The sequence below is a fragment of the Chiloscyllium plagiosum genome, unplaced genomic scaffold (assembly GCF_037043375.1).
Source record: "Chiloscyllium plagiosum isolate Xiang-an unplaced genomic scaffold, Cpla_swu_hap1 HiC_scaffold_18, whole genome shotgun sequence".
Taxonomy (NCBI): domain Eukaryota; kingdom Metazoa; phylum Chordata; class Chondrichthyes; order Orectolobiformes; family Hemiscylliidae; genus Chiloscyllium; species Chiloscyllium plagiosum.
The window spans coordinates 72155651-72444008 of NW_028270156.1; the positions used below are offsets into that span (position 1 = coordinate 72155651).

At 43.9% G+C, this 288358-nt stretch overlaps 1 protein-coding gene across 13 annotated transcripts; it reads right to left on the reverse strand.

Moving 5' to 3' along the window:
* Positions 1-2190: 2190 nt before the first annotated feature.
* Positions 2191-234751, reverse strand: LOC122557976 (tetraspanin-18B-like). Of its 13 annotated transcripts, XM_087996172.1 has the most exons (12): positions 234499-234751; positions 194297-194353; positions 102279-102393; positions 34429-34501; positions 33318-33378; positions 27688-27797; positions 21930-22124; positions 20937-21011; positions 16617-16715; positions 12685-12864; positions 5096-5179; positions 2191-2765 (listed from the first exon to the last, which is right to left on the reverse strand). In XM_087996172.1, exons 6-12 carry the CDS (start codon positions 27742-27744, stop codon positions 2721-2723), a joined length of 735 nt encoding a protein of 244 aa, XP_087852298.1. In that variant the 5' UTR covers positions 27745-27797; positions 33318-33378; positions 34429-34501; positions 102279-102393; positions 194297-194353; positions 234499-234751; the 3' UTR covers positions 2191-2720. The 13 variants fall into 13 exon arrangements, with proteins under 13 accessions (XP_087852298.1, XP_087852295.1, XP_087852294.1 ...); XM_087996169.1 differs by lacking the exon at positions 102279-102393 and having other exon boundaries at positions 27688-27794; XM_087996168.1 differs by lacking the exon at positions 102279-102393.
* Between the last annotated feature and the right edge of the window lie 53607 nt (positions 234752-288358).

Sequence of the window (288358 nt, forward strand, 5' to 3'; positions counted from 1 at the left end):
ATTATTGGGAGTGGAATACCTCTGTGGGCTTCAGAAAGACATTATTACTAAAGGAAATGGGAAAAACAGTGGAAATGGTGCATGTGAATGGTGTTCCCTCGGGACATGCCAGAATACAGAGGGTGGCACGGTGACTCAGCGATTAACATCGGTGACTCACAGTGCCAGGGACCCAGCTTTGATTCCAGTGTGGAGTTTGCACGTTCTCCCCGTGTCTGGGCAGGTTTCCACCGGGTGGCCTGGTTTCCTCCCGCTAGTCCAAAGATATGCAAGTTAGGTGAACTGGCCATGTTAAATTACCTACAATACTCATGGATGTGCAGGTTAGGTACATTGGCCATGGGAAATGCAGTGTTACAGGGTTAGAGTTGGGGGATAGGTTTGGGTGGAGGATTAGTGCGGACTTGTTGGGCCAAATGGCCTGTTTCCACACTGTGGGGATTCTATTAAAAAAAAGAATGGGGTCTGTAGGTTAAATTGTGGGAGTGAATTCTTCCTTCAATACTGTCACAGAGTGAGGTTACTGAGGTTCTGCCTCTAAAGGGGAGCTGTTCCTAACTCCCCCAACAACACTAATGAACATTTAGAGAGCTACTTAGTACTTAGAGAGTTCAGTCATTGATGGTGTCTGATTTGTGTTCCAGAGGGTTTAATGAAAGAGAATTATTAATAAGGCAGTATGCTAGGATTTATGAACCCAGTCCCTTATACAAAATTAATTTATGAAGTGACCTAGACAGAATTGTTAGCATACAGGAAAAACCATTGATAAGATCGTCTGAAGAAGGTAGGGTTAGTGGGAGATGTTCAATACAGTGGTGTTCACCATTGGAGTTGTCCAGTTGTATAAGTATACTGAGGGCGGAGTGGTTCCAGCTGGTCTTTCATAAAATATTTTTAAATTTCACTGTTGAGTTGTTGAAACACAGTCCAACTTTTCAAAACAGTGCTTTTGGATCAGGCCATTGCCCGAGTTTTCCCAAGCTGAATTACCCAGGAAAGAACGAATCCGGTATTTAACAGTGGTTCAGTCAGCAGGTTAAGGACCAGGCAGTGGGACATGAACAGGCATGTGGTGGCCCAGAGGTGGGGAACTAACTTCCCCTTCCTTCCTGAGATGGCAGCTGGGGAGCAGAACACACTGCACTGCTGTACATCATTTTATTGGAAACGTTTCACAAGGCAATCAAACAACATGAAAATTAAGAATAACTCCACTTTTTCACTTTTTGATACAAAGAGCAGGTCTCGGAGATTTGACCTCCCCATTCCTATAGCTACAAAGCACTGGGTTTACAGATTGAGATACACACTTCACGTTTGGAAAAGAACGCCTTGAGGATAAGAGATCATTCGGGATGGACATTACTCCAGAAGACAAATTATGATTTTTGACAGATGATGCTGTATTTTACCCAGAACCAGGAGATACACCGTCCACAATTAAACTCTCCAGGTCAGAATTTATTGGAAGTATATCAATATATCAGATAGCACCCCCACCCTCACCCCATGCCTCTATATTTCGCACCCCGTTCCCCCCACCCAACCCTATCCCTCTCCTCTCCCCACCAACTTCTTCCCTCCCCACCCCACATGTCTCCCACTCACCACAAGACAGGGGTTGTCAGAACTGGAATCTGATTGGCTGCTTCAGCTTATGGTGACCAAGCTGATGGGACTGTCTTACTCAGTCACCAAACAGTGCACACTGTGTATCATCCATCCTACTGCACTCACCCTATATCACCCTTCTTATATCACCAACCCTCTAACACCACCTTACAGCACCCACCAATATCACCATCTTACAGCACCGACCTTCTATCACCCTACAACACCCATCCTATATTACCCACCCAACAGAACCCACCCTCTAACACCCACCCTACAGCACCCACCCTACATCTACCTTACAATACCCGCCCGACAGCACCCACCCTCTATCACCCACCCTACAGCACCCAACCTCTATTATCCACCTTACATCACTCATCGTATATCACCATCTTACAGCACCCACCCTACAGCACCCATCCTATGTCACCCACCCTATAGTACCCACCCTCTATCACCCACCCTACATCTTACAGCATCCATCATATATCATCCATCCTACAGCATCCACCCTACAGCACCCATCCTATGTCACCCACCCTATAGTACCCACCCTCTATCACCCACCCTACATCTTACAGCATCCATCCTATATCACCCATCCTACAGCACCCATTCTCACCCCCATCCAACAGTATCAGCCCTCAAACCCCCACTCCGTGGTCCCAAACATCACTCGCCACCAACCAGAACATTATTTGAAAAATAAATCATTCACATTATGAATTATTCACATTGCTTCTCACAGCAACAAAGAAAGTTGACAATGTCAGTCATTGATTCTGGAGGTAAGATCTATTGTTTCTTTCTTGTACATTGTATAGATAGCGTATGTATGTTCATTCATTTACAAATCCGCACTGCTCTCCACCTTCTTCCCCACTGTGTTGTTTCCACCTGGGTTTGTAGCCTCTGGTCAAATTCCCAGTCCAGTCTTCTGTCACAAGTCATACTTTCAGCTCAGAGTCTGATGGTAAGAATGATTGAAGTGTCCATTACATTGAGGTGCTCCACAAAGCGATGCAGTTTCTACAGTTGCCACTAGGTGACTGTCTGCCTCTGTCAATATTAAACAACGGTAAGAACCCGGGGAGAGAGCTCTTCTAAGCTCGTTGGTAGAGCCAGATTGCAAAGATCATCACAAATATCTGAAAAGAGAAAGATGAACACCACTGAAAGCAGATGATCTGATCACCATCATGTTTCTGTTTGTGAAACTGTGATGTAAAGTGTTTTGGATGGCTCAGGATCTGTGAAAGGAGCTGTAATAAGATTAATCTTTTTATTGTGTTAGGGTAGATGCTGGTAATGTCAATTGGTAATCTCATGCACTGGGGACACAGGTTCAGTTCCCATGAAAGCAGCTGCTGGAACTTAGATTCAATTAATTAATAAGATCTAGAAATTGCCAGTTTATATGAACATTTTATCGTTTCCCAAAAAGAAATGTGTTTCCTTAAGGGAAGGATATCTGTCATCCCTACGTTGTCTGATCTACATGTAACTCCAGTCCAACAGCAATCTGATTAACTCCTAACTGCCCTCTGAAATATTCCTGATGAAGGGCTGAGGCCCGAAATGTTGATTCTCCTGCTCCTCGGATGCTGCCTGACCTGCTGTGCTTTTTCAGCACCACACTCCCGACTCTAATCTCCAGCAACTGCAGTCCTCAGTTTCCCCTGCCTTCTGAAATAACCTAGCAAGTCACCACAAAACATTCAAGGAAACCCGGCATCAAACAGTGCACCAGGAAGGACAATGACTACCCCAGCCCCTTATCATGTGCTCCTTACTAACATCTTTTACTTAATTTGGTGCAGCTTGTGTCAAAATGGAGAGAGCTGTCCCACAGACATTTCAAGAAACAGTGTGATATTATTGCACAAGCATAACTGACAAACTATGCCCTCGGAAGGAGAAAGTGAGGTCTGCAGATGCTGGAGGTCAGAGCTGAAAATGTGTTGCTGGAAAAGCGCAGCAGGTCAGGCAGCATCCAGAACAGGAGAATCGACGTTTCGGGCATAAGCCCTTCTTCAGGAATGAGGAAAGTTTGTCCAGCAGGCTGAGATAAAAGGTAGGGAGGAGGGACTTGGGGGAGGGGCATCGGAAATGTGATAGGTGGAAGGAGGTCAAGGTGAGGGTGATAGGTCAGACTGGGGTGGGGGCGGAGAGGTCAGGAAGAAGATTGCAGGTTAGGAAGGCGGTGCTGAATTCGCTGGATTTGACTGAGACAAGGTGGGGGGAGGGGAAATGAGGAAACTGGTGAAATCCGAGTTCATCCCTTGTGGTTGGAGGGTTCCTAGGCGGAAGATGAGGCGCTCTTCCTCCAACCGTCGAGTTGTTGTGGTCTGACGATGGAGGAGTCCAAAGACCTGCATATCCTTGGTGGAGTGGGAGAGGGAGTTGAAGTGTTGAGCCACAGGGTGGTTGGGTTGGTTGGTCCGGGTGTCCCAGAGGTGTTCTCTGAAACGCTCCGCAAGTAGGCGGCCTGTCTCCCCAATATAGAGGAGGCCACATCGGGTGCAGAGGATGCAATAGATGATGTGTGTGGAGGTGCAGGTGAATCTGTGGCGGATATGGAAGTTTCCTTTGGGGCCTTGGAGGGAGGTGAGGGGGGAGGTGTGGGCGCAAGTCTTGCAGCTCCTGCGGTTGCAGGGGAAGGTGCCGGGAATGGAGGCTGCCCACCCCCTTGGCACCAGGGCAGGACGTAACCAGCAGAGATGGTGGGTCAGAGTGCCTTTCAGACTGGAAGGATTCATCTTGAGTGGTGCCAACCATCCACCACCTACATTATGCACACCCTTCTCCACCAACACAGTGACAGCAGTGTGTACCATCTACAAGATACACTGCAATAACTGAATTATCAATCATGCTGATTGTGGGCATGTGATGTTTCAGTATCTGAAGAGTTGTGAACGGCGCTGGATACTATAAGAACAAGAATCATGTGTTGAGGGGAGTCACACTTACTACAGAACGAAGGAAAATACAGGACTTCTGTTTGTAATGTAGGACTTGGCAAAACACACAGGAGAAGGGAAGCCTCAGGTCACTTCAAATCTAAGGAAGTCAGACTGGATAAAGTCACTATCATCAGGAAACCCTCTCCAATTCCTCGGTTTGGGAAGGAATTGTTTGCTCAAAAAGTGTGGTGCTGGAAAAGCACAGCCGGTCAGGCAGCATCAGAGGAGCAGGAGAGTCAACATTTCGAGCATAAGCTCTTCACTATGATCAAAACGTCGACTCACCTGCTCCTCGGATGCTGCCTGACTGGCTGTGCTGTGCCACACTTTTTGACTCTAATCTCCAGCATCTGCAGTCCCCACTTTCTCCCAATAACTTTTTCACATATTGTTTACAGGCAGCAAGGAGAAAGGAAAATACTGAGTGGTCAGTCATTTTTGATACAATCTCACACCTTTAGTCTCCGTATGTTTTGCGAATATTGTTGCGATGAAGTCAATTAAAGGATTACCTCAATTATTAAGATCCAAATGTTCAGTGCTCCAAGCCCGTAAAGATAATATTCCACCTGCTCTGAAATGAGATCGAAGCAGCCCTGCGTAAGACAGAAAATGTGATTTTTTTATGTCTGTGTCTGTAACTATTCCAAAAGAGGACTCATTTCATCTCTGGCTAAATTCTATTCTTTGAACATCTCACAGGTTGGAGAGAGAGAGAGAGTTGGATACTCCTCTTGGGACAGGTTCAGTGTGTGAAAAGGACTGGAGCTTATATGTTAGACTTGCACCACAAATCTACCAGAAGAAATCTTCACTAATCCTGCCTTTGTTAAAAAAAACCTGCCAGTTCCTTTAACCTGCTAGTCATGCATCCCGCCTTCCATAAAAGATTTAGGGTGAGAGGGGAAAGATATAAAAGAGACCTAAGCTGCCACCTTTTCACGCAGAGGGTGGTACGTGTACGGAATGAGCTGTCATAGGAAGTGGTGGAGGCTGGTACAATTGCAACATTTAAAAGGCATTTGGATGGGTATATGAATAGGAAGGATTTGGAGGGATATGGGCCGGGTGCTGGCAGGTGGGACTAGATTGGGTTGGGATATCTGGTTGGCATGGACGGGTTGGACCGAAGGGTCTGTTTCCATGCTGTACGTCTCTATGACTCTATGTAGCCACCAATAAAGGCCGTTTAAACAATAAACTCACCAGTAATGCTGGGGTATCTCTGGAATAAAGAAACTTACAATTGTTTGCACTCAGTTATTGGCATTTCTTCGCTTGCAAGCAAAGTACATTAACTATTTTTAATCGGGCCATTTACTGTCTTCATTCTGACCTGCTCAAAGTAGTGGATGTTGAAAAGCCTATCGGAATATGCTATGATGTTGTGGCCATAACAGAGACGTGGGTTTCTCCGAGGCAGGGATGGTTGCTGGATGTTCCAGGGTTCAGAAAATTAAAAAGAATAGGAGGGGGGGAGAAAGAGGAGGGGGTGTAGCACTGCTAATCAGAGAGGGCATCACAGCTACAGACACTTCCATTGTCAAGGAAGATCTGCCTACCGAGTCAGTATGGGTGGAAATTAGGAACAGCAAGGGAGCAGTCACCTCATTAGGGGTTTACTACAGGCTCCCCAATAGCAGCAAGGAGATGGAAGAAAGCATAGGTCGGCAGATTTTGGAAAAGTGTGAATGTAGTAGGGTTGATGTAATGGGTGACTTTAACTTTCCCAATATTGATTGGAACCTCCTTCGAGCAGATGGTTTGGAAGGAACTGTTTTTGTAAGGTGTGTTCAGGAGGGTTTCCTAACTCAGTACGTTGACAGGCCGACGAGGGGAGAGGCCATTTTTAGATTAGATTAGATTACTTTACAGTGTGGAAACAGGCCCTTCGGCCCAACAAGTCCACACCGACCCGCCGAAGCGTAAACCACCCATACCCCTACATTTACCCCTTACCAAACACTACGGACAATTTAGCATGGCCAATTCACCTGACCTGCACATCTTTGGACTGTGGGAGGAAACCGGAGCACCCGGAGGAAACCCACGCAGACACGGGGAGAATGTGCAAACTCCACACAGTCAGTCGCCTGAGGCGGAATTGAACCCGGGTCTCTGGCGCTGTGAGGCAGCAGTGCTAACCACTGTGCCACCGTGCCGCCCAAAATTTTGGATTTGGTGCTTGGCAATGAGCCGGGGCAGGTTTCAGATCTTGCGGTGGGAGAGCATTTTGGTGATAGTGACCACAACTGCCTCACATTTTACATAGCTATGGAGAAGGAGAGAAGCAGGCACAATGGGAGGATATTTAATTGGGGAAAAGGAAACTATGATCCTATCAGACGTGAGTTGGGAAGCATGGACTGGGAGCAATTGTTCCATGGTAAAGGCACTATAGACATGTGGAGACTGTTTAAGGAACAGTTGTTGCAAGTGATGAATAAATATGTCCCTCTGAAACAGGCAAGAAGGGGTAAGATAAAGGAACCTTGGATGACGAGAGCGGTGGAGCTTCTCGTCAAAAGGAAGAAGCTTATGTAAGGTGCAGGAAGCTAGGGTCTTGCTCAGCTCTAGAGGATTACAGGCAGGCGAGGAAGGAGCTCAAAAATGGTCTGAGGAAAGCCAGGAGGGGGCACGAAAAAGGCTTGGCTGGAAGGATTAGGGAGAATCCAAAGGCATTTTACATGTACGTGAGGAATAAGAGAATGATCAAAGAAAGAGTAGGGCCGAACACGGATAGCATAGGGAACTTGTGTATAGAGTCTGAGGAGGTAGGGGAAGCCCTAAATGAGTTTTTTGCTTCTGTCTTTACCAATGAACAGGACCTTGTAGTGAATGAAACCATTGAGGAGCAGGTAAGCATGCTGGAACGCATAGAGATTGAGGAAGCTGATGTGCTGAAAATTTTGACAAACATTAAGATTGACAAGTCACCAGGCCCGGACCAGATTTGTCCTCGGCTGCTTTGGGAAACGAGAAATGTGATTGCTTCGCCGCTTGCGAAGATCTTTGCATCCTTGCTCTCCACTGGAGTCGTACCTGAGGACTGGAGAGAGGCAAATGTAATTCCTCTCTTCAAGAAAGGAAATAGGGAAATCCCCGGCAATTACAGACCAGTCAGTCTCAGGTCTGTCATCTACAAGGTGTTAGAAAGGATTCTGAGGGATAGGATTTATGACCATCTGGAAGAGCATGGCTTGATTAAATGCAGTCAGCACGGCTTTGTGAGGGGCAGGTCATGCCTCACAAACCTTATTGAGTTCTTTGAGGATGTTACTAGACAAGTTGATGAGGGTTGTGTGGTGGATGTGGTGTATCTGGACTTCAGCAAGACATTTGATAAGGTTCCCCATGGTAGGCTCATTCAGAAGGTCAGGAGGAATGGGATACAGGGAAATTTAGCTGTCTGGATACAGAATTGGCTGGTCGACAGAAGACAGCGAGTGGTAGTGGAAGGAAAGTATTCTGCCTGGAAGTCAGTGGTGAGTGGTGTTCTACAGGGCTTTGTTCTTGGGCCTCTACTCTTTGTAATTTTTATTAATGACTTGGATGAGGAGATTGAAGGTTGGGTTAGCAAGTTTTCAGTCGACACAAAGGTTGGAGGTGTCGTTGACAGTATAGAGGACTGCTGTAGGCTGCAGCGTGACATTGACAGGATGCAGAGATGGGCTGAGAGGTGACAGATGGAGTTCAACCTGAATAAATGCGAAGTGATGCATTTTGGAAGGTTGAACTTGAAAGTTGAGTACAGGATTAAAGACAGGATTCTTGGCAGTGTGGTGAAACAGAGGGATCTTGGTGTGCAGGTACATAGATCCCTTAAAATGGCCACCCAAGTGGACAGGGTTGTTAAGAAAGCATATGGTGTTTTGGCTTTCATTAACAGGGGGATTGAGTTTAAGAGTCGTGAGATCTTGTTGCAGCTCTATAAAACTTTGGTTAGACCGCACTTGAAATACTGTATCCAGTTTAGATTAGATTAGATTACTTACATTAGATTAGATTACTTACAGTGTGGAAACAGGCCCTTTAGCATGGCCAATTCACCTGACCTGCACATCTTTGGACTGTGGGAGGAAACCGGAGCACCCGGAGGAAACCCACGCAGACACGGGGAGAACGTGCAAACTCCACACAGTCGCCTGTGGCGGGAATTGAACCCGGGTCTCTGGCGCTGTGAGGCAGCAGTGCTAACCACTGTGCCACCGTGCCGCCCACCAGTTCTGGTCACCCTATTATAGGAAAGATGTGGATGCTTTGGAGAGGGTTCAGAGGAGGTTTACCAGGATGCTGCCTGGAATGGAGGGCTTGTCTTACGAAGAGAGGTTGACTGAGCTCGGACTTTTTTCATTGGAAAAAAGAAGGAAGAGAGGGGACCTAATTGAGGTGTACAAGATAATGAGAGGCATAGATAGAGTTGATAGCCAGAGACTTTTTCCCAGGGCAGAAATTGTTAACACGAGGGGTCATAGTTTTAAGCTGTTTGACGGAAAGTATAGAGGGGATGTCAGAGGCGGGTTCTTTACGCAGAGAGTTGTGGGAGCAGCAGTTGTGGAAGCAAGGTCATTGGGGATATTTAAGAGACTGCTGGACATACATATGGTCGCAGAAATTTGAGGGTTCGTACATTAGGTTTACCTTACATGAGGATCAATGGTCGGCACAACATCTTGGGCTGAAGGGCCTGTTCTGTGCTGTACTATTCTATGTTCTATGTTCTAATATCATTACTTTCTACTTTGGGCAAAGAGACTAGTTCAGAGACACTTAACATTCAGGCAATATTGAAGATATCTCTCCCACTCAGTGGATGGGATTTACAGGCCAAGTTGGATGTATTCAGGCCTTTTCTGCATTTCTGTAGCTCAGAGGGCTGTAATTCTTCCCAGAAACTATTGTGGCAAGCTTTTACAGCTGTTTGAACGTCTGAAGCTCAGTTTCACCAGGAAAGAAATGTTGCCTGCACCAATGTGGCCACCACTGCCTTTTGAATTGTTCCACGGAGACCATTCCAGGCAGCATCAATTAACTTGTGCTACCATCGCCAAGGTAACAGGCCACTGCTCCATCCAGATGCTGTCTTCAAGATGTTGCCACCATATGCTGCGTAACCAATGGACAGGGAGGAGCAAAGGGAATTAGTGAGCCCCAGTAGCCTGGCTGCTTTCTCAAAATTACAGCGCAATTAGCAATTCCTGTACCACGGTTGAAACCATGAGGCATCAGATTGTTTTAAATACCTGGAGAGTGATAGAGCCATCGAGTTCTACAGCCCAGAAAGAGGGCCTCCAGCCCATCGAGTCTGCACTGGGTAAAAACTAACTATTCTAACCTCATTTTCCAGCACTTGGCCCATAGCCTTGTCATTGCAAGTGCACGTCTAAATACTTCTTCAATGTTACGAGGATTTCTGCCTCTACCCCCTGACAGACAGGAAGTTCCACCTTCTCACCACACTCCGGGTGAAAACAGTTTCCTCACATCTCGTCAAAACCTTCATCCCCTTACCTTAAATCTATGCCGCCTGGTCAGTGATTCCCCCCATCATCAAGGGGTACAGTTCCTTCCTAACTTCCCCATCCATGTCCCTCTTCAATTTATACATCTCTCCCCCAGCTGAAACCCTCCAGCCCAGGCAACTGGTAAATCACCTTTGCATCCTCTCCAGTGTTGACGCATCCCTCCTAGAATGTGGATTCCAGAACCGTGTACTCTAGCTATGGCCTTACCAACATTTTATACTGTCCCAGCATCACCTCCCTGCTCTTCATCTCTAAGCCTCTGCTAATAAAGACAAGTATAAGTCTTCTTAGCCACTTTAGCCACCTGTCCTGATACCTGAAGAGACTGGTGGACATGCACACGAAGGACCCTCTGATCCTCAGTGTTTCCCATGTATTCCCTTGCCTTCTTTATCCTGCCCAAGTGCATCATCCCACATTTATAACAGATACTGGACATGTCTAGTAAAGACCAAGTGGTGTAATTTTTAATATTGTCCCAAGATGGTATCGCTGTTCTGGAAGGATAATGATGTTGGGGAAGATGGAGGATGTGGCTGAAGCCAGTCAGCGTGAGGTGGAGTGAGAGGACATGGAAAAGGGCAGAATACTGCCAATGGAACTGTTAGCTCAGTGATTGACAAAGGACAAAGATTGACTCATCAAAATTCACATCGTACCTCACTCTACTCCCATCTTCCTTTCACAGAGTCTCAATAACCTGAAACAATTTAGCCGAGTTCCTCAATGTTTAAAGTTTCCATTTCCCTTCCCGCTGTCAAATGATGATAGCGCTCCCAGAAGTGATCGGCCGTTGTCGGCTTAACCGACACTTTCACCGGGAAATTGCACAGGAGCCCAGTCTCAATTTCCACAGCTCCTCCTCAGAAGTTGATCCTGGAATCTTTATGTCACAGAAGCCTCCTGCGGGCCTCTCTGATTCTGGAACGTTCTGCACTGAGTGGAATGTCTCCTGAGTCGCTAACTCCTATCAGTGCTCATCAGCTCCACAGGACTGAGATGGTGCTAGGATGTTCTCTCCAAGAGGTCTGGAGTGTGTGAATTCTCTGCTGAAGGTAACTATTTCATCCCTCCATCACTTTCACATCTTATGTTGTGGAAGAGCAGACTTCTCTTCTTCCCCTGTTCCCATGTCCTCATGTCATTAATGTTATTGTCATACTTGGGCTCACTGAGTAACCCCTCAAAAGCTGGTATCAGTGCATCCATTGTGGCCGGAATTCCTGGGAGCGGCAGAGCTTCTAGTTGTGTCCCTGCCCTTTGACCTGAATGTGGAGACTCTTCATGCCCATCCCCACCCATCCCCCATGTATCTCCTTCACAGAGGGACAGAGAAGACATTGTGTTTGAATTAGCCTACTCAATTCCCACATAGTCAGTAACAAATCAGAGATGTACTCCACAAATGTACTCTATTCACTTTCTCCTCAGAGCCCCGAGTGTGGAGCTCCCATTCTATCTCACAAGCTGTCAGTTAACATTTACCTCCCCTTCCCACAAACCTGCCACCCACCCGCATACAGTTCACTTGGCCCTTTTCTTCTTCAATGAAAGGATTTAGGAATATTTAAGTTGTGATTTTGAAACAACAGAGGTTTCCTGCAACTTTTAAGAAAATGCCGCAGGCTGGAGCTATTGACACAGAGGGTTTCTTTCTTAATGAGTCAGCCGTGCATCAGAGACAGACAGGCTGGACTGAACAATATCATTGCCTATTTCCAACTGAGACAATGTGAATCAATCAACTCATCCCGGACCCATTAACCCAAAGTGTCTGCTGTACATTTCTGAGCAGAAGGCAGTTTCTTCAAACCACATCCTAAGGAAGAAGGAGAGGTGTCTGCTGTTATTGATTGGACCAACTGGAGAGTCACTGATGGGGGAGAAAGTTACAAAGCTGCCCATCCAGTTTCTGGGAAGACAGAGAGAAAAGAATAAAGGGATTTCTGTGCAGCCACATCGTTAACCCGACCCAGAGAGACCAAACCCTCTCCACTTAAGTCCTGAGCTGCTCGCAAACAGGCAGCTCCTCAGCAAATACTACGCGACTCGCCAATAGAGAGCGTGATATATTTTTAGAATTGTTGTGTCCTTGAAACTTGTCCCACAGTTATAACTGAATGACAGTAAGATTTGCTTCTTACTTTCTACGTACACATGCGGTGTATGAAATAAAGCACCAGACCAATATGCACCTGATCTTAAAAACTGAAAGAGCTGCAGATGTTGTAAATCTGAACCAAAAACAGAAATTGCTCGAAAAGTTCAGCAGGTCTGGCAGCATCTGTGGAGAGAAATCAGAGTTAACGTTTCGGATCAAGTGAACTGAGCTTTTCCAGCAATTTCTGGTTATGTACCTGATTTTGTTTCACTAAATATTTCAGTCCAATTGGAAATGAAAGATATTTTGAAATACATGGATCACAAGTGGGTTCCAACAAGTATGCAGCCTTCATTTTGTTAGATATTTGCACTGTGGCACTTTTCCTGGATATCACTGCACATGAGAGAATACCTTCTAAGCTCTATCATGTCCTCATCTGAGTTGGTCGGGATGTGAAACAACTTTCCTGTACCTTATTGTTGATGAAGGCAACAGTTCCAGCGAAACATTCCTGCGTATTGATGATTGCTCTGTCGGCTGTGAGTTTGTCCCTCTTGCAACAAGCCTCTGGCACCTCATGGAAAGGGTTCAGAATGACAAACTCTAAGGTGTGCAAGAAATCCTTTGGACCATTTACGCCACAGCACTCAAACTAAATGACAAAGGAACAAGTTATTGCTTGTTATTGGTTATTGCTTGAAGTAGATCACTTGCTGGAGGCGTTTAGCTCGAATGCTTCTCTGAAGCTTTTTTTTGGCTCAGCTTCCAACTGATGACTGCTTTTATCCCATTTCCAATATTGTAATATAAACTTCAATGAATTGAAATGTCCGGATTATTCTTTCCAAATTGCAGTGTCTGGGAGAGAGCATTTCAATTACAGGATCCTCCACAGCCTCCTTTCAGGAGTAGGATTAGAAATATTTTTCTTACCTAAAAATATTTGTTTTACGGCTAAGGAAATATAAATCAGCCAGCCTCCCATGTAAAGTGAGACTGAAATCAGTCTGATCTGTCCCTTGGCCTGTTTGCTGTGTGACAATTTGGCTCAGTAACACTCTCCTGTCTAAGTCAGTGGGTTACTTGCTTTAAGCCCTGTGAGTTTGAATTTCAATGTAGGTTTACAGAAGAATTACACTGTCGTGGGTTAAAACAAGGCCCAGTCTGCTTGTTCTATGTACGGGTAAAAACATTTAAAAAGGAGCCACCCACTGTTTATGAGAAGAGTTTTAGCAGGATGTTGCCTAGATTAGAGAGCATGAGTTATAAGGAGAGTCTAGAAAAACTCAGGATATTTTCTCTGGAGCAGCAGAGGCTGAGGGGAGACTTGATAGAAATTTATAAAATAATGAGACACAGAGGTAGAGTTGACAATCAGAATCTTTGTCCCGGAGTTGAAATGTCTAATACTAGGGGGCATGCATTTAAGGTGAGAGGGGGAAGTTCAAAGGAGACGTGAGGGGCAAGTTCTTTTTTGCACATGTTGGTAGAAGTCTGGAACAGACTGTGGAGGTAGTAGCAGTGGAGCAGATACGATAGGGGCATTTAAGGGGTTTTTCAATAATTACATGATTTCACAAGGAATGGTAGGATGTGGACCAAGGGCAGGCAGAAGGGATTAGTTTAATTTGGCATCACATTTGCACAACATCGTGGGCCGAAGGGCCTATTCCTGTGCTGTACTGTTCTGTGTTCTATGTTCTAATTACAAGTATTTCCACACAATTTGCTGTTAACTGGAACCATGTTGTTGCATTGAAGGAAGGGAGTTGATCGATTATGTCGAAGCAAATTCTCTGAAAGTGTTGTACACTAAGTTTCAGTTAACTGTGCTTTCCTGGTAGGCCTGTGAATGTTTGCATGTTAAAAACGACACATGTTCCTACCTATGTTTGTGTCACCTGCAAATCTAGCTATCATACCTTCACTCCCTTCATCTAAGTCATTGGTATGAATTTTAAATACTTGAGTCCAAGCACAGACCCCTGTGGGACTCAACTGGCCATATCCTGCCAATTTAAGACGTAGTATGGCATACTCTTGTTTCTTTAACCATCCCGCCAGCCTTCTTTCTGTGTTAAAATGTCAATTTACAATGAGCAAAATTCTTTGATATGGCATTTTATTAAATGCTTTATGGAAATCCAAATACAATACAACTACATACAATACAGTACGTAGAATTTATAGTAAACTGATAATAAATGTTTACAATAAATTCTGTGATCCTATGATCCTGCCCCATTGGCTACCTGATGAAGGAGCAGTGCCCTGAAAGCTGGTGCTTCTAATTAAACCTGTTGGACTATAACCTGATGTTGTGTGACTTTTAACTTGGTCCACCCCAGTCCAACACCGGCTCCTCCACATCATGGATAACATCTCTGAACAGCCAGATTATGAAATATTTAAAGGGTTAGTTTTAGAGCAAACTTGTGGGCTATGATAATGTCATTAAAGAGTTTATAGCTTGTCAGTTAGATAAACTCAAGATAACCAGGAAAGATCAGCATGATCTGCCTGCATTGCTCGCAAGACCAAAGCTTTTCACTGTGCCTCGGTACACGTGGCAATCAATTCAATAAATAATTAAATAAATGTTTTCATGAAAAGAATATAAAGTCTAACCAATTTATTGTGGCTATTTGATGGAGGAATATGGGTTGGGGCTATAGGAGAGCCTGTAGTCATATTGTATTTGGATTTCCTTAAAGTATTTATTAAGATGCCATATCAAAGGATATTGCGGTGGCTCGTTGGTCTAGGGGTATGATTCTCGTTTAGGGACCTGTGTGTATTAACATGCGAGAGGTCTCTGGTTCAAATCCTAGACCAGCCCCCATTTCTTGGGGGTAGCACGGTGGCTCAATGGTTAGCACTGCTGCCCCACAGCGCCAGGGACCTAGGTTCGATTCCAGCCTCGAGTGACTGTCTGTGTGGAGTTTTCACATTCCCCATGTCTGCGTGGGTTTCCTCCCACAGTCCAAATGTGCAGGTCAGATGAATTGGCCATGCCAAATTGCTCATCATGTTAGGTGCATTAGTCAGAGGGAAATGAGTCGATGGGGACTTGTCGGGCCGAAGGGCCTGTTTCCACAATGTAGGGAATCTAATCCAATCTGCTCATTGTGTAGGGGGCAGCACTTTAAAACAGAAAGATGACTGGTTGGGCGGTTAGCAAAATGCCAAAATATGTCTTTGATTTGCAGGATATGTCAAGTTGAGTCCCACAAGAGTCTGTGCTTGGGCTCAAATATTTGAAATCCATATCAATGACTTAGATGGAGGGAGTGAAGGTATGATAGCTAGATTTGCAGATTACACAAACATAGGTGGGTACATGTTGTGAACAAGACATATGGAGTTTGCAAACAGAATATATACAGGTTGACAGAGTGGGCAACAATCTGAAAGATAATGTGGGAAAATGTGGAGTTGAGAGAGATAGAGTGAAAAAGCAAAAGTATCACTTAAACAGGGATAGACTGTAATTTGAAGGTGGAATAGCTGAATGACCAGGCTGTCTTATGAAGATAGGTTGGACAAGCTAGAATTGTTTCCATTGGGGTTTAGAAGAGTAAAGGGTGACTTCATTGAAGTAAATAAGATGGTCATGGCAAAGTGACTGAAAGAAAAGAGGTATCTTCTTCTGTGCCAGTCCAGAATTAGGGGACCTCTTAAAATCAGGGGTCATCCAGTTACGACAGAGATATGGAGAATTCCTTTTCCTCCCTGAGGATTTGGAACTCTTTTCTTTCTGAGTCAAACTCTCACACGGCAAACAGGCCAAGGGACAGATCCAAATGATTTCAATCTCATTTTACATGGGAGGCTTGCTGACTTGAATTTCTTTGGTGGAAATAGGATCATTCATTGTTTGCAAGCTCATGATGGATTGAGTCTTGTTAGACAGGGAATCGAGGATCATCAGGAGGCAAATGTGGAAATCAAAACACATCAGCCTTAATTGTATTGAAAGATGGAGCGGGCTGGAGGGATTTGCATTGATTCCAGATGTTCAGGCTTGAGGGATCTGCATTGATTCCAGATGTTCAGACAAATGCAAGGCCCATAATGACCAAAACCTGAAGTCCTACCTTTGGGTTTGGACATCAAGCTTGGAGTAAGGTGTGAATTCACTCTAAGGGAATCTTTCATTCATATTAGTGCATGTCCTTAACTGGGATAAATGGAATGATGCAAAGAGGTTTGGGGAAAAGATCATCTGGCCAACTTGTAGAGCTAGGACTTGGAAAAAGAATGCAAAACAAAAAACAAATTAAACCTTTTGAAAAATATCTCTAATCTGACATTCAATTCCCTCCTGTACATAGACAATGTTTAAATTCAAAAAGAGATATACTCACTGCATTGGTGAGGAGAGATTCAGTGAGGTGAACTTACTGAAATCATGATGGAATTTGAAGTGGCTGTGTAAGTGCTGGTCTGATTGTCTCCAGTGTAATAGTTTATCAGATCATCTTCAAAATACTCCTTTGTCAACTGGAAAACAAAGCAGCTGCAGCAATGGAGATGATAACAGCAAATTCACTTTCTCAATTTGCTATCAATGCAGCACACAGCGTTTAATCCTGATAAATACAGTACATGTTGATAGGTTCAAACAGCGAATAACATTGAAAGGATTGGAGAAAGGAAAAGAAGTGACCGACATGTCTGTGCGCTCAGACCACTGAAAGTTCATGACTAATGTGCAGAAGGCTGAAGTTAGCAGGAATCTGGCTTCCATGAATGTAATCATTCAGCAGAGATTAACAGACCACATTTGGAAACTGTACAGGTAAGTGGGTCAGGTCACATCTGCCCAGTATTAGATCCTTACGCCCTGGATGATATATTGGTCTTGAAAAAAGGCCTAAAGGAGAGCACAATTTCCAGCTGAAAATCCTGGGCTGGGGGAGCCGATACCCTCGCTAGAATGCTGGGCTGGGGGAGCCGATACCCACGCTGGAATACTGGGCGGGGGGAGCCGATACCCTCGCTAGAACCCTGGGCTAGGGGAGCCGATACCCTCGCTGGAAACCTGGGCTAGGGGAGCCGATACCCTCGCTGGAATACTGGGCGGTGGGAGCCGATACCCTCGCTAGAACCCTGGGCTAGGGGAGCCGATACCCTCGCTGGAATACTGGGCTGGGGGAGCCGATACCCTCGCTGGAATACTGAGCCGGGGGAGCCGATACCCTCACTGGAACCGAGGGCTAGGGAAGCCGTTAACCTCGCTGGAACCCTGGGCTAGGGGAGCCGATACCCTCGCTAGAATACTGGGCTAGGGGAGCCAATACCCTCGCTGGAATACTGGGCTGGGTGAGCCAATACCCTCGCTGGAATACTGGGCTGGGTGAGCCAATACCCTCGCTGGAATACTGGGCTGGGGGAGCCAATACCCTCGCTGGAATACTGGGCTGGGTGAGCCAATACCCTCGCTGGAATACTGGGCTGGGGGAGCCAATACCCTCGCTGGAATACTGGGCTGGGGGAGCCAATACCCTCGCTGGAATACTGGGCTGGGTGAGCCAATACCCTCGCTGGAATACTGGGCTGGGGGAGCCAATACCCTCGCTGGAATACTGGACTGGGGGAGCCGATACCCTCGCTGGAATACTGGACTGGGGGAGTCGATACCCTCGCTGGAATACTGGGCCGGCGGAGCCAATACCCTCGCTGGAATACTGGGCTAGGGGAGCCAATACCCTCGCTGGAATCCTGGGCCGGCGGAGCCAATACCCTCGCTGGAATACTGGGCTGGGGGAAGACGATACCCTCGCTGGAATCCTGGGCCGGCGGAGCCAATACCCTCGCTGGAATACTGGGCTAGGGGAGCCAATACCCTCGCTGGAATCCTGGGCCGGCGGAGCCAATACCCTCGCTGGAATACTGGGCTGGGGGAAGACGATACCCTCGCTAGAATACTGGGCCAGGGGAGCCGATAACCTCGATGGAACCCTGGGCTAGGTGAGCCGATACCCTCGCTAGAATACTGGGCTGGGTGAGCCAATACCCTCGCTGGAATACTGGGCTGGGGGAGCCAATACCCTCGCTGGAATACTGGGCTGGGGGAGCCGATACCCTCGCTGGAATACTGGGCCGGGAGAGCCAATACCCTCGCTGGAATACTGGGCTGAGGGAGCGAATACCCTCGCTAGAATACTGGGCTGGGGGAGCCGATACCCTCGCTGGAATACTGGGCTGGGAGAGCCGATACCCTCACTGGAACCCTGGACTGGGGGAGCCGATACCCTCACTGAAACCCTGGTCTGGGGGAGCCGATACCCTCGCTGGAACCCTGGGCTGGGGGAGCCAATACCCTCGCTGGAACCCTGGGCTGGGGGGAGCCAATACCCTCGCTGGAATACTGGGCTGTGGGAGCCAATACCCTCGCTGGAATACTGGGCTTGGGGAGCCAATACCCTCGCTGGAACCCTGGGCTGGGGGGAGCCAATACCCTCGCTGGAATACTGGGCTGTGGGAGCCAATACCCTCGCTGGAATACTGGGCTTGGGGAGCCAATACCCTCACTGGAACCCTGGGCTGGGGGAGCCGATACCCTCGCTGAAACCCTGGTCTGGGGGAGCCAATACCCTCGCTGGAATACTGGGCTGGGGGAGCCAATACCCTCGCTGGAATACTGGGCTGGGGGAGCCAATACCCTCGCTGGAATACTGGACTTGAGCCTGACAATGCGGAAGGAAAAGCCGCAGGGAGTTACATACTGATGCTGATATAAACCGACACTAAAGCCGCTGAAAGGAGTCGCCGGCCACAGATGACACCGAAAGTGGTGGTATATTGGACAGTAAATTCGATTAGCTAAGGTTACAACAGGATCTTGATCAACTGGGTCAATGGGCTGAGGAGTGGCAGGTGGAGTTTAATTTGGATAAATACGAGGTGCTGTAGTTTGGCAAAACTAACAAGGGCAGGACTTATGCAATTCAGGAGAGGGCCCTGGGTACTGTTGTCGAACAGAGAGACCTTAGGGTTCAGGTGCATAGTTCTCTGGATCTCCATGTGGAATCACCAGGCATTAACATTGAAGACAGTCTCAAGGTTAATCTGTTACAGTTTGGCCAGAGCCTGTTGTAATTGGCAACAGCTGGAAGATGAGCAACTGCAAGAGTTGGTGAAGATTATTGTTTAGAACTGTGGCCAGATGCCCTGGGGCCTGAATGAATAGGCCCACATCCAGAATGGGCAACTTTTCATTGTATTGTCACTGGATTATAGCATGTAACCTGAGGGCATAAAAATCCCATACTCCATCTTATTGGAGATCATTTGAAGCATGACACATGGCTAGAAATATCCTGCCCTGTGTAATCTAATCACACGGTGGCACGGTGGCACAGTGGTTAGCACTGCTGCCTCACAGCGCCTGAGACCCGGGTTCAATTCCCGCCTCAGGTGACTGACTGTGTGGAGTTTGCACGTTCTCCCCGTGTCTGCGTGGGTTTCCTCCGGGTGCTCCGGTTTCCTCCCACAGTCCAAAGATGTGCAGGTCAGGTGAATTGGCCATGCTAAATTGCCCGTAGTGTTAGGTAAGGGGTAAATGTAGGGGTGGGTTGTGCTTCGGCGGGTCGGTGTGGACTTGTTGGGCCGAAGGGCCTGTTTCCACACTGTAATGTAATCTAATCTAATCTAATGACATAAATCGAGCCACGGCACTTATGTAGGCAATTTGAAGGCAATTTCTGCACTTAGTATTTAGGTATAATAAATGCCTGTTGGATTGTTAAAAGCACAATATACACATTCAGCTCCTTGTGTTCTGAGGGTTAACATTTGTCACATCAGACAGATAACCTGCTGGAGGTAAAGCTGCACCATCAATGTTCAGGGCTGGCAGGGAAAGTAGGTTTTCAGTCTATCTCAGCCGGAACAGAAAGTAAACTGACATTGATGAGTTCAGTCTGAACCATTTGCTAGCCATCCAGCCAACTGAGATACCCAGCCCCACTGTAATGTCATGAAACAAAATTTGACACATTGCCACATTGGAATATATTCGACCAAAAGCTTGAACAAAGATGTGTGTTTTAAGGTGTGTGTCTTTAGGAGGAAAAGCAGAGAGATGGAGATGATTCAGGAAGGAATTCCACGGCTTAGGGGCTAGTCAGCTGTAGGTCCATTGTTAGATGAAAAGCTGAGAACCAGGGATTGGCGCGGTGGCTCAGTGGTTAGCACTGCTGCCTTACAGCACCATGGCCTGGGTTCAATTCCAGCCTTGGACAACTGTGTGTATGGAGTTTGTACATTCTCCCTGTGTCTGCATGGGTTTCCACTGGGTGCTCTGGACTTTTCCCACAGTCTAAAGATGTGCAGGTTAAGTGGATTGGCCATGCTAAATTGTCCCATGGTACACAAGCTAATGAGAAGTGCAGGGATGGAGTTGACCTGGGTGGGATGCTCCTCAGAGGTTGAAGCAGATTTGATGACTTGAATGGCCTGTTTCCACACTAGGGATTGCATTATTCTCGGGAGAATAGACTCATGAAAAGAGGATATTTAGCACTAACCTCTGGAATTCTGTATCCCAGAGTGTAGCTTATATTGAAGGCTGAGATCAGTAGAGTTTTTGATTTGATGTCGTAAGTCAGTCATATTTAATGGTGATATTTAATGGTGAGCCAGTATTGAGAGGCTCCACTTGCTCAGATTTCCCGGATTGTACATGAGGTTGTTGTGTTTGTTCTGAAGAGCACTTACTTGATATTTGAAGAGTAAAGCACTAATGGCAGCACCCAGCTCGGCCATGAAGACCACCAAGATTAGCATGAAGAACTGAAAGAAGACAGACCATCCTCATTTCAGGTAAAGGTGGCAAACAACAGAAATACATTCTATATCCACATCTCTGTCTCAGCTCTCTCACCCTCCCTCTTTCACCGGACTGAAAATAATCCACAGAACTCAAGGTGGATTACAGGCTGCACTGGGCACTCGATATTGGTTGTAACTGAATGGAACTAATCAAACATACACCCAATCTACTCGTAAAACAAATGCTGAAAGGCTCACCAGATCACAATCAGACTCATTAACAGATCTTCCTTAAAGAGGACACTGGAAATCTCAGGGATTGGAGCAGGGGACAGTTCCAGTGAAGAATTAGCCAAATAGCTTTGTTGGGTTTTGTCAGTGGTCAGATGGTTCTTAAGTTACACTCTTGGCCTGGCTGATCATTGATCTGATCTTTGGCAGTGTGTTTGAGGGAAGACATCCCCCGGGGACTACTTACTGCCAGCTTTTAAATCATCGGCTTTGCTCAGTGACCTGGTGAGCAGGGAACTGGCCTGAATGGAACTGGTAAATGGGCCCTTCTCTGGCATCAATGGCAACTGAGGCCACTTACCCGACAATTACTGCCTCTTGACACCCTGACATGCCCTTGAGCATTATCGTTCTGAAGGATGGGGTGCACTGGTTACGGGAGTAACGCCTTGAGTCTTAGTTGGTGTCTTTTCTTCCCTGAGTGGGATTTTATAAACCCAATTGATCTCCATCAGCGGGAGATCAACCCAACCCCAAATGTCCAATGATCCCACTGAGACTGTGGGATCTGTAATTCACAGTAAGGGTGGTCATCACTGCAGCATTCTGACACTTAGACCAACCAACGTCATGCTTAACACCAACTTAAAGGCGATTTGTTTATAAAGTGCACAAAATCACGAACTGAAGAAAACGAGGCAGACTTACAAGCATTAACAGACCCCTGCTCTCCCGGTAGGCCGCGACACTTCCCAGAATTCCAAGAATGAGGAGCACAACAGATAAAACAATGACGTAAACAGTTCCAGCAAAGAACACCGTATTGATTGACACAATGTGTCTGATCGCAGAGGGATAAAGTAACAGCAATAGCACAGCTGCCAGGAGGAGAAGTCCACTTAGCTGTAATGCAAAGACACAGTCATCAGGCTCACCCCATAATACAATAAAACAAACATCATCCGACATTAGGTTTTGGGAATGGAGCTGGCCAGGTGGAAGGGCTATCGGCTGGGGAGCACCGTGACAAAAGTGATCCGAATTCAGTTAGATTTGTGGCAGCTATTTGGAAAAAAAAGCAAAGACAAACCAGGAATAAAAGTTCCCAAGTTGTGATAAGCTAATTACACGGAGCTGAGATTTGATTGAGCTTAAATGAACTGAAAACAGCCGCTTAAAGGTAAGTCCTTGTCAATTTACAGGGAGACAGACAAAAAGATTATCTTGCGGGTTCAGAGCATATCTGTTTCCTTAATAATAAAGAGTAGAACTAACCAATCCAGAGGCCGCTGGATGGCAAGGAAGCCTAAGGAAAGAAGAGAAAAAAAGAGAAGTTTCTGATAAATACTAAGGACCCAAATGCTGCTGAAACCCTAAAGCTGTAATAGCTGAAATAAAAAAAGCAAATTTGGGTTGCAAAGAGAAGGAATGAAAACATATTGGCAAGTAAAATCAAGGCAAATTCAACCATCTTTAATCAATGCTTAAAGAACAACTGTATGAGGAGAGAAAATGCTGATCTATCAGGGAATTTAAAGGTAATCTCTACATGAACTCTTGGTATGATTCAATGAAGACATTACATTTGTTTTCACAAAAGAGTTGGAGAGTACAGAGATGACAATCAGCAAAATATTGGCTGAAAGTAACATACTAGAGGGGAAATGTTAAGGAGTTTAACACTTTTGTAAGTGAATAGGTTCCCAGGTACAGTTAAAATGAATCCTAGACTGTGAAGGAAGGAAATAACTGACGCACTTTCTAATCCCCTGTGACTACACACATGGTGCAAAAGGACTACAAGACAATTCACATTGCGTTATTATTTTAAAAAGGGAGGAAGGGATAGACCAAAGTCATCACAGTCCATCTCAGTGACGGGAAAATTGTGGAAAAAAATTCTGAAATAATTTTTTTGGAAACTATTCTAAGGGATAGAGTATATCTTCATTTAGAAAGTCACAGATTAGTAGCTTGTTGAGGGAATGTCCTGTCTGAATAACATAATTGAATATTTGGAGGCAGTAACAGGGTGGTTCAATGAGCAAAGTACATGTGAAATATTCATTATGGATTTTACCAAGGCTTTTGACAAGGTTCTACAGGGCAAATGGGCCATGTAAGTAAAAGACTATGGGATCCAAGGCAAAGTATGGTGGCCCAGTGGTTAGCGCTGCTGCCTCACAGCGCCAGGGACCCAAGTTCGATTCCAGCCTCGGGCAACTTTTGTGTGGAGTTTGCACATTCTCCCCGTGTCTGCGTGAGTTTCCTCTGGGTGTTCCGGTTTCCTCCCACGGTCCAAAGATGTGGAGTCCAGGTGAATTGGCCATGCTGAGTGTTAGGTGCATGAGTAAGAGGGAAATGTGTCTGGGTGGGTTAACTCTTCAGAGGATTGGTGTGTTCATGTGGGGGCTGAAGGGCCTGTTTCCATGCTGTAGGGATTCTAACCTAATCTAAAAAGTAGTAAACTGGATTCAAAGTTGGCTCAGCCACCAGAATACAGGGTAAAGTTCTGTGGGCTGGAAGACTGCTTTTGGTGGGGTTCTAGAGGCTCAGTATTAGGTCCCTTGCCATTTGTGATATGGTTCAGTGAATTGGACATGAATGTGATGGGTACAATTCAGGAGTTGTAGATGAAAATGCACTTGATTTTGAAGAAGAGAGCAATCAACTGTAAGAAGATATTCATTGAGTCAATGGGCTGAGGAGTGGTAGATGGAGTTTAATTTGGATATTGCGTTTTGGTGAAACAAGATGGACAGGATTTGTACAATGAAAAGTAGGGCCTTGGGTAGTGTTGTAGGACAGATAGACCGAGGGATTCAGGGACATATTCTTTGAGATTTGTGTCGCAGGGTGATTAAGAAGGTGTTTAGCATGCTTGCCTTCATTGCTCAGACCTTGGAGTATCGGAGTTGGGACATTACGCTAAGACCATACAGAATGTTAAACCGGAGCGAATTCAGAAAAGGTTTACCTGGGTGTTGCTGGGAATGGAGGCTTTGAGTTAAAAGGAGAATCATAGAGATGTACAGCACGGAAACAGACCCTTCGATCCAACTCGTCCGTGCTGACCAGATATCCCAACCCAATCTAGTCCCATTTCCCAGCACTTGGCCCATGTCCTTCAAAACCCTTCCTATTTATACACACACCCTGATGCCTTTTAAATACTGGGACTTTTTGCACTGGAGCACAGGTGTTTGAGGGGTGATCTTACAGGAGTTTATAAAATTATGAGGGGCATAGATATGGTGAATGGCAGGTATCTTTTCCCAAGGGTGGGGCCTTTTTTTTAAATTGAGAGGAGAACAACTTCAAAAGGACATGAGGGACAACATTTTTATACAGAGAGTGGTTTGTGTGTGGAATGAACTTCCAGAGGAAGCGATGGATGAGGGTACAGTTACAACATTTAAAAGACGTTTAGATAAATACACGAATAAGAAATGTTTGGGGGGGGGCGGATATGGGCCAAATGCAGGTAGGTGGGACTAGCTTGTTTTGGGATTATGGTTGACACAGACTGGTTGTGCCGAAGAGTCCGTTTCCGTCCTGCATAGTCCATGGGTATATCAGTGCACTGGTTCGGTTCCAAGACAGAAGCAAATGGAATTCAGGCTGGAAAAGTGTGAAGTAATGGTTTTGGACAAGGCCGGCAAAGCAAGGAATACTAAATAAATGGACAAATTGTGAAACACTGAGGCGTGTGAAGAAACAGGTAGATCGTGTCCCCAGATTTCAGGAAACTTGATCGACCGGCAGATGAGATGGTTATAGAATGTTATCTTCAGTAATTGACACACTGGCTAGGTTGGGTTTTGTAACTTTGGGGTTTGCTTGAATTGATGTCAAAGGCCAGAATCTGGAGGGCTCAGCCCTGAGTCCATCGATCTATCAGGGGGTAGTGTGCAGGGATTGGGTGGAACTTGACATATCCACACTTTATAGGGACTGAACGGCACCGTGGGCGGCACGGTGGCACAGTGGTTAGCACTGCTGCCTCACAGCGCCAGAGACCCAGGTTCAATTCCCGACTCAGGCGACTGACTGTGTGGAGTTTGCACGTTCTCCCCGTGTCTGCGTGGGTTTCCTCCGGGTGCTCTGGTTTCCTCCCACAGTCCAAAGATGTGCAGGTTAGGTGAATTGCCCATGCTAAATTGCCCTTAGTGTTAGGTAATAAGGGGTAAATCTAGGGGTATGGGTGGGTTGCGCTTCGGCGGGTTGGTGTGGACTTGTTGGGCCGAAGGGCCTGTTTCCACACTGTAAGTAATCTAATCTAATCTAAAACTGAATATGATCAAAGTGCAGGTATTTTTAGGCTCATCCAACCTCCGTGTAGGATGTCCAAAATTGGCTTGAGATTATCTAAATAATGCTGGAGATTTTTCGGAGAGGGAGATGACCCTTTTGGAGAGGGCTAGAAATTGATAAAGAGGTCATAAAAGGTGATGCAATTCGGCCCAGCAAGTCCATACTGACCCCGCCCCCCTCCCCCTCCCCAAAGAGTAACCTTCCCAAACTTATTACTCTACATTTCCCCTGACTAATGCACCTAATCTACACATCCCTTAATACCAAGGGCAATTTAGCGTGGCCAATTCACCTAATCTGCACATCTTTACACTGTGGCAGGAAGCCAGAGCACCCAGACACAGGGAGAACGTACAAACTCCATGCAGAGGAGTCACCCGAGGCTGGAATCAAACCCAGGTTCCTGCCGCCTGATGTTGAGAGGAACCTAATTTTCCAGTTATGGTATATGGAAAATGCCCATCAATAAGGACTGCCTGGATATTGTAGTGGCAGCATTGCAGAGCTTTGATCTGATTCATTGAGTGTGGGCTCACTCTGCTCTATTTAACATGCATCTAGTTCTGTATCTCAGCCTCACCAGCTCAGCACTTGGTTTTCAGAATACTTCAGTGCTTTCTTTGCCTGCCTTCCTCTGCTCCTGACAGGAATTAGGAGGATCTCCCAGCTTTGTGTAATGAGCAGATAAGTTTATAGGCCCTGAGGTATAGCATGGGATTGATGAAGGGAGTTGGAGCATTGGCTGAAAGATATCGCTGCACAAATATGACCAGCGGGGCATGGTTTGGCTGGGCTATGAGACATTTGTCCCTACTTCAACACCAGCACACTCCTAAATTATGCCCCCCCCCCCCCCCCTTCGATGTTAGTGATGAGGATTTTGTAGGTTGAACAGGAAAGGTAAATTGAAAGTTTAGAGGCATGGGAGATAGCAATCAGAACACGAGTCAGGGAACAGAGTGGAGCTGCATGGGAATAACTCAATCATGGGGCATGGGCAGACGGACCTGGTTGAATAGGGGTACAGATCATTGAAGGTGGAGACAGCAGTTAATAAAGCATACAGTGTTCATGGCTTTATTAATAGGGGAATACAGAGAGTTGTACAAGACACTTGTTAGATCTTCTGCTGGATTACAAGAATGGTTCCAAGTATGAGAAATTTCAGCCATGAGGACAGATTGAAGAAGTCAAGACTATTATCCTTGAACAGAAAAAGACAAGGAGAGATGAGGCAAAGATTTTCAAAATCATGACTGGGCTAGTCAGAGTAGATTGGGAGAAACAACTCCTGCTCATAAAAGAAGGAGAAAAAAACAAGAGAGAAAGAAAAAAAACAAGAGAGGTATCGATTTAAAGTGATATGCAAATGAAGCAAGGATGATGTGTGAAAAAAAAGCCTTTAGCACACAGTAAGTGATGAGGGTTTCCCAGCGGAGATGCATTGGCGCACTGCCACACCATTACCCCACCCACCCCCTTCCCATGACCACCCTCTGCTCTAAGTGTAACAAGCCGACGGAGCCCCATCGGTCTGTACAGCCACCTATAGGCTCACCCTGAGAATCAGCCTCACCTGGGAGGGTTCACTGATGATGATGATGAAGAGTAAGGGTGTGGAATGCACTATCTGGAAATGTGACAGAGGCAGGTTCAATTGAGGCAGTCAAGAGGGGCATTGGTTGGTTATTTGGATAGAAATGGTGTGCTGGCACATGGGGACAAGGAAGGAGATTGGCGCTGGGTAATAAAATCAGTTCAAGCACGATGGGCTGAATAGCCTCACCTTGCCCTGTAGCAAAGCTGTGATGGTGTGAATTACGTTGACTAATGTTCAGCGGAATCCCCTGAGTTATAGACAATAAGGCAGGATGTCTCCACTCCTAGTTTCTGGTGGGTCCACCAATGCACAGTCTGCACTGACAGCTCCAACATGTTCTCAGGTGGAGCAGAGAGTTACCTTCGGCTTCTGGGCCATCTCAAACATGGTCAACCTAATCTCAACAAAACGAGCACTCAGTAGAATCCAAAGCAACGCCTGAAGACCTGGACAACTCGTGAGAGCAGGGTTTGCATTTCTCCTGCACAGCTCCCATCACAGCATCCCTCTGAGATAGTGCAATGTTGCTCATATTCTCTCAAACCCACTTACGCAGATCAGAATATTAAAGGCAACCATCGCGTATTTGACACGTTCAAAGCGGCCCATCTTAAGTCATTGGCAACAGTGATTTCTTACTGTGGATGAGCTTCTAAAATCTGCTGGGAAAGAAAACAAAGAAATGATTTATAAAATAATCCCTTCAAATTCAAGGATCAATGACTGATGTAATCCCTTGTTTCATTTTAGACTCAACAAGTCACTTCTTAACTCAAAGATAGCACCAAAGGTGGTTCACAACTGTGGCATAGATCAGGCACAGATAGTGGGTAACATCTGCACGTGCCTGCATTGTGTTCATCGATGACCTTCCCACAATATCAGAAGTGGGGATGTTCACCAATCTTCGGCACCATCCATGACTCCTCAGACATTGAAGCATGTCCAAATGCAACAGGATCTGGACAATACCCAGGCTTGGGCTGACAAGTGGCAGGTAACAATCACGCCACACCAATGCCAGGCAATGGGCTGAGAAGTGACAGATGGAATTTAATTCAGATAAATGCGAGGTGCTGCATTTTGGGAAAGCAAATCTGAGTAGGACTTATACACTTAATGGTAAGGTCCTAGGGAGTGTTGCTGAACAAAGAGACCTTGGATTACAGGTTCATAGCTCCTTGAAAGTGGAGTCGCAGGTAGATGGGATAGTGAAGAAGGCGTTTGGTATGCTTTCCTTTATTGGTCAGAGTATTGAGTACAGGAGTTGGGAGGTCATGCTGCAGCTGTACAGGACATTGGTTAGGCCACTGTTGGAATATTGCGTGCAATTCTGGTCTCCTTCCTATCGCAAAGATGTTGTGAAAGATGTATTTTACCTGGAGTCGGGGAGTCCAGAACTAGAGGGCATAGGTTTAGGGTGAGAGGGCAAAGATATAAAAGAGACCTAAGGGGCAACTTTTTCACACAGAGGGTGGTACATGTATGGAATGAGCTGCCAGAGGAAGTGGTGGAGGCTGGTACAATTGCAACATTTAAGAGGCATTTGGATGGGTATATGAATAGGAAGGGTTTGGAGGGATACGGGCCAGGTGCTGGCAGGTGGGACTAGATTGGGTTGGGATATCTGGTCGGCATGGACGGGTTGGACCGAAGGGTCTGTTTCCATGCTGTACATCTCTATGACTCTATCTCCAATGAGAGCCAATCAAATCACAGACTGCCCCTTTGATATCACTGTATCCCCACCATAAACATAGTGTTTACGAGAGCAGGTCAGATGTTAGGAATATTGCAGCAGTAATTCACTTCTGATTCTCAAAAGCCTGTCCACAATTTACAAGGTACAAGTCAGCAGTGTGATAGAAATACTCCCCACTTGCCTGGATGGGGCAGCTCCAATAACACTCAAGAAGTTTGACATCATCCAGGACAAAGCAGCCCACTTTCTGGCATCACATCCACAAACATCCACTTCCTCTACCACCAATGCTCAGTAACAGCAGTGTGTTCTATCTACAAGATGCACTGCAGGAATTCACCAAAGATCCTCAGACAGCATCTTCCAAACCTACGATCACTCCCATCGAGAAGGACAAGGACAACAGTTACATGTCCTGCACCTTAACCCTCCAAACCACTCACCACCCTGACTTGGAAACATATCGCAGTTCCTATACTGTTGCTGGGTCAAAACCCTGAATTCCCTCCCTACCAGCACTGTGAGTCCTCCAACAACACATGAACTGCAGCAGTTCAAGAAGGCAGCTCACCACTACCTTTTCTAGGGCAGCTAAGGGTGGGCAATAAATGCTTGCCCAGCCAGCAACACCCATATCTAACGATTGAATAAACAAAAATGGGTGCTCATATGGAGCAAGTATCTGTGTAGCTGGTCCAATTGGTATCAAATAGGCAACTCTGGGTTTGGGAGGATGTCAAATCTGGTGAGATAGCTGCTACTTAAAGGCAAACAGTAAGACCTTCGAGCTTCTCCCTGAACTTGGATGGTCGGCAACACTGTGGAACAATAGGCTAGTGTTCTGTGGTTCTCAGGTAGAGCACGGGGGATCCCGCAAATTGAGTGAAACGGCAGGAATGGGGCATTCATCTCCTTCAATCTGTGGCCAGCTGCCAATCTATCTGATCAACAATGCATGCCTGCAAGATCTCACTCTGTCCAGGACTAACCAAGTCCACCCATCTCTCTGATCAACCACACAGCCCCGCAAGATCTCTCACTATCCAGAGCACCATCGATACAGCCAGGCTCGCTCCGTCTCCCTCTCTCGAGTCAGGAGGATTTATTACCCTGAGTCTCTGTCCTGCCTGGACCTGCTGCTACCCTCACAACATGGTGCTCCACTCCTTGCTGCTCAGACCTGTCCTGAAGCTCTTGGTGGGGGGAGGGGCATCTTGAGACGCTGTTCACAAAGCACTGATTATCTTTCTAAAAGGGAACTCAAGGAGGAGCAATTGAGACACGTTGGGGAGTGGCCTTGAGGGGAAAGCTGGATAAACACGAGAAGGGAATGGCTGAATATGATACAAAGAGGGGCCAGGGAGGTTCGAGAGGAGCATAAAGTCTGACACCATCTGGTTGGGCTGAACGGCCTGTTTCTGTCTATGAATTGCATTCCTCCCTGGAGATCAGAAATACAACAGGAGAGAGATATTGTAACAGGATGGGGGCTCCTGCAAACTGACAGCAGTGAAGAGTATTGTCATTGACATAATTCATCCAGAAAAAGGGCGTGCAACATCAAACATAGTTGAGTTGGAGGTAAAAACAATGGCTACAGATGCTGGAAACCAGATTCTGGATCAGTGGTGCTGGAAGAGCACAGCAATTCAGGCAGCATCCGAGGATAGGCAAAATCGACGTTTCGGGCAAAAGCCCTTCATCAGGAATAAAGGCAGAGAGCCTGAAGCGTGGAGAGATAAGCTAGAGGAGGGTGGGGTGGGGATAGAGTAGCATAAAGTACAATAGGTCAGTGGGGGAGGAGATGAAGGTGATAGGTCAGGGAGGAGAGGGTGGAGTGGATAGGTGGACAAGGAGCTGGGCAGGTCGGACAAGTCCGGACAAGTCAAGGGGACAGTGTTGAGCTGGAGGTTAGAAACTAGGATGAGGTTGGGGAAGGGGAAATGAGGAAGCTGTTGAAGTCCACATTGAAGTCCCTGGGGTTGAAGTGTTCCGAGGTGGAAGATGAGGCGTTCTTCTTCCATGCGTCTGGTGGTGAGGGAGCGGTGGTGGAGGAGGCCCAGCACCTCCATATCCTCGGCAGAGTGGGAGGGGGAGTTGAAATGTTGAGCCACGGGGCGGTTTGGTTGATTGGTGCGGGTGTCTCGGAGATGTTCCCTGAAGCGCTCTACTAGGAGGCGCCCAGTCTCCCCAATGTAGAGGAGACCGTATCGGGAGCAATGGATACAATAAATGATATTGGTGGATTTGCAGGTAAAACTTTGATGGATGTGGAAGGCTCCTTTAGGGCCTTGGATGGTGGTGAGGGAGGAGGTGTGGGCAGAGGTTTTACAGTTCCTGCGGTGGCAGGATGGGAGGGTGGGTCGTAGGGGGGCGTGGACCTGACCAGGTAGTCATGGAGGGAATGGTCTTTGCGGAAGGCGGAGAGGGGTGGGGAGGGAAATATATCCCTGGTGGTGGGGTCTGTTTGGAGGTGGCGGAAATGTCGGCAGATGATTTGGTTTATGCGAAGGTTGGTAGGGTGGAAGGTGAGAACCAGGGGCGTTCTGTCCTTGCTGCGGTTGGAGGGGTTGGGTCTGAGGGCGGAGGTGCGGGATGTGGACGAGATGTGTTGGAGGGCATCTTTAACCACGTGGGAAGGGAAATTGCGGTCTCTAAAGAAGGAGGCCATCTGGTGTGTTCTATGGTGGAACCGGTCCTCCTGGGAGCAGATACGGCGGAGGCGGAGGAATTGGGAATACGGGATGGCATTTTTGCAAGAGATAGGGTGGGAAGAGGTGTAATCCAGGTAGCTGTGGGAGTCAGTGGGTTTGTAGAAAACGCCAGTGTCAAGTCGGTCGTCACTGATGGAGATGGAGAGGTTCAGGAAGGAGAGGGAGGTGTCAGAGATGGTCCAGGTAAATTTAAGGTCAGGGTGGAATGTGTTGGTGAAGTTGATGAATTGCTCAACCTCCTCGCGGGAGCACGAGGTGGCGCCAATGCAGTCATCAATGTAGCGGAGGAAGAGGTGGGGAGTGGTGCCGGTGTAATTGCGGAAGATCAACTGTTCTACGTAGCCAGCAAAGAGACAGGCATAACTGGGGCCCATACGTGTGCCCATGGCTACCCCTTTGGTCTGGAGGAAGTGGGAGGATTCAAAGGAGAAATTGTTAAGGGTGAGGACCAGTTTGGCCAAACGAATGAGAGTGTCGGTGGAAGGGTACTGTTGGGAACGTCTGGAGAGGAAAAAACGGAGTGCTTGGAGGCTCTGGTCATGGCGGATGGAGGTGTAGAGGGATTGGATATCCATGGAGAAGATGAGGCGTTGGGGGCCAGGGAAACGGAAGTCTTGGAGGAGGTGGAGGGCGTGGGTGGTGTCTCGAACGTATGTGGGGAGTTCCTGGACTAGGGGGGGATAGGACAGTGTCGAGGTAGGTAGAGATGAGTTCAGTGGGGCAGGAGCATGCTGAGACAATGGGTCGGCCAAGGTGGTCAGGCTTGTGGATCTTGGGAAGGAGGTAGAACTGGGCAGTGCAGGGTTCCCGGACTATGAGGTTGGAAGCTGTGGGTGGGAGATCTCCTGAGGTGATGAGGTTCTGTATGGTCTGGGAGATGATGGTTTGGTGATGGGGGGTGGGGTCATGGTCAAGGGGGCGGTAGGAAGAGGTGTCCTCAAGTTCGCGTTTGGCTTCAGCGATGTAGAGGTCAGTGCGCCAGACTACCACTGCACCCCCTTTATCCGCTGGCTTAATGGTGAGGTCGGGATTGGAGCAGAGGGATTGGAGGGCTGCGCGTTGTGAGGGTGAGAGGTTGGAGTGGGGGAGGGGGGTCGACAGGTTGAGGCGGTTAATGTCCCGGCGGCAGTTGGAAATGAAGAGGTCGAGGGCAGGTATTAGGCCAGCGCGGGGTGTCCAGGTGGATGCAGTGTGTTGGAGGTGGGCGAAGGGGTCCTCGGAAGGTGGGCGGGAGTCCTGATTGTGAAAGTAAGCTCTGAGGCGGAGGCGACGGAAGAAGTGTGCGATGTCACGGCGTGTATTAAATTCATTGATGCATGGACGGAGGGGGACGAAGGTGAGTCCTTTGCTGAGGACTGATCATTTGTCCTCAGTGAGGGGGAGGTCTGGAGGGATGGTGAAAGTTGAGTTGGAGGCAAGGCAGCCGAACATTGTGCATTGTTCCTTTTTTATTCACTCTTTTTTGAATTTAACTCTCTCACTCACACAGCAAGGTTCACCCTATAGTCAGCTCTACTGCTCATCCTGGCACCTGAGCACGTCCTCCCTCTCTCTGTCCTTTACCAGCCTGCTCATTGCACTCGGACACTGAGCTGGGCAACACCACTGAACATGGCCCAGCACTTAATCTCATCCTTCAAAGCGGCAGCACACTCATCGTCCACTTTCATGGCATTTGCAGTACAGTTAGAGAAATCGGCGCGGGCGAGCAGAGGCAAGTTCCTCAGGAGGCGAAGGAATTTCGGTCTGTCCGCAATAACTCTTACCAGTTTTTAGAGACGCACCACAGGAAACGTCCGATGTGGAGGCACCACAATGGCAATTGATCTGCCCAAGAAATTACAAAGAGTGTGAACGTAGCCCAGTTCATCACGAAATCCAGCCTTCCTTCTAGTGACCCCTATCCATACTTCCTGCTGCTTCGGCAAAGCAATCAACATAATCTAAGACCCGGCCCCACCCCAGTTATACTCTCTTCCATCCTCTTGTACCGGGCAGCAGGTATAGAAGTTTGAAATTACATACCAACAGATTTAAGAACAGCTTCTTCAGTTTTTCAAACGGACCTCTCTTGGAGTTGATCTTTCTCTGCACCTTCTCTGTAGCTGTAACACTACATTCTGCATTCGATTCTATTACCCTGATGTACTTATGTGAGGTATGATTGTCTGGGTAGCACACAAAACAACACTTTTCACTGGATCGCAGTTCACTGTATCGCGGGGGTTGGGCGGACCATGTTTAATTTAGTTCTGGGATGTGACTGGGCCAGCGTTTATTGCCTGTCCCCAGTTGCTCCTTGAGAAAGTGGTGGTGAGCTGCCTTCTTGAACCGCTGCAGCCCAGGTGCTGTAGGTGGACCCACAGTGCTGTTAGGGAGGCAATTCCAGGATTTTGACCCAGCGACACTGAAGGAACGTCAAGAAACTTCCAAGTCAGCAGTAAGCGGCTTAGAAGGGAACTTGCAGGTGATGGTGGTTCCTTGTTTCTGCTGCCCTTGTCCTTCTAGACGATTGAGATTACAGGTTTGGAGTGTCTAAGGATTTGTAGAACCATTAACACCTACATTCTCACAACAAAAGCTCACAATCAGCTTTTAGTATGGAATTCAATTTACTTGCTTCATCTGTCTATAAGCTGGCCCTATTTTCTACATTCACAGATTTGATAATGAAATGTAAATAGCACTAATATGAGTTACTCCACACCATTATATTTGGAGTTATCACTTGTACTTATACCAAAACTTTAGGAACTTAGATTGCTTTTAGATTGATTCAGACTTTTGTCTCAATAAATGCTTTGAGAGCTAGAGACCACAACTGAAAGAGTAGAGAAAACAATTATTTTTGTATCTCTAGACACGGTAAGGTCCTACCTGAGGGTTACAATCTGATGTTCGAGAGGTTTCAGAGCGATGATCACATCAAATACTCCTCAAGTCTTGTTTCCTACAGGGTTAAAGCAATTGTCAATTAGTGGTAGGCTATATATTAGGACTGTATATAGCATCTTAGCAAACTAGCCAAAGGTGGCACCAATAGACATGCTCACAGTTTAAAAAGCGCCCGGAATGCTATACAGCTTTACAGAACATGAAAACAAGAAATTAGACAATCTGAAGTTAAGCTGTGGTGGTGTTCAATATGCTACTCTTATTAACGCTCACTGAGATACTTCAGTGCAGCAGCAATGGGGAAATGGATGGTGGAAAACTACACACTCCATTGATCTCTGCAACAAATTCAGGCAGACAGTAGTCAGGCGCTGTTAAAGAAGCTGCTTTTCTGATAAGGTGTTTCAGGTGTTTGAGTTTGATTTATTGTTGTCTCATGTACCGTGATAGCGTGAAAAGTGTTGTTTCGTGTGCTTTCCAGGCAGATGGGACCATACAAAGTACATCAGGGTAGCCAATCAGAGTGCAGAGATCAGTGTTACAGTCGCAGAGAAGGTGCAGAGAGAGAGATCAGAATCAACAAAAGCCTCATAACAGGAGGGAAGAAGCTATTTTTGAATCTGTTTGTACATGTTTTCAAACTTTTATATCTTCTGGCTGATGGAAGTAGATGAAAGAGGATACAATGGATTGGGAGGGGTCTTTGATAAAGTTGGTTGCTTTCCTGAGGCAGTGGGAAGTATCGATGGAGTCAGTTGATGGAAGGCTGGTTTTTGTGATGGACTGGGCTGTGTTCACGACTCTCTGTGGCTGCTTCCGGTCTTGGGAGGACCAGTTGCCAATCCATGCTGTGGTGCATCCAGATAGGACGCTGTCTATGGTGCATCTAGAACAATTGGTAAGAGTCATTGTGGACATGCTGAACTTTCCTAGCCTCATGAGGAAGTTGAAATGTTGTTGTGCTTTCACGACCATTGCGTCAACGTGGATGGACCAGGAGAGATTGTTGGTGATCATCACTCCCAGCAACATGACCCTCTTGACCATCTCCACCTCAGTACCATTGATGCAGTTAGGGGCCTGTCCTCCACTCTGTTTCCTGAAGTCACTGACCAGCTCCTTCACTTTGCTGACATTGCTGGAGTGCCACTAAGTGCTCAAACTCTTTCCTGTACGCTGCCTTGTCATTGGTTGAGTGGTGTCATCAGCCAACTTGTAAATGGAGTTGGCGAGGAATTTGGTCACATGGTCCTGAGTATATACAGTAAGGGGCTGAGGAAGCAGCTTCGCAGGGTGTCGGTGTTGAGGATTATCATGGAGGACTTGTTCTCACCTATTCTTACTGATTCCGGTTTATGGATCAGGAAGCCGAGGATCCAGTTACAGAGAGTGGGCCGGAGGCCTACATCTCGGAGTTTTGAGATGAGTTTCTTTGGAATTATAGTGTTGAAGACAGAGCTGTGTCCATTAGTAAGAGCCTGAGGTAGGTATCCTTGTTATCCAGATGTTCCGGGGATGAGTGTCAGGCCAGGAATAGGACGTCTGCTGTGGACCTGTTGTGCTAACAGGTGAATTGTAGTGGATCAAGACCAGCTGGGAGGCTGGAGTTGATGCGAGCCATGACTAACCTCTCGAAGCACTTCATAATTATGGAGGTCAGAGCCATTGGGCAGTAGCCATTGTAGCACGCCGTATGAGTTTTCTTTGACACCGGGATGATGGTGGTCTTCTTGAATCAGATGAGGACTTCAGATCATAGTAAGGAGAGGTTACAGATGCCTGCAAATACTCCCACCAGCTGGTCCACACAGGATGTGAGTGCACGGTCGGGAACTCCATACCTTTCCTTTCCATGGGTTCACTTTCAAGAGCTCCAATCCAGTGTCTATGGCAGTGACTGTGGGTACGGGTGCACCCGAGGCTTTTGGGATAGGTGTCATCCTTTCATTGACCATCTGTTCAAAGCAGGTGGAGAATGTATTGAGCCTATGGCGCAGGGCTGCGTTGTTGTCCGCAATTCTGTTCGACTTCACTTTGTAGCCCGTTATGTCGTGTAAGCCTTGCCACACATGACAGGTGTCCGTGTGGTTGGTCAGGATCTCAAGCTTAGTTTGGTATTGCCTCTTGGTGTCTCTGATGTCCTTACGAAGCTTGCATAGAACAGGGTTGCCCAACTTGGACGCCTCAGACTTGGGACTGCAGTAGGGAGTGGATCTCCTGGTTCATTCATGGGTGGGTGTGGAAGATGCACGACTCTATTTGTGAAGGTAACAACGCTATTCTCCCTGATGTCTGGGACAATATTTACCCCTCAACAAATATCACTGCAACATACCCACATTGATCATTACCTCATTGGTATTTTGGAGAGACTGACGGACACAATTTGGTGGCCACATTTTCCCCAAGAGTGAATGCACTTCATTGTGCACTTGGTTGTCAAACACATTGGGATGCCCGAGATTGTCGATGTGTTCTACAAATGAATTTCTTTCTTTAGTCTTTCAGAACAATCTCCATTTTACATCACACCATAAGATCACAAGACATAGGAGCAGAATTAGGCCATTCGGCCCATTGAGTCTGCTCCACCATTCGATCATGGCTGATATGTTTCTCAAACTCATTCCCCTATCTTCTCCCATAACCCTTGACCCCCTTACCAATCAAGAACCTATCTGTCTCTGTCTTAAATGCACTCAATGACTTTGCCTCTACAGTTCCCTGTGGCAATGAGTTCCACAGAGTCACCACCCTCCGCTTGAAGAAATACTGCTTCATCTCAATTCTAAATGGTCACTCCCTCCAACTGAGGCTGTGCCCTCAGGTCCGAGTCTCCCCTACAAGTGGAAACACCTTCTGCACATCCTCTCTATCCAGGCCTCTCAATACTCTGTCAGACTCACCCTCATCCTTCTAAACTCCATCGAGTACAGACGTACAGTCCTTAACTTCTCCTCACATGACAACCATACGACACTGACAAATAGAGAACAGAGATAGGTGAGTGTGTATCCTGTAGGAGGAGATACATTTATAACCAATAGTTCAGGCATCGAGGCAGTATAGAATCATAAATGTTACAGTACAGAATGAGGTAATTTCACCCATCATACCTACACTGGCTCCTAAACTACTCCAAATGTGGTCTGACCAATTGCTTGTAGGGGTACCATCACTTCCTTTCTGTTGTACTATATGCCCCTATTCATAAAGCCAAGGATCCTATAAGTCTTCTTGATAACTGTTACAATCTGTTTGTCCATCCTCAGACAACTGTGCACTTGAACCCTGAGGTCCCCCTGCTCCTGGCCTGCCCTCAAAGTTGGAGAAATGAGCCTGTATTGTACCTCCTGGTTTCTTCTACCAAAAATGCATTCCCTCACATTGTAAACGAGAAAGGATATGTATAGCCGATTAGCTGCAGTAGTAGCTGATTTAAAAGGTACAAGTGGTCCTGGATGCTTTAATTTTGCAGGCATATTTAATAATTGTTCTCATTTCTTTCTACTGGTCTTTACCATTACGAATTTCCAGATACAGGGATGTAAAAGACCCTGAAGAATATTCCAGAAAACCTGGATTTGTGATAAATTGCTACATTTTCCAGAGTTTTGCCTTTTGAAGCCTTTAATTTTAATGCAAGATTAATGCTTTCCTTTATCGCTAATGAAGGCAGCACGTGGCGAGTGCTCCTTCATCATCACATCTACCTGATGGAGGAGCAGAGCTCTGAAAGCTAGTGCTTCCAAATAAACCTGTTGGCCTATAACCTGGTGTTGCGTGATTTTTAACTTTGTCCACTCCAACTCCTCCACATTGTGGTGAACATTGTAACACAGATAGTTCCAATTGGTACATTTGTATTCCAGTGCTGATTATTACATGCGACTGTTCCAAAATATTAGTTACTTGCGAAATTGCCGAGGCAAAAGGTTGGACTGGTTGCAAAGTTTTCAACTGATTAGTAGAACAGTTCCAAAGTCACAAAAGGGCTTTTGTGAACTCAGTTAGTTAGAAAAGGAGACAGGAAAAGAGAGAAGCAAGCTCCATTCAGAAAATAACTGTTAAGCTGTACTTCTGAAAAAGCAATGGCACTATACTGAGTTGCTGTATTTGGGGGTTCAAGTGAAGGTGCAGTTCAAACTCAGGAAGATGGTTGGGATGTAGCAGGCAGCAAAGTATTGGGGTCATGACTTCAGCAAACTCCTCGGAGCTGTGAGGGCTCACAAGAAAGCTTATGTCACTGACAGGTTCAATTCAGTTTGTGATCGTTGATGAAGGAAACCCAAAAGCAGTATTTGCTTTCTGCAAATGAGCTAGACTACGGCTCAGGGAACAAAGCCAGGGACAGCACTGGCTTTTAATGAAGAGCATTGACGAATAGCCAGAATAGTGCAGTGAGTTAGCGTCAGAGTGCAGTTGGTAAAATTCAGGAGAGTTAGATCGCAGGGAAAGGATGTTGCATCGCTCTTATCAACAGTAAATATCTGAACCAATCCGTCAAAACAATTGAGTATTTATTTTGTAATGTTTAGCCTGCAGAAATGTAGCTCAGTTACCACGTTTGACATCCTATTATATGCTTTGACATATTTTACACTTTGGGATGCCTATCATAGCTAACTTGCTGCTTTAGAACTTAGACTCCCTACAGTGTGGAAACAGGCCCTTCGGCCCAGCAAGTCCACACCGACCCTCTGAAGAGTAACCCACCCAGACCCATTCCCTTATTTCTCTACATTTCCCCTCACTAAGACACCAATCATGGGCAACTTAGCATGGTCAGTCCACCTAACCTGCATGTTTTTTGGATTGTGGCAGGAAACCCCTCGTGGACATGGGGAGAATGTGCAAACTTAACACAGCCCGAGGCTATAAAGGAACCGGTGTCCTTGGCGGTCTGAGGCTGCAGTGCTAACCACTGAGCCGCCATGCCGCCCTGAATAAAGCAACGACAAACACAGACCCTTCAAGTTCGAACCTGCCACTTGTGAACCCCGATGCCATACCTGGTCAGTATTTGGATTAAGCCCATGACCGTGGCATTATTAGCATCACACTCTAACAACCTGAGTTAGCTGAACAACTTCTATATTCTAGAGCTTTCAATATTGATAGATTTTCACCTCTGTAACATTCGGTGAGCTGGTGTTTTAATTGTATGTCGCTGATTTGAGCAATATAAAAAAATCCAGTTCTTAAAACTCAGTGCAGAAATATATGATGTGTGGAAACAGGCTGCATTTTGAGGAATTAGTTGTAACTGATTACCTCTCATCTAGTTTTTAAGACATGGATATATACTCTTAATGTCACTCATCCCATTCCTGGTGGTTATTGACACTTTATGGATACTGTAGGATTTCTCCCTAGATACTTCATTCCCAGACTCCAGCAGTTCCGTCAGATCAGGGACACGAAGACTCAAATCAAAAGCCAGTGAATGCATTCACATCAGGGACTATCCCTTTTATCTCAAAGGAACACAGCAGTCAGCCGTGAGGAAAATAACGCTTCAAATAAGATTACGGCCAGTCAAAACCTTGGAACGTCCTCTGAGCAAGATTTCAAATAAAGAAGAATTAATCAGTCTGTTTCCCAGCAGCTTACTATATATAGCACCTTTGTGGGGCAAACACTGAATAAGGATACCTGTAAGTGAGACTCCCAAAAGACTATCAGATCACCTGAAAACTTAAGTGCTTGAGGATGTTCGATGATGTTAGGCATTCTCTATCATTGTAATGTGTTACATTCTTTTGCAATGGTTGCACTCTGTGTCTAGTCAATGGAGAGATGAAGTTACATCATATTACTGATTCTAACTCTTGCCTTGGAACCATCATTGGTATTTGTGATTTACAACCAGCAAATAAACGCTTGAACGTTTCTGTGAAATTTTGGCATGAAGCATAGATTGGAAGATTAAAATATTGAAGCCTGATATTTCAATCAAAGCCTTCAAATAACACAATTACCATTTCAGAGCTCCATAATTAACTTAATTTGACTTTGTTTTGTATCTTCAACAGGAGATGAATATAAAAGTACAAAATACTCTAACTCTGACAGTCTTAGCGTATGTGAATGTGTGAGCATTAAGTGAATATTTAAAACTGGGGACACCACTTTTCAATAAAACTAGGGGTTCAAATATTCGTTTAAATAAGAATGGTCAGTGCAAATTTTTATTGATTCACTCATGGGAGAAGAGCATCCCTGGCTAGGCCAGTATTTATTGCTTGTTGCTATTTGCCCTTGAGAAGGTGGTGGTGAGCTGCGTTCTTAAATTGCTGCAGTCCATGTGCTGTGGGTTGACTCACAATGCCCTGAGGGAGGGAATTCAAGATTTTGACAGTGAAGGGATGGCAATATATTTCCAAGTCAGGATGGTGAGTGGCCTGGAGGGGAACTTGCAGGGTTGGTGTTCTCATGTATGTGCTGCACTTGCCCATCCAAATGGAAGTGGTCATGGGTTTAGAAGGTGCTGCCTCAGGATCTTTAATGATTTTCTGCAGTACACCTTGTAAATATTACACACTGCCGCTACTGAGCATCGGTTGGTGGAGGGAGTGGATGTCTGTGGATGTGGTGCCAATCAAGTGGGCTGCTTTGTCATGGATGGTATCAAACTTCTCGAGTGTTGCTGGACTACACTCATCCAGGCAAATGGAGAGTAATCTATCACACTCCTGACTTGTGCCCTGTAGATGGCAGACAGGCTTTGAGGAGTCAGGACGTGAATTACTCATCACAATATTCCAAACCTCCAACCTGCTGTTGTAGCCATTGTGCTTATGTGGCGAGTCCAGTTGAATTTGTGGTTAATAGTAACCCCAGGGTATTTATCATAAGGAATTCCATGATGGTAATGTCATTGAATGCCAAAAGACAAAGGCTTGACTCTCTCCCTTGCTGGAGATGATCATAGCCTTTGTCATTTGTCACGTGGCATTTGCGAGGTGTAATAGTTACTTGTCACTTGTCAACCCAAATCTTGGTTTTGTCCAGATCTTGTTGCATTTGAACATGGACTGTTTCAATGTCTGATGAGCTGCAAATGGTACTAAACATTGTGTAATCATCAGTAAACATCCCGACTTCTGACCTTATGATGAAGGGATGATGAAGCAGCTGAAGATGGTGAGGGTTAGGGCACTATCCTAAGGAATTCCTGCAGAGATATCCTGGAGCTGAGATGACTGACCTCCAAAAACCACAACCATCTTCCTATTTTCCACTTATGACTCCAACCAGCAGAGACTTTGCCCCCTGATGCCCATTGATTCCAGTTTTATTCGGGCTCCTTGATGCCACACTCAGTTGAATGCAGCTTTGATGTCAAGGGCTGTCACTCTCAGCTTACTCTCTGGAATTCAGCTCTTTTGTCCATGTTTGAGCGAAGACTGTAATGAGGTCAGGAGCTGAGTGGCCCTGGGGGAACCCAAACTGGGCGTCACTGAGCAAGTTATTGTTGAACTGCTGCTGTTTGATAGCTCTGTTGGTGACACCTTCCGTCACTTTGCAGATGATGGAGAATAGACTGATTGCGCGGTTATTGGCCAGGTTGGATTTGTCCTGCTATTTGACACATTTGGGCAATTGCCGGGTAGATGCCAGTATTGTACTGGCACAGCTTGGCTGGGTGAATGGCAAGTTCTACAGCTCAAGTCTTCAGTACTATTGTCAGAATGTTGTCGAGGTCCGTTGCTTTTTCAGTATCCTGTGTCTCCAAGTGTTTCTTGCTATCATGTGACACCATGATTAAGAAAATGGTGATGATCAGATTAATACAAAAGTGTCATGTTGCCACCAGGTCCAGTTCTTCAGCTTGTTACAATGGTTGTTCCTCTTGTTGAGAGCCATTCCATTCAGCTGTGGACTCTTCATTCTCCAGGACTACGGCTGATGAGAATTGAGCTGCACACAGCACGCCATCATAACTCTCGAGACTCAGAGGTTTGAAAATGTGAAGAAAGCCTGCAGGCCAACGTAGACACTAGGACACTCCAACCTTGTGGTGTCTTCTTTACTCACTCTAATGGGTCGCTGGGTTTCACAATGGTCTTCTAGTGGTCACATGAGTCTTCACCATGGCTAGGAGTCAGAGCAGAATTTAGCCAGAAGAACTTGAGAAACCGGAGCAGATATAGATTATTCAGGTACTCAAACCTGTTCTGCCATTCTGTTCAATCATGGTCAATCTTCCACTTCAACTTCACTTTACTGCCCGATCTTTCATATCCACTGGCTCACTCAGAAGTCAACGTATACATCTCAACATCAAATATGCTCAATGACTGGGCAGCCACAACTCTTTGGGATTGAGAATCCCATTGTGAGCTCATCCAGTTGGAAAGCTGAGAGTCAGGGTGCTGGTAAAGAATAAGCAGGACCCAATCCAGACGGTTCCTCAGAAAGTTCCATGTAAAGAGGGGTTTGGGGAGGTACACATGTTCCTTGTCTGCTACGTCCAGGCAAACATCAGGAGCTGTGCAGGACTGCTCTGCACTGACAGTACGAGCCCCTATCAACATGAAAACACCAGCTGGAGCCATTTGTTCAAATTAACGTAAAAGCTGGACTGTATGGATTGATAGTCCATTTGGAGTAGATCAGAAAAGACTATGACTACATGTTTCCATAGAGTGTAAATATTATTTACACAGACAGTACACAGGATTGGTGTAAATATTATTTACACAGACAGAACACAGGATTGGTGTAAATATTATAGACTCAGACTGTACACAGGATTGGTGTAAATATTATTTACACAGACACTACGTAAGATTGGTGTAAATATTATTTACACAGACAGTACACAGGATTGGTGTAAATATTATAGACACAGATAGCACACAGGATTGTTGGAAATGTTATAGACACAGACAGTACACAGGATTGGTGTAAATATTATAGACACAGACTGTACACAGGATTGGTGTGAATATTATAGACACAGATGGCACACAGGATTGGTGTAAATATTATTTACACAGACAGAACACAGGATTGGTGTAAATATTATAGACACAGACTGTACACAGGATTGGTGTAAATATTACTGACACAGCACACAGGATTGGTATAAATATTATTTCGGTAAATGTTATGCACACAGAAAGTACACAGGTTTGTTGTACATATTATGGTCACAGACGGTATACAGGATTGGTGTAAATATTATAGACACAGACAGTACTCAGGATTGGTGTAAGTATTATACACACAGACAATACACAGGATTTGTGGAAATATTATTTACAGAGACTGGCACAGGATTGGTGTAAATATTACTTACAAAGACAGTACACAGGTTTTGTGTAAGTATTATTTACACAGACAGTACACAGGATTGGTGTAAATATTATAGACACAGACTGTACACAGGATTGGTGTAAATATTATTGACACAGCACACAGGATTGGTATAAATATTATTTACACCAATCCTGTGTTCTGTCTGTGTAAATATTATACACTCAGACTGTACACAGGATTGGTGTGAATATTATAGTCACTGACAGTACACAGGATTGGTGTGACTATTATAGACACAGACAGTACACAGGATTGGTGTAAATATTATAGACACAGATAGCACACAGGGTTGGTGTAAAAATTATATACACAGACCATACACATGATTGGTGTAAATATTATAGTCACAGACAGTACACAGGATTGGTGTAAATATTATACACACAGACAGTACACAGGATTGGTGTAAATGTTATTTACACAGACAGTACACAGGATTGGTGTAAATATTATTTACACAGACAGTACACAGGGTTGGGGTAAATATTATAGACACAGACAGTACACAGGATTGGTGTAAATATTATAGACGTACATATTATGGTCACAGACAGTACACAGGATTGGTGTAAATATTATAGACACAGATAGCACACAGGGTTGGTGTAAAAATTATATACACAGACCATACACATGATTAGTGTAAATATTATAGTCACAGACAGTACACAGGATTGGCGTAAATATTATACACACAGACAGTACACAGGATTGGGGTAAATGTTATTTACAGAGACTGTACACAGGATTGGTGTAAATATTATTTACACAGACTGTACACAGGATTGGTGTGAATATTATAGTCACTGACAGTACACAGGATTGGTGAAAATATTATAGACGCAGACTGTACACAGGGTTGGTGTAAATATTACAGTCACAGACAGTACACAGTATTGGTGTAAATATTATACACACAGACTGTACACAGGATTGGTGTGAATATTATAGACACAGACAGTGCACAGGATTGGTGTAAATATTATAGTCACAGACTGCACACAGGATTGGTGTAAATATTATTTACACAGACAGTACACAGGATTGGTGTAAATATTATAGACACAGACAGTACACAGGATTGGTTTAAATATTATAGACACAGATAGCACACAGGATTGGTGTAAATGTTATTTACACAGACAGTACACAGGATTGGTGTAAATATTATAGACACAGATAGCACACAGGGTTGGTGTAAAAATTATATACACAGACCATACACATGATTGGTGTAAATATTATAGTCACAGACAGTACACAGGATTGGTGTAAATATTATACACACAGACAGTACACAGGATTGGTGTAAATATTACAGTCACAGACAGTACACTGGATTGGTGTAAATATTATTTACACAGACAGTACACAGGATGGGTGTAAATATTATAGACGCAGACTGTACACAGGATTTGGGTAAATATTATAGACACAGACAGTACCAGGATTGTTGTAAATATTATTTACACAGACAGTACACAGGATTGGTGTAAATATTATTTACACAGGCTGTACACAGGATTTGGGTAAATATTATAGACACAGACAGTACACAGGATTGATGTAAATATTATTTACACAGACAGTACACAGGATGGGTGTAAATATTATAGACGCAGACTGTACACAGGATTTGGGTAAATATTATAGACACAGACAGTACCAGGATTGTTGTAAATATTAATTACACAGACAGTACACCAGTTTGGTGTAAATATTATACACACAGACTGTACACAGGATTAGATTACATTACAGTGTGGAAACAGGCCCTTCGGCCCAACAAGTCCACACCAACCCGCCGAAGCGAACCCACCCATACCCCTACATTTACCCCTTACCTAATACTACGGGCAATTTAGTATGGCCAATTCACCTGACCCTGCACATCTTTGGACTGTGGGAGGAAACCGGAGCACCCGGAGGAAACCCACGCAGACACGGGGAGAACGTGCAAACTCCACACAGTCAGTCGCCTGAGGCAGGAATTGAACCCGGGTCTCTGGCACTGTGAGGCAACAGTGCTAACCACTGTGCCACCGTGCCACCCACAGGATTGGTGTGAATATAGACACAGATGGCACACAGGATTGGTGTAAATATTATTTACACAGACAGAACACAGGATTGGTGTAAATATTATAGACTCAGACTGTACATAGGATTGGTAACAGTATTAAAGACACAGATAGCATGCAGGATTGGTGTCAATATTATAGATACAGATAGCACAAAGAATTGGTGTAAATATAATAGACACAGACTATACACAGGATTGGTGTAAATATTATTTACACAGACACTACGCAGGATTGGTGTAAATATTATTTACACAGACAGTACACAGGATTGGTGTAAATATTACAATCACAGACAGTACATAGGATTGGTGTAAATATTATTTACACAGACAGTCCACAGGATTGGTGTAAATGTTATTTACACAGACAGTACACAGGGTTGGTGTAAATATTATTTACACAGACTGTACACAGGGTTGGGGTAAATATTAAAGACACAGACAGTACACAGGATTGGTGTAAATATTATTTACACAGACAGTACACAGGATGGGTGAAAATATTATAGACGCAGACAGTACACAGGATTGGTGTAAATATTACAGTCACAGACAGAACACAGGATTTGTGTAAATATTATAGACACAGACAGTACCAGGATTGTTGTAAATATTAATTACACAGACAGTACACCGGTTTGGTGTAAATATTATACCCACAGACTGTACACAGGTTTGGTGTGAATATTATAGACACAGATGGCACACAGGATTGGTGTAAATATTATTTACACAGACAGAACACAGGATTGGTGTAAATATTATAGACTCAGACTGTACACAGGATTGGTAACAGTATTAAAGATACAGATAGCATGCAGGATTGGTGTCAATATTATAGACACAGATAGCACAAAGAATTGGTGTAAATATAATAGACACAGACTATACACAGGATTGGTGTAAATATTATTTACACAGACACTACGCAGGATTGGTGTAAATATTATTTACACAGACAGTACACAGGATTGGTGTAAATATTACAATCACAGACAGTACACAGGATTGGTGTAAATATTATTTACACAGACAGTACACAGGTTTGGTGTAAATGTTATTTACACAGACAGTCCACAGGATTGGTGTAAATGTTATTTACACAGACAGTACACAGGATTGGTGTAAATATTATTTACACAGACTGTACACAGGATTGGTGTAAATATTACAATCACAGACAGTACACAGGATTGGTGTAAATATTATTTACACAGACAGTCCACAGGATTGGTGTAAATGTTATTTACACAGACAGTCCACAGGATTGGTGTAAATGTTATTTACACAGACAGTCCACAGGATTGGTGTAAATATTATAGACACAGATAGCACACAGGGTTGGTGTAAAAATTATATACACAGACCATACACATGATTGGTGTAAATATTATAGTCACAGACAGTACACAGGATTGGTGTAAATATTATACACACAGACAGTACACAGGGTTGGGGTAAATATTACAGTCACAGACAGTACACTGGATTGGTGTAAATATTATACACACAGACTGTACACAGGATTGGTGTGACTATTATAGACACAGACAGTACACAGGATTGGTGTAAATATTATAGACACAGATAGCACACAGGGTTGGTGTAAAAATTATATACACAGACCATACACATGATTGGTGTAAATATTATAGTCACAGACAGTACACAGGATTGGTGTAAATATTATACACACAGACAGTACACAGGATTGGTGTAAATATTACAGTCACAGACAGTACACTGGATTGGTGTAAATATTATTTACACAGACAGTACACAGGATGGGTGTAAATATTATAGACGCAGACTGTACACAGGATTTGGGTAAATATTATAGACACAGACAGTACCAGGATTGTTGTAAATATTATTTACACAGACAGTACACAGGATTGGTGTAAATATTATTTACACAGGCTGTACACAGGATTTGGGTAAATATTATAGACACAGACAGTACACAGGATTGATGTAAATATTATTTACACAGACAGTACACAGGATGGGTGTAAATATTATAGACGCAGACTGTACACAGGATTTGGGTAAATATTATAGACACAGACAGTACCAGGATTGTTGTAAATATTAATTACACAGACAGTACACCAGTTTGGTGTAAATATTATACACACAGACTGTACACAGGATTAGATTACATTACAGTGTGGAAACAGGCCCTTCGGCCCAACAAGTCCACACCAACCCGCCGAAGCGAACCCACCCATACCCCTACATTTACCCCTTACCTAATACTACGGGCAATTTAGTATGGCCAATTCACCTGACCCTGCACATCTTTGGACTGTGGGAGGAAACCGGAGCACCCGGAGGAAACCCACGCAGACACGGGGAGAATGTGCAAACTCCACACAGTCAGTCGCCTGAGGCAGGAATTGAACCCGGGTCTCTGGCACTGTGAGGCAACAGTGCTAACCACTGTGCCACCGTGCCACCCACAGGATTGGTGTGAATATAGACACAGATGGCACACAGGATTGGTGTAAATATTATTTACACAGACAGAACACAGGATTGGTGTAAATATTATAGACTCAGACTGTACATAGGATTGGTAACAGTATTAAAGACACAGATAGCATGCAGGATTGGTGTCAATATTATAGATACAGATAGCACAAAGAATTGGTGTAAATATAATAGACACAGACTATACACAGGATTGGTGTAAATATTATTTACACAGACACTACGCAGGATTGGTGTAAATATTATTTACACAGACAGTACACAGGATTGGTGTAAATATTACAATCACAGACAGTACATAGGATTGGTGTAAATATTATTTACACAGACAGTCCACAGGATTGGTGTAAATGTTATTTACACAGACAGTACACAGGGTTGGTGTAAATATTATTTACACAGACTGTACACAGGGTTGGGGTAAATATTAAAGACACAGACAGTACACAGGATTGGTGTAAATATTATTTACACAGACAGTACACAGGATGGGTGAAAATATTATAGACGCAGACAGTACACAGGATTGGTGTAAATATTACAGTCACAGACAGAACACAGGATTTGTGTAAATATTATAGACACAGACAGTACCAGGATTGTTGTAAATATTAATTACACAGACAGTACACCGGTTTGGTGTAAATATTATACCCACAGACTGTACACAGGTTTGGTGTGAATATTATAGACACAGATGGCACACAGGATTGGTGTAAATATTATTTACACAGACAGAACACAGGATTGGTGTAAATATTATAGACTCAGACTGTACACAGGATTGGTAACAGTATTAAAGATACAGATAGCATGCAGGATTGGTGTCAATATTATAGACACAGATAGCACAAAGAATTGGTGTAAATATAATAGACACAGACTATACACAGGATTGGTGTAAATATTATTTACACAGACACTACGCAGGATTGGTGTAAATATTATTTACACAGACAGTACACAGGATTGGTGTAAATATTACAATCACAGACAGTACACAGGATTGGTGTAAATATTATTTACACAGACAGTACACAGGTTTGGTGTAAATGTTATTTACACAGACAGTCCACAGGATTGGTGTAAATGTTATTTACACAGACTGTACACAGGATTTGGGTAAATATTATAGACACAGACAGTACCAGGATTGTTGTAAATATTAATTACACAGACAGTACACCAGTTTGGTGTAAATATTATACACACAGACTGTACACAGGATTAGATTACATTACAGTGTGGAAACAGGCCCTTCGGCCCAACAAGTCCACACCAACCCGCCGAAGCGAACCCACCCATACCCCTACATTTACCCCTTACCTAATACTACGGGCAATTTAGTATGGCCAATTCACCTGACCCTGCACATCTTTGGACTGTGGGAGGAAACCGGAGCACCCGGAGGAAACCCACGCAGACACGGGGAGAATGTGCAAACTCCACACAGTCAGTCGCCTGAGGCAGGAATTGAACCCGGGTCTCTGGCACTGTGAGGCAACAGTGCTAACCACTGTGCCACCGTGCCACCCACAGGATTGGTGTGAATATAGACACAGATGGCACACAGGATTGGTGTAAATATTATTTACACAGACAGAACACAGGATTGGTGTAAATATTATAGACTCAGACTGTACATAGGATTGGTAACAGTATTAAAGACACAGATAGCATGCAGGATTGGTGTCAATATTATAGATACAGATAGCACAAAGAATTGGTGTAAATATAATAGACACAGACTATACACAGGATTGGTGTAAATATTATTTACACAGACACTACGCAGGATTGGTGTAAATATTATTTACACAGACAGTACACAGGATTGGTGTAAATATTACAATCACAGACAGTACATAGGATTGGTGTAAATATTATTTACACAGACAGTCCACAGGATTGGTGTAAATGTTATTTACACAGACAGTACACAGGGTTGGTGTAAATATTATTTACACAGACTGTACACAGGGTTGGGGTAAATATTAAAGACACAGACAGTACACAGGATTGGTGTAAATATTATTTACACAGACAGTACACAGGATGGGTGAAAATATTATAGACGCAGACAGTACACAGGATTGGTGTAAATATTACAGTCACAGACAGAACACAGGATTTGTGTAAATATTATAGACACAGACAGTACCAGGATTGTTGTAAATATTAATTACACAGACAGTACACCGGTTTGGTGTAAATATTATACCCACAGACTGTACACAGGTTTGGTGTGAATATTATAGACACAGATGGCACACAGGATTGGTGTAAATATTATTTACACAGACAGAACACAGGATTGGTGTAAATATTATAGACTCAGACTGTACACAGGATTGGTAACAGTATTAAAGATACAGATAGCATGCAGGATTGGTGTCAATATTATAGACACAGATAGCACAAAGAATTGGTGTAAATATAATAGACACAGACTATACACAGGATTGGTGTAAATATTATTTACACAGACACTACGCAGGATTGGTGTAAATATTATTTACACAGACAGTACACAGGATTGGTGTAAATATTACAATCACAGACAGTACACAGGATTGGTGTAAATATTATTTACACAGACAGTACACAGGTTTGGTGTAAATGTTATTTACACAGACAGTCCACAGGATTGGTGTAAATGTTATTTACACAGACAGTACACAGGATTGGTGTAAATATTATTTACACAGACTGTACACAGGATTGGTGTAAATATTACAATCACAGACAGTACACAGGATTGGTGTAAATATTATTTACACAGACAGTCCACAGGATTGGTGTAAATGTTATTTACACAGACAGTCCACAGGATTGGTGTAAATGTTATTTACACAGACAGTCCACAGGATTGGTGTAAATATTATAGACACAGATAGCACACAGGGTTGGTGTAAAAATTATATACACAGACCATACACATGATTGGTGTAAATATTATAGTCACAGACAGTACACAGGATTGGTGTAAATATTATACACACAGACAGTACACAGGATTGGTGTAAATATTACAGTCACAGACAGTACACTGGATTGGTGTAAATATTATACACACAGACTGTACACAGGATTGGTGTGACTATTATAGACACAGACAGTACACAGGATTGGTGTAAATATTATAGACACAGATAGCACACAGGGTTGGTGTAAAAATTATATACACAGACCATACACATGATTGGTGTAAATATTATAGTCACAGACAGTACACAGGATTGGTGTAAATATTATACACACAGACAGTACACAGGATTGGTGTAAATGTTATTTACACAGACAGTACACAGGATTGGTGTAAATATTATTTACACAGACAGTACACAAGGTTGGGGTAAATATTATAGACACAGACAGTACACAGGATTGGTGTAAATATTATAGACGTAGCCAGTACACAGGATTGGTGTAAATATTATAGACACAGACTGTACATAGGATTGGTGTAAAAATTATTGTCACAGATAGCACACATAATTAGTGTAAATATTATTTACACAGACAGTACACAGGATTGGTGTAAATATTTTAGACACCGACTGTACACAGGATTCGTATCAATATTGTAGACACAGATAGCACACAGGATTGGTTTAAATACTATTTACACAAACAGTACACAGGATTGATGTGAATATTATAATCACAAACCCTACACAAGATTGGTGTTAATGTTATACACACAGACAGTACACAGGATTCGTGTAAATATTATACACACAGACAGTACCAGGATTGTTGTAAATATCATTTACACAGACAGTACACCAGTTTAGTGTAAATATTATACACACAGACTGTACACAGGATTGGTTTAAATATTACAGTCACAGAGAGTACACAGGATTCGTGTAAATATTATAGACACAGACAGTACCAGGATTGTTGTAAATATTAATTACACAGACAGTACAGCGGTTTGGTGTAAATATTATATACACAGACTGTACACAGCATTGGTGTGAATATTATAGACACAGATGGCACACAGGATTGGTGTGAATATTATTTACACAGACAGAACACAGGATTGGTGTAAATATTATAGACTCAGACTGTACACAGGATTGGTGTAAATATTATTTACACAGACAATACGTAGGATTGGTGTAAATATTATTTACACAGACAGTACACAGGATTGGTGTAAATATTATAGACACAGATAGCACACAGGATTGTTGGAAATGTTATAGACACAGACAGTACACAGGATTGGTGTAAATATTATAGACACAGACTGTACACAGGATTGGTGTGAATATTATAGACACAGATGGCACACAGAATTGGTGTAAATATTATTTACACAGACAGAACACAGGATTGGTGTAAATATTATAGACACAGACTGTACACAGGATTGGTGTAAATATTATACACTCAGACTGTACACAGGATTGGTGTGAATATTATAGTCACTGACAGTACACAGGATTGGTGTAAATATTATAGACGCAGGCTGTACACAGGATTGATGTAAATATTTTAGACACAGACTATACACAGGTTTGGTGTGAATATTATAGTCACTGACAGTACACAGGATTTGTGTAAATACCATAGACACAGACAGTACACGATTTCGGTAAATGTTATGCACACAGACAGTACACAGGTTTGTTGTACATATTATGGTCACAGACGGTATACAGGATTGGTGTAAATATTATAGACACAGACAGTACTCAGGATTGGTGTAAGTATTATACACACGGACAATACACAGGATTTGTGTAAATATTATTTACAGAGACTGGCACAGGATTGGTGTAAATATTACTTACAAAGACAGTACACAGGTTTTGTGTAAGTATTATTTACACAGACAGTACACAGGATTGGTGTAAATATTATAGACACAGACTGTACACAGGATTGGTGTAAATATTATTGACACAGCACACAGGATTGGTATAAATATTATTTACACAGACAGTACACAGGATTGGTGTAAATATTATAGACACAGACTGTACACAGGATTGGTGTAAATATTATTGACACAGCACACAGGATTGGTATAAATATTATTTACACAGACTGTACACAGGATTGGTGTAAATATTATAGACACAGATAGCACACAGGGTTGGTGTAAAAATTATATACACAGACCATACACATGATTAGTGTAAATATTATAGTCACAGACAGTACACAGGATTGGTGTAAATATTATACACACAGACAGTACACAGGATTGGTGTAAATATTACAGTCACAGACAGTACACTGGATTGGTGTAAATATTATACACACAGACTGTACACAGGATTGGTGTGACTATTATAGACACAGACAATACACAGGTTTGGTGTAAATATTATAGACACAGATAGCACACAGGTTTGGTGTAAAAATTATATACACAGACCATACACATGATTGGTGTAAATATTATAGTCACAGACATTACACAGGATTGGTGTAAATATTATACACACAGACAGTACACAGGATTGGTGTAAATGTTATTTACACAGACAGTACACAGGATTGGTGTAAATATTATACACACAGACAGTACACAGGATTGGTGTAAATATTACAGTCACAGACAGTACACAGGATTAGTGTAAATTTTATACACACAGACTGTACAAAGGATTGGTGTGACTATTATAGACACAGACTGTACGCAGGATTGGTGTAAATATTTTGACACAACACACTGGATTGGTATAAATATTATTTACACAGACAGTACACAGGATTGGTGTAAATGTTATTTACAGAGACTGTACACAGGATTGGTGTAAATATTATTTACACAGACTGTACACAGGATTGGTGTGAATATTATAGACACAGACAGTACACAGGATTGGTGTGAATATTATAGTCACTGACAGTACACAGGATTGGTGAAAATATTATAGACACAGACAGTATTCAGGATTGGTGTAAGTATTATACACACGGACAATACACAGGATTTGTGTAAATATTATTTACAGAGACTGGCACAGGATTGGTGTAAATATTACTTACAAAGACAGTACACAGGTTTTGTGTAAGTATTATTTACACAGACAGTACGCAGGATTGGTGTAAATATTATAGACACAGACTGTACACAGGATTGGTGTAAATATTATTGACACAGCACACAGGATTGGTATAAATATTATTTACACAGACTGTACACAGGATTGGTGTAAATATTATAGACACAGATAGCACACAGGATTGGTGTAAAAATTATATACACATACCATACACATGATTAGTGTAAATATTATAGTCACAGACAGTACACAGGATTGGTGTAAATATTATACACACAGACAGTACACAGGATTGGTGTAAATATTACAGTCACAGACAGTACACTGGATTGGTGTAAATATTATACACACAGACTGTACACAGGATTGGTGTGACTATTATAGACACAGACAATACACAGGTTTGGTGTAAATATTATAGACACAGATAGCACACAGGTTTGGTGTAAAAATTATATACACAGACCATACACATGATTGGTGTAAATATTATAGTCACAGACATTACACAGGATTGGTGTAAATATTATACACACAGACAGTACACAGGATTTGTGTAAATATTACAGTCACAGACAGTACACAGGATTGGTGTAAATTTTATACACACAGACTGTACAAAGGATTGGTGTGACTATTATAGACACAGACTGTACGCAGGATTGATGTAAATATTTTGACACAACACACTGGATTGGTATAAATATTATTTACACAGACAGTACACAGGATTGGTGTAAATGTTATTTACAGAGACTGTACACAGGATTGGTGTAAATATTATTTACACAGACTGTACACAGGATTGGTGTGAATATTATAGACACAGACTGTACACAGGATTGGTGTAAATATTATACACACAGACAGTACACAGGATTGGTGTAAATATTACAGTCACAGACAGTACACAGGATTAGTGTAAATTTTATACACACAGACTGTACAAAGGATTGGTGTGACTATTATAGACACAGACTGTACGCAGGATTGGTGTAAATATTTTGACACAACACACTGGATTGGTATAAATATTATTTACACAGACAGTACACAGGATTGGTGTAAATGTTATTTACAGAGACTGTACACAGGATTGGTGTAAATATTATTTACACAGACTGTACACAGGATTGGTGTGAATATTATAGACACAGACAGTACACAGGATTGGTGTGAATATTATAGTCACTGACAGTACACAGGATTGGTGAAAATATTATAGACACAGACAGTACTCAGGATTGGTGTAAGTATTATACACACGGACAATACACAGGATTTGTGTAAATATTATTTACAGAGACTGGCACAGGATTGGTGTAAATATTACTTACAAAGACAGTACACAGGTTTTGTGTAAGTATTATTTACACAGACAGTACACAGGATTGGTGTAAATATTATAGACACAGACTGTACACAGGATTGGTGTAAATATTATTGACACAGCACACAGGATTGGTATAAATATTATTTACACAGACTGTACACAGGATTGGTGTAAATATTATAGTCACAGACAGTACACAGGATTGGTGTAAATATTATACACACAGACAGTACACAGGATTGGTGTAAATATTACAGTCACAGACAGTACACTGGATTGGTGTAAATATTATACACACAGACTGTACACAGGATTGGTGTGACTATTATAGACACAGACAATACACAGGTTTGGTGTAAATATTATAGACACAGATAGCACACAGGTTTGGTGTAAAAATTATATACACAGACCATACACATGATTGGTGTAAATATTATAGTCACAGACATTACACAGGATTGGTGTAAATATTATACACACAGACAGTACACAGGATTGGTGTAAATATTACAGTCACAGACAGTACACAGGATTGGTGTAAATTTTATACACACAGACTGTACAAAGGATTGGTGTGACTATTATAGACACAGACTGTACGCAGGATTGGTGTAAATATTTTGACACAACACACTGGATTGGTATAAATATTATTTACACAGACAGTACACAGGATTGGTGTAAATGTTATTTACAGAGACTGTACACAGGATTGGTGTAAATATTATTTACACAGACTGTACACAGGATTGGTGTGAATATTATAGACACAGACAGTACACAGGATTGGTGTGAATATTATAGTCACTGACAGTACACAGGATTGGTGAAAATATTATAGACGCAGACTGTACACAGGGTTGGTGTAAATATTACAGTCACAGACAGTACACAGTATTGGTGTAAATATTATACACACAGACTGTACACAGGATTGGTGTGAATATTATGGACACAGACTGCACACAGGATTGGTGTAAATATTATTTACACAGACAGTACACAGGATTGGTGTAAATATTATAGACACAGACAGTACACAGGATTGGTTTAAATATTATAGGCACAGACAGTATACAGGATTTGTGTAAATATTAGTTACACAGACAGTACACAGGATTTGTGTAAATATTCTAGTCACTGACAGTACACAGGATTGGTGAAAATATTATAGACACAGATAGCACACAGGATTGATGTAAATATTATAGACACCGACAGTACACAGGATTGGTGTAAATATTATAGTCACAGACTGCACACAGGATTGGTGTAAATATTATTTACACAGGCAGTACACAGGATTTGTGTAAATATTATAGACACAGACAGTACACAGGATTTGTGTAAATATTATAGACACAGACAGTACATAGGATTTGTGTAAATACCATAGACACAGACAGTACACGATTCGTGTCAATGTTATGCACACAGACAGTACCCAGGTTTCGTGTACATATTATCGTCACAGACAGTATACAGGATTGGTGTAAATATTATAGACACAGACTGTACACAGGAATTGTGTAAATATTATTTACACAGACAGTACACAGGATTGGTGTAAATATTATAGACCTAGCCAGTACACAGGATTGGTGTAAATATTATAGACACAGATAGCACACATAATTAGTGTAAATATTATTTACACAGACAGTACACAGGATTGGTAAATATTTTCGACATCGACTGTACACAGGATTCGTATCAATATTGTAGACACAGATAGTACACAGGATTGGTTTAAATATTATTTGCACAAACAGTACACAGGATTGATGTGAATATTATAATCACAAACCCTACACAAGATTGGTGTTAATGTTATACACACAGACAGTACACAGGACTCGTGTAAATATTATACACACAGACAGTACCAGGATTTTTGTAAATATCATTTACACAGACAGTACACCAGTTTAGTGTAAATATTATACACACAGACTGTACACAGGATTGGTGTCAATATTATTTACACAGAAAGAACACAGGATTGGTGTAAATATTATAGACTCAGACTGTACACAGGATTGGTATTAAAGACACAGAGAGCTCGCAGGATTGGTGTCAATATTATAGACACAGAGAGCACACAGGATTGGTGTAAATATTATAGACACAGATAGTACAAAGAATTGGTGTAAATATTATAGACACAGAATGTACACAGGATTTTTGTAAATATTATTTAAACAGACACTACGCAGGATTGGTGTAAATATTATTTACACAGACAGTACACAGGATTGGTGTAAATATTATAGACGCAGGCTGTACACAGGATTGATGTAAATATTATACACACAGACTCTCCACAGGATTGGTGTGAATAATATAGTCACTGACAGTACACAAGATTGGTGTAAATATTATAGACACAGACAGTACATAGGATTTGTGTAAATACCATAGACACAGACAGTACACGATTTGTGTAAATGTTATGCACACAGACAGTACACAGGTTTCGTGTACATATTATAGTCACAGACAGTATACAGGATTGGTATAAATATTATACACACAGACAGTACACAGGATTTGTGTAAATATTATTAACTCAGACTGGCACAGGATTGTTGTAAATATTATTTACATAGACAGTACACAAGATTGGTGTAAATATTATAGACACAGACTGATGACAGGATTGGTGTAAATATTATTGTCAGAGCACACAGGATTGGTGTAAATATTATACACACAGACTGTACACAGGATTTGGGTAAATATTATAGACGCAGGCTGTACACAGGATTGATGTAAATATTATACACACAGACTGTACGCCGGATTGGTGTGAATATTATAGTCACTGACAGTACACAAGATTGGTGTAAATATTATAGACACAGACAGTACATAGGATTTGTGTAAATACCATAGACACAGACAGTACACGATTTGTTTAAATGTTATGCACACAGACAGTACACAGGTTTCGTGTACATATTATAATCACAGACAGTATACAGGATTGGTGTAAATATTATAGACACAGACAGAACTCAGGATTGGTTTAAGTATTATACACGCAGACAGTACACAGGATTTGTGTAAATATTATTAACTCAGACTGGCACAGGATTGTTGTAAATATTATTTACACAGACAGTACACAGGATTTGTGTAAATATTATTTACACAGTCAGTACACAGGAATGGTGTAAATATTATAGACACAGACTGTACACAGGATTGGTGTAAATATTATTGACACAGCACATAGGATTGGTATAAATATTATTTACACAGACAGTACACAGGATTGGTGTAAATGTTATTTACAGAGACTGTACACAGGATTGGTGTAAATATTATTTACACAGACTGTACACAGGATTGGTGTGAATATTATAGACACAGACAGTACACAGGATTGGTGTGAATATTATAGTCACTGACAGTACACAGGATTGGTGAAAATATTATAGACGCAGACTGTACACAGGGTTGGTGTAAATATTACAGTCACAGACAGTACACAGTATTGGTGTAAATATTATACACACAGACTGTACACAGGATTGGTGTGAATATTATAGACACAGACAGTACACAGGATTGGTGTAAATATTATAGTCACAGACTGCACACAGGATTGGTGTAAATATTATTTACACAGACAGTACACAGGATTGGTGTAAATATTATAGACACAGACAGTACACAGGATTGGTTTAAATATTATAGGCACAGACAGTATACAGGATTTGTGTAAATATTAGTTACACAGACAGTACACAGGATTTGTGTAAATATTCTAGTCACTGACAGTACACAGGATTGGTGAAAATATTATAGACACAGATAGCACACAGGATTGATGTAAATATTATAGACACCGACAGTACACAGGATTGGTGTAAATATTATAGTCACAGACTGCACACAGGATTGGTGTAAATATTATTTACACAGGCAGTACACAGGATTTGTGTAAATATTATAGACACAGACAGTACACAGGATTTGTGTAAATATTATAGACACAGACAGTACATAGGATTTGTGTAAATACCATAGACACAGACAGTACACGATTCGTGTCAATGTTATGCACACAGACAGTACCCAGGTTTCGTGTACATATTATCGTCACAGACAGTATACAGGATTGGTGTAAATATTATAGACACAGACTGTACACAGGAATTGTGTAAATATTATTTACACAGACAGTACACAGGATTGGTGTAAATATTATAGACCTAGCCAGTACACAGGATTGGTGTAAATATTATAGACACAGATAGCACACATAATTAGTGTAAATATTATTTACACAGACAGTACACAGGATTGGTAAATATTTTAGACATCGACTGTACACAGGATTCGTATCAATATTGTAGACACAGATAGTACACAGGATTGGTTTAAATATTATTTGCACAAACAGTACACAGGATTGATGTGAATATTATAATCACAAACCCTACACAAGATTGGTGTTAATGTTATACACACAGACAGTACACAGGACTCGTGTAAATATTATACACACAGACAGTACCAGGATTTTTGTAAATATCATTTACACAGACAGTACACCAGTTTAGTGTAAATATTATACACACAGACTGTACACAGGATTGGTGTCAATATTATTTACACAGAAAGAACACAGGATTGGTGTAAATATTATAGACTCAGACTGTACACAGGATTGGTATTAAAGACACAGAGAGCTCGCAGGATTGGTGTCAATATTATAGACACAGAGAGCACACAGGATTGGTGTAAATATTATAGACACAGATAGTACAAAGAATTGGTGTAAATATTATAGACACAGAATGTACACAGGATTTTTGTAAATATTATTTAAACAGACACTACGCAGGATTGGTGTAAATATTATTTACACAGACAGTACACAGGATTGGTGTAAATATTATAGATGCAGGCTGTACACAGGATTGATGTAAATATTATACACACAGACTGTCCACAGGATTGGTATGAATAATATAGTCACTGACAGTACACAAGATTGGTGTAAATATTATAGACACAGACAGTACATAGGATTTGTGTAAATACCATAGACACAGACAGTACACAGGTTTCGTGTACATATTATAGTCACAGACAGTATACAGGATTGGTATAAATATTATACACACAGACAGTACACAGGATTTGTGTAAATATTATTAACTCAGACTGGCACAGGATTGTTGTAAATATTATTTACACATATAGTACACAGGATTGGTGTAAATATTATAGACACAGGCAGTACACAGGGTTATTGTAAATATTATTGTCACAGACAGTACACAGGATTGGTGTAAATATTATAGACACAGATAGCAGACAGGATTGGTGTAAATATTATAATCACTGGCAGTACACAGGATTGGTTTAAATATTATAGACACAGACAGTACACAGGATTGGTATTAATATTATGACCATGGATAGCACACAGGATTGTTGTGAATATTATAGATACAGACCATGCACAGGATTGGTGTAAATATTATAGAGGAGAAAGTGAGGTCTGCAGATGCTGGAGATCAGAGCTGGAAATGTGTTGCTGGAAAAGCGCAGCAGGTCAGGCAGCATCCAGGGAACAGGTTCCTGAAGAAGGGCTTATGCCCGAAATGTCGATTCTCCTGTTCCCTGGATGCTGCCTGACCTGCTGCGCTTTTCCAGCTACACATTTCCAGTAAATATTATAGACACAGACCATGCACAGGATTGATGTAAATATTATTTACACAGACAGTACACAGGATTGGTCTAAATGTTATGCACACAGACTGTACACAGGATTGGTGTAAGTATTATACACACAGACAGTACACAGGGTTGGTGTAAGTATTATACACACAGACAGTACTCAGGATTGGTGTAAATATTATCGACACAGACAGTACTCAGGATTGGTGTAAATAATATAGTCACCGACAGTCCACAGTATTGGTGTAAATGTTATAGACACAGTCAGTACACAGGATTGGTGAAAATATTATACACACAGACAGTACACAGGTTTGGTGTAAATATTATAGACACAGACAGTGCACAGGATTGCTGTAAATATTATAGACACCGACAGTCCACAGTATTGGTGTAAATGTTATAGACACAGTCAGTACACAGGATTGGGGATAATGTTATAGACACAGACAGTGCACAGGATTGCTGTAAATATTATTGTCACTGACAGTACACAGGATTGGTGTAAATATTATGGTCACTGACAGTATACAGGATTGGCGTAAATATTACAGACACAGACAGTACACATGATTGTTGTAAATATTATTGTCACAGACAGTACACAGGGTTGGCGTAAATATTATTTACACAGACAATACACACGATTGATGTAAATATTATAGACACAGACAGTACACAGGATTGGTGTAAGTATTATACTCACAGACAGTACACAGGATTGGTGTAAATCTTATCATTACAGACTGTACACAGGATTGGTGTAAATATTATTGACACAGCACACAGGATTGGTATAAATATTATTTACACAGACAGTACACAGGATTGGTGTAAATATTATTTACACAGACAGTACACAGTATTGGTGTAAATGTTATAGACACAGACAGTGCACAGTATTGGTGTAAATGTTATAGACACAGACAGTACACAGGATTGGTGTAAATATTATAGACACAGACAGTACACAGAATTACTGTAAATATTATAGTCACTGAAAATACCAGATTACTGTAAATATTAAAGTTACATACAATGCACAGGATTGATGTAAATATAATGGTCATAGACAGTACATAGGATTGGTGTAAATGTTAAAGTCACAGACAGTATATAACATTTGTGTACTTATTACAGCCACAGAGACTACACAGGACTGGTGAAAATATTACATACACAGACGGTACACAGGATTGGCATAAATATTATATACACTTGCAGTACACAGGATTGTTGGAAATATTTTATACACACAGACTGTACAAACCATTGGTGTAAATAATGTAGTCACAGACAGTGCACAGGATGTTGTCAGTAGTATAGTCATGGACAGTACAAGGGAGTGGTGTAAATTTTATCATCAGAGACATTACACCGGACTGGCATAAATATTATAGTCACAGACAGGAAGCATTATCATCAGAGACAGTACTCAGGATTGGTGTCAATATTATAGTAACAGACATTACACAGTGTAAATATTATATCCACAGTCATTCTGTTGTCTGTGGTCAGCAAAGGTTTGGAAAGAACTCTGATGGATAGGATTGATGAATATTTGGTAAAGCATACTGTGATTAAAGGCAGTCAGCATGGCTTTGTGAGGGGTAAGTCATGCCTCACAAATCTTATTGAGTTCTTTGAGGAGGTGACAAGACAGGTCGACAAAGGTCGAGCAGTGGATGTGGTGTATATGGACTTCAGCAAGGCATTTGATAAGGCTCCCCATTGTAGGCTCATTCATAAAGTCAGGAAGTATGGGACACAGCGAGATTTGGCTATCTGGATTCAGAATTGGCTGGCTGACAGAAGGCAGAGAGTGGTTGTAGATGGAAAGTATTCTGCCTGGAGGTCAGTGTTGAGTGGGGTCCCGCAGGGCTCTGATCTTGAGCCTCTGCTTTTTGTAGTTTTTATAAATGCCTTGGATGAGGAGGTTGAGGGGTGGGCTAGTAAATTTGTAGATGACACAAAGGCTGGAGGTGCCGTCAAAAGTATTGAGGGCTATTGCAGGCTGCAGCATGACATAGACAGGATGCAGAGCTGGGCTGAGAAGTGGCAGACGGTGTTCAACCTGGATAAATGCAAAGTGATGCATTTTGGAAGGCCAAACTCAAATGCTGAATATAGTATTAAAGACATGATTCTTGGCAGTGTGGAGGAACAGAGGGATCTTGGTGTGCAAGTATATAGATCCCTCAAAGTTGCTGCCCAAGTGGATAGGGTTGTTAAGAAAGCATATGGAGTTTTGGCTTTCCTTAACAGGGGATTGAGTTTAAGAGCTGCAAGGTTTTGCTACAGCTCTACAAGTCCCTGGTGAGGCCACACTTGGAATATTGTGTCCAGTTCTAGTCGCCCTACTATAGGAAAGATACAAAGGTTTTGGAGAAGATGCAAAGAAGGTTTACCAGGATGCTGCCTGGACTGGAGGGCTTGCCATATGAAGAAAGGTTGAATAAGTCAGACTTTTCTGTCTGGAGAGAAGGAGGAAGAGAGGTGACCTAATCGAGGTGTACAAGATAATGAGAAGAATGGATAGAGTCAATAGCTAGAGACTTTTCCCCAGGGCAGGATTGATTGGTACGAGGGGTCATAGTGATAAGATATTAGGAGAAAAGCATAGAGGGGACGTCAGAGAAACGTTCTTTACTCAGAGAGGTGTGAATGTATAGAATGCGTTGCGAGTGATGGTGGTGGAAGCAGAGTAATTAGGGACATTTAAGCGATTGCTGGACATGCACATGGATAGCAGTGAGTTGAGGGGTGCGTAGGTTAAGGAATTTCATTTTATATTAGGATTAACACTCGGCACAACATTGTGGGCCAAAGGGCCTGTTCTGTGCCATACTTTTCTATGCTCTATGTTCGATGTTCTAGTACACAGTTTTGGTGTAAATATTACAGACACCGACTGTACACAGGATTGGTGTAAATGTTAATGTCACAGACAGTACACAGGATTGGTGTAAATATTATAGACACACACTGTACACAGGATTGGTGTAAATATTATAGTCACAGACAGTACACAGAGTTGGTGTAAATGTTATAGACACAAACTGTACACAGGATTGGTGTCAATATTATAGTCACAGACAGTACACAGGATTGGTGTTAATGTTATAGACACAGACAGTACACAGGATTGGTGTAAATATTATTGTCACGAACAGTACACAGGAAAGGTGTACATATTATAGACAGACTGTACACAGGATTAGTGTAAATATTATTTACACAGACAGTACACAGGATTGTTGTAAATATTATAGACACAGATAGCATACAGGATTGGTGTAAATTTTTTAGACACAGACTGTACACAGGATTGGTGTCATTATTATAGTCACAGACCGTACACAGGATTGGTGTTAATGTTATAGACTCAGACTCCACACAAGATTGGTGAAAATATTATAGACACAGATAGCATACAGGATTGGTGTAAATATTATAGACACAGATAGCACTCATAATTGGTGTAAATATTATAGACACAGACTGCACACAGGATTGGTGTAAATATTATTTACACAGACAATACACAGGATTGGTGTCAATATTACAGATATAGAGAGCACACAGGATTGGTGAAAATATTATAGACACAGATAGCACATAGAATTGGTGTAAATATTATAGACACAGACTGTACACAGGATTGGTGAAAATATTATTTGCACTAACAGTACACAGGTTTGGTGAAAATATTATTTACACAGACAGTACACTGGATTGGTGTAAATATTATACACACAGACAGTACACAGGATTGGTGTAAATATTATTTACACAGACCATGCACAGGATTGCTGTAAATATTTTTTACAGAGGGAGAACACAGGATTGGTGTAAATATTATAGACACAGGCAGTACACACAATTGGTGTAAATATTATACACACAGACAGTACACAGGATTGGTGTAAATATTATAGACACAGACAGTACACTGAATTGGTGTGAATATTATAAACACAGACAGTACACAGGATTGGTGTAAATGTTATGCCACACAGATATTATACATGATTGGTGGAAGTATTATACACACAGAAAGTACACAGGATTGATGTAAATATTATAATCACTTGCAGTACACAGGATTGGTTTAAATATTATGGACACAGACAGTACACAGAATTGGTGAGAATATTATAGGCATAGACAGTACACAGGATTGGTGTTAATGTTTTGCACATAGACATTACACAGGATTGGTGTAAGTATTAGACACACAGACAGTACACAGGATTGGTGTAAATATTAATTACCAGACAGTACACAGGATTGGTGTAAATATTGTACACACAGTCTGTACACAGGATTAGTGTAAATATTATAGACGCAGATAGCACACAGGATTGGTGTTAATGTTTCGACTCAGACTGCACACAGGATTGGTGAAAATATTATAGACACAGATAGCATACAGGATTGGTGTAAATATTATAGTCACAGACAGTACACAGGATTGGTGTAAATATTATAGACACAGACAGTACACAGGTTTGGTGTAAATATTATAGTCACAGACAGTACACAGGAATGCTGTAAATATTATTGTCACTGACAGTACACAGGATTGGTGTAAATATTACAGACACAGACAGTACACAGGATTGTTGTAAATATTATTGTCACAGACAGTACACAGGATTGCTGTAAATATTATTGTCACAGACAGTACACAGGATTGGTGTAAATATTATTTACACAGACAGTACACACGATTGATGTAAATATTCTAGACCCAGACAGTACACAGGATTGGTGTAAGTATTATACTCACAGACAGTACACAGGATTGGTGTAAATCTTATCATCACAGACTGCACACAGGATTGGTGTAAATATTATAGACACAGACAGTACATAGGTTTGGTGTAAATATTATAGACACAGGCAGTACACAGGATTGGTTTAATATTATAGTCACAGGTACTACACAGGATTGGTGTAAATATTATTTACACAGACTGTACACAGGATTGGTGTAAATGTTATCGTCACAGACAGTACATAGGATTGGCGTAAGTATTATAGACACAGACTGCATACAACAGGGTGTAAATGTTATCGTCACAGACAGTACACAGGATTGCTGTAAATACTATCATCACAGACAGTACACACGATTGGTGTAAATATTATAGACACAGACAGTACACAGGTTTGGTGTAAATATTATAGACACAGACAGTACACAGGATTGGTGTAAATATTATAGACACAGATACTACTCAGGATTGGTGTAAATATTATAAGCATCGACAGTACACAGGATTGTTGCAAATATTATACTCACAGACATTACACAGAATTACTGTAAATATTATAGTTACTGAAAATACCAGATTACGGTAAATATTAAAGTTACATACAATGCACAGGATTGATGTAAATATAATGGTCATAGACAGTACATAGGATTGGTGTAAATGTTAAAGTCACAGACAGTATATAACATTTGTGTACTTATTACAGCCACAGAGACTACACAAGATTGGTGAAAATATTACATACACAGACAGTACACAGGATTGGCATAAATATTATATACACGTGCAGTACACAGGATTGTTGGAAATATTTTATACACACAGACTGTACAAACCATTGGTGTAAATAATGTAGTCACAGACAGTGCACAGGATGTTGTCAGTAGTATCGTCATGGGCAGTACAAGGGTGTAAATTTTATCATCAGAGGCATTACACCGGACTGGCATAAATATTATAGTCACAGACAGGAAGCATTATCATCAGAGACAGTACTCAGGATTGGTGTCAATATTATAGTAACAGACATTACACAGTGTAAATATTATATCCACAGTCATTCTGTTGTCTGTGGTCAGCAAAGTTTTGGAAAGAACTCTGAAAGATAGGATTGATGACTATTTGGTAAAGCATACTGTGATTAAAGGCAGTCAGCATGGCTTTGTGATGGGTAAGTCATGCCTCACAAATCTTATTGAGTTATTTGATGAGGTGACAAGACAGGTCGACAAAGGGCGAGCAGTGGATGTGGTGTATATGGACTTCAGCAAGGCATTTGATAAGGCTCCCCATTGTAGGCTCATTCATAAAGTCAGGAAGTATGGGACACATCAAGATTTGGCTATCTGGATTCAGAATTGGCTGGCTGACAGAAGGCAGAGAGTGGTTATAGATGGAAAGTATTCTGCCTGGAGGTCAGTTTTCAGTGGGGTCCCGCAGGGCTCTGATCATTTTTTTATTAGGATTAACCCTCGGCACAACATTGTAGGCCAAAGGGCCTGTTCTGGGCCATACTTTTCTATGTTCTATGTTCGATGTTCTAGTACACAGTTTTGGTGTAAATATTATAGACACCGACTGTACACAGGATTGGTGTAAATGTTAACGTCACAGGCAGTACACAGGATTGGTGTAAATATTATAGACACACACTGAACACAGGATTGGTGTAAATATTATAGTCACAGACAGTACATAGGATTGGTGTAACTATTATAGACACAGACTGTACACAGGTGGGTGTAAATGTTATCGTCAGAGAAAGTACTCAGGATTGGTGTAAATATTATAGACACAGACTGTACACAGGATTGGTGTAAATATTATAGTCACAGACAGTACATAGGATTGGTGTAAATATTATAGACACAGACTGTACACAGGTGGGTGTAAATGTTATCGTCACAGACAGTACACAGGATTGGTGTAAATATTATAGACAAAGACAGTACATAGGATTGGTGTAAATATTATAGACACAGACTGTATACAGGTGGGTGTAAATGTTATCGTCACAGACAGTACACAGGCTTGGTGTAAATATATTAGTCGCAGCAAACACACAGGATTGGTGTAAATGTTAATGTCACAGACAGTACACAGGATTGGTGTAAATATTATAGACACACACTGTACACAGGATTGGTGTAAATATTATAGTCACAGACAGTACACAGAGTTGGTGTAAATGTTATAGACACAAACTGTACACAGGATTGGTGTCAATATTATAGTCACAGACAGTACACAGGATTGGTGTTAATGTTATAGACACAGACAGTACACAGGATTGGTGTAAATATTATTTTCACGAACAGTACACAGGAAAGGTGTACATATTATAGACAGACTGTACACAGGATTAGTGTAAATATTATTTACACAGACAGTACACAGGATTGTTGTAAATATTATAGACACAGATAGCATACAGGATTGGTGTAAATTTTTTAGACACAGACTGTACACAGGATTGGTGTCATTATTATAGTCACAGACCGTACACAGGATTGGTGTTAATGTTATAGACTCAGACTCCACACAGGATTGGTGAAAATATTATAGACACAGATAGCATACAGGATTGGTGTAAATATTATAGACACAGATAGCACTCATAATTGGTGTAAATATTATAGACACAGACTGCACACAGGATTGGTGTAAATATTATTTACACAGACAATACACAGGATTGGTGTCAATATTACAGATATAGAGAGCACACAGGATTGGTGAAAATATTATAGACACAGATAGCACATAGAATTGGTGTAAATATTATAGACACAGACTGTACACAGGATTGGTGAAAATATTATTTGCACTAACAGTACACAGGTTTGGTGAAAATATTATTTACACAGACAGTACACTGGATTGGTGTAAATATTATACACACAGACAGTACACAGGATTGGTGTAAATATTATTTACACAGACCATGCACAGGATTGCTGTAAATATTTTTTACAGAGGGAGAACACAGGATTGGTGTAAATATTATAGACACAGGCAGTACACACAATTGGTGTAAATATTATACACACAGACAGTACACAGGATTGGTGTAAATATTATAGACACAGACAGTACACTGAATTGGTGTGAATATTATAAACACAGACAGTACACAGGATTGGTGTAAATGTTATGCCACACAGATATTATACATGATTGGTGGAAGTATTATACACACAGAAAGTACACAGGATTGATGTAAATATTATAATCACTTGCAGTACACAGGATTGGTTTAAATATTATGGACACAGACAGTACACAGAATTGGTGAGAATATTATAGGCATAGACAGTACACAGGATTGGTGTTAATGTTTTGCACATAGACATTACACAGGATTGGTGTAAGTATTAGACACACAGACAGTACACAGGATTGGTGTAAATATTAATTACCAGACAGTACACAGGATTGGTGTAAATATTGTACACACAGTCTGTACACAGGATTAGTGTAAATATTATAGACGCAGATAGCACACAGGATTGGTGTTAATGTTTCGACTCAGACTGCACACAGGATTGGTGAAAATATTATAGACACAGATAGCATACAGGATTGGTGTAAATATTATAGACACAGATAGCATACAGGATTGGTGTAAGTATTATAGACACAGATAGCACACAGGATTGGTGTAAATATTATAGACACAGATAGGACACATAATTGGTGTAAATATTATAGACACAGACTGTACACAGGATTGGTGTAAATATTATTTACACAGACAATACACAGGATTGGTGTCAATATTACAGATATAGAGAGCACACAGGATTGGTGTAAATATTATAGACACAGAAGGCACACAGAATTGGTGTAAATATTATAGACACAGACTGTACACAGGATTGGTGAAAATATTATTTACACTAACAGTACTCAGGATTGGTGAAAATATTATTTACACAGACAGTACACTGGATTGGTGTAAATATTATAGACACAGACAGTACACAGGTTTGGTGTAAATATTATAGTCACAGACAGTACACAGGAATGCTGTAAATATTATTGTCACTGACAGTACACAGGATTGGCGTAAATATTATAGTCACTGACAGTACACAGGATTGGTGTAAATATTATAGACACAGACAGTACACAGGTTTTGTGTAAATATTATAGTCACAGACAGTACACAGGAATGCTGTAAATATTATTGTCACTGACAGTACACAGGATTGGCGTAAATATTATAGTCACAGACCGTACACAGGATTGGTTGTAATGTTATAGACACAGACAGTACACAGGATTGGTGTAAATATTATAGACACAGACAGTACACAGGTTTGGTGTAAATATTATAGTCACAGACAGTACACAGGAATGCTGTAAATATTATTGTCACTGACAGTACACAGGATTGGTGTAAATATTACAGACACAGACAGTACACAGGATTGTTGTAAATATTATTGTCACAGACAGTACACAGGATTGCTGTAAATATTATTGTCACAGACAGTACACAGGATTGGTGTAAATATTATTTACACAGACAGTACACACGATTGATGTAAATATTCTAGACCCAGACAGTACACAGGATTGGTGTAAGTATTATACTCACAGACAGTACACAGGATTGGTGTAAATCTTATCATCACAGACTGCACACAGGATTGGTGTAAATATTATAGACACAGACAGTACATAGGTTTGGTGTAAATATTATAGACACAGGCAGTACACAGGATTGGTTTAATATTATAGTCACAGGTACTACACAGGATTGGTGTAAATATTATTTACACAGACTGTACACAGGATTGGTGTAAATGTTATCGTCACAGACAGTACATAGGATTGGCGTAAGTATTATAGACACAGACTGCATACAACAGGGTGTAAATGTTATCGTCACAGACAGTACACAGGATTGCTGTAAATACTATCATCACAGACAGTACACACGATTGGTGTAAATATTATAGACACAGACAGTACACAGGTTTGGTGTAAATATTATAGACACAGACAGTACACAGGATTGGTGTAAATATTATAGACACAGATACTACTCAGGATTGGTGTAAATATTATAAGCACCGACAGTACACAGGATTGTTGCAAATATTATACTCACAGACATTACACAGAATTACTGTAAATATTATAGTTACTGAAAATACCAGATTACGGTAAATATTAAAGTTACATACAATGCACAGGATTGATGTAAATATAATGGTCATAGACAGTACATAGGATTGGTGTAAATGTTAAAGTCACAGACAGTATATAACATTTGTGTACTTATTACAGCCACAGAGACTACACAAGATTGGTGAAAATATTACATACACAGACAGTACACAGGATTGGCATAAATATTATATACACGTGCAGTACACAGGATTGTTGGAAATATTTTATACACACAGACTGTACAAACCATTGGTGTAAATAATGTAGTCACAGACAGTGCACAGGATGTTGTCAGTAGTATCGTCATGGGCAGTACAAGGGTGTAAATTTTATCATCAGAGGCATTACACCGGACTGGCATAAATATTATAGTCACAGACAGGAAGCATTATCATCAGAGACAGTACTCAGGATTGGTGTCAATATTATAGTAACAGACATTACACAGTGTAAATATTATATCCACAGTCATTCTGTTGTCTGTGGTCAGCAAAGTTTTGGAAAGAACTCTGAAAGATAGGATTGATGACTATTTGGTAAAGCATACTGTGATTAAAGGCAGTCAGCATGGCTTTGTGATGGGTAAGTCATGCCTCACAAATCTTATTGAGTTATTTGATGAGGTGACAAGACAGGTCGACAAAGGGCGAGCAGTGGATGTGGTGTATATGGACTTCAGCAAGGCATTTGATAAGGCTCCCCATTGTAGGCTCATTCATAAAGTCAGGAAGTATGGGACACATCAAGATTTGGCTATCTGGATTCAGAATTGGCTGGCTGACAGAAGGCAGAGAGTGGTTATAGATGGAAAGTATTCTGCCTGGAGGTCAGTTTTCAGTGGGGTCCCGCAGGGCTCTGATCATTTTTTTATTAGGATTAACCCTCGGCACAACATTGTAGGCCAAAGGGCCTGTTCTGGGCCATACTTTTCTATGTTCTATGTTCGATGTTCTAGTACACAGTTTTGGTGTAAATATTATAGACACCGACTGTACACAGGATTGGTGTAAATGTTAACGTCACAGACAGTACACAGGATTGGTGTAAATATTATAGACACACACTGAACACAGGATTGGTGTAAATATTATAGTCACAGACAGTACATAGGATTGGTGTAACTATTATAGACACAGACTGTACACAGGTGGGTGTAAATGTTATCGTCAGAGAAAGTACTCAGGATTGGTGTAAATATTATAGACACAGACTGTACACAGGATTGGTGTAAATATTATAGTCACAGACAGTACATAGGATTGGTGTAAATATTATAGACACAGACTGTACACAGGTGGGTGTAAATGTTATCGTCACAGACAGTACACAGGATTGGTGTAAATATTATAGACAAAGACAGTACATAGGATTGGTGTAAGTATTATAGACACAGACTGTATACAGGTGGGTGTAAATGTTATCGTCACAGACAGTACACAGGCTTGGTGTAAATATATTAGTCGCAGCAAACACACAGGATTGGTGTAAATGTTGTCGACACAAATAACATACTGGATTGATGTAAATAGAACACAGTACACAAGATCGGTGTATATATTATATACACAAGCAGTGCAGAGGGTTGGTATAAATACTATCATCACAGACAGTACTCAGGATTGGTGTAAATATTATAGACACCAACAGGACACAGGATTGGTGTAAATATTACAGTCACAGTACACAGGTGGGTGTAAATATTATAGTCACAGACAGTACACAGGATTGGTGTAAATATTACAATCACAGACAGTAAACAGGATTAGTGTGAATATTACAGTCACAGATAGTAGACAGGATTGGTGTAAATATTATAGACACCAACAGTACACAGCATTGGTGTAAATATTATCGTCACAGACAGTAAGCAGGATTGGTGTAAATATTATTTACACAGACAGTACACAGGATTGGTGTAAATATTATCGTCACAGTACACAGGATTGGTGTAAATATTATCGTCACAGACAGTAAGCAGGATTGGTGTAAATATTATTTACACAGACAGTACACAGGATTGGTGTAAATATTATCGTCACAGTACACAGGATTGGTGTAAATATTATAGACACAGACAGTACACAGGATTGGTGTAAATATTATCATCACAGAGAGTTCACAGGATTGGTGTAAATATTATAGACGCAAATAACATACTGGATTGATGTAAATAGGAGACAGTACACAAGATCAGTGTATATATTATATACACAAGCAGTACAGAGGATTGGTGCAAATACGATATACACAGGCAGTACACAGGACCGATGAAAATATTATTTACACAGACAGTACACAGGATTGATGTAAATATGATAGACACAGACAGTAAACAGGATTGGTGTAAATATATTAGTCGCAGCAAACACACAGGATTGGTGTAAATGTTATAGACACAAATAACATACTGGATTGATGTAAATAGGACACAGTACACAAGATCGGTGTATATATTATATACACAAGCAGAACAGAGGGTTGGTGTAAATACGATATACACAGGCAGTACACAGGACCGATGAAAATATTATTTACACAGACAGTACACAGGATTGGTGTAAATATGATAGACACAGACAGTACACAGGATGGGTGTAAATATTATAGACACAGACAGTACACAGGATTGGTGTAAATATATTAGTCGCAGCAAACACACAGGATTGATGTGAATATTATAAACACAGACAGTACACAGGATTGGTGTAAATATTATAGACACAGACTGTACACAGGATTGGTGTAAATATTATAGACACAGACTGTACACAGGATTGGTGTAAATATTATAGACACAGACTGTACACAGGATTGGTGTAAATATTATAGACACAGACTGTACACAGGATTGGTGTAAATATTATAGACACAGACAGTACACAGGATTGGTGTAAATATTATAGACACAAATAACACACTGGATTGATGTAAATAGGACACAGTACACAAGATCGGTGTATATGTTATATACACAAGCAGTACAGAGGGTTGGTGTAAATACTATCATCACAGACAGTACTCAGGATTGGTGTAAATATTATAGACACCAACAGGACACAGGATTGGTGTAAATATTACAGTCACAGTACACAGGTGGGTGTAAATATTATAGACACAGACAGTACACAGGATTGGTGTAAATATTACAATCACAGACAGTAAACAGGATTAGTGTGAATATTACAGTCACAGACAGTAAAGAGGATTGGTGTAAATATTATAGACAGCAACAGTACACAGGATTGGTGTAAATATTAGCATCACAGACAGTACACAGGATTGGTGTAAATATTACAATCACAGACAGTAAACAGGATTAGTGCGAATATTACAGTCACAGACAGTACACAGGATTGGTGTAAATATTATAGACACCAACAGTACACAGCATTGGTGTAAATATTATCGTCACAGACAGTAAACAGGATTGGTGTAAATATTATTTACACAGACAGTAAACAGGATTGGTGTAAATATTATTTACACAGACAGTAAACAGGATTGGTGTAAATATTATTTACACAGACAGTACACAGGATTGGTGTAAATATTATCGTCACAGTACACAGGATTGGTGTAAATATTATTTACACAGACAGTACACAGGATTTGTGTAAATATTCTAGTCACTGACAGTACACAGGATTGGTGAAAATATTATAGACACAGATAGCACACAGGATTGATGTAAATATTATAGACACAGACAGTACACAGGATTGGTGTAAATATTATAGTCGCAGACTGCACACAGGATTGGTGTAAATATTATTTACACAGACAGTACACAGGATTTGTGTAAATATTATAGACACAGACAGTACACAGGATTTGTGTAAATATTATTTACACAAATAATAATATTTACACCAATCCTGTGTACTGTGACGATAATATTTACACCAATCCTGTGTACTGTGACTGTACAATTTATACCAATCATGTGTACTGTTGGTGTCTATAATATTTACGGAGAAAGTGAGGTCTGCAGATGCTGGAGATCAGAGCTGAAAATGTGTTGCTGGAAAAGCGCAGCAGGTCAGGCAGCATCTTCAGGAAGGGTTTATGCCTGAAATGTCGATTCTCCTGTTCCCTGGATGCTGCCTGACCTGCTGCACTTTTCCAGCAACACATTGTCAGCTCTATAATATTTACACCAATCCTGTGTACTGTTGGTGTCTATAATATTTACTCCAATCCAGTGTACTGTCTGTGACGGTATTAGTTACACCAATCCAGTGTAGACTGTGAATGTAATATTTACATCAATGATGCGTCATTTCTGTGACTATAATATTTACACCAATCCTGTGTACTGTGACGATAATATTTACACCAATCCTGTGTACTATCTGTGTAAATAATATTTACACCAATCCTGCTTACTCTCTGTGACGATAATATTTACACCAATGCTGTGTACTGTTGGTGTCTATAATATTTACATCAATCCTGTGTACTATCTGTGACTGTAATATTCACACTAATCCTGTTTACTGTCTGTGATTGTAATATTTACACCAATCCTGTGTACTGTCTATGACTGTAATATTTATACCAATCCTGTATACTGTCTGTGACTGTAATATTCACACTAATCCTGTTTACTGTCTGTGATTGTAATATTTACACCAATCCTGTGTACTGTCTATGACTGTAATATTTATACCAATCCTGTATACTGTCTGTGACGCTAACATTTACACCAATCCTGTGTACTGTTGGTGTCTATAATATTTACACCAATCCTGTGTACTGTCTGTAACTATAATATTTATACCAAATCCGTATACTGTCTATGACTGTAATATTTACATCAGTCCAGTGTATTATTTGTGTCTATAATATTTGCTCCAGTCTAGTATGTTTGTTGTGACGAATATATTTTCACAGGTCCTGTGTGCTATCGTTAATTATAATATTTACATAAATCCTGTGTACTGTCTGTGTCTATAATATTTACACCAATCCTGTGTACTGTCTGTGTCTATAATATTTACACCAATCCTATGTACAGTCTGTGAATGTAATATTTACACCAATCCTGTGTACTGTCTGTGACTGTAATATTTACACCAATCCTGCATACTGTTGGTGTCTATAATATTTACACCATTCCTGTGTACTGTCTGTGTAAGTAATATTTACACCAGTCCTGTGTGCTGCCTGTGTCTATAAGATTTACATGTATTCTGAGTACTGTCTGTGACTTTAATAATTACACCAATCCTGTGTACAGTCTGTGAATATAATATTTGCACCAAACCTGTGTACTGTCTGTGAATATAATATTTGCACCAATCCTGTGTACTGTCTGTGTAAATAATATTTACACCAATCCTGTGTACTGTCTGTGACTGTAATATTCACACTAATCCTGTTTACTGTCTGTGACGATAATATTTACACCAATCCTGTTTACTGTCTATGATTGTAATATTTATACCAATCCTGTGTACTGTCGGTGATGCTAATATTTACACCAATCCTGTGTACTGTTGGTGTCTATAATATTCACACTAATCCAGTTTACTGTCTGTGATTGTAATATTTACACCAATCCTGTGTACTGTCTGTGTCTATAAAATTTACACCCACCTGTGTACTGTGACTGTAATATTTACACCAATCCTGTGTCCTGTTGGTGTCTATAATATTTATACCAATCCTGTGTCCTGTTGGTGTCTATAATATTTACACCAATCCTGTGTACTGTCTGTAACTATAATATTTATACCAAATCCGTATACTGTCTATGACTGTAATATTTACATCAGTCCAGTGTGTTATTTGTGTCTATAATATTTGCTCCAGTCTGGTATGTTTGTTGTGACGAATATATTTTTGCAGGTTGTCATGTTTGTTGTGACGAATATATTTTCCTGTGTGCTATCGTTAATTATAATATTTACATAAATCCTGTGTACTGTCTGTGACTGTAATATTTACACCAATCCTGCATACTGTTGGTGTCTATAATATTTACACCATTCCTGTGTACTGTCTGTTTAAATAATATTTACACCAATCCTGTGTACTGTCTGTGTCTATAAGATTTACATGTATTCTGAGTACTGTCTGTGACTTTAATAATTACACCAATCGTGTGTACAGTCTGTGAATATAATATTTGCACCAAACCTATGTACTGTCTGTGACTATAATATTTACACCAATCCTGAGTACTGTCTGTGATGATAATATTTACACCAATCCTGTGTACTGTCTGTGACTATAATATTTAAACCAATCCTGAGTACTGTCTGTGATGATAGTATTTACACCAATCCTGTGTACTGTCTGTGACTATAATATTTACACCCACCTGTGTACTGTCTGTGATGATAGTATTTACACCAATCCTGAGTACTGTCTGTGATGATAGTATTTACACCCATCCTGTGTACTGTCTGTGACTATAATATTTACACCCACCTGTGTACTGTCTGTGACTATAATATTTACACCAATCCTGAGTACTGTCTGTGATGATAGTATTTACACCAATCCTGTGTACTCTCTGTATCTATAATATTTACACCAATCCCGTGTATTGTCTGTGAGTATAATATTTACACCCACCTGTGTACTGTGACAGTACTATTTATACCAATCCTGTGTACTGTTGGTGTCTATAATATTTACTCCAATCCAGTGTACTGTCTGTGATGGTTTAGTTACACCAATCCTGTGTAGACTATGGATGTCATATTTACATCAATGATGCGTCCTTTCTGTGTCTATAATATTTACAATCTAAATATTACAATCACAGACAGTAAGCAGGATTAGTGTGAATATTACAGTCACAGACAGTAAACAGGATTGGTGTAAATATTATAGACACCAACAGTACACAGGATTGGTGTAAATATTAGCGTCACAGACAGTACACAGGATTGGTATAAATATTACAATCACAGACAGTAAACAGGATTAGTGTGAATATTACAGTCACAGACAGTAAACAGGATTGGTGTAAATATTATAGACACCAACAGTACACAGGATTGGTGTAAATATTAGCGTCACAGACAGTACACAGGATTGGTATAAATATTACAGTCACAGACAGTAAACAGGATTGGTGTAAATATTATTTACACAGACAGTACACAGGATTGGTGTAAATATTATATTCACAGACAGTACACAGGTTTGGTGCAAATATTATATTCACAGACTGTACACAGGATTGATGTAATTATTAAAGTCACAGACATTAGATTACTAGATTACATTAGATTACATTACAGTGTGGAAACAGGCCCTTCGGCCCAACAAGTCCACACCGCCCCGCGGAAGCGCAACCCACCCATACCCTTACCCCTACATTTACCCCTACCTAACACTACGGGCAATTTAACATGGCCAATTCACCTGACCCGCACATCTTTGGACTGTGGGAGGAAACCGGAGCACCCGGAGGAAACCCACGCAGACACGGGGAGAACATGCAAACTTCACACAGTCAGTCGCCTGAGGCGGGAATTGAACCCGGGTCTCTGGCGCTGTGAGGCAGCAGTGCTAACCACTGTGCCACCGTGCCGCCCAAACAGGACACAGGATTGGTGTAAATATTATAGACACAGACAGTACACAGGATTTTTGTAAATATTATAATTAACGATAGCACACAGGACCTGCGAAAATATATTCGTCACAACACACATACTAGACTGGAGCAAATATTATAGACACAAATAATACACTGGACTGATGTAAATATTACAGTCATAGACAGTATACGGATTTGGTATAAATATTATAGTTACAGACAGTACACAGGATTGGTGTAAATATTATAGACACCAACAGTACATAGGATTGGTGTAAATGTTAGCGTCACAGACAGTATACAGGATTGGTATAAATATTACAGTCATAGACAGTACACAGGATTGGTGTAAATATTATAGACACCAACAGGACACAGGATTGGTGTAAATATTATGGTCACAGACAGTACACAGGATTGGTGCAAATATTACAATCACAGACAGTAAACAGAATTAGTGTGAATATTACAGTCACAGACAGTAAACAGGATTGGTGTAAATATTATAGACACCAACAGTACATAGGATTGGTGTAAATATTAGCGTCACAGACAGTAAACAGGATTGGTATAAATATTACAGTCATAGACAGTACACAGGATTGGTGTAAATATTACAATCACAGACAGTAAACAGGATTAGTGTGAATATTACAGTCACAGACAGTACACAGGATTGGTGTAAATATTACAATCACAGACAGTAAACAGGATTAGTGTGAATATTACAGTCACAGACAGTAAACAGGATTGTTGTAAATATTATAGACACCAACAGTACACAGGATTGGTGTAAATATTAGCGTCACAGACAGTATACAGGATTGGTATAAATATTACAGTCATAGACAGTACACAGGATTGGTGTAAATATTACAATCACAGACAGTAAACAGGATTAGTGTGAATATTACAGTCACAGACAGTACACAGGATTGGTGTAAATATTATTTACACAGACAGTACACAGGATTGGTGTAAATATTATCGTCACAGTACACAGGATTGGTGTAAATATTATAGTCACAGAAAGGACGCATCATTGATGTAAATATTACATTCACAGTCTACACTGGATTGGTGTAACTATTACCGTCACAGACAGTACACTGGATTGGAGTAAATATTATAGACACCAACAGTACACAGGATTGGTGTAAATATTATAGAGCTGAAAATGTGTTGCTGGAAAAGCGCAGCAGGTCAGGCAGCATCCAGGGAACAGGAGAATCGACATTTCGGGCATAAGCCCTTCCTGAAGAAAGGCTTATGCCCGAATGACTGTAATATTATAGTCACAGACAGGACACAGGATTGGTGTAAATATTATTGTCACAGACAGGACACAGGATTGATGTAAATATGACATTCACAGTCTACACAGGATTGGTGTAAATATTACAGTCACACACAGTACACAGGATTGGAGTAAATATTATATGCACAGAACACAGGATTGATTGAAACGTTTCTGTCACCGTCAGTACACAGGATTGGTGTGAATAGTATAGACACAGAGAGTACACAGGATTGGTGTAAATATTATCATCACGGACAGTACTCAGGATTGGTGTAAATATATTAGTCACAGTGAACACAAAGGATTGGTGTAAATGTTATAGTCACAGTCAGTGCACAGGATTGGTGTAAATATTTTACACAGAGGTAACACACAAGACTAGTGTAAATCTTATAGTCACAGATAACAGACAGGATTCATGTAAATGTTAAAGTTGCAGATTCCACAGAGGACTGATGTAAATATTATAGTCACAGATAACACACAGCTGTACATTCGCATATTTGATTTAAAAGTTACCCACACCGTGCATCTTTATAAGTTTTCACTGTGTTTCTCTCATGGTGACTGAGTATCAGAATGGACGTAAGTGATGTGTTGTAATGGGTGAGTTGGACTTATCCACATTGTGTTGCAGCAGGTTGCTCAAACTCATCATCTTTATTGGCCCTACCATAATTCCCGTCAATCAACTGCTCATCCCTGGCTTCGGTATCTTCTGCAAAAGCAGAATTTGCCGGAAATGCCCAGCAGATCTGGCAAAATCTGTGAAGAGAATCAGATCTAACGTTTAAAATCCATTGTCCATTCTGTGGAAGGGTCACTGGACCTAAAACGTTAACTCTGATTTCTCTTCACAGATGCTGTCAGACCTGCTGAGCGTTTCCAGCAATTTGTTTTTGTTTCTGATTTGCAGCATCTGCAGTTCTTTCGGTTTTTAGTTGGCATCTCTTGACCTGATGATTCCAACTTGCTGAACTTGCATATTCAGACACTTTTATCTGAAATGATCCAGGACCCTGTTGCTTGCATCCTAACTCATATCAATTCTCTTCAGTGTTTGATGCCTATGTTTTCAAACTTACACTCCTACGTACATATACAACACTTAAATTTTAAAGCCTCCTGCTCCTCATTTTAAATCCATCAATGGCTCAGCACTCTATCTTTGCACTTTCCTTCCTAGTGCCATTGTTTTAAGAACTGTGTTACTTTAAGAGTTTAATATGCTGCTAATGTTAAAGTCCAGAATGTAAACCACATGGCATACTTCCACATGTAATCGAGCTAAAAGCATGCATACCTGTTTAACTATACTGTAATTTGTAATCTGAGCTGTTAATAAATCTGTGAGAGCTTTTCAAGTGAACTAAATCCACATTACTAAGTCTGTGTTATTTATCAGTAACATAAGGCAAGACAACATCATATAGCCCTCTGAGATCTGTGTTAATCAGGTCCTGGTTTTTTGAGAAACTCGATTTTTAATGATTGCTCAATGTTGAGTTTGATTTGCAACTTATCAGATATTGAAGCAGTCTGTGTCCATACATATGCAGCAAAAATGGACAATACTCAAGTTTAAGCTAGTAAGCAACACGTATTGATCATCCCACTGAAGTGCCAGGCAATGACCACCTTCAACTAGAGAGAATCTAACCATTGCCCTCTTGATATTGAATAGAGTTACCATCACTGAATCCCTATTATCAGCAGCTGAAGCATTACTTTTGCCCAGAAACTGAACTGGATTAGCAATATAAACACAGTGACTATAAGAACAAGTTAGGAGCTAAGAATTCTTTGGCACAAACTTACTTCCTACCTTGCCCAAATTTCTGTGCTATCAAATAGTACAAGTCAGGAATGTGATGGAATATTCTTCACTTCCCTGGGTGGGGCCAGCCCCAACAACACTCAAGAAGCTTGACACCATCTAGGACAAAGCAGCCCGCTTGATTGGCACCACATCCACAAAAATCTACTCCTTCCACCACTAACATTCAGATGAAGAGGATTTCTGTCTGTCCTACGGACTCCACAAAGTCTATCCACCATCTACAAGACACAAGTCAGGAGGCTGATGGAATACCCCTCACTTCTCTGGATGGGTGCAGCTCCAACAACACTCAAGAAGCTTGACATCATCCAGGATAAAGCAGCCCACTACATCCACAAACATCCACTCTCTCCACCATGGATGCTCAGTAGCAGCAATGTGTACTATCTGAAGATGCACTGCAGAAATTCACCAAAGATCCTTAGGCAGCATCTTCCAAACCCATGACCACTTCCACCTTGAAGGACAAGGGCAGCAGATGAAAGAAAACACCAGCCCCTACAAGTTCCCCTCACCATCCTGACTTGGAAATATGTCGCTGTTCCTTCACTGTCATAAGGTCAAACTCCTATGACATGTTCCTAGGTATATGTTTGCTAGTATTTCTCTCCATTTTGACCCACAGGAATTTATTTTCTACAAATTCTTAAAGGTTGCATGAGAATTTTGTGAGAAAATTAGAATCTCACGAATAGGTCCCCACGATTCAAATTTCTCTCTCAGTGAGAACAGGATTATAAAAATATGCCAGTAAGGCCACAGTTATTGACTCTAACTGGTTTGCCACTGAGAATCTCAGGTTTCTTCATCACCAGCCAGGCCAGGTCTCAAACTAGCTGGTACCCAGCACTAATTTCTATCCTCTTTTCTGTAACCACAGAATAGAGTGCTACGGCAACCAATACACTTCCTGCAGCAAGGAAACCTCTCTTTAAAAAAAAATCATCAGATTAGGACATCAGAAAGGAAATGAAACAATCTAACAACATTTACTCACGTATTTCATAAATTAAACAGTCAAACGTCTCAATGGTTTTCATGAACCATGTGAGTTAATCACTGACATTGCATTGTTAAAGGAAATGCATATCTATGATCAGTATGTCTCTGTTATGAAAATCTGCCCAAATACTTTGTTCAGTTTGTGAATACAAAACAAGATGGATCAATTTGCAAAACAATGACTTCAAAAACAATCATTGCAGTTGGTGGTACAAAGCAGTTACAAGCAGCATTAATTCCAAAATTGCAAAGTGTCTTGGATAAAGTGCTCCCCATGGTGATACTGTCTCTTTAATTATCATTGCACCGACTACACTCGCCATGATTGTGCCTGTAGGTTCCTTCAAACCTGAAGTGGTATAGATATAGAGAAATACCCACCACTCTGGTTTAACTAGAAGACTCTTGTTAAGTAAACACTGGGATATTTCCTGTATTGCTGATGTTATTTATAGAGTACAGGAATGTGACCAACTTTATGTTAGAGACTACCAGGAATACACTAGCCTCAGGTCTGTCTCCTCCCAGGTCCCTGTTAACTCTGCCCAAGTCCCCATTATATCATCACAGTGGGTGGTACTGATGGCATTCAATTAAGAATGAACCCTTTCAGATTTGCACCTCACTCCCCCCCCTCAATTTTTTTTGCATCATATTATCGTTGTACATTTACGAATATATTTACATTGAGCACTACTCCACATTCCCAAGTCTTTGACTGTATAAGATTTAGATGATGTAGAATGTGTTCTCTTCAGACTTGGAAAAAAGTTAGATTGTTGGATAGAAGGTAGTTGACTTGGACAATCTTCCTGAAGATCTGTAGACCCTTCTATTTTCAGTTTTGCATTTGGTGCATCCAATAATTCTGTGGATGACTCAACCATAATGGGACAAGCCTCCTACGGTTCCTTCAAACAGCTACTTTATCAGTGTGTGGACAACGTACGACCTCCATTGTTTCATGTTTCTGCGGACAATCATTACTTTTCTGATGCATACCTATCGTCCCGCTCTGACAGATTTCTCACACGATGGTGTATATTAATACCCGGTGTGTACAATAGGATTGCTCTTCATTTACTGCTTGGTAGCTCTGATGGTGCTAGTCCATATTGGAACAGGATGGCCTAAGTTCAACAACAGTGTGGTGTCAATGTCAGAGTTCCTGTTCAATGTTTCTGATCCCAAGCCCAGCTTTCCCAGTAGATTGTGTCCCACAGTGAGCTCGTAACATGCTCAAGTCTACAACTGGCTGTGAAGTGGCTATAGCACTCATTCACAGATTGTAGGCATTGTCCAAATTGACCAGACAATTTCATGCATTGCAGATATTTCTTGAAAGATTTGGTTAACTGCGTTCCTGCTCATTCTATTGGGCAATTTCTTAGCCTCAATCTATTGGGAAATAATCAGCGATATTGAGGTAAGACGTTCTATCATACCATCAAAACTATCTCCCACACATTCTCGCAGTCCAGTGGTGGGCATTGATGTTTCTTTGTTCAGGCCTGTGGATGCAGCAGGTCTAACAATTTCCACTGACTCTCTTCATGTCCCTGGAGAATCCCAAGCCGCCTCACTGCTAACCGAGACCTCGGCTGGCAGTTGGTAATTCCCAAGTGTCCTTGGTGCAGCTTTACCAAGATGTCCTCTGGAAGTGAAGGCAGGACGACCCATCATTCATCATACACTGCTAGTAAGCCATCAACAATGGGAATGTGAATCCTGTATTTGAGGTATGTTTTCTTGGCAATAACACAGGGCCTTTGCAGGGAACAACCTTCAGTATAATATTGGTAGATGGTAAGACATTCCTGATCACTCAGTTGTTCTTATTGAATCTCGCTAGGCTGATCGTGACCAGCTGGCTATTGTGCTGTTGTGAATAGATCTCTGACTCAACTCCTTGAGTAAATCCTGGTAAGGTTGTCAACCATCAATCCATACATGGATCAGTTTCCAATGAGTCTCATGAGGTGAAGTTGAAATCTTGTTAGTTCCTTTTCAAACAGTGGAGTAACTAAAGGTTTGTGATCCATTTTGGTCACTCCCAGGGCAAGGGTATAATCAGAAAATCTCTTGCAAGCCTCCGTAAGTGAGACAGCTTTCTGCTCTATTAGTGCATATCAAAGTTCTATGCAACACAATGCACTTGACACATAATAGACTTGTTTGCAATATCCACCCAGCTCCTGAGAGAGTACTGCTCCTAAGCCTGTAGCTGAAGTAATGTCTTGTGTCTGCCTTGCCCACTTTATTGACTTAGACCAGCAGGAGGCTGGGAGAACACAGCAAGCCAGGCAGCATCAGGAGGTGGAGAAGTCAACGTTTCAGGTGTAACCCTCTTCAACTCATCCTGATGAAGAGTTACACCTGAAATGTTGACTTCGCCACCTCCTGATGCTGCCTGGCTTGCTGTGTTCTTCCAGCCTCCTGCTTGTCTACCTTGGATTCCAGCATCTGCAGGTTTTTTGTCTCTCACTTTATTAACCTAGTGTTACTTTTAACTTTTTTTAACCTTAAGAAATGAATTGCAGATCTCTTGTTCGATTTTTATCTTATCCTCTTAGGACTGATTGTTTTGTTTTCAGATCTTTGATTCACTCACCTGAGAGTGGCTTTCTCTATTCTATATTTCTGCATATTCTTTGTAGAAATCAAACAAAGTGCTCAATAGTAATTTATGTAATAGTCTGGTGTGTTTCGCTTTATCATGCCTTTTAAAGGACTTTATTAGTTCTGAGGTTGAAATAATTGACAAAGGTTTTCAAAATCTGTGTGTGTCAAGAAGTAAATGAAACATCATCTGCTATACTTCCGTGTGTCTACAGGAGTGAATTTACTTGTTCAGCATCGGATTTAGTTTGGATATCAGTCTATACTTCAAGAGTCCTCCTCACCAGAATTTCTAATTTTGTGTTCTCTTTGGCCCATTTTGAAAGTTATTTTCATTGCAACTACTTCTGATACCATAACTTGCATTATTTTTGGACATCTTATCATCTTTAAAGATTTATGTTCTGTGGTAATGGCAGTTTTCCTGGCTCTACTGCTGTTCTGGATAGGTTTTCCCTCCATGTGCAACTACTCTGGTGAACTTTTCTAACTTGCTTTAAAGGCTCCCTCAGATCTACTCTCCTTCCAACGTGTTTCATTAGACCAAATTTGTATATATCTTAAACTTTTATCTGCTTCAAGTGACCTAGTTAGCAAGTTAGCCAGGTCTCTTTTCCTATCATGAATTCTGCTTCATGACCTCCATTTTGTTTCTTTGGCCTGCCTTGTGGTATCCAAACGCTACTACATTGATGTCCAGTCAATGCTGCCAACCTCTGTTTACAGTCACTACCCTTTTAGTCAGTTAGGATTACAGTACCACTTTTATACAGAAAATGCTTGGTTTTATCTCATTCCATCCTTGACATCTCTGTGATCACTGATTTAACTGTGCTTCCACAGACCACTGCCTCACAAAGTAGATTAGATTCCCTACAGTGTGGAAACAGGCCCTTCGACCCAACAAGCCCACACCAACCCTCCGAAGAGCAACCCACCCAGTCCCATTCCCCTACGTTTACTCCTGACTAATGCACCTAGTACTACGGACAATTTAGCATGGCCAATTCACCTAACCTGCACATTTTTGGAATGTGGGAGGAAACTGGAGGACCCGGAGGAAACCCACACAGACACGGGGAGAATGTGTAAACTCCACACAGACAGTTACCCGTGGCAGAAATTGAACCCAGGTCCCTGGCGCTGTGAGGCAGAAGTGCTAACCACTGTGCCACTATGTTGCCCCACGGCGGCACGTAAGTAGGTCTGGAGAGCTCTTTCATTCCTGAAAATCATCTACGTCAGGTCTGAAATGCTTTTTAATGTCATTCTCTGAAGTACGAATGTGATATTTGCCACAAAGTTTATTTTCACCAGCAATCTGAAGTATCCGCTCGTCTTAAAAAGTCTTCTGGGTCCCCAGCATGTTTCATGGCCTTTTCTTTTGAAGCCTTGAATTAGAGGGAGCACTGTGAGTTAGGATGAGCCCACATGGGCCTGGATTGGTACAGCATGGATAAGGACAGCTACCTTTCTGGTCTAACTACAAGAGTCTTATTGGGGAAATAATGGGAAGTTTGATTTCTGCAAATATTGATAGATTATAGGAATATAACAGACATTATTTTATGACTGAGACTGTGAGACACATTCTAGCCTTTAGTTTGTCTCCTAGTAACTCTTTCTTTACTCTGCACATGTCTCTATGACATCATCACATTAGGTGATGCTTACTGCATCCCACTCCCTCCAGACCAAAGTGGTTGCCATGGGCACATGTACGAGCCCCAGCTATGCCTGTCTCTTTGTTGGCAAAGTAGAACAGTCCATCTTCCGTAATTACACCGGCACCACTCCCCACCACTTCCTCCGCTACATTGATGACTGCATTGGCGCCACCTCGTGCTCCCGCGAGGAGGTTGAGCAATTCATCAACTTCACCAACACATTCCACCCTGACCTTAAATTTACCTGGACCATCTCTGACACCTCCCTCCCCTTCCTGGACCTCTCCATCTCCATTAGTGACGACCGATGTGACACCGACATTTTTTACAAACCCACCGACTCCCACGGCTACCTGGATTACACCCGACCTCCTGCAAGAATGCCATCCCATATTCCCAATTCCTCCACCTCCGCCGTATCTGCTCCCAGGAGGACCAGTTCCACCACAGAACACACCAGATGGCCTCCTTCTTTAGAGACCGCAATTTCCCTTCCCATGTGGTTAAAGATGCCCTCCAACGCATCTTGTCCACATCCCGCACCTCTGCCCTCAGACCCCACCCCTCCAACCGTAACAAGGACGGAACGCCCCTGGTGCTCACCTTCCACCCTACCAACCTTCGCATAAACCAAATCATCCGCCAACATTTCCGCCACCTCCAAACGGACCAAACCATCAGGGATATATTTCCCTCCCCACCCCTTTCCGCCTTCTGCAAAGACCATTCCCTCCATGACTACCTGGTCAGGTCCACGCTCCCCCCTACAACCCACCCTCCCATCCTGGCACTTTCCCCTGCCACCGCAGGAACTGTAAAACCTGCGCCCACACCTCCTCCCTCACCTCCATCCAAGGCCCTAAAGGAGCCTTCCACATCCATCAAAGTTTTACCTGCACATCCACCAATATCATTTATTGTATCCGTTGCTCCCGATGCGGTCTCCTCTACATTGGGGAGACTGGACGCCTCCTAGTAGAGTGCTTTAGGGAATATCTCCGGGACACCTGCACCAATCAACCCTACCGCCCTGTGGCCCAACATTTCAACTACCCCTCCCACTCTGCCGAGGACATGGAGGTCCTGGGCCTCCTTCACCGCCGCTCCCTCACCACCCGACACTTGGAGGAAGAACGCCTCATCTTCCGCTTCGGAACACTTCAACCCCAGGGCATCAATGTGGACTTCAACAGTTTCCTCATTTCCACGCACCCCCACCTTATCCCATATCCAAACTTCCAGCTCAGGACTGTCTCCATGACATGTCCTACCTGCCTATCTTTTTTTCCACCCATCCACTCCACCCTCCTCCCTGACCTATCACCTTCATCCCCTCCCCCACTCACCTATTGTACTCTATGCTACTTTCTCCCCACCCCCACCCTCCTCTCATTTAGATTAGATTACATTACAGTGTGGAAACAGGCCCTTCGGCCCAACAAGTCCACACCGACCCGCCGAAGCGCAACCCACCCATACCCCTACATTTACCCATTTCCTAACACTACGGGCAATTTAGCATGGCCAATTCATCTGACCTGCACATCTTTGGATTGTGGGAGGAAACCGGAGCACCCGGAGGAAACCCACGCAGACACGGGGAGAATGTGCAAACTCCACACAGTCAGTTGCCTTTATCTCTCCTGCCTTCAGGCTCTCTGCCTGTATTCCTGATGAAGGGCTTTTGCCAGAAACGTCGATTTTACTGCTCCTCAGATGCTGCCTGAACTGCTGTGCTTTTACAGCACCACTACTCTAGGAATCTGGTTTCCAGCATCTGCAGTCATTGTTTTTACCTTACTGCATTCAGTCAATGGTTAACCTTGCTGACCCGAATATAACAACGACATCACCAACCTGCAATGCATCCTGGGTTATGTGTGGCCATCACAGGGTGAGTGGAGAGTTGCCATTCCTCATGTAAGCTGACTGTGTGGCTGACAGGGGATGGGGACCGGTCAGCATTTTGTTTTTAAAGAACTTTTCTTTTCTTGCCGGGACACACAGGGAAGGATGGCAGAAACAGAGGTGATTTGAAGCTTTTTATATTTGTAGTTTTGTTTTGGTTAGTCAATTTAAAATAAACCAATCATCAGACTCAATGACAAGGGGGGCAGCACAATTGTTATGATACTTGTGATCACCGGTTACCTGGCAACAAACTCTCAACAAGGGCAATGATGATAAGAGTGCAAATCAATTCCTTTAGGAGACAATAGTTGGAGGAGAAGCAAATTGAGAAGACTGAGATTAAAAAGAGAATTCACCCCAGCATATAAAGCAGCTGTCAGCCTGGGCAGAGTGTTCCTGTTCTATTTCATGAGGTCAGTGCAATTAATGTCCTGAAATCTATTTCTGTTAGAACTCAGTTTAGGTTCACTGAATTCTTGCATTCATTCAAGGGCGGGAAAATTCCTCACGGAATCAACTCCGTTTGAGGTTAGCAAATCACAGTAATTTCAACCAATAAGGCTTTGCAGCCCATCATAGCTATACCAGCCTCAAAACACAGCTATTTCCCCAGCTCCAATTTTCTTGTACTTTCCCCTTGCTCATTAAAATTGGTCTGCTTCAAGTATTCACTTTAATCCCCTTTCGCTGAAACATCCCCACATATTTCCAAGCACAGCTACATGATAATTGACCCAGAGACCCATCATCTCTCTGAAGTTTTCGTTTTTGAAAGCTTAAAAGTAATATATCTCTCTTGAAAAACAGCATAGTGATAGTTGATCTGCACCAACTGCCACTTTCTTTGATCATAAAATGTTGCTCATAAAAATTCTCCGATGTTGACACTGAAGTTACTGTCACACGTTGCACTTAAATCCATGCGTCTGCCTGTCTAATGTTCTGACTGTCGTTTGTAAGCTGATATCTATAGTTTTCTCTTTAGTTGCTGTTCACTGTGGAAACCTGATAAGTGAGAAATATGAATTCCTTTTCAGCTGCCAGTTCTCTTCAATTCTCATCGCTAACCTGCAACAGTCAAAGCAAAACCCAGGAAGAGTAAATCCACACATTCCTGCTATCCTTGTATTTGCTATACCCCTAAAGCCCCTCTGCTTTTCTGCCACTACTATAACACTAAACCTGTACCCTTCTGTCTCCTTGTGCACTTGCCTCCTACTGTCTGTACTTCAGATTAACTATGCCAACGTTCCTTTGTATCTTGTCCCTAGTTCAACCCTCTCTTTCTTTTGTAACCTTGCAATCTGTGAGCAGTGGTACTGGTGGTGCAGTTTATGAATTATACAGCTCTATGCAATTCCCTGTTGGGTCAATCCTTGGTTGATCAGGAGAAGATTAAGTGCCAATATTTTGAAAGAAAATCTAATCTTTTATCATGTTCATTCTAAATAGACAGTATTACAGTATTAATCACGTGGAAAATTGGGATAAGATTGTATTATCAATTTTTAAAATAGATAATTGGGGAAAGGATTGTTTTTATGTTTGAAATCTATTTAACATGCATATAGGTGTAAAACAAGTGTGACGTTTAAGGTTTTGAGGAGGCTGGGATTTTGTACAGGTTTTATAAGGTAATTTTTGAGAATTTAAGTTTAAAGATGAGGGTCGATTATGCTCCTGATTGAAAGTGTCTGAATCTGGAGATGTGTCGAGGAAATGTTCTTTGAGGAATGATGTTCTCATTATATTTACCTAACGCCTTTAACCTAATGAAATTTTCCAAGGACTTCATAGGACTGTTACAAGACAAAGTCAGGTGCCAAATCGCAAGGTACTATTGAGTTCACATAACCAAAATAATTAGCACAAAACACGTTATGTAGAAGTGTTTTAAAAGGAGTTGGGGGAGGAAAATAAGTGAGGAAGAGAGGTTTGGGAAGGTATTCCAGAGTTTGACACCTCGGCAACAGAAAGTACACTACCAATAGTTGTTTAAATGTAACTGGGGTCACAGACGACAGGTGAAAGTTGCAGACTGAAGCAGTTTGGAGAGATGGAGCGGGGTGAGGCCATGATGAAATTTGAAAACAAGGAATGAATATGCTTTAAAATAAAGTTTACGCTCAGTTAGCCAATTTTCTATTCATGCCGATCTTAATTGTCACTCCCTCACACAATGTGAGCTTTTATTTATCCCACAGCTATTACTAATATAGCACCTTTTATTAAATTCCTTCTACACAATTGGGTACAATACATCCATTGGCTCCCCTTTATCGACAGAACACCCAGTTGCGCCAATAGATTGGTTAAACATGATTTCCCTTTCACAGGTTGACTCTACATGGTTACCTGGAGTTTACTCAAATGTCCCACAACAGCATCCTTAATAGCTGCTCATCTCTCCTCGGTGATGCATGTGAAACCAGCTGGCTCATAGTTTCTGTCTCTATCCCTTTTCAAATAAAGGAGTTATGTTAGTTATTTTCCAACTGAGTGGAACTTTCCCTCAATCTAGGACAATGGAACTAAATTTTGAAACTGAAAATTAAAACCAACATGTCAACCAACTCACTAGCCACTTTTTCAAAAGCCTTTTGGATGATTCACAAAGATCCCAGAACTAGAGGGCATAGGTTTAGGGTGAGAGGGGGAAGATATAAAAGAGACCTAAGGGGCAACTTTTTCACACAGAGGGTGGTACGTGTATGGAATGAGCTGCCAGAGGAAGTGGTGGAGGCTGGTACAATTGCAACATTTAAGAGGAATTTGGATGGGTATATGAATAGGAAGGATTTGGAGGGATATGGGCCGGGTACTGGCAGGTGGGACTAGATTGCGTTGGGATATCTGGTCGGCATGGACGGGTTGGACCGAAGGGTCTGTTTCCATGCTGTACATCTCTATGACTCTATGACTTGTCAGCCCACAGCTCCAATGATTTGCTCAGTGACATTGAGTCATAGAGATCTACAGCACAGAAACAGGCCCTTCGGTCCAACGCATCCATGCCGACCAGACATCCTAACCTAATATAGTCCCATTTGCCAGCACTTGGCTCATATCCCTCTAAACCCTTCCTATTCATATACCCATCCAGATGCCTTTTAAATGCTGTAATTAGACCAGCCTCCACCACTTCCTCTGGCAGCGCTTTCTATATAAGCACCACCCTCTGCATGAAAATGTTGCCCCTTAGGTCCCTTTTAAATTTTTCCCCTCTCACCCTAAATCTATGCCAGCTAGTTCTGGACTCCCCCACCCCAGGGAAAGGACCTTGTCTGTTTACCCTATCAATGTCCCTCTTGATTTTATAGACCTCTATAAGGTCACCCCTCAGCCTCTGACGCTCCAGGGAAAACAGACCCAGCCTGTTCAGCCTCTCCCTTTAGACTAAACATCCAAAGCTGGCAACATCCTTGTAAATCTTTTCTGAACTCAGATTCACAACATCCTTCCTGTAGGAAGGAGACCAGAATTCCACACAATATTCCAAAAGTGTCTCTAGTGTCTATTAATTTCTCCCTCCATGCTCTAAGGTGGCATTGGAGTTGAACATTCCATCTGGAGCTTGACCACTGCCTCGATTCCTTCTCTTTATTTCCTTAATTTTTTTCTTTTTTCTGTCTTTTTCCTCTTCTGCGAGCGGGCCCAGAGTGAAGATGGTATGGCCCACAGCCCAGACCAGAGCAAGATGGCAGCCATTGAGCCCAGAGTGAAGATGGTATGGCCCACAGCCCAGACCAGATCAAGATGGCAGCCAGTGAGCCCAGAGTGAAGATGGTACATCCAGTGAGCCCAGAGTGAAGATGGTATGGCCAGCAATCCAGACCAGAGCAAGATGGCAGCCACTGAGCCCAGAGTGAAGATGGTACAGCCAGTGAGCCCAGAGTGAAGATGGCACAGCCAGCAGCCCAGGCCAGAGCAAGATGGCAGCCACTGAGCCCAGAGTGAAGATAGTACAGCCAGCAGCCCAGGCCAGAGCAAGATGGCAGCCACTGAGCCCAGAGTGAAGATGGTACAGCCAGCAGCCCAGACCAGATCAAGATGGCAGCCTGTGAGCCCAGAGTGAAGATGGTACAGCCAGCAGCCCAGACCAGAGCAAGTCGGCAGCCAGTGAGCCCAGAGTGAAGATGGCACAGCCAGTGAGCCCAGGGTGAAGATGGTTACTGGTTGAGAACTGGTGGAGCCTGGGCAGACCACATGGCAGCCCTTATAGGAAGAATGTAATGTCTATCTTTTTAGTTTTATTTCTTATTTTCCTAACTTATACTATGTGTATCTGTCATGGTTAACTTTTTTCTTTTATTTTCTCTTTTTTTGTATCTAAGATTTGTACTTGGTACCTAAGATGGCACCATGTATTGGCAACATTGAAAATTTTTAACTTGAGTGCACGTCAATAAACTTAATTCCAATTATAATTTCCTGATTTACACCTATTTCTAGCATATCACTACTCTGTATTCTCTGTAGCAAAGACAAAAGCAATATATTCATTCAGTTCATCTGCCGTCTCCTTATTTCCCATTATTAATTCTTCAGATTCACTTTCTGTGGGACTGACGCTCATGCTGTTAACACTGTTTTCTTTTTAAAATTCCTATAGAAAATCTTACAGTGTACTTCTATATTTCTAGCTAGCTTTCTCTATACTCCATTTCCTTCCTTCTTAAATTTGTCCAATTTTCTTACCTGCACAATTTTCTGTGTTTTTTTATTTTCATGTTATATTAAGAGCAGCACGATGGCTCAGTGGTTAGCACTGCTGCCTCACAGCACTAGGATCCTGGGTTCGATTCCTGCCTGTCTGTGTGGAGTTTGCACATTCTCCCTGTGTCGGCGTGGGCTTCCTCCCACAATCCAAAGATGTGAAGGTCAGGTGAACTGGCCATGCTAAATTGCAGTGTGAACTTGTTGGGCCGAAGGGCCTAATTCCACACTGTAGAGAATCTAATCATTTAATATTTTAGTTAATCATGGAACAATACATTCTCATTGGAATGTATGTATTCTGAAAGATCTCCTTATTTCCTTACCTATAACACTTATCCTAATTTGCCACTCCCCCTGCTTTCAAGCCCTCATAATATCCTTTATTTAAGTTTAAAACACTAGTCCTGGGCCCACCTTCTCTTCCTCAAACTGAATGTAAAGTTCAATCATAATTTGATTGCTGTTACAATGTAGCATCTTCACTATAAGGTCAGTCACTAATCCTATCTCATTGCCAACACTAAGTCTAAAGTAATTTGCTCGCTGGTGAATTCCAAAATATGCTGTTCTGAGAAACTATCCTGAAAACATTCTATGAACTCTTCAGGCTACTCTTAACCATCTGATTTTTTTTTAACCAGTCTGTATATAAAATTAAAAACCCCATTGTTATCACTGTTCCTTTTCAGATATGCACCCAATATTTCTTCCTTCATACTCTGTCCTTCTGCACTATGGTTTCCTGAACTTTGGTCATCCCTCTCTTTATTGTGCTAAGACCATCATTAATTAACACAGAAACCACCTCACCTTTTCCTAAATTCCTGGCCTTCACAAGTATCCTGCATCCTTTAAGATCCAGGTCCCAATCCATATCCTGTAACCAGCTCCTTAATAGTGACCAGATTGTATTTTCGATTTGTGCTATCAGTGACTGACCAGAGAGAGAGTCAGGTCCGGTATGAAGAAATGTAATTGGGAGGTGGTCGGAGTTAGGACATTATTGGCCAGGGCTGGAAGTGGTTACATTTCGGATGGAGTAACTGTAAGTTGTTCAAGTTGAACCAGTGTTAAAAAGTGAACCTGGTAACAGTCACATACACAGCGGCTGCTACCCAGACCAAATTAGGAAAGGGTATGCAGTCCTGGTACTTGATTGGAGGATACAACGCTTAACAAAATGATGTGGATGCCCCTGGTTGGAAGAAGACAATAAGAGGATCAGATATCAAATAGAGCGCGACTGGAGATCTGCAGCATAATAGGAGATGGGGTGAAGACAAAACAGGAACTGTTCAGCCTGGCCAGTTGACCATTCCTGGGGTGATTAAGATTAGATTAGATTAGATTAGATTAGATTAGATTAGATTAGATTAGATTACTTTACAGTGTGGAAACAGCATTAAGTCAGCAGAAGGGTTACTAGTGTGGTTTCCCTTAACTATTTATGATTTATATTTGGGAGTAATTTTGATACTTCATACTTTAGACACTTTTAAGAATAAAAGTGTGAATTGGTTCAGTTAAAGTGTGCTATATACTCACTTCCACTGAGGTTAACTGTTGTCTTGGGCAGTAACATTTTTTTAAAAATTCATTCGAAATAGTGTTGGGGGGGTGAATGAAAATAACAGTAAGAAAATCACTACTTGGTCAACAGGAAAATAATAGTTGGAATTACAAACCATTCATAGAAGCAGAACGAGACAAAAAGAATTTCAAATGACTCAGTTAAATCCTGCAAGTGGAAGTTTTCTAAACTTTCAAGTAAGGAGAACACATTTGAATAAAGATGCAAATATCTGGACTGATTCTACAACTGGATATATGTCAGTGAGAGGTAGAGTACTGAAGTTCTGAGACTGAGATCCTCAAACAATTAATAAACTTGCATTCACATACGGTGTCCTCCAGATATCTCAAAGCCATTCCCATACAAAGTATTACTTGCAAAGTGCAGGAACAGTCATTATACAGGCAAGTACAGCATCTGATTTGTGTATTTTCGTTGCTGCAGCTCGGAAGAACTTTTCTCCCAAATATCAGGAAACCACCCTATGCTTTTACATTCACTTAAGCAGGCAAGTAACAATGGATTTAACATCTCACCTGACAAGTGTCAATCACTCCACAAGTCATTGTGAACTATTAGAGTCATAGACCTGTACAGCACGGAAACAGACCCTTTGGTCCATCTCACCCGTGCCAACCCAGACAGTCCCATTTGTCAACATTCAGCCCATTGTCCTCCAAACCCTTCCTATTCATATACCCATCCAGGTGCCTTTTAAATGTTGTAATTGTACCAGCCTCCACCACTTCCTCTGGGAGCTCATTCCATACACGCACCACCCTCTGCGTGAAAAAGTTGCCCCTTATGTCCTTTTTATGTTTCTTCCCCTCTCACCTTAAACCTTTAGTTTTGGACTTGCCAACCTGGGAAAAAGACCTTGGCTATTCACCTTATCCATGCCCCGCGTGATTCGAGAAATTTGTATAAGATCATTCCCCGCCCCCCCCCGAAGCCTCCGACACTCCAGGGAAAATAGCCCCAGTCATTACCTCAAACGATTGCTCTCTATCTCCTTGACAGATATCTGTAGTTGTTACTGAGATTGGGACATATACTCCTTCACACACAAGAATGACTCTACACACAATTGTGTCCTCATGGCTGCCGGCTTTTGGGATTTGAGAGTGTTCCGACATTTTCAATAAAGCCTCTGCACTATCTAATATTACTAGGTCACCCAGATAGGTAGACACCAGAATGATACAAGTTTCTAGATTGATTCTGAAATTTACAATTGACTTTAATACCTCAATAAGTACAAGATAAATCGAAAGCTAGATATGAAAAATGAATCTGAAATGATAACTGTCAACAAGCTCTGAATCTAATGGCCTTTACTGGAAAATGACAGTGGACAGCATGAGGATGTGATTGAATTTAACTGTACTGCTTCCATGATCAAACAGCCTGGTAATGCTTACTTTTCATAACACGTTGTGAGAATGATTGAGGAGGAGCCTTGCAACTGACCATAGAAGAAGCATTATTCCATTTTCACAGATTATTTCATTGCTGCCACTCTTTAAATAGCTTATTGTCAATGAATCTTGAAATATTACTCCACAATCTGAGTCTCCCCAACCCTGAATATTGGAGCCGTTCATTTCCTTTCATGTCAGCGAAATAGAATGCACTCTGTAAATGGACCCGAACATCTCACTGTGTAGGAGGTTAATGAGGTCTCGTCTGTTTGAAAGAATTTCATAGAGAATAATAAATGGTCGCACAGCAGATTGCACACCAGTAAAAATCATCATCAAAACATTCCCACAGGGACTGTGCCCTCTCCCAACAGTGTATTCAGAAAGCATCTGTAGAGAAATGTCATGCAATCACATCCTTTATTTTAAGAGATTCTTAGAAGCATATCAGAAGAAAGGGTAACAAAAAAAATTCACATTCCTACTGACTTTTGATCATGGGTGATCAGGAATAGGTTGCTCAGAGGTAACAATTTATCAAAGAAGGGACTGAGGGGAGGAGAACTGCGAAGGTATAAAATGCCACTGAAAAATAGTAACTAATGTCAAGCTAGAAGTGTCGGGCCGACTCAACATTTGGTCACTTTGTTAAGCAGTAGAAGTGATTATAACAAAAAACTGCAGATACTGGAAATCTGAAACTAAAATTGAGTTACTCAGCAGGTCTGAAAGCATCTGTGGAGGGGAAACAGAGCTAACGTTTTGAGTGGAGCATAAACGATGTTAGCTAATTTATTTAGCAGATTTAATTGCCAACTTGTTGTCGTTCATTATTGACCAATCCCTTTCATTCCACTGCTTGCAATTATTCATTGGGCAACCTATTGTTTAAGAACAAAAAGATTAGCTGCTTCGCAACTCCCTTTCACTAGGCAAAAGTGAGGCCTGCAGATGCTGGAAACCAGAGTCTAGATTAGAATGGTGCTGGAAAAGCACAGCAGGTCAGGCAGCATCTGAGGAGCTGTAAAATCCTCGTTTCGGGCAAACGCCCCTCATCAGGAAAAGCCCTGCTCGAAACGTTGATTTTTCTGCTCCTTGGATGCTGCCTGACCTGCTGTGCTTTTCCAGCACCACTCTAATCTAAACTTCCTTTCACTGCCCAGTAATTGTCACCTAAGTTCAGTCATTAGCAGTCCCATACTGTCTTTACTGTTAAGGCTGAAGAGTATGTGGCTGCTTTGGATGGAACAGTCATCAGTAAATACTGGAACAGATTCTGTCATTTCTTCTCTCATTGGTAATATGACTAGACACTAGACCACAGCAAAGTTGCTGTGGAGGATGTGAAATCAATATGTTTCATCCTCAGAAAGTCTTTACAAACAGTTTTACATAAACAATGATGGTTGTCAGTAATATCGCCCATTCCATCGCTGTCCTGTTGTGTAGTTTCACCCTTGCATCTGCTAATCTGCTGCAGGAAGACATTTATGTCTTTGAGATCTGACGGTTCCAACACATTCCTAGCTCATCTCCCATTGTGGCCATTCAAAATTCTCTGTCCATGTTTTAACTTGCACCTAGTCCTGTTCCCCTACCAACCCTGTGCTCACTCACTTACCTGGTCGAGCAACATCTCAATTTTAAACTTCTCATCTCTGTTTTTCAATCCAGCCACGATCTTGTTCCTCCCTATCTTTGTAAAATCCTCCAAACAAACAAACAAATCTCCAACATATCTGTGTTGATCTAACCCAGGATTTTAAACATTCCAACGTTAGAGATCATGATTTCAGAAGCCAAGTCCAAAGCTCTGGAATTCTCTCCCTAAACCTTCCTGATATTCCTTCATGTTTCTGTTTGCAGACACACTTCTAAAACCTTCTCCTTTGACCAAAGTTTCGGTCATCTGATCAAAATATATCTACGGCTCCATCGGACATTGAACAAAGAACAGTACATCAGAGGAACAGGCGCTTCGGCCCACAATGTTGTGCTGAACATGACGACAAATTAAACTAATCCCTTCTGCCTGTCCATGGTCCCTATCCCTCAATTCCTTGTATATTCTTGTCCTCATCTAAAAGCCCCTTAAATGCCCCTATTGTATCTGTCCCCACCAACACCCCTAGCACTGCGTTCCAGACACCTACTACTCTCAGTTTAAAAATCTTGCCCCTCACATCTCCTTTAAACTTTCCCACTTTCAACTTAAATGTATTAGATATTTCAACTCTGGGAAAAAGATTCTGGCCATCAACACTAACTATGCATCTCATACTTTGATAGAATTCTATCAAGTCTCCCCTCAGACACCATCACTGCAGAGAAAACAACCTGAATTTTTGTAGCCACTCCTTATAGTTTTTACCCTCTAATCCAGACAGCATCCTGGTTAAACTCTGCTGCACCATCTCCAAAGCCTCCATATTCTTCCTGTAATGTGACGACCAGGATTGTACACAATCCTCTATGTGAGACCTAACCAAAGTCTTATAAATCTGCAACATGACATCCTGATTCTTGTACTCAATGTCATTTATTTTTATAATGCTCTCACAAAGTGCCTTAGAATGTTTTGCTTATTAAATGTCATTACATGCAGCAAGCTTCCTGTTTGGTGGAATATGTTTCATATTAATTGCATTTTCAGTTGTCTTTTTAATAATTGGACACATAACTCACTATAGAAGGTTCAGGAGGGTGCTCTGTTAGCAAATCAGGCTTTCTGGTCAATGACATCAGAGCCAAACTTATTAACAGTACATTCAGGAACAAAGCCAGCAGTTAGCACAGACTATTCAATTAATCCTAGGTGCTATTTGTGAAAATATATACAGTACCTTGGGATATTCATTACTTAAAAACCTCAATATAAACATTTAAACAGTATTTTCAGTATTTTCCACTAATTAAAAAGAGACCAGATTACCCATCCTACACTGAATTCTAAAACCACTGAAGTCTTGATGTCATTATCCAGGATTATACTGATCTCTCTGCACTAGCCGCTCACATCTGACAGTGAGCTCACAGATTTACGAAGTGTCAGGTTTACAGAAGGCAGTGGACAATCAAGTGGCAGACTTCCCCTAGTGACCCGAATTCTGTTTCAATTAGTGGATTAACTCAAAGGGAGCAAAAAGTATGTTACATTTAAGAATGAGCCCCTCCCAATATATAAATGTCCCTTTAAGTGGAACAAGCTGGCATAATGGTGCCGAGTGCAGTTCAGGATGAGCCACACCAGCCAGTCTCTGAGTGCGATGGAAGTGTTAAAGCAGCTGGTGCTGTCGATACTGAGGTTCGTTTTTTTTTTCCTGACAACCCCTGAGGGAGAGCCATGTGTCAACCATCTGGCTCCAACAAATCACATTACACCAGATCCCCTAGCACAGCACAGGGGCTCGCCAATATTGCAGGCGACGTGGCTGTGTTAAATTCCATTCGCTCCCCAGGGTTTTCAATGGCAAACTCAGGGTTCACAGGTTAAACTGCCACCAGCTAATAATGTGGACCCTTTGGGTTGTGTGAGGCTTTGGAGATTTTCACTGTCAGATTTATGAACTTTCTTCATAAAACACACAATTTATCAACTAGCAGGTAACTCGGTTGATGTATTTCTCTATGAGTATCAGTTCAGGCCAGCAAGTGGGAGGAAAGCGAAGTGAGAAGATAAATTAAATTGAATTGAATGAGCTTTATTGTCACATGTACTCAAATGAGTACAGTGAAAAGTTTATACGTTATAACTTACAATGCCAGCTCAGGTACAAAGTACCTCGGTACAATTCTGAGTTACAGATTAGAGAGATGAAGAAAATGAAATTACCTTATAGCTCTACACAGTATAACCAGAGGACAGGGAAATAAGTAGCAAAGTTAGAAAGGCAAACATCACAGTCTCTCTCCAAGGGCTCTCTGCAACAGACCACAAGTGGAACACTGAAGCAATCACAACGAATAAGAGTCCAAAAGATGATTTGGTTTGGATATTAAAAGTGATGTCTGAAAGGCTCACTGACTTTACAAACACTGAGGAGACAGTGAACTGAGAAATGTGATCGACAGTGATGGCTACACTATTCCAGAGTGAAGATTGAGCTCGTATTTTCTTTGCACAAGGCAAGCTGTGCTGAATGAAACCTTGATAATTAACAATTACATTGGCTGTAACATACCCTATGTTCCAAATATTTCAGATAAGAGCCACCTTTTACTGTTATAAATTGAAGCACTGGTCATTAATGAGGGACAAGGTCAGTCAAAGGGAGAAGAAAGCTATGATTATCATTTGAACTGTTCCTTTGTTGGTTTGAAAGGTTGCATTTTCAATTTTTAAATAGCACTTGGGAACCCAATGTATCTCACAGAGACATAGACTACATTTAGAATCTGTAAATCTTAAACATTATGCAACAGGTGAAGAAAAAGCAAAAATCTGCAGGTGCTAGAAATCTGAAACAAAGCCAAAAATATTGAAATAAAAACAGCAAGTGCTGAAGATACGCAGCAGATCGGCAGCAGCTGAGGAGAGGGAAATAATTAATGCTTCAATGTCAATCCAGGAATTTAGATTAGGTTCCCTACAGTGTGGAAACAGGCCCTTCGGCCCAACAAGTCCACACCGACCCTCCGAAGAGTAACCCACCCAGACTCATTTCCCTCTGACTAATGCACCTAACACTACGGGCAATGTAGCATGGCCAGTTCACCTGACCTGCACATCTTTGGGCTGTGGGAGGAAACCGGAGCAAACCCACACAGACACGGGGAGGATGTGCAAACTCCACACAGACAGTCGCCCGAGGCTGGAATTAAACCGGGGACCCTGGTGCTGTGAGGCAGCAGTGCTAACCACTGAGCCACCGTGCTGCTGCTGGAAATGCGTGGTAAATAAGACAGAGAAGCAACAAAGCTCACGTTTCATGAATAGACCTTCCTTCAGAAGTCAGAAAGGGCATCTCCTGAGAATATTTGTGTTATTTTGCTGTTTTAAGAGAATGAATGGGAGTGGGGTCTGGATGTGATTCAATATTGTATCACATACTGCTTTCTGCACCAGGAGCTGAGGAGTGTTATTATCTAATAAGGTCTGAATGGAACACGACAGCATATGAGGAATGTATTAATGAATAATTAATTGGGTGGGAATTGCATGTATAAATATGGCGAGTTAATAATTACTACACAGTTTTATCAAGTGTGGTTAATTGAAATAAAGCTCTGAATAAAAGTGTGGATTTAAACTCTGTTCAAAAACACTTATCTTCTCGTGTATAACCTTACCTGGGAGTCAGAGCCTGTGGGAGAGATGCATGCAGCCAACAAGCCATTGAATCAATGGCAGAAAGCGAGGGAGCTCAGAGGAACTGAGGGATCCGAGGGTCTTGTCCACAGACGCCTGAATGTGGCAAACAGGATAACAGTGTAGTTAAGTAGCAAAACAGGACGTTTGGGCTTATCAGTGATGACAAAGATTATAAGAGCTGGGTGATCACGTTGGAGCTATACAGAATTTTGGTGAGGCCACAGTTGCAGTACTGTGTGCGGTTCTGGTCATCATGCTACAGATAAGGGTGTGATTACACTGGAGGGGGTGCAGAGGAGCTTCATCAGGATGTTGCCTGGGATGGAATATTTCAGGAGAAAGTGAGAACTGCAGATGCTGGAGGTCAGAGTCAAGAGTGTGAGCACAGCAGGTCAGGCAGCATCTGAGGAGGAGGAGAATCGATGTTTTGGGCATAAACCCTTCAAGAGGAATGGAGTATTTTAGCGATGAAGAGATGCTGGATAATCTCAGGTTGGTTTCTTTGGAGCAGGGAATGTTGAGGGAGGACCTGATTGAGGTGTATAAGATTATGAGGGGCGTGGCCAGGGGGACAGAAAGCAGCTGTCCCCCTTTAATTGAAGGGCAAATAATGAGAGGGAGTAATTTTAAAGTGAAAGGCAGGAGACTTTGAGGGAAGTTGAGGAAAAACCTTTTTCACCCAGAGGCTGATGGGATCTGGAATGTACTGGGAGGGTAGTTGAGCCAGGTAACCTCATTGCATTTAAAAATCACTTGGATGAGCACTTCAAATGTCATAACATTCAATGCTATGGGCCTAGTGTGGGAAATTGGGATTAGTATAGACAGCAGTATTGTTAAGCAGCACAGACGTGATGGGCTGAACAGTCTCTTCTGCCCTGTATGATTCTATGGAGGCAGGGGTTGGTCAAGTCAAAATGTAAAGTGTCTGAGTATGATTACCTACTGATGGTTTCTGATAATGAATCTATGACCAGTGGAAGAATAAAGTTATAGTGTGGACCTGGTTTACTGCTTTACCAAAGGGAAAGCAAGGTATGGTTTTAATGTGTTTGTTTAAAATCAAAGCTTTGTAGTTTGAACATCGATGAAGGTTTTGACAAATGGTCAACTTTCATGAAGAAAATTCTTCAAAAAAATGGTTTTATTGACTATTACAAGGTGTGGTCAGATTTTCAGATATTTGGAAAGACTTAAGAATTGTGCAGTGAAGGAGTCGAGAAAGAAATACAGCAGTTTGGATGCAAAGCTGCAGAGATTCCATTTGGAAATTCCCCAATCTGTGTTGGCATTTAGATGGTTGAGCTAAGCCAAGGTATCAAGTATGGACAGACTTGTAATTTTGACAGGAGTTAAATTTGTGGGTAAACATACACCACTCCATCAAATGTCAGCAACACTAAACAGAAATTCTTCAGAAAGCATTTGTTCCTAACAGCGCTAAGTGGGTAATAGAGAACAGAAAATAGAGGACACAACATTAACAGTTTGGTGAGAATGTCCAGATGCAATTTGTAGGCGACTATATTAAAGGAAACCCTTTTCAAAAGACAGAAATGTGATTGATCAGTTTGAGAAGCGAACAGAACTTATGATTTACAATAAGAGAGTGAACCCAAAAATCCACACGGTGTTCACAACCCAATGGTCAGGTGTGAGTCAAAATATCGGTAGTATAGTGAATTTTTCCAATGAATCTAATAAGGTATTTAAAACTAAATTTGCATCAGAAGATTTGGAGGAAGGAGATGGAAAAATGGAACAAAGAGAGGGCATTGAATTGGTCACAAGAAGCCACACCCCAAGTATTGCATTTCACTGACGCCAGTTACCACCATACTGGGGGCAGTTTAGTGCCTGGACTCAGGCACCCAGAGGCAGGTTTGGGGGTCATAGGCCAAGGTAGGTTTTCAGGCTCTTTCCCGGCTCTCTGGACAAAATGAAACCAAAGACCACTCTGTTGATCCAGGATAAAGTGAAACTGTCACTTGGGCTCTTACAGGTTAATTATGGAAAGTGAGGATGGATTGGCAAATTGTGATTCACTAACGTGATTGAGTTTTTAGATGAGGAATAGGACAGCAAAGGAAACCAAAAAAACAAGCCTATGGCCCTCTCCCTCCATACCCGCACACACACTGATGACATCATATGCACTGCCTCTGAAGTTCACTCATCACCTGCAGCTGCAGTCATTTTGCTTAAATATCTAGGGCCCATATGTCATGGTTTAAATGACCCCCTAATGAAAAATAGCATCTGTTTGAAGGTAGCTGTATTTTTACATCTGATGCCTCCCTGAAGCATGAAAGGGCAAATTGTAGCCATGTTACATTACTCTATCCCAAAGGAAGTACTATATGCCAGGTCTCAGCCCAGAACTTCCAGCTTGAGGACCCAGGCACCATTTTGGCCCAACTGCATTGTCCTTGAATCCCTGTAATAATCAAGGTCTTAGGTACTTGAGGGATTATAATGTATTGGATGGGTTTTTATCTGTAAGGGGGCTTTTGTGCTATGGGATCATGGAAGGCAGCCAGATTTGTTAACATAGAACATAGAACATTACACACAGTACAGGCCCTTCAGCCCTCGATGTTGCGCCGACCTGTGAAACCAATCTGAAGCCCATCTAACCTACACGTGTTCCATTATTGTCCATACGTTTATCCAATGACCATTTAAGTGCCCTTAAAGTTGGCGTGTCCACTACTGTTGCAGGCAGGGCATTCCATGCCCCTACTACTCTCTTTGTAAAGAAACTACCTCTGACCTCTGTCCTATATCCATCACCCTTCAATTCAAAGTTACGTCCCCTTGTGCTAGCCATCACCATCCAAGGAAAAATGCTCTCACTGTCCATTCTATCTAATCCTCTGATCATCTTGTATGACTCTATGAAGTCACCTCTCAATCTTTTTCTTTCTAACGAAAACAGCCTCAAGCCCCTCAGCCTTTCCTCATAAGATCTTCCTTCCATACCAGACAACATCCTGGTAAATCTCCTCTGCACACTTTCCAATGCTTCTGCACCCTTCCTATAATGCAGCGACCAGAACTGTGTGCAATACACCAAGTACGGCCGCACCAGAGTTTTGCACAGCTGCAACGTGACCTCGTGGCTCCGAAACTCAATCCCTCTACCAACGAAAGCTATCACACCGTTAATAACTTGATTTAAACATCTCATCCAAATGCTGACACTCTGATCACATTCCACTCTCTTGAACTTGCATTAAAGTATCAGCTGAGATTGTTCCACTGCAGAAAGCCAGATGAGGAAAGATAGCCAGTCTCTACTCATTTCTATATTCACTCACAGAGACATTTATGCATTACCTCCTCAACCCAACCATCACAGTTTTAGTCTTACTTTCAGAGCTGAAATGTATTTTAAGTATATGAGGATCATGCATATACAATTAAGTACAACTGATACAAAAGTATTTTCGACTACACGCTCAAGAGGGGAATTGAATCTACAACTACCTGGGGAGTATTGCTGAACAAAAAGACTTTGAAAGTGGAATCGCAGGTGACAGCAGGAGGGCGAACTATTACCCCCTTCAACAATCACAACGATTCATGTTTCGGTCCTGACTAAGAAAGAGTTAATTTGTAGCAATGTACTAATTCCTAGTTCATTGAAAGTAGAATTGCAGAATAGTGAAGAAGGCTTTTCATATGCTTGACTTTATTGGTCAGTGCATTGAGTATAGCAGTTGGGAGGTCAAGTTGCAGCTGTACAGGGCATTGGTTCGGCCTATTTTGAATACTGTGTGCAATTCTGGCCTCCCTGCTGTAAGAAAGGTCCCAAAGGGGCAACGTTTTCATGCAGAGGGTGGTGCGTGAATGGACTGAGCTGCCAGAGGAACTGATGGAGTCTGGTATAATTACAACAATTAAAAGGCATCTGGATGGGTATCTGAATAGGAATGATTTTGAGGGATATAGGCCAAATGCTGGCAAACGAGACTAAATTAATTTATGATATCTGGTCAGCATGGACAGGTTGGACTGAAGGGTCTGTTTCCGTGCTGTACATCTCTAAGGCTCCATGACTGGTGCAATGGTGGGAGTGACATCTCTCTACCAAGACTGACACCTTATCCAAAATGATATTAAATCCTTCAGCCTTTGCTTCCTTTTTGCAAATTTTCACAGTTGGTGATCTGGGACAGGTAAAGGGACTAGACGATTAATAATGAAGGACTGACAAAGCTGATTCAGGAAGTGGATTTGGAAATTGTGGTGAATTGTGGTGTGTAAGTACTGCTAAAAAAGCTCACGGAATTTAAGGTGGACCGAAAGAGGCACATGGAAAAGATCAAAAATAAGTAATCTTGTCGTGAAATAGAGTAATGATTACTCCCTATATGGAATATTGCGTATAGGTCTTAAACCCATTTCACGAAAGGGATGTCGCTGACCTCAACAAAAAAACTATTGGAATGATGAGAGGAGGCAGCAGATTAACCTCTTCAGCATTGCTGAGGATTCTTCTCAATAGTGAGGAACAAACTGGAAATTATTGATTTAAATATGATGCAGTTCACCCACTTGTGTCAGCATTAGACGAAGAGGCATAAGGAAGTGAATTCAAAGGAAGTAAAGGCAGATTTAGACAGGATGTCAAAAGTATTGCTTAACTGAGAGAAAATTTGACAAGGATAGCTTATCAAGTGACTGTATGTGGCAATTAGTTTAGACTTCCAAGACAAACTTGACCAAAATCTTGAAGAGAAAAAAACACAAGAATTTGTTACTACTGTTCAGACAGCAGGAGGGTGGATCTATCACCCCCTTCAGCAATTACAACGCTTCATGTTTGGGTACTGACTACGAGAGAGTTAATTTGCAGCAATGTACTCATTCCGTTTTGAAGAGAGTGCTCGAGGATTTGAGATGAATCAGCTAACTTTATTCTTAATGCTCTGAATCTGACTTAAAAGAAAAATCAGCTGAAAATGCAGGAATGAAATGCAAAAGGATTTAATTTGTTTGTGCATTACAGGGGGCAGGATGACAAATTGCCTGAATGGATCATTATTCAAATAAGTGCTTTTCAGCTGTTTGAAAGTACAAATCACAAATTCATTCCAAAGAACAGTTCAGCATTTGCTCAGTGAGGGAGATCATAGGCATATGTTTGGAAAGAGAGAGACAATTTGCAGTGTGTGAAAGAATGACAACTTGACAAGGTTAGTTCAGGGGCGAAAGCAACACAGTCTTCCTACTGGTATCATCCTGGAAAATGATTGCGAATGCTCATCTCAGACTCCAACGGTCATATGATCAAACTCCTCCCTCAAAAAAACAGGACACTAAGCATCATGAACATATCCCTTTGCTTCAGCTCCATATTCCTTTAATAATCCTTTTCAGAGCAAAACTGTTCACCTCAAAGTTATGAATGAAGTGAACATTCATTGCTTTTTACATTAAGGAGTGTCACACTTGCAAGGGGTCTCCTCCAGGTATTTTACAGATGGTCCTCAGAATGAATACAACTATACACAACATGGAATAATGTGTCAATTCTTCCCAAAAGATTAATTTGTAATCATTTACATCCCCTTCATGATGGTATAAATATTCAGGATGCCTCACTCTTTGGATTTACGAAGCTACAGTTACCCCACAGTGAACTGGATTAGCATAATAATTTTGATTGCTATATTTAATTTCTTTCTTTCACCATCAAGTCATCACGTTCACATCCATTTTCCATCCTATGAATACTTTCCATTCCCCTCCTGTCCTACTTGCTTCTTTTTCATGCTCCTTATCTCCCAATATTTCCTGCATGCAACTTCCAAAGGACATTGTAGTGGCTATCGACGGCTATTCAGGGATTATTTTCCCCATTAGAAAATTGTAAGGCTTGAGAGATGTTAAGGCTTCCCCTCAGCCTTTGTTGAACTGAGCTTTCCTTCACTAAATGGCAATGAAGACAAGCATTGTGACAAAGCATGGCATTGGAATGTCAAGACACAGAGAACAATAACTTGAAACTGTGGCTCCCATTTTCAGACAAACCCAGGCCCTTAGTTTCTTAACTTTCATAACTTTAAGTGGGAAACAGCGGGAATGCAATTACATCAGCCCTCTATCCCCAGCTCCACCACACTGGGACAACAACATTCCCAAATGAATGTGATCATCGTTACAATTCCTTCTGGTGCCCTACTGCACTTACTGTAGGAGATTGCGATGATCCCCTGCTGAAATTCAGGATCATCAGCTGAATGAGACTGGTACTTGGTACAGACCAAATCAGAATATCTGACAGCTTGTCGATCGTTTGATGAGAGATATTCACACTCTCAATTCCTTGGTTCTGGCTGTCATTTTACAGATTCAAAAGCAAATAGTTTGGGTGTCTCACAAATTATAGCTGGTTTTCAAGTCGGACACTGGTTTTACTTATACTCTACATAGCATAACTTACCTTGTTTCATACTCCTTCATCTTTGGTCTTAAATACAGTAAAGATTCCACTGGGGCAAAAGATGCCAGTAAATATAGGCGATATCTTTCAGAAAAAGATGGATCAGTATATGAAGGAGAAAGACATAGAAGAATATATGGATAAAGTTAGTTTAAAGGTGGCTTCTCTGGGTTTATAACAGCAGCCTTCTGCACTGCATGGTCTGTTTCTAGGTTCAGTATAAATCTAATAATATAAGTTTGTGTAAAATTGAAATACAGAAATATTGGTCAGTGAAAAATTGGAAAATTGCGTACAGTTCTGGTCAACATATTACCAGAAGGATGTGGATGCTTTGGAGAGGGTACAGAAACGGTTTACCTGGAAGTTGCCTAGTATGGGGGATTTTAGCGATGAAGGCAGGTTGGATAGATTGGGTTTGTTTTCACCAGAATGTGGGAAGGTGAGAGGCGACCTGATTGAAGTTTGTAAGGCTGTGGATGGCATGGATAGAGTGGAAAGTACGATGCCTTTTCCTAGTGTGGAGGGGTCAATTACTAGGGGACACCGGTTCAAGGTGCAAGGGGGGGGGGGGGGGGGGTGTTTAAAGGAGATGTGTGAGACAAGTTTTTCACACAAAGGGTGGTGAGTGCCTGGAACACATTGCCAGAGGAGATGGTGGAAGCAGACCCAGTAGCAGCATTCAGGAAGCACCTGGACAAATACAGGAATAGGAAGGGAATAGAGGGATACGGATCCTGTAAGTGAAGACAGGAAGGGCAAAATGTGGCAGCGCAGCCTTGAAGGGCCAAAGGGCCTGTCCCTGTGCTGTACTGTTCTTTGCTCTTCTTTGTTCAATAAAAGCTTTGCAAAGCGATAGTTTTTAAGAAAGGATTTCAGGGCTGCTGTGAAAGAGAGAATGAGAAAGAATTGCAGGGCTGGAGGGGATCCAGTAATTAAAGGTATGACGCAGGAATGATCAAAAAGGCAGGTAAAGAAATTAAAATTTGAAGGAAGTTCCAAAGATATCATCTCACGGAAGACAGGGAGAACTAGCCATTTGGATCCTGAACTGGCTCAAAGGTAGAAGACAGAGGGTGGTGGTGGAGGGTTCTTTTTTAGTCTGGAGGCTTGTGACCAGTGGAGTACCACAAGGATCGGTGCTGGGTCCTCTACTTTTGTCATTTATATATGATGATGTGAAAATAGGAGATACAGTTAGTAAGTTTGCAGATGAAACCAAAATTGGAGGTGTAGTGGATAGTGAAATAGGTTACTTCAGAGTACAACAGGATCTTGATCAAATGGGCAGAGGTGTGGCAGATGGAGTTTAATTTAGATAAATGCGAGGTGGCTGCATTTTGGGAAAGCAAACCTTAGCAGGATTTATACACTTAATGGTAAGGTCCTGGGGAGTGTTGCTGAACAAAGAGACCTTGGAGTGCAGGTTCATAGCTCCTTGAATGTGGAATTGCAGGTAGATAGGATAGTGAAGAAGGCGTTTGGTATGCTTTCCTTTATTGGTCATTGAATATAGGAGTTGGGAGGCCATGTTTTGATTAGATTAGATTAGATTCCCTACAGTGTGGAAACAGACCATTGGCCCTACAAGTCCACACCAACCCTCTGAAGAGCAACTCACCCAGTCCCATTTCCCACTGACTAATGCACCTAACGCTACAGGCTATTTAGCATGGTCAATTCACCTGACCTGCACATCTTTGGATTGTGGGAGGAAACCGGAGCACCCAGAGGAAACCCACACAGACATGGGGAGAATGTGCAAACACTACACAGACAGTCTCCCCAGGCTGGAATCCAACCTGGGTCCCTGGTGCTGTGAGGCTGCAGTGCTAACCACTGAGCCACTGTCACCCACTCTCACTCCACTGTCACTCACTGTCAATCCACTCTCACCCTAAACATATGCCCTCTAGTTCTGGGCTCCCCGACCACAGGGAAAAGATCTTGTCTATTTATCCTATCCATGCCCCTCATAATTTTGTAAACCTCTATACGGTCACCCCTCAGCCTCCAACGCTCCAGGGAAAACAGCCCCAGCCTGTTTGGCCTCTCCCTGTAGCTCAAATCCTCCAACCCTGGCAACATCCTTGTAACCATTTCAAGTTTCTGAACCATTTCAAGTTTCACAACATCTTTCCAATAGGAAGGCGACCAGAATTGCACACAATACTCCAACAGTGGCCTAATCAATGTCCTGTACAGCCGCAACATGACCTCCCAACTCCTGTACTCAATACTCTGACCAATAAAGGAAAGCATACCAAACGCCTTCTTCACTATCCTATCTACCTGTGACTCCACTATCAAGGAGCTATGAACCTGCACTCCAAGGTCTCTTTGTTCAGCAACACTCACGAGGACCTTACCATTAAGTGGATAAGTCCTGCTAAGATTTGCTTTCCCAAAATGCAGCACCTTGCATTTATCTGAATTAAACTCCATCTGCCACTTCTCAGCCTATTGGCCCATCTAGTCCAGATCCTGTTGTAATCTGAGGTAACCCTCTTTGCTGTCCACTACACCTCAAATTTTTGTGTCATCTGCAAACTTACTAACTATACCTCTTATGTTCGCATCCAAATTATTTATGTAAATGACAAAAAGTAGGGGACCCAGCACCAATCCTTGTGGCACTCCACCCGTCACAGGCCTCCAGTCTGAAAAACAACCCTCCACCACCACCCTCTGTCTTCTACCTTTGAGCCAGTTCTGTATCCAAATGGCTAGTTCTCCCTGTATTCCATGAGATCTAACCTTGCTAATCAGTCTCCCATGGGGAACCTTGTCGAACGCCTTACTGAAGTCCATATAGATCACATCTACAGCTCTGCCCTTATCAATCTTCTTTGTTATTTCTTCAAAAAACTCAATCAAGTTTTTGAGACATAATTTCCCACACACAAAGCCATGTTGACTATCCCGAATCAGTCCTTGCCTTTCCAAATACATGTACATCCTGACCCTCAGGATTCCCTCCAACAACTTGCCCACCACTGAGGTCAGGCTCACTGGTCTATAGTTCCCTGGCTTGTCCTTACCACCCTTCTTAAACAGTGGCACTACGTTTGCCAACCTCCAGTCTTCCAGCATCTCACCTGTGACTATCGATGATACAAATATCTCAGCAAGAGGCCCAGCAATCACTTCTCTAGCTTCTCACAGAGTTCTCGGGTACACCTGATCAGGTCCTGGGGATTTATCCACCTTTAACCGTTTCAAGACATCCAGCACTTGCTCCTCTGTAATCTGGACATTTTGCAAGATGTCACCATCTATTTCCCTACAGTCTATATCTTCCATATCCTTTTCCACAGTAAATACTGATGCAATATACTCATCTAGTATCTCCCCCATTTTCTGCGGCTCCACACAAAGGCCTGTGTGTCCGAGGTTGGTAACCACATGGATTGGCCTGCAGCTGTCGAGCATAGACTTTATCCCAAATAGAAGTCATTGAGTCATCCAGCATAGAAACAGGCCCTTCGGCCCATCATGTCTCTACCAGTCAGCAACAACTACACTAATCCCATTTGTCTGCATTTGGTCCATAGCCTATAACATACCCTGGCATTTTAAGTACTTATCCAGAAGCTTCTTAAATATTATGAGAGTATCTGTCTTCATCACCCTGTCAGGTAATGCCCTCCATACCTCTACCACCCTCCGGGTCAAAAATGTCTCTTGTATGTTTCTCGAAACCACTTGCTCCTCACCTGAAACTTATCCTTTGGTTTAATACGTGTCAGGCTTGTGATTCTCATGCTTTACTCTATCCATACCTGTCATTTCACAAATCAGATCACCCCCCCCCCCCCAACTCCCCATCCCCTCAGCCCTCTCTGCTCCAGGGAAAACAAACCCAGCCTATCCAGTCTCTCTTCATAACTGAAACTTTCCATCCCAGACAACACCCTGGGAAATCTGCTCTGCACCGTGTTCAGTGCAATAACGCCCTCCCAAACATGTGGTGTCCAGGACTGCAGGCAGTATTCCATCTGTGGCGTAACCAATGTTTTATAAAGGCAGAAGGGGGGGATTGCAGATGTTGGAGATTCGAGGCAATATTAGAGTGGTGCTGAAAAAGCACAGCAGGTCAGGAAGCATCCGAGGAGCAGGAAAAATCGACATTTCGGGCAAAAGCCCTTCATCAGGAATTCCAATCACAAGACAGCTTCCTATCCGTAAATGTATTTTGGATCCAGTTTTCCAACCTGCCTTGGATTCCATGGGCTCTTACCTTTGGACCAGCCTTCCATATGGGAACCTGTCAAAGGCCTTACTGAAGTCCATGGAGACCACATTAACTGCACTAACCTCATCAATATATTTAGTTACCTTTTCAAAAACCTCCATTAAATTAGTCGGACAGCATCTCCCACTAATATATCCATGCTGAGTAACTCTGACCAATCTCTGTCTTATTAACCCTGTTCCTCAGAATCTTTCCCAATGATTTCCTTTGCACTGACGTTAGACTGACTGGTCTGTCATTACCTGGCCTATCTTTGAACAGATATCCTCCAGTCATCTGGCACTTCACCTGTTGTCAGCCAAGTTTTAAATATATCCACCAAAGCCCCAACAATCTCCTCCATTGTCTATCATAGCAATCTGGGCTACATCACATCAGGCCCTGGGAATTTATGTACCTTTTTTGCCGACTGAAACATCGGATACCTCCTCCTTATTAATCTTAACATGTTCTAGATCTTCACCATCCCAAATTATCTTGTGTGAGAAATATTCTTTTAAGCCATGTCCCCTGGCTCCAAGCACAGGATGCCCCTTTAGTCTCTAACAGTCCCACACTTAACCTGGTAATCCTCTTATCCTTAATATACGTATTAATAGCCTTGGGGTTTTCCTTAGTCCCAACTGACAAGGATATTTCAATGCCCCTCCTAACCCCCTCTACTCTTTATACTTGTAAAGGGCCTCCCTTGTTTTTAATATGTTCTGCCTGACATATACCTCCTTCTATTTCTTTATCAAACTCTTAATGCCCCTTAACATCCAGAGTTCCTTGGACATTTTGCCCTTGCCCTTCACTCTTAGAGGGACATGCTGACCCTGAATTCTCACGACATTGCTTTGAAGAGATTCCCACCTTCCAATTGCCGACCTACCTGCTGCCAGTCTATATTTGCCAGATTCTGTCTAATGATGTTGAAATCAGTCTCCCCCAATTTAGCCACTTCACTTCTGCACTCTCCTTATCTCTTTCCATAATGACTTTAAAACTTACAGAGTTACCTTCACTATCCCTAAAATGCTCCTCCACTGACACTGCGACCACTTCACTGATCAGTCCTTAGGATTAGGCCCAGCACTGTGTCATCTTTAGTTGGACCATAAAATCAGAAAGCATAGGAGCAGACTTAGGCCATTCAGTCCATCAAGTCTCCTCTGCTATTTGATCATGGCTGCTATGTTTCTCAACCTCATTCTCCTGCTTCTCCTGTAACCCTGGATCCCCAACTAATCAAGAACATATCTATCTCTGTCTTAAAAACACTCAATGACCTGGTCTCTGTAGCCCTCTGTGGAAGTGAGTTTCACAGATTCACCACCCTCTGGCTGAAGAAATGTCTCCTCATCTCAGTTCTAAAGGATCACCCTTTCATTCTGAGGCAATATTCTCATGCCCTAGTCTCTGCTACTAGCGGTAACCTCTCCTCATCCACTCGATCCAGCCCTGTCAGTATTCATACAGATCGCATTCTTCTACACTCATTGCGCACTGGCCCAGAGATGTAATGATGTAATGCTGTGATGGTGTGGCGGTGTGATGGTGTGATGGCGTGATGGTGTGGTGTGTGATGGTGTAATGGTGTGGTGGTGTAATGGTGTGGTGGTGTGATGTTGTGATGGTGTGATGGTGTAATGGTGTAATGGTGTGATGGTCTGGTGGTGTAATGGTGTGGTGGTGTGGTGGTGTAATGGCGTGGTGGTGTGCTGGTGTAATGGTGTGGTGGTGTGATGGTGTGGTGGTGTGATGATGCAATGGTGTGGTTGTGAGATGATGTAATGGTGTGGTGGTCTGGTGGTGTAATGGTGTAATGGTGTGATGGTCTGGTGGTGTAATGGTGTAATGGTGTGGTGGTGTAATGGTGTGGTGGTCTGGTGGTGTAATGGTGTAATGGTGTGGTGGTGTGGTGCTGTAATGGTGTGGTGGTGTGATGGCGTAATGATGTGGTAGTGTGATGGTGTGGGGGTGTGATGGTGTAATGGTGTGGTGGTGTGATGGTGTAATGGTGTGGTGGTGTGATGGTGTAATGGTGTGGTGGTCTGGTGGTGTAATGGTGCAATGGTGTGATGGTCTGGTGGTGTAATGGTGTGATAGTCTGGTGGTGTAATGGTGTAATGGTGTGGTGGTCTGATAGTGTAATGGTGTAATGGTGTGGTGGTGTGGTGCTGTAATGGTGTGGTGGTGTGATGGCGTAATGGTGTGGTGGTGTGATTGTGTGGGGGTGTGATGGTGTGATGGTGTGATGGTGTGGTGGTGTGATGTTGTGGTGGTGTGGTGGTGTGATGGTGTGGTGGTATGATGGTGTGATCGTGTGGTGTGGTGGTGTGGTGGTGTGTTGGTGTTATGGTGTGGTAGTGTGGTGGTGTGATGGTGTAATGGTCTGGTGGCATGGTGGTGTGATGGTGTGGTGGTGTGGTGGTGTGATGGTGTGGTGGTGTGATGGTGTGGAGGTGTGATGGTGCGTTGGTGTGATGGTGTGATGGTGTGATGGTGTGATGGCGTGGTGTGATGGTGTGGTGGTGTGATGATGTAATAGTCTGGTGGTGTGGTGATCTGATGGTGTGGTGGTGTGACGGTGTGGTAGTGTGGTGGTGTGATGGTGTGGTAGTGTGGTGGTGTGATGGTGTAACGGTGTGATGGTGTGGTGATGTGATGGTGTGATAATGTAATGGTGTGGTGGTGTGGTGGTGTAGTGGTGTGATGGTGTGGTGGTGTCATGGTGTGGTGGTGTGGTGGTGAGATGGTGTGGTGGTGTGACGGTGTAATGGTGTGGTCGTGTGATGGTGTGGTGATGTGATGGTGTGGTGGTGTGGTGATGAGATGGTGTGGTGGTGTGACGGTGTAATGGTGTGGTGGTGTGATGGTGTGGTGATGTGATGGTTTAGTGGTTGATGGTGTGATGGTGTGGTGATGTGATGGTGTAATAGGGTGATGGTGTGATTCTTTGGTGGTGTGGAGGTGTGGTGGTGTGTTGGTGTGATGGTGTGGTGTGATGGTGTGGTGGTGTGATGATGTAATAGTCTGGTGGTGTGATGGAGTGATGGTGTGGTGATGTGTTGGTGTGGTGGTGTGACGGTGTGGTAGTGTGAGGGGTGGTGGGGTGATGGTGTAACGGTGTGATGGTTTGGTGATGTGACCGTGTGGTGGTGTAATGGTGTGGTGGTGTGATGGTGTGATAATGTAATGGTGTGGTGGTGTGATGGTGTGCTGGTGTGATGGTGTGGTGGTGTAACGGTGTGATGGTGTGGTGATGTGATGGTGTGGTGGCGTGATGGTGTGGTGGTGTGATGGTATAGTGATGTGATGGTGTGGTGGCGTGGTGGTGTGGTGGTGTGATGGTGTGATAATGTAATGGTGTGGTGGTGTGATGTAATGGTGTGGTGGTGTAATGGTGTGGTGGTGTGATGGTGTGGTGATGTGGTGGTGTGGTGGAGTGGTGATGTGATGGTGTGGTGGTGTAACGGTGTGATGGTGTGGTGATGTGATGGTGTGGCGGTGTGGTGGTGTGATGGTGTGATAATGTAATGGTGTGATGGTGTGGTGGTGTGATATAATGGTGTGGTGGTGTGATGGTGTGGTGAAGTGGTGGTGTAGTGGTGTCATGGTGTGGTGGTGCGGTGGTGAGATGGTGTGGTGTGATGGCGTGGTGGTGTGACGGTGTAATGGTGTGGTCGTGTGATGGTGTGGTGATGTGATGGTGTGGTGGTGTGGTGGTGAGATGGTGTGGTGTGATGGTGTGGTGGTGTGACTGTGTAATGGTGTGGTTGTGTGATGGTGTGGTGATGTGATGGTGTGGTGGTGTGGTGATGAGATGGTGTGGTGGTGTGACGGTGTGGTGCTGTAATGGTGTGGTGGTGTGATGGCGTAATGATGTGGTAGTGTGATGGTGTGGGGGTGTGATGGTGTAATGGTGTTGTGGTGTGATGGTGTGGTGGTGTTGTGGTGTGATGGTGTTGTGGTGTGATGGTGTGGTGGTGTGGTATGATGGTGTGGTGGTGTGGTTGTGTTGTGGTGTGATGGTGTGGTGGTGTGGTGGTGTTGTTGTGTGATGGTGTGATGGTGTTGTGGTGTTGTGGTGTGATGCTGTGGTGGTGTTGTGGTGTTGTGGTGTGGTGGTGTTGTAGTGTGGTGTTGTTGTGGTGTGATGGTGTGGTGGTGTGATGGTGTGGTGGTGTTGTGGTGTGATGGTGTTGTGGTGTGGTGGTGTTGTGGTGTGATGGTGTGGTGGTGTTGTGGTGTGATCGTGTAATGGTGTTGTGGTGTGATGGTGTTGTGGTGTGATGGTGTGGTGGTGTTGTGGTGTGATGGTGTGGTGGTGTGATGGTGTGGATGTGTGATGGTCTGATGATGTGTTGTGTTGGTGTGGTGGTGTGGTGGAGTGTTGGTGTGGTGAGGTGATGATGTGGTGGTGTGGAGGTGTGATGGTTTGATGATGTGGTGGTTTGGTGGTGTGATGGTGTACTGGTGTGATGGTGTAATGGTGTGGTGGCTTGATGATGTGATGGTGTTGTAGTGTGGTGGTGTGATGGTGTGATGGTGTGGTGGTGTTGTGGTGTGATCGTGTAATGGTGTTGTGGTGTGATGGTGTTGTGGTGTGATGGTGTGGTGGTGTTGTGGTGTGATGGTGTGGTGGTGTGATGGTGTGGATGTGTGATGGTCTGATGATGTGTTGTGGTGGTGTGGTGGTGTGGTGGAGTGTTGGTGTGGTGAGGTGATGGTGTGGTGGTGTGGAGGTGTGATGGTTTGATGATGTGGTGGTTTGGTGGTGTGATGGTGTACTGGTGTGATGGTGTAATGGTGTGGTGGCTTGATGATGTGATGGTTTGGTGGTGTGGTGGTGTAATGGTGTGGAGGTATGATAATGTGGTGGTGTGATTGTGTTATGTTGTGATGGTGTGGTGGTGTTGTGGTGTGATGGTGTGGTGGTGTGATTGTGTTGTGTTGTGATGGTGTGATGGTGAGGTGGTGTGGTGGTGTGATTGTGTTGTGTTGTGATGGTGTGACGGTGTTGTGGTGTGATGGTGTGGTGGTGTAATGGTGTGATGGTGTGGTGATGTAGTGGTGTGATGGTGTGATGGTGTGGTGGTGTGCTGGTGTGATGGTGTGGTGGTGTTGTGATGTGATGGTGTGGTTGTATGGTGGTATGGTGGTGTTGTGGTGTGATGGTGTGGTGGTGTTGTGGTGTGGTGGTGTGGTGCTGTTGTGGTGTGATGGTGTTGTGGTGTGATGGTGTGGTGGTGTGGTGTGGTGGTGTGGTGGTGTTGTTGTGTTGTGATGTGATGGTGTGGTGGTTTGGTGGTGTTGTTGTGTGATGGTGTTGTGGTGTGATGCTGTGGTGGTGTTGTGGTGTAATGGTGTGGTGGTGTAGTGTGGTGGTGTTGTGGTGTGATGGTGTGGTGGTGTGATGGTGTGGTGGTGTTGTGGTGTGATGGTGTTGTGGTGTGGTGGTATTGTGGCGTGATGGTGTGGTGGTGTTGTGGTATGATGGTGTGGTGGTGTTGTGGTGTGATGGTGTGGTGGTGTGGTGGTGTGGTGGTGTAATGGTGTGGTGGTGTTGTGGTGTGATGGTGTGGTGGTGTGGTGGTGTGGTGGTGTAATGGTGTGGTGGTGTGATGGTGTAATGGTGTGGTGGTGTGATGGTGTAATGGTGTGGTGGTCTGGTGGTGTAATAGTGCAATGGTGTGATGGTCTGGCGGTGTAATGGTGTGATAGTCTGGTGGTGTAATGGTGTAATGGTGTGGTGGTATAATGGTGTGGTGGTCTGGTGGTGTAATGGTGTAATGGTGTGGTGGTGTGGTGCTGTAATGGTGTGGTGGTGTGATGGTGTAATGGTGTGGTGCTCTGGTGGTGTAATGGTGCAATGGTGTGATGGTCTGGTGGTGTAATGGTGTGATAGTCTGGTGGTGTAATGGTGTAATGGTGTGGTGGTCTGATAGTGTAATGGTGTAATGGTGTGGTGCTGTAATGGTGTAGTGGTGTGATGGCGTAATGGTGTGGTGGTGTGATTGTGTGGGGGTGTGATGGTGTGATGGTGTGGTGGTGTGATGTTGTGGTGGTGTGGTGGTGTGATGGTGTGGTGGTATGATGGTGTGATCGTGTGGTGTGGTGGTGTGGTGGTGTGTTGGTGTTATGGTGTGGTGGTGTGGTGGTGTGATGGTGTAATGGTCTGGTGGCATGGTGGTGTGATGGTGTGGTGGTGTGGAGGTGTGATGGTGTGGTGGTGTGGTGGTGTGATGGTGTGGTGGTGTGATGGTGTGGAGGTGTGATGGTGCGTTGGTGTGATGGTGTGATGGTGTGATGGCGTGGTGTGATGGTGTGGTGGTGTGATGATGTAATAGTCTGGTGGTGTGGTGATCTGATGGTGTGGTGGTGTGACGGTGTGGTAGTGTGGTGGTGTGGTGGTGTGATGGTGTAACGGTGTGATGGTGTGGTGATGTGATGGTGTGATAATGTAATGGTGTGGTGGTGTGATGGTGTGGTGGTGTGATGGTGTGGTGAAGTGGTGGTGTGGTGGTGTCATGGTGTGGTGGTGTGGTGGTGAGATGGTGTGGTGTGATGGCGTGGCGGTGTGACGGTGTAATGGTGTGGTCGTGTGATGGTGTGGTGATGTGATGGTGTGGTGGTGTGGTGATGAGATGGTGTGGTGGTGTGACGGTGTAATGGTGTGGTGGTGTGATGGTGTGGTGATGTGATGGTTTAGTGGTTGATGGTGTGATGGTGTGGTGATGTGATGGTGTAATAGGGTGATGGTGTGATTCTTTGGTGGTGTGGAGGTGTGGTGGTGTGTTGGTGTGATGGTGTGGTGTGATGGTGTGGTGGTGTGATGATGTAATAGTCTGGTGGTGTGATGGAGTGATGGTGTGGTGATGTGTTGGTGTGGTGGTGTGACGGTGTGGTAGTGTGAGGGGTGGTGGGGTGATGGTGTAACGGTGTGATGGTGTGGTGATGTGACCGTGTGGTGGTGTGATGGTGTGGTGGTGTGATGGTGTGATAATGTAATGGTGTGGTGGTGTGGTCATGTGATGTAATGGTGTGGTGGTGTGATGGTGTGGTGGTGTGATGGTGTGGTGGTGTAACGGTGTGATGGTGTGGTGATGTGATGGTGTGGTGGCGTGATGGTGTGGTGGTGTGATGGTATAGTGATGTGATGGTGTGGTGGCGTGGTGGTGTGGTGGTGTGATGGTGTGATAATGTAATGGTGTGGTGGTGTGATGTAATGGTGTGGTGGTGTAATGGTGTGGTGGTGTGATGGTGTGGTGGTGTGGTGGTGTGGTGGAGTGGTGATGTGATGGTGTGGTGGTGTAACGGTGTGATGGTGTGGTGATGTGATGGTGTGGTGGTGTGGTGGTGTGATGGTGTGATAATGTAATGGTGTGGTGGTGTGATATAATGGTGTGGTGGTGTGATGGTGTGGTGGTGTGATGGTGTGGTGTAGTGGTGTCATGGTGTGGTGGTGCGGTGGTGAGATGGTGTGGTGTGATGGCGTGGTGGTGTGACGGTGTAATGGTGTGGTCGTGTGATGGTGTGGTGATGTGATGGTGTGGTGGTGTGGTGGTGAGATGGTGTGGTGTGATGGTGTGGTGGTGTGACTGTGTAATGGTGTGGTCGTGTGATGGTGTGGTGATGTGATGGTGTGGTGGTGTGGTGATGAGATGGTGTGGTGGTGTAATGGTGTGGTGGTGTGATGGTGTGGTGATGTGGTGGTGTGGTGGAGTGGTGATGTGATGGTGTGGTGGTGTAACGGTGTGATGGTGTGGTGATGTGATGGTGTGACGGTGTTGTGGTGTGATGGTGTGGTGGTGTGGTGGTGTAATGGTGTGATGGTGTGGTGATGTAGTGGTGTGATGGTGTGATGGTGTGGTGGTGTGCTGGTGTGATGGTGTGGTGGTGTTGTGGTGTGATGGTGTGGTGGTATGGTGGTATGGTGGTGTTGTGGTGTGATGGTGTGATGGTGTTGTGGTGTGGTGCTGTTGTGGTGTGATGGTGTGGTGGTGTGATGGTGTTATGGTGTGATGGTGTGGTGGTGTGGTGGTGTGGTGGTGTTGTGGTGTGATGGTGTGGTGGTGTTGTGGTGAGATGGTGTGGTGGTGTGATGGTGTGGTGGTGAGATGGTGTGGTGTTGTGGTGTGATGGTGTGGTGGTGTGATGGTGTAGTGGTATGGTGGTGTTGTGGTGTGATGGTGTGTTGGTGTGGTGGTGTAGTTGTGTGGTGGTGTGGTGTGATGATGTAGTGGTGTGGTGTTGTGGTGGTGTGATGGTGTGGTGGTGTGGAGGTGTGATGTTTTGATGATGTGATGGTTTGGTGGTCAATGGTGTGAGGGTGTGATGGTGTGTTGGTGTGCTGGTGTGGTGGTGTGGTGGTGTTGTGGTGTGGAGGTGTGATGTGTTGGTGTGGTGTGATGGTGTGGTGGTGTAATGGTGTGGTGGTGTGATGGTGTGGTGGTGTGGTGGTGTGAGGGTGTGATGGTGTGGTGGTGTGATGGTGCTGTGGTGTGGTGGTGTGATGGTATGATGGTGTGGTGGTGTGATGGTGTGTTGTGATGGTGTGATGACGTAATGGTGTGGTGGTGTGATGGTGCGGTGGTGCTGTGGTGTGATGGTGTGGTGGTGTTGTGGTGTGATGGTGTGTGGTGTTGTGGTGTGATGGTGTGATGGTATTGTGGTGTGATGGTGTTGTGGTGTGATGGTGTGGTGGTGTTGTGATGTGATGGTGTGATGGTGTGGTGGTGTGATGGTGTGATGGTGTGTTGTGATGGTGTGATGGTGTGATGACATAATGGTGTGGCGGTGTGATGGTGTGGTGGTGTTGTGGTGTGATGGTGTGGTGGTGTTGTGGTGTGATGGTGTTGTGGTGTGATGGTGTTGTGGTATGATGGTGTGGTGGTGTTGTGGTGTGATAGTGTAGTGTTGTGGTGTGATGGTGTGATGGTGTTGTGGTATGATGGTGTGGTGGTGTTGTGGTGTGATGCTGTGGTGGTGTTGTGGTGTCGTGGTGTTGTGGTGTGATGGTGTGGTGGTGTGATGGTGTGGTGGTGTTGTGGTGTGATGGTGTGGTGGTGTTGTGGTGTGATGGTGTGGTGGTGTTGTCGTGTGATGGTGTTGTGGTGTGATGGTGTGGTGGTGTGGTGGTGTATTGGTGTGGTGGTGTTGTGGTGTGATGGTGTGGTGGTGTGATGGTGTGGTGGTGTTGTGGTGTGATGGTGTGGTGGTGTTGTGGTGTGATGGTGTTGTGGTGTGATGGTGTTGTGGTATGATGGTGTGGTGGTGTTGTGGTGTGATAGTGTAGTGGTGTGGTGTGATGGTGTGATGGTGTTGTGGTATGATGGTGTGGTGGTGTTGTGGTGTGATGCTGTGGTGGTGTTGTGGTGTCGTGGTGTTGTGGTGTGATGGTGTGGTGGTGTGATGGTGTGGTGGTGTTGTGGTGTGATGGTGTGGTGGTGTTGTGGTGTGATGGTGTGGTGGTGTTGTCGTGTGATGGTGTTGTGGTGTGATGGTGTGGTGGTGTGGTGGTGTATTGGTGTGGTGGTGTTGTGGTGTGATGGTGTTGTGGTGTGATGGTGTGGTGGTGTGGTATGATGGTGTGGTGGTGTGGTTGTGTTGTGGTGTGATGGTGTGGTGGTGTGGTGGTGTTGTTGTGTGATGGTGTGATGGTGTTGTGGTGTTGTGGTGTGATGCTGTGGTGGTGTTGTGGTGTTGTGGTGTGGTGGTGTTGTAGTGTGGTGTTGTTGTGGTGTGATGGTGTGGTGGTGTGATGGTGTGGTGGTGTTGTGGTGTGATGGTGTTGTGGTGTGGTGGTGTTGTGGTGTGATGGTGTGGTGGTGTTGTGGTGTGATCGTGTAATGGTGTTGTGGTGTGATGGTGTTGTGGTGTGATGGTGTGGTGGTGTTGTGGTGTGATGGTGTGGTGGTGTGATGGTGTGGATGTGTGATGGTCTGATGATGTGTTGTGTTGGTGTGGTGGTGTGGTGGAGTGTTGGTGTGGTGAGGTGATGATGTGGTGGTGTGGAGGTGTGATGGTTTGATGATGTGGTGGTTTGGTGGTGTGATGGTGTACTGGTGTGATGGTGTAATGGTGTGGTGGCTTGATGATGTGATGGTGTTGTAGTGTGGTGGTGTGATGGTGTGATGGTGTGGTGGTGTTGTGGTGTGATCGTGTAATGGTGTTGTGGTGTGATGGTGTTGTGGTGTGATGGTGTGGTGGTGTTGTGGTGTGATGGTGTGGTGGTGTGATGGTGTGGATGTGTGATGGTCTGATGATGTGTTGTGGTGGTGTGGTGGTGTGGTGGAGTGTTGGTGTGGTGAGGTGATGGTGTGGTGGTGTGGAGGTGTGATGGTTTGATGATGTGGTGGTTTGGTGGTGTGATGGTGTACTGGTGTGATGGTGTAATGGTGTGGTGGCTTGATGATGTGATGGTTTGGTGGTGTGGTGGTGTAATGGTGTGGAGGTATGATAATGTGGTGGTGTGATTGTGTTATGTTGTGATGGTGTGGTGGTGTTGTGGTGTGATGGTGTGGTGGTGTGATTGTGTTGTGTTGTGATGGTGTGATGGTGAGGTGGTGTGGTGGTGTGATTGTGTTGTGTTGTGATGGTGTGACGGTGTTGTGGTGTGATGGTGTGGTGGTGTAATGGTGTGATGGTGTGGTGATGTAGTGGTGTGATGGTGTGATGGTGTGGTGGTGTGCTGGTGTGATGGTGTGGTGGTGTTGTGATGTGATGGTGTGGTTGTATGGTGGTATGGTGGTGTTGTGGTGTGATGGTGTGGTGGTGTTGTGGTGTGGTGGTGTGGTGCTGTTGTGGTGTGATGGTGTTGTGGTGTGATGGTGTGGTGGTGTGGTGTGGTGGTGTGGTGGTGTTGTTGTGTTGTGATGTGATGGTGTGGTGGTTTGGTGGTGTTGTTGTGTGATGGTGTTGTGGTGTGATGCTGTGGTGGTGTTGTGGTGTAATGGTGTGGTGGTGTAGTGTGGTGGTGTTGTGGTGTGATGGTGTGGTGGTGTGATGGTGTGGTGGTGTTGTGGTGTGATGGTGTTGTGGTGTGGTGGTATTGTGGCGTGATGGTGTGGTGGTGTTGTGGTATGATGGTGTGGTGGTGTTGTGGTGTGATGGTGTGGTGGTGTGGTGGTGTGGTGGTGTGGTGGTGTTGTGGTGTGATGGTGTGGTGGTCTGGTGGTGTGGTGGTTTAATGGTGTGGTGGTGTGATGGTGTAATGGTGTGGTGGTGTGATGGTGTAATGGTGTGGTGGTCTGGTGGTGTAATAGTGCAATGGTGTGATGGTCTGGCGGTGTAATGGTGTGATAGTCTGGTGGTGTAATGGTGTAATGGTGTGGTGGTATAATGGTGTGGTGGTCTGGTGGTGTAATGGTGTAATGGTGTGGTGGTGTGGTGCTGTAATGGTGTGGTGGTGTGATGGTGTAATGGTGTGGTGCTCTGGTGGTGTAATGGTGCAATGGTGTGATGGTCTGGTGGTGTAATGGTGTGATAGTCTGGTGGTGTAATGGTGTAATGGTGTGGTGGTCTGATAGTGTAATGGTGTAATGGTGTGGTGCTGTAATGGTGTAGTGGTGTGATGGCGTAATGGTGTGGTGGTGTGATTGTGTGGGGGTGTGATGGTGTGATGGTGTGGTGGTGTGATGTTGTGGTGGTGTGGTGGTGTGATGGTGTGGTGGTATGATGGTGTGATCGTGTGGTGTGGTGGTGTGGTGGTGTGTTGGTGTTATGGTGTGGTGGTGTGGTGGTGTGATGGTGTAATGGTCTGGTGGCATGGTGGTGTGATGGTGTGGTGGTGTGGAGGTGTGATGGTGTGGTGGTGTGGTGGTGTGATGGTGTGGTGGTGTGATGGTGTGGAGGTGTGATGGTGCGTTGGTGTGATGGTGTGATGGTGTGATGGCGTGGTGTGATGGTGTGGTGGTGTGATGATGTAATAGTCTGGTGGTGTGGTGATCTGATGGTGTGGTGGTGTGACGGTGTGGTAGTGTGGTGGTGTGGTGGTGTGATGGTGTAACGGTGTGATGGTGTGGTGATGTGATGGTGTGATAATGTAATGGTGTGGTGGTGTGATGGTGTGGTGGTGTGATGGTGTGGTGAAGTGGTGGTGTGGTGGTGTCATGGTGTGGTGGTGTGGTGGTGAGATGGTGTGGTGTGATGGCGTGGCGGTGTGACGGTGTAATGGTGTGGTCGTGTGATGGTGTGGTGATGTGATGGTGTGGTGGTGTGGTGATGAGATGGTGTGGTGGTGTGACGGTGTAATGGTGTGGTGGTGTGATGGTGTGGTGATGTGATGGTTTAGTGGTTGATGGTGTGATGGTGTGGTGATGTGATGGTGTAATAGGGTGATGGTGTGATTCTTTGGTGGTGTGGAGGTGTGGTGGTGTGTTGGTGTGATGGTGTGGTGTGATGGTGTGGTGGTGTGATGATGTAATAGTCTGGTGGTGTGATGGAGTGATGGTGTGGTGATGTGTTGGTGTGGTGGTGTGACGGTGTGGTAGTGTGAGGGGTGGTGGGGTGATGGTGTAACGGTGTGATGGTGTGGTGATGTGACCGTGTGGTGGTGTGATGGTGTGGTGGTGTGATGGTGTGATAATGTAATGGTGTGGTGGTGTGGTCATGTGATGTAATGGTGTGGTGGTGTGATGGTGTGGTGGTGTGATGGTGTGGTGGTGTAACGGTGTGATGGTGTGGTGATGTGATGGTGTGGTGGCGTGATGGTGTGGTGGTGTGATGGTATAGTGATGTGATGGTGTGGTGGCGTGGTGGTGTGGTGGTGTGATGGTGTGATAATGTAATGGTGTGGTGGTGTGATGTAATGGTGTGGTGGTGTAATGGTGTGGTGGTGTGATGGTGTGGTGGTGTGGTGGTGTGGTGGAGTGGTGATGTGATGGTGTGGTGGTGTAACGGTGTGATGGTGTGGTGATGTGATGGTGTGGTGGTGTGGTGGTGTGATGGTGTGATAATGTAATGGTGTGGTGGTGTGATATAATGGTGTGGTGGTGTGATGGTGTGGTGGTGTGATGGTGTGGTGTAGTGGTGTCATGGTGTGGTGGTGCGGTGGTGAGATGGTGTGGTGTGATGGCGTGGTGGTGTGACGGTGTAATGGTGTGGTCGTGTGATGGTGTGGTGATGTGATGGTGTGGTGGTGTGGTGGTGAGATGGTGTGGTGTGATGGTGTGGTGGTGTGACTGTGTAATGGTGTGGTCGTGTGATGGTGTGGTGATGTGATGGTGTGGTGGTGTGGTGATGAGATGGTGTGGTGGTGTAATGGTGTGGTGGTGTGATGGTGTGGTGATGTGGTGGTGTGGTGGAGTGGTGATGTGATGGTGTGGTGGTGTAACGGTGTGATGGTGTGGTGATGTGATGGTGTGACGGTGTTGTGGTGTGATGGTGTGGTGGTGTGGTGGTGTAATGGTGTGATGGTGTGGTGATGTAGTGGTGTGATGGTGTGATGGTGTGGTGGTGTGCTGGTGTGATGGTGTGGTGGTGTTGTGGTGTGATGGTGTGGTGGTATGGTGGTATGGTGGTGTTGTGGTGTGATGGTGTGATGGTGTTGTGGTGTGGTGCTGTTGTGGTGTGATGGTGTGGTGGTGTGATGGTGTTATGGTGTGATGGTGTGGTGGTGTGGTGGTGTGGTGGTGTTGTGGTGTGATGGTGTGGTGGTGTTGTGGTGAGATGGTGTGGTGGTGTGATGGTGTGGTGGTGAGATGGTGTGGTGTTGTGGTGTGATGGTGTGGTGGTGTGATGGTGTAGTGGTATGGTGGTGTTGTGGTGTGATGGTGTGTTGGTGTGGTGGTGTAGTTGTGTGGTGGTGTGGTGTGATGATGTAGTGGTGTGGTGTTGTGGTGGTGTGATGGTGTGGTGGTGTGGAGGTGTGATGTTTTGATGATGTGATGGTTTGGTGGTCAATGGTGTGAGGGTGTGATGGTGTGTTGGTGTGCTGGTGTGGTGGTGTGGTGGTGTTGTGGTGTGGAGGTGTGATGTGTTGGTGTGGTGTGATGGTGTGGTGGTGTAATGGTGTGGTGGTGTGATGGTGTGGTGGTGTGGTGGTGTGAGGGTGTGATGGTGTGGTGGTGTGATGGTGTTGTGGTGTGGTGGTGTGATGGTATGATGGTGTGGTGGTGTGATGGTGTGTTGTGATGGTGTGATGACGTAATGGTGTGGTGGTGTGATGGTGCGGTGGTGCTGTGGTGTGATGGTGTGGTGGTGTTGTGGTGTGATGGTGTGTGGTGTTGTGGTGTGATGGTGTGATGGTATTGTGGTGTGATGGTGTTGTGGTGTGATGGTGTGGTGGTGTTGTGATGTGATGGTGTGATGGTGTGGTGGTGTGATGGTGTGATGGTGTGTTGTGATGGTGTGATGGTGTGATGACATAATGGTGTGGCGGTGTGATGGTGTGGTGGTGTTGTGGTGTGATGGTGTGGTGGTGTTGTGGTGTGATGGTGTTGTGGTGTGATGGTGTTGTGGTATGATGGTGTGGTGGTGTTGTGGTGTGATAGTGTAGTGGTGTGGTGTGATGGTGTGATGGTGTTGTGGTATGATGGTGTGGTGGTGTTGTGGTGTGATGCTGTGGTGGTGTTGTGGTGTCGTGGTGTTGTGGTGTGATGGTGTGGTGGTGTGATGGTGTGGTGGTGTTGTGGTGTGATGGTGTGGTGGTGTTGTGGTGTGATGGTGTGGTGGTGTTGTCGTGTGATGGTGTTGTGGTGTGATGGTGTGGTGGTGTGGTGGTGTATTGGTGTGGTGGTGTTGTGGTGTGATGGTGTGGTGGTGTGATGGTGTGGTGGTGTTGTGGTGTGATGGTGTGGTGGTGTGATGGTTTGGTGGTGTTGTGGTGTGATGGTGTGGTGGTGTTGTGGTGTGGTGGTGTTGTGGTGTGATGGTGTGGTGGTGTGATGGTGTGGTGGTGTTGTGGTGTGATGGTGTGATGGTGTTGTGGTGTGGTGCTGTTGTGGTGTGATGGTGTGGTGGTGTGATGGTGTTATGGTGTGATGGTGTGGTGGTGTGGTGGTGTGGTGGTGTTGTGGTGTGATGGTGTGGTGGTGTTGTGGTGAGATGGTGTGGTGGTGTGATGGTGTGGTGGTGAGATGGTGTGGTGTTGTGGTGTGATGGTGTGGTGGTGTGATGGTGTAGTGGTATGGTGGTGTTGCGGTGTGATGGTGTGTTGGTGTGGTGGTGTAGTTGTGTGGTGGTGTGGTGTGATGATGTAGTGGTGTGGTGTTGTGGTGGTGTGATGGTGTGGTGGTGTGGTGGTGTGATGTTTTGATGATGTGATGGTTTGGTGGTCAATGGTGTGAGGGTGTGATGGTGTGTTGGTGTGCTGGTGTGGTGGTGTGGTGGTGTTGTGGTGTGGAGGTGTGATGTGTTGGTGTGGTGTGATGGTGTGGTGGTGTAATGGTGTGGTGGTGTGATGGTGTGGTGGTGTGGTGGTGTGAGGGTGTGATGGTGTGGTGGTGTGATGGTGTTGTGGTGTGGTGGTGTGATGGTATGATGGTGTGGTGGTGTGATGGTGTGTTGTGATGGTGTGATGACGTAATGGTGTGGTGGTGTGATGGTGCGGTGGTGCTGTGGTGTGATGGTGTGGTGGTGTTGTGGTGTGATGGTGTGTGGTGTTGTGGTGTGATGGTGTGATGGTATTGTGGTGTGATGGTGTTGTGGTGTGATGGTGTGGTGGTGTTGTGATGTGATGGTGTGATGGTGTGGTGGTGTGATGGTGTGATGGTGTGTTGTGATGGTGTGATGGTGTGATGACATAATGGTGTGGCGGTGTGATGGTGTGGTGGTGTTGTGGTGTGATGGTGTGGTGGTGTTGTGGTGTGATGGTGTTGTGGTGTGATGGTGTTGTGGTATGATGGTGTGGTGGTGTTGTGGTGTGATAGTGTAGTGGTGTGGTGTGATGGTGTGATGGTGTTGTGGCATGATGGTGTGGTGGTGTTGTGGTGTGATGCTGTGGTGGTGTTGTGGTGTCGTGGTGTTGTGGTGTGATGGTGTGGTGGTGTGATGGTGTGGTGGTGTTGTGGTGTGATGGTGTGGTGGTGTTGTGGTGTGATGGTGTGGTGGTGTTGTCGTGTGATGGTGTTGTGGTGTGATGGTGTGGTGGTGTGGTGGTGTATTGGTGTGGTGGTGTTGTGGTGTGATGGTGTGGTGGTGTGATGGTGTGGTGGTGTTGTGGTGTGATGGTGTGGTGGTGTGATGGTTTGGTGGTGTTGTGGTGTGATGGTGTGGTGGTGTTGTGGTGTGGTGGTGTTGTGGTGTGATGGTGTGGTGGTGTGATGGTGTGGTGGTGTTGTGGTGTGATGGTGTGGTGGTGTTGTGGTGTGGTGGTGTTGTGGTGTGATGGTTTGGTGGTGTGACGGTGTAGTGGTGTGGTGGTATGGTGGTCTTGTGGTGTGATGGTGTTGTGGTGTGATGGTGTGGTGGTGTGGTGATGTTGTGGTGTGATGGTGTTGTGGTGTGATGGTGTGGTGGTTTTGTGGTGTGATGGTGTTGTGGTGTGATCGTGTGGTGGTGTTGTGGTATGATGGTGTGGTGGTGTGATGGCGTAGTTGTGTGATGGTGTGCTGGTGTGATGGTGTGGTGTTGTTGTGGTGTGATGGTGTGGTGGTATTGTGGTGTGATGGTGTGGTGGTATTGTGGTGTGGTGGTGTTGTGGTGTGATGGTGTGGTGGTGTTGTGGTGTGATGGTGTGGTGGTGTTGTGGTGTGATGGTGTGGTGGTGTGGTGGTATGGTGGTGTTATGGTGTGATGGTGTAGTGGTGTGATGGTGTGTTGGTGTGGTGGTGTTGTGGTGGGATGGTGTGGTGGTGTGATGGTGTGTTGGTGTGGTGTTGTTGTGTTGTGATGGTGTGGTGGTGTTGTGGTGTGATGGTGTGGTGGTGTTGTGGTGTGATGGTGTGGTGGTATTGTGGTGTGATGGTGTTGTGGTGTGATGGTGTGGTGGTATTGTGGTGTGACGGTGTGGTGGTGTTGTGGTGTGATGGTGTGATGGTGTTGTGGTGTGATGGTGTGGTCGTGTTGTGGTGTGATGGTGTGGTGGTGTGAATGTGTGGTGGTGTGCTGGTGTGATGGTGTGGTGGTGTTGTGGTGTGATGGTTTGATGGTGTTGTGGTGTGTTGGTGTTGTGGTGTGATGATGTGGTGGTGTTGTGGTGTGATGGTATGGTGGTGTGTTGGTGTTGTGGTGTGATGGCGTGGTGGTGTGATGGTGTGGTGGTGTTGTGGTGTGATGGTGTGGTGGTGTGATGTTGTTGTGGTGTGATGGTGTGGTGGTATGGTGGTGTTGTTATGTGATGGTGTGGTGGTGTTGTGGTGTGATGGTGTGGTGGTGTGATGATGTGGTGGTGTTGTGGCATGATGGTGTGGTGGTGTGATGGTTTGGTGGTGTTGTGGTGTGATGGTGTGGTGGTGTTGTGGTGTGGTGGTGTTGTGGTGTGATGGTGTGGTGGTGTGATGGTGTGATGGTGTTGTGGTGTGGTGGTGTTGTGGTGTGGTGGTTTGGTGGTGTTGTGGTGTGATGGTGTGGTGGTGTTGTGGTGTGGTGGTGTTGTGGTGTGATGGTGTGGTGGTGTGATGGTGTGATGGTGTTGTGGTGTGGTGGTGTTGTGGTGTGGTGGTCTTGTGGTGTGATGGTGTGGTGGTGTTGTGGCATGATGGTGTGGTCGTGTGGTGGTGTTGTGGTGTGATGGTGTGATGGTGTGGTGGTGTGATGGTGTAGTGGTGTGGTGGTATGGTGGTGTTGTGGTGTGATGGTGTTGTGGTGTTATGGTGTGGTGGTGTGGTGATGTTGTGGTGTGGTGGTGTTGTGGTGTGATGGTGTGGTGGTGTTGTGGTGTGGTGGTGTTGTGGTGTGATGGTGTGGTGGTGTTGTGGTGTGATGGTGTGGTGGTGTGATGGTGTGGTGGTGTTGTGGTGTGATGGTGTGGTGGTGTGATGGTGTTGCGGTGTGATGGTGCGGTGGTGTTGTGGTGTGGTGGTGTTGTGGTGTGATGGTGTGATGGTGTTGTGGTGTGATGGTGTGGTGGTATGGTGGTGTTGTGGTGTGATGGTGTCGTGGTGTGGTGGTGTTGTGGTGTGATTGTGTTGTGGTGTGATGGTGTTGTGGCGTGATGGTGTGGTCGTGTGGTGGTGTTGTGGTGTGATGGTGTGATGGTGTGGTGGTGTTGTTGTGCGATGGCTTTTTGGTGTGAAGGTGTGGTGGTGTGGTGGTGTTGTGGTGTGATAGTGTGGTGGTGTGATGGTGTGGTGGTGTTCTGGTGTGATGGTATGATGGTGTGGTGGCGTTGTGGTGTGATGGTGTGGTGGTGTTGTGGTGTGGTGGTGTTGTGGTGTGATGGTGTGGTGGTGTTGTGGTGTGATGGTGTTGTGGTGTGGTGGTGTGGTGGTGTTGTGGTGTGATGGTATGATGGTGTGGTGGTGTGATGGTGTGATGGTGTGGTGGTGTTGTGGTGTGATAGTGTGATTGTGTTGTGGTGTGATGGTGTTGTGGCGTGATGGTGTGGTCGTGTGGTGGTGTTGTGGTGTGATGGTGTGATGGTTTTGTGGTGTGATGGTGTGGTGGTGTTGTGGTGTGATGATGTGATAGTGTGGTGGTGTTGTGGTGTGATGGTGTGGTGGAATGAGTCACCAGGAGGTGGATGAAAGTTAATGCAGTGAAATATGATGTGCCACTTCACGGGAGGAAGAGTAAGAAGACACCATACAAATGATACAGTCCTCGATTATATCGATCTCAAAAGGAAACTGTGGTCATTGGCACATGAATCATAATATATGAACATATGGTCTGCTGGGTTTTATAAACTCAAATGGGTTGTGTTAAAGTAAGAAAAGCTATATAAAACACTTGTTTGGAATTTTTCCTGGGAAACTGTGAACATTTTACACAGGATGTGAAGGCTTTGGACAAGATGCAGAATAGATTCCAGGAATGAGGGACTTCGATTCCGAGCGCACATTGTGAACTAACTCCACAGAGGCTGGTGTCCTGTCACCAAGTCACCCTTTATTTCCCTGCGGAGAGTCCTTGACGCTGATTCACCTTCCTCAGAGCCAGCTCTCAGAGTGAACAGAATGTCTGATATTCTCGTTTAAATCTGTCAGCCAGGGCTCTCTGAATGGACCAGGTTAGCGGCCCCAATCAGGGAACTCCTATATATATATATTTATTTTCCTCAGTTGAGGAAGCTCGAATCTAGTGAACTCCTATACTCTGAGCTCCACATGGCTGATCTCGTTACTATCACAACACATTGGGTGGACTGCAACGGTTCTCATGGGAGAGAGGAATGTTGAGAGGAGATTTGTGAGAGGTGTTCAAAATCTTGGAAGGTTTCGAGGGAGTGGACAGAGAGAAGGTGTTCCCATTGGGAGAAGGATGGAGAACACTGGTTTAAGGTACTTGGCTCAAACAATATGAGGAAATCTCTTTTCACAGAAGTAAGTGGTTAGGTTTGGGAATGACCTGTCTGACAGAATGGTGCAGGCTGATCCAACCATGGATTTTCAATTGAAATTGATTAAACATTGAAAGAAGGCAGAGAAACTGCAGGAATACAGTGAAAGGGGATGGGACTCTCTGAGTTACTCCACAGAGTCACAAGAGCACAGTGGGCCCATCTTCCCCATTATCATCGTTCCATTCATATTCCATGAAATAATTTTCCTGTCTCAGTCATAGAGTCATACAGTCATAGAGATGTACAGCATGGAAATAGACCCTTCGGTCCAACCTGTCCATGCCGACCAGATATCCCAACTCAATCTAGTCCCACCTGCCAGCACCCGGCCCATATCCCTCCAAACCCTTCCTATTCATATACACATCCACATGCCTCTTAAATATTGCAATTGTACCAGCCTCCACCACATCCTCTGGCAGCTCATTCCATACGTACCACCCTCTGTGTGAAAATGTTGCCCCTTAGGCCTCTTTTATATCTTTCCACTCTCACCCTAAACCTATGCCCTCTAGTTCTGGACTCCCCGACTCCATGCCCCTCATAATTTTGTAAACCTCTATAAGGTCACCCCTCAGCCTCCGACGCTCCAGGGAAAACATCCCCAGCCTGTTCAGCCTCTCCCTGTAGTTCATTGATGTCACAACGTGAAAGGGCAAACTGCAAATATACACAGGCACTCTTCCTAAGTTTGAACATGGTGTGAGTAAAAGTGTCAGAGATTTCCAGTGTGTCATTGAGAGTCATACACGATTTTGAGAAAATGATGATTTCATTCACAAAACAAGCAATGAGGCTTAGACGCTAATGCAGCAGCCTGTCAGACAGTAAGTAACAAAACCAAACCACTGTCACTGCCCAGGCCAAGCATTTGTTCCATGTGTCCACACTGTGTAGATACTTTCCTCACTGACCCATTCAGGGATGTTAATACCCAGCTCGGGAACAGATGGAACTCCAATCCAGGTCCTAAAAGCAGGGACACTACCACAAGAGCCCCTTCCTCGCATTGTAAGCTCTGCACTGCATGAAAGATCATAAAGGTGCATCCTTCCTGACACTCCAAGCATTCGTTACTTTTCAAACTAACTACTGCAAACCCTTCAGATACAACTTGGGCAGTTCTCTCACCCAGTTTGTGTGTCAGATAGACAGAGGGAAAATGCCAATTCCTCTAAATTTGTGAAATCAGAATGACCAAGCTGACAATCACAGAGCCTTCAATTAGTCCCCATCCTTAAACCAGATCCCAAATTGTATATCTCATTATTCAGTTTGGAAAATCTTAACATTAAAAGAAAACCATCATTACTGATGACTTTAGCTTCTTACCAATGCTTGGTCAATGCACTGTCTCGCACTAAAACTTTTTCCACTTGTTTTTGAAGTTAGAGGAATTTGGGTAAATGTGCATTTTCACAAGTGCTATCACTCATTGAGCAATAAATGAAGAGTTTAAATTGCTATGGCAAACAATGCAGTTTTATAATTGCTGGGGACTGTCAGTTGAATTTTGCACAACAGAAAGGTTATAAAGAAATGCAGTCAGTTTAGGCAGTGCAGGTAAATAGCAAACAGTATAATGTGCACTTACTAATGCATGTTTGAAAGTGTTTACATTTCAATGTCCACATGTGACTATAGTGTTGCATGTATACATTACTCTTTATAGTAAGTGCCTATAGGTAGGAATGGAAGCATATGTGTCTGTATGTATGCATTTTGGATTGAAATGTTCTACATTGAATGTATCTCAATCTGCTGAATGAATCATGTATTAACTCCATTTTAAGGACAAATAGGCTATCGATTGACCAGAAAACTCCTTGTGTTGTGAATATGCTGTGTTCCTATGTTTTAGGAGTATAACTTTCAGTTTGCAAATTTGAATTTTTAATTGTAAGAAACAAAAATACCCAAGTTGAGTAATTATAAATCAGAGGGTGATTGATGTCTGTTTAATAAAGACAGATTAGATTAGATTACATTACAGTGTGGAAACAGGCCCTTCGGCCCAACAAGTCCACGCCGACCCGCCGAAGCGAACCCACCCATACCCCTACCCCTACATTTACCCCTTACCTAACACTACGGGCAATTTAGCATGGCCAATTCACCTGGCCCTGCACATCTTTGGACTGTGGGAGGAAACCGGAGCACCCGGAGGAAACCCACGCAGACACGGGGAGAACGTGCAAACTCCACACAGTCAGTCGCCTGAGGCGGGAATTGAACCCGGGTCTCTGGCGCTGTGAGGCAACAGTGCTAACCACTGTGCCACCGTGCCGCCCACGATGTGGAATGGAACAACATTTAACAATGGTGACCCCTTCTGAATGGTGAGAGAGAATAGGAAATAAGTTGTGCAGTGGGGTGCCCTTTGGTTGCAGCTGGAACTGTGAGGTTCTCCCAGTCAGCTTGGGAGCAGCTTTGAAACAGGCTGTTTCTTCCGATTCCTACAGATGGAACAACCTCTTGCTGCATTCTTGACTGAGAGCCCAAACATCCATTAGTCTGTTGAACCAACTGTGCCCAAATTAAAACATTGCTTGATTGGCATCTTTTCCTCTTGCAATCTATTCCGCAAAATGTTATTGACACAATATAAAGAGATGTTAGTGCTCATAGTTTCTGCTGTTGGATATTTTAAGGTCAGGATAGGGCGGTATTAAAAGGAGATTTTTGAAGAAGTAGCAAGTTATAAATGGGTTTTTAATAAATTCACTAAATGTAAAATTGTTACTATAGCATTGATTGATATACTGTGCAGAATAAAATGTTTGATAGTCTGGAATAGAGCACATAAGGGGCCACTGGAGGCTATAGGTTGACATGAATGAGACTCTTTGCACTTATCCTTTGAAAGCTTCCCTCACCCAGACTACGGTCCACACCTTGAAGGGGTAGCAAACTCCCCCCACAATGCCCTGAAAAGCTGGCCCTACTCTGGAAAGTTACGGGATAGAAGGAAGACTCAATCCCTGCAATGGGAGCAGTCAGGTTAGGAGTGCGCTGTGTCATACACCAGCCCACACTGTGCTCCCACACTGATGAACACTGAGGGCATCAGGAAAGGGAATCCTGGAATCCAGGGCTGGTTCACAGGCACGATCTGCTCTTCATAGGGGGGTGAGGAGCTGAATATCAGGACTACCACCTGCCCTGACTCCTCCTGCCCACCTGGGGGCTGTTTCTCTCTTGGAATGAGAGGGAGGCAACTATTGAAGGAGATGGAAGTGGGTAGTGCAGCTACTACAGTAGGTGCAGGTGGAGAGGTGACCAAATGAGTAATAGGGCAGTTGAGGCAGCAGGGTTAGTGTAGTTCGGGGAGGTAACAGTGAGGGTGGGAAGACATTGACAGCAATAATAAGAGTGGTAGAGCACTAGCCTCAGTGGGAGGCGGGTACAGTAGCAGAGATAGAGTGAGTGTGAGCTATCAAAGAGAAGATGGTGCCACTTTGTTGCTAGGTGAAGTTGATCATTGACCCACTTCCCACATTTCTGTGAGAGAGGGAAGCCATGCCAATATTGTCATTGATATATCGGAGAAAGAGTGATGGGTGGGGGCCAAAATAGGACTGGAACCAGGAACGTTCCACGTACCCAACAAAGAGACAGGAATAACTGGGGTTCATGTGGGTACCCATGGCCACCCATCTGACCTGAAGAATGTGAGAGGACTTAAAGGAGAAGTTGTTCAGGGGGCGGACGAGCTAGGCCACACGGGGGAGGGTGGCGGTGAATGAGGACAGTTCAAGCCTTTGCTTCAGGAAGACGTGGAGAGCCCTGAGACCACTCCTTTCTCTGTCCAAATGTTTTACTCTCTCTTTTTGGTCTCTATTTCCACCCATCAGTTCTGAGGAACAGTCACTGGACCCAAAACATTAACTCTGATTTCCCTCCACAGATGCTGCCAGACCTGCTGAGATTTCCCAGCAAATTCTGCTCTGTTTAGAAGATTCAGCCCAATGTTCAGAAAAAGCAAGGTGTGGTTTGATGGTCCAGGTTACAATGGAGTACAGCTGGAGTACATTGTCACCATTGTTCCTAACAATGAGAGATCTTCGAGAAGTGTGGGTAAAATTTAACAGAATGGCACCAAGGATGAAGGAACGCAGGCATTTCAACCAACTGTAGAAACTTGGATTAGTTTGCCTTTAGCATTGACATTTCAGGAGAAATTCAATTGCGATAAAAGGTAATAAAACATGTGTGGAAGCTGGAAGGTGGGTAGGCCGTCCTGACCGCTGTCACCCCGGGCGGGTACTGGGGCGGGCTGCCCCAGAGGTGGTCGAAAAGTGTGTCAGGGTGGACCGAGAGCCGGAAGGTACGTAGGGGCAGGCTGCCTGAGAGTGGCTGGAAGGTGGGAGGGACGGGGGGGCTTGCTGGGTCTGTATTGTAGCACTGTTTTTTTATGTAACTGGATTGGCTTTTTCTGTAGAAATGTCATTGTTGCTGTTTTGTCATAATGTGAAACTGGGATTTGGGATTTGTCCTCACTTCCCTGAAAACTGGTTGAACGGTAGGGTTTGGGGCCTGGCTTTACCATTCCTCTCCCCTATAAAATTACTGTTTCTCTGTATACAGCTATAAATGTTAACTATTTTTTGTAGACTCTTTTGTAATTGTTTAATAAAATATACAGGAAAAAAAAACATGGTTGGTAAGAAAATATAAATAAAGGCATAGAATATAAAAGTGAGTGTTAAACCTTTATAAACGTAGATTCATTCTCGAGTATCATCACCAACTCTGGACATTAAAGCTTTAGAATAATAGATTCCCTACAGTGTGGAAACAGGGCCATTAGGCCCAACAAGTCTACACTGACCCTCCGAAGAATAACCCACCCCCTCCCTACAATTACCCCTGACTAACGCACCTAATCTACACATCCATGAAGACTATGGACAATTTAGCATGACCAATTCACCTAACCTGCATATTTTTGGATTGTGGGAGGAAACCCACGTAGGCACGGGGAGAATGTGCAAACTCCTCGCAGACAGTCGCCCGAGGCTGGAATCAAACTCAGGTTTCTGGCGCCGTGAGGCAGCAGTGCTAAGCACTGAGCAACTGTGCCGACCATAAAGGATTTAAGGAAGATTCACCTGATGACGAACTACAGATGCATCATTAGATTAGAGGAGCTTTCAAAAGACTTGTAAAAATGTCCAAAATAAGGGGGAGTTGGACAGAATATACATGGGGCAATTGTTTCCATTGGTGGAAGGGTTGAGACCCAAAGGGTGCAGATTGAAGGTGAATGGTAAAACCTTTAGTGCTTTTCTTTTTTTTTTCATAACATTTCCTTGGATTCTGGAATGCACTGCCTGAGAGTGTGGTGGAAGCAAATGGCTTTTTTCAAATGGGAATTGGATCACTGGCCGAAGAGAAACCAAATTGCAGGGGACAGGTAATGGAGGTACATTTTCTCAGTGACTCTTGAGGACAGCTATCACAAACATGATGGACCCATTGGCTTCCTTCTGAACTGTAGTGGAGGGCAAGTGTCTCACACTGAAGCCATATATTCCTGTAGTTCCTGCACAATAACGTACAGCAGTCCAAATTTCTTTACTACATAGAAACTAACGGACCATTCATTTCCTTGGAACTCTATAATGAAGATAACGTGTATGTAGCACCTCAGCTCTGTTCATTGTTCAATGCTGCTGATGTGAGACCATTTGCAAGTTCTGGCTCCAAGCCACTTCTAATTTTTAACTTGACTGCTTCTCTCTATGGGTATCGATGAGACTTTGCAATATTTTGAACTTTGGTTTCAACTCACTAGATGTCAACTCCATTCAGAGAGATTTATGTGGACCTGCAAGTATTTTGAATAGATGCTTGCAATCACTAGAGGGTGCTTGGACTCCAGATCTAGCGACAAGGCAATGGGGACCAGTTCCCATGGATGTTGGCTGCATTTAGTGGAGACTGATCACACTGAAGCCAAGGAAGTATATATAGATTCACCCAGTTTGTCACATTAATGACAGATCTACTAGGGAAAAGCTATGGTCTCTGTGGTGATTGGAACAAGGTCATAGAGTCAGAGAGTCATAGAGATGTACAGCATGGAAACATGTCTAACCTGTCCACGCCGACCAGATATCCCAACCCAATCTAGTCCCACCTGCCAGCACCCGGCCCATATCCCTCCAAACCCTTCCTATTCATATACCCATCCAAATGCCTCTTAAATGTTGCAATTGTACCAGCCTCCACCACATCCTCTGGCAGTTCATTCCATACACATACCACCCTCTGCGTGAAAAAGTTGCCCCTTAGGTCTCTTTTATATCTTTCCCCTCTCACTCTAAATATATGCCCTCTAGTTCTGGACTCCCCAATTCATCCTATCCATGCCCCTCATAATTTTGTAAACCTCTATAAGGTCACCCCTCAGCCTCCGACGCTCCAGGGAAACAGCCCCAGCCTGTTCAGCCTTTCCCTATGGCTCAAATCCTCCAACCCTGGCAACATCCTTGTAAATCTTTTCTGTAACATTTCAAGTTTCACAACATCTTTCCGATAGGAAGGAGACAAGAATTGCACGCAATATTCCAACAGCGGCCAAACCAATGCCCTGTACCGCTGTAACATGACCTCCCAACTCCTGTACTCAATACTCTGACCAATAAAGGAAAGCATACCAAACGCCTTCTTCACTATCCTATCTACCTGCGACTCCACTTTCAAGGAGCTATGAATCTGCACTCCAAGGTCTCTTTGTTCAGCAACACTTCCTAGGACCTTACCATTAAGTGTATAAGTCCTGCTAAGATTTGCTTTCCCAAAATGCAGCACCTCGCATTTACCTGAATAAACTTCCATCTGCCATTTCTCAGCCCATTGGCCCATCTGGTCCAGATCCTGTTGAAATCTGAGGTAACGCTCTTCACTGTCCACTACACCTCCAATTTTGGTGTCATCTGCAAACTTACTAACTGTGTACCTCTATGCTCGCATCCAAATCATTTATGTAAATGACAAAAAGTAGAGGGCCCAGCACCGATCCTTGTGGCACTCCACTGGTCACAGGCCTCCAGTCTGAAAAACAACCCTCCACCACCACCCTCTGTCTTCTACCTTTGAGCCAGTTCTGTATCCAAATGGCTAGCTCTCCCTGTATTCCATGAGATCTAACCTTGCTAATCAGTCTCCCATGGGGAACCTTGTCGAATGCCTTACTGACGTCCATATAGATCACATCTACTGCTCTGCCCTCATCAATCCTCTTTGTTACTTCTTCAAAAAACTCAATCAAGTTTGGGAGACATGATTTCCCACGCACAAAGCCATGTTGACTATCCCTAATCAGTCCTTACCTTTCCAAATACATGTACATCCTGTCCCTCAGGATTCCCTCCAACAACTTGCCCACCACCGAGGTCAGGTTCACTGGTCTATAGTTCCCTGGCTTGTCCTTACTACCCTTCTTAAACAGTGGTACCACGTTTGCCAACCTCCAGTCTTCCTACACCTCACCTGTGACTATCGATGATACAAATATCTCAGCAAGAGGCCCAGCAATCACTTCTCTAGCTTCCCACAGAGTTCTCGGGTACACCTGATCAGGTCCTGGGATTTATCCACCTTTAACTGTTTCAAGACATCCAGCACTTCCTCCTGTGTAATCTGGACATTTTACAAGATGTCGCCATCTATTTCCCTACAGTTTATATCTTCCATATCCTTTTCCGCAGTAAATACTGATGCAAAATATTCATTTAGTATCTCCCCCATTTTCTGTGGCTCCACACAAAAGCCGCCTTGCTGATCTTTGAGGGGCCCTATTCTCTCCCTAGTTCCCCTTTTGTCCTTAATATATTTGTAAAAACCCTTTGGATTCTCCTTAATTCTATTTGCCAACGCTATCTCATATCCCCTTTTTTGCCGTTCTGATTTCCCTCTTAAGTATACTCCTACTTCCTTTATGCTCTTCTAAGGATTCACTCGATCTATCCTGTCTATACCTTACATATGCTTCCTTCTTTTTCTTAACCAAGCCCTCAATTTCTTCAGCTGAAAATGTGTTGCTGGAAAAGCGCAGCAGGTCAGGCAGCATCCAAAGAACAGGAGAATCGACGTTTCGGGCATAAGCCCTTCTTCAGGCTGACCTGACCTGCTGCGCTTTTCCAGCAACACATTTTCAGCTCTGATCTCCAGCATCTGCAGCCCTCACTTTCCCTCCATTTCTTTAGTCATCCAGCATTCCCTATACTTACCTGCCTTCCCTTTCACCCTGACAGGAATATACTTTCTCTGGATTCTTGTTATCTCATTTCTCTAGGCTTCCCATTTTCCAGCCGTCCCTTTACCTGCGAACATCTGCCTCCAATCAGCTTTCGAAAGTTCTTGCCTAATACCGTCAAAATTGGCCTTTCGCCAATTTAGAACTTCAACTTTTAGATCTGGTCTATCCTTTTCCATCACTATTTTAAAACAAATAGAATTATGGTGTCTGGCCCCAAAGTGCTCCCCCACTGACACCTTAGTCAGCCAGATAGACCTCACAGCATATGAGTTCTTTCATTGGGGCTTTAATCAGGGAGTCCTGGCTGACAGATATAGACAGAACTGTCAGGGGCTTTGCTCAGTTTAAGAGCTGGCTCAGTGCTAGCTGGGTGAGTGCCATGTACTATCCATGTATCAGAAAAGGGTGAATTGGTGACAGGATTCTGACCTCTGTGGAATAATTTCAGCCTCCATTTTACATTCAATACAAAGCAGATCCATTACAAATTGGCGGATTTACAGGCAAACCGTAAAATAGTCAAGCAGTTTAAAGTGAGCCTGATTTCCTCAATATTCCAAGATAGACGCCCCTTTCCAAGGGAGCGTTAAGTGTTTCGGCAGAGTTTGGACGAGTAACTGATCGCTGGAGACCAGGCGGCCTTGGACTCACTCATGCAGAACAATTATTTCCTTTGTTCTTCAACATCCCACACTATCACAAGGCTTCCTGCACAAAAAGCTCAGAGATTCAGCTGGTCAAAAAGAGGGTATGAAAATCTTGCAGCACAGGGCACTTTACAGGGAATCAGAAACCAATTTGTCATTCAAATTAGATACTAATTTACTGACACAGTCTATGAAAATAGCTGCTTATTAGACAATAGAAACATGCAGGAGGCTGGGAAAACACAGCAAGCCAGGCAGCATCAGGAGGTGGAGAAGTTGATATTTTAGGTATAACCCTTCTTTTAAGAATGGGTGGGTGGGGGGGAGAAGTGTGGGAGGTTGGGGGAGCTGAAGATAAAGGGGAGGAGGGAAGGGTTATGGGTGGGGAGAGGGCCGGAATGGTGAGCTACTGATAGGTGAATACAGGTGGTGGGTCCAACCTGGGTGGTCAATGGGAGGGATGAATCCAGTTGGAAGGAAGGGTCGATAGGAGGAGTAGAAGGGAGGGGGAGGGGCTGGAAAGGGGGGTCAGGGGATGGGAAGGGAAACTGGAGATCTCAATGTTGAGTCCTCCAGGTTGTAGGCTGCCCAAGCAGAAAATGAGGTGTTGTTCCTCCAATTTGTGGTTCATTTTGGCAATGGAGAAGGCCCGGATCATCATGCTGGAAAGGGAGTGGGAAGGGGAATTAAAACGGGCGGTGACTGGGAGGTCTGGTTGGCCCCTGAGGGACCGGCTGAGACGCTTGGCAAACAGTTCCATAAGTTTACATTTGCTCTGCCCGATGTAGAGAAGACCACATCGGGAGCACCAGATGCAGTAAACTAGGTTGTTGGAGAGGCACCTGGAAGGACTGTTTGGGGCCCTGGATGAAGGTGAGGGAGGTGGTATCCCAGCAAATTTTGCATTTTTTCTAGTTGTAGGGGAAAGTACCTGGGGGTTTGGGGGATTGGGGGGGGGGGGTTCGGTGGGGAGAGTGGCCCGAAGCAAGGATTGCCAAAGGCAACGGTCCTTTGTGGAAGGCAATCAGGGGTGGGGAGGGGAAAATGTTCTTGTGATGGGGTCTAGTTGGAGTTGGTGGAAGTGTTTAAAGATGAGTTGTTGGATGTGGAGATTGATGGGGTGGTAGGTGAGGACAAGGGGAACCCTGTCTTTATTGGAGGGCGGGCTGTGTTTACAGTAGGGGAACAGAGAATGGAGGAGGTGCGGTGGAGGGCTGTCTGGCTGAGAGAGGGGCTGGAAGAGCACGTTATCCAAATAGGTGGACATCTGGGATGCTTGGGAGTGGAATGTCTGCTCATCAAACCAGATGTGACTGAGATGGAGGAATTGGCAAAACGGGATAGAGAGTTTTGCAGGATACAGGGTGGGAGGAGGTGTAATTAAGGTGGTTATGGGAGTCTATGTGTTTATAGTAAATGTCGATTTGTAAACTGTTGCCGGCAATGGAAATGGAGAGGTCAAGAAAGGAGAGGGAGGTGTCAAAGATGCAAAAGCTGCTGGCACACCACCCCCCTCCCCTCCATCCAGGACCACAAAACAGTCCTTCCAGGTGAGACAGAGGTTCACCTGTCTCTGTTCCAACCTAGTTTACTTCATCAGGTGCTCCCGATGTGTCTTCTCTACATCGGGGATACCAAAGTTAAACTTAGGGAATGGTTCGCCGAGCATCTCATAGGGGGCTGACCGGACCTCCCAGTCACCACCCATTTTAATTCCCCTTCTCAGTCCCTTCCTGACATGTCCATCCTCAGCCTCCTCCATTGCCACAATGAACCCCGACTGCAAGTTGGAGGAACAACACCTCATTTTCCGCCTGGGCAGCCTGCAGCTACTCAACATTGAGTTCTCCAATTTCAGATAACCTTCCCACACAGCCCCTGAGTCCCTTCCAAGCCCTGCCTCCTCCTTTCCATTGGTTTTACCGACCCTTCCAGCTACAAACCAGCTTCATTCCTCCCACCAACCAGCCAGGTCATACCCACCAGCTGTATTCACCTATCACTAGCTCACCAATCCACCCCTTTCCCAACCCATAACTCCCACCCACCTCCCTCTTTCGCTGAATCTCCCCTTTCTCCCCACCCCCAGTCCTGAAGGAGATTTATACGTGAAATGTCAACTTCCCCACCTCCTGATGCTGTGTTCTCCCAGCCTCCTGCTTGTCTAACTTGGAATGCAGCATCTGCAGTTTTTTTTGTCTTTAACACTTATCAGACAGCAGCCCTCTCAACCTCAAATAATACTTTTAAAATGTAACACTAGAGGAATTCAATTCTTTCTGTGACATGGCAAATCTACCTTCCTTCATTTAAAACTTGCGACTAATTACAATTGTTACATGTTTGAGCTTCAGACCTATTTTGGTCTGTAGTCTACAGTTCTTACAGGGTTTCTCTCCAGTATTGCAAAACCAACTTCAACAGCTCTTTTTGCTATATTTACCATAAATGGTCATAAAATTTCAGACTGTTTTAACCCCTTCACCACCTTTTGCTTTCATTGCAAATGTCAAACCTCTCAATTTTATTTGGCTTGTTTCACATCTGTTTTATGTTCTCTTCACTTGCAGCGCTCTTAATTTCAGATTGGCTATTCTGAGTTACTTCCAATTGCTTGTCTTGTGAAAGCATTTGAGTGATTAATTTCTGTCTTGAAGGAAAAGGATGTAGAGCTATGCATTTTGCCACTACATGTATGATCAAGAAATCTCAGCAAGCTATTCTTGGCCGTTCAGTAAGTGGATCCAGGAGTAGAAAAGAAAGCGACAATATATTAATGAGAATAAATGGAGGAAGCACATAAGTCGTTTAAGGTTTTCATTGATTTCTTCTTTCATATATTCAGCACCCACCATTTCAGTGAAGTATGGAGAGAGGGCTGCCCTCTCATAGGTGCCATCTTTTTTCAGTTAAGAAATGAGGTGCCTTCATGAGTGGGTGAAGAGATCCCATGTTGAAGAAGATCTGAAGAGGTCACTGCAGGATCTTTATTCATTCTTCAACCACCACTCCAAAGTGATTCTCCGCTCCGTGAATATCAACGTTGTTTTCCCTTCTCATTGCTATTCTTGTAAGTTATCCTGATGAGTGCAAGGCAAGACATTTTGACAAAATCTGTCTTTTTTTCAGCAGTGTTCTGTATAAGTTAATTATATTCTGACTTGTAATCAGAATGAGCTATCAAACAATTAGGGGGTTTGCTCGGTAATGTCCTCTTTGTGATTACAAAAAGGAGAGAGAATTACAGCACAGGAACAGGCCCTTCGACCCATTCAGTCTGTGCCGATAATCGTTCCCTAACTAAAGCAAAACTTCTACCCTTATTTGGTCAATATCCCTTTATTCCTTCCCTACTCATGTAACCATCCAGATGTCTCTTAAATGTTGCCAACATGCCTGCTTCCACCACCTCTCCTGGCAGTGTGTTCCAGGTTCATACAACTCTGCGTGAAAAACGTCCCTTGCACATCTCTCTTAAACTTTCCCCCTCTCTCTTAGAACCTGTGCCCCTTTGTAATTGAGACTTCAACCCAGGGAAAAAGCCTTTGACTGTCCACCCTATCTATGGCTCTCATAATTTTGTAGACCTCTATCCGGTCTCCTCTCAGCCACTGTCTTTCCAGACAGAACAATCCCAGTATTCTTACCCTTTCCTCACGGCCAATGCCCTCGAGACCAGGTAACATCCTGTTGAACTTTCTCTGCATTCTCTCCAAAGCTTCCATGTCCTTCTGGAAGCTTAAGAAGATCTGCACACAACACTCCAAATGTGGCGTAACAAAGGGTTTTTTTCCACTGGAACAATGGTTTGCCAAATCTTTTACTCCATGGCCCAGCTGATGAAGGCAAGTATGTCATACGCCTTCTTAATTACCTTGGCCACCTGTATTGCCACCTACATGCCCAGATCCATCCATATGTTAACGTTTGTAAGGGTTCTGCCAGTTACAGTATAATTCACACCTAAATTTGATCCTCCAAAATGCATCACCTTGCATTTGTCTGGATTAAACTCCATCTGCCATTTCTGTGCCCAAGTCGTCAATCTATCTATATCCTGTTGTATCCTTTCACAATCGTTGACACTGTTAGCAACTCCACAATCTTTGCGTCATCTCCAAACTTACTAACAGCCCACCCACATTTTCTTCCACATCGTTTATATATATGACAAACAACAGAGCACCTCAGACTGATCCCTGTGGAGCACCATTAGTTACCAGTCTCCATTCTGAAAAATGCCCTTCCACTGCTACCCTCTGTCTTCTGTGACCCAGCCAGTTTTGCAACTATCTGTCTGGCTAGCCCACCCCGAATCCCATGTGATTTTAGTTTTTGTGGGACTTTATCAAATATCTTACTGAAGTCTATATAAACTAGCTCCACGACCCTTCCCTCATCAATTATCTTTGTCACCTCTTCAAAAAATTCAAGCAGGTTTGTGAGACATAATCTTCTCGTATAAAACCATGCTGCCTGTCGCTAACTAATCCATTTTCTTTCAAATGTACAAGTATCTTGTCCCTCAGTATTTTCTCAACCATAGAAGCATAGAAGTCAGGCTCACTGGCCTATATTTCCTGGATTATCCCTGCTTCCTTTCTTAAGCAAGTGAACAATATTGGCTAATCTCCAGTCCTCTGGAATCTTATCTATGGTCAAAGAAGATGGAAGGATATCTGCTAATACCTTAGCTATTTCTCCCCTTGAAACCTGGGATAGATCCCATCTGGTCCTGGGTATTTGTCTAACTTAATGCAATTTAGGATACCCAAAACCTCCTTCTTCCATGTATTCTCAAGAGTATTCACACATTCATCCCTGACCTCAAAATCAGTCATGTCCTTCTCCTTGGTGAATACCAATATAAACTACTCACTAAGGATCTCTTGATCTATGCTTTGTTGTTTCTCTGATTACCTAGGGGAGGTGAAAGTCTGGTGTTATTGCCAGACATATTGATACAATGAGTCAGGTAATGTTCTGGAGACCAGAGTTTGATAGATTAGATTAGATTACTTTACAGTGTGGAAACAAGCCCTTCCACCCAACAAGTCCACACCGACCCTCTGAAGAGCAACCCACCCAGACCCATTCCCCTACATTTACCCCTCCACCTAACAGTGCGGGCAATTTAGCACGGCCAATTCACCTAACCTGCATATCTTTGGACTGTGGGAGGAAACCGGAACACCCGGAGGAAACCCACGCAGACACGGGGAGAATGTGCAAACTCCACACAGACAGCTGCCTGAGGCGGGAATTGAACCTGGGTCTCTGGCGCTGTGAGGCGGCAGTGCTAACCACTGTGCCACCGTGCTGCCCAAGACAGATGGTGCAATTTGCATTCACAAAAATCTGGAATTAAGAGTCTAATGATGACCACGAAACATTGTCAATTGTCAGGGAAAATCCATCTGGTTCAGTAATGACCTCCCCTTAGGGAAGGAAATCTGCTGTCCTTACCTGATCTAGTCTACATGTGACTCTAGTCTCACAGTTGACTCTCAAGTGTGTCTGAGTGATGAGCGGCAGGCAATAAATGTTGGCCTAACCAGCAAAACTCACATCTTTTGAATGAATTAAAAAAAATTGACCCCCCCCCACATACCACTGGAAAGAGGTGAACAGTTCTTACATATACTTTTTCTTGAGATTGTACTAGTCCACTGACAACGGATATGGCCAAAAAAACAGCAAAGCTCCATGTTGCCGAACTAACAACATTTCATGGGGGTAAATCTCTTCTATACCTTAACTGTTTGCCTTGAAACACTTGCTTCATTGCCTGGCACATTGTGCCAATTCCAATCCATTCAATGAACAAATCAGAAAGTGTTACATGGACAATGAGCACTGAGCAAACCACTTGAGTGACCCCTGACCTCGCATACTAAAAACATGATGTCTACCCCTTAGTTACAGAGTATATAGACACTGACAAACTGAAATAAACTCTTGAGCTCTCAGAGTTTCTCCATCTATCTGACTAGATTACGTTTTCCAAGACTCAATGGCATCCAAGTGAAAGACCACAACTAATCATTAACCACTTTACTTAATTCATGTTTAAAAGCTGCTGTTGCCGAAGGTACTGTACATAATTGATGCCTCACAAACTCTCTTCATTTGCAATTTCTCTAGCACTGAAGTCACACAACGAAAGGAAGCTGAAGTTTCCCACCCCATGAGAATTGGGCATGATTATCCTCAGAGTCAGGCAAATCAGTTCCTTTAACTAACAAGAGTCCAACGAGATCTGTTTCCCTGCCCACTGTATCCCGCTTATTTTGATCATGGCATGTGGACATGGATGGAAAGCACCAGTATTCATAGAATCACATCATCATTATAGTGCAGCAAGAGACTATTTGGCCCACCATGTCAGTGCCGGCTCTCTGACCATTCTGACCTGGTGCCCCATTTTCCTGATTTCTCCCCATAACCTTACACATAGTTTCTGTTATCTAATGCTCACCAGAATGCTGCAATTGAACCACATTTCTAGGCAGTGAAAAGTGGACACTAACCACTTGCTGTGTGATAAATAGCTTTCCACTCGGAATTGCTTCCTTTGCAAAACCCTTCAAAGCCACCTTTCTGTTCTGAATCTCTTTACGAACAGAAAACGTTTGTTCCCGAACTACACAGTCCAGGCCCACATGATTTTTCAAGCTTCCACTAGATCTCCTCAACACCTATCATTTCAAAGGAAAGCAGTTCCATTTTCCCCAATCTTGCCTCATAACTAAAGTTTCTCGTTCCTGGAACCATTCTTGTAAATCTCTTCTGCACTTTCTGCAATGCCTTCACATTCTTTCTATAGTATGGCACCGAGAAGTGTACACAATACATTTGTTCTCTTCTGGGAAGAGAAGGTTGAGATATTTGGTGAAATACCCCAGTACTTTTATTTGCTGCTCAATTCTAATTGCCCTAATTGTCAGACCACTTCAGAGGACACTTAAGAATTGAGCACTTTAAGAATAGGGACACCAGATTGTCTCTCCTAAAGGACACAACATGATTAAAATTTTTGAAGAAGTAACGAAGAGGATTGATGAGAGCAGAGCGGAGGACGTGACCTACATGGACTTCAGTAAAGCTTTCGACAAGATTGCTCACAGTAGGCGAGTTAGCAAGGTTAGATCACATAGAGTACAGGGATAACTAACCACTTGGATAAAGAGCTGGCTCGAAGGTAGAAGACAGAGGGTGGTGGTGGAGGGTTGTTTTTCAGACTGGAGGCCTGTGACCAGTGGAGTGCCACAAGGATTGGTGCTGGGTCCACTGCTTTTTGTCATTTATATAACTGATTTGGATGTGAACATAGGTATGATTAATAAGTTTGCAGATTACACCAAAATTGGAGGTGTATTGGACAGAAAAGGAGGCTACCTCAGAGTACAATGGAATCTTGATCAGATGGGCCAATGGGCTGAGGTGTGGCAGATGGAGTTTAGATAAATGCAAGCACACTAGACACCTTCTTAACCACTTGTCTGTATGTGATGCAAACTTCAAAGAGTTATGTACCTGAACACCCAGGTCTTTCTGTTCTACAACACTACTTCAGGCCTGATTTTTAAGTGTGTAAGTCCTGCCCTTGTTTGTTTTACCAGGTGTTCACCATGATCTGTCACTTAGTTAAAAATCACACAACACCAGGTTATAGTCCAACAAGTTTATTTGGGCAGGAAGGTGGTTTGAAGTGTGTCTACTTCAACACCAGGAGCATCCGGAATAAGGCGGGTGAATTTTCAGAATGGTTGGTACCTGGGATTTTGCTGTTGTAGACATTTCACAGCATGGATAGAGCAGGGACAGGAATGGTTGTTGCAGATTCTGGGATTTAGATGTTTCAGTAAGAACAGAGAAGATGCTAAAAGAGAGGGAGATGTGGCATTGTTAGTCAAGGACAGTATTACGGTGGCAGAAATAATGTTTGAGGACTCACCTACTGAGGTAGTATGGGCTGAGGTTAGAAACAAGAAAGGAGAGGTCACCCTGTTGGGAGTTTTCTATAGCCCTCCAAATAGTTCCAGAGATGTAGAGGAAAGGATAGCAAAGATGATTCTGGCTAGGAGCGAGAGTAACAGGGTAATTGTTATGGGGTACTTTAACTTTCCAAATATTGACTGGAAACTCTATAGTCCAAGTACTTTAGATGGGTCCATTTTTGTCCAATGTGTGCAGGAGGGTTTTCTGACACAGTATATAGATAGGCCAACAAGGGGCGAGGCCACATTGGATTTGGGACTGGATAATGAACCAGGCCAGGTGTTAAATTTGGAGGGAGGTGAGCACTTTGGTGATAGTGACCACAATTCAGTTACGCTTACTTTAGCTATGGAACAGGCTAGGTATATACCGCAGGGCAAGAGTTATAGCTGGGGTAAAGGGAATTATGATGCGATTAGGCGAGATTTAGATTGCTCAAGATGGGGAAGGAAACTTCAGTGGGTGGGCATAATTGAAATGTGGAGCTTGTTCAAGGAACAGCTCCTGCTTGTCCTTGATAGGTATGTATCTGTCGGGCAGGGAGGACGTGGTTGAGCGAGGGAACTGTCGTTTACTAAAGAAGTTGAATCTCTTGTCAAGGGGAAGAAGGCATCTTATGTAAAGATGAGACATAAAGGCTCAGTTAGGGTGCTTGAGGGTTATAAGTTAGCCAGGAAGGACCTAAAGAGAGAGCTAAGAAGAGCCAAGAGAGGATATGAGAAGTCTTTGGCAGGTAGGATCAAGGAAAACCCTAAAGCTTTCTATAAGTATGTCCAGAATAAATAAATGACTGGAGTAAGAGTAGGGCCAGTCAAGGACAGTAGTGGGAAGTTGTGCGTGGAGTTCGAAGAGATGAGAGTCGCTAAATGAATATTTTTTGACAGTATTCACACTGGAAAAAGAAAATGTTGTCGAAGAGAATGCTGAGAGACACGCTACTCGACTAGACGGGATTGAGGTTCTTAAGAGGTGGTTTTAGCAATCCTGGAAAGTGTGAAATATATAAGTCCCCTGGACAAGATGGGATTTATCCGAGGATACTCTGGGAAGTAAGGGAGGAGATTACAGAGCCTTTGGCTTTGATTTTTATGTCGTCATTGTCTACAAGAAGACTAGAGGAGAGCAGATGTTGTCCCCTTGTTCAAGAAGGGGAGTAGAGACAACCCTGGTAATTATAGACCAGTGAGCCTTACTTCTGTTGTGGGCAAGGTTTTGGAATGGATTTTAAGAGATAGGATTTATAATCATCTAGAGAGGAATAATTTGGTTAGGGATAGTCAACACGCTTTTGTGAAGGGTGGGTCGTGACTCACAACCGTTAGTGAGTTCTTTGAGAAGGTGACCAAATAGGTGGATGAGGTTAAAGCAATTGATGTGGTATATATGGATTTCAGTAAAGTGTTTGATAAAGTTTCCCATGGAAGGCTATTGCAAAAAATATGGAGGCATGGGATTGAGGATGATTTAGAGGTTTGGATCAGAAATTGGCTAGCTATAAGAAGACAGAGGGTGGTGGTTGATGGGAAATGTTCATCCTGGAGTTCAGTTACTAGTGATGTACCACAAGGATCTGTTTTGGGTCCACTGCTGTTTTTCCATTTTATAAATGAGCTGGATGAAGGCGTGGAAGGATGGGTTAGTAAACTTGCACGAGTCAGTGAAGTTGTGGACAGTGTGGAAGGATGTTGCAGGTCACAGAGGGACATAGATAAGCTACAGCGCTGGGCTGAGAGGTGGCAAATGGAGTTTAATGTGGAAAAGTGTGAGGTGATTCTGTGTGGAAGGAGTAACAGGAATACAGAGTACTGGGCTATTGGTAAGATTCTTGGTAGTGTGGATGAGCAGACACATCTCAGTGTCCATGTGCAGGGATCCCTGAAAGTTACCACCCAAATTGATTGAGTGTTGAGAAGGCAGATGATGTGTTAGTTTTATTGATAGAGAGATTGAGTTTCAGAGCCATGGGGTCATGTTGCTGCTGTATTAAACTCTGGTGCAGCCACACTTGGAGTGTTGTGTCCAGTTCTGGTTGCCACATTATAGAAAGGATGTAGAAGCATGGGAAAGGGTGCAGAGGAGATTTACCAGAATGTTGCCTGGTATGGAGGGTAGGTCTTATGAGGAAAGACTGAGGGACTTGAGGCTGTCTCCATTGGAGAGAAGAAGGTTAAGAGGTGACTTAATGAGGCATACAAGATGATCAGAGGATTAGATAGGGTGGACAGTGAGAGCCTTTTTCCTCGGATGGTGATGGCTAGCATGAAGTGACATAAATTAAGGGGTGGTAGGTATAGGACAAATGTCAGAGGTAGTTTCTTTACTCAGAGAGTAGTAAGGGTGTGGAATGGCCTGCCTGCAACAGTAGTGGACTTGCCAACTTCAAGGGCATTTAAATGGTCATTGGAAAAACGTATGGATGATAATGGAATAGTGTGTAGGTTAGATGGGCTTCAGATTGGTTTCACAGGTCGGCGCAACTGAACTGCGTTGTAATGTTCTATGTTCTATGTTCTGTAAGCTTTCGGAGCACAGCTCCTTTGTCAGGTAAGCTGCCTGATGAAGAAACAGCACTCCAAAAGCTTGTACTTTCAAATAAACCTATTGGACTATAACATAGAACATAGAACATAGAGGTGGCAAATGGAGTTTAATGTGGAAAAGTGTGAGGTGATTCTATGTGGAAGGAGTAACAGGAATACAGAGTACTGGGCCCTCGACGTTGCGTCGATCCAAGCCCACTTAACCTACACTAGCCCACTATCCTCCATATGCCTATCCAAAGCCCGCTTAAATGCCTATAAAGAGGGAGAGTCCACCACTGCTACTGGCAGGGCATCCCATGAACTCATGACTCGCTGAGTAAAGAATCTACCCCTAACATCTGTCCTATACCTATCACCCCTTAATTTAAAGCTATGCCCCCTCGTAATAGCTGACGCCATATGTGGAAAAAGGTTCTCATGGTCAACCCTATCTAAACCCCTAATCATCTTGTACACCTCTATCAAGTCACCCCTAAACCTTCTTTTCTCCAATGAAAACAGCCCCAAGTGCCTCAGCCTTTCCTCATACGATCTTCCTACCATACCAGGCAACATCCTGGTAAACCTCCTCTGCACCCGTTCCAATGCCTCCACATCCTTCCTATAGTATGGTGACCAAAACTGCACACAATATTCCAGATGCGGCCGCACCAGAGTCTTATACAACTGCAACATGACCTCAGGGCTCCGGAACTCAATTCCTCTACCAATAAAAGCCAGTACGCCATATGCCTTCTTCACCGCACTATTTACCTGGGTGGCAACTTTCAGAGATCTGTATACATGGACACCAAGATCCCTCTGCTCATCCACACTACCAAGTATCCGACCATTAGCCCAATACCCCATCTTCTTGTTACTCTTACCAAAGTGAATCACTTCACACTTACCTACATTGAACTCCATTTGCCACCTTTCTGCCCAGCTCTGCAGCTTATCTATATCCTGCTGTAACCTGCCACATCCTTCCTCACTGTCAACAACTCCACCGACTTTCGTATCATCCGCAAACTTGCTCACCCAACCTTCTAATCCCTCCTCCAGGTCATTTATAAAAATGACAAACAGCAATGGTCCCAAAACAGATCCTTGCGGAACACTGCTAGTAACTGCACTCCAAGATGAACCTTTACCATCAACTACTACCCTCTGTCTTCTTCCAGCCAGCCAGTTCCTAATCCAAACCTCCAACTCACCCTCAATGCCATACCTCTGTATTTTTTGCAGTGGCCTACCATGGGGAACCTTATCAAACGCCTTACTAAAATCCATATGCACCACATCTACCGCTTTACCCTCGTTCACCTCCTTTGTCACCTTCTCAAAGAATTCAATAAGGTTTGTGAGGCACGACCTGCCCTTCACAAAACCATGCTGACTATCCTTGATCACATTATTCCTATCCAGATGTTCATAAATCCTATCCCTTACAATTCTCTCTAAGACTTTGCCCACAACAGAAGTGAGACTCACCGGCCTATAGTTATTAGGGTTATCCCTACTCCCCTTCTTGAACAAGGGAACCACATTTGCTATCCTCCAGTTTTCTGGCACTATTCCTGTAGACAACGAGGACATAAAAATCAAGGCCAATGGCTCTGCAATCTCCTCCCTTGTTTCCCAGAGAATCCTAGGATAAATGCCATCAGGCCCAGGGGACTTATCTATTTTCACCCTTTCCAGAATTTCCAACACCTCTTCCCTACATACCTCAAAGCCATCCATTCTACTTATTTGTGACTCAGTATTCACATCGGCAACAATGTCCTGTTCCTGAGTGAATACTGACGAAAAGTATTCATTCAGTGTCTCCCCAATCTCTTCAGCCTCCACATGCAACTTCCCACTACTATCCTTGACTGGACCTATTCCTACCCTGGTCATTCTTTTATTCCTGACATACCTATAGAAAGCCTTTGGGTTTTCCCTAATCCTACCAACTAAGGACTTTTCATGTCCCCTCCTTGCTGCTCTTAGCTCTCTCTTCAGATCCTTCCTGGCTACCTTATAACTCTCAATCGCCCCAATTGAACCTTCACGCCTCATCTTTACATAGGCCGCCCTCTTCCATTTAACAAGGGATTCCAATTCCTTATTAAACCACGGCTCCCTCACATGACCCTTTCCTCCCTGCCTGACAGGTACATACTTATCAAGGACACTCAATAGTTGCTCTTTAAACAAGCTCCACATATCAATTGCGCCCTTCCCTTGAAGCCTACTTTTCCAAGCTACGCATCCTAAGTCATGCCTCACCGCATCATAATTTCCCTGCCCCCAGCTATAACTCTTGCCCTGCAGTGCACACTTATCCCTCTCCATCACTAGAGTAAAAGTCACCGAATTGTGATCACTGTCCCCAAAGTGCTCACCTACCTCCAATTCTAACACCTGGCCTGGTTTGTTACCCAGAACCAAATCCAGTATGGCCTCACCTCTTGTTGGCCTGTCTACATATTGTGTCAGGAAACCCTCCTGCACACATTAGACAAACACCGACCCATCTAACGAACTTGAGCTATAGCCTTCCCAGTCAATATCTGGAAAGTTAAAGTCCCCCATAACAACCACCCTATTACTTTCACTCTTCTCCTGAATCATCCTCGCAATCCTTTCTTCTACGTCTCTAGGACTATTAGGAGGCCTGTAGAAAACTCCTTTCCTATTCCTAACCTCAGCCCAAACTACCTCAGATGGCGTGTCTTCATCCATCGTCCTTTCCACCACTGTAATACTATCTTTGACAAGCAATGCCACATCTCCCCTCGTTTACCCCCACCTCTGACCCTACTAAAACATTTAAACCCTGGAACCTGCAACAGCCAATCCTGTCCCTGTTCTACCCGTGTCTCCGTAATAGCCACAACATCGAAATCCCAGGTACCAACCCACACTGCAAGTTCACCTACCTTATTTCGTATACTTCTTGCATTGAAGTATACACCCTTCAAGCCACTTTCCTGTTTACAGGCACCCTCCTTTGAGATTGATGCCATGTTCCTAACCTCCCTACACTCCAGGTCCTACACCCTAAAGCTACAGTCTAGGTTCCCATGCCCCTGCAGAGTTAGTTTAAACCACCCCCCACCCAAGAGCACTAGCAAACCTCCCCCCAAGGATACTGGTGCTCCTCAGGTTCAGGTGTAGACCATCCTGTATATAGAGGTCCCACCTTCCCCAGAAAGAACCCCAGTTATCCAGATACTGGAATCCCTCCCTCCTGCACCATCCCTGTAGTCACGCATTTAACTGTTCTCTCTCCCTATTCCTCGACTCTCTGGCACGGGTAACAAACCAGAGACAACAACTCTGTTTGTTCTAACTCTGAGCTTCCAACCTAGCTCCCTGAAAGCCTGCCTAACATCCTCAGCCCTCCTCATACCTATGTCGTTGGTGCCAATGTGGACCACGACTTCGGGCTGCTCCCCCTCCCCCTTAAGGACCCGGAAAACACGATCAGAGATAACCTGGTGTTGAGTGATTTTTAACTTTGTCCATCCCATCAAGTCCAACACCAGCACCCCCACATCCTGACACTTTGCGAACACTGTCGCTATGTTACCACTGTCCCTTTGATTCCATTATTATGTTGTGGCAACCTTTAGAGAGAGTACGAACCAGCTGCAAGTTTTTTTAACCCCCTTATTTCATCATGACAAAGCATTTTAAGTCTTGTTGCACACAGCTATGTCGCATTTTAATTGAAACATCGTTTGCTACTTCAAGCAATTCCAAGGTTTTCTTGTGTAAAGACAGTTGCTTTTTGCTCAAGAAAAACAATAAAGTTCAACATCAAACACACACATACAAACACAATATAAAGTTTAAACGAGGAGAGTTATGGTGAGGGTTATAAAATGAAAGATCAGTAAAATGCAGTCCTTCAGTTTTGTTAAGGCATTAGATTTATCCTGAGGCTCTGTCCTTCAATTGATAATTTATGTCTTCCACTGCACCACAATGTATGATAACTGCAAGCTCTTGGTGAATAGATGTTTCTCGGATTTGCTTTTCACTGATGTTATAGCCTGAAAGGCTGAGAGAGAAAAAAAGGGATAGTGAGAGAGCAAGGTTTCCAGATCTGATATTATAATTTCATCATTCTTCACTCTGCTCTGTCCAAAGGCTAAATTCCTTTCTATCGTCCCATTGCTAGCTGTGTTGCTCCTTCCCAAGTTAGGTAATCTGCAGGTGACTTTCAGAAAGGAATGAATGAGAAAGGAGCATAGTGACCATGGGGTTTCAGTCATTTTGATGCCATGTTGAGACTGGGTCTTGCTCATAGCTTGGCTCAGCTTACATAGATAATCATGGAGATCGTCTTAAACTGTTATATCTTTTTTATTAAAAAAATTATGAATATCCCAGTTTTTAGAATCAGATAAAGGAAATCAAACATTGATAATCCATTTTCACCACTAATGTGACAATATGGCCCTGTATCAAATGCCTTTTTTTAATTCCATGTATAGCATATTAACTCACTGAGCATTTCTCATTTCTCAACAAATAACACATAAATAAAAGCAGGTAAAGTGTGAATTCCCCTTAACAAATGTGCACTGGCATTTCTCAAACATATTGTCCTTGTCCGGGTGACATTTTACCTCACTCTGAGTCTGGCTGTAGTTTCTGGGTTAATTCTTAAACGTTTTATTTGAACAAGTGCGTGATTTGCAATTCTTCAGTCATCTGGCACCAACCCCATAACGCAGGAGGTTTGGGAGACTATGCCAGTGCTCCCTTAGTTTCAACATTTATTTCCTCAAACTGGCCCTATCCAGCCATTGAGTTGCCTATTTTAAGCACAAGCAACTTTTCTAATCACTGTGGTTCATCAAATTTTAACCCGTTTACAGTCTCACCTGCTTTTCCTTCAATATAACTTTTGCATCATCACCTTTCTCAGTAAAGATAGGCACAAAATATTCATCTCGGGGCGGCAAGGTGGTCCAGTGGTTAGCACTGCTGCCACACAGCACCAGAGTCCCAGTTCAATTCCCGCCTCGGGTGACTGTCTGTGTGAAGTTTGCACATTCTCCGCGTGTCTGTGTGAGTTTCCTCCGGGTGCTCCGGTTTCCTCCCACAGCCCAAAGATGCGCAGGTCAGGTGAATTTGCCATGCTACATTGCCCGTAGTGTGAGGTGCATTAGTCAGAGGGAAATGGGTCTGGGTGGGTGACTCTTCGGAGGGTCGGTGTGGACTCGTTGGGCCGAAGGGCCTGTTTACACACTGGAGGGAATCTAATCTAATCTAATCTAAAAAAAATTTCAGACATGCTGTCTGGCTCAATACTCGCCTTCATTTTCCCTGAGGAGTCAGATTGTTCCTAACATTGAAGTTGTTTAATTGATGACTCCACCGGAGTGAAATCTATGACACCCATCATTGACTCTCCTCCAGAGGAATTTTGTTTGGCGTGAGAATTAGCTTTATTGTCATATGTACTGGCATGAATACAATGAAAAGTTTAAAGTTGCCACTTCCAGGACCATGTTGGGTCCCAGCTAGGTACAGGTGCTTAAGTATAAAATCTTAGGGAAGAAAATTAGAAAAATAAAAATATAAGAGTTCAGATAAACAGTCCTTCCAACCAGACAGCACTTGGCTTTACCTCGAGGCCAGGAGTCCGAGGCCACACTGAGGCCGGGAGTGTGGGTCCACACTGAGGCCGGGAGTGTGGGTCCACGCTGAGGCCGGCTGTTCGAGGCCACACTGAGGCCGGGAGTGTGGGTCCACACTGAGGCCGGCTGTTCGAGTCCACACTGAGGCCGGGAGTGTGGGTCTACACTGAGGCCGGCTGTTCGAGTCCACACTGAGGCCGGGAGTGTGGGTCCACACTGAGGCTGGGAATCCAGGTCCACACTGAGGCTGGGAGTGTGGGTCCACACTGAGGCTGGGAATCCAGGTCCACACTGAGGCCGGGAGTGTGGGTCCACACTGAGGCCGGGAGTGTGGGTCCACACTGAGGCCGGGAGTGTGGGTCCAAACTGAGGCCAGGAGTGTGGGTCCACACTGAAATCGGGAGTCTGGGTCCACACTGAGGCCGGGAGTGTGGGTTCACACTGATGTCGGGAATCCAGTTCCACACTGAGGCCGGGAATGTGGTTCCACACTGAGGCCGGGAGTGTGGGTCCACACTGAGGCCGGGAGTGTGGGTCCAAACTGAGGCCGGGAGTGTGGGTCCACACTGAGGCCGGGAGTGTGGGTCCACACTGAGGCCGGGAGTGTGGGTCCACACTGAGGCCGGGAGTGTGGGTCCTCACTGAGGCCGTGAGTGTGGGTCCAAACTGAGGCCAGGAGTGTGGGTCCACACTGAAATCGGGAGTCTGGGTCCACACTGAGGCCGGGAGTGTGGGTCCACACTGAGGCCGGGAGTGTGGGTCCACACTGAGGCCGGGAGTGTGGGTCCACACTGAGGCCGGGAGTGTGGGTCCACACTGAGGCCGTGAGTGTGGGTCCAAACTGAGGCCAGGAGTGTGGGTCCACACTGAAATCGGGAGTCTGGGTCCACACTGAGGCCGGGAGTGTGGGTTCACACTGATGTCGGGAATCCAGGTCCACACTGAGGCCGGGAATGTGGTTCCACACTGAGGCCGGGAGTGTGGGTCCACACTGAGGCCGGGAGTGTGGGTCCAAACTGAGGCCGGGAGTGTGGGTCCACACTGAGGCCGGGAGTGTGGGTCCACACTGAGGCCGGGAGTGTGGGTCCACACTGAGGCCGGGAGTGTGGGTCCAAACTGAGGCCGGGAGTGTGGGTCCACTCTGAGGCCGGGAGTGTGGGTCCACACTGAGGCCGGGAGTGGGTCCAAACTGAGGCCGGGAGTGTGGGTCCACACTGAGGCCGGGAGTTTGGGTTCACACTGATGCCGGGAATCCAGGTCCACACTGAGGCCGGGAGTGTGAGTCCACACTGAGGTCGGGAATCCAGGTCTACACTGAGGCCGGGAGTGTGGGTCCACACTGAGGCCGGGAGTGTGGGTCCACACTGAGGCCGGGAGTGTGGGTCCAAACTGAGGCCGGGAGTGTGGGTCCACACTGAGGCCGGGAGTGTGTGTCCACACTGAGGCCGGGAGTGTGGGTCCACTCTGAGGCCGGGAGTGTGGGTCCACACTGAGGCCGGGAGTGTGGGTCCAAACTGAGGCCGGGAGTGTGGGTCCACACTGAGGCCGGGAGTGTGGGTTCACACTGATGCCGGGAATCCAGGTCCACACTGAGGCCGGGAGTGTGGGTCCACACTGAGGCCGGGAGTGTGGGTCCACACTGAGGCCGGGAGTGTGGGTCCACACTGAGGCCGTGAGTGTGGGTCCAAACTGAGGCCAGGAGTGTGGGTCCACACTGAAATCGGGAGTCTGGGTCCACACTGAGGCCGGGAGTGTGGGTTCACACTGATGTCGGGAATCCAGGTCCACACTGAGGCCGGGAATGTGGTTCCACACTGAGGCCGGGAGTGTGGGTCCACACTGAGGCCAGGAGTGTGGGTCCACGCTGAGGCTGGGAGTGTGGGTCCACGCTGAGGCCGGGAGTGTGGGTCCACGCTGAGGCCGGGAGTGTGGGTCCACACTGAGGCCGGGAGTGTGGGTCCACACTGAGGCCGGGAGTGTGGGTCCACGCTGAGGCCGGGTGTTCGGGTCCACACTGAGGCCGGGAGTGTGAGTCCACGCTGAGGCCGGGAGTGTGAGTCCACACTGAGGCCGGGAGTGTGTGTCCACACTGAGGCCGGGAGTGTGGGTCCACGCTGAGGCCGGGAGTGTGAGTCCACACTGAGGCCGGGAGTGTGGGTCCACGCTGAGGCCGGGAGTGTGTGTCCACACTGAGGCCGGGAGTGTGTGTCCACACTGAGGCCGGGAGTGTGGGTCCACGCTGAGGCCGGGATTGTGGGTCCACACTGAGGCCGGGTGTTCGGGTCCTCACTGAGGCCGGGGGTTCGAGTCCATGCTGAGGCTGGGTATTCAGGTCCATGCTGAGGCCCGGGAATGAGAGTTTAAGCCCATGTTGGGATTGGCTTTCATCCTGGACATTGCCAATGCAACCCAAGGATGGGACGTTAAAAGAAAAAGTAAAAAAGATACACAAAAAGAAAAAGCAAAAAAAATGGAAGGAACAGATGTGCGACATCTCAGGAGTCCTACTCCCCCACCATCTGGAATGTCTTGCTTCTTGTCCTTTGCAATGGCTAGCTACAACCTTACAATACCATGGGCAATGTCCCCCGAACCCTCCCCTCACTGATCCAACCTTACAATACTATGGATTAGTGGTGCTGGAAGAGCACAGCAGTTCAGGCAACATCCAACGAGCAGCGAAATTGATATTTCGGGCAAAAGCCCTTCATCAGGAATAAAGGCAGTGAGTCTGAAGCATGGAGAGATAAGCTAGAGGAGGGTGGGGGTGGGGAGAGAGTACCATAGAGTACAATGGGTGAGTAGGGGAGGAAATGAAGGTGATAGGTCAGGGAGGAGAGGGTGGAGTGGATAGGTGGAAAAGGAGCTAGGCAGGTCGGACAAGTCCGGACAAGTCAAGGGGACAGTGCGGAGCTGGAAGTTTGAAACTAGGATGAGTTGGGGGAAGGGGAAATGAGGAAGCTGTTGAAGTCCACATTGATGCCCTGGGGTTGAAGTGTTCCGAGGCGGAAGATGAGGCGTTCTTCCTCCAGGCGTCTGGTGGTGAGGGAGCGGCAGTGAAGGAGGCCCAGGACCTCCATGTCCTCGGCAGAGTGGGAGGGGGAGTTGAAATGTTGGGCCACGGGGCGGTGTGGTTGATTGGTGCGGGTGTCCCGGAGATGTTCCCTAAAGCACTCTGCTAGGAGGCGCCCAGTCTCCCCAATGTAGAGGAGACCGCATCGGGAGCAACGGCTACAATAGATGATATTAGTGGATGTGCAGGTAAGACTTTGATGGATGTGGGAGGCTCCTTTAGGGCCTTGGATAGAGGTGAGGGAGGAGGTGTGGGCACAGGTTTTACAGTTCCTGCGGTGGCAGGGGAAAGTGCCAGGATGGGAGGGTGGGTTGTAGGGGGGCGTGGACCTGACCAGGTAGTCATGGAGGGAACGGTCTTTGCGGAAGGCAGAAAGGGTTGGGGAGGGAAATATATCCCTGATGGTGGGGTCTGTTTGGAGGTGGCGGAAATGTCGGCGGATGATTTGGTTTATGCGGAGGTTTGTAGGGTGGAAGGTGAGCACCAGGGGTGTTCTGTCCTTGTTGCGTTTGAAGGGGTTGGGTCTGAGGGCGGAGGTGCAGGTAGTGGACGAGATGCGTTGGAGGACATCTTTAACCACGTGGGAAGGGAAATTGCGGTCTCTAAAGAAGGAGGCCATCTGGTGTGTTCTATGGTGAAACTGGTCCCCCTAGGAGCAGATACGGTGGAGGCGGAGGAATTGGGAATACGGGATGGCATTTTTGCAAGAGATGGGGTGGGAAGAGGTGTAATCCAGGTAGCTGTGGGAGTCGGTGGGTTTGTAAAAAATGTCAGTATCAAGTCGGTTGTCACTAATGGAGATGGAGAGGTCCAGGAAGGGGAGGGAGGTGTCAGAGATGGTCCAGGTAAATTTAAGGTCAGGGTGGAATGTGTTGGTGAAGTTGATGAATTGCTCAACCTCCTCGCGGGAGCACGAGGTGGCGCCAATGCAGTCATCAATGCAGCGGAGGAAGAGGTGGGGAGTGGTGCCGGTGTAATTACGGAAGATCAACTGCTCTACGTAGCCAACAAAGATACAGGCATAGCTGGGGCCCATACGTGTGCCCATGGCTACCCCTTTGGTCTGGAGGAAGTGGGAGGATTCGAAGGAGAAATTGTTAAGGGTGAGGACCAGTTCAGCCAAACGAATGAGAGTGTCGGTGGAAGGATACCGTCGGGAGAGGAAAAAACGAAGGGCTTGGAGGCACTGGTCATGGTGGATGGAGGTGTAGAGGGATTGGATATCCATGGTGAAGATGAGGCGTTGGGGACCGGGGAACCCAACGCCTCATCTTCACCATGGATATCCAATCCCTCTACACCTCCATCTGCCAGACCAGTTCCACCATAGAACATACCAGAGCATCGGCACACTTCAACCCCAGGGCATCAATGTGGACTTCAACAGCTTCCTTATTTCCCCTTCCCCCACCTCATCCTAGTTTCAAACTTCCAGCTCCGCACTGTCCCCTTGACTTGTCCGGACTTGTCCGACCTGCCTAGCTCCTTTTCCACCTATCCACTCCACCCTCTCCTCCCTGACCTATCACCTTCATCTCCTCCCCCACTCACCCATTGTACTCTATGCTACTTTCTCCCCACCCCCACCCTCCTCTAGCTTATCTCTCCACCCTTCAGGCTCACTGCCTTTATTCCTGATGAAGGGCTTTTGCCCGAAACGTCGATTTCGCTGCTCGTTGGATGTTGCCTGAACTGCTGTGCTCTTCCAGCACCACTGATCCAGAATCTGGTTTCCAGCATCTGCAGTCATTGTTTTTACCTAGCATCCCATCCAGACCAACCTCTCTACCCTATTTCCCATAGCTAACTCATCTAGCCTGCACATCCCTGGATACTACAGGACAATTTAATATGGCCAATCCACCTAGTCTGCATATCTTTGGATTGTGGGAGGAAACCGGATCATCCGCAGGAAACCCATGCAGATACGGGGAGAATATGCAAACTCCACACAGACAGATGCCTGAGGCTGGAATCGAACTCACGCTGAGTCACCATGACATCATATTATAATATACTTGGCATATATTACAATGGTCTTAATCAACAAGGCCTGGAAAGTATTTGGGTTTGGACAGATAAGTGGTAAACAACATTATGTCACTCAAGTGCCAAGCAACGACACCATCTCCAACAGAAGAGATCCTAACCATTGCCCCAGGATATTCAATAACCTCACCATCGATTAATCCTCCCCCACTATCAACATCTTGGGCCAGTGTGGGTGCCATTGACCAGAAACTCACTGGACTCACCATATAAATACTGTGCCTACAAGAGCAGGTAAGAGACTGGGAGTACAGTAGTAATGAGAAAGAGATTTATTTAACAATGTTTGACCTGGTACCCTAAGATTTTCTGCATTCTGTGGAGTCTGTGTTGAAAATGTCAATGGTGAAGCAATTACAATTGGAGACACAGAAGATACCAGAATTGGAGGAATTACTGAATCTTGCAAACTGGGTTTAGAGAAGAAACCATGGAGGAATCTAAAATCAAGGATGGAGAATTTTAATATCAAAGCGTTGCTGGACTGACACCCAGTGTGGGTCAGCAAGTACAGTGATAAGCAAAGAGATATGTAAATATAGAGGAAGGAACACACACAGATAGGGTTAGGGATTGAAGAGAGCCACCAGTACAGTGGGGGCTGTGTTTGTATTGATAGTATGAGAATCAGCCCCTCTCGGGAGGGAATTGATAATTGACTGAAGCAGTTAATGGAACTGCTGTAAGGGTACACTTACAAAATAAAGAAAAACATTTTTGCTCCAGAGTTTCAAGATTTTGAACCAAAATGAGGTAGCACCTCTAAAGATGTGCATAAAATACACATGGGAGTGGGTGTCTTTGTTTTCTTAATATTGCCTGTAGCACTCATTTGAGTGTGAGAGCTGGCCACTTAGAGCCTGATCAGTGGAAAGTCCAATCGGTATGGGTGCTGTGATCAGCCACTAAATTATTTCTCAACAGTTTCAAGCAGCAATCTTGAGTTTGATCACACCTTGATATTGAACATGCTGAAGGCTCCAGCAAGCAGTAGGTGTTTTAATCAGCTCCTGGTCCATTTTCCAATTTACAACTGGAGAAGACTGAGCCCAAGGTGGCAGCCATTTCAGTACAAAATGGAATGGATTCACTGATAAGACAACACCCTTTTCTTCCGTCTCACTGAGATAGAGGATCCGCTCAATCTCCTTTCTCCAGCTCTTACAAAGATTTCTGTTTATCATTTAAGGGAGGTTTCCATAGCAACTGCATCCCCAAGTGGCTAGTTGTCATAACACTTCAGATCACTGCACTCGCTTAAAGCCGGGGATAAAGGCTGGAAGTAATTGCATGAGTCTAGCTCAACGCAGCTATATTCAGGAAAGAAATCATGATTCTTCCTTTCACATGATCCAAATGAGCTCACAGGGACTTGCAAACAACTTAACCCTCCCCTGGTTTCCCAACGATCCATTTGGTTCCAGATGGGTTGAGATAGTGATGAACTTCGGACTGAATTCAGTGGCCTCCACACTGACAGATGATATAGTCAGAACTGAGAGATTTGGATAGGCTAATCTGAACAGGACAGCAGGGCAAATGGTGGGGAGGATGGGGGGTGCTTTCAAACCCTTTCTTGTATTTTTCTTTTATCCTCAACCCCCTCCTGCTCATTACTCCTTCCCTGACCAGCTCATGGAACTGAAGGAGGGGCTTACTTCCCTATGAATCTGCCAATTCCTCTGATGCTGACACAGGTCTGGCAGGAGATGATTGATGGTCATGTAGAGACCAAAGATAGCTGAATTGGGCAGCACGGTGGCTCAGTGGTTAGCACTGCTGCCTCACAGCGTCAGGGACCCGGGTTCAATTCCACTTTTACGTGACTGTGTGGAGTTTGTACATTGTCCCCGTGTCTGCATAGGTTTCCTCTGGGTGCTCCAATTTCCTCCCACAGTTCAAAGATGTGCAGGTTAGGGTGGATTGGCCGTGTTAAATTGCCCATAGTATCCAGGGATACGCTGGCTAGATGGATTGGCCACGTGAAATGGAGGGTGACAGGGTTAGTTAGGGGGTGGGACTGGGTGGGATGTTCTTTGGATGGTCAATATGGACTTGATGGGCTGAACGGCCTGCTTTCACACTGTAGGGATTCTATGAATTCCAGATGGAGGGACAAGTGGTGTCCACCTTGTACTCCATTTCAATCAATCTGTTAGATGTTAAAAGCATAGATGTTAGTCGGGTCTTATAACCCTTGATTTCTTCGGCCTTTCTGTTTGGTGCGGCAATTATTCTGCCTCAGCATTGCCTCGCAGTGGGGGTCTTCCCCGGACTGTCTAGATCTCATTGGCAATATCCCCTGCTCACAGTACAACCCCTGAGCAAGGATAACCATTACTGCCCTTTTTGATTTGATTTGATTTGATTTATTATTGTCACACGTACCTCGGTACAGTGAAAAGTTTTGTTTTGCGTACAGTACAAACAGATCATACCATATAATGTGCATCATAGTAAGAGAACAGTGCGAGGAATACAATGTTGCAGCTGCAGAGAAGGTGCACAGAGAGCAAGATCCACCATTAAATCTCAAATCTGAGAGGCCCATTCAGAAATCTAGTAACAACGGGGATGAAGCTGTTCTTGAATCTGTCTGTACGTGTACACAAACTTTTTTATCTTCTGCCTGATCGAAGAGGGTGGAAGAGAGTATAACTGGGCTGGAGAGGCGTTGGATTATGTAGATTGCTTTCCTGAGGCAGCAGGAAGTATAGAGGAAGTCAGAGGCTGGAAGACTGGTTTGCGTGACAGACTGGACGCCTCTCTGCGGTCCTGGGTAGAGCAGTTGCCAAATCACGAGGCGAAGCACTCAAATAGATCCTGTGGTGCATCTATCGAGGCGATAGAATGGAGAATTCAACCTGAGAAACTGGTGAATAATACTCAATATTTCACATGATTGTGGGAAAGCATAAAACCAACAAAAATCCAACACAAACCAATCTGTACAAGCTACAATCCAAGTGGAGCAATGAAGGAATCCTTGCGATGTAAGGGTCAAATGGTGGCTCATACGGATTGACCTCTTTTTTTTTTAGATTACATTACAGTGTGGAAACAGGCCCTTCGGCCCAACAAGTCCACACCGACCCGCCGAAGCGCAACCCACCCATACCCCTACATTTACCCCTTACCTAACACTACGGGCAATTTAGCATGGCCAATTCACCTGACCTGCACATCTTTGGATTGTGGGAGGAAACTGGAGCACCCGGAGGAAACCCACGCAGACACGGGGAGAACGTGCAAACTCCACACAGTCAGTCGCCTGAGGCGGGAATTGAACCCGGGTCTCTGGCGCTGTGAGGCAGCAGTGCTCAGCAGTGCTAACCACTGTGCCACCGTGCCACCCACGATTTGTTTCCCTCTTCTTTCTCACCTACATTCGAGCATTAAAAACAATATTATCGAACCTCAGTGGGGGGGGGGAGCAATTGCAGCCATGGAATTATCACATCTACAGACATTACCACAGATCTGAAAGGAGGAGAAATGTATTGAGGTTTCTTAAGCTTTATAAAAGAAGTCCTTTAACACATATGCTGATTAAGCCATTGAAAGCTGCCAGCAATGAAATATCTTGGCTGGAGAGTGCTGATTGAACATCAAAGAGTTCAGCTCACAGCTATATTGTGAGAGAGCCTCAGATCCTGAGTAGGAATACATGCTATTATAACCAATACAATGCAAGAGCCAAGAAGCACTGAGATAAGCTGTCAAAGGGGAGCCGTGGCCTTTATTAATCTAGCCACAAAGCAGAAAGGTGACATAGCAGGAAAGAAAAAAAGAGACTCTGCTTGAAACGGATTTCCTTCCCTCCCCTACCCATCACATGTTAACAGTGAGTGATTCTTCATCTCAGGTTTGGGCGCTATACCTTTAGATACCTGGGTCCCACGTTCTGGTATTCCATCCTGAAACATTTCCACCTCTACCCCCTTTAACATCCTGTTTAAAACCCATCTGTGACCAAAGATTTGGTCTCCCCTCTTTTGGCTTGTCATCCATTCTTATCTGAATATCCCTCCCTAATCTGTCTCCATACAACTGTAGGCACCGTATAGACACATGCTGCATATCGATAGAAAGATGACTTGGGTTGCTCTGCTTATTCTGCCCAATAATTAATGACTGATCATTTTTTAAAATTTGTTGTAGCTGATTTCATTTCACTTCCACAATAGCAGATATGGCAAGGCCATCATTTTGAAGTGGGGCATCTGAGCTGTGCCCGCTGACGTTTATGCCAAGCTGACCATCACAACAATAACCATCATCGTATGAGTTGGAAGGCTGGCACTGTGGCAATTGGGAAATGGGAAAGTGCAAGATAACAGTTCCTGGGAACCAGTTGAACCATTGCTGAGGGTGGTCAGGAAAATTTCATCTCCCTCTGTATTATCTGTCATTTATAGGAGCGTCCATAAACCACGCTTTGCCACAAAATTTCCTCCGGATGCTTCGATTCCCTCCCACAATCCAAAGATGTGCAGGGTCAGTGAATTGGCCACGCTAAATTGCCCATAGTGTTCAAGGATGTGTAGGTTAGGCGCCTTCGGTAAATATAGGATAATAGGGTACAGAAATGGGTCTGGGTGGGTTACTCTTTGGAGGGTCGGTGTGGACTTGTTGGGCCAAAGGGCCTGGTCCACACCATAGGAATTCTATGTAGGGATTCTAGATTGAGCTTTCTTTGTGAAGAGACATTGCTGTTTTAAGTTCTGATTTCTTCTTTCCTCTGTATTGTCCCCATGCTGAATGACCTTCCCCTGAACTAGAAACTCAGGGAATGGGAGATGGCTGCTGTTAGCCTCAATGCCTTCCTTCCTGTGACATTGCTGCTTCTCAGTGCAGACTACATCTCTCCCACTACGGTCAGGCACAGTCAATAATACATGAACACCAGCCTTGCGTGTTCAATGGCCAACAGGCACAAGAGCTTCGGCCATTGCCAGCATCTGACACATTCCCTGCAACATGTGCTGCTCTTTCCATCTCCTGCAGTCCAGGAGAGCATCCCTCACTACATCATAGCAGTCCAGGAGAGAGATGGAAGTGGAGATGGAAATTGTCAGATACTTGACAGGCAAATATAGCCCATTCCTTACATGCCTGAGTTAAGTTAAGCGACTGGAGATAGAATCTGCCAGAGACCTGGGGATGCTGTCTGGTCAATCTCAGTGCTAGAGGCACAACATGAAACTACAACCGAGCCAGCACAAGGTTGCCTTCCCTTATTCAAGTCTTTTACTGCCATTTTCTCCCCATTTCCTAACTCCTGGATGCAGTGACTCATTGCTGGAGACCAGTTCCACCTTGCCCATCATTTGTCTGTGAGTCTTGACATTGTCACAGCCCAGCTTCACAACCCACCCCCACCTCTCCACCATGAACCTAAGGCAACACAGGAAATCAAAAACAAGGGTTACAAACCAATGTTTGGTACGGGAACACTGGAGGGCTTTCTGCTCTATAACCCAAGTGGCGTCTGCCAACACAGATGTCAAAAAGCCCTAGAGATTGACCTTTTATATATATTTAAAGAGATGCAGCTGGGTAAATTAGCTTAATTAGGGAATTTTAACTTATTTTCAACAGGATCTGACAGAGAGAGCTAATCAAGGAGTTGGCGTTCTGCTCCTGCTCTAACCTGCACCATTAACCAGCGCAGGATAATCCCAAGGGAACGGTTTCACATCGGAACTAAAGAGGAATACTGGTCATTCACAGGCCATTAGAAGCCTGCTCTCTGAGGGACACTGAAACACAACACAGGGAGAAGGCGGAACTGCACGAGAGAAATCTCATTCCAGTCTCTCTCTTTAATACAGTTACGATGATGACCTCGTTGCTTTCTGTCTTCACTCATTTCATCTTTCAGTCCACGCAGGAAATGGAGGCTGCTGGTCTGCTACTCTCCTCATACAGTCTTTCTCATACAGGCAAATTTTCTTTCTTCAGTTCGACGCATGAACACAGACCTGACACACGCGGACTGCACAAAGCATAACTGTATCCTTCACTCAGTCTCATCTTTATTCCATCAGTCATTATCACATTCACACACCACTCTATCCCTTGATCAGTCAAACTCCCAACTCTGCATCTGTCAAGGTCTTTCACAATCAGCTTATTCTGTCAGTCTTACCCTTACAGCTCAACATCTATTATTCTCTCAAGTGCATCGCTGCCTCTATTGCTCCTGCTGGTGATTCACAATTTACTTCACTCTGTTTTAAACTGCAATGATTTCTTCACAGTAACAGCCCACTGTTCTGCTGCTTCCTGGAGCCAGTCAATCTGGTCAATCTATCCGGCCAATGGTCTCACTTTCTATTATAAAATTGCACCAATATAATGATTTGGACTGGGGTGGACAAAATCAAAAAATCACACAGCACCAAGTTTTAGTCCAACAGGTTTATTTGGAAGCACGAATATAATGACCTTTCCTGAGTGGCACGCTCACGCTGCCAGCCGTGAATTCTGACACTCACTAAATCACTTGGCTGCATGACACTTCCAAGTTATTTCCTCTGGTGCTAACAAATGAATTCCAAGTGACTGGAATTAGGAAGCACATGGTAGTCTCTGTGAGCATCCCTTCCCGGCAAAGTACCCTATAGAGCAGAGCCCATATGTGAAGCTAGCAGGAAAGTCAGACTCACTTGGTGTTACAATGTAGGGCCTGCCTTCTCTATGACACCTAAATGAAATGTCTCAGTGAGACCAAGTGAGCCACATTGAGCACAAACACATTCACCTCGACTCAAGTACTCTGAAGTGAAAACTCTGACTGCAACTGGAAGCTTAAATCCTCTCAGATTAAAGAGATGAAGGGGGTGATGTTGAGACTGACGCGACTTCTTTCTGCCTGTTCCTCCTGCCATAAGCAAATTACTTTGGTTCAAGTCTGTCCACAGACAGCAATGAGATCATCGTCATAATTGGTTCAAATATGGAGCTAACTTCTTTAAAGAGCAGATTGTGGAGATTGATCATGGAGTCATCGGACTGAAACTTCCGCACTCACTCCAACACTGACTTGTGATCGAGGCATTCTCTCTAACAAGGCACTCTGCTCTTTAGTACTGTGGCAATGGCTTTTTTTATTAGTCAGTGTATGGAGAAGCATTGAGATGGATCTCAATAAGGTACAGCATATCGATGACCTTTCCACACCATCTCTTTCAAATGTAGATCAACTGTATTTATTTCAGGGACGGGGTCATCAGTCACGTTAGCAGTTTAATAATTGGCAAATTTATTATATATGTGAAAATAATGGACGTTAATAGATTGTGCAGATGTGGTAACAGCTGGCTGGTATTGATGTTTCAAAGATTGTATTATGGAGCCAGGCTACGCAGTCAAGGTTTGTAATCCCTTTGAGTGTCTCCTTTCCGGAGTCCCTCGGGGTTGCAGATGAGCATTTCCTCTCCATTATGATGAGCTCTGAATCCAATGCAATGCTCTGTAAACTCTGTCACCCGGGCTGGCAGTCAGATTTGATGAACTTGATGGATAGGTTGAAGGCCTACACATTCTCCCTGAAGCCTCGGCTGTTCCTGATGAAGTCTCCCAATGTGTTTGGTTCTTTGCCAAACCAATCCCCTGCAATCCTGGTTGATCACAAGGAGAGCTTTGCTTTGAAGACATGCCTGAAGTGCCTGCACTGTCCATCATATATCCCCTGCTGTAACTGAGTTCTCCAGTCAAACAGCTGATGCAGGAGTCTGGTGTCAGTCTTTCCAGTGATTAACTCCTCAGGGCTGGGCAAATTAGACTGGCAGAGGATGGCCCTGTTGGACATTCTCTCTTTGTCACTGGATTGTGAGGATCTTGCAAAGGCTGCCTTAGAATCACAGAGTCAGTCCAGCAGTTCATGCTGACCATAATCTCAAACTAAACTAGTCCCACCTGCCTGCACTTGGCCCATATCCTTCCAAACCTTTCTTATTCATGTACTAATCCACATGTCTTTTGAACATTCTAATTGTACCCCCGTCCACCACTTCCTCTGGAAGTTTATTCCACACACAAATTCTGTGTAAAGAAATAGCCCCCATATCTTTTTAAATCTTTTTCCTCTCACCTTAAAAATATGTCCCCAGTCTTGAAATCCCCCCCCCCCCCCCCAAGGGAAAAGATACCTGCCATTCATCTTATTTATACCCCTCATGATTTTATATACCTCTATAAGATCACCTCTCAACTTCCTATGCTCCAGTCCATCCAGCCTCTCCTTTCAACTCAAACCCTCCATTCCCAGCAATATCCTGACATGTCACTTCTGAACCCTCTCCAGCTTAATAAAATCCTTCTTCTAACTGGGAGACCAGATATTCTCCAATGCTTTGAGTTGCACACTGTTTTAATTCTCCAGTCACTAGATCATTTCAGAACACCGGGATCACTGCTGCATGATCAACCACAACCTTCATCTCAGCTTTGAGATTGCCAGACCCCAAGTTCTCTTTTCCCCAGTTGTCTGAAAGCTCAGTGGGCATTTTGAAGGCAGCGATGAATTTGGTTATCTTTGCCGAGAGGAGTTTATGGGTCTTACTCAATGGGGATGGTGTGGAAACTGGTTGGAAGAGGACCTCAGTTTTCTGGATGTTGTGTGAAAGGCCCATTTTCTCATATGCTTTGGAGAAAGAGTCAGCAATGACCTGGAACCTGGCCTCTGATTGGAGTGTTGTCTGAATGAGGTTGGCATTCTCTGGGATTTAGGTGCAGGACTTTATCTCTGCTGTGTTTCTGAATTTCACCAGGGATTCCATCTGCCTCAGAGACTTTGTTGCTTTTCCAATGTCCTCTAGCTCCGGACCTTAGGTACCAGACCGTCGACACACTCCATGCCTGTGGAGCAGTTTACATTTATTCATCCATGGGATGTAGGTATCACTGACTAGGTCAGCATTTATTACCCAACCCTGATTGCCTAGAGGGCAGTTTAAGAGTCAGCCACATTGTGGTGGGTCTGGGGTCACATGTAGGTCAGACCAGAAGGATGGCAAAATTTCCTTCCCTAAAATAGATCATGGAACCAGATGGATTTTGGACAGCAATCAACAGGGTCACCATTCAGCCAACTCTTGATTCTAGATTTTAATTGAATTCAAATTCCACTAGCTGCCATGGTGGGATTCAAACTGGAGTTCCCAGGGACAGTGGCCTGGGGGATTGCTGGTCCAATAGCATTACCACTACCCCACAGTGTCCTCGCCAACATGTAGGGGAACAGCATCCGAAAGATTGAGGGGGTAGATACACCTTTTCCTGGAACCAGAACACCACGGAGAGAGCTCCCCCGTCAGAAATGAGCTTGCTCAGAGATTTACCCTCTTAACTAGAAAACTAGTAGGTGCTCTCCTTGAGACATTTAAGGCCAATAAAGGATTTGACAGGGTAGATACAGGGAAACTACTCAGACTACTCAGACAGCCCAGAGTAGAGGCCTTTCAGGGGTAATCTGAAACTCATGCCTGGAAACTCATTAACTATCATTTCCAAATTTCAAAACTGAGCTTGATAGCCTTTTGAGCATTTACGGTAAGCATCCACCTTTGAATGAGACTGGTGCTGAATGAGTTACACTTGTAACTTCCAGAATTATAACCTGAGGATGAACATCTCAATCTTTGACAATTGAACAGAGAAACAACTGTTTCACACAGATAGCACCAGCACAAGGGAAAGGAGCTCCCTCATGTCTTTACACTTCACGTCAGCAGTCAAATCACAGCAAACACATTGGTCTTAGACCCATCCACATCTAACAAGCATGAACTAACTGTATTTAAACAAACACACGCCTCCACCAACTGATAACCTCCGTACCCAGTCCTTACCTCACACACAAGGAGGAGATCAAACCATTCTCTTCCGGCTGGTCACAGTGCTGTCTGTGAAGCATCAATTCAGGATTAGTTTTGAAACAAAATTTTATTTACAGCTTGGTTAAGCTATTGCTAATCCGTTAGATAGGAGAAAGGAGCAGTACATGGCAGGAGCTCTGTTATGTCACTCTTTTGAAAAAAATTGTTCGTCGCACGCTGGCAGAGAGAAATCACAGAACTGGCAGAAATCAGACAGTTTTGCAGAGAACCTATCAACAGAGTTAGCTTTGGCGCCAGCAAAAGGAAAATGAGAAGTGACAGGTTGAAAGTGCTGGATTGACCCTAATGGACTGCCTTACTGACTGAACAGTGGCCCATTGGGAAATCATGAAGTCAATTCATTGCAAACTTCCAAATCTTTCCTCTGCTCCACTAATACTGAACACATGGTGAAACATGGGGCAGCAGCTGTATCCCCTCACAGAAACACAGTGAGTCTCCACAGCAACTAATTCAGAGACAACTCCATCTAAAGGGGTTTGCCTCAGACACAACAATCAAAAAGGACTGCAGCCCAAACTTGTAAAATGGTGAAATACCATTTTACAATGAAAGGGGGATGAAAGATTAATGTTGCCAGAAGTAGCAAAGTAGCCTACCCAACTAAAAGGGGAGATTGGGACATATTGGGTAATGATCAATAATGCTATGCTCACTGCCAAAGACCACTGATAAGCTGCATTGACAGACATAAGATTTAGCTTCAGCAGATATTTGATTCTTGCGGTCTTGCGTGTAACACAGTTATATTTCTCTCCATGGTGACACAGTGATTTGTTCTGCACCTCATTATAACAGGTAAAAGAGCAGGTTAACTGCTGAGGGAAGCAACATGGCCCCACACAAGCCAATACAATGACCTGGATGGAGTTTGTAAATCTCTAGAATATTATCAAACAAACATTTTAGAAAACCTGGACTTACAGAATCAGGATAGAGCATTGCAGTTTCCCCGACTATTTTCCAAGTTAGCGTCACTCTATCCCTCAAATACACTTTTTTTCCAAAGAAAGATCATCTCTGATTTGAACTTTACTGATCAGATTCATTGACACCTCCTGCCTTACACATTCACGAACCTCTGTGTAAAGTATGTTTAATTCACATGTTCAATGTGTTACTGTTCCACATGTTCCACCTCCAGCAGAACTCAGAACTTGGTCATCACGGGTCTGGCCTGTTCCTGTGCTATCTTCAGAAATGGATCATGTTTCAAGGCACATGTTTACAAAGCTTTTGGGAAGGGAAGGACAGCATACCCCATGTCACCCTCATCCTCTGCACAGACTTTAGGATACAAGCATTAGAGCTGATTTTTTTTATCATTGGCTTAGAAACTAGAGCTCCGTTTCCCAATATTGTGGTGGGGAGTTCGGAATGCACTCACGGTATCATGGTATTTTCATTCCGGGGAGGCAGAGACAGACGAAGTCAGTGCCATTGCCTCCCAATGCAGGCCTGAGGTTAGAACACAGCTTTTTTTAGATTAGATTACTTACAGTGTGGAAACAGGCCCTTCGGCCCAACAAGTCCACACCGCCCCGCCGAAGCGCAACCCACCCATACCCCTACATTTACCCCTTACCTAACACTACGGGCAATTTAGCATGGCCAATCCACCTGACCTGCGCATCTTTGGACTGTGGGAAGAAACCAGAGCACCCGGAGGAAACCCACGCAGACACAGGGAGAACGTGCAAACTCCACACAGTCAGTCGCCTGAGGCAGGAATTGAACCCGGGTCTCTGGCGCTGTGAGGCAGCAGTGCTAACCACTGTGCCACCGTGCCGCCCACTAAATGGATGCAGAGGCAGAAAGGTCATCTTCATTCATAGGGCTATCAGTCCCATTCTGAGCATGACTCTTACAATCCAGCCCTCACCATTAACCCTTCACCTCCCACCTACACCTCACCACAATCCCTCCATACTTCTGATATCTTCCATGCCCTTCCATACTTTCTCATTTCCTCCATTCCCACCATAACCATTCACCAAGTTTAGAACTCTTCGGCCATATAGTAACAATAGGAAGCTTTGAACTATTCAGGAAATAAAAAAAATCCATTCAAAGTCTATTTGAGAAAATGCTCCTACTAAAAGTTCATAAAACTGTCAATTGAACACACATTGCTCATCCAACACCCCTTAACAAAATTCTACCACTTCAACTACTCATAAATTTTAGTAATATAAGAAAACAGCAATTCAAAAACCACCTCAAAACATTTTAATCCATTATCACTCATAAACTGTAAATCACACAAAACTAGCTATTCTCTTCATAGTTATTAACAGCTCCTATTAAGCTAAATCCATCAGTTGGAGTCGAAACTTAATCCAGAATTTATCATGAGAATTGCACAACTGAATCAATAAACTGTCCAGAGCCCAAGAGTCTTTGAAGCTGGTGGTGCAGATGACCAGACATCAGTTCATACATTTCAAAAGATCAGAAGACTTTTATATTTCAAAAGATGAGGAGACTATTCAAAATTATTCAAAACATTCCAAGCACCTCTGAGTTTTAGACTACGCAAATGTCTGAACTTTTCATTAATGTATTAATCAAAGTTTAAAGCATTCAAATAATACATTCAAATCATATTCTCAATGTTGTTGAATATAGAAGACCACTTTATCCACTGGACAAAGTGCTCTAATGCAAGCAAATACTTACACAATGCAAGGCAATTTCAAAGTCACCTTCTAATGACTGAGCCCTAATCACTTTGTGAAAAACAAGTTTAAATTATCATAGACCATTACATTATGACTTTTGAATTTTTTCAAGTTCTTTGAATCTTACCTGTTATAAAGCTTTTGACTCCACAATGGGCTTCCCCCAAGGTTCACAAACTAGATGATCTGACACATCTCACATGCACTTTAGAAATCTTCCTGCCTTATTGAAAGTATCAATTACTGGAAAGTTTACAAATGAGCAGGCAGTTAAAAGGCCAAATGACTTTGACTGAGCTTTGGTTATCCTCTGAACAGCAGCTGATGGGAACTGGGGTGAAATTTTGAATTGAAGGTCCACATGTCTCTAGTTTTGCCTGCCCCGAAGTGGGTTTGCCTACTGAAAGGATGGAGTAATCTGTTCCCGAGTGTCACTATGTGCTGATGTTCTATATCTCCTCTGAGTTGGGTATCACAGCTCTGACCTCCTGCTGTGGCAATGCTCCAGTCAACTGGACTGTACCATTCCACCTATTCCTCAGGAAAACACCTTTGACTACAAGTCCAGCAGAAAGTGGTCCTCATGCAATGTCTTTGAGAATCTATGGGAAAAGAAGGTGCTGGAACTTACCGGATGGTTCCCTGAGCTTTAGTAGAATGCCTTATCACTGGAAATTTCCAATAATCAGCACGATGTAGCTTGTATTGTATACCTGTCACATTGTTCCTCCATGCCCAGAGAAATGTCCTGTATGGCAATGGTTATTGTCCACCTCCTTGATGAATAAACCTTGGCACTGAAGGTTTAGAAAGAGATGCAGTGATTTTTATTGATGTTCATCCCAAGCAGCTACCTAAATGCAGGATTCCATGCTCAACACTCTATTCCCAAGGGAGCACGCTGAAATGGACATGAACTATGGCCAGAGGACTTTCAACTCAATGAAAGAGACTCTTTGGTCTGCCTGAAATGTAGCTAGTATCCCAGTGGACAGAGTTGTTGATGACTGAGTACTGCAGACTGGCACACTTCCTGTTCAGGACTATGTGCTGAGGGACAGATCAGAGCAGCTGCTGCAAAGGCTCAATGGGTAAAGGTCAATTCTCAAGTCCCTCCTGCTATAGTGCACTATAAATCATATAAAACTTCTCAGACTTTCAGAACTGGGAAATGTTTGACATCAAATACAAATCTACATTCTAAAGGTGACTTGTGGGGCAAGGATATTGAGGCATTTCACACACTCCTTTGAAATATTTGTATTATACTCGCTAATGTCAAATTTGACTGTTATGTAATGTACTTTCACACATTTTATATTTGGAGGATAAGAAATCTGCTTCACATATTCAGAAAACTCTGCATAAAATGTGTCCATATGTGTGTATGTTTCCCCAGAAGCTCAGGAATAAATGTCATCTCCTTTGAGTGAAATGCCACAGAGAGAGGAAATAATAGGGAGAATGTAGAGACTGTAAAAATAGATGAAGGGTTAACTCTATCTTTGCTTAAAGAATAGTTACTCATTATGTGGGTAAGGAGCTAGGTCACAGTGATACCAGATCAGATCAAACTGAGACCTGAGTCTGTCAGGTTCCAGAGATGTTGTCTCGTACAATCCCCTATACAGATATACTCAACTTCAATAAGATATACTATTGGGCACTCACCTGAATGTATAGCATGTTCAGTACCATTCGACGACCCCTCAAATACTGAAGCAGTCCGTGTCCAAATGCTGCAAAATTTGGACAATATCCAGGCTTGGTTTGACAAGTGGCAAGTAACATTTGCAACACACTCGGACCAGAGAGTGGCCATTTCCAATGGGAGAGAACTTAACCATTGTCCCTTGATATTCAATGGTATTAAAAACATTGAATACCCTGTTATCAACAATCCTGGGAGCTACCATTGACCAGAAGCTCAATGGAACTAGATATATAAACATAATGACTACAAGAGCGGGTCAGAGGCTTAGAATCCTAAAGCAATTAACTCACTCCCTGACTCCCAAAGCCTGGAAGAGCCAATCTAACTACCACCCCTTGAAATTCAATGGTGTTACCACCACTGAATGGCCCACTATCAACATCCTGCGGTTATTGTTGGCCAGAAACTCAATAGGACTAGCCATTTAAAGATAACGGCTACAAGAGCAGGTCAGTGCTAGGAACACAGCAGATCCTGAGACAGCGCCTTCCAACCATATGACCACTTCCATCTGGAAGGACAAAGGCAGCAGAGACATGGCAACACCACCCTTTGCAAGTTCCCCTCCAAACTACACACTACCCTGACATGGAAATACATTGCTATAACTTCACTGTCGCTGAGTTAAAATCCAGGAATGCCCTCCCTATAGCACATGGACTGCAGCAATTCAAAAAGGCAGCAGCTCACTACCAGCTTCTCAAGGTCAACTAGGGACAGGCAATAAACGCTAGCCCAGCTAGCAAATGTCCAAATTCCATGTATGAATAAAAAAGGAATTAATATTACAGTTCCAAATATATTCTTACTAAACATTGCAAAATACTGATTTCATGGTGACTTTTCTGAGGCAAGAGCCACCGCTGAAATGAAATTCAATTCCTGTCACACTACCTTCACACCAATCTACGTTGTCATGGTAAAATGTGCTGGAACATTGGCCTCTCACTTCCAGAGATTATGTGCAAATGAGTCAAACAAACAGAGGCTTTTGAATAACATGTATAATCGATATGTCTCTCACCAGGCTGCTGGGATATAACACTTTTTGATGTAAAACTGAAAACTTTGAGATTCCTGTACTTTGAGATTTCACTGCACACAACTAACAAATTATAATATTTGAATTTGTATAGTGCTATGTTAACTTGCCATATAATTCATTCCATTAAACTTTCTGAAGAGCAATAGTTTATTATAGTTGCCATTTTGCACAACATTATCTGACAGACAGTAAATATATCAATTCTGCTCCTTGTTGTCATGTTGGTTGGATCAATGGGAGGATTTCCACTCTGGCTGTACCAGGTGATTTTTAACTATTAACTCAAAAGGCAAAAGAGGTTGCTTAACCTGACAATGTAACATTCACTCAGTCCTGGAACATCTGCTGGGTTTTTATATCTGAGTCTTGGTGTAAGGTTTAACCCCAATCTTCTGATCGAGAGGGAGCTCGGTGCTACTGAATAATCCATCTGATAGAAACAGGTTGAAATTCAGCACCATGACAGAAATAAGAGCATACCTGATGTTGTCTCACCAATTCTAGCCAGACATCCATATTTTTGTTGTGCGGTCCCTTTGCAATAAAGGCTAATATGCCATTTGGTTTCTTAGTCATTGATGTATTTCCGTGCTAACATTCTGTGTTCCTTTGCACCGTGTCTCTGAACATCAACATTTTAAAAATGTTTTAAAGTAATATTCAGCTTTTCTACTCTAATTAACAAAACAAATAACCTCAGACTCCCCCACACTTTCCAACCAAGTGTCGCAATGCTGTCCACTTTATGAAGCTGCCTTCAATTCTTTGCAAATACTTTGACTTTTAAAGGGAGTGGTAAACATGGTTAGGTCACCACTCTGCTGATAGTTTTGTCGTTAAGAAACAGCTCCACATTTCTTGCAGGAGATTTGATGACAGCTCCAGCAGAAATGTGAAGCATATCTTAAATCCAGCTGTGCCCCTGTAGTGGAGGGAAATGCGAAGCTAAGGAGGATGGGATACCCCTTCTTCACAGCAGTACCTGCTTCACTTTGGGAGTTAAATGTCCTGCAACTACTTTGACCACTCCAGTGAAAGGGCAAGGTATATGTATGAGATTAGAATGTCATGTGGTCATGTGCCAACTAACCAGGTACCTAAGGTGGCAGGTGGAAAGAGTGCAATGGTGCCAGGTTGGTCGGATACCAAACTGGGTGGAGCGCCAGGACACAAAGTGGGAAGGGTGCCAGATAAGTAATTGACTGTTCAGGGTAGTTCCAATTCGGTGGGAGATATCCATGATGCCAGATGGTGGGGGAGTGGAATTTCAAGCCTCGGGAAACTGGGATGGGGTGGGGAGATGCAGTATCCTGAAAGGTGAAGTAAATGCTGGGTCCCAAGGGAGTAAATATGGCCCTGAGTCCCGGGAGTGATATTGTTGTTGGATCCTGAGAGTTGGGGGAGAGTTGAGTGTTAGCAGAGGGCATCTGGTGAATCCAATGGCAGGGAAAGATGGGGATGTGTTAGATCAGGGTCTGGGGTGGATTTACCGTGGTAGTTGGAGAGTACATTGATTAGGTATTTAATAGTCTAACATTTCTTTAATATCTAATAGCTTAATTGCAGTAGAGCCCTCCAAAATTCTCTGATTGCAATGATTTGTACTTTGAGCATTCCAAGTGGAGATGGATTGCCCTTTGGAATGTCCAATTTCCTGGGTAATTCCAATGTAGAGTATGCTACCTTGAGAGTTCTGCAGGGTCTTAGGTATACCTTCTATCCACCCTGCAGAAGCAGCTAGCTGGCTGTCACAAAGTCCAAGCTACTCCTGACAGCTAACCTTCCCAGCTCACTCTGCATTGTTAACTAAACTTGGATGTATTACCCTCAGCCCCATCTCCTAAGGGATGAATACAGATTGTAATGGGGTGACACCCCGGCACTAATCCATTGTGGGCGGCATGGTGGCGCAGTGGTTAGCACTGCTGCCTCACAGTGCCTGAGACCCGGGTTCAATTCCCGCCTCAGGCGACTGACTGTGTGGAGTTTGCACATTCTGCCCTTGTCTGCGTGGGTTTCCTCCGGGTGCTCCGGTTTCCTCCCACAGTCCAAAGATGTGCAGGTCAGGTGAATTGGCCATGCTAAATTGCCCGTAGTGTTAGGTAAGGGGTAAATGTAGGGGTATGGGTGGGTTGCGCTTCGGTGGGTCGATGTGGACTTGTTGGGCCGAAGGGCCTGTTTCCACACTGTAATGTAATCTAATCTAACACATTCAACATTGCAATGGATACCATTCGCAAGCTTGAAAGTGCCTATTTATTTCCTACTGCCGTTTTCCAGTCTATTAACTAATCCTCCATTCCCCATTCCCAAACTCCATGGGTCCTCATCTTGCACACTAACCGTTTTTGTGGCACTTAACTGATTGCCTTTGGGAACCAAATCTACTGCATTCAGTGGCATCCTTTATTCCAGTTGCATCCGTAAAAAATTCTAATAACTTGGTTAAACACAATTTCTATATCCATTAAGTAAAACATTTAAAACATAGGTGCATTAGTCAGGGGTAAATATAGGGTAGGGGAATAGGTCTGGGTGGGTTACTCTTCAGAGGGTTGGTGTGGACTTGTTGGGCCAAATGGTCTGTTTCCACACTGTAGGGAATCTAATCTAATCTAATTGAAAAAAAATTGATTATGGGATGTGGGGATCACTGGCAAGGACAGCATTTATTGCCCTAACAGGTAAGGACATCAGTTTCCTTCCCTTAAGGAGCCAGATTTGTTTTTACAACAACATTAGATCCTTAATTCTGCATTTTTACTGAATTCAGATTCCACCATCTACCATGATGGATTCAATCCCAGGTCCCCAGAAAATTATCTGCGTTTCTAGATTTATACTCTAGTAGTAAGACCACTGGGGCATCATCTCTCCCAGTCTTCTCAATGTAACACACCATCATCTCACATTTCTGAAAGATCTCCATCAATTATGACTCATACTTTACACTTTGAGCTTCATTTCATTCCATCATATATTTAACACTGTCGCAAGCCTCACACCTACATCTCACACCTCACACTCACTGTCAGCTATTGAAAGGCAACAGATACCATCATCCAAACAAGGAGCATTAGGCTGACAAAGACATTTGCCTCTCTCGTTCAGGACAAGATGGCGAAGAACTGAAGACAGCAGCACACAACTGGTGGACGACTGCATGTCCTTACCATCACTGGTGCTCACCATCATTAGAATAGTCTTGACTTAGGCTGTAGTCACATTGGTTCCTTTATTGCAAACCTACCTTTGTGTTCATCTCCTTTCAGATACCCAAAAACTGGCACCTGACAAGGGATGGGGAACAGGAAGGGTTTAATGAGTCTCATGACAACAGAATCCCATTTCTTGATCTAACACTCACAACATCCAGCTGAGATACTTACACTGGTTACACCTCAGAGAGTTGCATAAAGGTTAAATCTGCATATGGTGAGTCACCAAGCAAGAGTGGTCAGGCTGGAAACATGCAACAGGGGTGTGGTAACCAATGAGTTCTTCTGTTGGGGCCTGATATGAGGATTTTGGAGGTAGTGGCATATGGAAAAAGGCTGATGGGTTGACACTCCTCTTAAGATCACACCATTTATCGTCCCACCTCTTCCAACATCCTTGCTACATACTCTCTCAGTTATCCAAGGTGATCATAGGCTCTTTACAGTGTGGAGGCAGACTATTCAACCTATCAAGTCCACACCGACCCTCCAAAGGTGTACTCCCTACCCTAAACCCATAACCCTGCATTTCCCATAGCTAATCCACACTCCCAGACACTATGGGCAATTACTCATGGCCAATCCACCTAACCTGTTCATTTTTGGACTATGGGAAGAAACCAAAACCCACGCAGGCAATGAGAGAATGTGTAAATGCCACACTGAAAATCACCCAATGGTGGAATCAAACCCTACTTTGGAGCAGGTAGGCAGCAGTGCTAACCACTGAGCTACTGGGCTATCCCGATTGTGTGGAACCGAACTTTGAGTATGTACAGAGAACATGGTCCCTCGGAGTGTTAATGGATATGTGTATATCATGTGATGGCTTATGATAGGTGGGGGTGACCATTGAAGACCAGTACTTTGTTTTTGGCTCAGGATAATCAAGGATTGATTTTAATTTAAGAGACTTCAAGTCTTTTAAAGTCTTTCATGCAGTTCAGAGGAGACCTAATTGGAGTCAGAAGGAAATAGTCATAACATTCAATGCTATGGGCCTAATGTGAGAAAGTGGGATTAGTTTACACAGAACATTGACCAGTACAGCACAGATACAGACCACCATGTCAACGCCAACTATGATGCCATTCTAAACTAAGCCCATCTGCCTGCACGTGGTTCATATCCCTCCATTTACAGTCTGTTCATGTGTGTGTCTAAATATCTCTTAGAAGTTGCTATTATCTGTGTTTTTACACCTCCCCTGGAAGTGTGTTCCAGGCACCTACCACCCTCTGTACAATTAACCTGCCTCTTACACATTTCCTTTAAACTTCCCCACTTCTACTTTAAACATGTGCCCCTCAGTATTTGACATTTCCACCCTGGGAGAAAGACTCCAACTATCCAAGCCTCTCATAATTTTGTGTACTTGTAAGCCCCCAAGGCTCTAGCAAAAACATTCCAAGTCTGTCCAACCTTTCTGTAGTCATGGTACACTTTGGTACCAATGACATCGCTAGGAAAAGGGATGAAGACCTTAAAAGTGAATATCAGGAGTTAGGATGGAAGCTAAAAGGCAGGACGAGCAGAGTAGTAACCTCAGGATGGCTACCGGTGCCACGGGCTAGTGAGTCCAGGAACAGAGAGCGAGTGCAGCTGAACACGTGGCTGTAGAGCTGGTGTAGGATGGAGGGCTTCAGGTATGTGCATCATTGGGATACCTTCTGGGGAAGATGGGACCTGTACATGGAGGATGGATTACACCTGAACTGGAGGGGTAACAATATCCTGGGTGGGAGGTTTGCGAAAGCTCTTTGGGAGGGTTTAAACTAGTTTGGCAGGGAGATGGGAACCACAGCTACGGATCAGAGGATGGGGTAGCTGGTGAACAGGCAGATAGAGCGTGCAGAGAGTCTGTGAGGAAGGATAGACAGTTGATAGGTCAAAATTGCAGTCAGTACGATGGCTTGAAGTGTGTCCATTCTAACGCAAGAAGTATCAGGAAAAAGGGTGATGAACTTAAAGCATGGATCAGTATTTGGAGCTACGATGTTGTGGCCCTTACGGAGACTTGGATATCACAGGGGCAGGAATGGTTACTGGATGTACCAGGGTTTAGATATTACAAAAGGGATAAAAGGGGAAGTAAAAGAGGTGGGGGAGTGGTATTGCTAATTACGGATAGTATCACAGCTGCAGAAAGAGAGGTCATTGAGGAGGATTTGTCTACTGAGTCAGTACGGGTGGAAGTCAGAAACAGGAAAGATGCAGTCACTTTATTAGGAGTTTTCTACAGGTCCCCAATAGCAATAGAGACATTGAGGAGCAGATTGGGAGGCAGATTTCAGAAAGATGCAGAGGTAACAGGGTTGTTGTCATGGGTGACTTTAACTTCACTAATATTGTTTGGAACTTCCTTAGTTCAAATAGGTTTGATGGAGCAGTTTTTGTCAGGTGCGTCCAGGAAGGATTCTTGACTCAATATGTAGATAAGCCAATGAGAGGGGAGGCCATATTGGATTTGGTGCTTGGCAACAAACCAGACTAGGTGTCAGATCTTGCAGTGGGAGAACAATTCGGTGATAGTGATCACAACACCCTGAACTTTACTACAGTCATGGAGAGGGATAGGAGCAGACAGCGTGGGAAAGTATTTAATTGAGGGAGGGGGAATTGCAATGCTATTAGCCAGGAACTGGGACGCTAAATTGGGAACAGATGTTCTCAGGGAAATGCATGACAAAAATGTGGAGGTTGTTTAGGAAGCACTTGCTGATAATACTGGATAAGTTTGTCCCACTGAGGCAAAGAAGGGATGGTTGGGTGACAAGGGATGTGGAACATCTAGTCAGGAGGAAGAAGGAAGCTTACTTAAGGTTAAGGAGGCATGGATTAGACAGGGCTCTAGAGGGTTACAAGGTAACCAGGAAGGAATTGAAGAATGGACTTAATAGAGCCACAAGGGGGCATGACAAAGCTTTTACACGTAGGATTAAGGAAAATCCTAAGGCATTCTACACTGATGTGAAGAAGAGGATGGCCAGAGTGAGGATCGGCCCAATCAGGGATAGTGTAGGGAACGTGAGCCTGGAAACGGAGGAGGGAGGGGAAGTCCTTAATGAATACATTGCTTCAGTATTCACTACTGAGAGGAACCTTGGTGTTTGCGAGGACAGTGTGAAACAGGTTAATATGCTTGAATGGCTTGATGTTAAGAACAAGGATGTGCGTAAACTTTGATAGCTAAATCCCCTGGCCTTAATACAGGAAGCAAGAGAATAGGTTGCAGCATCTTTGGTGATGATCTTTGCATTCTCACTGTCCACTGGAGTACTGCCAGATGATTGGAGGGTGGTAAACATTACTCCCTTGTTCAAAAAAAGGGAATCAGGATAATCCTGGGAATTACAGACCAGTCAGTCTTATGTCTGTGTTGGGCAAATTGAAGAGGATTCTGAGAAACAGGATTTATGGTTACTTGGAAAACCACAGTTTGATTAGAGGCAGTCAGCATGGCTTTATGAGGGGCAGGTCATGCCTCACAAATCTTAATAGATTCTTATGACTCTATAATTCTATGTGACAAAACCCATTGATGAAGATAGAGCAGTGAATGTCGTGCATATGAATTTAACAAGGCATTTGAGAAGGTTCTCTATGGTAGGCTCTTTCAGCAAGTAAAGAGGTATGGGATAAAGGGAAAGCTGTCTGTCTGGATACAGACTTGTCTGGCCCATAGAAGACTGAGGGTGGTAATAGATGGAAAGTATTCAGCCTGGAGCTCAGTAACCAGTGGTGTTCCCCAGGGATCTGTTCTGGGACCTCTGCTCTTTGTGTTTTTTATAAATGAATTGGATGTGGAAGTGGAAGGGTGAAGTTACTATGTTTACCAATAACGCGAAGGTTCGTGGAGTTATGGATTGTGTGGAGGGCTGTTGTAGGTTGCAATGGGACATTGACAGGATGCAGAACTGGGCTGAGAAGTGGCAGGTGGAGTTCAACCTGGAAAAGTGTGAAGTGATTCGCCTTGAATTCATTTTGAATTTGAATGTAGAATACAGGATTAAAGATAGAATACTTGACAGTGTGGAGGAACAGAGGGATCTTGGGGTCCCCATCCATACATCCCTCAAAGTTGCCACCCAAGTTGATAGTGATAGTGTTGTTAAGAAGGTGCATGGCGTGTTGGCTTTCATTAGCAGGGGGTTGAGTTTAAAAGCCATGAGGTTATGCTGCAGCACTACAGAGTCCTGGTAGACCTACTTGGAATATTGTGTTCAGTTGCAGTCATTACAGGAAGGATGTGGACGTTTTAGAGAGGATGCAGATGAGATTTACCAGGATGCTGCCTGGACTGGAGGGCATGCCTTATGAAAAGGGTTGAGGGAACTAGGGCTTTTCTCATTGGACCAAAGAAGGATGAGAGGTGACTTCATAAAGGTGTACAAGATGATGAGAGGCATAGATAGAATGGATAGTCAGAGACTTTTTCGCAGAGCAGAAATAGCTATCATGAGGGGGCATAATTTTAAGGTGCTTAGAGGAAGGTTTAGGGGAGATGTCAGAGATAGGTTCTTTGCACAGAGAGTGGTAGGTGTGTGGAATGCACTGCCATCTGTGGTAGTAGAGTCAGATGCATTAGGGACATTTAAGCAACTCTTGGATAGACACATGGAAGATACTAAAATGAAGGGTATGTAGGTTAGTTTGATCTTAGAGAAGGATAAGAGGTCGACACAACATCAAGGGCCGAAGGGCCTGTGCAACAACATGACCTGCCAACTTTTATACTCAACGCCTCAACCAAAAAAGGCAAGCATGCCTTACAGCTTCTTATCCACTTATGTTGCCACTCTCAGGGAGATATGGGCTTCTGTATATCAATATTCCTAAGAGCCCTGCCATTTATTGTATACTTTCCTCTTGCATTTGACCTCCCAAAATGCACCATTTCACACTTCCCTGGATGGAACTCCATTTGCCATTTATCCACCCAAATTTCAAAATGGTCTATATCCTGCTGTTTCCTTTAATAATCTTCCTCACTATCTATTTTCATGTCATCTACAAATTTACTAATCAGATCATCCACATTGTCATCCAATTGGTGTTGGTTTATTTTTGTCAGTACAGACTTGATGGACCAAAGGGTCTCTTCTGTACCGTTTGACTTGGTGACAATCTTTGCAGCCAATAGTTTTAACATGTACTCCTCCAGGACTGAAGCACATAATTAACTATGACATATGAGCGGACTATGTTACTGGAGATTTTGGTTTTCAAATGATCTGATAGAGTATAGTCATTTTCTCTTTAAACAATACTATGGACCAATTCAAAGGAGAATGGGTAAGTTATTCTTCTACCCTTGTTAATATTTATCCCTCAAGTAGTATCACCCAATCACCAATGGTCACTGGTCTTGTTTGTCGTTTGAGAGATTTTAGTTATGCAACTATTGGCTGTTGTTTTTCTTAACATAGCAATAGTGAGTACACTTTAAAAACAGTACAATTACTGCCAGTCATTTCAAGATGCTCTGAAAGTTACCGTTTCTGATTTGTCAGGCTGTGGACGTTCCAGATACGATGTTAGGAAAATAGCAAGAGAGAGTGCTAACAGCTTTGAGATTGACCAAGTTCAGAACTCTATGGCTCAAGCTGTGGAATCTGATATCCATTGAGGTTTACTCTGTTGAATGTTCAGCCATCTTTAGACACTCTGCTGTTATAGCTGCACTGCACATGATTTGAGTGGGATATCCTCAGTCATGTCAGCATTGATAATGGGCACACTACATCAGAAAAACACACCTCCCAACTAAGGTCTGTAATGATTCTCAACAGTGATTCTCAATAGTGATTTGATAATGGACGCCGCACAGCACAGTCATGGCACACATGACTTTGCAGTCCACTGGACCATCAGGTTGTTTTCAATGCATGAACAGTACATGATCTTTATTTTCAGCTTGCCTGATCCAGCAAGAGGTTATACCATACCTTTGATGCTTTGTCATCCAAAGTTGTGTAAGCAACAAGCTCATGGCCATTAATTTGTGCTTCACAGTTAGTTTTGCTATATGACACACTGAAGCACAGCATGAAATATTGAAGTTCCTCGCCAATAGTAAAATAAACAAATCCTTACAGACTGAACAGCAATTGCCGGCCATTGAGGTTATTAATTAGGATTAAATAATTACAATGAAACCTAAGCCAAGAGTCCGGGGCACGGGCATTACAAACACACAGCCTATTTGATATTACAAGCTACACTAACAAATGGCCTGATATCACACCATCCAGATTGTGTTAGGCATTATACCTCAGACCCTGTTCGAGATCACAAGCTTCACATCCTAATGTACATCGCATCATACCACAACACCCTGTTATTCTGTACCTCTATTAGGTATAAGATCCACAATATCGTAGCCTCCAGATCATATTCATATCACTTTCTCTGAAATTTACCAGAACTATTGGAAAAATAAATGTGTTGCATTCTAAATATAGCTTCTGCCACTAACAACTTTCAGCTTTAATATAAATGGACCTCCCTTCTTGAAGGAAACAGAAAGGGTTAAAAGCTAAATTAAATAACCATGATACTGGCCAGAAGAATCATGAAAAATACCACAATGGAGAAACTAACATAATTACAGAGACACTGCTACAGTTCATGTCAAAAGGCTTACGAATTTGAAAAATTTGTCCTCAAGGACAGCATAGATATTACAACAAGAATTATTACTGATCAATATAATTCAATGTTCAATGTCTTGATGACAAACTGATCATTTTTCAAGAATCCAATTGGAGTTTATAACTTTATTTGTCTCAGAAAATTCCGACAGGATTTGCAAAGTCAGCAGACAGAGGATAAACAAGATATTAGGCCAAGAGGAGACTTGAAATTTCCCACACTCACTCTGAAATGAATGCATTGTGGGCCTCCAGGTAACACTTCAAACACATCATTAAGTGAAGAAATAACTTGCATTTTTACAGCACCTCAGGACATTGCAAAGTGTGTCACTTGATCATGTTTGAAATACGGTTGCAGCTGTAACACGGGCAACAGTAACACCCGATTTTTGCGTGACTATGTTCCACAAACAGCAACGAGACAAAGGATCAGATAATCTGTTGGAGTCCTGTTGTCTGAGAGAGAAATGTTGGGCCAGAATACCAGTGAAAATGCCCTGCTGTTCGTCTGTTATGGAATATTTTATAATCACCTTTGAGACATCAGTTTAATGTCTCCTTTGATAAACAGCAGCCGTGACAGAGCAGCATTCTGTCTGTCAGCTCAGAAATGGTCTGGCATTTGTGACATACTCCACATTGTGGGTTTCAGGAGGAGCGACTAACAGCAGCACAAAATTTCATTCCATCATAGACACTCCTTTCCCCCTAGTTAGAACCCTATAGTTTTCCCAGCCTTAGGTGTCTAGAGCTTCCTACATCTAAAATCTATCTATTGAATAGGAGAATTTCAATTGTCTCATGATGCAACATCATCCAATCCAGTCAGTTCCCACATTCATTCCATTTTCCATATGCCACATCCTATACACCCATCACAACTTCCAAAGTGCTAATTCAGGAATACATTTCCTCAACAATTTCTTCTTAACATGCCCTGACCAGGCTTTAGCACTGGAGGTGCCTGAGTGCATAGCACGCCAAAATTTCACATGGTGTTGATGTTCCACCAGCATCATATGGCATTGTGATAAATACTGGAACAGTTTAGGATACAAGTCAGGGATTTATAGAATCCCCAATTTTGCAGAGAAGGGAGACTTTTAGTTTCTTGCAATTCCTCCCATCTTCTAACTGCAAAAGAATATAAATGCCCAGAAACAAAAGGTGCATCTGCAGTAGGGTGAGGGTAAGGGTTAGGGTTAGATAGGGTCAGGGTTAGGGTTAGGGTTAGGGCAAGATAGGGTCAGGGTTAGGGTTAGGGTTAGGGTAAGGGTTTGGGTAAGAGTTTGGGTTAGATAGGGTCAGGGTTAAAGTTAGGGTTAGTGTAAGGGTTACGGTTAGATAGGGTACGGTTTAGGGTTAGATAGGGTAAGGATTAGGGTTAGGGTAAGGGTTAGATATGGTCAGGGTTAAGGTTAGATAGGGTAAGGGTTAGGAGTAGATAGTGTAAGGGTTTGGGTTAGAGTTAGGGTAAGGGTTTGACTTAGATAGGGTTATGTTAGGGTAAGGGTTAGGGTACGGGTAATTGATAGGATTAGGGTTCGTGATAGAATTAGGGCTAGGATTAGTTAAGATTAAGGTTAGATTTAGGGTCAAGGATAGGAAAAGTTAGGGTAAGATTTCGGGTTAGTTTGAGTAACGGTAAGGGTTAGGGCTAGGTTTCGTATTTGGGTTAGATAAGATGAGGGTTAAGATAAGTGTTAGAGCTAAGGTCATGGTTAGGGTTAGAGTTAGGGTCAAGATTAGGCCTTGGGTGTGTTAGGGAAATGGTTAGGATAAGATAGGTTTAGGGTTATGGTTAGAGATAGGTTAATGGTTAATGTTAGACTAGGGTTAGGGTTAGTACGAGTAAGGGTAAGGTTTAGAGTTCGGGTTCAGGTTAGGGTTAATTAGAATTAGGGTTTGGGTAACAGCTAGGGTAAGGGTTAGGGCAAGGGTTAGGGTAAGCCTTATGATTAGGGTCAAGATTGGGATTAGAATTAGGGTTAGCGTTAGGTTTAAGGTTAGGAGTGGGGTTAGTTAGGATTAGGGTTTGTTTAAGTGTTAATGTTAGGGTTGGGGTTGGGATTGGGACTTAGTATAGGGTAGGTCTAGGTTTAGGGTTCTGTATAGGATTATGTTTAGGGTTCAGGTTAGCATTAGGATTTGGGTTAGAGTTAGAGTTACAGCTACTAGACAGAATGGACCATCTGTCCCATTTAGTTTTCTCGTGAGCTCCAACTTACCTTTCATTCAAATCGGATGGGTCACACACCCCACGACCTGATGAATTTGCAGAAGTTGGGTCAATACAGAGGAAAAAGGCTCTTTACAGGTCGATATCCACATTTCTTTATGTGTCATCATTGATTTTAGTGCATCTTGATATTTTACTACTCTGAGTTTTGTGCCATGTCAAGATGATTGCAGTAAATGTGGTTATGTACACACAAGATTCGAACTGAGATTGGCTTTCAGTTCAGAATCGAAAGGGGGTTAGGGATGAAAAAAAATCCCAAGAATAACTCAAGCCAAAGTACACAACAGCTAAGTCAATAGAACAGCAAAATAGTTGACAGCTTCTCATAATCCAAACAGAATTGGGTTTAGTACAAAAGAAGTGCCTATCCCAAATTGGCGAAGGTTTCACTTGCCATGAAGCAGCAGAAACTGAAGTGAGCCAAAGTGGAACTCTAACAGCCTGAGAGCTTTAAAAGCAATTGGGAATCGAAGAAAAGATAATGAGCAGAAAAAAAGAGGATGTGATAGAGGTTGTCAGGTAAATCAAGGCCAACAGTGAAAGATTCTTATAAATATATGAAGATAAAGGGAGTGATAAGGAGAAATGTGGGCCCGTTGCTAGATGCTAGACTGATTATAATAAATAAATAAATAAGCAGATTGTTGACTGAGAATTTGTAAACATTTTCACAGCACAGAAAGGGAACTAAACTAATATTGGAAAGAACAATGAAATTGAACAATTTAAAGGACCCAATGTTTTGTACCTTGGTCCAACAAGTCCGTGCTGACCATAATCCCAAACTAAACTAGTCCCACCTGCCTGCATTTAGCCCATACCCCTCCAAACATTTCTTATTCACAAACTATGGGGCGGCACGGTGGCACAGTGCTGCCTCACAGTGCCAGATACCCGGGTTCAATTCCTGCCTCGGGCAGCTGTCTGTGTGGAGTTTGCACGTTCTCCCCGTGTCTGCGCAGGTTTCCTCTGGGTGCTCCGGTTTCCTCCCACAATGTGCAGGTTAGGTGAATTGGCCATGCTAAATTACCCATAATGTTAGGTGTAGGGGAATGGGTTGCTCTTCAGAGACTCGATGTGGACTTGTTGGGCCGAAGGGCCTGTTTCCACGCTGTAAGTAATCTAAATCTAAACCTATCGGAACTTTTTTAAACATTGTGATTGTAGCTGCATCCACTACTGGAAGTTCGTTCTACACACAAACCACTTGCTGTGTCCCCTTAAAAATATACTCTTTAGCTTTGAAATCCCCCACCCTTGGAAAAGATACCTGCTATTCACCTTAACGATACCCCCCATGGTTTTATAAACCTCAAAAAGGTCCCTAACCTCCCACACTCCACGGAGAAGGTCCCAGCCTCTCCAGCCTCCCACTATACTTCAAGCCCTCCATTCCTGGTAACATCCTGCTAATTCTCTTCTGCACCCTCTCCAGTGCATTAATACCTTTCCTGTAATAGGGTGACCAGAACAGGACACAGAATTACTCTGTACAACCTCAAGATGACAGCCCAGCTTCTATACTCAAGGCTCTGAGCACAGAAAGGCAACTAAACTAATATTGGAAAGAACAATGATATTGAACAATTTAAAGGACCCAATGTTTTGTACTAAATGCCTTCTTAATCACCCTGTCGATATGTGATGCAAACTTATGTCATTGAATCCAATATCAGTTTGTCTGGTACATAGCTGAATCAACAAATAAAGAAATAATAATCGAAGATTTAGAAATCATAATATGGTTAGGCAGAAAATATGATTTATGACATGGAGATCATGACTGACAAATCTCTAAGATTTTTGAGCATTTGTTGAGGTGCTTAGCTAAAGAAGGACCTGTAAATGGAGGATTTGATTTACTTCCATATAACAAGTGATCACACAAGATAAGGTTTCATGGGTCCAGGGAATAATGCACTAATCTGGACGGAGGAGAACAGCAAAAGGAACAAGCAACAGGATTAAATGAGCTATTTTCAGATGAACAGACTATCAATAATGTACTGGATCAGTGGTGCTGGAAGAGCACAGCAATTCAGGCAGCATCCGAGGACAGGCAAAATCGACGTTTCGGGCAAAAGCCCTTCATCAGGAAGGGCTTTTGCCCGAAACGTCGATTTTGCCTGTCCTCGGATGCTGCCTGAATTGCTGTGCTCTTCCAGCACCACTGATCCAGAATCTGGTTTCCAGCATCTGCAGTCATTGTTTTTACCTTATCAATAATGTAGTACTGCCCAGAATAGTACTGGGTCCTCAGCTATTTATAATCTATAACAGTGACTTTGATGAAGAGATCAGCTTTAATGCATCCATGTTTGTTGTGGTATCAAGTGAGATGGAAGTGTGATGGTGTAAGGTGGCCCCATTAGGACAGTCTGTCTTTGCAATCCAGCAGTCCTTTCAGACTTTCTGCATTATACAATGCCTGCCAAGGTTTTGACTATCTACATCCCTTGGAACACACTTTGTGTCTTCCTCACAGTTTGCTTTCAGATCTATCTATATCATCAGCCATTCTCTACATCCAAGTCATTGATATAGAACCTAATTAGTCGAGGCTCCAGTCCTGATCCCAATGGCACTCCACCTAATTGCAGTTTGCCCACCAGAAGTGAACTATTTATCCAAAAATCTCACTCCCCTGTTCTTCATCCATGGTTTTCACTCCAAGGGTCAGGTCATGAGTGAGTCAGGTCCTCCACCTCTAGAAATGGCTGTTGAGGGGGTGGGTGTGGAGATGCGATGGTTAAAAAAAAAAACCTACCTTGGTTCTTCAAGGTTTTATTATGACTTTATAAATGGAATATGACCTTGTAGCCATCAGTATCCATTCTGTCACTATCCCAAATGCCCCAGCATATCCTTCATCCCTTTATGCACTCAATGTTTCGCTGTCACCTCCATAGCTTTCAGAAAGGATAGACATAAAGAGACATGTAGAATTGAAAAACAAATCTAACAAATCTAGAATAACTCATGCACAGTCTACTGAGAAAAAAACCTCTCATTTTCAAAACATATTGAAAATGTCAAATTTTCATTACGTGATCAATTTTTTGCAAGAACAGACTTCTAAACCAAGACAGCTTATCGTTTAAAAGCCTCTTAAAACTCTCAAGCAAAATATGAACTCTACACTCTTTGTTGCCATAAATGGATTTTAGAAGTTTTGAATTTCAGCCAAGCATTTATTCACAACCTTCTGGAAATGTCAACATTGTAGTCAATAGAAACCGCAAGAACCGAGGGTTGTTAGTTTTTTTAAAGCTATATCAGATGGCCTGTAAGTCAATACACTTCAGAAGCAAGAACCTGCTCTGTAACCCAAACTGAAAGCTGAGAATTTTCCATTTTTCATTTTTAAAGAGTAGAGAATGTAAACAACTCAGAAAACAAGACTTCATTAGCCTTATTCACCTTTCACAAACATTTATGTGTCCTCTGTAAATTTATGACTCCCACACTATTGGCTAGGACCCTAATTGAAGCAAAACTCAGTCGCATTTCAAACGGTTCTATTGCATTTGCATTTCCAGCCTCCCTTCATATCCTGCACCCTTCCCCCATCCACAAAAAAAATGATCTGCCAGAAATGGGCTTGGAATGTCAGCATCTGCTATCCTTAAAGAGGTCATACAAATGTCCTGGAAATTAGGTCCCCAATCTCTGATCAATAGCTCCCCACACAAGCATTACTCAGTTTAGGGACTTTTTCACAGTTCTCTCAGCTAACTCTTCCTCACAGCAGATAACACACAGCCTTCCTACACAGTATAACCACTCAGCAAATGTACTTCAGGGCCTCTGTTAAGGCAGCAGTATGGCTAAGTGCTTTGAGCTCCAAGGAACCGTTTCTATCCCCCATTTTTATTCCATCGCATGGGGAGCTACTCTGCTTCCCAGCTTTTCCAGACTGGTGACATGCTGTGCTGCAAATTGCACAATAAGGATATTTATACAGGCTGTTTGCATGCATTCTGAGTTGCCCAGCAACCTGAATAAGATATTGATTGCAGTTCCCCCCTTAAGTACAGCAGTCTGATATTCCTTTGTGCGAGTTTTGACATCTTGATTCAATTGAATTACATGAGGTTTTGGCTCTTGATGAGAAATATCAAAATCTTATGATGAATGAAAGGCAAGTAAAGAATAAAAAAACATTTCTGTCAATAACGAAAAAAATGCACTTACTTTTTACAATGTGCAATCTGATAGACTTCCCATGGTGGCACTCGGATATGGATTGAACTGCAATCGAGAACAAAAGCAGCTTAGTTTCTTACTCTCTTTACTTTGAAAAGGCACCTCCACATTTCTCAAGAGCTGAACTGCAACAAGTAGATGGATACTTTATTTGGATTAGGCTGCAAGGTAGACATATCCTTTCTAGAGCTAAATATTGACCAGGATGAATAATGCAATTTTGGTCAATGATGTTAGCCAATGTGGGGTTGAAGTTCAGCTGAGGAAACTGTGTGGCCAATTGTGTTATGAAGTGCAATCTGTTTGGGTTATTGGCAGGGAATCAGATTCATCTCCCAACTTACAGCACGTCTATTTGACATGATTGAAGTAATCGAAAACCACAATTCAATACCAGCAAAATATCTCAGATTTAATTCCAGCACCTCAAGGAACTGAATGCCTTGGTCCTTCTCTTATGTTTCTATGGGATGACCTGAAAATGCCCGAAAATAAGGTATGCAGTCAACATCTCTTAACTCCTAACACCCAGTGAGCTGAAATGTGGGTCTGCCTTCTGTTCTAGATGTCAGAGTTAGGATCTTTAGACCTGGCCACACCAGGCTGAGTCAAATATAGGCTACATGTGAGCTCTGTGCTGTCTCCTCATTACTGTCCTTATGGGATGCGGTCAAGTGCCTGTAATTCAGTTCACAGCCTCTGACCTCTGCAGGATCGATTCGATGGTGCAGTCAGTTTTCTGTCTTTAAAGGTGACCTGTCTCCCTTTTGGAGAAGCTGCATTTAATAATATTTAAAATGCGGCAAAGTGAACGCTGATTCAAAGAGAAGGATCCAGGTTGACTGTTGCAAAGCTGGAAGGGTTAATGGTTATTGTGGGAAAGAGGAGAGAGGCTATGAGCCTTCAATGAAGTAAGGATCACCTTCACATAGGCAAGGGAAGAGATGGGCAGACATTGTTTTTTACCCTTTTAGCCCCAAGAATATACAAAAAAAGTGGATTAAGAACCACTTGCAACCTTTGGTCTTTCCTTGTTAATGGGCTGATGTCTTGTTGTGGCCTAGTGTTCTGTGAAGGCTCCAGCTTGGGGACTGTCAATAGGCACCTTTCTACTGTAGGTAAGGAAAGACTCTTGCTCACTTAATGCTGGAAGTCAGGCAAGCCTATGAAGTCACTGCCAATAAGGAAATCAGCCTTTCAGCTAACTTTCAGAGCCAAGAAACTTAAAATGAAGTATTTCATGACTTACGTCAGCATTACCATTGTCATCCAACTTAACAGCCTTCTCTTCACAGAACCCAGATACACATATCTTTATTCAACTTCTTTCTTTCACTCAATTCACATTTCTAATCTGTGTTTTGCTTTTCATTATGTTTAGCAGCTAATAAATCCACACTTTCTTTAACAGAAAGAAGCCTCGCTAACTTGAATTGAGAAAATCTATTTACAAGGAAAGGGATCATTATGAAATTAGTCTTGTGTGACCAATTGACAGCAGGGTTGAATTAATACAGTGAACCACTTATCCCTCTGCAAAAAAATGGAGGTACTGTTTCTAGAATTGAAATAGATTTGTGACCACACCCCACCTCCCTGCATAGTGTTAGGCGCATTAGTCAGAGGGAAATGGGTCCAGGTGGATTACTCATCGGTGTGGACTGCTTGGGCCAAAGGGCCTGTTTCCACACTGTAGGGAATCTAATCTTAAAAAAAAATTGGAGGAGGCAGTTGAGAGAACAGCTGCAGTTTCCTTAACAGTTTGATTGAATGTAAATTCTATTCATCCTATAACAGCTATCACATTATGGAGGCCCCTGTTGAGAAGGTGGAGAAACAAGTTGGAACAATAGAAGCAGCCTGAAAGGGTGCGGTCAAGCCCCCCTAGAACCAAGATTTTTAGTTTTAGCCTTCGGTAGCAGTCGCTGGGGTCTTTTTCTTCTTCTCGCTATTATAGCTAAAAGCTGGGATTCTTTTTCTGCTGCTAGAATTGCATGTAAGACAATCAATTTTACTGAGTTTGCCTTTCTCAAGTGTGTATTTATGGGATATTACTATATTGGAACAGTTAATTTGTAGAAGTTAATATATCTATTATTTTGTTATGCATTTGAATAGAGTAACAGTTAAGTCAACTCTTTCTTTTATTTTGTTTATATTTTACGAATAAAATGTGTTGTGTTTCAAACCTGGTATTTTGACCAATCAAATTGCCCCTGAAACACAACGCCTTACACTTATATTTAAAGTTAGAAATAGTTAGGGTCTAGATTATCTTCTGAATATATCTGAAAGAGTTTGATCTGGTCCATGATACAAGAAGTAGCATGTTGTTGAGAGATATGAGGGAGCTAAGATAGACGCTCAAAGATATCGGAGGTATGGATAGAAAGGCAGGAAGGAAAAGCATTTAAGGTCATTCTTTGGTAATGAGTGAGTACAGCAAAATGGAGCCAGCTGGACAACAACAGAGAGAGGCTTTTGAAGAGGACAATGCAGCCAATCATGTTACTGGCTGCAGACAGGTTCAAAAGGATGACTTTGGATGTTTTGCTAAGGTCAGAGCCACATAGCATGCTATTTGCAAGATTTATAAAGGATGTCTGTGGTTGGCAAATGTAGCTTTCAGGTCCCCGCCCCAAACTGAGATAATTCCACTGGCAAGATCTCCGACAAAAAAAAAGACCAAAATAATGTTCGAGGGAGTTTACTTCTAATGGTACAATATTCACAAAACTGAAAATCTGATGAAAGGAACAATTAAATGATAAAAAAAATCAAAGAATCGCACAAGCATACAGTTGCGAAATACAGCCTGATACAGATTGAACCTCCAACCATTTGAATGGCTCTGACAATGCTCCTTCCATGACTGTTCAGACACAGCACTGAATCCACTGGAAGTAAGCCAATCACAAACAGCTCAATAAAACCACGCACATTTATTCAGGTGGCACTGATCAGACAGAGATTTAATATTTCATCACTTTTGCAGGTCCCTCAGCTGCCTGTAAGCACAGACTGTACCATACAGGGCCCATGAGGCACGACTGGCAGGCAGCAGGTTGTTCAGGAATAGGAGCCTGGAACACACCCATTACAACATTGGACAGGGGGAACCTAGCAAATCATTCCCACCAGACTGGAGAGTAATCAGTACTGAACTCAGAGTGGCACTACTGCTAGACTCCAGAGAGACAAATACAACATTCCAGAGGGGTGGAGTGGGAGTGTGGGAAGATTAGGGTCAGACTGTGGGGTGATTAGGCCTGGACTGAAGGAGGATTAGAGATGGAGTGCAGGAGGGATTACAATTGGACTGTGGGGCAATTAGGATCAGACTGTGGGGTGATTCATGCTAGATTGTGGAATGATTAATACGGGGGTATGGAGCGATTAATACTGGAGTGAGGAGTGATTAATACTGGAGTGAGGAGTGATTAATACTGGAAGGAGGATTGATCAATAATGGAGAGTAGAAGGGATTAATTCTGGAGTGAGGACTTATCAATACTGAAGTGTGGATTGATTAAAACTGGAATATGGATAAATTGATACTGGAGTGTGAATTGAGCAATATTAGATTGATTAATATTGGAGTGAGGAATGATTAATGCTGGAGTGTGGATTGTTTAATACTAGAGAGTGGAGGGATTAATATTGGAGTGAAGATTGATTAATACTGGAGTGGGGGAGATTAATATTGGAGTGAGGAGTGATTAATACTGGAGCGGGAAGAGATTAATGCTGGAGTGAGAAGAGATTAATACTGGTGTGAGAAGATATTAATATTGGAGTATGGACTGATTAACACTGAAGTGAGGATTGATTAATACTAGAGTCAGGGGTGATTCATACTATAGTGGGGCGAGATTAATATTGGAGTGAAGAGTGAGTAATACTGGATTAGGGAGAGATTAATACTGGAGTGAGGAGAATTTAATACTGGAGTGAGGAGAATTTAATACTGGAGTGGAAAGAGATTACGACTGGGGTGAGGAGAGATAAACACTGGTGTGTGGAGAGATTAATACTGGAATGAGGAGAGAGTAATACAGGAGTATGGAGTGATTAATACTGGAGTGTAGAGAGATTAATACTGGAGTGAGGAGAGATTAATACAGGAGTATGGAGTGATTAATATTGGAGTGGGGAGAGATTAGTACTGGAGTGTGGAGTGATTAATACTGGAGTGTGGAGAGATTATCACTGGAGTGTGGAGAGATTATCACTGGAGTGTGGAGAGATTATCACTGGAGTGTGGAGTGATTAATACTGGAGTGTGGAGAGATTATCACTGGAGTGTGGAGAGATTATCATTGGAGTGAGGAGTGATTAATGCTGGAGTGTGGAATGATTAATACTGGAGTGCGGAGTGTTTAATACTGGAGTGAGGAAAAGTTAGTACTGGAGTATGGAGTGGTTAATGCTGGAGTGTGGAGTGATTACTACTGGAGTGTGGAGAGATTACTACTGGAGTATGGATAGATTATCACTGGAGTGTGGAGTGATTAATACTGGAGTGAGGAGTGAGTAATACTGGAAGGAGGATTGATCAATAATGGAGAGTAGAAGGGATTAATTCTGGAGTGAGGACTTATCAATACTGAAGTGTGGATTGATTAAATATGGAGTATGGATAAATTGATACTGGAGTGTGAATTGAGCAATACTAGATTGATTAATATTGGAGTGAGGAATGATTAATGCTGGAGTGTGGATTGTTTAATACTAGAGAGTGGAGGGATTAATTTTGGAGTGAAGATTGATTAATACTGGAGTGGGGGAGATTAATATTGGAGTGAGGAGTGATTAATACTGGAGCAGGAAGAGATTAATGCTGGAGTGAGAAGAGATTAATACTGGTGTGAGAAGATATTAATATTGGAGTATGGACTGATTAACACTGAAATGAGGATTGATTAATACTAGAGTCAGGGGTGATTCATACTATAGTGGGGCGAGATTAATATTGGAGTGAAGAGTGAGTAATACTGGATTAGGGAGAGATTAATACTGGAGTGAGGAGAATTTAATACTGGAGTGGAAAGAGATTATGACTGGGGTGAGGAGAATTTAATACTGGAGTGGAAAGAGATTACGACTGGGGTGAGGAGAGATTAACACTGGAGTGTGGAGAGATTAATACTGGAATGAGGAGAGAGTAATACAGGAGAATGGAGTGATTAATACTGGAGTGTAGAGAGATTAATACTGGAGTGAGGAGTGATTAATACTGGCATGTGGAGAGATTAATACTGGAGTGTGGAGAGATTATCACTGGAGTGTGGAGAGATTATCACTGGAGTGTGGAGAGATTATCATTGGAGTCTGGAGTGATTAATACTGGAGTGTGGAGTGATTAATACTGGAGTGTGGAGATATTATCATTGGAGTGAGGAGTGATTAATGCTGGAGTGTGGAATGATTAATACTGGAGTGCGGAGTGTTTAATACTGGAGTGAGGAGAAATTAGTACTGGAGTATGGAGTGGTTAATGCTGGAGTGTGGAGTGATTACTACTGGAGTGTGGAGAGATTACTACTGGAGTGTGGATGGATTATCACTGGAGTGTGGAGTAATTAATACTGGAGTGAGGAATGATTATCACTGGAGTATAGAGAGATTATCACTGGAGTGTGGAGAGATTATCACTGAGTGAGGAGTGATTAATACTGGAGTGTGGAGTAATTAATACTGGAGTGAGGAATGATTATCACTGGAGTATAGAGAGATTATCACTGGAGTGTGGAGAGATTATCACTGAGTGAGGAGTGATTAATACTGGAGTGTGGATTGATTAATATTGGAGTGGGGGGAGATTAGTACTGGAGTGTGGAGTAGTTAATACTGGAGTGTGGAGGGATTATCACTAGAGTGAGGAGTGATTAATACTGGAGTGTGAAGTGATTAATACTGGAGTGGGGAGAGATAAGTACTGGAGTATGTAGAGATTATCACAGGAGTGCGGAGAGATTATCACTGACTGGGGAGTGATTAATACTGGAGAGTGGAGTGATTAATACTGGAGTGGGGAGAGATTATCACTGGAGTGTGGAGTGATTAATACTGGAGTGTGGAGAGATTATCACTGGAGTGAGGAGTGATTAATACAGGAGTATGGAGTGATTAATACTGGAGTGTGGAGAGATTAATACTGGAGTGTGGAGTGATTAATACTGGCATGTGGAGAGATTAATGCTGGAGTGTGGAGAGATTATCACTGGAGTATGGAGAGATTATGACTGGAGTGTGGAGTGATTAATACTGGAGTGTGGTGAGATTAATACTGGATGAGAAGACATTAGTACTGGAGTGTGGAGTGATTAATACTGGAGTGTGGAGTGATAATCACTGAAATGAGGATTGACTAATACTGGTGTGTGGAGAGATAATCACTGAGTGAGGAGTGATTAATACTGGAGTGTGGAGTAATTAATACTGGAGTGTGGAGGGATTATCACTGGAGTGAGGAGTGATTAATACTGGAGTGTGGAGTGATTAATACTGGAGTGGGGAGAGATTAGTACTGGAGTATGGAGTGATTAATACTGGAGTGTGGAGAGATTATCACTGAGAGAGGAGTGATTAATACTGGAGTGTGGAGTGATTAATACTGGGGAGGGGAGAGACTAGTACTGGAGTGGGGAATGATTAATGCTGGAGTGTGGAGAGATTATCACTGGAGTGTGGAGTGATTAATACTGGAGTGAGGAATGATTATCACTGGAGTATGGAGAGATTATCACAGGAGTCTGGAGAGATTATCACCGAGTGAGGAGTTATTAATACTGGATTGTGGGGTAATTAATACTGGAGTGTGTAGGGATTATCACTGGATTTATGAGTGATTAATACTGGAGTGTGGAGGGATTATCACTGGAGTGAGGAGTGATTAATACTGGAGTGTGCAGTGATTAATACTGAATTGTGGAGTAATTAATACTGGAGTGTGTAGGGATTATCACTGGAGTGTGGAGTTATTAATACTGGAGTGTGGAGGGATTATCACTGGAGTGTGGAGTGATTAATACTGGAGTGTGGAATGATTAAAACTGGAGTGGGGAGAGATTAATACTGGAGTGGGGAGAGATTAGTACTGGAGTATGGAGAGATTATCACTGGAGTGTGGAGCGATTATCACTGGAGTGAGGAGTGATTAATACTGGAGTGTGGAGTGATTAATACTGGAGTGGGGAGAGATTAGTACTGGAGTATGGAGCGATTAATACTGGAGTGTGGAATGATTATCACTGGAGTGTGGAGTGATTAATACTGGAGTGTGGAGTGATTAAAACTGGAGTGGGGAGAGATTAATACTGGAGTGGGGAGAGATTAGTACTGGAGTATAGAGAGATTATCACTGGAGTGTGGAGCGATTATCACTGAGTGAGGATTGATTAATTCTGGAGTGTGGAGTAATTAATACTGGAGTGTGGAGAGATTATCACTGGAGTGAGGAGTGATTAATACTGGAGTGTGGAGTGATTAATACTGGAGTGGGGAGAGATTAGTACTGGAGTATGGAGAGATTATCACTGGAGTATGGAGCGATTATCACTGAGTGAGGAGTGATTAATGCTGGAGTGTGGAGTAATTAATACTGGAGTGTGTAGGGATTATCACTGGAGTGAGGAGTGATTAATACTGGAGTGTGGAGTGATTAATACTGGAGTGGGGAGAGATTAGTTCTGGAGTGTGGAGTGATTAATACTGGAGTGTGGAGAGATTATCACTAGAGTGAGGAGTGATTAATACTGGAGTGTGGAGTGATTAATACTGGAGTGGGGAGTGATTAATACTGGAGTGGGGAGAGATTAGCACTGGAGTGGGGAGTGAATAATGCTGGAGTGTGGAGAGATTATCACTGGAGTGGGGAGTGATTAATACTGGAGTGTGGAGTGATAATTACTGGTGTGATGAGTGATTAATACTGGCATGTGGAGTGATAATTACTGGAGTGATGAGTGATTAATACTGGAGTGAGGAGTGAGTAATACTGGAGTGTGGAGAGATTATCACTGGAGTGTGAAGAGGTTAACACTGGAATGAGGAGAGATTAGTATTGGAGTGTGGAGTGATTAATACTGGATTAAGGAGAGATTAGTACTGGAGTGTGGAGTGGTTAATACTGGATTAAGGAGAGATTAGTACTGGAGTGTGGAGTTGTTAATGCTGGAGTGTGGAGTGATTAATACTGGAGTGTGGTGAGATTAATACTGGATGAGGAGACATTAGTACTGGAGTGTGGAGTGATTAATATTGGAGTGCGGAGTAATTAATACTGGAGTGTGGAGGGATTATCACTGGAGTGTGGAGTGATTAATACTGGAGTGTGGAGTGATTAATACTGGAGTGGGGAGAGATTAGCACTGGAGTGTGGAGTGATTAATACTGGAGTATGGAGAGATTATTACTGGAGTGAGGAGTGATTAATACTGGAGTGTGGAGTGATTAATACTGGAGTGGGGAGAGATTAATACTGGAGTGTGGAGTGATTAATACTGGAGTGTGGAGAGATTATCACTGGAGTGAGGAGTGATTAATACTGGAGTGTGGAGTGATTAATACTGGAGTGGGGAGAGATTATCACTGGAGTGGGGAATGATTAATACTGGAGTGTGGAGTGATAATTACTGGAGTGATAAGTGATTAGTACTGGAGTGTGGAGTGATTAATACTGGAGTGAGGAGTGAGCAATACTGGAGTGTGGAGAGATTATCACTGTAGTAAGGTGTGATTAATACTGGAGTGTGGAGAGATTATCACTGGAGTGTTAAGAGGTTAACACTGGAGTGAGGAGAGATTATATTGGAGTGTGGAGTGATTAATACTTGATTAAGGAGATATTAGTCCTGGAGTGTGGAGTTGTTAATGCTGGAGTGTGGAGTGATTAATACTGTAGTGGGATGAGATTAATACTGGATGAGGAGACATTAGTACTGGAGTGTGGAGTGATTAATACTGGAGTGTGGAGTGATAATTACTGGAATGAGGATTGACTAATACTGGTGTGTGGAGAGATTATCACTGGAGTGAGGAGTGATTAATACTGGAGTGTGAAGAGGTTAATACTGGAGTGAGGAGAGATTAGTACTGGAGTGTGGAGTGATTAATACCGGAGTGTGGAGTGATTAATACTGGAGTGTGTAGTGATTAAAACTGGAGTGGGGAGAGATTAATACTGGAGTGGGGAGAGATTAGTACTGGAGTATGGAGAGATTATCACTGGAGTGTGGAGCGATTATCACTGGAGTGAGGAGTGATTAATACTGGAGTGTGGAGTGATTAATACTGGAGTGGGGAGAGATTAGTACTGGAGTATGGAGCGATTAATACTGGAGTGTGGAATGATTATCACTGGAGTGTGGAGTGATTAATACTGGAGTGTGGAGTGATTAAAACTGGAGTGGGGAGAGATTAATACTGGAGTGGGGAGAGATTAGTACTGGAGTATAGAGAGATTATCACTGGAGTGTGGAGCGATTATCACTGAGTGAGGATTGATTAATTCTGGAGTGTGGAGTAATTAATACTGGAGTGTGGAGAGATTATCACTGGAGTGAGGAGTGATTAATACTGGAGTGTGGAGTGATTAATACTGGAGTGGGGAGAGATTAGTACTGGAGTATGGAGAGATTATCACTGGAGTATGGAGCGATTATCACTGAGTGAGGAGTGATTAATGCTGGAGTGTGGAGTAATTAATACTGGAGTGTGTAGGGATTATCACTGGAGTGAGGAGTGATTAATACTGGAGAGTGGAGTGATTAATACTGGAGTGGGGAGAGATTAGTTCTGGAGTGTGGAGTGATTAATACTGGAGTGTGGAGAGATTATCACTGGAGTGAGGAGTGATTAATACTGGAGTGTGGAGTGATTAATACTGGAGTGGGGAGTGATTAATACTGGAGTGGGGAGAGATTAGCACTGGAGTGGGGAGTGAATAATGCTGGAGTGTGGAGAGATTATCACTGGAGTGGGGAGTGATTAATACTGGAGTGTGGAGTGATAATTACTGGAGTGATGAGTGATTAATACTGGCGTGTGGAGTGATAATTACTGGAGTGATGAGTGATTAATACTGGAGTGAGGAGTGAGTAATACTGGAGTGTGGAGAGATTATCACTGTAGTAAGGAGTGATTAATACTGGAGTGTGGAGAGATTATCACTGGAGTGTGAAGAGGTTAACACTGGAATGAGGAGAGATTAGTATTGGAGTGTGGAGTGATTAATACTGGATTAAGGAGAGATTAGTACTGGAGTGTGGAGTGGTTAATACTGGATTAAGGAGAGATTAGTACTGGAGTGTGGAGTTGTTAATGCTGGAGTGTGGAGTGATTAATACTGGAGTGTGGTGAGATTAATACTGGATGAGGAGACATTAGTACTGGAGTGTGGAGTGATTAATACTGGAGTGTGGAGAGATTATCACTGAGTGAGGAGTGATTAATACTGGAGTGTGGAGTAATTAATATTGGAGTGCGGAGTAATTAATACTGGAGTGTGGAGGGATTATCACTGGAGTGTGGAGTGATTAATACTGGAGTGTGGAGTGATTAATACTGGAGTGGGGAGAGATTAGCACTGGAGTGTGGAGTGATTAATACTGGAGTATGGAGAGATTATTACTGGAGTGAGGAGTGATTAATACTGGAGTGTGGAGTGATTAATACTAGAGTGGGGAGAGATTAGTACTGGAGTGTGGAGTGATTAATACTGGAGTGTGGAGAGATTATCACTGGAGTGAGGAGTGATTAATACTGGAGTGTGGAGTGATTAATACTGGAGTGGGGAGAGATTATCACTGGAGTGGGGAATGATTAATACTGGAGTGTGGAGTGATAATTACTGGAGTGATGAGTGATTAGTACTGGAGTGTGGAGTGATTAATACTGGAGTGAGGAGTGAGTAATACTGGAGTGTGGAGAGATTATCACTGTAGTAAGGTGTGATTAATACTGGAGTGTGGAGAGATTATCACTGGAGTGTGAAGAGGTTAACACTGGAGTGAGGAGAGATTATATTGGAGTGTGGAGTGATTAATACTTGATTAAGGAGAGATTAGTCCTGGAGTGTGGAGTTGTTAATGCTGGAGTGTGGAGTGATTAATACTGTAGTGTGGTGAGATTAATACTGGATGAGGAGACATTAGTACTGGAGTGTGGAGTGATTAATACTGGAGTGTGGAGTGATAATTACTGGAATGAGGATTGACTAATACTGGTGTGTGGAGAGATTATCACTGGAGTGAGGAGTGATTAATACTGGAGTGTGAAGAGGTTAATACTGGAGTGAGGAGAGATTAGTACTGGAGTGTGGAGCGATTAATACTGGAGTGTGGAATGATTATCACTGGAGTGTGGAGTGATTAATACTGGAGTGTGGAGTGATTAAAACTGGAGTGGGGAGAGATTAATACTGGAGTGGGGAGAGATTAGTACTGGAGTATAGAGAGATTATCACTGGAGTGTGGAGCGATTATCACTGAGTGAGGATTGATTAATTCTGGAGTGTGGAGTAATTAATACTGGAGTGTGGAGAGATTATCACTGGAGTGAGGAGTGATTAATACTGGAGTGTGGAGTGATTAATACTGGAGTGGGGAGAGATTAGTACTGGAGTATGGAGAGATTATCACTGGAGTATGGAGCGATTATCACTGAGTGAGGAGTGATTAATGCTGGAGTGTGGAGTAATTAATACTGGAGTGTGTAGGGATTATCACTGGAGTGAGGAGTGATTAATACTGGAGAGTGGAGTGATTAATACTGGAGTGGGGAGAGATTAGTTCTGGAGTGTGGAGTGATTAATACTGGAGTGTGGAGAGATTATCACTGGAGTGAGGAGTGATTAATACTGGAGTGTGGAGTGATTAATACTGGAGTGGGGAGTGATTAATACTGGAGTGGGGAGAGATTAGCACTGGAGTGGGGAGTGAATAATGCTGGAGTGTGGAGAGATTATCACTGGAGTGGGGAGTGATTAATACTGGAGTGTGGAGTGATAATTACTGGAGTGATGAGTGATTAATACTGGCGTGTGGAGTGATAATTACTGGAGTGATGAGTGATTAATACTGGAGTGAGGAGTGAGTAATACTGGAGTGTGGAGAGATTATCACTGTAGTAAGGAGTGATTAATACTGGAGTGTGGAGAGATTATCACTGGAGTGTGAAGAGGTTAACACTGGAATGAGGAGAGATTAGTATTGGAGTGTGGAGTGATTAATACTGGATTAAGGAGAGATTAGTACTGGAGTGTGGAGTGGTTAATACTGGATTAAGGAGAGATTAGTACTGGAGTGTGGAGTTGTTAATGCTGGAGTGTGGAGTGATTAATACTGGAGTGTGGTGAGATTAATACTGGATGAGGAGACATTAGTACTGGAGTGTGGAGTGATTAATACTGGAGTGTGGAGAGATTATCACTGAGTGAGGAGTGATTAATACTGGAGTGTGGAGTAATTAATATTGGAGTGCGGAGTAATTAATACTGGAGTGTGGAGGGATTATCACTGGAGTGTGGAGTGATTAATACTGGAGTGTGGAGTGATTAATACTGGAGTGGGGAGAGATTAGCACTGGAGTGTGGAGTGATTAATACTGGAGTATGGAGAGATTATTACTGGAGTGAGGAGTGATTAATACTGGAGTGTGGAGTGATTAATACTAGAGTGGGGAGAGATTAGTACTGGAGTGTGGAGTGATTAATACTGGAGTGTGGAGAGATTATCACTGGAGTGAGGAGTGATTAATACTGGAGTGTGGAGTGATTAATACTGGAGTGGGGAGAGATTATCACTGGAGTGGGGAATGATTAATACTGGAGTGTGGAGTGATAATTACTGGAGTGATGAGTGATTAGTACTGGAGTGTGGAGTGATTAATACTGGAGTGAGGAGTGAGTAATACTGGAGTGTGGAGAGATTATCACTGTAGTAAGGTGTGATTAATACTGGAGTGTGGAGAGATTATCACTGGAGTGTGAAGAGGTTAACACTGGAGTGAGGAGAGATTATATTGGAGTGTGGAGTGATTAATACTTGATTAAGGAGAGATTAGTCCTGGAGTGTGGAGTTGTTAATGCTGGAGTGTGGAGTGATTAATACTGTAGTGTGGTGAGATTAATACTGGATGAGGAGACATTAGTACTGGAGTGTGGAGTGATTAATACTGGAGTGTGGAGTGATAATTACTGGAATGAGGATTGACTAATACTGGTGTGTGGAGAGATTATCACTGGAGTGAGGAGTGATTAATACTGGAGTGTGAAGAGGTTAATACTGGAGTGAGGAGAGATTAGTACTGGAGTGTGGAGCGATTAATACTGGAGTGTGGAATGATTATCACTGGAGTGTGGAGTGATTAATACTGGAGTGTGGAGTGATTAAAACTGGAGTGGGGAGAGATTAATACTGGAGTGGGGAGAGATTAGTACTGGAGTATAGAGAGATTATCACTGGAGTGTGGAGCGATTATCACTGAGTGAGGATTGATTAATTCTGGAGTGTGGAGTAATTAATACTGGAGTGTGGAGAGATTATCACTGGAGTGAGGAGTGATTAATACTGGAGTGTGGAGTGATTAATACTGGAGTGGGGAGAGATTAGTACTGGAGTATGGAGAGATTATCACTGGAGTATGGAGCGATTATCACTGAGTGAGGAGTGATTAATGCTGGAGTGTGGAGTAATTAATACTGGAGTGTGTAGGGATTATCACTGGAGTGAGGAGTGATTAATACTGGAGAGTGGAGTGATTAATACTGGAGTGGGGAGAGATTAGTTCTGGAGTGTGGAGTGATTAATACTGGAGTGTGGAGAGATTATCACTGGAGTGAGGAGTGATTAATACTGGAGTGTGGAGTGATTAATACTGGAGTGGGGAGTGATTAATACTGGAGTGGGGAGAGATTAGCACTGGAGTGGGGAGTGAATAATGCTGGAGTGTGGAGAGATTATCACTGGAGTGGGGAGTGATTAATACTGGAGTGTGGAGTGATAATTACTGGAGTGATGAGTGATTAATACTGGCGTGTGGAGTGATAATTACTGGAGTGATGAGTGATTAATACTGGAGTGAGGAGTGAGTAATACTGGAGTGTGGAGAGATTATCACTGTAGTAAGGAGTGATTAATACTGGAGTGTGGAGAGATTATCACTGGAGTGTGAAGAGGTTAACACTGGAATGAGGAGAGATTAGTATTGGAGTGTGGAGTGATTAATACTGGATTAAGGAGAGATTAGTACTGGAGTGTGGAGTGGTTAATACTGGATTAAGGAGAGATTAGTACTGGAGTGTGGAGTTGTTAATGCTGGAGTGTGGAGTGATTAATACTGGAGTGTGGTGAGATTAATACTGGATGAGGAGACATTAGTACTGGAGTGTGGAGTGATTAATACTGGAGTGTGGAGAGATTATCACTGAGTGAGGAGTGATTAATACTGGAGTGTGGAGTAATTAATATTGGAGTGCGGAGTAATTAATACTGGAGTGTGGAGGGATTATCACTGGAGTGTGGAGTGATTAATACTGGAGTGTGGAGTGATTAATACTGGAGTGGGGAGAGATTAGCACTGGAGTGTGGAGTGATTAATACTGGAGTATGGAGAGATTATTACTGGAGTGATGAGTGATTAGTACTGGAGTGTGGAGTGATTAATACTAGAGTGGGGAGAGATTAGTACTGGAGTGTGGAGTGATTAATACTGGAGTGTGGAGAGATTATCACTGGAGTGAGGAGTGATTAATACTGGAGTGTGGAGTGATTAATACTGGAGTGGGGAGAGATTATCACTGGAGTGGGGAATGATTAATACTGGAGTGTGGAGTGATAATTACTGGAGTGATGAGTGATTAGTACTGGAGTGTGGAGTGATTAATACTGGAGTGAGGAGTGAGTAATACTGGAGTGTGGAGAGATTATCACTGTAGTAAGGTGTGATTAATACTGGAGTGTGGAGAGATTATCACTGGAGTGTGAAGAGGTTAACACTGGAGTGAGGAGAGATTATATTGGAGTGTGGAGTGATTAATACATGATTAAGGAGAGATTAGTCCTGGAGTGTGGAGTTGTTAATGCTGGAGTGTGGAGTGATTAATACTGTAGTGTGGTGAGATTAATACTGGATGAGGAGACATTAGTACTGGAGTGTGGAGTGATTAATACTGGAGTGTGGAGTGATAATTACTGGAATGAGGATTGACTAATACTGGTGTGTGGAGAGATTATCACTGGAGTGAGGAGTGATTAATACTGGAGTGTGAAGAGATTAATACTGGAGTGAGGAGAGATTAGTACTGGAGTGTGGAGTGATTAATACCGGAGTGTGGAATGATTAATACTGGAGTGTAGAGAGATTATCACTGGAGTGTGGAGAGGTTATCACTGGAGTGTGGAGTGATTAATATTGGAGTGGGGAGAGATTAATACTGGAGTGAGGAGAAATTAACACTGGAATGATGAGGGATTAACACGAGTGTGAGGAGAAATTAATACTGGAGTGTGGAGAGATTAATAATGGCGTAAGGAGAAATTACTGATGGAGAGAGGAATGATTAATACTGGAGTATGGAGAGATTAGTACTGGAATGTGGAGACATTATCACTGAGTGAGGATTGATTAATACTGGAGTGTGGAGTGAGTAACTCTGGAGTGAGGAATGAATAATGCTGGAGTGTGGCGAGATTAATATTAGAGTGTGGTGAGATTAATATTAGAGTGTGGTGAGATTAATATTGGACTGTGGAGAGATTAACACTGGAGTATGGCGAGATTGATACTGGAGTGAGGAGAGATTAGCACTGGAGTGGGGAGTGATTATTGCTGGAGTGGGGAGAGATTAGTAGTGGAGTGGGGAGTGATTATTACTGCAGTGGGGAGAGATTAATACTGGAGTGGGGAGTGATTATTACTGGAAATATGAAGTGATTATTGCTAGAGTGAGGATGCCTGGTGAATTCTCAATCGCGTGATGTCGACACAAACCAATTGCAAAACTCTCGGCTTCTTTATTTACATTATTTTTACAACTTTTCTCAGCTACTGCAGGCTGTCTGAAACTTTTGTAACATAAGCTTTGTAAGTTTTTTTCTGACAGGTTTCTCGAAGAGTAGCTGTTTTCTCAAATTGAATGCAGCTGCTCCAAATGTCCTGGTTAAACCCATTTAAACTTCAATGTTCCGAACTCCAACATAAAGAGAAGGTCAAGGGCTGGGGTGGAGAGAAAAGAAATTAATCAATAAAGATGTGAGCATTTAAATCTGACTCGCTCCTTCAAGGTAGAATTGCTTTAATCTGGCTACTTTTATTGCTTGTCTTCAGTTGGGGCTGACTGACAGTCTCACTGGCTGCTTCTGTCTATCACAATGTCTGATGCAATTATTGTTATATAACATGTTTATATTCGAGCAAAAATTGAATTAACAGTAATTTGATGCACATAAATTGACACAAGTGTCATATAGCCTGGAACTTGTTTGCTACTTCTCCATAATTGAACATTTTGATCTAAACTGAGACAGCCTTGGGGATCGGTACAGTACGTCCACAATTTGTCCCTTACCTCTCTCCCATGCAAACATTTACGTCTGGTGTGTCCGGATGTGGTGGACCTTATAACTAAACACTCATCAGAAAATAAGCCAAATCCAGTAGTTCCTATACAATGGCAGATTATCAATGAACTCACCACCCAAAATTGAATCAAACTGATGCCAGTGGCCAGAAAAGCTGCCAGTGCTCCTTCTCACTATCACCAGTGTCCCTTACCGCTGAGTGATACTTGCCGAAGGATGACACCACCCTATAACCTCCTGAATCACTGAATTCTCCTTCCTAGAAAACCTACATATTCCTCCATCAAAGGATCTGCACTCTGCAACAGTTAAAGTTAACTTTACAGTTCAACACATGGCTAACTGTTATAGCACAGTTTCATATACTGTCAACAGGCTCCACAGCTCGTTGCACTCAGAATCAGACAGTGGCCCTTCACACCATCATGTTTGTACTGCCGAAGCTGCGTTATATCTACTTTAATCCCACTGGTACAGTCCCACAGATATACAGCTCATTATGTGTTCAATTCTGAATACAGCTCATTGCTACTGTATTGTCCCACAAACAGCACATTGTGAGAGTGACCCTGAAACCTGTTCATTGTAATGGTAGTCTCACACAACCAAGTCATAGAACCCGACAGTGTGGAAACAGGCCATTTGGCCCAACAAGTCCACACCGACCCTCCGAAGAGTATCTCACCCAGACCCATTCCCCTACCTTATAATTCTATTTGTTTTAAAATAGTGATGGAAAAGGATAGACCAGATCTAAAAGTTGAAGTTCTAAATTGGCAAAAGGCCAATTTTGACGGTATTAGGCAAGTACTTTCAAAAGCTGATTGGAGGCAGACGTTCGCAGGTAAAGGGACGGCTGGAAAATGGGAAGCCTTCAGAAATGAGATAACAAGAAACCAGAGAAAGTATATTCCTGTCAGGGTGAAAGGAAAGGTTTAGGGAATGCTGGATGACTAAAGAAATTGAGGGTTTGGTTAAGAAAAAGAAGGAAGCGTATGTCAGGGTATAGACAGGATAGAACGAGTGAATCCTTAGAAGAGTATAAAGGAAGTAGGAGTATACTTAAGAGGGAAATCAGGAGAGCAAAACGGGGACATGAGATAGCTTTGGCAAATAGAATTAAGGAGAATTCAAAGGGTTTTTACAAATATATTAAGGACAAAAGGGGAACCAGGGAGAGAATAGGGCCCCTCAAAGATCAGCAAGGCGGCCTTTGTGTGGAGCCGCAGAAAATGGGGGAGATACTAAATGAATATTTTGAATCAGTATTTACTGTAGAAAAGGATATGGAAGATATAGACTGCAGGGAAATAGATGGTGACATCTTGCAAAATGTCCAGATTACAGAGGAGGAAGTGCTGGATTTGAAAAGTGTGGTGCTGGAAAAACACAGCAGGCCAGGCAGCATTCAAGGAGCAAGAGAATCGACATTTCAGGCATAAGCCCTTCTTCAAGAAGTGCTGAATGTATTGAAATGGGTAAAGGTGGATAAATCCCCAGGACCTCATCAGGTGTACCTGAGAACTCTGTGGGAAGCGAGAGAAGTGATTGCTGGACCTCTTGCTGAGATATTTGTATCATCGATAGTCACAGGTGAGATGCCGGAAGACTGGAAGTTGGCAAACGTGGTGCCACTGTTTAAGAAGGGTGGTAAAGACAAGCCAGGGAACTATAGACTGGTGAGCCTGACCTTGGTGGCGGGCAAGTTGTTGGAGGGAATCCTGAGGGACAGGATGTACATTTATTTGGAAAGGCAAGGACTGTTTAGGGATAGACAACACGGCTTTGTGCGTGGGAAATCATGTCTCACAAACTTGATTGAGATTTTTGCAGAAGTAAGAAAGAGGATTGATAAGGGCAGAGCAGTAGATGTGATCTAAGGTTCCCCATGGGAGATTGATTATTAAGGTTAGATCTCATGGAATACAGGGAGAACTAGCCATTTGAATACAGAACTGGCTCAAAGGTAGAAGACAGAGGGTGATGGTGGAGGGTTGTTTTTCAGACTGGAGGCCTGTGACCAGTGGAGTGCCACAAGGATCGGTGCTGGGTCCTTTACTTTTTGTCATTTACATAAATGATTTGGATGCGAGCATAAAAGGTACAGTTAGTAAGTTTGCAGATGACACCAAAATTGGAGGTGTAGTGGACAGTGAAGAGGGTTACCTCAGATTACAACAGGATTTGGACCAGATGGGCCAATGGGCTGAGAAGTGGCAGATGGAGTTTAATTCAGATAAATGCGAGGTGCTGCATTTTGGGAAAGCAAATCTTAGCAGGATTTATTGTGGGCAGCACGGTAGCACAGTGGTTAGCACTGCTGCCTCATAGCGCCTGAGACCCGGGTTCAATTCCTGCCTCCAGGCGACTGTCTGTGTGGAGCTTGCACATTCTCCCCGTGTCTGCATGGGTTTCCTCCGGGTGCTCCGGTTTCCTCCCACAGTCCAAAGATGTGCATGTCGGGTGAATTGGCCATGCTAAATTGCCCGTAGTGTTAGGTTAGGGGTATGGGTGGGTTGCGGGTCGGTGTGGACTTGTTGGGCCGAAGAGCCTGTTTCCACACTGTAATGTAATCTAATCTAATCTTATACACTTAATGGTAAGGTCCTAGGGAGTATTGCTGAACAAAGAGACCTTGGAGTGCAGGTTCATAGCTCCTTGAAAGTGGAGTTGCAAGTAGATAGGATAGTGAAGAAGACGTTTGGTATGCTTTCCTTTATTGGTCAGAGTATTGAGTACAGGAGTTGGGAGGTCATGTTGCAGCTGTACAGGACATTGGTTAGGCCACTGTTGGAATATTGCATGCAATTCTGGTCTCCTTCCTATTGGAAAGATGTTGTGAAACTTGAAAGGGTTCAGAAATGATTTACAAGGATGTTGCCAGGATTGGAGGATTTGAGCTACAGGGAGAGGCTGAACAGGCTGGGGCTGTTTTCCCTGGAAAGTCGAAGGCTGAGGAGTGACCTTATAGAGGTTTACAAAATTATGAGGGGCGTGGATAGGGTAAATAGGCAAAGTCTTTTCCCTGTGGTCGGGGAGTCCAGAACTAGAGGGTATAGGTTTAGGGTGAGAGGTTAAAGATATAAAAGAGACCTAAGGGGCAACTTTTTCACGCAGAGGGTGGTACGTGTATGGAATGAGCTGCCAGAGGAAGTGGTGGAGGCTGGTACAATTGCAACATTTAAGAGGCATTTGAATGTGTATATGAATAGGAAGGGTTTGGAGGGATATGGGTCGGGTGCTGGCAAGTGGGACTAGATTGGGTTGGGATATCTGGTCGGCATGGACGGGTTGGACCGAAGGGTCTATGACTCTACATTTACCCTGACTAATGCACCTAATCTACATATCCCTGAACACGATGGGCAATTTAGCATGGCCAATTCACCTAACCTGCGCATCTTTGGACTGTGAGAGGAAACTGGAGCACCCAGAGGAAACCCACGCAAACACGAGGAGAGTGTACAAACTCCACACAGACAGTTCGCCCAAGGCTGGAATCGAACCTGGGTCCCTGGTGCTATGAGGCAACAGCTCATTGTAATGGTATAGTTTTATGCATAGCTTATTACTTACAAGCCCAATGACCAATTCCTGGTCAAAATTCCCAATGTTGCTACAGTTCTAAATAAGACAATTCAAATTGTTGAGATCCCGAGAGCAGATAGTTGAATTGTCCCCACTTGTTCAGGCAACCCTCCAATCGGATTGTCCTATTTTAGAAAGCATCTCTTCTCTTCTGGAAGCCTTCCTCCCAATCCAAAGAAATTTATGTTTTAAAGGCACCATTTCAAATAGGCTGCCTTTAATTAGCGAAAGTGGTGATTTTATTAATTGCTAGAGGTGAGAAGAGATAGTAACAAAGTACACATACATACAGATTAGAAATACATGATAAATCCAACAAGATAAATGTTTAAAAAAGGTAAACAGATCAGTCTCTCCTACCATTAGAAGCTGAACAGTGGATTAAAATTCTTGGCTTTGTGGGTTGATTGGAACATTTTTAACCTGATTCTTTTCAGTAGTAGTGGTCAGGCAGCACTCAGAATAAGAGCGATCTTTTCCCTATACTGCAGGGGTGCTTAAATAACAAATGTTAGAACTGTGACTCTCACAGCATACAAGTCCTGCATGGAGACTTCGGGCCATCACCTCTGTAGATTGGTCCCAAAAGGACTTCTTCCAGAGAGCAACTGAATTTATATCTATGATCATTATTTCTGTCTGCAGCAGACCTCTTTTAGAAGTCACACTTTGGAATTAAAAGTGAACAATATACGTGGTTCTTATCTGTCATCATGACACATTCTGCACAGATTGGATGAAATAGAATCTATTATCATTTCATTACTAAGAAGGAAAATAAAAATAAAGTGCCATGCTCAAACACATTTCCTCCCCTATATTGTGAATGCAGGTACAGTGTTTCAACTTCTGACCTACTACACTGTGGTGAACACAGCTCTGTAGTACTGTGGGCACCCTTACTGGTGCGTGGCTGACTTGGGCTGTGGTAGAATTGAAAGATAAGTGCAATAAGATCTAGCTGAATGTTGAGATCATCTTTGTCCAATTTTGATGCTTTTCACAAACAGCATGGTGTGATTCTCACTAAGCAATGATGAGACACCAATTGACGTGATTAACATTTATCAAATGCCTTGTTAATAACATGACTTACCTCATTAATATTCAGACTCCCCTTTCCAAACTCTCCAATCAAGCTCAACATTGAGAAATCTCAACAAGGAAACCACAGCAAGCACCTGGGGGGAGGGCTATCAGCACACTGCTTGCTCCGAATGACCTCCATGTTCCCTACAACTAAACCCCAGCCCAGGGCACCTCCCCAGCTGCCAGACCAAGTACCTCTCCTCACTCTGAGACCAATCAGCCCATCATGACCATTCCGGTACGCCTTCTCTACACTGGCAGTGCGCTCTGGGAGGACATTCCTGTATTATTGGAAGCACCAGAAACTAGCAGTGATAGGCTGCGGCATGGACACTTTGCGAATAGGGGCAGGACCTCAGCTCTCAGACTGGGCCAGGCTGGATCTCAGGAATGGCACTTGCTCTCTTACAGTCTGCTCACTTAGAACCTACCTGCTTGTTCACAGCACCTCTGCCTTACCTCTGCCTTGCCTTGTCATGCCACAGTCACAGAAATAGGCAAGTGAAAAGTATTCCATCACACTCCTGACTTGTGCCTTGTGGATAATGGACAGGCTTTGGGGAGTTGGGAGATGAGTTAGTCTAAGCTATTCCTAGCCTCTGAACTGCTCTTGTAGCTACTGTGTTTATGTAGTGAATCTAGTTGACTTTCTAGTCAATGATAACTCCTTGCCCCCAATACCCATTGCTTCCAGTTTGTAAGTACAGCGTTTCACTCCTGCTCTACTACTTGTTTGTGAGTACAGCTCTCTATTGTAGTATTTCATTCTTGCTCTATTAGATGCTTTTCTGTTCTCTATTGGTCTTTTAATATCAGAGTAGCATCATTATTTACATCATCTTTATTCACATGTTAAAATTCCATTATAGCATAATATAGTTTTTTTGAATTTACAGTCCGACATACATCCTATTGCTACAGTATATTCTGATTTTAGATTAGATTCCCTACGGTGTGGAAACACATCATTTGGCCCAACAAATCAACACTTACCCTCCGAAGAGTAACCCACCCAGACCCATTCCCCTCCCCTACATTTACCTCTGACTAATGCACCCAATTTACACATCCCTGAACACTACGGGCAATTAGCATGGCCAATTTACCTGACCTGCACTTCTTTGGACTGTGGGAGAAAACTGGAGCACCCGGAGGAAACCCACGCAGACACAGGGAGAATGTTCAAGCTCCACACGGTCACCCGAAGAGGGAATCGAACCTGGGTCCCTGGCACTGTGAGGCAGCAGAGCTAACCACTGAGCCACCTTGCCCCCCGCACCCCCCCCCCCCCCACCATTACTGTTTATTTTGATATTACAGCCCCATGTATAGCCCAGTACTATAGTACATTCCAATTTACAGTTCATGTCTGTAATAGTCCTCCAAGCAGCTCATTTCCACATTCTGGATAATGGGTGTTGGTAGTTTTTTCTACACCAATCTGACCCCCCCCCCGCCCCGGTTGCCTATCTTTACGTTGTATGCCTAGCTGTACAAGTGTAGATGTTATCATAACTCAGTCTAGGAACTCAACTATGTAATCACAGCAGGGTTTGCTGTCTGGTGGCAAGTTAAACATGGAACCCAATTGTTTACCTATTTATTCAGTAATGTAGACTGATTGTTATCTGACTTCCTCTACTCTAGTGGGGATTAGCTAACTCAGCACTGAATTCCATTCAAATAAGTACCTTCCCAGTCGATATGCTTAATGTGGCTGATTATGCCCCTGCCCAGCAAATAATTCTCAGCAGAATCACCACGTACCAAGCATGGTTATTGTTACTTTGTTTTCCTCTTTTAATTGATTCCTGATCGCAGCTCACAGCTCAGCAGAAATGGAGGCAGCTGAACAGGACAAATGCTATGTCAGAGGACATTTGCTCTTTAATCAGAGATTTGGGAATAACTAGTCAGCAGTTTCTATGCTTTCAAATGTATCCCCTTGTTTTAAGAATCGGAGTATAATCTGTACATAAATGGACACAACCGATTGTGAAACTGTTAAGCAGCTCTGATGTGAATGCAACTCTAACATGTTTGCATTTGTGACACTGAGAAGCGCAACTGTGTATACAGCATTGATTTGTGGTAATTTTCACATCATTTGTGGGGAGCATTGAACATTTGCGATCAAAGGCTACCTACAAAGAGAATTATATCAGAGGATGCAATTTCGCAGAAATTAGTGTGAAGTTTATGTGACTGGACCAAAGCCATTATTTTCATTCCAAGCAAAGGCACCCACTCAGCTTCATGTACTCCGACAGCACACCCCTCTATTGATTTACACCAGTATTTTAGGTCTGGTCAGAATATAATTCTTTATCACTTTGAGTCTGTCCAAGCTGTAAGTGATTTCATCATCTTCTATAAGTCCTCTCATAACCGACAATTCAGAATTAAAGGGAACACAATGGGATCTAAACAGTACTTGAATGTACAGAGTAAGGTAAATAAAGTTTGCGAGTTGCAGGTGAGGGTAGTCATGTACAAATATGATGTTGTGACAATAATAGCGACCAATATTCTCAGTGTCAGATCAAACAGATGCAGAGTTCCACATTTAATGCAATAAAATGATTACATATAGTCTGTGCCTGTGTCTGTGTTTCCTGTAATTTGCCTTGTAATGCTTCAAAGCTTCATCTTAATCAATTTACTATAATAGTGAAAATATTTCTTTCACTTCCATCAATTTTGTTTCAGCAATGTAGTCATTGCTGGCTGGGTTAGCATTTATTGCCTGTCCCTAGATGGCCTTGAGAAGGTGATGGTGAGTTTTGACCCAGCAACAGTGAAGAAACGACCATATGTTTCCAAGTCAGGGTGGTGTTTTGCTCGGAAAGAACTTACAGGGGGTGGTGTTCCCATGTATCTGCTGCCCTTGTCCTTCTAGATGGAAACGGTCTTGAGTTTGGAAGGTGTTGCCTGAGGAACCTTGATTAATTTTCTGCAGTGAATTTGTTCAGTTTCAAATACTGTCTCAAGAAACATCACATCCTTGGCCCAAAACTGGTTCTAGTGCCTTAGAAATCTGCACCATTCCCTCAGCACCGCATCCAGATTCTGCACTTAAATATTGAATATGGCTGCTACTGTCAAAACCATACATGGGACGGGTAGTGATCCAAATATTGTGTGTTTAGCTCCATTTTGGAGACAGACATTTTGATATTGTAATTAATTAATACGTCACATGTAGACACGGTGTTTAAGAAAGCATTTAGCATGCTTGCCGTCATTGCTCAGATTTTTGTGTATGGGAGTTGGAACTCATGCTGAAGATGTACAAGATGTTGGTAAGGCCTCTTCTAGAATAAGTTAACAATCAGGTTATAGTCCAACGGGTTTATTGAAAGTACAAGCTTTCAAATAAATCTATTGGATTAGATTAGATTACATTACAGCGTGGAAACAGGCCCTTCGGCCCAACAAGTCCACACCGACCCGCCGAAGCGCAACTCACCCATGCCCCTACATTTACCCCTTACCTAACACTACAGGCAATTTAGCATGGCCAATTCACCTGACCTGCACATCTTTGTACTGTGGGAGGAAACCGGAGTACCCGGAGGAAACCCACGCAGACACGGGGAGAACGTGCAAACTCCACACAGTCAGTCGCCTGAGGCGGGAATTGAACCCGGGTCTCAGGCGCTGTGAGGCAAACCTTTTTTGTGATTTTTAACTTTGTCCACCCCAATTCAACGCCGGCACCTCCACAACCTCTAGAGTAGTGTGTGCAATCCTGTTTGCCCTGCTGGAAAGGGTTCAGAAGAGATTTCGCAGGGTGTTGCCAGGAATGGAGGGTTTGATATATGAGGAGAGGCTGGATAGGCTGGGACTTTTTCACTGGAGAGAAGGAGATTGAAAGGTGACCTTATAGAGGTTTATAAAATCATGAGGGATGTAGATAAGGTGAATGGCAGGTGTCTTTTCCCTAGGATGGGGGATTTCAAGACTGGGGGCATATTTTTAAGGTGAGAGGAGGAAGATTTTAAAAAGACATATGGGGCAATTTGTATGACACAGAGAGTAGTTTGTGTGCGGAATGAATCTCCAGAGGAAGTGGTGGATGTGGGTACAGTCACATCATTTAGAAGACATTAGATAAGTACATGAACAAGAAATGTTTGGAGGGACATGGGCCAGCAGAGGCAAGTGAGACTAGTTTAGGTCGGGATTATGTTCGGCATGGACTGGTTGGACCGAAGGGTCTGTTTCCGTGCTGTATGACTCTGTTACTCTATCTCATTGAAGTGTGAACTTATAAAAAAGACAATATTTTCCCAAATCAAAATTATTTTTGTGTTCACATTTATAAAATAGCATTACCAAACTCTGAAGTGTCAACATACCAAGACCTCAAGAAAGACAAGAAATCAGAACATGGGGTCAGGATAGAAGCTGAGGTCACAGCTGTTGAAACACATTGCAATATTTAGTTGCTGTCATTGAAACCAGCTTCTCACATACCTCAGATGATTTTGAAATCAAGATTTGTAGATGAAAAAATGCCATTCTTGTATGCATTATCCCTGGGTGTGAGATGAGAAATGAAGACAGAACATCTCTGTTCTCCAATCATCAACTTACCCAACAGCTTGTTAGACAGGGGAGATTAGTTTGGAGAATTACACGTGTACTTTGTGTGCTAGCTGGCTCTCCATATTCATGCAATCTCCATCTCTTCTGTAAACTGCTTTCAGCTTTGTTTGTGCCAGCCTTTAAATGCATTACTTGAAGCATAGTGTCAAAATTGGCCAGATTTTCAGAACTGCAAGTCAGCCAGCTACTGTTAGAAAAAAAGGTTAGAGCCAAAACAACTGCAGATGCTGGAATCCAAGGTAGACAAGCAGGAGGCTGGAAAAACACAGCAAGTCAGGCAGCATCAGGAGGTGGAGAAGTCAGTATTTCAGGTGTAACCCTTCTTCAGGACCTGAAGAAGAATTATGTCCAAAACATTGACACCTCCACCTCCTGATACTGCCTGGCTTGGCTGTGTTTTTCCAGCCGTCTGCCTGTCTACTGACTGTTTAATAGCGAGTGACGTTTCAGTTGTACAGGGCTCTGGTGGGGCCACATCCAGAGAACTGTGTAAAGTATTGATCACCTCATTCCGTTTTACTGTTTAAAAAAATCCTGTAAGGAAGAACTAAACTCCTGTCTGGAATTCTGATTTGCCGGGCAAAATGTCCGTGAACTTCCCACACCCTGCTGCTGGGGAACTGGATGGAGAAATGAGGTTGAATGAGAAATGAGGCCTAGTCATACAAACACAGAGACCAAGAGCAGAAAGAGGCCATTCAAGCCTTCCAGCCTGCTTCATTAGTCAATAAGATCACGGCTGATCTGATCATAACCTCAAATCCATATTTCCACCCACCCCAGATAATCTTTCCCCTCCTTGCTCAACACAAATCTAATCACTTCTGCCTTAAAAATACTCTGCAACCATTACCTTTTGGGGAAGAGAGTTCCAAAAATTCATCAAGTCCCTCTGAAAGGAATCATTTCACTGCATCTCTGTTTTAAATGGGTGACCACTAATTTTTAAACAGTGACCCCTACACCTTGATTCACCCATTAGTGGAAACATCCTCTCCACATCCAACATATCGTGGCCTCAACCTATCAAGATATTATATGTTTCAATCAAGTTGCATCTTATTCTTTTAATCTCTAGTGGATATAAGCTCCACCTGTCCAACCTACCCTTATGCCCAACTCATTTACCTCTCTCCTCAGAATGAGGTGATCAATACTTTACACAGTTCTCTGGATGTGGCCCCACCAGAACCCTGTACAACTGAAACATCACTCGCTATTATTGGATTCATATCCCCATGCATTATTGATAACATTCAATTAGCATTCCTAATTACTTGCTGTACCTGCAAACTAACCTTGAGGGATTCAGGCATGAGGATATCCAGGTCCTTTTACATTTCAGAGATCTGTAATTTCTCATCTTTTAGATAATATTTCTCTTACCAAAAAGGAAAGAAATCATATTTTTCTGCATTTTACTCCATTTGTCAAAGTTTGTCAATGCTTTTAATTTATCTAAATCTTGAACATACCTACCTAAATAGGTATAGACCTGGTATAATTGAAGTTCTGATTCTGAATTCAGTGCTCACAGTTATCATATTGACTGTGCAGAATCTTCTTTTGTTTCATACCTGTTTAAATTGTGCCTGTATGGCCCACGTCCTATCTCCTGGCTGCAATTCTTGCTAATGCCCCGAATCCTAGCGCTGAGCAGGTATTTGGTCTCACACTCTTTCCTCTGACTACACTGTCTCCTAAGAGTATTACATTCCCTTTTAGTCCTTCTGCTTGAATTGCCTCCCACACCACATCATCAGAACCCTTATTTTCTTTCAAAGCTGAAAGCACCTCAAAGATGCTCAACAATTGTGAGGACTGAGGATCCTATGTTCCTGCCCTCTGGTGCCACTTCACTCACAGTCACATTCTCCTGTCCCCGAACACTAACCAAATCAGATGAAACAAACCTTACAGATGCCACTGTCCCCTGGAACAAGGAGGTCATTTCCTCCTTCCCTGATGCAGCATAGTTTCTCTAGTTCAGGTTGTGGCTCACAAATTCTGAGCTGAAAGTTCAAGGACATACTGTATTTGTCCTACATCAAACTGCTATCCATGAGCTCCCATATGGCACATCACAAGTCCACCTCCTTGATGTGTTCTCATGAAATACTTCATTATTTTAGTCAACTACATATTTACTTATGATTCACGTAATTAGTTAATCTTACTCCCTGTTGCTATACTATGTTGAATATTAGGAATAGAATAAACCTTGCCAGATGAAAACCAAATAATTAGCTTCTTCTTCTCCTGTAGCAAACTAAGAATCAATTCTGGGAATTTTAAAAAGTTAGGCATGGCCAATGCAATGGAGTACCTCTTAGTTTGAATTCCCTAAATCACACAACTCCAACACTCTGTTGTAAGCTACACTCCATTAATCGCCCAATTCCAGCACTCTATTTAAGTCACTTTAAGTCTAGGGCGGCATGATGGCTTAGTGATTAGCACTACTGCCTCACAGCAACAGGGACCCAGGTTCAATTCCAGCCTTGGGCAACTGTCTGTAGAGTTTACCCATTATCTCCATGTCTGGGTGTGTTTCCTCCGGGTGCTCTGGTTTCCTCCCACAGTCCAAAGATGTGTAGGTTAGGTGAATTGCCTGTAATGTTAGGTGCATTGGTCAGAGGGAAATGGGTCGAGGTGGGTTACTCTTCAGAGGGCTGGTGTGCACTTGTTGGGCCAAAGGGCATGTTTCCACACTATAGAGAATCTAATCTAATATACTGGTTTAAATGCTCCTAACACAAGAGGTCTATCTCACCCAGTTAGCTGCTTCTTTGACTAATTAAACTCAACTGTTCTTTCAGTGGCTCTGCTAAAGAATCTCACTGGACTTAAAATGTTAACTTGGTTCTCAATGCTGCCAGACAAGTTGGGTTTCTCCAGAATTCTCTGCTTTTCTTCCAATGGGTACCTTGTTAAAACACTGCTCAAGACCAGGAACTTCCAAATTTAAACTGTAGATTTCATTTAAATGCTAATTAAAAGTTAGATTTGTACAAAACTAAAGGCTGTCTTACTCGCTAACTTCCAGAATTCAGTCTATTGTCTTTCTTCATCAGTCTTTCAATCCATACCAATATTGGAGAAACAAAGTGACAAAACACTTCAAAGCATCTTTCCCATCTACTTCTATCTGTTCCAAGGCATCTACAAAAAATATTACTCCATTTGCAGAGATATTGTCTGAATGTGACACACAAGGAAGGAAACAGATGTACATGCTGTTGAAAGCAGCACTCCCTATAAAGATGATGCTAAAAATTGAGCCTACTCAGTCTAGCCTAAGAAAAGCAAAGGACGTGCACTACTGACGCAATAAGAACAATGAGATGAAGGACGACATCATTGTCTGTAGTGAATAAAAGGCCAAGCAAGCCAAATGACCACTTATAATAAATGGCATCTCAGATAGACATGGATGAAACTGAGAGTAGATATCTTTATTCTCATAGGAACTGATTATCATGTTACAATAAACTACTATTCTGACTATTGGGAGTTAGACGAGTTGACATCAATGATTATCACTGAGATTGTAGAATCTCTGAATGTACACTTTTATCATTACAAGCATTCCATATATAATGATGAGTGACAATGGGCCTCAATTCACTGGTGAAGAATTTGGGCACTTCATCAATGATTGAAAAGTTCAACCCCACACATCAGCTCCACACTGTCCCCATCAAACAGGAAGGTTGAGGCAGCAGTGCAAATTGCCAAAGAGATCAAAACGAAATTGAGAAATCCCACCATAGACTTGTGCATGGCAATTCTTGAGTGAAGAAACAGACCTACTGAAGGTCTGATCAATAATGAAGCCCAAAAACTAACATCTTGTGGTACCAGAGCAACTCTTCCAGTTGTAACAAAGCACTGAAGCCAGAAGAAGTAACAGCTGGGAGTGAAAATGTTGAAGGTAGAACCACAGGAAGCCAACTTTCACTTCCATAAAATTGCTAAGTCATTGTTCAATTTCCCAAGGTACAGCAACAGCACTTACCGCAGTAACAGCACTCTGCATGGAAAGAGCACTCTCCAGAGAAGGAATATCGCCCCGTGAATGAGCAAATATGAGTCAGCTAGCCAACAACACAGATCTGCACTGTTAGAAGATCCTCACAAGGCAAGTGCAGAGACTGACAAAAGTGGGACAGATTATGACTAACACACAGTTTAATTAATGAATCACTGTCTTTGTTTACCACAGATATTGGGGAAATTCAATAAATTACAGCTGAAAAATTGTAGTGCATGCAGTTTTTTTTTAATGGAAAGAAACACATTTGTATGTGGAAACCTTGCTGTAGTCTTGTAACCTGTTGCTTTCATTTTAGGTTAGTGGCAGCCACTAAGCACATTACTCAAAACAGAGATTTTAGTCCCCTTTGTCTGACATTGACTTGAATTCATGTATAAAAGGACTAATGCCAGTGTGGGAATGTATGTGTAATCTTTAGTCAGGGATGTGTTATTTATCTTATTTTTTTTGTTGACTTGAGCCTTTATCTTAGAATTGATATGATGACTGATGCAATATGCCATTTTGTCCATTGGATAGTAAGGCAATCTCCATCCTTTTTCCAAATTAGGTCTGCTTCCAGATTAAAACCTATGATGCAAGGGTTCGCACCCAGTTGACTGTCCAGATAAAACCTTCTTCCATTTGAAAACACATTTAAATGCTATACCAATAGGGATGGTATAGTTACATATTGCCTGTTACTTCTAGACTCAACTAATCGAACCTCCAACCTAGACCCTTTCCCTACCTTGAGCTCATCCAAAACGCTGCTACCATATCTTAATTTATACCAAGTCCTATCCACCTGGCTCATTGTGTTTGGAGACATCATCATCCTCCCCCAGCCCCAATCCACCCAAACCTGGAGGGTTTGAGACAATCATTGTCTTAGTACAAGTTTGGGAGGCAGTTCAGATAGTTTCAGGATATGAATTTTTCCACCTTTTTGTTCTGTAATATTCCTTTGTCCTATCCAAATGCTGTTGAAGCATTTTCAGGAATCTATAGACTGACAATCAGATGAACCCCACCTCCCCAACACACGCACACACACACACACACACAAAATGCCATGTTTCCAGTGTCCATTTTCAAACTAAAAGAGTTCCAGAAATTTCCATAGAAACCCAGTCCATGTTTGAAATCATGAGTATAACATATCTTCACTGACTAGGCATTAGAATTTTGTCCCTAAACCATTCTTTTCTAAATTAAATGCTCCATAAACTATTTATTTGACTTATGCTAATGTCTCCTACTGGTCGGCAAGGACCCAGGTTCAATTCCAGCCTCAGACGACTGTCTGTTACTGTCCGGGTGCTCCAGTTTCCTCCCACAGTCCATAGATGTGCAGTTTAGGTGGATTGGCCGTGCTAAATTGCCCATAATGTCCAGGGATGTGAAGGCTGGGTGAATTAGTCACAGGAAATGCAGGGTTACAGGGATAAGGAGGGGTGCTGGGTCTGGGTGGGGTGCTCTTCAGGGGGTTAGTGCGGACTCGATGGGACGAACGGCCTGCTTCCATTTTGTCAGGATTCTATGTGTCAACATTTATTAGATAACATGAATTTTCTCGGAATGTGGCACTGAAGGTGCAACATAAATGCAAGTAGTTGTCATTACAAACACAGTCCACAGTGGTAGTAATGCAAAATCAGACACAACACTGATCCGGAATAGTTTTGCAGTGTGAGCATCTGCCCACAGTGCCATTTACAAATCTGTTAACAAAGTCAACATGGAATTGTTCATACACAACTGTTATAAGGGATGAGCATGCCTTTAATCTAATAGATGAGCAGGAATGTGCGAAACATGCACTTCGCAATCAAACGAAGATATAAATTATGCAGCTGTTTATGCTTTAATCGATATACAAGGATTTAATTACAGTATGGCATTAAAGTAATTGCTGAAGTCATAATTCAGTCTGTAATTAATGTACAATTCCCCATTCTAACATAAATCAGAAAAACAAAACACAGTACGCATCTCAGGTTCTTCATCCTAATGAGACACACCTCACATTCGGTGACTGTTCCGCAGAACATTTTTCATTCAATTTGCATGGACTCCCAGTTGCCTGCCATTTTAATTCTCCACCATGACCCTACTCTACAAACTACACCTCTTCTACTGATTGGCTACATTACAACCTTTCAAGCTCAATGTTAAGTGCAACAATATCAGATCATGATCTTTGCCCTTGTTTTGTTCACTTTGTGTTTCTTGGCTTTGGTATTTTTTTCTCTTTTCTTTGAAGTTACGAGTTATTCATAATTCACACTTCCGCTAGACCCATCTTTGATTTCTTTACTGGTCTCATTACCATTCAGTTTTCTCATTTCATCTCTCTATCGGAAGCCTCCAGGCAGACATTATCAATCTCTTTCAACAGTGGAAAAGGAGAAAAAGAAAGAAAAGACAAAAATTTAAGGAATTATGAATAACTCGTAACTTCAAAAAAAAGAGAAAACAATACCAAAGCCAAGAAACACAAAGTGAACAAAACAAGGGCAAAGATCATGATCTGAAATTGTTGCAATCAGGCATTGGCTTATTTGTTAATAGTTTTTATTTGTTACTGCCTACATTTTATTAATCCTGTTCTTTCTCCTATATTTTTATCTGCCCACACCTGATCATGTATGAGGCAGGCAAAGTGCTTACATCTGTTTCATTGCTAGATTTTTTTGGAATGCCAGACTGTCACCAGAGGCAATGACAAACATAGAGAATCCTGGAGAAACTCAGTACATCTGGCAACATCTGTGGAGAGAGAAACAAAGTAAACATTTCAAATGCAGAATGTTTCTTCTTTTTCCATTCTGAAGAAGTGTCATACCAGACTCGAAACATTAGCTGCGCTTTTCTCTATCTGCACAGATGCTGCCATACCTGCTGAGTATCTCCAGACATTCTCTGTTTGATTCAGATTTCCAGCATCCAAAATTGTTTGCCTTTTCCAGAGGGTCATAACTTGAGGGAGATCGCTCTGCATCAAACATTGCTGGTCCTGTTTTTTCCTGCCCTACCGTTGATGGACTGTCTGGGCTCACAGGCTGATAATTAACCCAGTCAGCTATGTTACAAAGACACCGCACTCCATGGCCATCAAGTCCTGAAGTGGATCTCAAGCCTTTAACTCAGACATAGGGAAACTACCCTTGACAATGAGACCACCTACAATATAATGCATTTGAGGTTTTTTATTGTCAGCTAAGAGTAATGAACAAACATCTGATCCACTTGATTTTGTTGCAATCTTAGTACAGTATTTAGGAATATGAGGAGGTTAGAATTGGGGAATTTAAACACTTGCACTTTTATACTCTCTATCTCTGCACAAGACGCAACAGGTATCTGGTTAATAGCTGCTGGCAAGTCCCTGCCCCAACCCTGCCATCATCCTACTTTGCTCGTTCCAGGGGACCTCTTTTCTTGTACTGTGTTCACCATCCCATATCTCCCACCCCAACTCTTCGCAATCAGCTTCACATTTGAAAGTATCGATGTACAGGAAAAGCTCTTGCAGTGCAATGAGTAGCCCACCTACTTCTGCTAGAAGCTTTGTGTTTGAGGACTAAACCAAGACTTGAAGGTCAAGGAAGATGCACTCACGGAATTAAACATGTTGATTATCATTCTATAATCTTCCAATACATCAATATCAGACAATAACAGTGCGAGGGCATTCACTTCAGCCATGTTTGATATATCCTTCAAGCGAAGCCTCTGGCAAGAACCTAGCAACTTCTTACAGAAAACAAAAATAGTTGAGAAAAAAACGTCCTTTGTCTGACACCAGATGTAGACTGAGGAAAGAAAGGAAGGAAATAATATATTGTGTTAACAACACACAGGAAACAAAAGGCTGGAATCGTTCCAAATGGAAGTCAAGAGAGTATGGTCAAGGGAGTGCCAGGCAATGTTTGAGAAGTCGAAAGCCATTTTGATCAATTAACGAATGTTGGTTACATCAAATTTCACTAAGCACTTCAAGGTAGCAATTGATGTCAGTGATTTGGGAGTGAGTGTGCGTCTGTTTCAAGAAGATTGGTCAGGCATGCAGAAGATAGCAGGATTCTTGTATAAAAAACCAAATTAACACCAAATAAAGGAGAAAGAAACACTCAGGTTGCCATTAGCACTTAAATGCTTTAAAGTATATGTCAACTACAGAGAGACATTAGGAGATGCTGTTTGTAAATCTCAAGTATTTGTGGAAAAACACCAAATTCAGTCTATTTTGATGGAGTTTGCTATTACAGCCTCATCTTTAAAAAAAGCTCTCATGTTGACAACAAACAGAATGTAACCTCCAATATGCTGTCGAGAATGTAACTTTGTTTGAATTTACTAAGTGCTGAGAAGTTTACCTCAAAGGGCAAACGAAAATGTATATGTGACGACTTAATTTTCAAATCTGCTTTATGTTTTGTCCACATGTTACAATGGTGTTCCATTTTTCCATTTTGGTGTGGTTAGTCTTTTGTCACATGTGTTTGTCATGAGGGCGGCATGGTGGCTCAGAGATTAGCACTGCTGCGCCAGGGTGCCTGGTTCAATTCTAGCCTTGGGCGACTGTCAATGTGGAGTTTGCACATTCTCCCTGTAGCTGTGTGGGTTCCCTCCTACATCACAAAGATGTGCAGGTCAGGTGAATTGACCATGCTAAATTGCTCATAGTGTTAGTACGTTAGTCAGAGGGAAATGGGTCTGGGTGGGTTACTCTTCAGAGGGTCAGTGTGGACTTGTTGGGCCGAAGGGTCTGTTTCCACACTGTGGGGAATCTAATTTTATGTCAGACAATTAAGTTTTGAGTTTGAGACAGAGTGGTTCAAGTAAAAGCCAAGTCAGGCATTGTCTTCAATATTATTCTTCAAAGTAATATTGCTTATTAGATCTTTGTAATAAATGCTATTATACGTGGTAATCTTGTGCCAGGCTCTGACTTATCGTTGCATTAGGTAATAATTAATCTATCTTCTTTGAGCATGCATGTCCATGTGCTCTCTCAATCTCTTTCAGAGAGTCACATTTTCCAGGGTGCTTCATCCAGTGTTCATTCCAAAATGCTCTAATTCCAACCCACACTATAGTATTTATACCCAGTCACTTCCAGTCCCATTACATCATTATAGGGTCACCAGAGGGTTCAATCACACTTTTCTAACAGTAACAAAGGGGCTTCATATTTAATGTTTCTTGCAGGGCTTAGTTTTTGAAGGATTGTGGGAGAAAAAGGAATTCATTTCATATTTATGGAAATATTAGCGACGGTTTCTTCAAAAAATGTTCTTGTATGGTCATGGCTCCTTTTAACAAGGCTTTCTAAAAATCACGGTGCTAACTGTGATAACTATTTGTTTTGCCGTCGACTCCTGCTGGAGCTGTTTTAAATGTGATTGTTTGGAGACTACTTTGGTCTCTGTTGAGAGTGTGTGCTGGAAAAGCACAGCAGGTCAGGCAACATCCTAGGAGCAGGAGAATCAACGTTTTGGCATAAGCCCTTCATAAGCCCTTCCTGATGAACACAGGACTTCGGGTAGCATCCTAGGAGCAAGAGAATCGATGTTTTGGGCATAAGCCCTTCCTGATGAAGGGCTTATGCCCAAAACATCGATTCTCTTGCTCCTAGGATGCTACCTGAAGTCCTGTGTTTTTCCAGGAGTACACGCTTGACTCTGACCTCCAGCATCTGCAGTCCTCAATTTCTCCTGCTTTGGTCTCTGGAATTACTTGAGAACAGTATGACCATGTGGACAGGTTGCCCAGCTGATCTCTCCTATTTCTGAATAAAGCCCTCTTGTTGAGTTCAGGGTGAAACCCCTATTTGTTCTTCTGGGAGTGTGACTGATAGAGCTTCTCAACATTATATTTCTTAAGCAAGTTGTATCTGCCAAGAGGCCAGAGACAATTCTGCATGATTAGTGACTTGACTTCACAGACTGGAATATAGACTGCCAGGATTCAGAATCTTTTAGATATTTTCTTTATTGCTTTTGCCTTCAAAAAAATAACTCTGATGGCTAGCAAGTATTTTTATAAGTGAACCTCTGTAGAGTGAAACCCATTTCCTTTCTCTTTCTCCGAAGTAAGTGTGTTTGTGTATTTTTTTGAGTTACTTAGAGAGATGAACATTTACTTCCATATTACTAGATGTTTATGCTATTAGTGCATCTTCCTTGAAAAACTTTTATGCCAATAACAAACTAATAATTGGATTTATTAAAGAAACTCAACTGACAGATCTTTTTATTTAAAACCCTAGCATTAGTAGAATTAGAGTAATCTCCCATCTCAGTTATTATATAAATGTGCATTTATTTATGTAATATGGGACATGACTGATAACAGGACTTAATTCATAAAATTAAATATGCATTTAAGCAACTGAGGTTGATTTGCATATGCACAGTGAAAATATTATGGGGTGATCTTTGTTAGTACATTCAAGCAATAAAGATCCTGCAAGTGGATGAAGATGGGACTTTATTAGCCTGGTAAAGGCATTGAAAACAATATGAGGAGTAATTTCCTGGATACTCATTATTGATTGATTATTATCTAAAACGCCTGTTGGGTCTCATGAAGGAAGCTGCTCAGAATTTCAGTTTCATTCTGACACTGTCTCTAACTGCAGCCATGAAGTGATGTGAATATCAGACATCACTTGGTAGCTTCTCCCTTGATTCATAGCTTGTTGCTGCTGGGATTGTGAAGAGGACCTTAGGAACACATTGGGCAACATTTCACCAGTTTTGCAACTGTAATTATTCCAGGTCGTCCTGCTAAAATGTGTGTTCCATCAATGTGAATTCACTGTAAAACGATTAACGAACTGGGGACACTGTTTCTAAAGTGCCAACTTTTAAAACGTGTTGGCTGTAACGCGATTTACATCGCCAATACTTTAAGCACTGTTTCTAAAGCGCAGTTTTTCTATAACACATGGTTGCACAAGAATACAACCATCGCATTATAGAAGAACTACCTGTATTCTTTAAAAACATCAACTAAAAAACCAATTGTGTGTTATTCTACATTCTTGGGCACCTTATAGAATCCACCTGGAGAAAGGATTAGCACTTCGCTACGAGTTACACTGATATGATTGTTACAGAGACTATGAGTTGGACCTGGATGGTAGGTCTTACTGCTTTGAGTCCTAAACTGTTCTCCCACCAAGTCCATATAAGATTACCACAGCAGCTGGTGCTACAGGCTCTCCTCAAGATTAACCCTTTCAGACTTTTGCACCCTTATATATAACATCCTGCACTACTCCTTTGGAGTCCCGGTCGGAGCACTGCACATTCTGAGTGTTCAAGCTGCAGCTGTCTGATTTAGAAACTCCAGGCAAGTACCAATAATGGTCATCACCAAATTTAGACAAAGCTGGGCATTTAATCCAGACCTTCAAGAAGATGTGTCTTATTATTACAACATCTATTTGGAAGTAACCCTTCAGGTTTTGGTACAATTCTTTTGAATTCTGTTTAAGTATTCTGCTGATTTTGATTTTGTAATGAAGCAATGCTGCCAAAGCTTCCTCTTCTAATTTAAGAACAGAGCTTAAGGAGGCTCAATACTAATGAATCCTTTCACATCTTGAGTGTAGTAGATTTTAAAAATTAGACACTGTATTTTTGTATAATTCATAAAACAATTCCCTCATCTGCTCCCCATTTTTCTGGCAATCAGCTGTTTGCACCCCTTTTACTGCTGAGATGACACTTCATTGTTCTAAGGAGCAACAAGCAAACGCAGAGAACATGATAATCCACACGTTCATGCCTGCCCCTCACTGTCGGATCTTTGCACAGATCGTTTGGAAGGTGTCAGATCCTTATGCAAGAACACAAGCTGCTCAGCTCCTTCGGAAACAGATTACTGGTGAGCACAACCTGGTCAATGTTGTGCTGCAGTCACTTCAGCACATTCAGCCCAATCCCAAATTCTTTCAGACTGCATTTGACTGCCAAATTGACACTGCAACTTTCAAACTTTACATAATTCTGCAATGAAGCATCCACAAAGCTGTTTTCTTGCAATTTCCATGCTGAATATTGCAAATCAAATATCATTGAGAACATAGACAATTCATCAGATAATTATGTTCCAACACATAATGGACAGAACAGGGCAGAGACTTGACTGTCTACATTTCAGTCCCTTTTTAAATTCAGTGCACCTGAGCCACAAGAGCAGGTTAGAGGCTAGGAATCCTGCAGCGAGTAACTCATCTCCTGACACCCCAAAGCCTGTCCACCATCGACAACGCACAAGTCAGGAGTGTGATGGAATACTCCCCACTTGCCTGGATGGGGGCAATTCTGACAACACAGGCTTGGTACAGACTCTCTGTAGGTAGAGGATTGGTACAGAGTCTGTGCTGAGAACTGAATTTCTTTGGTGTTTCTTTAAGGCGAGACAGAGAGGTCGTTTGGCAGAAAGTGATGGAGAGAATGTACCAGAACATATTCACTGTTTAAAACCAGCATGTCAGTTTGGTTTTTGTTTCTTTCTTAGGAATCAATTTTAGAGGTTGTCTGAACAGAATGGGTATCTTCGTCTTCTCCTGGTCACACTGAGACCAATTGTTGGCAATTTAACAGATATTCATTAACTATTAAATTCTGGATGTGATGTTTTCGACTCTAATTCATTCTGCAATCATTAAGGCAGTACATGGAAAGCGATGGGGAGTAACTGCTGGCTGGCAAATATTTAATGATTTGTAAGCACTTTGCATAGTCATTCCTTTACTTCAACAGTTTTAATAATTCTTTTCCAGTGTAGTCCCCATACTTTTGGCATAAACAAAGTTTCTTGTTGCAATAGCTAACAGGGATTATGTACTCTGATCAATACAGGTACCGAGTAGCACAGAGACTAAGGTGCTGCAGATACCAAGCAACAGCAGATATTCGGGGGCAGGAACTGAGGAGCTGGAACTGTGGAGCAGCATATTCTGAGGGAGTACAGAAACTATAGAACAGCAAATACTGAGGAGCACAAAGATGCTACTGGTACTGGAGAGCAGCATATGCAGAGGAGCAACAGACACTGTGGAGCACAGGCTTTGAGGAGCAGCATATATAGAGTCTCCTCTAACTCTGCACTCTCTTGTCAATCCAAAACCTGTCCAATTGGGTGTTGGATATAGTTGGTAACCAATGTTGTCTGAGTAGGTAAATTCCAAAGACTGAGAGAAGAAATTTCTCCTCATCTCCGTCATCAAGGTTTCCCCTTGTGTCCCCTCATTCTAGATTCTCCCAGGAGGTGAACTCTCAGCACCCACTCTGACAAGCCCCTTTAGCTGCAGACATGTTTCAATGTGAACCCTCTCATTCTGCTGGACCCCAATAAGTACAGGCCCAGACTGGTTAAGCTTCCCACATCAGACCCTCCCAACATTGCAGGCCTCAGCAAAGGCCAGTAAAGGTGGTTGGGCTCCAATAACATTGACTCACTCTCAGCTGAATGGTCTGAACACAAGGAAGGAGAGTACGAGATGGCATAGCAACGGACAGCACCTTCTGCAAGGTGCTCACAGAGTTAACCTACTCCGAACAAGCAGCAAGACCATTTAAAAGGATTGGTTTAAAATGTGAGTCAATGCGGCTGATGAAACTGGCCTTTTGGAAAACAATTCCTGATGGTAATCCCACTCCGACTATAAAAAAGAAAATGTCAAAGAAGAAAGGAATTGTTGACTCCAGTTCATACAGACCCCTGACTCACATGACTATTAGCCTCTCGGTCTGTTGCACTTACTATTTGAGTTCTTACAATTGCTTGGCTACAACATTTCCGACTGTATGTTAACACAACCAGATCTGCTTCAGTCTCTGAGCGTAATTTATTAAACAAAACATACCGAGCAATACATACTTTAATTTGTGTTCTCCCTCACTCAACAAGCTGATAACATCTCCATCCTGCTAAACAGCCCAGAGTGTACATGAAGGAGTTCAGGCTAAACTTAAGGAGCTACTGCTTAGTCTACCAGTCCCTTATCTCAACCCTTTCACCACAAATGGCCTTTGGGGAGCTGTGGCACAGCTCCACTTGTTAAGGGTGAGGATGTATTTGCCAATTCACGCCTGCAACAGAGTTCTTCTCTCAAGGAGCAAGTGAAAGACTAAACAGCCTCAACAGGCAATTCAGGCTTAACCAGCCTTGGGTTTTGGATATTATAAACATTTCATCCCAACACACAGAGTGACATCAGTGTGAACATTAAAACAGCAGCCACAATCATTCAAACTTACCTGGAGTATTACTTCAGCACTGAGAACCCACAGTCAGATCTCAGCTATTCTTGTTAAATTTCAATCTTTGCAGAACAAGTTACAATGAAGATGCAGCCAAGAGGTCCGAAAGCAGGGTGTGGAAGGAAAGCAGCCCTTTCCTCACAGTCACACAAGATTCTGCTGCTTTGTGCACTGACAGCTCTCAGCTCATTCACATACTCCGAATCTAGCAGCTTGAGCAGTAGCTCTGCCTCTTGGCAGGAAGCTGTATGTCACGATTTTGAACTAATCTCACATGACTGCCTGAGAGAGGAAGAGTGTGAGTGAACTGGAGCACAGGCAAGGCATGAAGGGAGACAGGAGGATGCCTCCAGACCTCATAAAACCTAAATGCACTTCCAGAACCACACAGATCCTTCGTCAGAACAATTGTATGTGTGTGTGCAAGAGAGACAGAAGATCATTTAATTACAGGCATCCTGTGGTGCTGCAGTGCTGGCCCAGTCACTGCCATTATTAATTCCAGCAAGTGAGAAAATGGCTCTCGAATGTCCTGGGGCTCAATGTGATTATGGTACTTTAAAATTTCGCATGGAGCCCAGGCCACCCTTGGTTGTAAAGGATAAGAAAAGGCAGCAGCACAGCCAGGTCCATGTATCGTTTGTGTCCATGGACCAGGAAGTGTGTGATGGAGCGAAATGCTGTCAACAGAAGTGGTTCGGAGGCTCACACAAACAACGAACCTGACAGGCATAAGTTCTCTCTCATTTTTCTTGTTCTAACAATGGTCCTTTTTCCATACATTTGCAGCAGACAGGTTTGCATAGCAGAAAGCCATGCAACTTGTCTGCCACAGGAATCTAAAACTTCAGATCCTGATATATTCTTCACTCCCGAGTAAACCTGCCAACCAACGCTGGCTCAGTAGGGAATATAGGAAAGCTAGGAGTAAGGCGGGGTAGCTACGACACATGCAAATATGTGAAAATAACGGAAGCAGTCTGCTGTAGACCGAGCTACCAAACTTACAGTCCATAGGTCAGGTTATAGTTCTGAGCCGTGTACTCAGATAGAATTGTCCAGTGGATGACGAATCTTCCTGAGGTCCCACTATCACAGATCCTAGTTTTCAGTCAATTCCCTTTGCTCCGTGTGACATTGAGTTCAGTGAAGTTAGCTGTAGTTGAGAAAACATGGGCTCCTGAACTAGCCACACCTTCCGGCAAGGCCGAGTTACAGTGGATACAATTCTGGCATCTCTCCAACAATCCCGAAGATGTAGTATCATTCCAACACAGCCAAGTACCACACCGTTCAACTTACTGTCCATTATCAATTCAACTTCCCATTATGGGTATGATGAATGGCTCCCTTCTGTTTTAAGCTCATTCTTTGACAATTACTGATTCCCCAGAAATGGGGATGAATGAATATGTGTCATCAATAATGGACTATGTTCGAGGGAATCAAGCTAAATTGGGCTCTTCAATGTTGTTGCTTTTTTTTTCTGTATCTCCTGTTGTTCCCTGAACAGAGCTATGGGCATCAAAGTTAAAGTCAGCAATAATATCAACTCCACGTCCACCCAGCAAGCTCTCTCGTTGTCAGCCTCCACACAGACAAGGATCCCAGAAGATTGGGATATCCAATCCTTTAGACTAAGGTTTAGGCTGGAGTAGAAGCTGACATCTGTTCATGTTTGACAAGACAGAAAAGCAGCAAAAAAGACAAAATCACCAGACAGGAAAAATTAACAATGCAAATAATAGCACAGCATTAAGTGGCCTCTATGAGATAAGTATGAAAAGTGGGGTGTGCTTTCTTTTCATAGATGTAGGTCATTCAGAGAATCTCTACAGTGTGGAAGCAGGCCATTTGGCCCATCGAGTTAACACTAATCCTCCAAAGGGCACTCCACCCAGACCAACCCCACTACCCTATCCCTGTAACCCTGTATTTCCAATGGCTAATCCACCTAGCCTGCATAACCCTGGAAGCTATGGGCAAATGCACCATATCCGGTTTCCTCCCACAGTCCGAAGATGTACAGGTTAGGTGGATTAGCCATGCTAAATTGCCCATAGTGTTCAGGGATCATTAGGCTGGCTGGATTAACCATGGGAAACGCAGGGTTACAGGGATAGGGTAGGTGGGTCTGGGTGGGATGCTCAACTGAGGTTAGATGTGGACTCAATGGCATGAATGACTTGCTTCCACACTGTGGGAATTCTATGATCCTATGAATTTCTCCTGGCCAACCTACTTAACCTGGACATCGTTTGACTTTAGGAGGAAACTGTAGCACCCGGAAGAAACCCATACTAAGGTGCAAACTCCAACAGCCAGTCGCACAAGGGTGGAATCAAACCTGGTCACTAGCACTGTGAGGCAGCAATGCTAACCACTGAGCCAACAATTTAATGAGGTGGGGGAGGGCACATTCTGCCTTCCCTCCACTGCCCTCATTCACCACAAGTTAGGAAGGCTCCTGGGTGACCTTCCCTCCCCATCACCAAGTATGGCCCGACACTAGGCAACCCATGCCCCATCTTATGGGCTTCACGCTGCATTGCTGCAGCTGCTGACATTCCAACAGTTTGGAATATTGCCACAGGGAGCCAGAGAAACAAACTGTGGGATTTGCTTCTCAGTTTCTGGGGGTGCCATGCCTTCCTGCTCAAGGCATATGTGCTCGGAAGTGAGGAGAGCATCTGGCAGCCATTCCTTTACCCAAAATGCCCACTCTCTAACCCCGATACTACTCTCATTGATCTGTGACCTGGTTCCCCTACTGATCCTACCAGCTGCCTGAGTGGCACTGTCTAAAGTAAGACAGTTTTTATCCCTGAATTTGTCCTGGCGTGTTGCCTTCCGTGGGGTGAGTTGGAAGGATTTCACAGAGAGGGAGCTGAATACTGCAGGGGCTGGGGAATGAGCCGGGAATGATGGTACCCATTGGTATCAGTGACAGAGAAAGGACAGGTACTGAGATCCTCAGGTCAGGTTTTAAGGAGCTAAACAAGGAATTGAAAAGTAGGAACAATGAGATAATAATATCTGAATTACTCCCAGTGACGTGTGTGAGTGAGTAGATGCAGGAGGATGGCAAGGATTGAGTCATGGTACAGAAGGGAGGGTTTCAGCTCACTGGGACAGTGGGACCAGTGCTGGGGTAAAAGGTACCTTGTAGCGGTCACAACTCAACAGTTTTGAGACCAATATCCTTTTCAGAAGGTTCACTGGGTGCAGATTGGCTAGGATTGAACCAAATTCGCTGGGGAATGAGAACCAGCAGATTGAAGTCACAAAGAAGAATAAGGTGTTTGATGAGGCAATTTTAGAAAAGGCCAGGAGTAATCCGAGAGGATCTAATAAAATATTTGGTAAATTCAGAGTAATTGAAAAATGTAACAAACTGTACTTTGCATTTACTGAATGTGTATTGTGAATCACGGAGTGGGCTCAGTATGATTGGGTGAATTGCAGGTGCAAATTGCCACATGGAGGGAGAATGACATTTCTACAATGGACAGCCAGCTGCAGGAAGAACAGGGACAATGTTCCAATTGCTCAGGAAAGACAAAGGGGTGGGGGAGCTGGGGGTGGGGAAGGTGGGGGGGGGGGGAGGAGTTGAGGGGAGTACTGGTATTGTTGTTGTATTGTTTAAGGGGAGCACTGCACTGCTGAAGGAAGAGGACGTCCCAGAGGATGAAGGACAGAATCAATTTGGCCAGAGCTCAGAAACAAACAACAATGCAATTAACTTGACCAGTGGCACCAATTAATGGGAAAAAAATGTAGAGGAAGACATTTGTAAGGAAATTGCAGACTGATGCACGAATTGTAGAATAGTAAATGGAGGACTTTAATGATCCAAATATAGAATCCCCACAGTGTGGAAGCAGCCCATTGAATCCAAACAGGCCCTCCAAACAACATCCCGAACATGTCCTACCCTATCCCTGTAATTCCCATGGCTAATCCATCGAACCTGCCCATGCCTGGACACCATAGGCAATCCACTTAACCTGCACATCTTTAGACTGTGGGAGAAGACCAGAGCACCCAGAGGAAACCCACACAGACACAGAGCAAATTCTACGTAGACAATTGCCTGTGGATGGAATTGAACCCAGGTCCCTGGCGCTATGAGGCAGCAGTGCTAACCACCGAGTGACTGTGCCACCCAGGAATAATAGGATAAAGGGCAGAGTATCAGATAAAGTGTTTTCAGGAAACATTTCTACTGTGGTATGATTGCAACCTAATGAAAAGAAGACCGTCTTGGAGCTGCTTCATGGAAATGAGGTGAGCCAAGTAGCTAGAGTGTCAGTGGAAGAACATTTAAATATAGCAAGTATGTTACCATAAGGTTTGGGGTGGTTATGGGAAAGGACATGGAGCAGGCCAGAGGAAGATGGCTTGACTGAGGGAGACAGGAGAGAATGGATCTGGCCCATATGAAATGGAATCAAAGTCTGACAGGCTGGACATGAACAATAGGGCTGCCTCTGGAGAACAGAGAGTTTGTGCACAGTCAGGATATATTCCCAGCAGGTGGAAAGCAAAGCAAAACAGGTTGGGTGCTCCCCAAATGTTAAAAGACAACCGAATAAAGGTATAGAATAAAAATTGTGCTTATGAGAGGTAGAAAGTTCAAGTGAGAACCAGGTTAAATATACAACGTTCAAACAGATGGTGAAAATGAAATAACAGAAACAGTGAGGGGTATAAAGGGAGACTGACAGCTAATCTAAATGAACTCCAAAGTCCTCAATAGGCAAATCAGTCATAAAATACTTGTAAAAGATGGAATGGGGATGATTAAGGTCCAAATTCAGATATTCAAATATCGAGCAGAGCAGTGGTATAATTCTTTAAAAGGAAGAAGGGGCTACCCAGGTGACAGTGAAAGAGGAGTAAATTCAGAAACATGATGGATTTAGATAAGGAGTATCAGATGAAAGAACTCGGAGATTCGTTCAGCAGGCAGCATAGCTATAAAGCAGACTGGGAGTGTGTGTAGTGAGTCAGTATCAGCGTAAAACTGGGAGGAGTGAGCACTTAGTCAGTATCATGTGAAACAGACTGGGAGGAATGTGCAGTGAGTCCATATCACTGTGAAACAGACTGGGAGGAATGTGCAGTCACTGGATCAGTGGTGCTGGAAGAGCACAGCAATTCAGGCAGCATCCAATGAGCAGCGAAATCGACGTTTCGGGCAAAAACCCTTCATCAGGAATAAAGGCAGAGAGCCTGAAAGGTGGAGAGATAAGCTAGAGGAGGGTGGGGGTGGGGATAGAGTAGCATAGAGTACAATGGATGAGTGGGGGAGGGGATGAAGGTGATAAGTCAGGGAGGAGAGGGTGGAGTGGATAGGTGGAAAAGGAGCTAGGCAGGTCGGACCTATCACCTTCATCTCCTGAATTGCTGTGCTCTTCCAGCACCGCTGATTCAGAATCTGGTTTCCAGCATCTGCAGTTATTGTTTTTACCTCGGAATGTGCAGTCAGTCAGGACAACTGTGAAACAGACTGGGAGTAGTGTGCAGTGAGTCAGTATCACTGTGAAACAGACTGGGAGGAGTGTGCGGTGAGTCTGTATCGCTGTGAAACAGACTGGGAGGAGTGTGCGGTGAGTCTGTATAGCTGTGAAACAGACTGGGAGGAGTGTGCAATGAGTCAGTATTACTGTGAAACAGACTGGGAGGAGCGTGCAGTGGGTCAGTATCACTGTGAAACAGACTGGGAGGATTGTGTGGTGAGGCAGTACCACTGTGAAACAGATTGGGTGGAGTGTGCAGTGAGTCACTATCACTGAAATGGACTGGGAGGAGTGTTCAATGAGACAGTGTCACTGTGAAACAGACTGGGAGGAGCGTGCAGTGAGTCAGTATCACTGTGAAACAGACTGGGAGGAGTGTGCAATGAGTCAGTATCTCTGTGAAACAGACTGGGAGGAGTGTGCGGTGAGTCTGTATCGCTGTGAAACAGACTGGGAGGAGTGTGCAATGAGTCAGTATTACTGTGAAACAGACTGGGAGGAGCGTGCAGTGGGTCAGTATCACTGTGAAACAGCCTGGGAGGATTGTGTGGTGAGGCAGTACCACTGTGAAACAGATTGGGTGGAGTGTGCAGTGAGTCACTATCACTGAAATGGACTGGGAGGAGTGTTCAATGAGACAGTGTCACTGTGAAACAGACTGGGAGGAGCGTGCAGTGAGTCAGTATCACTGTGAAACAGACTGGGAGGACAATAGACAATAGACAATAGGTGCAGGATTAGGCCATTCAGCCCTTCGAGCCTGCACCGCCATTCAATATAATCTTGGCTGATCATTCCTAATCAGTATCCTGTTCCTGCCTTATCACCATAACCCTGGATTCCACTATCTTTGAGAGCTCTATCCAACTCTTTCTTAAATGAATCCAGAGAGTGGGCCTCCACTGCCCTCTGGGGCAGAGCATTCCACACAGCCACCACTCTCTGGGTGAAGAAGTTTCTCCTGAGCTCTGTCCTAAATGGTCTACCCCGTATTTCTAAGCTGTGCCCTCTGGTTCGGCACTCACCCATCAGTGGAAATATGTTTCCTACTGCCAGAGTGTCCAACCCTTTCATAATCTTATACGTCTCAATCTGATCCCCCCTCAGTCTTCGAAACTCAAGGTAATACAAGCCCAGTCGCTTCAGTCTTTCAGTGTAAGGTAATCCTGCCATTCCAGGAATTGACCTTGTGAATCTACGTTGCACTCCCTCAATAGCCAGAATGTCTTTTCTCAAATTTGGAGACCAGAACCGCACAGTACTCCAGGTGTGGTCTCACCAGGGCGCTGTACAGCTGCAGAAGCACCTCTTTGCTTCTATACTCAATTCCTCTTGTTATGAAGGCCAGCATGCTATTAGCCTTCTTCACTACCTGCTGTACCTGCATGCTTGCCTTCATTGACTGGTGTACAAGAACATCCAGATCTCTCTGTACTGCCTCTTTACCTAAATTGATTCCATTGAGGTAGTAGTCTGCCTTCCTGTTCTTGCCACCAAATGGATAACCATACATTTATCCACATTAAACTGCATCTGCCATGCATCTGCCCACTCACCTTACTTGTCCAGGTCACCCTGTAATCTCCTAACATCCTCATCACATTTCACCCTGCCACCCAGCTTTGTATCATCAGCAAATTTGCTAATGTTATTGCTGATACCATCTTCTATATCATTAACATATATTGTAAAAAGCTGCGGTCCCAACACGGATCCCTGCGGTACCCCACTGCCTGCCATTCCGAAATGGAGCCGTTTATCACTACCCTTTGTTTCCTATTAGCCAACCAATTTTCAATCCAATCTAGTACTTTGCCCCCAATACCATGCGCCCTAATTTTACTCACTAACCTCTTGTGTGGGACTTTATCAAAAGCTTTCTGTAAGTCCAGGTACACTACATCTACTGGATTTCCTTCGTTCAACTTCAGAGTTACATCCTCAAAAAATTCAAGAAGGTTAGTCAAGCATGATTTCCCCTTCATAAATCCATGCTGACTCTGTCCTATCCTGTTACTACTATCCAGATGTGCAGTAATTTCATCCTTTAAAATAGACTCCAGCATCTTTCCCACCACTGAGGTCAGACTAACTGGTCTATAATTTCCTGCTTTCTCTCGCCCACCTTTCTTAAAAAGTGGTATAACATTAGCCACCCTCCAATCCTCAGGAACCAACCCCGAATCTATTGAACTCGGAAAAATAATCACCAATGCATCCACGATTTCCCGAGCCACCTCCTTCAGTACCCTGGGATGCAGACCATCAGGCCCCGGAGACTTATCAACCTTCAGACCTAACAGTCTCTCCAACACCAAATCCTGGCAAATATAAATTCCCTTGAGTTCAGGTCCCTCAGCCACTGTTCCTCAGGGAGATTGCTTGTGTCTTCCCCAGTGAACACAGATCTGAAGTACCCATTTAATTCCTCTGCCAATTCTTTGTTCCTAGTAATATATTCCCCTGTTTCTATCTTCAAGGGCCCAATGTTTGTCCTAACCATTTTTTTGCCTTGCACATACCTCAAACGCTTTTACTATCCTCCTTAATATTCTTGGCCAGTTTACTTTCGTACCTCATTTTTTCTCTGCGTATTTCCTTCTTAGTAATCCTCTGTTGCTCTTTAAAAGCCTCCCAGTCCTCAGTTTTCCCACTTATCTTAGCTATGTTATACTTTTTCTCTTTTAACTTTATATGTTTCTTTACTTCCCTCGTCAGCCACGGCCGCCCATGCCTCCTCCTGGGATCTTTCTTCCTTTTAGGAATGAACTGATCCTGCAACTTCTGCATTATACACAGAAATATCCGCCATTGATCCTCCACTGTCATCCCTGCTAAGGTATTGCACCACTGAACTTTGGCCAGCTCCTCCCTCTTCGCTCCATAGTTCCCTTTATTCAACAGAAGTACTGTCACTTCCGACTGTACCCTCTCCCTCTCAAATTGCAGATTGAAGCTTAATGTATTATGATCACTACTTCCCAATGGCTCCTTCACTTCGAGGTCTCTGACCAATTCTGGTTCGTTACACAATACCAGATCCAGAATTGCCTTCTCCCTGGTCGGCTCCAGCACCAGCTGCTCTAAGAATCCATTTCTGAGGCACTCTACAAAGTCTCTTTCTTGAGGCCCAATACCATCCTGATTCTCCCAGTCTACCTGCATGTTAAAATCCCCCATAACAACTGTAGTGACATCTTTGCGACAGGCCAATTTCAGTTCCTGATTTAACTTACATCCGACATCCAGACTACTGTTTGGGAGCCTGTAGATGACTCCCAAGAGGATCTTTTTACCCTTAGTATTTCGAAGCTCTATCCACACTGACTCTACATCCCCTGACTCGAGGTCCCCCCGCGCAAGGGACTCAATATCATCCCTTGCCAACAAGGCCACCCCACCCCCTCTGCCCGTCAGTCTGTCCTCAGTCTGGGAGGAGTGTGCAATGAGTCAGTGTCAAAGTGAAACCGACTGGGAGGAGTGTGTAGTGAGTGAGTATCATTAGGAAACAGACTGGGAGGAGCATGCAGTGAGTCAGTATGTCTGTGAAACAGACTGGGAGGAGTGTGCAGTGAGTCAGTATCACTGTGAAACACACTGGGAGGAGCGTGCAGTGAGTCAGTATCACTGTGAAACACACTGGGAGGAGTGTGCAATCAGTCAGTATCACTGTGAAACAGACTGGGATGAGAGTGCAGTGAGTCAGTATCCCTGTGAAACAGACTGGGAGGAGTGTGCGGTGGGTCAGTATCACTGTGAAACAGACTGGGAGGAGTGTGCAGTGAGTCAGTATGACTGTGAAACAGACTGGGAGGAGTGTGAAGTGAGTAAGTGTCACAGTGAAACAGACTGGGAGGAGTATGCGGTGAGTCAGTATCACTGTGAAACAGACTGGGAGGAGTGTGCGGTGAGTCAGTATCACTGTGAAACAGACTGGGAGGAGTGTGCGGTGAGTCAGTATCACTGTGAAACAGACTGGGAGGAGTGTGCGGTGAGTCAGTATCACTGTGAAACAGACTGGGAGGAGTGTGCGGTGGGTCAGTATCACTGTGAAACAGACTGGGAGGAGTGTGCAATGAGTCAGTATCACTGGGAAACAGACTGGGAGGAGTGTGCAGTGAGTCAGTGTCACGGTGAAACAGACTGGGAGGAGTGTGCAGTGAGTCAGTATCCCTGTGTAACAGACTGGGAGGAGCGTGAGGTGAGTCAGTATCCGTGTGATACAGACTGGGAGGAGTGTGCAATGAGTCAGTATCACTGTGAAACACACTGGGAGGAGCGTGCAGTGGGTCAGTATAACTGTGAAACAGACTGGGAGGAGTGTGTAGTGAGTCAGTATCACTGGGAAACAGACTGGGAGGAGCGTGCGGTGAGTCAGTATGACTGTGAAACAGTCTGGGAGGAGTGTGCAATATGTCAGTATCACTGTGAAACAGTCTGGGAGGAGTGTGCAATATGTTAGTATCACTGTGAAACAGTCTGGGAGGAGTGTGCAATATGTCAGTATCACTGTGAAACAGACTGGGAGGAGTGTGCAGTGAGTCAGTGTCACTGTGAAACAGACTGGGAGGAGTGTGCAGTGAGTCAGTATCCCTGTGAAACAGACTGGGAGGAGTGTGCAATGAGTCAGTATCACTGTGAAACAGACTGGGAGGAGTGTGCAATATGTCAGTATCACTGTGAAACAGACTGGGAGGAGTGTGCAGTGAGTCAGTGTCACTGTGAAACAGACTGGGAGGAGTGTGCAATATGTCAGTATCACTGTGAAACAGACTGGGAGGAGTGTGCAGTGAGTCAGTGTCACTGTGAAACAGACTGGGAGGAGTGTGCAGTGAGTCAGTATGACTGTGAAACAGACTGGGACAAGTGTGCGGTGAGTCAGTATCCCTGTGAAACAGACTGGAAGGAGTGTGCGGTGAGTCAGTATCCCTGTGAAACAGACTGGGAGGAGTGTGCAATGAGTCAGTATCCCTGTGAAACAGACTGGGAGGAGTGTGCAATGAATCAGTATCCCTGTGAAACAGACTGGGAGGAGTGTGCAGTGAGTCAGTATCCCTGTGAAACAGACTGGGAGGAGTGTGCAATGAGTCAGTATCACTGTGAAACAGACTGGGAGGAGTGTGCGGTGAGTCAGTATCCCTGTGAAACAGACTGGGAGGAGTGTGCGGTGAGTCAGTATCCCTGTGAAACAGACTGGGAGGAGTGTGCAATGAGTCAGTATCACTGTGAAACAGACTGGGAGGAGTGTGCAGTGAGTCAGTATCCCTGTGAAACAGACTGGGAGGAGTGTGCAATGAGTCAGTATCCCTGTGAAACAGACTGGGAGGAGTGTGCAATGAGTCAGTATCACTGTGAAACAGACTGGGAGGAGTGTGCGGTGAGTCAGTATCCCTGTGAAACAGACTGGGAGGAGTGTGCGGTGAGTCAGTATCCCTGTGAAACAGACTGGGAGGAGTGTGCAATGAGTCAGTATCACTGTGAAACAGACTGGGAGGAGTGTGCAGTGAGTCAGTATCCCTGTGAAACAGACTGGGAGGAGTGTGCAGTGAGTCAGTATCCCTGTGAAACAGACTGGGAGGAGTGTGCAGTGAGTCAGTGTCACTGTGAAACAGACTGGGAGGAGTATGCAGTGAGTCAGTATCATTGGGGAAACAGACTGGGAGGAGTGTGCAGTGGGTCAGTATGTCTGTGAAACAGACTGGGAGGAGTGTGCAATATGTCAGTATCACTGTGAAACAGACTGGGAGGAGTGTGCAGTGAGTCAGTGTCACTGTGAAACAGACTGGGAGGAATATGCAATGAGTCAGTATCACTGTGAAACAGACTGGGAGGAGCGTGCAGTGAGACAGTATCCCTGTGAAACAGACTGGGAAGAGTGTGCAATGAGTCAGAATCACTGTGAAACAGACTGGGAGGAGCGTGCAGTGAGTCAGTATCCCTGTGAAACAGACTGGGAGGAGAGTGCAGTGAGACAGTATCCCTGTGAAACAGACTGGGAGGAGGGTGCAGTGAGTCAGTATCACTGTGAAACAGACTGGGATGAGAGTGCAGTGAGTCAGTATCCCTGTGAAACAGACTGGGAGGAGTGTGCAATCAGTCAGTATCACTGTGAAACAGACTGGGATGAGAGTGCAGTGAGTCAGTATCCCTGTGAAACAGACTGGGAGGAGTGTGCGGTGAGTCAGTATCACTGAAACAGACTGGGAGGAGTGTGCGGTGGGTCAGTATCACTGTGAAACAGACAGGGAGGAGTGTGCAATGAGTCAGTATCCCTGTGAAACAGACTGGGAGGAGTGTGAAGTGAGTAAGTGTCACAGTGAAACAGACTGGGAGGAGTATGCGGTGAGTCAGTATCACTGTGAAACAGACTGGGAGGAGAGTGCGGTGAGTCAGTATCCCTGTGAAACAGACTGGGAAGAGTGTGCAATGAGTCAGTATTACTGTGAAACAGACTGGGAGGAGCGTGCAGTGAGACAGTATCCGTGTGAAACAAACTGGGAGGAGCGTGCAGTGAGACAGTATCCGTGTGAAACAAACTGGGAGGAGAGTGCAGTGAGACAGTATCACTGTGAAACAGACTGGGAGGAGTGTGCAATGTGTCAGTATCACTGTGAAACAGACTGGGAGGAGCGTGCAGTGAGTCAGTATCACTGTGAAACAGACTGGGAGGAGGGTGCAGTGAGTCAGTATCACTGTGAAACAGACTGGGATGAGTGTGCAGTGAGTCAGTATCACTGTGAAACAGACTGGGATGAGTGTGCAGTGAGTCAGTATCCCTGTGAAACAGACTGGGAGGAGTGTGCGGTGAGTCAGTATCGCTGTGAAACAGACTGGGAGGAGTGTGCGGTGAGTCTGTATCGCTGTGAAACAGACTGGGAGGAGTGTGCAATGAGTCAGTATTACTGTGAAACAGACTGGGAGGAGCGTGCAGTGGGTCAGTATCACTGTGAAACAGACTGGGAGGATTGTGTGGTGAGGCAGTACCACTGTGAAACAGATTGGGTGGAGTGTGCAGTGAGTCACTATCACTGAAATGGACTGGGAGGAGTGTTCAATGAGACAGTGTCACTGTGAAACAGACTGGGAGGAGCGTGCAGTGAGTCAGTATCACTGTGAAACAGACTGGGAGGACAATAGACAATAGACAATAGGTGCAGGATTAGGCCATTCAGCCCTTCGAGCCTGCACCGCCATTCAATATAATCTTGGCTGATCATTCCTAATCAGTATCCTGTTCCTGCCTTATCACCATAACCCTGGATTCCACTATCTTTGAGAGCTCTATCCAACTCTTTCTTAAATGAATCCAGAGAGTGGGCCTCCACTGCCCTCTGGGGCAGAGAATTCCACACAGCCACCACTCTCTGGGTGAAGAAGTTTCTCCTGAGCTCTGTCCTAAATGGTCTACCCCGTATTTCTAAGCTGTGCCCTCTGGTTCGGCACTCACCCATCAGTGGAAATATGTTTCCTACTGCCAGAGTGTCCAACCCTTTCATAATCTTATACGTCTCAATCTGATCCCCCCTCAGTCTTCGAAACTCAAGGTAATACAAGCCCAGTCGCTTCAGTCTGTCAGTGTAAGGTAATCCTGCCATTCCAGGAATTGACCTTGTGAATCTACGTTGCACTCCCTCAATAGCCAGAATGTCTTTTCTCAAATTTGGAGACCAGAACCGCACAGTACTCCAGGTGTGGTCTCACCAGGGCGCTGTACAGCTGCAGAAGCACCTCTTTGCTTCTATACTCAATTCCTCTTGTTATGAAGGCCAGCATGCTATTAGCCTTCTTCACTACCTGCTGTACCTGCATGCTTGCCTTCATTGACTGGTGTACAAGAACATCCAGATCTCTCTGTACTGCCTCTTTACCTAAATTGATTCCATTGAGGTAGTAGTCTGCCTTCCTGTTCTTGCCACCAAATGGATAACCATACATTTATCCACATTAAACTGCATCTGCCATGCATCTGCCCACTCACCTTACTTGTCCAGGTCACCCTGTAATCTCCTAACATCCTCATCACATTTCACCCTGCCACCCAGCTTTGTATCATCAGCAAATTTGCTAATGTTATTGCTGATACCATCTTCTATATCATTAACATATATTGTAAAAAGCTGCGGTCCCAGCACGGATCCCTGCGGTACCCCACTGCCTGCCATTCCGAAATGGAGCCGTTTATCACTACCCTTTGTTTCCTATTAGCCAACCAATTTTCAATCCAATCTAGTACTTTGCCCCCAATACCATGTGCCCTAATTTTACTCACTAACCTCTTGTGTGGGACTTTATCAAAAGCTTTCTGTAAGTCCAGGTACACTACATCTACTGGATTTCCTTCGTTCAACTTCAGAGTTACATCCTCAAAAAATTCAAGAAGGTTAGTCAAGCATGATTTCCCCTTCATAAATCCATGCTGACTCTGTCCTATCCTGTTACTACTATCCAGATGTGCAGTAATTTCATCCTTTAAAATAGACTCCAGCATCTTTCCCACCACTGAGGTCAGACTAACTGGTCTATAATTTCCTGCTTTCTCTCGCCCACCTTTCTTAAAAAGTGGTATAACATTAGCCACCCTCCAATCCTCAGGAACCAACCCCGAATCTATTGAACTCGGAAAAATAATCACCAATGCATCCACGATTTCCCGAGCCACCTCCTTCAGTACCCTGGGATGCAGACCATCAGGCCCCGGAGACTTATCAACCTTCAGACCTAACAGTCTCTCCAACACCAAATCCTGGCAAATATAAATTCCCTTGAGTTCAGGTCCTTCAGCCACTGTTCCTCAGGGAGATTGCTTGTGTCTTCCCCAGTGAACACAGATCTGAAGTACCCATTTAATTCCTCTGCCAATTCTTTGTTCCTAGTAATATATTCCCCTGTTTCTATCTTCAAGGGCCCAATGTTTGTCCTAACCATTTTTTTGCCTTGCACATACCTCAAACGCTTTTACTATCCTCCTTAATATTCTTGGCCAGTTTACTTTCGTACCTCATTTTTTCTCTGCGTATTTCCTTCTTAGTAATCCTCTGTTGCTCTTTAAAAGCCTCCCAGTCCTCAGTTTTCCCACTTATCTTAGCTATGTTATACTTTTTCTCTTTTAACTTTATATGTTTCTTTACTTCCCTCGTCAGCCACGGCCGCCCATGCCTCCTCCTGGGATCTTTCTTCCTTTTAGGAATGAACTGATCCTGCAACTTCTGCATTATACACAGAAATATCCGCCATTGATCCTCCACTGTCATCCCTGCTAAGGTATTGCACCACTGAACTTTGGCCAGCTCCTCCCTCTTCGCTCCATAGTTCCCTTTATTCAACAGAAGTACTGTCACTTCCGACTGTACCCTCTCCCTCTCAAATTGCAGATTGAAGCTTAATGTATTATGATCACTACTTCCCAATGGCTCCTTCACTTCGAGGTCTCTGACCAATTCTGGTTCGTTACACAATACCAGATCCAGAATTGCCTTCTCCCTGGTCGGCTCCAGCACCAGCTGCTCTAAGAATCCATTTCTGAGGCACTCTACAAAGTCTCTTTCTTGAGGCCCAATACCATCCTGATTCTCCCAGTCTACCTGCATGTTAAAATCCCCCATAACAACTGTAGTGACATCTTTGCGACAGGCCAATTTCAGCTCCTGATTTAACTTACATCCGACATCCAGACTACTGTTTGGGAGCCTGTAGATGACTCCCAAGAGGATCTTTTTACCCTTAGTATTTCGAAGCTCTATCCACACTGACTCTACATCCCCTGACTCGAGGTCCCCCCGCGCAAGGGACTCAATATCGTCCCTTTCCAAAAAGGCCACCCCACCCCCTCTGCCCGTCAGTCTGTCCTCAGTCTGGGAGGAGTGTGCAATGAGTCAGTGTCAAAGTGAAACCGACTGGGAGGAGTGTGTAGTGAGTGAGTATCATTAGGAAACAGACTGGGAGGAGCATGCAGTGAGTCAGTATGTCTGTGAAACAGACTGGGAGTAGTGTGCAGTGAATCAGTGTCACTGTGAAACAGACTGGGAGGAGTGTGCAGTGAGTCAGTATCACTGTGAAACACACTGGGAGGAGCGTGCAGTGAGTCAGTATCACTGTGAAGCACACTGGGAGGAGTGTGCAATCAGTCAGTATCACTGTGAAACAGACTGGGATGAGAGTGCAGTGAGTCAGTATCCCTGTGAAACAGACTGGGAGGAGTGTGCGGTGAGTCAGTGTCACGGTGAAACAGACTGGGAGGAGTGTGCAGTGAGTCAGTATCCCTGTGTAACAGACTGGGAGGAGCGTGAGGTGAGTCAGTATCCGTGTGATACAGACTGGGAGGAGTGTGCAATGAGTCAGTATCACTGTGAAACACACTGGGAGGAGCGTGCAGTGGGTCAGTATAACTGTGAAACAGACTGGGAGGAGTGTGTGGTGAGTCAGTATCACTGGGAAACAGACTGGGAGGAGCGTGCGGTGAGTCAGTATGACTGTGCAACAGTCTGGGAGGAGTGTGCAATATGTCAGTATCACTGTGAAACAGTCTGGGAGGAGTGTGCAATATGTTAGTATCACTGTGAAACAGTCTGGGAGGAGTGTGCAATATGTTAGTATCACTGTGAAACAGACTGGGAGGAGTGTGCAGTGAGTCAGTGTCACTGTGAAACAGACTGGGAGGAGTGTGCAATATGTCAGTATCACTGTGAAACAGACTGGGAGGAGTGTGCAGAGAGTCAGTGTCACTGTGAAACAGACTGGGAGGAGTGTGCAATATGTCAGTATCACTGTGAAACAGACTGGGAGGAGTGTGCAGTGAGTCAGTGTCACTGTGAAACAGACTGGGAGGAGTGTGCAGTGAGTCAGTATGACTGTGAAACAGACTGGGACAAGTGTGCGGTGAGTCAGTATCCCTGTGAAACAGACTGGAAGGAGTGTGCGGTGAGTCAGTATCCCTGTGAAACAGACTGGGAGGAGTGTGCAATGAGTCAGTATCCCTGTGAAACAGACTGGGAGGAGTGTGCAATGAATCAGTATCCCTGTGAAACAGACTGGGAGGAGTGTGCAGTGAGTCAGTATCCCTGTGAAACAGACTGGGAGGAGTGTGCAATGAGTCAGTATCACTGTGAAACAGACTGGGAGGAGTGTGCGGTGAGTCAGTATCCCTGTGAAACAGACTGGGAGGAGTGTGCGGTGAGTCAGTATCCCTGTGAAACAGACTGGGAGGAGTGTGCAATGAGTCAGTATCACTGTGAAACAGACTGGGAGGAGTGTGCAGTGAGTCAGTATCCCTGTGAAACAGACTGGGAGGAGTGTGCAATGAATCAGTATCCCTGTGAAACAGACTGGGAGGAGTGTGCAATGTGTCAGGATCACTGTGAAACAGACTGGGAGGAGTATGCAGTGAGTCAGTATCATTGGGGAAACAGACTGGGAGGAGTGTGCAGTGGGTCAGTATGTCTGTGAAACAGACTGGGAGGAGTGTGCAATATGTCAGTATCACTGTGAAACAGACTGGGAGGAGTGTGCAGTGAGTCAGTGTCACTGTGAAACAGACTGGGAGGAATATGCAATGAGTCAGTATCACTGTGAAACAGACTGGGAGGAGCGTGCAGTGAGACAGTATCCCTGTGAAACAGACTGGGAAGAGTGTGCAATGAGTCAGAATCACTGTGAAACAGACTGGGAGGAGCGTGCAGTGAGTCAGTATCCCTGTGAAACAGACTGGGAGGAGTGTGCGGTGAGACAGTATCCGTGTGAAACAGACAGGGAGGAGTGTGATGTGAGACAGTATCTCTGTGAAACAGACTGGGAGGAGGGTGCAGTGAGTCAGTATCACTGTGAAACAGACTGGGAGGAGTGTGCAATGAGTCAGTATTACTGTGAAACAGACTGGGAGGAGTGTGCAATGTGTCAGTATCAATGTGAAACAGACTGGGAGGAGCGTGCAGTGAGTCAGTATCACTGTGAAACAGACTGGGATGAGTGTGCAGTGAGACAGTATCCCTGTGAAACAGACTGGGAGGAGGGTGCAGTGAGTCAGTATCACTGTGAAACAGACTGGGAGGAGTGTGCAATGAGTCAGTATTACTGTGAAACAGACTGGGAGGAGTGTGCAATGTGTCAGTATCAATGTGAAACAGACTGGGAGGAGCGTGCAGTGAGTCAGTATCACTGTGAAACAGACTGGGATGAGTGTGCGGTGAGTCAGTATCACTGTGAAACAGACTGGGAGGAGCGTGCAGTGAGTCAGTATCACTGTGAAACAGACTGGGAGGAGTGTGCAATGAGTCAGTATCTCTGTGAAACAGACTGGGAGGAGTGTGCGGTGAGTCTGTATCGCTGTGAAACAGACTGGGAGGAGTGTGCAATGAGTCAGTATTACTGTGAAACAGACTGGGAGGAGCGTGCAGTGGGTCAGTATCACTGTGAAACAGACTGGGAGGATTGTGTGGTGAGGCAGTACCACTGTGAAACAGATTGGGTGGAGTGTGCAGTGAGTCACTATCACTGAAATGGACTGGGAGGAGTGTTCAATGAGACAGTGTCACTGTGAAACAGACTGGGAGGACAATAGACAATAGACAATAGGTGCAGGATTAGGCCATTCAGCCCTTCGAGCCTGCACCGCCATTCAATATAATCTTGGCTGATCATTCCTAATCAGTATCCTGTTCCTGCCTTATCACCATAACCCTGGATTCCACTATCTTTGAGAGCTCTATCCAACTCTTTCTTAAATGAATCCAGAGAGTGGGCCTCCACTGCCCTCTGGGGCAGAGCATTCCACACAGCCACCACTCTCTGGGTGAAGAAGTTTCTCCTGAGCTCTGTCCTAAATGGTCTACCCCGTATTTCTAAGCTGTGCCCTCTGGTTCGGCACTCACCCATCAGTGGAAATATGTTTCCTACTGCCAGAGTGTCCAACCCTTTCATAATCTTATACGTCTCAATCTGATCCCCCCTCAGTCTTCGAAACTCAAGGTAATACAAGCCCAGTCGCTTCAGTCTGTCAGTGTAAGGTAATCCTGCCATTCCAGGAATTGACCTTGTGAATCTACGTTGCACTCCCTCAATAGCCAGAATGTCTTTTCTCAAATTTGGAGACCAGAACCGCACAGTACTCCAGGTGTGGTCTCACCAGGGCGCTGTACAGCTGCAGAAGCACCTCTTTGCTTCTATACTCAATTCCTCTTGTTATGAAGGCCAGCATGCTATTAGCCTTCTTCACTACCTGCTGTACCTGCATGCTTGCCTTCATTGACTGGTGTACAAGAACATCCAGATCTCTCTGTACTGCCTCTTTACCTAAATTGATTCCATTGAGGTAGTAGTCTGCCTTCCTGTTCTTGCCACCAAATGGATAACCATACATTTATCCACATTAAACTGCATCTGCCATGCATCTGCCCACTCACCTTACTTGTCCAGGTCACCCTGTAATCTCCTAACATCCTCATCACATTTCACCCTGCCACCCAGCTTTGTATCATCAGCAAATTTGCTAATGTTATTGCTGATACCATCTTCTATATCATTAACATATATTGTAAAAAGCTGCGGTCCCAACACGGATCCCTGCGGTACCCCACTGCCTGCCATTCCGAAATGGAGCCGTTTATCACTACCCTTTGTTTCCTATTAGCCAACCAATTTTCAATCCAATCTAGTACTTTGCCCCCAATACCATGCGCCCTAATTTTACTCACTAACCTCTTGTGTGGGACTTTATCAAAAGCTTTCTGTAAGTCCAGGTACACTACATCTACTGGATTTCCTTCGTTCAACTTCAGAGTTACATCCTCAAAAAATTCAAGAAGGTTAGTCAAGCATGATTTCCCCTTCATAAATCCATGCTGACTCTGTCCTATCCTGTTACTACTATCCAGATGTGCAGTAATTTCGTCCTTTAAAATAGACTCCAGCATCTTTCCCACCACTGAGGTCAGACTAACTGGTCTATAATTTCCTGCTTTCTCTCGCCCACCTTTCTTAAAAAGTGGTATAACATTAGCCACCCTCCAATCCTCAGGAACCAACCCCGAATCTATTGAACTCGGAAAAATAATCACCAATGCATCCACGATTTCCTGAGCCACCTCCTTCAGTACCCTGGGATGCAGACCATCAGGCCCCGGAGACTTATCAACCTTCAGACCTAACAGTCTCTCCAACACCAAATCCTGGCAAATATAAATTCCCTTGAGTTCAGGTCCCTCAGCCACTGTTCCTCAGGGAGATTGCTTGTGTCTTCCCCAGTGAACACAGATCTGAAGTACCCATTTAATTCCTCTGCCAATTCTTTGTTCCTAGTAATATATTCCCCTGTTTCTATCTTCAAGGGCCCAATGTTTGTCCTAACCATTTTTTTGCCTTGCACATACCTCAAACGCTTTTACTATCCTCCTTAATATTCTTGGCCAGTTTACTTTCGTACCTCATTTTTTCTCTGTGTATTTCCTTCTTAGTAATCCTCTGTTGCTCTTTAAAAGCCTCCCAGTCCTCAGTTTTCCCACTTATCTTAGCTATGTTATACTTTTTCTCTTTTAACTTTATATGTTTCTTTACTTCCCTCGTCAGCCACGGCCGCCCATGCCTCCTCCTGGGATCTTTCTTCCTTTTAGGAATGAACTGATCCTGCAACTTCTGCATTATACACAGAAATATCCGCCATTGATCCTCCACTGTCATCCCTGCTAAGGTATTGCACCATTGAACTTTGGCCAGCTCCTCCCTCTTCGCTCCATAGTTCCCTTTATTCAACAGAAGTACTGTCACTTCCGACTGTACCCTCTCCCTCTCAAATTGCAGATTGAAGCTTATTGTATTATGATCACTACTTCCCAATAGCTCCTTCACTTCGAGGTCTCTGACCAATTCTGGTTCGTTACACAATACCAGATCCAGAATTGCCTTCTCCCTGGTCGGCTCCAGCACCAGCTGCTCTAAGAATCCATTTCTGAGGCACTCTACAAAGTCTCTTTCTTGAGGCCCAATACCATCCTGATTCTCCCAGTCTACCTGCATGTTAAAATCCCCCATAACAACTGTAGTGACATCTTTGCGACAGGCCAATTTCAGCTCCTGATTTAACTTACATCCGACATCCAGACTACTGTTTGGGAGCCTGTAGATGACTCCCAAGAGGATCTTTTTACCCTTAGTATTTCGAAGCTCTATCCACACTGACTCTACATCCCCTGACTCGAGGTCCCCCCGCGCAAGGGACTCAATATCGTCCCTTGCCGACAAGGCCACCCCACCCCTCTGCCCGTCAGTCTGTCCTCAGTCTGGGAGGAGTGTGCCAAAGGTTAGTGTCAAAGTGAAACCGACTGGGAGGAGTGTGTAGTGAGTGAGTATCATTAGGAAACAGACTGGGAGGAGCATGCAGTGAGTCAGTATGTCTGTGAAACAGACTGGGAGGAGTGTGCGGTGAGTCAGTATCACTGTGAAACAGACTGGGAGGAGTGTGCAGTGAGTCAGTATCACTGTGAAACAGACTGGGAGGAGCATGCAGTGAGTCAGTATCCCTGTGAAACAGACTGGGAGGAGTGTGTAGTGAGTCAGTATGACTGTGAAACAGACTGTGAGGAGTGTGTAGTGAGTCAGTATCCCTGTGAAACAGACTGGGAGGAGTGTGCAGTGAGTCAGTATGACTGTGAAACAGACTGGGAGGAGTGTGTAGTGAGTCAGTATCCCTGTGAAACAGACTGGAAGGAGTGTGTAGTGAGTCAGTATCCCTGTGAAACAGACTGGGAGGAGTGTGCAGTGAGTCAGTATGACTGTGAAACAGACTGTGAGGAGTGTGCAGTGAGTCAGTATCCCTGTGAAACAGACTGGGAGGAGTGTGCAGTGGGTCAGTATCACTGAGAATCAGACTGGGAGGAGTGTGTAGTGAGTCAGTATCATTGTGAAACAGACAGGGAGGAGTGTGTAGTGGGCCAGTATCACTGTGAAACAGACTGGGAGGAGTGTGTAGTGGGTCAGTATCACTGTGAAACAGACTGGGAGGAGTGTGTAGTGAGTCAGTATCCCTGTGAAACAGACTGAGAGGAGTGTGCGGTGAGTCAGTATCACTGAAACAGACAGGGAGGAGTGTGCAGTGAGTCAGTATCACTGAAACATACTGGGAGGAGTGTGCAATGAGTCAGTAACACTGTTGCACAGACAGGGAGGGGTGTGCAGTGAGTCAGTATCCCTGTGAAACAGACTGGGAGGATTGTGCAATGAGTCAGTATCCCTGTGAAACAGACTGGGAGGAGTGTGCAGTGAGTCAGTATCACTGTGAAACAGACTGGGAGGAGTGTGTAGTGAGTCAGTATCCCTGTGAAACAGACTGAGAGGAGTGTGCGGTGAGTCAGTATCACTGAAACAGACAGGGAGGAGTGTGCAGTGAGTCAGTATCACTGAAACATACTGGGAGGAGTGTGCAATGAGTCAGTAACACTGTTGCACAGACAGGGAGGGGTGTGCAGTGAGTCAGTATCCCTGTGAAACAGACTGGGAGGATTGTGCAATGAGTCAGTATCCCTGTGAAACAGACTGGGAGGAGTGTGCAGTGAGTCAGTATCACTGTGAAACAGACTGGAAGGAGTGTGCAGTGAGTCAGTATCACTGTGAAACAGACTGGGAGGAGTGTGAAGTGAGTCAGGATCACTGTGAAACAGACAGGGAGGAGTGTGCAGTGAGTCAGTATCCCTGTGAAACAGACTGGGAGGAGTGTGCAGTGAGTCAGTATCCCTGTGAAACACACTGGGAGGAGTGTGCAGTGAGTCAGTATCACTGTGAAACAGACTGGGAGGAGTGTGCAATGAGTCAGTATCACTGTGAAACAGACTGGGAGGAGTGTGCAGTGAGTCAGTATGACTGTGAAACAGACTGGGAGGAGTGTGCAATGAGTCAGGATCACTGTGAAGCAGACTGGGAGGAGTGTGAAGTGAGTCAGTATCACTGTGAAACAGACTGGGAGGAGTGTGAAGTGAGTCTGGATCACTGTGAAACAGACTGGGAGGAGTGTGCAGTGAGTCAGTATCACTGTGAAACAGACTGGGAGGAGTGTGCAATGAGTCAGGATCACTGTGAAGCAGACTGGGAGGAGTGTGAAGTGAGTCAGTATCACTGTGAAACAGACTGGGAGGAGTGTGAAGTGAGTCAGTATCACTGTGAAGCAGACTGGGAGGAGTGTGCGGTAAGTCAGTATTACTGTGAAACAGACTGGGAGGGGTTGCTATGCTCAGAGCACCAAATTTGGTATAAAGCAAGTGGAGTGTGATGAATTTGGTGAGTTGGTGCTGGTAGTGTGCATCTTTCAATTGATTTAAATTAAAAGCATTTGGAATAGGGTCAGGTGAGTGATTCTACTTTTTCTGCAAATGACTGTTGCAGTCCATTAGCTTAAAGAATGTAAGATTGGATATTTTGACCGTAGAGTGACTGTTGGATTGGAAAAAGGTCCCTAGTCTAATTAGTATTCTTTAACGGGAGTATCTGATGAGCTTAATCTGAGAGGAAAGTCATTGCAGCAGAGTTCACACCTGTTCCTGGTGACCATGTGTACAGAATTTGTGTCCTGCTGCAGTTACTGACTAACCACATTTCAGAGCAGGAGCTGTGACCAAACTCACTGTGGAGCATAGAGTCATAGAGATGTACAGCATGGGAACAGGCTCTTCGGTCCAACCCATCCATGCTGACCAGATATCCCAACCCAATCTAGTCCCACCTTCCAGCACCCTGTTATATCCCTCCAAACCCTTCCTATTCATATACTCATCCAAATGCCTCTTAAAAGTTGCAATTGTACAGCCTCCACCACTTCCTCTGGCAGCTAATTCCATACACGTACCACCCTCTGCATGAAAATGTTGCCCCTTAGGTCTCTTTTATATCTTTCCCCTCTCACCCTAAACCTATACCCTCTAGTTCTGGACTCCCCAACCCCAGGAAAAGACTTTGCCTGTTTATCCTATCCATGCCACTCATAATTTTGTAAACCTCTATAAGGTCACCCCTCAGACTTCGACGCTCCAGTGAAAATAGCCCCAGTCTGTTCAGCCTCTCCCTATAGCTCAGATCCTCCAACCCTGGCAACATCATTTTAAATCTTTTCCGAACCCTTTCAAATTTCACAACATCTTTCCGATAGGAAGGAGACCAGAATTGTACACAGTATTCCAACAGTTTCCTGACCAATGTCCTGTACAGCCGCAACATAACCTCCCAACTTCTGTACTCAATACTCTGACCAATAAAGGAAAGCATACCAAATGCTTTCTTCATTATCCTATTTACCTGCGACTCCACTTTCAAGAAGCTATGAACCTGTACTCTAAGGTCTCTTTTTCAGCAACACTCCCTGGGACCTTACCATTAAGTGTATAAGTCCTGCTAAGATTTGCTTTCCCAAAATGCAGCACTCACATTTATCGGAATTAAACTCCATCCTGTTGTAATCTGAGGTAACCCTCTTCGCTGTCCACTATACCTCCAATTTTGGTGTCATCTGCAAACTTACTAACTATACCTCTTTTGCTCGCATCCAAATCATTTATGTAAATGACAAAAATTAGTGGACCCAGCACCGATCCTTGTGGCACTCCACTGGTCACAGGCCTCCAGTCTGAAAAACAACCCTCCACCACCACCCTCTGTCTTCTACCTTTGAGCCAGTTCTGTATCCAAATGGCTAGTTCTCCCTGTATTCCATGAGATCTAACCTTGCTAATCAGTCTCCCATGGGGAACCTTGTCGAATGCCTTACTGAAGTCCACATAGATCACATCTACTGCTCTGCCCTCATCAATCCTCTTGGTTACTTCCTCAAAAAACTCAATCAAGTTTGTGAGACATGATTTCCCATGCACAAAGCCATGTTGACTATCCCGAATCAGTCCTTGCCTTTCCAAATACATGTACATCCTGTCCCTCAGGATTCCCTCCAACAACTTGCCCACCACTGAGGTCAGGCTCACAGGTCTATAGTTCCCTGGCTTGTCCTTACCACCCTTCTTAAACAGTGGCACCACATTTGCCAACCTCCAGTCTTCTGGCACCTCACCTGTGACTATCGATGATACAAATATCTCAGCAAGAGGCCCAGCAATCACTTCTCTAGCTTCCCACAGAGTTCTCGGGTACACCTGATCAGGTCCTGGGGATTTATCCACCTTTGAGGAGAAAGTGAGGACTGCAGATGCTGGAGATCAGAGCTGAAAATGTGTTGCTGGAAAAGCGCAGCAGGTCAGGCAGCATCCAGGGAACAGGAGAATCGACGTTTTGGGCATGAGCCCTTCTTCAGGAATGAGGAAAGCTTGTACAGCAGGCTAAGATAAAAGGTCGGGAGGAGGGACTTGGGGGAGGGGCGTTGGAAATGGGATAGGTGGAAGGAGGTCAAGGTGAGGGTGATTAGCCGGAGTGGGGGTGGGACGGAGAGGTCAGGAAGATGATTGCAGGTTAGGAAGGCGGTGCTGAGTTCAAGGGATTTGACTGAGACAAGGTGGGGGGAGGGGAAATGAGGAAAATGGAGAAATCTGAGTTCATCCCTGTTGTTGGAGGGTTCCTAAGCGGAAGATGAGGCGCTCTTCCTCCAGCCGCCGTGTTTCTATGGTCTGGCGATGGAGGAGTCCAAGGACCTGCATGTCCTTGGTGGAGTGGGAGGGGCAGTTGAAGTGTTGGGCTACGGGGTGGTTGGGTTGGTTGGTCCGGGTGTCCCAGAGGTGTTTTCTGAAACGTTCCCCAATATAAAGGCCACATCGGGTGCAGCGGATGCAATAAATGACGTGTGTGGAGGTGCAGGTGAATTTGTGGCGGATATGGAAGGATCCCTTGGGGCCTTGGAGGGAAGTAAGGGGGGAGGTGTGGGCGCAAGTTTTGCATTTCTTGCGGTTGCAGGGGAAGGTGCCGGGAGTGGAGGTTTGGCTGGTGTGGGGTGTGGACCTGACGAGGGAGTCACGGATTGAGTGGTCTTTTCGGAACGCTGATAGGGGTGGGGAGGGAAATATATCCCTGGTGGTGGGGTCCGTTTGTGTCCTTTTCCATCACCACTATTTTAAATCTAATAGAATTATGGTCACTGGCCCCAAAGTGCTCCCCCACTGACTCCTCAGTCACCTGCCCTGCCTTACTTCCCAAGAGTAGGTCAATTTTTGCACCTTCTCTAGTAGATACATCCACATACTGAATCAGAAAATTTTCTTGTACAGACGAAAGAAATTCCTCTCCATCTAAACCTTTAACACTATGGCAGTCAGTCGATGTTTGGAAAGTTAAAATCCCCTACCATAACCACCATATTATTCTTACAGATAGCTGAGATCTTCTTACAAGTTTGTTTCTCAATTTCCCTCTGACTATTGGGGGGTCTATAATACAATCCCAATAAAGTGATCATCCCTTTCTTATTTCTCAGTTCCACCCAAATAACTTCCCTCGATGTATTTCCAGGAATATCCTGCCTTAGCACAGCTGTAATGCTATCCCTTATCAAAAATGCCACTCTCCCTCCTCTTTTGCCTCCCTTTCTATCCTTCCTGTAGCATTTGTATCCTGGAACATCAAGCTGCCAGTCCTGCCCATCCCTGAGCCATGTTTCCGAAATTGCTATGATATCCCAGTCCCATGTTCCTAACCATGCCCTGAGTTCATCTGCCTTCCTTGTTAGGCCCCTTGCATTGAAGTAAATGCAGCTTAATTTTTTAGTCCTACCTTATGGGATTCTACTATATTGGAGCAATTAATTCATAATGAGTTACTATTATTCTATTATTCTGTTAAGTTTTCCAATACAGTTGAGTTATTCTAAATCTCTCTTTCTTTGGTTGTATTTTAACCTCAGTGTTTAAATCAATTGTGTTTTGATTAACGTTGGTCGTTTTGACCAATCACATCACATCTAGAACATGGCATCTACCTTTAACATTAGAATAAGTTAGAATGTAGGCTACATTCTTAAAGTATAGTGAGGGGGTCTGGTCAGGTCCAGAACACAACAGCACCATAGGTTGCTCCGCTGTATCTGGGGGGACGGATGAAAAATTAGAGTGCTCTTGTGATAGAGGATTCAATTATAAGGCAAACGTTCCTGTGCCATAAACATTCTTCAAGATGGTATGTTGCCCGGGTCAAGGAGCAGCTGAAGGGCGAGGGTGAACAGCCAGCGGTTGTGGAACATATCGAATGTATCAATGACATGGGTGGAAAACGGATGAGATACTACAGGCAGTAGGGAGCTCAAAGATAGTCACCTCAGGATTATTATCAGTGCCATGTTCTAATAAAGGTAAAAATAACTGGAAATACCAGATACATATGTGGCTGGTGAAATGGTATCAGACAGAGGAATTCAGATTCCGGAGACATTGGACTGGTTCTAGGGAAGGTGGAACCCGTATATAATGCAGGACATTAGTACCTGGGCAGGACTGAGACCAGTGATCTTGGGGAGGACAGAGGACGGATTTTTGCCCGCGCTTTCAGGGAATGTTTAAGGAGAATGGGACCCCAACCAGGAAGGCAGAGAAGGGAGGAGCCAGGACAAAATTTAAAGAATGAAATGTAAGTAGTAAAACAAAAAGGCAGAAAATAATGGCTGAAAAGCAAATGGAACAAAACTGCAAAATAAGATGATTGATAACATTAGAGAGACAAGTCTAAAGGTGTGTCTTAAGGTGCAGAGCATTCGCAATAAGGAATTAGCAGCAAATATAGATATAAGCGGTTACAATATAGCTGTGATTAGAGAGGCATGGCTGCAGGGTGTTCAATATTTAGGAAGGACAAACTAAATGGGAAATGGGGTGGGATAGCAATGTTAGTAAAAGACAAAATCAATGTAATAGTGAGGAAGGATATTGGCTCAGAAAACCAATGTGTGGAATCTGTATTGGTGGAGATAAGAAACACCATGGGGCAGAAGATATTGGTGGGGATTGTCTGTTGGCCTCCAAAATGTAATGGAGGTGTTGGGGAAGGTATTAAACAACCGATTAGAAACATGCGTTAAGGTTACAACTGTAATCATACTTCACTTCATATATATAGAATGGACAAACCAAGCTCGCAATAATACCATGCAGGAGGATTACCTGGAGGTATGTAGCATAGCTTTTTAGGCCAATGTGTTGAGGAACCAATGAGAGAGCAGGCTATCCTGGCTTGGGTATTGTGCAATGAGAAAGGTTTAAGTAACAATATTATCATAAAACAAACAACTGCAGGTGCTAGAAATATGAAACAAAAAAAAACAGAAATTGCTCAGCAGGTCTGACAGCATCTGTGGAGAGAGAAACAGAGTTAATGTTTTGGATCCAATGGCTCGTCATCAGAACTGAAGAACCTCACTCAGATGAAGGGTCACTACACCCAAAATAGTAACTACTTTCGCTCCAGAGATGCTGCTGGACCTGATGAATTTCTCCAGCAATTTCTGTTTGATTAACAATATTTTTGTGCGGGATCCATTAGGGAAGAGTAACCATACTATGATAGAATTGTTTATTAGATGGCAAGTGAAGAAGGGAAATCTGAAACTGGAATCGTGAACCTACATAAAGGCTGCCATAGAGGCATGGGTCACAGGTCAACAATGATAATTGTGGAACTTTATGAAATGGGCTGGAAGTAGATATCAATGGATAATATTTGAAGAATATGTGCATGAATTCAACAATTATTCATTTTTACCTGATGGAAAAACAAAACAGGAAAAATGCATCAATAATGGCTTACACAAAAAGTTAGGGACAGCATTAGATGCAAAGGGAAGACATGTAAAATTGCCAGAAATCCTAAGGATTGGGAGCATTATTAGATTAGATTAGATTCACGACAGTGTGGAAACAGGCCCTTTGGCCCAACAAGTCCACACCGACCCTCTGAAGAGCAACCCAGACCCATTCCCCTTAATTCACCCCTGACTAATGCACCTAACACTATGGGCAGTTTAGCTTGGCCAATTCACCTGACCTGCACATCTTTGGACTGTGGGAGGAAACTGGAGCACCCGGAGGAAACCCACGCAGACACGGTGAGAATGTGCAAACTCCACACAGACAGTTGCCCGAGGTGGGAATTGAACTCAGGTCTCTGGCGCTGTGAGGAACCATGAAGACAGAAGAGGAGGATCAAGAGGACGAAAATAGAGTATGACAATAAACTTCAAAGGAGCATTAAAAAAAATGACTGTGAAAGCTTCTATAAATATGTGAAGAGAAAAAGATGAATGAAGACAAACATAGGTCTCTCTAGACAGAGAAAAAGTTATTGGAGATAAATATAGGTTCCCCCATTGACAGAAGCCGGGAACACTATCAGGGCAAATGACAAAACAGCAGATGAAAACATAGGGTTGGAGATAATATATGGGCATTGATTGAAACTGATTTGGCAGATCGATGACAGTGAGATTAAATGTCTCCTTTTGGGTGGTAGGCACAAGGATCAGTGCTTGGGTCCCAGATATTCATAACGTATATCAATGACCTGGTGGGGGATCCAAATACAACATTTCCAAGCTCACTTTTGCGGGCACAAAATTGAGTGGTATTGTGAGCTGTGAGGAAGTTGGAAGGAGGCTTCAGGGTGCTCTAGACATGTTGAGTGTGTTGACAAACACATGGCAGATGTAGTATGATGTGGACAAATGTGAAGTTAGATACTTTGGGATAATCACACAGCGTGAAGGGGAACAGTTGTAATGCCACAGGGAGAGACTTGAGGAAATGGGACTCACTGGATAGATCTTTTAAAGAGACAATATTGGCCTGACGGACTGCCTGACCTCCTTTTAGATCGCATCGTTCTGTAATTCCCTGACTGTCTCAGTGTAGCTGTCACACAGGTCGCTGACAGTAATCTTTTCAATGAACAATCCCTTGGGACTTTAGTATTATACAGTAAACAGTGCAGTGGTACCATTAGAGTACGGGGGAATAATGCTGCATAATTAAATATATTGCTTAGATGCACTCCACATTAATTAAAGTAAATAGCAGATGCTGGATTTTGCTTCTAATGGTAACTTAATATAAAATGTGCCCATGTACATAGCAACAGTAACAACTCTTTACATTTATATAATATCTTTAAAGACATACAACGTTTCATTTCACTTCACAAAAGCATTATCAAGCAACACTTGACATCAAAGGGAAAAAGAAATACTTAAGTATACAATATCCATAGGATGATATTAAGAGTGAACTACATTTTACTCAAAGTATTTGGGACAAGTGAAAATGAATAATTGTTGAATTCATGTATATGTTCTTTAAATATTATCCATTGACTATTCACTACCAACACATTTGGGAAAGCTGCCCAATTATCATTGTCAGCTTTGTTTCCGGAATGTGCTACACTTCACTGTAAGAGTTCAGGACCACAGAATCTACTCCCTGTACATCAAATCAACGGAGAAACAGAATTGATATGTAAGCAGAGCAGCATTTAACTGGTTCTGTACAAGTAGGCGAGGCCCATAGTTCATACAGCAATATTCTTCGAAGGTTAGAGGAGACATAAGTGTTTAGGTACTGATGCCCTAGGGACCCAGGTTCAATTTCAGCCTTGGGCTACTGTCAGTGTAGAGTTTGCATATTCTCCGGGAGCTCTGGATTCCTCTCATAGTCCAAAGATATGCAGGTTAGGTGAATTGGCCATGCTAAATTGCCCATAGCGTTCAGGGATGTGTAGATTAGGTATATTAGTCAGGGGAAATGTAGAGTAATAGGATAGGGGAACAGGTCTGGTTAGGTTACCGCTCAGAGGGTCAGTGTGGACTGATTGGGCCAAGGTGGCCTGTTTCCACTCTGTAGAGATTGTGATTTTATAGGGATTCTATTAAGATAGACACGTTATTCTAAAAGTGAAGAGGTGGAATCTGCTCTCTGTCATGACCCTATGGAGATGTTGATTGGACAATCTATCTGGGTCAGATGTTTGATGCAGTGCTTCACATTATGAAATAAGTGCAATCAGATTATAACTAATCCGTATATGCTGCCAGGTTTGGGGAAGAGTCTACCAATAGATCTGTGCAGTTACAGATGAAAGACATTTGCATTGATGCCAATCACTGAGCAGGTGGTAAATCCAAGGGTGTCTTCACCAGTGTGTGCTTTCAATCTCACAGAGGTTCAGCAGACTGGAATGTCATTAAATCTTACAGAGGGAGCTGCATCTCCAGTCTTCAAAAGGCTGCCCTGACTGGCTTTGACATACTGAGTGGTTAGAATTAAACAGCGTTGGGAAAGGGATTCCTGCTGAGAAAGCTGTGGAGTCTGTCTTAATTTATTTGTACTTTGATGTGTGTCATGGAGTGTTCAGTGCTCCTCCTTGCCTCACAAGTTTTAGATTGAACTTTTTTGTCCACACAATACATGTAGTAAAGAGGTCATGTCTCCATGCAGAAACTTTGGGATGTTTCATTGTGAACGATAGATTCCAGGTAAATATCCCTGGGATAGCTTTTTGCTGAACATGCTGACCACTGCCAGCTATTAGATATTCCTTTGTATAGTGCTCAGAGTTTGGCAACTTGCCCATTGGTCACTTTGTTCAGTATACAACCAGTTCATTTTTCTCTTTTTCTTCTCAACTCTAAAGCTTTTAAATTAATTAATAAGATTTTAAAAATTACCAGTCCATATTTTACATCAACATGGACTGAATCTCCCAGTGCAATTTAGTCTGAATCAGAAAGTAGCCCCAGGAGTCTGGGGTTAGGAAGACTAAAAAATATTACAAATATGATTAGAACAAAATAGTTTGATGCTTGTTTTAGACTGGCGCAGACTTGGGCATTTTTCCATGCTGTAGACCTCTTTGTTCTGTCAACAGAGCTTGCTCGGGAGGGATCAGCACCTCAATACTACAACATTGACTTTCTTGCCAGTGGATGTGGAGAGACTTTGACAGTGTTGCTGTGGTACCATTCCAGTGTTTTTAGCTGCCTGCTGTTTTAACTGTCCATGTGTCTGAAGCAATATCCGAACACAGGAATCACTGTTGTCTAGTGAACCATGACTTCAGTCTCAGCTTTGAGATCCTGCTCCTCAAAGGCTCTTTCCTGAATTGGCCGAAAGCTGAGCTGGCACATTGGCAGTCGTGATGAGTTTTGTAATCATCATTTGCCTGAGAAGGCTCCCAAACTCTGGAAAATAATCCATGTTTTCCTTGCTGTTGACCCTTAATCAATATGCTGTGGGAGTTGGTTGGAAGAGGACATTAGTCTTCTGGATGTTAGTGAAATGCCTATTCTCTCACCTGCTGTGGGGCTCAGCTTTTGAGTGAGCACTACCTCAATTGAAGCTCACTCTGCCAAGGAAATGCAAGTCCTGGGCCTACTCCACCACCAGATTCTAGCCACCTGATGCCTGGGGAAAGAATGTCTCATCATCCCCCTTGGGACCCTGCAACCACCTGGGATCAATGTGGATTTTGCAAGTTTCCTCATCTCTCCTCCCCCCACCTTATCCCAGATCCAACTCTCCAACTCGACTGCGTCCTTTTGACCTCTCCATCTTCCTTCTCACCTATCCGCTCCACCCTCCTCTCTGACCTATCACTATCACCCCACATTCATCTACCTATTGTATTCTCAGCTACCTTCCCCCCCCCTCCCCCCCAGCCTTTCCTGCTCCTCGGATGCTGCCTGACCAGCTGTGCTGTTCCAGCACCACACTTTTTGACAGTGCTCCTTGGGGCCTTTAGAGGAGAGTTAAAGTGGGGAATAAAGATGCATCCAGAGGGCCAGAGGAGGAGAATCCTCCCAGATAAAACCACCAGGATTCTGAACCACATCTCAAATTTCTGCAAAGACTCAAGGGACTGGTTTTGAAATTCCTGCTTAACTCCGCAAAAGGCCTTTTTCTTTGTAACTAAAATGGAGATGGACTGGTATTGATTCTGGACTTACAGAATATGCCCCAATCAAATACGCTGTGTGCACAGATACCTATCCCACCACCATAGATGGTTGTTGCAAAAAGCCACCTAGTTCAGTAATGAAAACTTACCATCCCTATCTGGCCTAGCCTACTTCAGCTCCAGACCCACTAGAATGTGTGGTTGACATGATACTGCCCTCTGAAAGGTCCTAGCAAACCATTTAGTTCAGAGGCAATTACAGATGGGCAACAAACGCTGGCGTTGCCAATGAAACCCACATACTGTGAAGGGAAAAGAGAAAAAGTCCAAATTGGAATGGATTTGTAGATGAGAACGGTGATTTGTGTGGTTAGTATCACACCATTTGGGTCACACCTCATACTCTGTCCATCCAGAGAGGTGTCAGACCTGCTTTACAAAGTGCGAAAGTGTTCAAAGGATCCTGTCCAATTCTTTGAAACGTATTGTCCCTAAATTCTGCGCAGATTCCACTCTTTGTACTCTCTCAACAAAATATCTCTTCAAGTGGAGTGCTGTCACAGGGGACACAGAAGCATTTGTTTCCAATCTGGCTGAGCCTTACCAGTGAAAGCATCCACAGAATGTGCTTTTTTTTTCACTACATTACAGGTCCCTCCTTGGAAATAAAGGTCAAACTCTTCCTGACCTTCTGAATAATGGCGCCATGAATGCAGCGTGAGACAATTCAGACCAGACTGCTGCAGTTAGATGGCATCTCATGGGGCTGCAGTTGGCCTAGGTTTGGTGGATTCTGGGTTTCTTGCTGCGCAGTGCACTTAGCTCTTAGCTTCATAGAGCAGACAGCAGATGCCAAATGTAGTCAACGAGCTTTTCACTATGAATGCACCTTCGCTTTCAGTCTGGACCAAGAGATGTAGAGTTTTAACTCCTCTTCGACTGTGGTGTAAGAGACTCCTTAATGCTCTCGAATGAGTCTGATTCTCCTGTTGCGGATCCTGTAGAATAAACTAAGATCATACAAGAATTCTGCAATTGCAATGCAAGAAACTCATAGGACTTTCACATCCATTTTCGACTCATCTTAAGACAGCAATTTGAAACAGTGGAGGGGCTCTCAACATAGCACCCAATCAGCTATGACTGTCTGAAAGGTGTTTATTGGCAAATCCAGTACCTGATTGTCCCCTGTCAATATGTCTGTCTTAAATGTCATCACTTTGTATTGAGGCAGTTCCTGGAAGAACTGGCAACAATATTTCCAGTTGTTGCAAAAATAGCTTTTTTTGATGATGACCACCCACGCAACAGTAGACATATGAATCTGACAACTTAAAAAAACAATGCAACTGATTTCACCCCCTAACTCACTGTCATAGTCCTGGAGCAACAGGCATATTCTGTAAGCCCTTTCACAGGCTGCAACGAACAGAGGTCGGTCAGAGAGATACTGGTAGAATTCACAGGTCATGGACATTGTCTGGTTCTCACTGCTTCACAAGTTCCTCCTGCAGAGTAGAACATGATTTCTGGCAAAGCACTGAACTAGAAAACCATTGCATTTTTACTTTCTGTCACAGGAAATCACCTAACAGTTTGTGAGTCCGTAAACATTGTCCTTGGACCAGGTCCCACGTGGGAAACTGATGAAGAAAGTAGAAAGCTCATGGGATCCAGGGTAAGTTGGCAGGTGGATCCGAGATTGACTTAGTCACAGGAGACAGTGGGTAGTGAGAGAAGGCTGTTTTGTATGACTAGACCCTGCTAGGCAGTGGCATTCTACGGGGATCAGGGCGGAGCTGCTTTATTTGTGATGTTCATTGTTACGGACTAGGCCAGACCATTCAAAATATTCTTAAGCAGGTAGCCCCAGACCATAACTTTGCAATTTGTTTCGGTAAGTGTACAATGAAAATTACCCGGAGTAAGTTAGCGAGGTTGACTACTAGATTTTAAAACAGACAAAAATTTATTCACAAAGTTACACAATGAAGCACAAAGAACAGAATAAAGAATCCCTGCAGAACTCAACTTATCCAACTAGACTTAATTATACTGTTCCGAATATACACAACATTCCCAAAATGTTTAAAACCCAGTATAAATGGAACACATGCTAACAGGTTGAATTGAAGGGCAGAACTAAAACTGCTCAGCTCAGCGAGAGAGCTGACCACTCCCATTTCATTCTACAGGTCACTTCTAAAACATGACCACTTTGGCCTGAAATCTCATCTGTTTACACATAAACAAAAGACCTCTCAAAATCCTTTTCATCTATGTACCAAACGAGACTGATTGGAGCCTGGCCTGGTTTATTGCCCCTCGGAAAAAAATCAACAACAGAGTATCCTTGAGCCAAGGAACAGCTTTGAGAAGAGAAAGGGACTAACTTTGTGCCATCATAAATAATGTAGATGTGAACGTGGCGGGAGATGATAAGCAAGTTTGTGGATGACTTAAAGATTGGCAGGGTGGTTGACAGTGATGAGGAAGGGGTCAGGTCATAGGAGAATATAAACGGATTGGTCAGATGGGTAGATCAGAGGTAGTTGGAAGTTAAAGATAAGAGAGCACTCAATGAATAGCAGGACTGAGAAGAATAGTGAGATTTTGGGGTCTTGTTCGCAGGTCCCTGAATGGAGCTGCACAGGTTAGGAAGGCAAACAGGACACTCATCTTTATCAGTCATAGTGTAGATTATAAGAATAAGAAAGGTCAAGTTGGGATCTGTGTAGAACTTTGGTTAGGCCACAGCTGGAATAAGGTGTGAAACTCTGGTTTTTGCACAATAGGAAGGACGTGGGTACACCGGAGGGAGTGCAGAGGCGGTTCACCAGGGTGTGACCGGGCTGGATCATTGTAGCCACAGAGAGGCTGGATAAGCTCGGGTTGTTTTCGTTGGAGTGGAGAAGGTTGAGGGAAGAAGGGCTTATGCCCGAAACGTCGATTCTCCTGTTCCCTGGACGCTGCCTGACCTGCTGCGCTGTTCCAGCAACACATTTTCAGCTCTGACCTCCAGCATCTGCAGCCCTCACTTTCTCCTCTATAAGGTTGAGGGGGTCTTGTTAGAGGGTTATGAGGTGATGCGGGGCACGGACAGGATGGACAGAAAGTAGCTGTTCCCCTCTGAGAAGTGGCAGATGGAGTTTAATTTAGATAAGGGTGAGGTGCTGCATTTTGGGAAAACAAATCTTAGCGGGACTTATACACTTAATAGTAAGGTTCGAGGAAGTGTTGCTGAACAAAGAGACCTTGGAGTGCAGGTTCATAGCTCCTTGAAAGTGGAGTCGCAGGTAGATAGGATAGTGAAGAAGGTGTTTGGTATGCTTTCCTTTATTGGTCAGTGTATTGAGCAACAGGAGGTCATGTTGCAGCTGTACAGGACATTGGTTAGGCCACCTTTGGAATATTGCGTGCAATTCTGGTCTCCTTCCTATTGGAAGGATCTTGTGAAACTTGAAAGGGTTCAGAAAAGATTTACAAGGATTATGCCAGGGTTGGAGGATTTGAACTATATGGAGAGGTTGAATAGGCTGGGGCTGTTTTCCCTGGAACGTCCGAGGCTGAGAGGTGACCTTATAGAGGAGAAAGTGAGGACTGCAGATGCTGGAGATCAGAGCTGAAAATGTGTTGCTGGAAAAGCGCAGCAGGTCAGGCAGCATCCAAGGAACAGGAGAATCGATGTTTCGGACATAAGCCCTTCTTCAGGAATGAGGAAAGTGTGTCCAGCAGGCTAAGATAAAAGGTAGGGGGGAGGGACTTGGGGGAGGGGCATTGGAATTGCGGTAGGTGGAGGGAGGTCAAGGTGAGGGTGATAGGCCGGAGTGGGGTGTGGGCGGAGAGGTCAGGAAGAAGATTGCAGGTTAGGAAGGCGGTGCTGAGTTCGAGGGATTTGACTGAGACAAGGTGGGGGAAGGGGAAATGAGGAAACTGGAGAAATCTGAGTTCATTCCTTGTGGTTGGAGGGTTCCCAGGCAGAAGATGAGGCGCTCTTCCTCCAACCGTCATGTTGCCATGGTCTGACAATGGAGGAGTCCAAGGACCTGCATGTCCTTGGTGGAGTGGGAGGGGGAGTTAAAGTGTTGGGCTGCGGGGTTGTTGGGTTGGTTGGTCCGGGTGTCCCAGAGGTGTTCTCTGAAACGTTCCGCAATGGACATTTACTATAAACCGACCGACTCCCACAGCTACCTAGACTACACATCCTCCCACCCCGCCCCCTGTAAAAACGCCATCCCATATTCCCAATTCCTTGGTCTCCGCCGCATCTGCTCCCAGGAGGACCAGTTCCAAAACTGTACAACCCAGATGGCCTCCTTCTTCAAGGTCCGCAATTTCCTGCCAGACGTAGTCGACGATGCCCTCCACCACATCTCTTCCACTTCCCGCTCCTCCGCCTTGAGCCCCGCCCCTCCAACCGCCACCAGGACAGAACCCCACTGGTCCTCACCTACCACCCCACCAACCTCCATGTACAACGTATCATCCGCCATCATTTCCGCCACCTCCAAACGGACCCCACCACCAGGGATATATTTTCCTCCCCTCCCCTATCAGCGTTCCGAAAAGAACACTCCCTCGTCAGGTCCACACCCCCCACCAACCCAACCTCCACTCCCGGCACCTTCCCCTGCAACTGCAAGAAATGCAAAACTTGCGCCCACACCTCCCCCCTTACTTCCCTCCAAGGCCCCAAGGGATACTTTCATATCCGCCACAGATTCACCTGCACCTCCACAAACATCATCTATTGCATCCGCTGCACCCGATGTGGCCTCCTCTATTTTGGGGAGACAGGCCGCCTACTTGCGGAACATTTCAGAGAACACCTCTGGGACACCCGGACTAACCAACCCAACCACCCCGTAACCCAACACTTTAACTCCCCCTCCCACTCCACCAAGGACATGCAGGTTCTTGGACTCCTCCATCGCCAGACCATGGCAACACGACGGTTGGAGGAAGAGCGCCTCATCTTCTGCCTGGGAACCCTCCAACCACAAGGGATGAACTCAGATTTCTCCAGTTTCCTCATTTCCCCTCCCCACACCTTGTCTCAGTCAAATCCCTCGAACTCAGCACCGCCTTCCCAACCTGCAATCATCTTCCTGACCTCTCCGCCCCCACCCCACTCCGGTCTATTACCCTCACCTTGACCTTCCTCCACCTATCGCAATTCCAATGCCCCTCCCCTAAATCCCTCCTCCCTACCTTTTATCTTAGCCTGCTGGACACACTTTCCTCATTCCTGAAGAAGGGCTTATGCCCAAAACGTCGATTCTCCTGTTCCTTGGATGCTGCCTGATCTGCTGCGCTTTTCCAGCAACACATTTTCAGCAGGTGACCTTATAGAGGCTTATAAAATCATGAGGGGCACGGATAGGGTAAATAGACAAGGCCTTTTCCCTGGGGTGGGGGGAGTCCAGGACTAGAGGGCATAGGTTTAGGGTGAGAGGGGAAAGATATAAAAGAGACCTTAGGGGGAACATTTTCACCAGAGTGTCGTGCATGTATAGAATGGGCTGCCAGAGGAAGTGGTGGAGGCTGGTATAATTACAACATTTAAAAGGCATCTGGATGAGTGTATGAGTAGGACGGGTTTGGAGGGATAGGGGCCGAGTGCTGGCAGGTGGGACTAGTTGGCATGGATGGGTTGGTCCGAAGGGTCTGCTTCCATGTTGTACATCTCTATAACTCTATGCTGTATGAACAAATGGCACATTTTAAGTGAAAGCTGTGAGGTTTTGCATGTTTGAGGCTTGAAATGTGGCACATTCGAGGCAATGGGCCTAATGTGGGAATGTGTGCCAGCATAGATTTTGGTGGTGCAGACCTGATGGGCCAAAGGACCTCTTTTGTACTGTCTGATTTTATGATTCGGTGATGCTATGAAAAATTCTGTGCAAATGTATATATGTCAGATGGCTGTTCTTTGTTAGAAACAGGCATTTTAATATATGTGCAACAGGATTGTATAATATGAAAGTGTAAACAGCATTAGAAGGAAGGTGTAGGTTGCCTCATTAGTGAGTTTGCAGATGACACTAAGATTGGTAAAGTCTTTGAAACTCTTCATTGTCCTGTTTATCAGCAAGTTGCATTCCCTTTATCCTGTGTTGCTGTCTTAATTGTTCAATGTTATTATACAGGACATTGATTAGGCCACTTTTGGAACATTGCATTCAGTTCTTGTCTCTCTGCTACAGGAAGGATGTTGTGAAACTTGAGAAGGTTCAGAAAAGATTTACAAGGATGTTGCCAGGATTGGAGGGATTGAGCTATAGGGAGAGGCTGCATAGGCTGGGGCTATTTTTCTCTGGACCGTCAGAGGCTGAGGGGTGACCTTATAAAATCCACGTGGGGCATGGATAGGGTAAATAGACAAGGTCTTTTCCCTGGGGTAGGGGAGTCCAAAACTAGAGGACATAGGTTTAGGGTGAGAGGGGAAAGATATAAAAGGGACCTAAGTGGCAACGTTTTCACACAGAGGGTAGTGCATGTATGGAATGAGCTGCCAGACGAAGTGGTCAAGGCAAATACGATTACAACATTTAAAAGGCACCTGGAAGCACACATGAATAGGAAGGGTTTAGAGGGATATGGGCCAAATGCTGGTAAATGGGACTAGATTAATTTAGGATATCTGTTTGGCATGGATGAGTTGGACCAAAGGGTCTGTTGCTATGCTGTACATTTCTATGACTCTTTGTTGTTCACTGCACAGTGTTGCCATTCTTCACTGGCATTTTCAGTACACGGCGTTCTTGCGCGTTTTGTTATTGCGAATTTGCTGGAAAGCGATCAACAAATTGGGGATACTGTTTCTAAAACATGAACTTTCAAAATGTGTGTTGGTTGTAATGCGATTATATCAACCAACACTCAAATACTGTTCTGAAGCGCGATGTTTCTACAACATGGGGTTGCAAAAGAACGCAACTATTGCTACCTGTATGTTTCTTTGTGTTTAAGCACTGTAATATCTGTCACATTTACTGTGTATTTCCTAACACCAATGCTTTGTTTCTCATTGTGTTGAGCTGTCACATTCTTCATTATTTTATATTGACATATTCACTGTGGTATTGACAGTGCTCGGTCCATATCCTTATTCTGTCACCTTATTCATAAGTTGGTATTGCTCTGTGTTTTTTAACTCTGTTGTTTTGTTCGTCATTACCTCACTGCTAAGTGCTTCCCTTTAATTTGAAGTGCTTTCCCTTTAATTCTATTCAGCTCCTTTGTCATTTATATGGTTTTGCTATGTCCTTTACGAACTGTGTTGCAACATTTAATCTACAGTGCAGCTTTATCCCTCGCCACACCGCATCATATTTGCATTGTAGAGTGTCACTTTGTATTTCTTTTGCAAAGAAATGTTGCTTATTTCAATTGTTTAGATTATATACCATGATGAATATAATTCTCAAACCCAGGCTGACATGACATAATGAGGCTTTTCCTATGTGGTTTGGTCTTGAGTGGTATCACATCAGCAAGCATGAATATATCAGGATTTGATTTTGTAATATTCAGTCTTACAAAAAGCAGAAAACTCACTGCTGAGAACTAAGAATGGTTCTGATTTTCTAATGACTTTCCGAAAATAAACTCTGGATACTTCTTTAGGGGTATTTCAATTATTTAATAGTTAATCATTTCTCTTCTTCCCCAGCAATGAAATGCTGTTTGTTCCATAAGTTTGAGTTACCACAAAATGTTTCTAAGTGTATTTTCAAATTATGATTCTGCAGCACTGCAGATGTGTCACAGTCAAGGATGTATTGTACAATAACATCTAATTACAGTTACAATTGCCACAGCAGTTATTTTAATGGTTTCGGATGGGGATAGAGGAGCTTTCTTCCTGCAATTCTTCCTGGAGCAAAATCTCAGTCAACATTCACAAAGGCTGATTCCTTCCATTTTCCACTGGTGTACCACATCCTGCAGAGATTTAAAGTACAGAAGCAGGAACTCATTCATTCGTGGGTTTTTGTGTCGGATCTCCAGGTTTCTCCAGATACAGCAATCAGTGCTGATGACAGACAGTTTAAATACGGCTAACATACGATCCAATCAACTAATTTCTTCTTTAAAGTGTTGCAGAAGCCTGCAGCTGTGAGGCCCTGGATCTGAGAAGGAACAACAGAATTCCAACTGACTGCAGCATAACTACGAGCTAAACCGAAACCCTTTATTGGCAATTGTACAACAACAAGTAGAACAATGTGCATTTATATAGGGCCTTTAAAAATAATTCTAAAACTCTCAAATGTCTTTAGAATGCGAAGGAGACCAGATGTGATGAGTTACTAGGAGAGGTGATCAAATACGTAAGTTTTGAAGAATGCCTTAAAGAGAAAAAGAGAAATAGACAGAATTCCACAATTTTCAGCCAGTGTTAAATGAAGAGATGGCTACCAACTGTGAAGTAATTAAAATCAGAGAAGAAACCAGGTTCAGAAGCCATGGATGATTGTGAGGTTGGAGGAGACCAGTCCAGTTCAAAGATGTGCAGGTTAGGTGGTTGGCCATGCCAAATTGTCCATATGGTGCAGGGATGTGCAGGCGAGGTGAATTAGCCCTGGGAAGTACAGGGTTACAGGGATAGAGTAGGGGGTGGATCTGGGTGGGACACACTTCGGAAGGGCGATGTGGACTTGATGGGCTGCTTCCACATGGTAGGGATTCTATGAGACAATAGAAGTAAGGAAGGCCAAGGCAATGGAGGGATTTGATAGTAAGGATGTGAATTTTATATCCACATGATACTGATGAGAACTTCCTTAGTTCAAATAGTTTGGATGGAACAGATTTGTCAGGTGTGACCAGGAAGGATTCCTGACTCAATATATTGATAGGCCAACTAGAGGGGAGGCCATATTGGATTTGGTGCTTGGCAACATTTCCGTGATAGTGATCACAACTTCCTGACCTTTACTATAGTCATGGAGAGGGATAGGAGCAGACAGCATGGGAAAGTATTTAATTAGGGGATGGGGAATTACAATGCTATCAGACAGGAACTGGAGTGCCTAAATTGGGAACAGGTTTTCTCAGGAAAATGCATGACAGCAATGTAGATGTTGTTTAGGAAGCACTTGCCAATAGTGCTGCATAGATTTGTCCCACTGAGGCAAGGAAGGGATTGTGGGTTGACAGAACTTTGGGTGACAAGGGATGTGGAACATCTAGTCAAAAGGAAGAAGGAAGCTTACTTTAAGGTTGAGGAGGCAATGATCTAATAGGGCTTTAGAGGGTTACAAGGTAGCCAGGAAGGAACTGAAGAATGGACTTAGGAGAGCTCAAAGGGTGCATGACAAAGCTTTAGTGGGTAGAATTAACAAAAACCCTAAGGCATTCTACACTGATGTGAGGAAGCATGAGGATAGGTTCGATCAGGGATAGTAGAAGAAACTTGTGCCCGGAGTCAGAGGAGGTGGGGGAGGTCCCTAATACTATGCTTCAGTATTCACGACTGAGAGGGACCTTGATGTTTGTGAGGACAGCGTGAAACAGACTGATATGTTCAAATAGGTTGGTGTTAAGAAGGAAGATGTGCTGAAAATTTTGAAAAATATGAGGATAGATAAATCCCCTGGGCCAGATATAGGAGAAAGTGAGGACTGCAGATGCTGGACATCAGGGCTGAAAAATGTGTTGCTAGAAAAGCGCAGCAGGTCAGGCAGCATCCAAGGAGCAGGAAGGAATGCTGTCTGCTCCTGAAGAAGGGCTTCTGCCCGAAACATCGATTCTCCTGCTCCTTGGATGCTGCCTGACCTGCTGCGCTTTTCCAGCAACACATTTTTTCAGTCCAGAGGGGATATACGTAAGGTTAGAACAGGAAGCGAGGGAAGAGATTGCTGTGCATTTGGTAATGATCTATGCATCCTCACTCTCCACTGGCATAGTGCCAGATGATGGGAGGGTGGCAAGTGTTATTCACTTCTTCAAGAAAGGGAATAGGGATAATTTTGGGAATTACAGACCGGTCAGTCATGCATCTGTGGTGGGCAAATTATTGGAGAGGATTCTGAGAGACAGGATTTATAATTATTTGGAAAGCCACTTTGATTAAAACAGTCAGCATGGCTTTGTGGGGGGCAGGTCATGCCTCACAAACCTTATTCAACTCTTTGAGGATGTGACAAAACACATTGATGAAGGTAGAGCAGTCGATGTTATGTACATGGATTTTAACAAGGCATTTGATAAGGTTCCCCAGGGTAGGGTTATTCACTAAGTAAGGAGGCATGGGATGCAGGGACATTTGGCTGTCTGACTACATAATTAGCTGGCCCATAGAAGACTGAGGGTGGTAGTAGATGGAAAGTATTCAGCTGGAGCTCGGTGACCAGTGGTGTTCCACAGGGATCTGTTCTGGGACCTCTGCTCCTTGTGATTTGTATAAATGAATGGGATGAGGAAGTGGAAAGGTTGGTTAGTAAGTTTGCCAATGACACGATGGTTGGTGGAGTTGTGGATAGTCTGTAGGGCCATTGTAGTTTGCAACTGGACATTGATTGGATGCAGGACTGGGCTGATAAATGGCAGATGGAGTTCAACCTGAAAAAGTGTGAAGTGATTCACTTTGGAAGGTCACATTTGAATGCAGATTACAGAGTTAAAGATAGGATTTTTCACAGTGTGGGGGAACAGAGGGATCTTGGGGTTCATGTCCATAGATTCCTCAAAGTTGCGACCCAGATTGATAGGGTTGTTAAGAAGGCATGTGGTATGTTAGTTTTCATTAGCAGGGGATTGAGATTAAGAGCCATGAGGTAATGCTGTAGCTCTATAGAGCCCTTGGTTAGATCACACATGGAATATTGTGTTCAGTTCTGGTTGCCTCATTGTAGGAAGGATTTGGGAGCTTTAGAGAGGGTGCAGAGGAGATTTACCGGGAATCTGCCTGGACTGGAGGGCATGTCTAATGAAGAAATATTGAGGGAGCTGGGCTTTTCTCATTGGAGTGAAGAAGGATAAGAGGTGACTTAATAGAAGTGTACAAGATGGTGAGAGGCACAGATAGAGTGAATAGTCAGAGACTTTTTTCCAGGGCAGAAATGGCTATCACAAGGGGATATAATTTTAAGGTGATTGAAGGAAGGTATAGGGGAGACGTCAGAGGTAGGTTCTTCACTCAGAGAGTGGTGGATGTGTGGAATTCGCTGCCAATAGCGGTAGTAGAGTCAGATACATTAGGGACATTTAAGCAACTGTTGGATAGACACATGGAAGATAATAAAATGTTGAGTATGTAGGTTAGCTTAATCTTAGAGTAGGAGAAAAGGTTGAAACAACATCAAGGTACGAAGGGCCTGTATAGCGCTGTGTTCTGTGTTCTATGTTCACAGTCATAGAATCTGGGAGGCCAGCCAGGAAAATGTTAAAATAGTCACAGTGAGAAATGACCTAAAGGCAAATCCACACCCTATTCGTTTCCAATTTCTTTTACTCTCTGATTACAAAATTGATTGTAACATTGTATTATTTGATTGAACAGTTAGCCAAATGTACACCTGCATCAAAACTGTCCTCTTTTTTTTCCTCTGATAGTATTCTTTATGATTTCTCAACTCCAGCCTCCCCACTACTCTTGACCCACTCCAATTTGCCTATCGGACCAACAGATCCACATCAGATGCCATATCACTTGCCCTCTCAATGCCGGCAAAACCAAGAAACTGATTATTGACTTTCTGCGGGATGTTACTCATACCTGGTAAAAACAAGGACTGCAGATGCTGGAAACCAGAGTCTAGATTAGAGTGGTGCTGGAAAAGCACAGCAGGTCAGGCAGCATCCGAGGAGCAGGAAAATCAATGTTTCGGGCAAAAGCCCTTCATCAGGAATAGAGCTCACATACCCCTACATGTTAACAGCATAAAGGTGGAACGAGTGGAGAGGGTCAAGCTCCTGGGAGTGGTCATCCACAACGAGCTTTCTTGGACCCTTCACGTGGACGCACCGGTTACAAAGGCCCAACAACGTCTCTTCTTCTTCAGGCAGCTGAGGAAATTTGGCATGATGGCAAATACCCTTGCCAACTTTTATAGGTGTGCCATCGAGAGCATTCTGTCTGGATGTATCACTACCTGGTATGGCAACTGTACCATTCAAGATCATGATGGTTACAGAGAGTGGGAAACTCACCCCGGACAATCACAAAGGCCCAACTTCCCATCTATAGACTCCATCTACCAGGCCCGCTGTCAAGGAAAGGCCGCCAGCATTCTCAAAGATCCCTCCAACCCTGGCAATGTTTTTCTACAACCTCTACCATCGGGGAGAAGGTACAGAAGCCTGAACACACGTACCAGCCGATTTCAAAACAGTTTCTACCTGCTGTTGTTAGAATACTGAATGGGCTCACAAACTCTGAACATTTGACTGTGCCTGTGTTTTTGTTTTTTGCTGCTGTTACCTATTATTTATTTATCTATGTTACTTAACTCTGTGATCTGCCTGTATTGCTCGCAAGACAAAACTTTTCAATGTGACAATAAATTCAATTCAATTTAATTCAATTTATTACAAGCTACTCACACCTTTGTTTATCAACAGGCTTTTGACTCCAGACTCTCAGAAATGTGGTAGATTCTTAACAGCCCCCTGGGAAATTGGGGTTGGGCAATAAATGCTGGTCTAGCCAGTGACATCCAAATCCAATGAATGAATTAAAAACAAGCAATGTCTCTGTGCTAGTGACTTTCTGTGCCAACAGAATACACTCTGTGCTAATCACCACAGGATGTCTTCTACTTTCATTTAATGCCAGGTCTTCCAGTGGGGCCTGTTCTTTGGTCAAACTATGCCCAATTTTGATTGAGCAGAGCTTGGGTAACCCAATTCGATTCTGGGTCTAGATCAGAGTGGTGCTCCATTGCTGCCAAAATAGACAGAAAGGAGGCTGGAAGAACACAGCAAGCCAGGCGGCCTCAGGAGGTGCAGAAGTCGACGTTTCGGGTGTAATCTTTCTTTCTTCAGGAGTGCTAGCATTGTGGCAGTCAGAAAGGGACTCACTAAGCTGACAGAGACAGAGATGAACAATGAGTTTGAAATGAGTGGGACCTAGTGATGGTGCAGATATGTGAACGTTCATCTCAGAGTCAACTGTGACACCGAGGTTCCAAACAGTCTGGCTCAGCATCAAACAGTTGCAAGGGAGAGGGTTAAAACCAGAGGCTCAGCAATTGAGTTCACCACAGGAGCCACAGACAATGCTTTCAGTCTTCTCGATATTTAATTGGAAGAGATTTCTCCTCATCTGTTGCAGCCTGCAGAATCTGACAGAGCCTGTACTGAATATATTTATTCCAGGCAAATTCTTGTTGAGGAGAATAACTTATGCTCATGCGAACCACCTTTTAACCAGATGTTTCATTTGTGAGAATAAGCATAGCTTATGAAAAATATGAGCATTACCAGTATATCATCACCAAATCCAACTTGTGGTTTTTCATCAAAACAACCACTGAAACATAAGAGGTTAGAATTAAGATGATGGGGGTGTGTGGATTTGGGAGTGGCTCGGGTGTCCAACTTGTGAAAATTGACAGCACATGAGTAAGAAACTGCGAAAAGAACAAGGTTACTATCGTGATGAGAGTCAAAACGCGAGATGCTCTATTTGTTTTTCGCCTTTAATTGCAAAATCATTCTTCTTGTAAAAGAAAGAGAGCTGTTACAGAGACAACTGCACGTGTAAGTTAAGTAGCTGCCTGGAGAGAGGCCTAGAGTAGGTTACATCTGAGTGTCAAAGGGGCAGTGGTTATATTGTCTCTTATTGGAGATTAGTCAATGTTATGAAAAGCAGGGTGCAACTTTGAGGATTAATTTGGGGTATCTCTTTGGAGAGATCAGGTACCCAGGATACTTTGAAGGGAGGGTTTGGAGCTCTTGAGGAACATCAAGTACCATTTAGGGGTCAAGCTCCCTCTGGGATTGGAAAAAGTAACAAGACTGTGCCTAAAATGTCCATAAATCCGTAATTATCAAATAGTCAAAAAACTGTCAAAATTACCAAATAAATATTGAAACTGGCACAGGATTAACGCAGTCTGGTGTAAAAATGAAACAAAGTGACATTAGAACAAATCGAATGCTAGCTACGTAAGTGCAGCCCATTGATACAATCCTGAGGTTTTTTCACAATGGAATTTATTTTGAATGACTGTTTTCCCGAGGTGCCTGTTTAGTGAACAGTTTGATTGGCAGTTCCAAGTGCTTGTAGAATAGAAATAGTTGCTTTCATAAAAAAATCATGTAATCAAGTGAAATGTCTGTTCACATGAAACAGTAGTTGGAGGAATTTCAATGTAATGAATTGGATATGCACAGGACATTAGTTGATCTGGGTTAACACAAGTTCAGCATAGGAGGGACAGTGTAATAGGTCTGATTACTGGAGGGCTGTTTTTGTTTTTTATAGATTAATATTCTATTGGCGTTGGTATGTAGTGTTGGTGCTCCAAGGCATGTCTGGTGCCCAGCTCCCATATACAGTTATGAGCCTCTGCTCTCTATCCAGGGATTCTGAGCTGTGTCCCAGAGCTTACCCCCAACCAGATTAAAAGCCCAACAATACTACCCAGATTTTGCTGGGTCAGGTTTGTGGATCCCATCTCTGTGTTCCCAGCTTGGGAGAGAAAATTGTGACCCAAGGTTGCACATGGTAGACTAGTTAGTAAAGTTATATCATATGCCATTCAGGTGAGTTTGCCAATTAGTTACAAAATTGGCTTAATGGCAGGGGACAGAGAGTAATGGTGGATGGTTGTTTTTTGGACTGGAGGCCTGTGACCAATGGGGTCCCACAGAGATCGGTGCTCGGACCACTTTTGTTTGTCATTTATATAAATAATTTAGATGAGAATATAGAAGACATGGTTAGTAAGTTCATGAATGACACCAAAATTGGTGGTAAAGTGGTCAGTGCAGAAGGTTATCTATGGTCTGAGGAATGGAAGGTTGAGTTTAATTTGGGCAAATGCAAGGTACTGCATTTTGGTAAAACAAAGGCAGGGCTTATACAGTTATAAGTCGGGCCCTGGGTAGCGTTGTAGAACAGAGAGACCTAGGTGTTCAGGTACATAATTCATTGAAGTTTGCATCACATGTAGACAGGATGGTTGAGCAGGCATTTAGCACGCTTGCCTTCATTGCTCAGAGCTTTGAGAATAAGAGTTGGGATGTCATTTTGAAGTTGGTTAGGATGTTGGCAAGGCCTCTGCTGGAGTATTTGGGTCCAGTCCTCGTCGACCTGTTATAGGAAGGATATTATTAAGCTAGACAGGGTTCAGTAAAGATTTTCCAGGATGTTGTTGGGAATGGAAGGTTTGAGTTAAAGGGAGAAAATGGATAGGCTAAGACTTTTTTCACTGCAGCCCGGAAGGTTGAGGGGTGAACTGAAAGAGATTTTTTAAATCATGAGGGGTATAGGCATGAATGATAGATGTCTATTGCCCATGAGGAGTACAGGGGTGAATGGTAGATGTCTATTCCCCATGAGGGGTATAGGGGTCAATGGTAGATGTCTACTCCCCATGAGGGGTATAGGGGTTAATGGTAGATGTCTATTCAATATTGAGGTTCAGGGGTGAATGGTAGATGTTAATGCCCCATGAGGGTTATGAAGGTGAATGGAAGATGTCTAATCCCACTGAGGGGTATAAAGGTGAATGGTAGATGTCGATTCCCCATGAAGGGTACAGGGGAGAATGGTAGATATCTAATCCTGATGTGGGGTATAGGGGTGAATGGTAGATGACTAATCCCCTTGAGGAGTATAGTGTGAATGGTAGGTGTCTAATCCCCATGAGGGGTGTAGGGGTGAATGGTAGGTATCTAATCACCATGTGGAGTAAAGGGGTGAATGGTAGATGTCTATTCCCCACAAGGGGCATAGTGGTGAATGGTAGGTGTTTAATCCACATGAGAGGTATAGGGGTGAATGGTAGTTATCTAATCCCCATGTGGGGTATAGGGGAGAATGGTAGATGTCTATTCCACACAAGGGGTATAAGAATGAATGGTAGATGTCTAATCCACATGAGGGGTACAGGGGTGAATGGGAGATGACTATTCCCCATGAGGGGTACAGGGGTGAATGGGAGATGACTATTCCCCATGAGGGGTATAGGGGTGAATGGTAGATGTCTATACTCCACAAGGGGTGTAGGGGTGAATGGTAGATGTCTATTGCACACAAGAGGTATAAGCGTGAATGGTCGGTGTCTAATCCACATGATGGGTATAGGGGTGAATGGTAGATGTCTAATCCCTATGAGAGGTAGAACGGTGAATGGTAGATGTCTATTTCCCCATGAGGGGTATAGGGGTGAATGACTGATGACTATTCCCCATGAGAGGTTTGGGGTGAATGGTAGATGAGTATTCCCCATGAGGGGTATAGGGGTGGTTGGTAGATGTCTAATCCCCATATGGTGTATGGGGTGAATGATAGATGTCTAATCCCCATGAGGTGTATAGAGGTGTATGGCAGAAGTCTATTCCCCATGAGGAGTATCAGGGTGACTGGTGGATAGTCAATCCCCATGAGAGGTATAGGGGTGAATGGTAGATATCTAATCCCCATGAGGGGAATAGGGGTGAATGACTGAGGACTATTCCCCATGAGAGGTAGAGGGGTGAATGGTAGATGTCTATTCTCCATGAGGGTTATAGGAGTGGTTGGTAGATGTCTAATCCCCATATGGGGTATAAGGGTGAATGGTAGATGTCTATATCCCATATGGGGGATAGGGGTGAATGGTAGATGTCTATTCCCCATGAGGGGTATCGGAGCGAATGGTAGATGACTATTCCCAATGAGGGGTATAGTGGTGAATGGTAGATCTCTATTCCCCATGAGGGGTATAGGGGTGACTGGTAGATATCTCTTCCCCACAAAGGGTACAGGGGTGAATGGTAGATGACTATTCCCCATGAGGGGTATCGGAGTGAATGGTAGATGACTGTTCCCCATGAGGGGTATAGGGGGTGAATGGTAGATAGATATTTAATCCCCATGTGAGGTATAGGGGTGAATGGTAGATGACTGTTCCCCATGAGGGGTATAGGGAGTGAATGGTAGATAGATATTTAATCCCCATGTGAGGTATAGGGGTGAATGGTAGATGTCCATACCCCACAAGGGGTATAGGGGTGAATGGTAGATGTCCATACCCCACAAGGGGTATAGGGGTGAATGGTAGATGTCTATTCCACACATGGGGTATAGGGGTGAATGGCAAATGTCTATTCCACACAAGGGATATAAGCGTGAATGGTAGATATCTAATCCCCATGAGGGGTACAGGGGTAAATGGTGGATGTCTATTCCCCATGAGGCCTACAGGGGTGAATGGTAGATGTCTATTCCCCATGAGGGGTATAGGGGTGACTGGTGGATGGTCAAACCCCATGAGGGGTATAGTGGTGAATGGTAGATGTCTATTCCCCATGAGGGGTATAGGGGTGAATGGTAGATATCTATTCCCCACAAAGGGTATATGGGTAAATGGTAGATGTCTATTCCACACATGGGGTATAGGGGTGAATGGCAAATGTCTATTCCACACAACGGATATAAGCGTGAATGGTAGATATCTAATCCCCATGAGGGGTATAGGGGTAAATGGTGGATGTCTATTCCCCATGAGGCCTACAGGGGTGAATGGTAGATGTCTATTCCCCATGAGGGGTATAGGGGTGACTGGGGGATGGTCAATCCACAAATGAGGTATAGGGGTGAATGATAGATATTTATTCCCCATGAGGGGAATGGGGGTGAATGGTAGATATCTAATCCCCATGTTGGGTGTAGGGGTGAATGGTAGATGACTATTCCCCACAAGCAGTAAAGGGTGAATGGCAGTCGTCTATTCCCCATGAGGGATATAGGTGTGACTGGTGGATGGTCAATCCACATGTGGGGTACTGGCTGAATGGTAGATGTCTAATCCCCATGGTGGGGTATAGGGGTGAATGGTGGATGTCTAATCCCCATGTGAGGTATAGGTGACAATGGTAGATGACTATTGCTCACAAGGGGTATAGGGGTGAATGGTAGACATCTACTCCCATGAGGAGTATCGGGGTGACTGGTGGATGACTATTTCCCATGAGTGGTATAGGGGTGAATGGTAGATGTCTATTCCCCATATGGGGTATAGGGGTGAATGGTAGATGACTATTCCCCATGAGGGGTATAGGGGTGACTGGTAGATATCTCTTCCCCACAAAGGGTACAGGGGTGAATGGTAGATGACTATTCCCCATGAGGAGTATCGGAGTGAATGGTAGATGACTGTTCCCCATGAGGGGTATAGGGGGTGAATGGTAGATAGATATCTAATCCCCATGTGAGGTATAGGGGGGAATGGTAGATGTCCATACCCCACAAGGGGTATAGGGGTGAATGATAGATGTCTATTCCACACAAGGGGTATAGGGGTGAATGGCAAATGTCTATTCCACACAAGGGATATAAGCGTGAATGGTAGATATCTAATCCCCATGAGGGGTATAGGGGTAAATGGTGGATGTCTATTCCCCATGAGGCATACAGGGGTGAATGGTAGATGTCTATTCCCCATGAGGGGTATAGGGGTGACTGGTGGATGGTCAAACCCCATCTGGGGTATAGGGGTGAATGATAGATATCTATTCTCCACAAGGGGTATAGGGGTGAATGGTAAATGTCTATTCCCCATGAGAGATATAGGAGTGACTGGTGGATGGTCAATCCCCATGTGGGGTATAGGGGTGAATGGTAGATGTCTAATCCCCATAGTGGGGTGTAGGGTGAATGGTAGATAACTATTCTCCACAAGGGGTATCGGGGTGAATGGCAGACGTCTATTCCCCATGAGGGGTATAGAGGTGACTGGTGGATGGTCAATCCCCATGTGGGGTAGAGGGGTAAATGGTAGATGTCTAATCCCCATGGTGGGGTATAGGGTGAATGGTAGATGTCTAATCCCCATGTGAGGTATAGGGGTGAATGGTAGATGATTATTCCCCACAAGGGGTATGGGGTGAATGGCAGAAGTCTATTGCCCATGAGGAGTATAGGGGTGACTGATGGATGGTCAATCCCCATGTGTGGTGTAGGGGTGAATGGTAGATGTCTAATCCCCATGGTGGGGTATAGGGGTGAATAGTAGATGTCTAATCTCTTTGAGAGGTATAGGGATGAATGGTGGATTCTAATCTCCCTGAGAGGTATACGGGTGAATGGTAGATGTCAAATCGCCATGAGAGGTATAGGGGTGAATGGTAGATGACTAATCCCCATGAGGCGTGCAGGGGTGAATGGTAGATGTCTATTCCCCATGAGGGGTATAGGGGTGACTGGTGGATGGTCAAATCCCATATGGGGTATAGGGGTGAATGATAGATATCTATTCTCCACAAGGGGTGTAGGGGTGAATGGTAAATGTCTATTCCCCATGGTGGGGTATAGGGTGAATGGTAGATGTCTAATCCCCATGTGAGGTATAGGGGTGAATGGTAGGTGTCTAATCCCCATGGCGGGGTATAGGGTGCATGGTAGATGTCTAATCCCCATGTGAGGCATAGGGGTGAATGGTAGATGATTATTCCCCACAAGGGGTACAGGGGTAAATGGCAGATGTCTATTGCCCATTAGGCGTATGGGGTGACTGGTGGATGGTCAATCCCCATGTGTGGTATAGGGGTGAATAGTAGATGTCTAATCTCTATGAGAGGTATAGGGGTGAATGGTAGATTCTAATCTCCATGAGAGGTATACGGGTGAATGGTAGATTCTAATCTCCATGAGAGGTATACGGGTGAATGGTAGATGTCAAATCGCCATGAGAGGTATAGGGGTGAATGGTAGATGACTATTGCCCATAACGGGTGTAGGGGTGAATGGTATATGTCTATTCCACATAAGGGGTATAAGCGTGAATGGTAGATGCCTAATCCACATGAGGGGTATAGGGGTGAATGGTAGATGTCTATTACCATTCACCCCATACCCCTCATGGGGAATAGTCATCTACCATTCACCCCTATACCTCTCATGGGGAATAGATGTCAACCATCCACCCCTATACCCCACATGAGGATTAGACACCTACCATTCACCCCTATACATCTCATGGGGAATAGTCATCAGTCATGCAACCCTATATCCCACATGGGGAATAGTCATCTACAATTCACCCCTATACCCCTCATGGGAATTAGTCATCCACCAGTCACCCCAATACGCCTCATGGGAGTAGACGTCTACCATTCATCCCTATACCCCTTGTGGGCAATAGTCATCTACCATTCACCCCTATACCCCACCATGGGGATTAGACATCTACCATTCACCCAATACCACACATGGGGAGTGACCATCCACCAGTCACCCCTATTCCCCTCATGGGGAATAGACTACTGCCATTCACCCTTTACTGCTTGTGGGGATTAGTCATCTACCATTCACCCCTATATCCCACATGGGCATTAGATATCTACCAGTCAACCCATACCCCTCATGGGGAATAAATATCTACCATTCACCCCTATACCTCATTTGGGGATTGACCATCCCCCAGTCACCCCTATACCCCTCATGGGAAATAGACCTATGCCAATCACCTCTATACCCCGAGTGGGGAATAGTCATCTACCATTCACGCCTATACCCCACATGGGGATTAGATATCTACCTTTCACCCCGATACCCCTCATGGCGAATATACATCTACCTTTCACCCCTATACCCCTCATGGGGAATAGACATCTACCATTCACCCTTATACCCTTTGTGGGGAATAGTCATCTACCATTCACCCCTATACCCCATATGGGGGATTAGACATCTACCATTCACCCCTATACCTCTCATGGGGCTTTAGTCATCAGTCATTCACCCCTTTTCCCCCTCATGGGGAATAGTCATCAGTCATTCACCTCTATACCCCTCATGGGGAATTGTCATCTACCATTCACCCCTATACCACACATGGGGATTGACCATCCACCAGTCACCCCTATACCTCTCATGGGGAATAGTCATCTACCATTCACCCCTATACCCCTCATGGGGATTAAACATCTACCATTCACCCCTATACCCCTCATGGGGATTAGACATCTACCATTCACCCCTATACCTCTCATGGGGATTAGACATCTACCATTCACCTCTATACCTCTCATGGGGATTAGACATCTACCATTCACCCCTATACCTCTCGTGGGGATTGGACTTCATCATGAGGGTATAGGGGTGAATGGTAGATGTCCATACTCCACAAGGGGTGTAGGGGTGAAGGGTAGATGTCTATTACACACAAGGGGTATAAACGTGAATGGTAGATGTCTAATCCATATGAGGAGTATAGGGGTGAATGGTAGATGTCTAATCCCCATGAGAGGTATAGGGGTGAATGGTAGATGTCTAATCCCCATGAGAAGTATAGGGGTGAATGACTGATGGCTATTCCCCATGAGGGGTATAG

Bases quoted from the DNA above. Each gene is read 5' to 3' on its own strand.
- LOC122557976 (XM_087996176.1), bottom strand. From the start codon at position 27,744: ATGGGCCGCTTTGAACGTGTCAAATACGCGATGGTTGCCTTTAATATT. The intron at 12,865-16,616 runs GTAAGTTCACCT...TTTGTCATTTAG, and splicing joins CAAATTCCATCATGATTTCA to TTTGAGTGCTGTGGCGTAAA. The intron at 5,180-12,684 runs GTACAGGAAAGT...TGTCTTACGCAG, and splicing joins TTGCCTTCATCAACAATAAG to GGCTGCTTCGATCTCATTTC.